We start from the raw sequence: 280477 nt of genomic DNA on the forward strand, positions 1-280477 counted from the left end.
CGACGCCCAGCTGGGAATAAAGAGGCGTTTTCCCTCCTGAAAAAGGCCAATCGTGTCCCGAAGAATCAGCTGGATCGACCAACTGCGAGACTGACAGCGGCACGTTCAGTCCGCGCGGAGCGGACTACACCGACGACCTTTATTATGCTCCGCGCTGTAGTATACATCGGTGTGCGCAGCTATTCGTGTGCTCACATTGACAAGCCTCCTACTACCTACCTACCTACCTACCTACCTACCTACCTACTGCTGCTGCTGCCTCCCCTACTCTACCCTCCTCTCTCTCTCTCTCTCTCTCTCTCTCTCTCTCTTCTTTCTCTCTACTCACCAAAGGGAACACACTGCTCTGTTGTAGACTTGCGGTGTGGTGTGGTGTGGTCTGCTCTGCTCTGCTCTCCTCTCCTCTCCTCTGCTCTCTTCTGCTGTACCGTAGCGCTCTATCCGACAAGGACGCTGAACCAAGATGAAGCTTCGGAGGGAGAGGAAGAAGGAGAGACAAGGATGAACGGGAAACCGTCGAGAGGACGAGGAGAATGTGGATTATCGGAGTAAAACGAGGATGACGATAGACGGAGTAAGGATTTGTAGGGGAAAAAAGGACAACGAGCTGGTGGAAGAGCAAACGAGATATTTGAAGGTGAAACAGGGATAAGCAGAGAGGATGAAATGAGTGAGGCACAACGATAAAAGAAAAAGAAGGCGAAACGAACATTTCCGCAGCGAATTGGGATCTCGAAAAACTCGACCTGTCGAGTCCCACTCTCCTCTTCTCTAGCCCAACCAATTAATACCGTCTAACCCCGAAATCCTCTTGTTCTGTCTCCTACCCTCCCCTCCTCTCCCCCTTCTCTCTCGCGTGATACCTAAATTTGTTGACATGCTCGAAAAACTGTCAGTATACCTCTCTACGCCTTGTCTCCTATTTACACATGTTAAACTCTATTGTACATTATACGTTTTTTTTTAGGCCAGATATGGATACACGTATATCTATATACTTTTTGAATGATGGAGAGACGATGATTTGGATGATTCTCATCGTGTCGGAGCTTAGGGAACTCAACATGCTATATCAAAGTTGATAGCCATCTTGCTGCGGTTGACGATCGACGTGATCGATGTTATTATCCCCGATTATCTCCAGCCGCCAATCGATCGATCGTCTTTCATGCTTATGGCCGCTGGGATTTTGTTGCGGCCTCGCTGAAAAATAATATCAAGCGGAATCAATTGCGCCGCGCCGGCGCCCAGTTTAACGAAAGCGTTGACGACGCGACCAAATATGTTTTATTATTATATGCTTTTATTCCCGAACACTGACGGAATCCAACGTGCCCTCCACCAATTTCTCCCTTTCCCCTTTTCCCAATGGCATTTTTATTCATCTCCCATTCCTATATATATCGCACCCGTCCCACTTACAAAGCTACAAAATTACCCATTGACCCCTTTCTACTCAAAAGTCGCCGAGGTTTTCCTTTCGATCAATCAAATACAAAATAATGATCCATTCTATCGATCAAGTTTTCCAAAGTACGCTGAAAGTCTTCGGATTTTGTTTATTAATCAACTACTAGCTATACTATTATTCTTTATTCTCCAAATCTTGGATACTCAAACAGTAAGAGCAAAATGTTTACACAGCTGTTAAAGTAGTCGATCCTATTTTAGTTGACATTGCCCCTTGCACAAGGCGAATGCCATTTATATCTTAAAATAAACCAAGGGGATTAGCCTTATGTTTTTCATTCAAATTAATTTAGCTTTGATTAATTAAATCTTATGAAAACTTTTAATAATTTCAAATAAATATTTCGCCTATATCTATATCATATATACATTTAATTAGAATCTGTTTTACGCTGCTTTTCTTTTTTAACTCCGTGCTATACATAGTACAGAGCTAGTCTATAAAACAATTAATCCTGTGTAATGAAATAGGCGTGTCATAACTCTGTTGAAATTTTTACTGTTTTTATTTATCTTTTGTCAAGTAAAAGCGTGTAGCTCTCAGTGTTTAACGATCTTTTACGAAATGACGTAGCTCTCGTAATTTCGTTATGCCTTAATTCGAACGCCAGCTAAAAGAAAGTGCGAATAAAAAATTGAGCAAATCGTGATTCGCATTATATGGAAGGCTTTGCTGTATTAACGAGAAAATTACAGGCAAAAGTGCAAGCGAAATGAAAAGGATAATGGAAGATGTAGAGGATAAAATAATTTATTTTCTAAATAATATGGGTCTTTATTTGTCAACTTAATTAACCTCAGAATCATTAAATTAATTTAGCGTATATTTAACTCTAATGCATACCGAGTCTATCTACGCTAGTGAATAGTAAACACAATCAGTTTAGTACAAAACTCTTGAGAACATTTCATATTGGAAATTAATCATCTATAAAAATTACAAAGTGGTATAATCCATCAGCACACCTTTTTCTTAAAACGTTAAAAAACGCCGTCCCAATCGCTCACTTTAAATCAGGCGATTTATCTTCACACTAACTTATTCGCATTAAGTCTAATAAAATTATTGCTAAGATTAAATAATACTAAGCAATATAATTATTCTATGTATATATAATTTTACATCTCTCTACAATATAACGAATTTACTTATCCTGGATAAATAACAATATAATTTAACTGACTGGGAAATAAACAATCATGCCCAAATTTCTTTTATGACTGAATAACAGAATGGGTTATAGTATATAGCTATTATATCGCTAAACCGATATTAATAAGCTACGTATAATTTATAGTGTCCATTATCTCTTATTGGTATAAAAGGAGAGTAAAGAACATTGTGTGTACGATTTTATAAGTGTTAATTTTACAACACTATTGAATTGGTTAAAACACATTTCTTTTACACAAAACCATCATTATAGTTGCAGCATGACTACACAAGACATTAAAAAAATGATTACAATTTGCAACAATGTTAAAAAAAACCATTAAACTTCTGTTTCAAATCTCGAAAATCATTGGATAAGCTTAAAATTAACTTGTTTTATCTTTCGAATGTCTTGCACAATCCTTTTGTCAGATGGATCCTAATCAATGGTAATTTATACCTCTAATGTTTGGATGTAATTAAAGTTTAATCATTTTTCACATACAGTGTCTCATAAAATTTAATTCAATAGTAATTTCCTTTCGTAGCTAAGGTTGACCTTTCGGTGAAAACTGTTATTGATCGGAAAAGTATTTGGTTGCATTGGGGAAGCGTAGAGGATCAGGAAAGTCGGGCGCTTGACATGTTGGATTTATACAGTCTCTGATGGCTTGGCCGAAAGCTCGCCTGACAGCAGGATCGGCGCCTACAGCAACGGCTGCGCCTTCGATTTCCTCGACGCCTGCGCGACTCACTCCCTCGCGCACTAGTCGCTCCATCGATGCTGTAATTGCCGAGTGATTGGGCGTTGGGCTTACCAATAATCGTGGCTTTTGTTGCTCGATTAACTTCCGACGTTTACTCGGCAGCCCACCCAAGTACGCGTCGCTGAATGTCGCCACGCCACCGGTCGTCATTGCCCGCATCTGTAATTGACGACATTGCCTCCTACCGTCTCTCGCAATTATCGGTACCCAGTCCTATGAAAAAATAGAAATTCATTTTATGTTCACCGAACTCTAAACGATTGAAATATAGCATATGAAATTCTTTAATGGATTACCGAAGGTAAAACTTCATGTCCCGGGAATGTTTCAACGATTTCTCCATCGTCTTCTAAAGCTAATGATGATTCGCTATTCGGTTTCTCTTCAACAGGGTCAGTTTCCATCGGCTAAAACATTAAGCAAAAAACAAATAATTAAAACTGTTGCATAGAACCGATTGATTGATTGATTCTACTTACTTCAGGCTCTGACTGAGTAGCCAAGGATTGACTTATCGATACGGAGGGTGTAGGAGGTTGTTGAACAGGTATTTCCTTATAAATCAGTAGTCGTTGAATGTCTGAATCAGACAGTCGCGCCACTCGTACCAAGTAATCATGGAATTCCTCCATAAGTCCACTGATTAAATATTCTTGAATCGGATGTGAATTTAACATTTCAGACTGTAAAATAAGGTACTAATTTTCAAATATATTACCCAATATTCGAATTCATATTTGCTCCTTGCTTATAGTTTGTACTTTAAACTTACCAGAAAACGCGACACTAATGCTTCTAGACCAGCTTGTCCTCCTCGAAGAGAATGTCTCAAAACGGCACAAATCTCACTACCTAAATTATTAGCAATTGCCATTATCTTCTGACCAAATCTGGCATCATTGGTGTCTGAAAGTATTAATTATAATTAAGTGATCACTTCGATGATAGGAGCAGTAGTTACTACGGTAATTATCCGTCAAGATGACGCCATACAATCTCAGAGGATTGAAGCAAATACTTACTGTTATCGAACAAAACCTGTATCATTTTATTAGAAGAACGAAATAGAATTGATTCAACAGTTGCGTAAATATCTACAGAACGAGATGACCCATTTCTGTTGCTATTATCCTCTTCGGATGCCAAGAGTTGCTGCAAATGTGGTCTAAAACGCGATAATAAGCGTTCAGTAATTTGTGCTTGAAATTCTGCAGTAGAAGTTGCATTGGGGAAAGTTCCGGTTAAGAATTGTCGTAATGAATTTCTGAGACCCGCAATTGGTTCTGAATATCCGCGTCTTAGTGCTATTGAATCACCAACAGTCAAGTTTTGTGCCTGAAGAAATAATACTTGCTCGTTAAATATCCTAGTTAAAAATACTATTGTATTTTTTTATAGGCTATAATTATTACCAATACTAGAAGGAAGTCCAATAAGAAATTCTCTTCTCGGCTGCTGCCACCTTCGGAAGAGGAAGAAAGTGCATCCATGTACCCTCCATTGTTCAGCATTTCCGCCAAAGAAATACGAAGAAGTCCTGAAGGATTATTTCTAAAAAGGAAGTAAAGTAGTTGTTAATACTATGTTCCTTGGAAATTCTAATCAAAATAATAATTATCTGATAAAACTTACTCATCCGTAGCTATCATTCTCAGGAACAAGATATTTCTAATGAATGGAGGCAAAATGGCATTTAATATTGGTGAGCCATAAGCTGAACCTATTATAATAATTAGCCATAAGTTATACCTTCTTCTTGTTTTTTTTTTTTTTTTTTTTTACGGAATAAACATAAATTACCTTCAAGAGATCTAAAAGTTAAACGAGTTGGTGGACTATCCACAGGTGGAATTTGAAGACCTGGTAATGATGTTGATGAAGAATTCGTCGCACTGGCAGCATTCGTGCTAGTGCTTTCAGCTGATGTAGATGCTCCTGTTAATTAATAAATCATTTATGCAAAATAAAATATTAACAAATAATATTAACTAACTCAATATTAACGACTTACCAGATTGAGCCTGGGTCTGAGCTTCAGAGTTTGTCGCTTGAGTCCGATTTGTTTGCGAAGCAGTGCTATTACTTGCATTTGAACGCGGCCTACGGCGATGATGAGAACTGCATGGTAAAAATGGATCAAATTCATCAAAAGATAAACTATCTACGTCAGCCAATCCTTGCTGATGGAACACATGAGGCCGAGATGTACTACGTGTTTGCGTGGCAGTAGTTGGGTGAGTTCCAACGTTACTTCTAAGATTAAAATTTTTTATGTTTTTATATAAATCCGTATATAGCAAAGAACTTGATTATTATTGTCTTACCTGGCTTGAGTGCTTTGACCCGGATTTGTATTTGTACAATCGATAGAAATAGTAACTGTTTGCTGCTGTTGTTGTGCTGTTTGTTGCTGTTGCGATGACTGCTGTTGCGGTCGACTATTCGCCATAGAAGGGGGATTTGGTGGTGTGCTACGACGGGCCACTTGAGTAGCAACAGCAGTTAGAATATTTCGTATAATATCTGGTGGCTGCTGATTCGGCGGTATTGTGTCCCAAGGGAACAAGTTTGCTGCAGTTCTCCCTCCTCCTGTCCTCCCTAGTAAGTAAATGAATTTTGTTTTTATTTTTACAATTTAATTTATACGACCAAAAGCTAAAATGAAAATTACCATTATTGTTGTTATTTTCTGTAGTTCGATTCTGTTCAGGAGCTGACCCTGTATCCATATGACTTTCAGGACTGACCTCCATAACTACCTCAACATTGTTTGATAAGTTGAATAAGGTACCTGATAAGTGATTGTACGTTTTGTTTTTTTTATTAAGTCTATTGTAGAAGCCATAATTTAAAACTTAATGTAAATTATCTCACCAAACGGAGTCTGAGTTTGCTGCTGTTGCTGAGATTGCTGTTGCTGGTGTTGTTCGTCTGAAGTTTGACTATTGTTTCTTGTTTCTTGCTGTACAGAAGAGACATTGCCCATAATGACTGCTAACGGTTCTGGGAGTGTCATTTCTTCTGATGCAGAAGCATTTTCACCCATTGCTTCAGAGCCATTATTATTATTATTAGTTCCACGTCCATGAAGACTTATGTGAGCCTGATAAAAATGCAATTTTTTTATTAAGGACAATAATGCCCATCACTTTTGTGGAAAAATAAACTCACCTCTAACTGAATGGGTATACCGGCTTGAAGGAAAGTTGGAGTGAACAAATTTGAATGTTGATAAAACATTTGGTAAGCGCGAAGTGTTCGTGGCGGTGGCTGATGTAGGTCTATAATGAAGTCACTTAAAAGATGACAAATGTGTGACAAATGATGTAGACCTGCACTGACTCCAGAAACTAGTCGTTCGTGTGCTTCCAACTCTGGCCCAGGCTGTGTGTATACATTTATTATTATTAATCAAGCCTCTTTTTGATAATACTATAACAATTTATTATGCTTTAAGTACCTGAAAAGCAGGATCTTCTTCCATCAGACTGACATAGCGCTCAAAATAGGGTACAAATCGATTCTGCAGATCTCGAACCCTACGTATGCGTGCTACCAAATCGGACGGTCGCGGACGTCTAAAATTTCAAGTATTAATTTAATTTTAGCAAACGTATTACTTATAAAGAAAATCCCCATGTTAGTTATTTCAATGTATTTACTCGGACGATTCTCTGTTAGATTGTCTGTCACTTGAAGTGGATCCTTGCTGTTCTTCTGATTGTGTCTGTTGCTGTTCTTGTGATTGTGAATCAATGTTAGTAGAGTCTGATGTAGCAGTAGCTGAACTTGCTGCAGCTCCTTCAGCAGTTTCTTCATTATTTCCTAAAATAAATTTTTATACAATGATAAAATAAACTTCCTTTCTCCTCTATGGAATAAATACCTCCAATCAAAGTAACATTGTTTAAGATGCTAGCCACAGCTGCAAAAGCTGTTTGAGCTAATTGGGAGCTTCCACTGGCTTCGTTACTGCTACAGAAAATGTTTTCTTAAGTTTACAGTGATTTATGCAGGGATTTAAAAAATACTGCTCACTTATACCTTTCAGCCTCTGGAAATGGTACCGGCTGTTGTTGAGAAGTATTAGTATCTGAGCTTGTTGATGTACTTGGAGTATTTGAGTGCTCCAACCTGTATATAACTGAAGCCAAACGATTTGATATACGTCTAATTACACCCAAGCGACTGTTTGCAGAATTAGCAGTTGCTTGTGGACCTGCGAAACCTGGAATAATATTTGTTTTTATAGAAACATTGATTTAGATTTTATACAATTATCAAGAGGCATGATAATGTCTTTATACCAAGTATATATAAACACACTACAATATATCCTTGAGGCACTAACTTCTCTTGTATAGCAAATTCGGCCGTCCTAACCTCAAAATAATAATTACGTACCATGACTTTCTATAATTTCTGCTGGTACTGACATAGCTCCAACATACATAGCATTGCTGGGCATGCTATGAAATGGACGGGCTGAGCTCCAGCCTGCTCCTCTCTGATTTTGATTTTGAGCACCATCATTAGCACGTTGTCCTGATTGGGGTGGTGCTCTTTGTACCAAGTGTATTACCTTACCATTAACATCTAAGGAAAAATTTTACACATAATTACTTACTTATTCATCCAAAGACCTACATAAATTTAAAAATAATGTTTACCATAATCATTTAGCTTTTTCTCATCCTGTAGAACTCTACCGCAATATATCAATCTTTGGGATTCTGCTGGTACGGACACAGTCTCAGCTATATGCTCTTTGAATTCTCTGACTGTTATTTGCTGTTTGGCAAAAACAAGTATTTTTGTTAAATCAATAAAGAGTAGTTTTGGTTATAGAATCTTAATTAATTTTGTATCGTAGCTTTGAGTATAAACCAACCAAGAGATGAAAAAGTTTTTAGGGGCTATGTAGCTCTTGGTGTAAGTAAAGCATTTACTAAATGATACATATTGTACCATGCATGTACAAAAATCTGTATAATTGACAAAGGATTAAACTGTATATTACACTTACGTCGTTTTCTAGGCAAACAGCATGATTTTGCGAATCTAAAGTTTTGACCGTGACATCAATCATGTTGGCCTGTTAAAATTGCAAAAGAAGAAAAGCTGTAAGTAAATTATAGGGGAAATGAAATTTCGACACGTTACTAAGGATACTGACAAATTCATCGAATTACTCACCTTTCACGTTGAAAAATGCAAAAATCAAACTACGAGCTTCTGTGAATCTCAAAACTAAATAATTAGAATCAATAATCCCGTAGCAATAGTTTTTAGGGACAATTGCCTCTATTCCATAGTTCAATACTGATGTTTGGCCGATTTGATTTAAGCTTAAGAAATCTGCAAAGATATTTTTTAAGTCAACGAACAACAAGGACGCACGTTATTTTACCCAGAATTCGCTTTATTCAGTGATATGTGGTGATATATTGGAATATACGATTACAAGAAGGCGATGTGAGTTTCTATTGAATTGCCAATATAATGGTAAAATTATTCCCTATTTGCAGAGCCCAAGTTCCATAGCAGTGACCAGTGTGACCACATTGGAAAATCAGAACTTTCCTATAACTCACGCTTTTCAATCGCTTCTTTCAAACTATGTTAGATGGCACCACAGGAATCAAATTTTAAAATAAAGTACGCCATTAAAACCGTTGAATTTCAACTTTGCACATTAGCTGATTGCGTATGGTAAGAATGAAAGTGTATTCTCGAAAATAATCTAGAAAACTAATTAATTGCGTCTCGTAGTATCTTTGCAATTAAGACATTAATCAGGCTCCATAGTCCAGCCAGTGTAACCGATTAATATTTCAGTTTAGTCCGTAAGAGCAAGTACGTAATTGTTATAATCGCAGCAATAGATTATTTTTAGCGAACTCTATTTCTTTCAAAAACTTGAAAAGAAAAAATTCAATAATTCTTTGTTCGATGTTTTCGGTTTCCAGAGAAAACTAAAGAAAAAGGGAAGCTTACTTTTTATCAGACGAAGAAGAGAGAAAGGTTGAGGTCTCGTTTTTATCGACACAAAAAGAAGATTAAATTGTGCAATTGGCATTACAAACGGTTCGGAAAGATATATTCTAATTAATAGAGAAATTAGGAGCTGGAAGATAATTAATAACGTTTTCTTTTTCGCATATGGGAAGCGGCAATTTTTATAACTGCTACTGATCGAACGGAATGATAAAAGTTTATTGAATGGAAGCTTGAAAGCAACATAACTTGCAAAAAATGGACAAAAAACATTATATATACGGCTTACTAACCATAATAGGAGGCACTATAGAGAATCGTAGAACTAGAAGTTCACAATGATTCTCACTATCCATAAAAAAAATTGTCGCAAGAATTTCCATAAAGCTCCAATTTCAAAAGCCAGTCCAAATGGTTTAGTAGTCGGAATACACGCAACACTACGGTGTACTTTTACTTTTATCGAGAGAGTAGAAGCAATTTATCCGAAGAAATTCAGTTTGTGACCCCTATAAATCAAATTGTTATGGCCAGTTTGCTGAAATAGAAAGTGGATGGTCGGTGAAATGGCAATTGGTATATTAATGTCTTAATATATCAGTCTGTAGAATGAGGGTCGTAAGAGCAAGTATGGATGTAGAAAGATAAGAAAAGAAAGAAAGACCGAAGGAAGGGTTACGTTGCAGATTTAAGGGTCATGAAAAGAAAGGGCGCCAGTCAGAGGCTCGTAACGATGTAGTTTGTCTCTCGATTTAGCTTACAGGCTTGCTTGCTCGCTCGCGGTTAACTCAGTTGGATCTACGAACCGTTTCTCAAACACACATAGCTCGTGTCAGACTGCACGCGCATATGTCGGGACGAGACGTTAAAAGAGTGGAGGGGAAGGGGGATTTTATTGAAAACTCGCCTCTAGACGCCCGGGAGTGGTAAAATTGGAAAACCGATACGTATACTATACTAATCCTGCGAGCATATCGAGCTCGTATTGGTCCAGCGTTGTCGAACGATCCACTTTCATGCTATTCGTGTAAGAATACGAGATGTTAAATGTATTTTATCCGGTGGCTACAAGATTATCGGCCGTTTCTAATTCGCTACCGGTCTTTCCTCCATGGATGTTTTTCCCGTTTGTCTGTAGCTCGCGTGCGTGTTGGGGCTCAAGTTATGCAGGGCAGAGATTGAGAGAGAGAGAGAGAGAGAGAGAGAGAGAGAGAGAGAGAGAGAGAGAGAGAGAGAGAGAGAGAGAGAGAGAGAGAGCAAAGTGTCGATGGGAGGAGCCGATAAAGAAGAGTGAGAAAGACGCACGATCACCACCTCGGCTTAACACGAGGCCAGACCAGCGTCGTCAGCTTCGACTTGAACAGAGGATCATGCCAGCCAGCCTAGTCGAGTCGTCGGATCGTAGAAAATGCGTGAAGCGACGTGTGCGTTGGCGCCAGGCCGCATTCTCGCATTCGTTAACCAACACATGCACACAATCACTCCGTCACTCGTGTCCGTAGCGCTACTTTTGCTATACTTTTGCTCATCCTCTTTTTCTCTTCTTCAGCTTTTTTCTCCTCTCTTCTCCTCTCCTCGATCTCGCTTTAATACCGAGAGCTCGTCACCAATGCCCAATTTCCCAAAGCCGATTTATCCTCCGTGTCACCTAAAATAAACAATCTTAACAAAGTGGGCAGAGGGGGGAGCCAGATTCGATACAAAGATCGTCCTCTTCTCGTCTTTATCGATTTTGCCAACTTGGTTAGAAATCAATCGACTCGCGTGACAAATCACACGCCCAAATAAAAATTCACAGTTCCGTTCCGAAGCGGGCCAAGCAATCCAGGCTGGAGAAGAAAAGCTATGAGCACAGCAATGTGTACGCAGTGGACGTCATCCGGGAGCAACGAGAGGACGAAGCTTTTTTTCTTTTTTATTTTCTTTTTTCACACCCACTGGTGGAGAAAGTGCATCGCCTTCGCTAATTCTTTTTTTGTCTTTTTCAGTCACTTTGTCCCGTTTGCTCCCTAAAAATCAATCCACTGGAGAGACGAGTGCAATTTTGCCAAGCCCACGTTAATAGGGATTTATTAACGTTGTTTCTTGACGAAACGTCGCAAAAAGGTACGCGAGCCAACAGAGACTGATGGGACAGATGTCTGGCATTAGAATAGCATTATGCGCGCGAAGAAGGAGGAGGAGGAGTTAACGACGAAGATGCGAGAAAAAGATCTGGAGAGAATGCTTGGTTACAATGTGAAAGCTTTTTTTAGCATGCCTTTATTTTACGCCTTTCTGAAATTCTTTTCCAAATCATTAGGCAGGCAGAACGCGATGTTAGGCTGTGTGTGAACTTGATAAATATATATATAAGAGAGAGAGAGAGAGAGAGAGAGAGAGAGAGAGAGAGAGAGATAGTACAGAGAGATTGACGCCAGCGGTAGTTTGTAAATAACACGTGTCTACCTTTACTTTACACTACTGTGTTTACATAGTATGATCGATGAGATGAGGTTTAACGTGAGAGGAATCACTGCACACACGTACTCATGCGGGAATGCCAGCGAATTATCTTGTATCTTGTATTTTCTTTGAACTAAGCTTCGATCGACTAGACAAAGGTCAAAGTTGAGCAATGTACTCCTTATCGCCGGTGCAAACATTGACTTCGCATGTGCAGCACGGCATGCTCCACAGTAGTACCAATCCACTCTTCCACGAGCATTCACGTCGATCATATATACCGAAGGTGATAAATATCTATTGTAAATCTAGCAAATAGTAACAAGATTCGTACTATCCATGCGGTATAATCCAAGGAAACCCTCTTGGAAATACAATAGTTCAGAACTAATTTTTGCTCTTTTTCAGGCAAGAAGAAGTCATCGCTTACATAATAAACGGTGCAACGAGCAAGAGAGATAGACAATGTGTCAATTACGGAGGATATGGAACGAGTATGTTTCTAGATGTATTTTTTGAAGAAATGGAGCGACCAGATTTGCAAATGACGGAGGAGCAGCATGTCGAAATTGCTTGGAGGATTGATAGAAGCAGGATTCGCTGTTTCTAAAGGGTTGAGGGGGAGAGGCGCTTGAAGAGGATGGGAACCCCCTCTCCTGGCTGTGGCAGGGTAGGATAGTGGAGATCGGAGAGAGAGAAAGAGAGAGAGGCATAATGTGCTCGTCCTGAGGCGCCGCGCCGGCCGACGACTTGTCACTATAAGTAAGTCTCGCGCGGCGCGCCGCGGTTTAATGTCGTTGCCGCGTTCGTGGCGCCAAGAGGAAGGCCCCCTGGCGACGATAAGCAGCCTCCTTCTTCGTAACGCGTACGCCACGCAAAGATATTCTCGCTCTTCCAGTTTGGACTTGAGCCGCACGTCCTCAGCGCTTCTTCTCCTCTGATACTCCATTTAATAGTAGCTTAATAACAGCAACCTTCCCCTGTGAAGTGTAATCAGTGTGACAGCCAGTGTCTACCGACGACACATAATCTCTGCTTCCCTTGAAAATCGGGAAAATACAATAGGGTTACGTTACTGCGGTACCCGCATAGGCATCCGATATATTTAACCGCAAACTGTGTGTGTATCGATTGTTCGGTAAGCTTTGGATGGTGATCCTTTGGATACCGAGAAATGTCAGCTTTGTTGTACACGCTGCTGGGGCTGGCAGCCAGTTCCAGCTTCAACTGCGCTGTCCGACGAGAGATAAGCCCGTGCACCTGCCGACAGGAGGAGTTCTCCACTCCCGTTATTAATCCTGTGCAGAATACGGCCATTGGGAGTCCTCCGCATCATGCGCACGGTGAGCGAATCGAGGTCGTGTGTGAAAAAATGGACTCGTTCGAGCAAGTCGCCAATGCACTGAAAGGGAGGTTCACCGCGGATCAGCAGATCACCCTCAGAGTCTCTCATTCCAATCTCAAGGACATATCTCGTCACGACTTTAAGGAACTCAGAATGTCCATCACCAGGCTAGAGCTCAATCACGATCATCTTGGGTCAGTTCTCTTACTACTGTTACTATTATCATTATTATAGTATAGCATAGTACATTTTCTTATTACCGTGAGTATTCTATCTGCACTATACATATACTCGCATCTTAACAACCCTCGCTGGTTCCCTACCTCACTCTCACTTTGATTTTTTAGTTTCTCTGCAATTCTATCCGAGGACCTGGATGTAAGCATGAGAATACGTTTAGATGGAAATTAATCGTATGTCCCTGCCATGCCACTACAGTGATATAGACGCGGATTTATACCGAAGCTGGATAACGAAACGTATCTTGTCTGTTTGACACGAGCACGGAACAGTTTTTTGCCGACGTTCGCCACGTTATCGATTACATCACTCAAAAATGATAGTACCAAGGGGTTAACAGCCCAGGAGGAAAATATTGTAATTGCGATACACATAGCTGGAAATTTGACGTGCCTTCGTTTTTATCGACAGCCTCGCTAAACGGTCTATTGCTTTTTTTTCTCTCTTTCTATTTTGCTCATGGAAAATCTTGTGCTATTCTAGATTAAACTGGATGGGCGAAAAGTCAATGAAAACCGTTATAAATCGATCGCCATCAAAATGTTTGCATTCTCCTTGAATGACGCAGGTTTCTTCAAACCATTGGTTAATTAGGTTATTTAATCGACCAATCGAAAGATATTAGAGATTCGTGCCTTTGGCACCTGATCAGTCAAAGTAAATTCAATCTTATCGATTATTTTCTTTCGGGGTAAAAAACGCCTTTTCTCAGCCTTATCCACCAATTTCGATTTGAACAGCAATTTGTTATTGACTTTACGGTTCAATTTTATTACCGTAGGACTCTAAGAATTTATATTGGTGTAATCAATTAGGCAAATCGTGCTATTGTTAAACGACCTGTAGACCTGCAAGTGTTTTACAATTGTTCTACAATTGCCTCAATTAGAGATCGATTAAACCAAATGTCTCATCTTTTCTATGAGCTTTGAGAATTCTCGTTTAATGGACTAAAGCTTGCGAAATATATTTACCTTCCACTAGTCTGCTTCAAAAGTTTGCAGATTTTGCCGAGAGCGAGGAATTTTCCTTCGAAATCTTTCCTCTCCTCTACAAGGAAGTTTAAAGAGAGTCATAGAGACGTCCAAGTCTATCCCAGCCAATAATTACTATATTGACACGCAAATGCGCCTTTCGGTTGCCACACTCATCCGCTCTGCCTACAAATTATCCAATCTTCCAATGATCCTCCGCTGTCTTCATTTTACTCGAGCGTGCAATCGCACAAATTCGTCTTCGTTTAAACCCACACAACTAGCTTCCTACAAAAGAGCAATTTGTTAAACGCTGCGAAATATTTCAACGTTTCACATTTCCATCCACCACCCCACTTGCTCGCTTCATTTTTAATCTTTTGAAACATTGAATTTCTGTGAGAAATTATACAAAGGAGACAATAGTCTGATGTAAAAAGGGAATATTGATAATCGAAAATGGTTCGTCTCTGTATACAATAACTGTTTCTATTTACTTAAAGTTATATTCCTTCATTTTTCAATTTGATCAGTCTTCTCCGAGTTGGAGAATGAAAATTGTTAATGAATCGAGTTGGCAAGGAAGCTGGAAAGAATTCTGTGTTACTCTGTGATTTAGCGTTTGTAAATGAGCCTGTGTGTTGGTTGATAGAAATACACAGCACATATCGATGCATGGACGTCGTCGTTATATCTTTGTAAAAGGTCATCGTCTGCAATTGCGGGCGTTCAATGAAGACGGTGCCTGTGTTTCTACGAGAAAACAATGCTTTCGCGATCGTAATTATCTTTTTCAATAGCACACGCTCCACGCGTGCATCTTCAGATCTCGAGTTATTGATTGCTCGCGACTACCACCGGATACACTCACGACTCTTCATCCCCTTTCTCACTCTTCCCACGTTTTTCTTTATCTCGATTCTCAATTTTTCTACGATCGATTTCCAATTGTAATATTTTCATTTTACTCTTTTTTAGCACTCTTCACACTCTTTTCTTATTTTACCAAACGAAATGTTTTGCATTTTTGCTATTGACCTTCTGAAAACTATCATTTAGAATACAATATTCAAATATTTGATATCTCGCTCATTTTTACGTGTAAAAACTCACATAATTGAAGGAGCCGCGTGACAACCATTTTAGGAACAGTTTCTTACAAAATTTATGTCTTTGTTAAAACGTGTATAAATATATTTAATATTTTCAACTTATTTTAAGCAATTTGTGACGTTTTGCATGAAAATAAGCATCTGAAACATATGCAGTCAAAAGAATAAACGTGGTAGGGGACTTATCGGTTTTTATTTTTGGTTTATGCGCAAACAAATTGTTATAGTTGTTAAATTAATTGTCAGTGTCATACTCGTATTTTAAAGTGTTACCAACAGATTTTCATTTTAACCGATATTGTTTTGAAATAATTTATTGCTTTGTATAACAATGATAATTCTTTTATTGAAAACTCGATTGAAGGGTTCTCTTTTAAAAAGGAGGGGCTTTAGATATTGGGAGTTAGTGCGTGAGAGGGAGAGGGAGAGAGAGAGAGATGGAGATGGAGAAGGAGAAGGAGAAGGAGCAACACAGGAACGAAATCTTAATCGCAGCTGACCTTTCCGAGGATGTTATCGCGAAGCCCTGCATTTATCGTTTTGAAATAATTAAATAACGAGGCGTATAGTGAGCCAACATTAAGTGAATAATCGGTCGATAAGCACAACGTACATCGGTTGCTTTCGTGGAACATCATTGGTCCATTCATCCCTATACGCGACTCTTCGATAATTATAACGATTGATTCGACCAGCACTTTAAGGTGAACAACGCTGCAATGTCTGGCTCTCTATGAAAAACAATGATCGAACTACGTATCATTCGACTAACGTTCCTCTAATTAAGCTACCAATTAAGTTACAGTAATACCAGTCAAGCATTTTGCAACCTCATAAAGAGACTATACTAGATTCGTATCGATACTCTATTTTTTTAACAGTATTTTAATTGCAGAATACAGTACCTGTGCAATTGAGGGAAAACTTTGATACAAACTATTTGATCTATATAGAAACACCCTTCCTCGATAGCTCAATGTAATATTGTTGGACAATTATGAAAGGCTCTGAATATATTAGTCTAAATGAAATAATTAAAAACCAGACCTTTATTTACACTACTCTAATAAAGCCAGAGTCGAGATAGTAAACATGTTTTGTACTTAATAATCTCGCGTGTTCCGATTCGCAAATAAGCTCGCCACGCGAACCTATTACAAGGCGATTAAAGTTTTTATTGATTGATTATATCGTTCGCTCTTTTTCTCTCTCTCTCTCTCTCTCGTATTATGGGAAATTTATAAGAGCCCCTAGAGTTTTATTTATCCCGACGTTCGTCTATTTACATTTAACTAAAGCACGCATTACATAGCATCTCTTTCGAGATAAGCTTATCACGACCATGGCTTTCCCGAATCGTTCGAGGAAATTTTTCAACTAGACTTTTGCCGTGGAATGGTTTAGGGGAAAAAGACAGCTCGAAAGAGGGAGATGAAATTTAGAATGTTTTATGTTTACAGGGCTGTGGACGGTGAGGTTTTTGCTGGCTTAGGACGGACGCAGTACTTGAGCTTAGCGGATAACGAAATGCCGACGATTCCAAGATACATTCTTGCCCATTTGTCCCTGCTGAGAACCCTCGATCTCAGCAGAAATCGGATAAGTCGACTGGACTCCGATGGCTTCAAGGTTCGTAATTTTCCTTTCAAAAAAGGCCTTAGCAAAAACCTTAGAAACAATAATTTCTAAATCGATCACTTATCAAGATTTGCAGCACTCGTACATGAAGCACTGGTGCTCTTCTTACGTCCACTTGATAAATCAATTTAACGACGAAATTTCACGAGCGAACTCATTAAATCAATTAAGAGAGTCCAATCAATGAGCCCAACGAATGCTTAATCCAAGGAGGAGAAACGATGATTCACGAAGGAACGTTATCGTCTTACTGCTGCATATTCTAATCTTCAAATATGATAATCGTGTAACGTATATGTGTGGCTATAGTGCGTGCCACAACTTGTGCAGCGCACTATGAAAATTCTTCCGTATATACCCTCTTGACCGAGAAGCCAATCAGACTCAAAGGATGAGAGAAGGAAATTTTTGCAATCAATTGTCATTGCTGATTGTGTGAGATGCGAAGGAAAAAGTCATGGCCGAATCGCGTGGGGCCCGTCATAAACACCATCCCTGTTATACACGTCACTGATAATCAACACCGACGTCATCCTCGAGAAACCCCGAAGCTTTTTCTTCTCTCTCCCTCTCTCTCGAGTGGCGAGAGCCAAGAGCGGGATCCTTTAGAGTTATCGGCTCCGTTTACGTTTACAAGTCAACAGCTTATCAATTCAGACACTTGGAAGAGTGCGAATCGGTCTTTCAGATAATTCTCGATTCCCACGTATCGCGTCTTTAGCCTCTCTTAATTGCCTCCATGGCTTATTCATTAAACAAGAAAAATCCTAAGATAACTAATCTCCTATTGCTTGTATATTCAGTATACTTTCAAGTGTAAGAATCAATCGACCACCAACATATCATGCACTATCCACACGATCAATGTAATTTCAATAACAATTAAATCACTATGCACAAGATTGCTTTGTATACGGTTAGTGGAATAATTTATCTTACAGGACTATTTCATTGTTCCAGATAAAAATGATCCAATCAACGTTTTAATATACACTTTTCAAACAGTGCCAATGTATAGAATGAATTTGTTACTGGTTGAACCGCAAAGATGGTGCAAAATGCGAGAAGGTTATAATATCGTTCGAACAATGATTTATGCGGAATGGTGTTGAGCCCCTGTGCGTATGGGACACGTGTAAATGTGTGCAGCGTGAGGAATCTTCAATGTCATGGCACGTGATTGCTCACGTACACCTTATTCTCCAGCTATACGTGAATCACCAGGACTCGTTTTCTTTCTCACGTGCACCCGTCTGCACGTTCGATTGAAAACAGCAAACGTCAATCAGACCTCAAGAACGTCCAAGCAAATACATTGTCTTGGCAATTAGCAACAATCGCAGCTCTGACCGCTGTCAATTGCGCCACTAAAGATCGATTCGTAGGAATTGAGGAAATGTACGAAGTGCGCCAGTGCTACGTTAAAGGAATTTAATATTTACTCAACTGTGGAACGCGTCTCCGTGTATCGTGCAATTATCGTTTAATTTATGTTTTTCTCGTAAGCTCTTTTTCACGGTTTGCTCGATTAAAAATCAATTTGTTTCAGTACAATCCGATGCTGCAACATCTGTCCATGGCTGGGAATGCAATATCGGAAATGGAGCCAGGCTCTTTGCCACCTTTGGTCAAACACCTTCACGTGGGACGCAATCAGCTGAAGAGTCTCAATAGAACCTTACGGTAAATGGAACGAATCATCGTAAAAGTTCTACCGAAGACGCGTAGAACTCGATTGAATTTTTTATTTTCCATAATGATACTTACAGCGATCTCAACCAGTTGGAATGGCTACTGATCAATTCCAATGAATTAACGTCCTTGGACGGCGAATTACCATCGTCCGGACACAACCTGAAGATGCTCTACGCAGTGGACAATAAATTGACTCATCTCCCGGTTGAATTTCGATACCTGCATCGTTTGGAGAATCTCTTCCTCCAGCATAATGAGATTCGCAGCTTGGACGGAACTCTCCAGAAAGCCAGGAGATTAAAATTCCTCGAGCTTTCCCACAATCAACTGCAAGAGGTGACTTTTTGTCATTTTTAAAGAAAACTTCTTCACAGATTATTGGGATTTAACGAATGTTCTTTCCAATGGTTTGACAAGAGAGCTGATTTATATAAAGATAGAAGATTTGATTTAGCAAGTTTAAAATGGGAAATAGTCTGGGAGGTCGTGGAACAGAGTCAAAGGCATTTTCTCCTGTAAACGTGTACCATGCATTAAAGGGCAATTATACCTCGTAACGTAATTATTGCGGAGAGTGCTTTCGTCGAGCATGCCCCGCGTCTCCCTATTGTCGATCGTGCCTCAATGCGATTCATTGAAAGGGACATTTATCTGGGCTACCTCCTCTTCGTTACTTGCATTTCACGGGCTTCGATTCTTGACGCTTATCACCATTGAATTCGACATCTTTGACCCGCGAAATCCATCATAAATGGATTTTTCTCCTGTCGATTTCAATTTTCCCTAACGCGATTAGGCTAGATCCCATTTGGTCCGCATCGATACGAAATCCCTGCACTAACCGAATCCAAAAGAAAATCTCCTCCTGTCCCCCGTTATCCCCCTTGTCGCTGTTCAACGAAATATTTACGATTCGCCATTAAAGATAAGATTGTTTTCAGCTGAAAGCGGAAGACTTTATAGAGGCCGAGATGCTGGAAGATCTGGAACTGGGCCACAATTCGTTGAAGTCATTGGGCGATATTAAAGGGGATGGTACTGGAGGTAACAGCGCCTTGTACCCACTGAGATCTTTGAAGTGTTTGAATTTGACTCACAATGAGCTGCGTGAATTTTCCTTTGCCTCTTTGCGTGGTTTGCGCGAGCTGAGATTACTCGATCTCTCCAATAACAAAATATTCAGATTGCTGAAAGGAAGATTGCCTTCGGAGGTAACGATGAATCCGCTTATTATCTTCACCACTTCCAATGTAAGGTTTTGTGATTATAGAGAAAGCTTTTTCAGAATCTTATCGAGGAGGAGGGAGATGAGACTGCTGGTTACAATATTCAGGACATGCAGCTACAACACAACGAATTAAGAAGTTTGGAAGGATCATTGTTCGTCGGTATGAAGGAATTACAGAGATTGAATCTCAGTCACAACGCTTTGGGCCCTACAATATCTGCGCGTGATTTGCGCGGCCTTGACGGTCTTCGAATTCTCGATCTGTCGCACAATGAGATCACCACACTCGAAGCTACATCCGAGGTGAACTTTCTAGTCCATACTCTTCTTATCGTTGAGTGATCACAGCTATTGTATATCCATGAGAAATTAATTGTTATTGTTATACCAGTGTGATAAAGATATGCTGGAGTTAGCCTGGGACTAGACGCGATTAAATAAAATAAATACTTGACTGTGCTTGAACAGATCATATCTGTAAAGAAGTATTTTCAAGATTGACAATGATAAGAGGATAATAATTTTGACTGCTTTTGTAGTTTCAACGTTAATAAATGGGAACTTGTAGACCGGTGAAAACTAATGAAAATAATATTTTAAGAAAATTGTATGTTTTAGGCCTGGTTACCATTATTGGAAGAGCTAAATGCATCCAACAATAAATTGATAACGCTTTCCGAGAGAGATTTCCGTGGATTTCCAGCTTTGTGCTGGGCAGATATGAGTTCGAATGGTATACGAACGTTGATGCCGGAACTTGTCGCTAATACCCGTTGTACGGTGCACGGAGTACCTGACGTTCTTCGCATTTATCTCGAAGGTATGAAAAAAAGGAACCGCGTCACTGGAAATGAAAAGTTGGAATGAAAGAGCCCTCGCGTGGGTAATTAAATAATAATCCAAAGGGAGAAGAGACAGGCAGTAAATAAACGACGCAGTGATAGTTATGCTCTGGCATGGGTCATGTATTATTTGTTGCAAGAGTTATACATATATACACTGTTGAGCGATTGAGCGATAACCCTGGGCTTTGGCGCCGTCTCCAATTATTTATTACACCTAACCAGCTCGAACTGTCGCCTCTTGTTTTCAATAACGAATTATCGCTGTTATCAATGGATAGCTCGCCACCAGTTTCATCTAAATTCTTTCCCCCTTTTCCACACAACTCTCCACAGCTCTCTCTTTCCCTTCTAACACACATTTTCTAGATAATCGTTATATACGCGTCGGTGCCATAGATTCCATTCTAACAATTTAATTTCGCAAATGGACGCTTGTAAAATAGCAGAGAGAGAGAGAGAGAGAGAGAGAGAGAGAGAGCAACAGAATTTATCATCATTGTAGTTACACGGTTTAACATGGTAGAAGTAAGAGAAAAATTGTTAATGTGCTTCTGTATGTTTTAGAAAACCCAGTATTATGCGACGCTGGATTAGCAGATTTGACGGTCGCTTTGGAGGTGAATCATGCAAAAATTTATGGAGTCGCCGAGTGTCCGGCAACTTCAACGACGGAGGCTTCGACGCCGGTAGTGGAAATGTCAACGATATCTTCGACGACAACGACGTCAACGACAACGACAATGTCGTCGATAGAAATGACATCATCATCGTCTCTTTCGCCACTTCCACCAACGCTGATGCTAGCAGCGTCAGAGGGCAATGTATCTTTCGCCGCCACCCTCGAGTAAAATCGCTAATTCCGCCCGATAATCGGCAGTATCCCCATTTTTCATCACCTGCCGTCCTCTATCTGGATCCTCCAGCACCACAATCGACAAAATACTTGAGAGATAATATTGACGAAGTTTTATTGCCTATATCGATGACCAAAAAGCACCATAGAAATGTAATTGAACCAAATAAGGGATCCTCAGCTAGTAACGAGATCAGCTACAAACTTGAGGACACTCTTCCCTCTGTTATTCCACGGAGGAATTTCTCTCTGCAAAGAATTTAACAGAAGAAGTGTGTTGGGCAGTTTTTTCTTTGTACATAAACTCGGACAGAAGTATTAGTTATTCAGAGCAAATATCGCTTTGAACAATATGCTCTTAGTCCTTTTGGCGAGTTGGATGAAACGAAGAATTATTACAGAATTATTAAATTAAAGCAATAATAACGAGTCCATTGAGCTGTAACAACTATATGAAAGTAATAAGCAAGTATCGATCCAATAGTGATTTTTTAGATGCCGATTTCTATAACAGAGAAACTGTAGATTTAATCGTAAGCGTTATTGTATGCATTGTACATACACCTCGTATTGTTTCCCCTGCTATAGGACGACGCTTTTTCCATTTTAGATTTTCACTTACCATATATGTTTATTCGACACATACTTCGCTGCTAACGCTTCGATACGAGATGGCGTACGAATCATCCTCATATCACCTTCGTATAATTGTAAATATTTCCAAACGAGGTTTACGTATTAAGAAAATGGTTAAGCTTCTTCTCGCGTGTCCTACGAGTATTTATGGGAATCTTGAGTCGGGATAGAAGAAGTTCTGTAGCGCATGCAGGAATTTCATATGTATTTAGAAGAAAGAATGAATTTTCATCGGCGAGACTTCGATCTTTAATTAAATTCTTCAATGGGCTACTGAGCGAATGCCCCCGGAGGTCAATAGAGCAAATGAAATCTGTTAAGCTACGTTATGTACGTGATATAGGCTGATTGACAGTGGGCGATTAATTGACCTTCCCGTTAACTCGTGGCAATAGGGATGAATTATTGTCAGCGCGTCTCTACGCATACGTAATAAATTAACCCTTTTTCCATGTATCAATAGGTAGCGTAAATTATTAGTAAAGTACATTGTTTACGTAGCCCAATCTCACATATCTAAACCTCGCCATGGAAAACAGAGATAGGTAGAGAGAGAAAGAAGCCCTTTTCGAAATAGTTGCCAAGAGAGAGTTCTAACTTATGTAAAGTACGTGTATATATACGTACATGTAATGAGCAGCCTTAGTCAATTGCTGGCTTAAAACTTAGATAGGATGCAAAGTTAAACTTATTGAAGTGTTAAGTATTTTTTCTTTTTCCGTTTTCTCAATGAATAAGTATTAGGCGATACTGCAGAATACATTGGGAATCACTGTATTTATTTTATTCACCGGGAATATAGAAACTTCGATAAATTTTACAATTTTATCCGCTTTTTCAATGCCATTGTTATCCTCTCTCTCAAACTTGGTACAGTGTGTAAATGTTTAAAATAAGATCTACATCTTCTAGTGGCGCCTATGTCACAAATAAAATTGAAACCACAAACACATACCTATTGTTGTAAGTGCCATATATTCGTAAGGACAAAGCGAAGATTCATTCGTAACTTTAGTATTTAAGTAATTTATCCATACTGTGATTCGCAGTTTCCAGTTTCTAATCTGAACTGTAAGCATTCTTGTATTTTATCAGACGAAGCATCGAAAAAGTATAATTTAATTAGAATGTATACCAAATGAAAGCAAATCGCAACTTCGATCGAAGCCACGGTTTTTTGATTTAAACAAAAATTTACAAAACAGGAAAAAAAAGATGTATATTAATATTAAGTCTTTTAATTTTGAGTATATATTATTTTAAGTACAAGTCTGGTATATGTAACAAAACAATCTAAAATGTTTTAACTTTTATTAATAAAGGCTTTACATTTTATAAAAGAGTAAACTCCCTCCGTGCATTTAAATACAAACATTGTAAAGTAAGGTTTAACTGTATTTGTACAGGAAAAAAATTCCATCCAAATTGGCGAAAATTGGCTATAGATAGCGCTAATAGTATGCACATTCGTTACTGATCATTCTCACTTCATTATGCTTGTATTAAAATGCACAGAGTGAATAAAATATATCAGTGGATTTAAAAAACATTTATATTGCCCATTGAAAGATTTAGGCAAAATAAATTACTGCTTATAATAATGTTTTTTAAAAATATCTCTCAGCTTACAGAGGAAACTAGTGATATCCATTATTTTCACCGGCTGTGAAATATCTGTGGTGTTTATTAAATCATTTAAATGTTCCAGATTTAGTTCAGGATTGATATTTTCAACTAAAAATTAAAGACGTTAAATATTTTTACACTCATATTTTCCTATTTACTTTAAAACCAAAATTTTATACATACCCTCCCAACAACTGCATTTGTTTAGGAGTTTCACACAATATTCTTCCGTTTTGCTCTTAGTAAGATAAAAAAAGTAAAAATGAATTATTTCATGATCATCAGTAGTTTCAAGATCTATTCTTATATCTAATTTATGTTTGTAATATGTACAAGCTTTCTTCAAAGCATCCCATTTTTCTGTTTTTTCTTTTTCACGTTTTTTCTTTTCTAAAAAAAGAAGTAAAAACATTCATGGCAAGATTACAGATGTATTACCTCTAATTAAAACCTAAACTTTTACTTACCCTCTTTAAGATCTACAGTTTCAAGCATTAAAGCTTCCCTAACATTTTTTAATTTAGCTATTTCATTCTTCACGAGCTCCTTTTTTGTAATTACACTTAAAATCTTTTTCTCTGTCACTTTTTCATTTAAAGCAATGGTGTCAATGTTTGACTGAAGGCTTTTTATTACTGCATCCAGCTTACACATGTATTCATTCTTCTCCTTTCGTTCTTTCTCAAATTCTGTAAGGTGAAAGACCACATTACATGGTTAAAGTTTTCAATTTATATAATGCTGCATCACCACCTGATTCTTGAATAGCTGTTTCTTTTAAACGATTTTCTAGACGTTCATAAAATCGTTTACAAAAAGTGTCGACCTTCTCTAGTACGGAAAAATTACCAGCACCTAAAACCTGTGCTACATCAATTTTTAGATCTTCTGTACGTAGCATCATTTTTCTTGTGGACTATACAAACAGACGTTAAAAACTTTACATTATCTGAAATAAAAGTGGTTATGTATTGCTATAACAAACAACGGGTGGTGCACTACGTAATATTGTAAATACTCGTAATTGCAATTAATCTTTGACATTTATGAAAAGAAATTAATGAATTTCAGACGTTCATTCATGCAATGCATGCGTCAAGAATCGTTATTTTACAGATCACAGACCACAATCTACAACAGCAGCTGTTTATACAACAGTTTACATTTTGAATATTGAGCAGTCAAGTCAAGCCAATCAAGGGCCTCCGACCTGCTCCCTGTCCCTGCTATAACAGAATTGACCAATGAGAGTATTAGCACGCCTTATGTACCCTCTCGAATACCGAGTGCTTGTCGCTGATAGGCTGATCAGTGATAGTAGCCTATACGCAAATTACGTCACGTCGGACAGCTCTACCTTGATGCTAATTGGCTGGTCAAAATGGTCGAATTCAGAAAGTATAGCGCTAAGGCAGCACTATCTTTGCGGTAAAGTTTCTGAACATCACCTTTGCCTAATCAAAATCAGCCAATCAGCGACAAGCACACGGCAGAGTCAAAGCCAAATGCTGATCATCCTGATCTAATGCCGTTTTGTATCAGCACGATATAATTTGAATTACAAGTCGACTGATTCAATGTACCGGCTAAAATGAATAATGTAAATAAAGTAGGAGAAATGTTTCATTTTAATAAATGGAAAACGTTACTGATAAATAGAATAATTTTTGCAACATTGTCAGGCATTGTAATCCAATTTTTGTTAATAGTTTTGTTAATATTAATGGTGAACTTTACAACAGATTATAATTTATGCCTATTTAATACTTGGAAAATAAACATTTCACCTAAGTTTTGGTGCTACTTTATAATTGTTACTTCTATTATAGCACTACAAAGTATATAATTAGTAACAAATATTATTTTCAATTTCCAACATACTCTACAAATAGATTTTCTCTATTTCACAACATATGTACGATGTCAAATTTATTGTTGGCATTACTTAATGTCATGGCCAGTTTCAACTTGATGTGGATACTTCTATTAATCAATGGTGAAAAGGTGAACCTTAAAGTTACCAAATGCAAGTCATTTTATGGGAAATGCTTAATTGAAAAATATTATTCTCATTTATTGGAAAGTATCTGGAGTGGTCTTTATCTCTTTATAGAAACAAGTTTTTTGCATACAAATTATTTAAAGTATTCATTTATGCCACAATCAAAGTTTTCGCAATTTACGAAAGGAACCCAATCAATGCTACCGACATTGATGTTAATATCAATTTGGTCTGTTTCATATTTTATAGTTATTTATTATTTCTTTGGAGCTTATGGTAATGTTATCTTATCTATGGTTGGAACTCAAGTATAGAATCTATACCACTAGATAATTTTTCTAAGCTATTAAACTTCCCATTGATAACATTCTTGGAGTTTTCAATTGATGTTTTCACGTATTATTATAATAGCACATCTTTGCTGTACAAAATTTTACTTAACTCAATGGACTTCATTTAAACTTCACTAGTTTAGATATTCAGACAAAGATAAAATTGATCTTATTCTCGAAGCACTGTCATCAGAAAAAATTCCAATTATACATAACTTAGCATAGTTGGATCTTTTTGTATTAAATCAAACCAACTAAATAGGTTGAAGTAAAATATTTATGTCAAGTCAACCTGGAGGACAACCTTATACTTGGGATTTCATAGTTGAAAAGTTTTTTTATTAATTTAAAATATTTTCAATGCATTTGAATTCAATTGTATTAAAGAAGGATGATGTAATTTCACTTATTTCTGTGGTGCCTTTTGTAGTCATCGTTCCGCATCAACAAGGACACGGTAGGCGGCCATTTTAAACTCGAAATACAACTTTTACTATTCTCATCAAAACCATATTTTATATTATAAATAAAAATATGTACTGCAGCCTACTTATAAAGCATATAACGATAATTGCGCATTTTAAGAATAATTTATCATTGACCGTCAGAAATCCTCAAATATTAACATAATACGATAAAAGATGAAAGACTGCTAATTTTATTGACCCAGCTGTGACCCAAAACCTGCAAAATTGTAAACACAAAATTTGTAACTGTATATAAATAGAGAGAGCAATGCTTTTACTTTAGTGAGCATAATTTTTTATCATACTGCAGTGAGAGATCAAAGAATAGTGTAAAATGTACATTAAAGTTTTAACAGTATTGGCTTTGTTTGGTAGTGCAGTCTTGGTGTGTAGATCAAACTAAAACCTTAAGTTTATAAATATTTGATATATTGATAGAGAATGTTTAATATTTATTAATGCTTCTTTTTAGGCCATTCCAATTCAAGACGCAAATGAAGCGGCCGTCGTACCCACTACTGAAAAGAATGCTGTAAGTGTAAATTCGCATACTTTAATGAGAATTTAATAAACTTGTATTATAAACATTATACGAGATTCTTTATTAACTTATTCCTGTAGGTAACTGTTCCAGATGACGTTCTTACATCAACTACCGAAGCGGTAAGATGCCAATTTTTTAAAAACTTTGCTTTGAAAAAGAAAAAAAAATAACTAAAATAATTATTTAATGTCAAATTTTTCAGTTAACGACGGAAGATGCATCAAATTCCGAGAACAATGACTTTGAGATCCCAAAAGTAAGTAAAAACTTTCTTCTTTAAAGTGGAAAATATACTTTTGTCCATAACGATATTCGTAATAAAATGCTTCTAGTATTTTTAACCAAAAGCTGTTTAACTTAAACTGTTGTCACTTTAGGAACACCGCAATATATTACAAAAAATCAAGGATGCCTTGAAAAAATTGGGAGATGCCATCAAGGAGACTATTGAGGAAGAAAAACGATCTATGGTGGAATTATGGAAATCCTGGAACCAGACAACAAAACAATTACTTAAAACTGGAAAACAATTAGGCAAAACTGGGCATGATTATTCCACATTTTTACCCAAGCTTCACCAGAAATTAATGGAAAAGAATTACACACCTGAAGACTGGGAATAGAACTCGGCGATTCTTCGGCTACAAACTTCTTTGTCTACCATTCCCAATATACTTTAATCTGTAATTCTATAATTTATAAAAGTAAAAAATAAAAATAAATTGACATATCTTAGTAAATTTTTAATCAATGCACCTAAAATGGCACTCCTGAAACAGATTCCAATAATTGATCATTGTTCCAAGTAACTTCCAGCATTTCTAAGTTTCCATCTTTTGTAAATGTTAACAATTGTTTGTTTGTATTATCCTTTATTTTAACTGGTATGTCATTACTAGAATTGGGACTTGAGATGATCGTAGGATTTGACATTCCTTCATTTATATTCACATGCTGTAAAACTCTTAGATATACCGGTTCATTTGTCAAGGAATTATCATCTAAAACGAATATCACCAATATAAAACAAAATGATCAATAATTACCACCAAGTGTAATTACTTAACTTACCAGATGTTAAAATTTGTTGAAATTGCAAATTGTTAGGACTGGTCAACTGTATTAAAGGAATATTTTCATTGTTGCTGGACAGTTGGGATTGTGGATATTGAACTGATAAAATAGGTAGACCTTGGTGTACTGTCTTTTCTTTTAATGTATTCATGGATTGTTCTAAATTTGCTAGTTGGTGTACCTCTATAAGAAGTAAAATTGTTAGTAAGTTAACATAACATTATTTGAAATACTTATCTAAAGTGAAAAATAGAATCACCTTTGTTTTTCTCATAAATATCAACATTGTCTTGTAAATTTGAAGGAGGACAATTATGGGTTGTAAATTGATCTTTACCAGAAAACACTGTACCACATTTATCACAAACTGCATTTTGCTTCATGTGATCTCTAATGTGATGGATCATAAATGAATTATGCTGCGTTGTATATTTACATTTATCACACTGTATCCAAGTATGCATTTTTTTAGATTTATTCTCTTCCAGAGAGTAATCAACAGTATTGCTTCTCTTTTTAGAAGTATTTGGTAGGGTAGATTTGGTAATCTGTGGTGGTTGATACGGATGCTTCCTGTCACTGTTCCCAACAAGTTCACCTTCCTCTAAAGAATATTTTTTTTCCAAGAATTTTAAAATGGAACTTTGAACATTGCGCATTTCTGATTCAAGCCTATCTACTGTATTTAATAAATTGGCACAGCTCCTGCAGATAATATCGTCTTCAGATATCACTACCATGTACCTGTATTTTATAAAAATCAAGGTTTTTCTGCAAAATCCGCAATATCATTGATTTTTCATCATTTATCATTACCTCTCTCCAACCAGTTCTCCTAATTTTTCTATCACCTTGGACCTTGTACTTTGGGTTTTACATGTAGCTAAGCAATAGCTTCTTCCTTGAATTTGTCCATCGCAGATGAAACATTGCGGATCCTGGACAGTTTTAGACTCAACTGCTTCATTCTCCGTAACAACTGTTTCTTTATTATTAGTGTTACTGGTATTATTTAAAGGTAAATGATAATCATGATGTATCATGGATAAGGCGAAATTTGGTGTTGCCATCCTATGTACCTACAAAAAAACGACGGCAATAGAAAAATTAAAAGAAACGTAACGTTTTTCCAAACTATGAAATTGCCCCTTTATCATTATTTTTGCATATATAGAATTTTCATCATCACTCAAATTAAAGTAAGCAATTGTATAATTCAATTAAATTTTTACCTCATTAAACGTGGTAAATGTAGTAATAACCAACTTTTATTTACTTACGTGTTACATATAGGCTTCGTTCGTTTATTAACCGCAAGAACTAAGCCTCTACAATGTATGTCACATAAAATATAGGTTATCAGAACTGACGGTACATAAACGAACGTAGCCACAAATGAAGGTTTTTGAAGTCGGCGCGCGATTTTATCGATCGCAGCATCATATCGAGATATTTTTTATCGATATATCAAAATTAAGCAGCGCGCGGCGGTAACTTTAAATTGTTTCAATTAAGCATTGAATGTATCTAAATAATGCAACGTTTAAAAAAAAGAATGAAGAAATTGCTGGGTAGGTAATAGTTAGTTCGTATACCATAGGAATGAGTGTTGCCCAGCCGTGGCATATATAATATCCTATAGATTCGTAAACAGCGTAGTATAATTTTTTTTAATGTTTTATGCTATGCCAGATTATTCTACCAAATTGAAAATTAGAGTTGCGATAATGCTGGTCAGAATCGTCATTCGTTAAAAGCAATCTGCATGGCAATATGAAAATAGATGAAAACCATAGGTGTAAAACGATCGTAGATCGTGCAAGGCCTCATTTCGCGCGATCTACTTTCTTACGACAATCTTTCTTTTCCATGTGGAATTTCACTGACATTTATTTTCCCTTTTTCTCTTTTTATAATGAAAGCTTTCGACAAGATTACTAAACAATAACCCGGTATTATTCAGAATGTTTCAGAAGTTGATACTTATCCAAGAGTTTTCCAAAGGAAAACGTCTCTCTCTCTCTCTCTCTCTCTCCCTCTTCAGTTTTGTATGGGACTGGGGAACAAACACGAATATACTTTCGCGAGACGTAATTCCTTATCGGCGCGCAAGTTCGGCAAGTAGCAAACTAGCAATTGCAGTTAACGTAACGACACAATTGCTGGTGAATCCTGTCATGCTCGTTCCTGTAGGAAAGCATCTCTTACAGAAATGTTACGTATACGCCTGGCTGCGTTGTTTCGTAATAAGGGGTAATTTTGCAAAAGTCTTTACCCGTTGCTTCTACGGTTAAATGATGCAACAGCATAATTCCAACAAAGCTAATGCAATAAAATTTGTGAACGGCAAGCTATAAAGCATGAATACTCGGAACGCCACATGCAAGGTATAAAAAGTGTAAATAAACAAAGAGGGACAGAATTTTATCAAATTACGCGTCGAGACTATTGTTACGTTGACGATATTCTCTATCGGTTCGATCATGATTTATTCGTATACTGTACCATGCCTTGCACTGCTCAAAAAGTAAGTAAAAATCGTGGAATTTCGTTAAGCTACTAAAACCAGGAGGAATCTCTTCAAGGATTTGCTATTCCACAAACGATCAAATGGGCATAGAAAGTTCGGTTAGTTTATAACTTTCATTGGGAATCGTAAATTGTAACGTTGTGCAATTAATATATATATATATATATATATATATCACCACATTCCTATCTGGAGTTACTCCACTCTCTTAATTCGATCGACTAAAAAATAAAGAGCAGTGTGCTCGTATTGGATCAGCGGAAAATACCGGAAATGGATTATGGGAAAACTGCCAGTTTTAATTGGCATAACTGTCATTACCGATTTTTTGCCGGATTTCAATATAGCGATTTCTCGCGCTCGTTAAAGCACAATTAAATTCCTTTCGTGGAGCGATCGTAGAAATGGTTTGTTGTGCACGGTTGAGCCTCGACAATGGAAATTTCGCGCATTTATTAAATTGCGCATAAAGGAAAAAAGCGGAAGGTGTAGCTACTGCGCACACAAGTTATCAATATATCATCGGTATTGACGAGATTCCTCTGCATAAAGGGATAAACTTGTGGATAACGTTATATGATTTATGTATATGTATATACATATATATGTCGCTTATTTTATACTTTCTTTGTTCGACCGTGCCTGCATAGCGAGCGAGAGGAAGCATTTTCACTCGTATCACACGTATACATGGCAATGCTCATCAACGCCGATGCACGAGGATTTCGGGGCTTTCACCGCGAGGATAGTACGTTACGTGGCGATCCGTGGTGCGCGATAAGACGATTGATCCAAGGGAAGCAAAGAGGGATAAAGTATACGCGCGCGGAACGCGATCCAGTAATTTGATCGATGCAGAACCGGAAGATCCGTTGCGTGCTCGAGATTGCAAGTGTTGCGAGGCTGTTGTTCAAGCGGCAAAAAGGAAAGTTAGATCCGCGCGTTATATCAGATTCTTCCGGTTTTAATCGCACATTTCCGTGTATGCGCTTATATAGCATAAGTATTATATACGTATATACATATACTATACCCAGACGTCCCCGTGTAAATCTCTCTCCTTGTAAACTTTTACCGGCTTTAATTGGCGAATCGACGACTGCAGGAAAGGATAGAGAGAAACGCCGGAAGCTTTTTTTTTTTGCTCTTTGGTTTTATTAAAAAGAAGTATAAGAAGAAGAGGAAGAAGCGACAGCGTTACAAGAGTCGCTCGTTACACAGTACGAACGATCTTTCCGGGGCTGTACAACAGTGTGTACTCCATTATTATACATACTTATATTCTTATCAGGTAAAAACCTAAAATATATTTCGTCGCTGATCCTGTGGCGGTGCAGCGTCGACGAAAGGGAGTACGGATGATTCTCCTTCATCGCAAAGTGGCGCCATTAGCATTGCAATCATCTCGTTCCTGCCCCTCCCTCCTTAGCATCCATCCAATGAGATCTATTCAAATCGCACAATCGCTCGAACGACGAGGAAGCTTCCAAAATTGTGTCTCGACGTCAAAAACAGTTGTACTCGTATATAGTTGTTACAATTATCGTTACATGAGATTTTACAAGCTTTCGAGAGGGACGTACATATATAGACATGGATTTAGTGTGTGTGTGTGTGTGTGTCTGTGAGAGAGAGAGAGAGAGAATGAAAGAGATTTTGTTTTCACAGAACTCGATCAGGTACTAGAACATTACTGATCGTATTCTGTCGTTGAGCTTTTGTCCAGCGCCACTCGCTCTCCTTGGAGGAGGCTCGTTGATGATCATTAGGTGATTTCTTAATAGCCAATGTGGGATGATTCAAAGTGTCCCGCGTCACCGCCACCGCCACCAAAGCTGGATTCGTAATCACCCTCGAGGTGTCCACCTCCTCCTCCTCCACCACTCTCCTGGTGTTGCTCGTAGTGCTCGTGGTGATGAACTGGTACGGGCACGGGTACCTTGACCGGATAAGGTACTGGCTTGGGCACCGAGTAGGGCACGTGCTTGGTTACGTGGACCGGAACTGGACGCTCAACGGGCACTTTAACGGCGTACGGTACTGGCTTCTCGACTGGTACCGGTATTTGTTTCTCCACTGGGTACGGAGCTGGCACAGGCACCTTTACGTGCACTGGTACGGGCTTCTCCACGGGATAGGGTACCGGTTTTTCAACGTGAACTTTGACCGGATAAGGCACGGGTTTCTCCACTGGTACCGGAACTGGCTTTTCCACCGGAACTGGGTACGGTTTCAGCACGTGGACAGCGACTGGCCTGTCCACTGGTATATGCACCGGATACGGTACCGGTTTCTCCACAGGGAACGGCTGTGCCACGTGCTCGGTTACCTTCACGGGATAAGGCACGTGCTTCTCGATGGGGTATGGTTGTGGTACCGGTACCTTCACAGGATAATGAACCTTCTTCTCCACCGGGTAAGGCTGAGGTACGTAAACTTTGTAGGGCACCGGTCTCTCAACGGGTACGTGAACCGGATAAGGTACCTTCTTCTCGACGGGATAGGGCGCTGGAATGTGAACTGGTACCTTCACCAGCACCTTAACCGGAACTGGAATCTTCTTCTCGACTGGATAAGGCTGGGGTACCGGTACCTTAACCGGATAAGGTACTTGCTTCTCCACAGGGTAATGGACCTTCTTCTCAACCGGATACGGTACTTTTTCCTCTTTCACGATTGTCACTATTTTATGATGATGCTCGTGATGCTCCTCGCCACCGAAATCACCGCTGCCCCCGCCAAAGTCGTGTCCACCGCCGAAATCGCCGCCTCCAAAGTCCCCGTGGCCCTCGAAGCCACCCTCCAAGTGCTCCAAACCGCGCTTCTCCTGCTTCTTCTCGCCTCCCGAGTTTTCCTCCGCTGCCTTCTCAGCTTCCTCCACATTGGCGGACTCCTTCTGCTCGCAAACGGCCAGGGCTACGCACCCCAGCAACGCGAGAACCTGCAAAATACACAATCTCTCGTGAAAAATATCCAATCCTCGCGTAATCCGAGATGCCGGGCTCTTACGAGAAATCTCATGGTAATTTCGGCCTCTTTGTATTCCAGCCAGAGTCCAGACTTTACTGGATGCTTCCCCCGAAGCTCGTCGAGGCTTTATAGGCTACTTTCTCACGACCCGTTCCTCCAGCCCCTCCGTTCGGAGTCGAACGAAAGTGAAACACGCTGCATGGCTCTCCCGCTCCTCTTATTTTTTTGCAAATTCAATCCTCTCTCGCCTCCACTCGATGACAATGATATATATCGTACGATGTGGCACATTGATCTTTTTTACACCTCGATTCCTAGAGGCATTCCTGCCTCGAGACGTACGATCGGCATGCCAGAATTTCCGGCAATCGCATCGATTTACAGCGCGCGGTGACTCGTCTCGTACATATGTCTCATATGTATATACCTAATATCTTAACTCTAGCCGAAACAAGAGGGAGATTACTCTTTAACCGTACGAGAAGATCGCGCTGTGATTTTTATTCCAGGCAAATACCGTTTCATTTTCCCGAATTTTCCGTGGACTTCCGGTATCGAGAGGCGGAAGGTGGCAAAACAAGCCAATCTGGAAAGAGCAGCTAGTTCGTCGGTGTCTCTCTCTCTCTCTCTCTCTCTCTTGCTTTGGGTGCTGCGGCGCGTTGGAGAGAGCGAGGGGAAGGAAGTGGGAAGTGAAAGGGGGTGGGGGAGATGTAGAAACCGAGGGGGAGAGAGAGAGAGCGTGTGTATGACGAGGAAGAGATGTCGGGGAGGGGGGAGGGGAGCACTGGAGCGTTTATTAGAGCGTTTATGCCGATCGGTCCGCGCGCTGCTGCTGCTTCGCGTGAGGTGTGGGTCCGGACTCCCGGTATGGATAAGCCTGGAGAACGTGGAGAACGCGGAGAACGCCTGGCGAACAGCGAGTCCTCGGTACAACGGTCGTGTGCGAGCTCGTTGCTTTTACGCAACGTTCAGGATGGCCTGTCCGGTGAAAACCGACAGAGTCACTTACGCCGAGATGTTGCGTATTTGCCGGGCTTTGACTGAACCAACGCTGCCACACACTCTGTTTTGCCTTTAGCTTGCTCCGATCTCCGCGGGGAAAGTGCAGCCATCCGCCAAATGTCGTTGCTCCGACAAACGTAAACCGCTGCGCGACTCTATCGATCCTCGACTCACTTTTCTATATCCTGCACCGTCACTTCCAACCTTCGCTCAAATCTGCGGCAGCTAAAACCCACTATTAAAAACCTTTTTATGAATCTCTTCGATCGGCCACTCGTTGTACAGCGTACATAGCGTGCTTACAATCTCAGTCGGAAGGGAAAGTAATCGTGGTGCATCTTGCGCGGAGCGATAATCATGCAGGAGCGAACGTTGCTCGATTATTTGGAATTTCGGTGGGTGTGCTGTAAGGAAACGTTCTGGGAGCCTTTTTCTCGCACTGTGTGCTACTCGATACAATTGATTCTCCTGTGAAATCTCGCACAGTTGACAGTCGAGTATAAAAAGGGTTTACGAGACGAGAGATTTCTTGATCCACCCAGCATGAAGCAGCGTGCTTTCGATCTCAATCGGGAAGGGAAAGTAAACTTGATGCATCTCGCAGAGCTATAGATAATCAGGAGCGAACGTTGCTCGATTCTTCGATGTCGAAGGATCCTATAGAGTCCTCGGGATCGAAATTCCAGTGCAGGCAATTGGAGAACAGTTAGCGCGCACCTCGGAAGTTCGAATGAAAATTGTCAGTTTTATGATCGTCGGAATTGGGAAGGGATGAAAATCTCTCCTGCCCCACACGGTGGGCATAAATACTTCCGGTTTATGCAATCGTCCTGCCAGCCTTATTACGTACCGATATACGTATACGGCCTTACGGGTGTTGCCCACCATCGAGAGATTTCGGCGAAGAGACCTGAAAGAAATCAGCGGAATTAGAAAAATAGGACAAACGTTGAAAGTGATTTGGTTCCAAGGTCGTTTCATTGTTGCTATTAGCAATAATTGGCGAGACTCACGCAACTCTCGTGCTCCAGACGTTCGCGTTTTCCCAGTTTTCTTTCCACTGCCCTGGCTGCGCAATGTCAATGTATGTACATAGAATTTCTAATGACTATAGTATTCTTGGAATTATTGGCCGGCGATAATCGGTGCTCCCTCTTATTTAACGTTTATACCTATGGGCGCGTTCTCTCTCTCTCTCTCTCTCTCACGAGGCTTCGACGCTGCTCCGGGAGTTTCCTCTTTCGCTAAAATTTCAATGGAAAAGCGAGATTGTAACTCGATGGGAGACTCCTACGTTGACTATGTAAGATCCGTCCGTTTAAGGAAGTGGCGGACACGTAATAGGTTAATATAGCGTCAGTGGAGCGCGAGGCGGCTCCGTTGCTGATGCCAGTGAAAATAAAAAAGGACTAAAAAAAACCAGTACACGCTTTCGATTCGAGCTCCTTCGTATTAATGTTTCCGCGCGCTCATTCCTATACTTAAATGTTTAGCATTCTATTTGGGACACGGTGTGTAATGAAATCGAGCATCGATGTATTTAATTTGATCATGCAGCCGAAAAAGTATCTCTCTCTCTCTATATATATAAAAAAATTTTAAATTCGGATAGATCGTTTAGACTCGTTTCTTAACGCAAAACGATGTAATATCGTCCATTTTCCAGGTAATTATCAAATATTTAGCCAGTGGCTATAAAGGAATAGAAATTTTATGAGAGTTACCCTGTGCAGAATTTTCATTGTAACACTATAATAAACCTGTAATATTTACGTGAGTTGGTTTGTAAAATTTAATGACGGAATCACGCCTCTGTGTCATCGTCCGGTAAGACGAAAAGTAATAACTTGTTCTTTTAATACCATACAAGTTTATCAGATAAGCGTTATGGGGTCGTTTGCAAAGTTGCGCAACCCTTTGCTAAATTAGCAAGGTTTCCCTCGAAACGCGTGCCAGGTGTATGTTTGCCAATTTTCCTTAACGCTATATATATACGGATTGCACGTAAGAGTTATTATTTCAAATACTCTCTTTTATACTTTATATTTATGAAAACTATTGTACCCGTAACGCAACAATTTTCTTAGAACATTAAGTTGTTATAAAAATAAATAGTTTTTAAAGAATAAATTACTAAAGTTAATCGAAATAAATTGCATGGATATGGGCAATCTATAGTGTTAAAAGCATTTCAAAGGCAAACGTATATAGATTGTCGTTGCATTTGCTTTTAGAAAAGTAGCAACGATACTGCGATCGATAAACGTCCAGCGTAAATTGTAATAGTAATGAATTTCCTTGCAATGATTTAAGAGGGAGCTCTTAAAATGCGGCTTGACAGTTTTGACTGCGTGCTTCCTGTACGAGACTCGAAGCACCGACACTGAATCGCACCAAAGTTAAGAACGGATATACTAGAAGCTAAAAGTGGATATAACAAGAAAATGTAAAAAATGTTCTTCGCAATAATTAGGTGAAAGTACTCAGACGATTATATAAACATGAGATGAATATAGTGTACACTATAGAGGCAGCGAGTGGGATATATCGAATCTCTTTCGATAAAAAATCATTTCTAGTGCAAAGATACATCGTTAATCTTTCAGAGCTGCTCAGCCGAGAAATAATAAAATCGATTGCGCAACACTTACTGTATACTTGGAAGACAAATTATTATAAATTCGTATGAAACTGTCGCGACTCGAGATTAAATTGGATCATGAAAATTTGTATCAGTTTCGAGACGACGATAACGAGTAGGAGTAGGAGGAGGAGGAGAATGAGAAAAAAGAAAGCTACGTTTTCTTTTTTTCAAGCGTTATCCTTCCCATAAAAACAATGAGTCGGCGAATCATCCCGATTCCTTCTTTGGCACAATATAGACAAGGTAGTAATAACATGCACAGAGCAGTAAAAAATGAATGTGACATAATTATCTTCCATAGAGTGCTTTACGTAAAATTCCTGTTTATTACTCAAGCCAATTTCTTTTGTTTGTAAAAGAAAAAAGACAGAAACGTCTATACGGTCGTGTCAAGTGGTACGAACAATAATTCATTTCGCATTACATTCGATTGACACAGCGTTTATCGCGTTCCCTTCTTATTTTATTAACGCATCGAAAAGGTACAAGAACATTTGATCATTTTCCTATATTTTTCTCTCGGTATAATCTCACTATTCTTTTTTATTAATAATAATAATAAACTTTTATAACTCGTGTGGACACATGCTTCCTAACTTTAATTACAATCGAGATTCCTCGCGATCGAAGCTTTTGCTCTTTTAATCCGATAAGAATAATTATGTCTATGCGCTTATGCGTCGTAATTTTGTGTGTGTAGATTTACACATACATATATATATATATAGTCAGAGAAAGGATATATCAATGAGCGTGTGTATAATTGAGTCTCAATCATATTTAGTATTTTTTTTTTTTTTTTTTTGATCATGTTAAGTTACAATAAGAATCATGTAATATTTACAGAAAAACTTAGGAGACGGGGTGGTTTGGGCGGCTTTGATTCAACGGAATGCAACATTTCTTTACTCTTTCATACTCGATTGAAAGGATTCGCAGTACCCGATTCACTTGTCGTTTAAACAGCAGAAACCTCATCCGCGCGTACAAATTTATTCTTATACATCGTGAAAGTTGTGCTTGTAAAAAACATTAGTTTTGTTCAATCGATTAGCAGCGATCGATAGGACGAAAGATTATGGCTCGTTGAATAAAAACTGGTATTGAGAGAGATAGACATTAGGACAGTGGTTCTCGCGCGAGTGGTTGATGAGTGTGATTTGAGTTATGGTATAGAACAGAGTGGAGTGTGTGTGCTTTCGTTTTGCGACCAACGAACACTCGTGCTCTGAAAGCACCGCCTCTTTCTGCCCGGGCTCTTCCTTAAACCGATTCGCACACACCGAGAAAGAGAGAACACGCGTAAGTCACGGTTACGTAAGATTCGCGCGTATAACTCGCATATATATATATATATATAAAACTATAAAACCAAACCACTCACGATCGGAAAGACAAGTTTGTTCGATTTCGTACGCTTTTCAGAATAATGAAGTTTCATTAGCTACGCTAGAAACACACAATTTTAGCAATAGCAAACTATACAGCCGACTATTAGGCCAATCGGGCGTATATATTAATGAAGTATCCGCCAATTATCGTTACAATCAAATAGACTTTCGCTAAAATACACAAGAGGTTGGAAATTCAACAGCTCGTTTCACTAAGAGTAATACAGTGGTTTCGTTAAATTTATATAAAAATAAAAGCGGAAAAAAGTACTTATTCGAAATTTGCAAATTGTATAATTATATAGCGATGATTTTAAGAGCGCGAGAAACTTATCGTTTATCTTAAAATGTCTATTTCATAGGAGTTCTAATGCTATCAGGAACATTACACAACCACTGAAATTGAAGGGGGAAGCATTAAGCTTTCGATCAGATTACAAATGTGCTTAAACTAATAGTTTGGAGATATATATACTTCCAGGTACCTAGTCCACTCTAAAACAATTTTTTCTCGCTCGCGATTTGAACGTTTGGCTAGAAATTTACATATATGCATGACTAAATGCGAAACCACCATCCATTGCCTTTCTTGTTAAGACCGTTTTTTCGCTGGGAAAAAAGGAGAGAGAGAGAGAGAGAGGAAGAGAGATAAAAAAAAGGAACATATTGGAAACTTTCACGATGTGAAAGAACGCTTATTGGGGCAAAGATTTAAACTTTTTGCACGAGTGCGACGACTCCCCATGGAGTTGTTAGTCTGCCTATACTAACAGTGTTGCAAGCCTGTCAATTTGCAATAGTTCATTAACAGCTATGATACGCTTTGATAATTTGGCAGTTGATACAGAATGACATATTTATTTGATTGATTAATAGCGAAGTACAGTGCAGAAAATATGCTCGCTATGTGCTAATACTGATGAAAGGATATCGAAAAATTGTTTGCGAGATTAGTCATCGAAATCTGCTTTAAACGATACATTTGATAAGCTGCATTTCTAACGTGCTATTGCAAGAAATGGTGCTAATTATGTTAAACCGTGGTAATTAATTTATTTATACTATATACTATGCTGATCTTAAGATTTAAAGCTTAGGTGAAATGAATGAAGCGTTCTTATAATAGGAAACGTCTATTCGTAAGGCAAAAGAAGAGAAGAGAGATGGCACATTATTGCACAAATTCTTGTACACCTGTATCCGCAAATATTTGCACTATATAGCGATCGATACTGTTGCATCAACGTTTTACAACAACGGATAATTTCTTTTATGCTAACTAAGATTAAGCAGTTTAAAATAAATATTTGCTTCTTCTTACAATATATATTGTATCGGCAATCTCGTACCGTCGATATCGTTACTATAATTACTTTTTTCTCTTCGTATCATTATTGCAAAGCAACCTATTGTATTCAGTGTGTCGGCGGTATTCCTGATTATTGCAAAAAACATTCCTAATATCGAGTTTTCATTCTCTTCTTCACTTCCGTAATCACAATGTCTCAGTACGAGTCGTTGCACATTGACTTGTTACACGTTAGTTAACATTTGGAAGAAAGACACTTTAATCAATGGAGTGTTTTTTACGCTCTATACTTGAGCTGATCGTGAAATCTTAAAGCTTCATCGGTGATTATAATATTGTTAGGCACATTAAAAAATAACAATACATCGTTAATATATTGGTTATTTTGTAAATGCTGCTTTCCCTTGCAAAATACATTTATAGTGTAATTACAATACATATATTTATTTACGCTTAAATTCGAACGCTTTGATATTGACACCGATAATTTCCACACACAACTGTTTTATTCTTCGCTACGATAGTTTCGCTGGAGGTAAAAAACACTTCATTTGTCCAAAAGGCAGGATCCGGAAGTTCGCCAGCGAACGAGAGAAATGGTGTTAGCTAACGAGCTCGGTTCACTTAATTAGTTTCAATTTTATTAATTCATTAGTTTCATACTATCGTACATAGTAGCGCTTTCGTTTTTGGTCTTCTCGATTTTTATTAAAAGCTTATACTCAGCCAAATTGGAGCACGTAAAAGTGACAATCAGTAACTGTCAATGTAACATAATTTAACTTCTAAATCAAACTGACAGCAATCGACAGACCCTGTGTAAAAAGATTTTAATGATTTTTTTCTTGTTTTGTTCTTATTTTCTTCATTTTTTTTTTTGAGGTCCGATACTCTAGACTAGAGGATTCCAGGCAGTTAGAATTTATCATGCTTAGATTACTGGTTACATCACTAATTACTGTTTACTACCCTTTTCTGCGCTATACTGCTTTTCGAAGAAAATGAATTCTGTCTATATATAAATACTGTACACTAGTTATAAGTACAATGTGTAGCGTGAAAGGTCATAAAACGTCATTGAAGTATTAAACTAATGTGCTACTAGAAAGTTTTGGTAACTTTTTATGTCGACAACTTGGTTTTATGGAACATGGACCCAGTTGCTACTACATAAGACTGTAATTAAAGAAGCGCTTTGAAAATAATTATGCACCTCATTAGCGGCTCCAAAAAACACATACACAAAGATAACTATTGTTATAACCTCGTAAAATTTAAGTGATAATCTTGATTCGATTATTGTACGGCTGAGATTAAAAACGATATATATATATATATATATATATATATAGATATATATATAATTTGTTCGCATGAAATGCATAATAATTTACAAGTTCATTCTGCAGTATACCACGCTGGTGAGACGCGTGCGTTAAGTTAGTTATTAAAGCTATACGTTCGGATGTGAGAAGCTTTGCCAAAGCTTGCGCATCGTCTGAGAAGCATGTTTGAGAGACAAAAGCCCACTTCCTATGATCTTGTCTTCGTAAAGAAGTACATATTGAGAATCTCTCAAAATTTTAAGTCTATATAGTATTAAAGCGTGTTATATGCAGATTTTATATCTATGAACTTTCAAATTTATCTAGAATTTTTTGTTATTATTAAATACAACCTTTTGTACTTTGTATGTACATCTGCTTGCGATATACATTTATGGACTGGCCACACGAGAATACTCACAGCGTTCATCAAGTATCAAAAAAGAAATAAAAATAAAAATATGTTAATGAGCAAATATTTCCATTAGAAATAGTTCAAACTCTTAAATAAAATATATAAGCATTATATTAGATTCCTGTATTTTCGTGTTACCATCCGATATCTGTATATACATAAACGATCATAATATTTACAGCGTTTTTAAAACAAAACATTTCCCTTATATAGTTTATCCTCATCACACCAGTGCAAAGTCTTCCAATTAATTAAACGTATTATATATATACATACATATTTTAATAATCTTTTCATTTTTATATTTAAGTTATAGTATGCATGTATTTGTGAAAGGATAAGAAATACACGGTACGCTCTTTTACATTCTTTCCTATATCGAAGTATAAATTTTATATGGGACTAGTACTTTTTGTTTACTAGCAATGTACATAAAAGAAAGTACTTTGTAACATCCTTGTGTCTGTTACAAATTTGTCATATCCGTTTGTAGCCTTGTAGCAAGATCTTTACATTTTTTCCTTCTTATTGACATTAAAATGATTTTTCGATAGCACGTATCCGAGATCATTTGTCTTCTCTGTCGATCTATATGATTATATTGTAATAGATTGTAAGGTCAATGTATATAAATTTCTGGTATATTTTATTAATAATATACCATACCAAGTAATTCTAAAAAAAAATACTCATTAAAAAAAAAACAAAAAAAACTGATCTTGACAGATTAAGATAAACATGTTAAGAAATTAAAAGTTAAACCAGATTTGAGTTATTTTTAACTTCGCACATTTCAAAATTGTTAGATTTTAACCATTTAAGCTTAATTTGCTATTACAGTAACATAAAAATAATACAAATCTTGTCAACTTTGTACAAGGCAACGTAACTCTAAATACGTAGCTTTCAACAATTCGAATAATAAAGCTTTTATGGACTTTTGTGTGACTAGCTTTATGACTCACTAGATTTCACTCGACTTTTTAATAATTATAAGCTTTAAATAAATTAGCCTATAAAGATCCAAGAAGATTTTGAAAAATAAGAAGCTTTCCTTCTTGGTTCGAATGTAAAAAATACACATTCTCTCTAATGCAGTAAAAAAGTAATTATTGAGATCTAATAAAAAATAAAGTAAAATTTTTAAAAATAAGGTATATCAATTGATAAAACGAAATAATCATTTTTCCATAAAGATATTTTGGAGATTTTGCTAGCCTTTCGGATTTGCCTTACTTAGAAAACACTTTCTACATTATTCGATGCTGTAGCAAATGACTATTGAAAGAGTTCTTTACGTTCTGATGGATCTTTTACGCTCGTTCAAGGACTAGCAAACGCGGTCGAGCTTCCTTTTAACAAAAAAAAAGGAAAAGAAAAATGTAGCTGCTCTCGTTCATGAGTCCCAGCTTCAATCATCATTGCAATCAAGTAATAGTAAGCGTAATGGATGACAGACTATCATTAATATAATGATGCGCTTGCATTTTAAAGCTTATGGATTATCAAATTAACGAGGTGAGCTTATCCATTATCGCGGAATTCAGCGAACTTTATCGCTTTGTTTTACCGAGATATACTTTTCAGTGCACAAAAGCGAAATAAATTGATTTTCTTTCTAGTTTATATACAGGGCTTATGTACATGTATTCACCACATTCAAATCGATAAGCTGGTTGTATTCGTTATTTTTCAGTACTTCTATACTTTTCCTCTTAATACTAAAACAACCCGTACAACAAACCGCCATTAGAACGATTTCAATAAAGTTTCAAAGAAAAAAATAAAAAACAAAAAAATAAAACCTTAAATCGTACGGTGTGGTGTAACTAGATCTGAATCTATCAAATAGTGATAGTAGAAAACATGTATTTCTACGATTGCATCTAGAGGGATTCACGTACTGGCACCTTCATTGTCAATCTCACCTACAAATGCTCTCTGCCTGTATTTCTACCTTTCATATAACTTCCTATGAGATTAGCATGGTGTAAGCATTACGCGCACTGTAATGTAACCATACCAATACTAGACGCTTAACGTAAGTAATATCATTTCAATTAATTTATAAGAATACATATACCCTATATGCTACATGGTACAATCTGGTAAAAGCACCACTATTCGAGCTGCACCGTATGTTTCCTCAATTTTTCTCTTCGTCGTACAATTGTTCAAGCTTATTCACTGTATACTGAAAACAGCATCATAATAAGATTGTATTCAACGACACAATTTCAGTACACTTATACAAAATATTGCGTTTGGCAAAGGGCTTAGAAAAAAAAATAACAGAGCTTAGGTATGATGAAATTACCCTATAGAAAATGCTCTTAAAAAAAGCTCCACGTATCTACATACCAAATAAATATAACACTGAATTGCTTATGTGCTTTAAAGAGCAACGTTCGTTCTCTTATAATCGAGTCTTTTACGATTTGGTGATCGCGCAGCATCTCCTCCTGAGAGATCCTTACAAGTTTAATGCATCCAAAAAGGTATCACATTCCTAATTGGTGGTGGCAAGACTTTGCTGATTGCAACGCGAAAGATAAACTTACGCGAATTCCCAAACACTAAATCTCACGACTCCCTGCTGACTACCGTTGCGTCTGGTATCGGCCGAAATCTGCGACACCTAAAGACAGAAAGCACCAAACGATTTAGTAATGGTATACAAGCAGCTCAGTAGTGGAAAAACAATTAAGACTGTAAGTTGTTGAATATTACAGGATGGAGGGTGGTGAGAAATGAAGCTTGATAGAAGAACTGAATGTAGAGTGGAGATATTCTCTCCGCGAGTGATTTAATGCGTGTGAGAAACATGCAACAGAAAATATAGCTCGAACGAAAGCAACAACTGCAGCCCGTTTGTCCAAATGACACCAAGGGGAAACAATAAGATGCGTTATTTGTATAATTCGGCATACCTAGCATTGTTCTCAGCTACATGGGGTGGTATCGACGTTGGTGGCGGGGGAGGTTGAGTATTCGGAGGACCACTGTTATCAGAATCATTGTCACTACTCTCTTCAGTTCTTTTAGCCGCTTCTCCTAGAAGAAGAGAGGGAATCCCTCTAGAAAATATTTTAATATGCACTTCTGCGTTTGGTATCGTTCTGTGCTGATGTCTTTGGAATCGAAGATTTAACTGGCTGGCGTCCGTGACGTATTTCTCGCTTTGTCTTCGACGTCGAAGTGCTGGCGTACAGCCGATCAGATTTTCATCCTCCGCTGAGCTGACTGATGTGAGTGGCGATACCGCCAGACGAGCGTCTGGTAAAGTTGCGCAACGACGTAGAATCGGTGCATCGGTTTCCGTCAGTGATCCTCCCTTAAGTGCTGAATAAATAGTGTTAGTAACCGAAAAAAGCCAATGTTACACAATTAATTGCAATTTTGGCCGAGAACTGTGCCAATGCTCGGCCCAAGCAGAATCGACAAAATAGTGTATTCAAACAATCTTCGCTGAATGACTGTATTAGTCTTACAATAGTGTGGACGCGAACGGTGTACTTTCATCTCTAATTTACAAAATCAATGTGCGCAATGACTTGAAAAATTGTATGAATAGAATAGGAAATAGTCACTGTTGATCGAATGGTAGAGAATATTTATTCTATTTACCAGTTTCCTTTTCCTTCGCCATAGCTGCAGCACCGGATGACTTTTCAGCTTCACTCGCAGTACCAGTTTTTGTATTTGGAGTGTTGGTGTCAGGAGTTGATTCTGATAACGAACATCTGGGACTTTTAACTGGAATCGGTATTTTGCTATGGATGTTGAACGTTCTGCCAGAGCTTTCTTTGTCTTTGTTCTCTCTTGATTCTCGAAGTGGAGCGTTGCTTGGCACGGTAGATGATGACGTGACAGTTCCTGAATTTTCTCTGTTCGCAGTGCTTGCAACAACACGATTTTCCGTAGCATCGTAATATACGGACTCTTCGGGCCCTGGATTTGCGTTTACAGGACTGCCTGCAGTACCGTTAGTCAATTTTCCTGTTTAATTATTAAATTACGTATTAACTTTAGTTTGGAGATTTGTATGATTTGCAAAGAGACGAAAAAATGTACGAAAAATCTTACGTGGCAAAGGCTCTCTGTCTGCACTTGTTTGCACAACTGTCGCACCACCGGTTGCATCCACAACTCTAATTTCCAATCGTCCAGCAACCGCTTCCTCTTCTTCTTCCACTCCAGGTGTATTCGACATCGTACACAATGGAGAAAATGCTACTGCGGGCAGACTAGCCCTTCTTGGCGGAGGACTTTCTCGTGGCTCATCATGACGCGTTGCAACGTTTCTCATAACATCCACTTCATACAGCAAATCATCGAATGCTGCTTGTTGCACCTGCAATAAATTTTTTAAATTAATTATTCCATACCTCTCTCAGCGAATTCGCCCTAAGATAATTTCTTTCGATTTTTATTTTACCAAAGGAGCTTCTAAATAAGCTCGAACGTGGGCTGCCAGTGCAGGTGAGCTCCAAGCTCGTGGTAAAGCTTTTTGCAGCTCTGGATATTTTTCTATCCCTGCTATATTTAAACACCTATGAGGTATCGATGGACGAGGAGAATCCTCGCTAATTCTTGGTAGTACTGGAACTGTCACTAAGTGCTGTATTGGCGCAGTGACTGACACAGTTTCCGTTTGAGCTGTTGTTATCTTTCCCTCTTGAGGAGAAGTTACAACTGGAGTAGTGCTCGTACCAACTTCACTTCCAGTTGTCACCTATAAAATATATCTTTGTAAAAAATTCTGCCATATTAAATACAATAGCCAAAAGTAGTCACGAACTGAAGTAAGTATGGTAATAATGCTTGTCAAGATTTACTGTTAAATTGCATATTTATAGCATATGCCTTCAAGGTTTAATAATTGATGCATATTCATATCTATTTAATTATTTTGTCACAGTTAGCGGATTAGTAATTAAAGCTATCTTTATAATCTGAAATGAACTCTTAGGAACAAACGATTAAGACTTACTTTGAAATTGTGGAAATATCATTTTGGAATAAAAACTTTTTTGTAAGAAAAAACCGATTATTTTTTACATTAACACGATAATTTAGATTTCACACGAATAAAATGAGCTCAACTTATAACCAATTTATTGTTATCTAATAATTTTACGAAAAAAGTCAAAACTGTTGGCTTTGCAACGATGGGAGTCAGAAGCATAATTTTGAAGCACGGGAAGATGGCAGTGAGGCGAGGACGTTCATAGAAGTCAGACAAGGCTAGAATATTAAATAGATTGTTCTTGTTAAATTTAAGACTCGAGTTTCTTTACCGACAAAAATTAAACTTTGATTCAGCCCCCTACTACGATTGACTTGGTTTTGTAGTCATTAAATAGCGGTAAAAGATTTCCTTTAAATTTGTTATAGATAGGGCGGTTATACCTGAGGCACAATCGATGGGGGATTAGCTCCTTTGTGTTCCGGGCTCTGTAAGTTCTCTCCTTTCCATTCATTGTCAGTTTCCTCAGAATCATCGAACTGAGATTTCCATTGAGAAGCCAAAGTTAATCCACCACCACCCTTCGTCACTTGCTGCAGGGCTGATACATTATCGTCGTCTATTTGTGCAAATTGTGTAATAGAACAGTCTCTCATCGTGGTTCTTCCACTCTTCACTTGTTGCCTGGCTTCCGTTCTTCTGCGCGGTTCTCGCCTAAAAGGCTCCTTCTGTTCAGTTACCTGTATTAAAGAACAAAGACACTTTTTTCTCTTAATTCTGACAGATTACAAGTAAATTGCGATGTTAAATTTAGCTTTTAATCAAAATACTTACAGGACTTGCATTAGCAGCGTATTTAGTAAAAGTATCGTAAGAGCAATAAGAAGCATCGACTTCCGTTTGTACACGCGGGCTTGGAGGTTCTCCGGTGGTTTCTTCAGGTGCCGTTGCAACGCGCAGTCGTGCAAACGTAGCGCCACTGGCAGATTTCCTCAACGGGGTACCAGTGTTTACCACCGTTTTTGAGCGAGGAACTTCAGGTGCTGACCTAGCTGATGCCATCAAAGCATCTCCTTCGTTATCCACCTGTTTTTCCGTAGGCTGAGGAATATTTTGTGGCTCTACCGCCATTGAAATAGCCCGTCGTTTCTTCGGCGACCCTACAAAACATTTTATTATTATTCAAAATGTTTTACAGCTCTAATCCGATTATAATCGATTTACCTTGTACAGCAGGAGGAGGTGTTGAAATTTGGTGTCCGACTTGCTGGGGTGTATGCTCCGTGGTAGGAATTGTAGCATTACAATTTTTATCTCGACCATGATTGCTAATTGCAGGTGTATACGTTACAGATGCTCCCTCTACGCCTCCTCTTTGCCTATTTCGCCTACATATGCTAAAGTCCATTTGTGCCTACGAGTATAAGGAAATTCTTATTTTTCATGTTAATTTTAAATAACCATTTCATTGAAAATATTTAAAGCATTTCACGCACGTATAGCTCTTTTCTGTTATCTGGCTCAACATTTTCCTGATTATTTGTGTCAACGTTTGTTCGTGTTGTAGGTTGATTCGTAGGTGTACCATGTACCGTTAACGCAGTAGCAAAAGTTACTGCAGGCAATGATTTAGTTGATAGCTCTTCGTTAATATATTTCTCCCAATCATATGGATCATTAGGTTTTATTCCTCGGCGTTTCATACATCGTTCTATAATACTGGCAAGAGCTGCATAATCAGGCTCATCCTCATACTCCAAGCTCTATAAAATTAACAATTAATTTTTCGAAATAATACGAAAATATTGTATAATAATGCACTAAACTTTCCAATATTTCAGAATCATCTACTTATATAACAAATAAATATAGACAAAGATACAGATGAGAGCCAATTTTACACAAGTGCCAATTTATATTTAGATTATAATTTGATTAAATTTAAATAACTCAAAATTGTAAGTGACATAAGTACCACCAAACAAGGTTTTATTTTTTTAGATTTATTTAAATATAATACTAACCTCGTTTCAGTATTTACTTAAAAATTAGCAAAAAAATGTTTAAAATTAAAAATTCACCTGGATATGTTCCAAGAAACTTCGGAAATCGGATGGTAAATGTTTTAGCAGTAAGAGATGGTCATAGCTTTCTTTCATACGTCCTACCTAAAAACAAAGAATTTCATTTGAATTATCTTTATAGAATATTGTTGATTAATCTATTGAAAGTAAATTACTTGATCTTTGTCTTTTATCTTCCTCCATGGAAGCTGACCATGAACAAACTCAGCCAGCATATAAAAAAGTGACCACAAATCATCGTGTCTACCCATTTCTTTATTCTTGTGAGCATTTAATGAAGCATATCTAACAGTTCCTCGAAAACCTGCCATACTGCGAGGAGCTCTTACTTCACCAGTAACTGTGGTAAATTGGCGAGCAAGACCAAAATCCAGCATATAAACCAGTCTACAGTTTGAGGGATACCGTCCAATTGAAAAGTTTGACTGTGAATACAAAGCAGTTCTTATAGTTGTAGAAAAACTTTTGTGAAATTAGATTAAAAGTTAAAATCTGCAATAATGATCAAAGCCCTACTCACAGGCTTTATATCCCTATGAAGAAATCCAGCTTGATGAATACTTTGTATAGCTTTTAATATTTGAAGAACAAGTCGAAGTGCAGTGGATAAAGAAAATGCACCTCTTGGTTGAGCCCTACGTAATTCAGCCAAATTTTTTCCTTGCAACTGCATTACAACATAATTGAAACGCTCATTACGACCACAACCAATAAACCTGCATATGTGTTCTTTACCTGTTAACAAAATAGATCATAAAAATAAAATGTAGTAGAGATAACAATATACTTGTAAGAAAAACAAAGATGTATACCCTGCAGTTTTTTGAGCACAGCAACTTCCATTTTCAAAACTTGCTTAGGTTGCCGAGCCGACTCTACTTTTAAAGCAACCTGTTCTTTGGTCATTAAATCTATACCCTCATAAATCTCGCCGAAACCACCCCCACCTATTTTCTTAACCTGCAAATGGACCATAAAATTTGCCAAATTGGTAATGGATAAGACGAATAGGTTGTAACAAACGAGCTCGTATAAACAATAATTTAAATACTCACCACTTTCCATCGCTCCTTGATTACGTGGCCCTGCTGTAAGAGATCTTCGCTCGTCATGGTTATATTATTGTTCTGATCCGTGCTGTCGTCGCCTACATTCCTCAGTACTAAATTTCCAGGATGATTCGAATGCCTGTGTAATTGAATGTAAATTTTTATTACAAAATGCACAGTAAACGGACCATACAGAATATATGCATATTATATGTATATACAGAAAGAAATTTAAATAGATATCATCGTTTTCTCAAATGAAAGAAAAGAGGTATAAATTAATAGCTGTCAGGATGAAACTTCACCATAAACGTGAAAGAAGCGACACGCCCGGAGGCAGGGTGGAGAGGGGAGGCAAAGCAAAGAGTGACACAAGACTTTTAAAGCGTAAGTAATGCGATAGAAAATTGGTCAATACGCTCTCCGTGCCAGGCAGCCATGATTGCATGAGAGTAAAGGGTACCCCGACTAGAATTTTGGTTAGAGTAGGTAAGGGTCGTGTATGACCCTGATTTGGCATGAATTTTATCAGGCAAGTCGTCTTTACAAGCATCTTATACCATTACCTGATAAATGTTGTTGCTAGAACATTTAATTAGGGTCATATCAGGCCCTGGTAAGGTTCCCTGACCGGTCTTTGGTCCGATTAGTTTTCAATTCTGACGCTAGGTGGCACCTTTATGAATTTTATCGCGGTCTCTTTCTCTTCGTGTCAGTTTTTTATGTATATAATTGAAGTTGTATATTTGTAAAAAAATTACTAGTATACTAATAATTGTTGTATCAAATAAGTAGTAAAAACTATGTTTTTGAAAGTTGATTAAGAGTATTTTATCTATGCAGAATGAAGATCAGTTCTCTTTTTGTCTTTTGTTAGATTGTAATAATTAAGAAAATTCACACACGAAAATATTGTATATGAAATGTATGCAATTGTAATTAAAGAGTTTTGTTTTTCATGTATAGGTACGTAGTAATGGTATTTCCATGCAAAGCTGAGACAGGCCAAATCATCACGTTCTTTCAAGGTTAGCTTACAAGGTCCTTAAACGGTAACTTCATCAGTACCTATGTAACCACGCATAACGACCCTGATCGGAGCCGTAAATGTGAGGTGCCTTATTAAGGCCCTGATATATCATATCTGACACATCTTATAGGACAGTCTTTTTGTGAGCCTGATGAATTTTTATATATAGTCGGGGTGGTGTAATTTTTATAGAAAGGGAGTTCTCTCGGCGTATTTCTCTACCCATCAAAATTCATCCCTTTCTGTTAACGACATTTTGATGCTCTTCGCAGAAAAACCTTCCACAACTAATCTTTTTGATATGAAAACTATAATTCACACTAGAAAAAAGTATTAAGCCGTTTTGAAGAAAAACCTTTCCGATTTGTCGCTTGTTGAGTAGTACACGTTCGTAGTCACATGCACATACACATACACACAATCACACATAGATAGAAATTGCACGTTCTCCCAGAGAAAACTTGCCGATCCTCGGATAATCTGAAACACGTCGAACTTGATGCTGTAACGACGGAAGTGGAACCGAAAAGAAAAGCGATGGCTGCCACAGATCTGAGTGTAAATAGATCTCTCTGTCTCCTCTTTTTATCTCTACTTTTTTCTCGTGGACGAGTGGCCCGGGGATTTCAATAACAGCCGGCTAACAATATTGACAAATAGCTTAAAGAAATGGAATATGGACGATTTTTATCTCTATAATCACGGATAGCAAGTTTGATCTTGATTAGCGAGAATTAGTATTTACCTTGTGACAATTTACAAAGATAATTCTAATTACATTTTGCATAACGCGCACGTTATAACTATCTCGGATAAGATGACATTTTATTTTTACTAACAATGTCGTCTGCTAGGCGATGACGGCGTACTACTCCCACGAAGATTCTGCTCGAATTTCACAGGAATCCCCTCTTCAAGGTCTTTGCGCTATCTCTCGCATCTCTTTCCCTTGAATTTCTTAAATATCGCGTGGCTCCCCACAGACTTACAGATCCAATTTCACTGGTCCTTGAAGACAGATCCGGGATTTTCACTCTGCAAGCACCACCAACTCCCGTCAAACGCCGACGAATCGGCCATTTTTCGATTTTTCGTCCCCGTCAGCCCGTGGCCCGTTCGACCAGAGAAAATTTTCATTTTTAGAATCCTCGCCAGGTGGAGCAATCGTCGCTAATCAATGAATGTTCCCTTGTGGATTTTCTCACCTCCCATTGGTCGTTTCTCTTTGCCCACGTTAGCCAATCTCGCGATTTTACCAAATAATATCCCTATGACAATTTATCTTGAAAATCTTTCGCGCGTCTTTTGAATCTAGATTTACGGAAACACTGATTTATAAATTATTTCTCTATAAATTATATTAACTCATTCCATCAAACGTATAAATCTTGAAATGAAATAAGCTACGTCATTAATCCCTACTGTCCCGTAAATATTAATTCTCTGAAAAACCATCTCTTGTACATCCTTTTGTTATTACTGTAAATTCATATACACCTTTATTTTTATATATGTTTAATTAAATTTATTAAAGGATGAGATTGAAATTTGATAAAAAAAATTCTCGCATAAATATGATATTGTTACGCAAATGAGGGTCGTAGGAGCTATTTGTATAGATCAGGATCGGGCCAGGAGGTCAATGATCTATCAGATGTAAATGGTTACAACATCTGCATCGAGCTCCTCGTACATACAATGGGCGGATATATTTATGGATCAGCCTGATTATTGTTTTTGTATAAAATTATCATTAATTTCCAACTTTTTTTTTACGGAGGGTCGTGTGTTAATTAAAATAACTCTGTTATATTATTTACAAACAACCGTATCCCAAAAAAATCTTTTAATAATGTTAGAATGTTCACGTGTGCCAAACGCTTTAACAAGAAATTATTTACAGGACATGAAAATATTGTTTCCACGTGTCAACTCGTGTGAAAAACAACTTTTTACAGCGGTGCTCACGTTATTTTTTTTTATCTCTTCATCATTTGTATATGTATTTGTGTGTGTTCCTTTCTCTCTGTCTTACCTAAAATGCAACGTTGCATCAGGGTCTTTGTTGGAAAGCAAATCGGTACTTTGACGAATATCAACCGTCATTATCGAAAGTTGGTGTCGGTCTGACGAGTTTCAGCAATAATTCAGGGATTAACTGTGGTGGACCGTCTGTAACCAGATAAAAGGGTAGAAAGCCTATGAAAACCTGGCTATATACACATACGCGCACAGCTCACTCTCTTCGCTAGTGGGCATAATTTAAGTTTAAACGTCTATTTTTAAATGACCCCGCTCACTGTATATGATACACCAAGAAACACATCTTTCTCTGAGCCAAACCACTTTTCTATAAACACCTTTGGACTCGTATCTTTTATTCTATTTGACCGTGTGCAACGCATTAAATATCATCTGGTCCATTCACAAGTCGATACTATGTTAAAGAGCTTCTGGCCAGTATCTTTCAGTAAATTATCCCTCTCCTCTCATCTTCTCATCCTCCCACCTTCTTCTTCTTCTTCTTCTAATTCAGCATCTTTCCATCCCACTTATTCATGCATCTAATCCATCTATCTTTCTTCCTCTATTAATATTGTCGCCAGACTGTTTTCCGTCTCATATTTGCGTAAACAAGTTTCCCATGACTCTTTCCACCTAGCTCTATAATTTATCCACAAACAAAATTTATAATTATATAATCTATTATTGCACCGACAGTGACGTCAAAATTTCATCCAGCAATACAGCAAAGAGTTTGAACGTTTTTAAATCGCAATTTGCTTTACACACAGTCATCTATATCTTATTTGATATCGCGTATATAGAGCGAGACACTTATTGGAAGCCCTAGTGCTCTAGAACAAAAAATTCATCTATATTGTTAAGTAGCTAAAACTCTCCTTATGCCCCTACCTCAGTACCCTCTGTAAGGTGTATCAAGTTCTCCACTCTATACAACTTGTTTTGCTTTCACACTGGTACGAACTTGAATGATTCGGTCAAATGGAAAATTTCCTAATACAAAAAGAAATAAAAAATAGTTTCTCCACAAGCTTCATATATCTGTACAAATATTTTTCTATAACATCAACACGTAACCAAAAGCGTGAATGGAGTTTTACTGCAAAAGGAAAGCTAAAAATAATATCGATCATCCGTAATTCATTAGAGGCGCCTATTACGCCTATAACGAGTCAAATCTAAGTGTGCGCGCGCGCTGTCAAGGTAAAAGCAATTATTAATAGCGCCGAGATGCTCTTACTCGTAAACAGAAGTAGCAGGTGTCAGAATGCATTAATATTGTTCTTCTAATTTTTGTTGCGTGGAAAAAATCTGCTTTTCTTTGCTTAGGGGGCATCTCGCGCAGCACGTGCAATCGTGCAAAAACAATGTTATTTTTATTCCACTATTCTCAGTCATGTTACATTGCCAGGGTCAAATTGAAAGTTGTTCGATTATACGATTCGATTAAGAGCTGCAAACTTACTCATCGGCTAAAAAAAAAAGTCCGCGTAAAATTTCCCACTTGTTCTTGGAACTCGGAATTAAATTCACCAATCGTTTATCATCGCTCGATATCTTCGATAGTAGTCAAAAGAAAATCAAACGAGTCGCAATCCTCTTAAGCTTGGCCCTGTTAATCGGTCAATTATTAATCCGAGCAACGGATGGTATTTTTAGGAGTGCAATCGTAGCGAGAGATTTTAAGCCGGTGGTTATAGGGTCAAATAAGAAAGCTTTGGTGCTGCTTGAAAAGATTTTCAACCACAATTTCTATCCTTTTGTGTTAAAATATAGTAGCACCGTGTTTCTTTATTAGGAAAGCCTGTGAAACGTGAGAGAGGAAGTTAATTAATTAATTAAAGATATGATTAAATTTTTCATAAGTGATACAGCGTAGAAGGAACAAAGGAGAGTTAAATGAGATGTAAAATTGCAGAGAGAAATTAAATACAAGGAAATTGACAAGAGAGAGAAAAATTAATCTCATAGACGTACCACTTCATAACTTATCGAGCTGGAAAGTGAAGAAATGGCTCGGTGGGTAATAACTAGTCCTTGAGGAGGTGGGTCGAGAAGAAGAAGATGAAGAAGAGAGTGGAGCATGTACGGACAAAAGTTGGAAACGAGTGACTTCTGGTGAAGTTTCCAGGTCCTTTAAGAATTAAGAGCGTCGATGTAGCGCGTGAGCCGGCGTTTTGCGCCCCGCGGAATACAGTTGAGTGATACGATTAGAAGACCACTTGGGCGCCGAGTGGCAGCCAAGAAGAAGTTCAGCGTCTCCTCTCGAATCTCACGCTCGTATCGCGTCATTGGGCCAAGAAACCGTCAAGTGGAAACGCCTTTCGGCAAATAGTCCTCCGATTCCCTTCTTCTTCTGGTTCTGGTTCTGGTTCTGGTTCTGGTTCTTCATCCATCTCTCTTTATTTGCCCCACTCACTTTCATCATTTTCATGGGTTAACGTACTTTCCACCCCGTAAGCTTTCTTCTCATTTTCAAATACAATTTTCTAATACTTTTCACACTACTCTGTCCACCACGATTTTATTTATAGCAAAGCGTGATCTCTTTCTGTGTAATATGGTCCCCTCTTTATCTCGTGCGCCACAGTTTCTTATATTTTGCGCAAAACAAAGCGCAAAATCCCGAGGCGTTGACTCTTCGTGGAACAGCGTTTTTAGAAAAGTTGAATAATATTTCAGGACACCGCTGGCGTCAATATCCACGCTAGCCTATGTGGACTAATATTAGAGAACAAATAAACACCAGTGAGGAGTCTCATTAATTTAACGATTTTCTTACAGTTATCCCGATAAATAATCGAAATGGGATAGTGGTGTGGAGGATTGACGTTTATTCTGGAAAAAAAATTCTCCTCCTGCTTGCAGCATCTATTTTCCGCTTTGAGTGAAAAAAACGATAAGTGGGTTTTGCGCACAGCACGCGATTTTACATTTAGTACTGTATACCAGCAGTTAAAAAAAAACTCCGTGCCAACCGAGCTTGCCTAGAACGCTGTTTAATTCGGTCAAGTTTACAGGTGAGAAAAAGCACCTCATGATTACTCTTTCTTTCTTGCTCAGTTTTCTTTTTATTCAGTTCTTAATTTCTGTAAAAAAAAATTTGTTATTTTTAGTCATCGTTGGAATTTCAATTTATCGAAGATATCTAGAGAATTGTATTTGTACGAGAAAAGTAAGAACTGCGTTTATATTTAGATATCATTTGCATGCCTATAATTGCTTTTGCACAAGCTCGTTGACCAGAAATTAGAGCGGTAATACTTAAAGTGGACTTGCACTAATGCCTGATATCTGTGAACTGTCCTTTTTCTCAACGATGACCTTTTGGTACATTGCCATGTTATAGGTTATAGCGAAGAATATGAAGAATTTCAAACACTATAGACTGATTTAAACTTATTCGACTTTTCAAACATTCCACCTGATTATATTATTTTAATTCAATATACTTGTAATGACCTAAAAGTATTTTGTACATGATTATTTTGTTGAGAAAAATATTTGTACTTTAACTGATTGATTATTCAGAACTTTAGAAAACGCGGCAACTCCGCTTTTGTCTTTATGTAAGAAACTGTACAGTAAAAACGAAATTCCCCAGGTCACCAATGCTAGGAAATTCATACTATAGTGTGATGACGTCTTATCCGGAAGTGGAAAATTTCGGACATAATTACCCCCACCACACTTCCTACCGCAGCGCGTCCGCAACCACCAAGAGAAGCTTACCACATTTTGGGACGCAAGAGAGGGTGTTTTACACATAGATTACCGAAGATAATGTTCCGATTGTGGAGAAAGGCAAGTAATCGCACCCCTATTAATTCTAATAACTTTGAAAGATTCAGAATAAGGCCGGAATAATCGGTTTGTCCAGTTGTAATAAAGTGTTTGTTTCTATAAAAGCTAGTGAGAGCCCAAACTACAGAAGTCGGAGAAGAGAGTACCTGGATAAAAGAATTAACGCTAGGTTTTCAACAATTCGTTCAAATGGAAGTTTAAATACGATTAAAGAATATTTCAACGTTTTTTCGTCTACAAAAATGATACTTTATTGCCTGTCCACCATTTTGTTCTTAAAAACGCACCTTTAGAAGAACAGCAGCTAGTTGAGGTTTGGGTGGATAGATGGCGCTAGTAGTATCGCGGGGGATTTACAAAATCGACGAAATATTGTCAAAGTGGATAGGCGCGGGGCAGGAGGAACGGCGTGCCATTGGTGGCTGGAGCCGCAGTGCAATTGGCTACTTGGGCTGGCCATAAGCTCCGCCTATCAGGTGGCCGTTCGAAAGTGTAGTTGTATAGTTCCTTACGGTGAAACGACGGGCGCTGCTCTCTCCGCATATTGAATCGCGAAGAAATCTGAAATGAGACGTGTCGGCGTGCTAATATGTGACGGTTGAGAAAAACAAAGAGAGCTGGAACGCGCGAGAGGGTGGCTTACTCGCTAATGTATACCACTTCCGGGGGCTGAGCAGTTTCCAAGTCTGCGTATACGGAGGCAGTAGCAAGGTGTGCGAGAGAGCGCCAAGGAAAACACGAAATTCTCAGGGGAAGCGTGCGAGTTGGTCAGTGTCGGGAGCGAGACAAGAGTGTGAATAAAATTTCTCATTTTCGTTATTATTGGTACATGAAGTAAGTGGTCATTGTGGTTGCAGGGTCCAGGAAAAGCAAGAAACTAGCAAAGAACGACGATTATCGACAGTTTTATCGAGTTGCACAGTGCTCCCTTTAGACCCCCTTGTCGCAAGATACTTCCGGCTCGGCTTGTATTCGCTCCAGAAGATTCCCTAGTGTTTCCTGTATGTATTCTCCTATAAGGAAGTGAGCGAAAGCCAAAATTGAGTGACCGGGGTGAGCGAATCGAGGAGAACGTCAGCTGGTGAGCTTTTACGAGGCAGACGGAGAAACAGAGGAACGAAGAGAGAGAGAGAGAGAGAGAGAGAGAGAGAGAAACGTTCAGAGAGATAGAGAAATGGCGGCGCTGGTGGCAGGTGTCCAGTATGGTTTGTCGTCGCACAGTAATTTTCACGAAAACAAATCTCTCATCTTCGTTAAGCTAACGGATTCGGCGCAACGTGCCATCGAGGATTACCTCCGGAATCGGGTGAGTCTTAAAAATTGACATTTTTTCATTAAACGAAGAACTTTAGTGCTATCTTCTTTCTCCAAGTCTTTTCCCCTCTTGCCCCTAGTCCCCTCTTTCGTCTCTCTCTCTCTCTCTCTCTCTCTCTACCTTCTCGCTCTCGTGCGTAAAGCCTCGAATTACGCGCGAATATACATGTGTTCTCTGTGTGTGCGCGCGTGTATTTCTCTCTCTCTCTCTCTCTCTCTCTCTCTCTCTTCCTGTTAATTTATACATGTGTCTGCACGTCAACGACACGCAACGCCCCTGTGTGCGTTCATGTGTCGTAATATAGTGCCGAGGAAAGAGAGACAAACCGTTCGCCATGTTTCGTGCAAAATTCGTCTAAATTTCTCTCTCGAATATTAAATGTACACCCACTTTGGCATTGGAATTGCGTTGATTCTCGGCCAAAGTACTATCGAACGCCGTTTCAATCTTAGCTTTTTTCGTGGATTCCATGAAAACTTTTCCCCGTGTTTCATACAGGATTTCTTTTGATGAATTTCCATGCAATGTATGATGAAAAGTACACAATCGTGTTGAGAATACTACGTTAATTCTACGGCCAAAGAGTTTGATCATAAAGAATATTATTATCGCTTTTGGAAACGATTTGATTTCGCTCTGTAGAAAAGTTTCGACGCGAGGTCGAGGATTTTTGTTGGATTTTCATGGATCAGGGAGTGTTTCTCCGTGTACTTGTGGCTTTTCCAGTGGAATCTCCGTAGTGTAGAGTCGGTCGAGCGAAGCCACGTTGGCTGGCGAGCAGCTGTTAAAAATCTTAGGCTAGCCGAGATGGGAATGAAAAGTCCGAGCGCTGCGAAACGGGCCAACCTAACCTAACCTACCAAACGAATAATCACTCGGACGTAACCTAACCATATGTTTTGACAACGGCGTTACGTAACGCTGTTTCCTGACAAGACAATTAATATCATAGATAGTTCCAGATTACTCCAGATACACTTCTCATTAAATTTCCTCGATAAGTCCCTTCTAATCCATATTTTTCTACTCGACCAACTAGCAAAAGAAAATGGTCGCTCGTTTGGCGAAGGTTAAAAGTTTCAGCAATTGTCAGGCAGTGCAGTAAATTCTTTATTTTTATCAGCCACTTCAAAATTCTCTCTCGTTCTCTCTCTCTCTCTCTCTCTCTCTCTCTCTCTCTCTCTCTCTCTCTCCTTCACTCTAGATAATTTTTTATACTTGGACGATCAGCGCGAGTGGCGCGTTTTAAATTTATTAAGTAATAAACAACAACAACGATAAACAGCTGATCACGTCAAATTCGTCGCGTTTGTTTTTTTCTCCAGAGAAAAATAATTATTCCGTAGATTTTTTGCAGTAGACGACTCTTATCTCGCACAATAATCACGTGTTTATATTTTTGATAAACGGTGACTTTATCTATGGCTCGAAGAGGCATTCTTTAATCCTCGGTTGAATAAGTTCTTGGAGTAGAATCGAGATGGAGCAGTCTTTCGGCTGTAAATCAATTATAAAGTTGTTTACAATAGCGATGTAGAGGAGAGAAACATCGAAATCGAAGGATGTGGAATTGAAGGTTCTGAAGTTGCTTGGCTGACGATTTCTACCGGCTAGCGTGCCAGGGGGGCAAGGCGGAGGGGGCTCTTGTTAAGAAAAAAGAAAACAAGCTCATGGAGAGCCCCCTCTCAGACACACAGCTGTTCCCTATATAATCTGAATAACCTTTCGTCGAAGCTTATATATTGCCCTGAGAAATAAGATTTATAATTGAAGTTTCAAGAAAATCCAAACAATAATATTACTGCCGTACTATAACAATAATTGTGCATACGCGTTTAATTGTCTCGCGTCTATTTACCTCCCTGTTTTCTTTCATTTCGACACGAAACATTGGAATTGGAGTATGCCGATGTCGATGGAAAAGGAATCAGAAAGCAGCAACAAGTGTCAAGCCAAGAAATGGAAGGCGAAGCACACACTCTCGGTCTCTCCCCGATACGCTTATAAATATTTCTCTTTGCTTATTATATTGCAAATGGAAAGCTGAGAATGATCGTTGTTCTTTTTTTCCAGGTCTTTTCAGATTTTTTAAGACTCTCGACCATAAGAAAGATTGGTGCGTTGGGTTTGCCGCTGCTACTTCCCCCCACCTCGTTAAATTGACGACTTACGTACAACAGAGCGAATAGCTTCGATTTACGCACGGCATAGAATAAATTATGCGAGGTGAAAGTGAACGCCGAGATAGAGCGACGAGGGGAAGCGCATTTTAAAAAGTAACACCCGTTCGTACTGCGGGAGCCTTGAAATTCCATGAAACGTGTTGCTGGCCGCGATCCAATCATCTGGATCGTCCGTTTTCTTCGAACAATTAATTCGACTGACAATCGAAGAACGCTCGAGTACTGCTCTCAAGGCAGATTTTCCTTTGTTATTTATTATTATTTTGTTAAACGTTTATCGTGGCTGCGATCCAATTATCTGGATGGTCCTTTTCTTCAAACGATTAATTTTTCTAACAATGATTGAATTGCGATCCAATCATCTGGATCGTTGTTCTCTTCAGACAATTGATTTTATTAACATTCGACTAGCGCTCGAATACTCTCCTCTCTACCTGGATTGCGCTTTGTTGCTTATTATCATTGTTGTATAAATCGTTTATTGCTCGTGCGATCTAATCACTTTGATGGTTCTTTTCTTCAAACAATTAATGTTCTTAAAAATCGAACGATATTCGAATACTCTTCTATTCAGTTTGTTCTTTATTGTTATTGTTGTGCATTGCAAGTTTACTGGCTGCTATCCAATCATCTATATCGTCATTTTCTTAATAGCTGAACAATACGCATTGAAATATTTTTTATTCAGTTTTTCCTTCATTATCCATTATTTTTATTGCACTGGACGTCATCGGTCACGATCCAATCATCTAGATCATCGTTTTCTTCGAGCAATTAATATTCTTAATAACTCAATAATATTCGCGTACTTTTTTATCCAGTCTTTTTCCGTTATAATCCATTAAATGTTTATTGTATCAAACGTCACTGGCTACGATGCACAATCATCGTTTTATAAAAGAAAAACATTAATTTTCTTTAATATCTCAACAATATTCAAATATGCTTTTATCATTTGCGTTTTTTTCTCGTTACTTATTGTTTCTATTCCACGAAACGCGTTACATGCTAAGCACAATCTAATAATTGAGATGGTTGTTTTCTTCTCGAAACAATTAATTTTCTTAATATTTCAACAATATTGAGATAGCGTCTTTTGTCCAGCTTTTCCTCTATCATTTATCGTTTCTGTTCCATGAATGATTATATATGCTAAGCACAATTTAATCACATCAGGATCATTGTTTTCTCGAAACAATGAATTTTCTTTGAATATTTCAACAATATTGAATTAGCCTTTTGCCTACGTTTTTCTTTATTATCACCGTTCCATGAAAGACATAAAGCAGGATTCAATCACGAGGATCGTCGTTTTCTCGAAAGAATGAATTTTCTTAGGACCCGAACAATGCTCGAATACTCTTTTTAGCCTATTTTACCTCTTACATTTATCGTACGCCGAAGAATGCATTTTTTGTTTTCCTCACGAATCAGTTGGCCAGTAACAAAGACTCCAGGTGAAATCTGAGATTGCGCAACTTGGCTTGTGTATCGACTTTGCGCTGAGGTTACCGTCACGGATTAATGGGACGATAAGACACTTGCCGAGGTTCCATGGAGGATATTTTTATTATTTATTGTTTCTGCCGTTGTTTTACGACGCCTCGCTATTGACCTTTCGAGCGATGCTCCGATTCGCCCGTGCATTCTCTCTACGTGCATCCTACGATTTCAGAACGGCCGTCAAAGGTCAACGAGAATTCCTAATTTTATTCTCCTTCTGGACCTAAAAAAACTCGCCACTCCAATGCACATGCGTATACATGTATATAAATACAAAGAAAACCAAAGCACTCGCTTAAAAGTGCAAACAAAGAAAAAAATGCACAAATTTACCTTACCAAATCACCCTTCTGACAAAAAAAGTCAACTTTACTCTCAGCGATTGCTTCGCATTCCATAGAAAAACGTTAGAGTCTCCCCGGATTCGTTAGATTGGTGCGCGAGTGGGAGTGGCCGGGTGTTTATTTTTTAACGCGTTCCAGCCGCGAATTAGCCAAGTAACGGTGATTCCAGTATAATTTATTCCTATCTGATAATATCGCGGCGAAACCGTGCTTGAAACTCGAGGAATTTCGAGCCTATGGTCAAATAATAATCTCGCTCTAGAAAGCCTGCGTGTACGCTTGTTTATTTCTCGTACGTGTACTCTTGTACCGAATATTATTAATGTAACAACATTGTCGAAACTCGTGGTGAGTTTTGCTGATCGAGCATAAAAGAAAAAGGATTGAGCAGTGTCGAAGAGAGAGAGAGAGAGAGAGAGAGAGAGGGGGGGGGGGAGTGAATTGTCAAGGCCGTTTCTCGCGAGACCGAAATCACACACGCACACATTGGATCCTAACCTCCTAACCTCAATTCCGACGTAAGGTGGCACCACCGAAGAAGCACGTGGCCTTAAGACCGCCGCGTAAGCAGCTTAAGCGCCTCGCGTCGGGCGACGGCGACGACGACGACGACGACGACGATGTTCTCTCGCACTCTTCGACAACCACACAATGTGCTAATGAATTCCCAGTAGACGCGCGTGCCTTAATCGATTTCCCCCCTTAAAAAGATGGAGCAACGCCAATTATCCTTCGTTACAACGCCTTTCGAGTAAAACAACTTGGCAATTTTCAGCGATTCGCTTCTTTCTCCCTTTCTTCCTCCACCCCCCCCCCCCCTACCCCTCTCTCTCTCTCCTCCTTGTGCACGAACAACTTAGCTTTTCGTTATCACCGATCGATATCGGACCTCGGATACACGCTTCGGACACGCCTCGTTGCTTCCCAGATTTTCTTATTCATCAAGGAGATGGAGCAAAGGATGCAGTTTCTGTCGATCCAACGCATTTTCATCGCTTTAACGCTGTCCGATCGAAAAAGACGAAATTATTCCTTTGAAATTGATTTGCTTTCCGGAAGATCCGCGATAAATCTCTGCTATTTCTCGCGCGTCTTAACTCGATTGGTTTTTCTATATAGTTTATACAATGCAATTGTAACGTTTACGAGTGTTTTATGCGAGATTTGATGTTTTTAAGCAATTTCCGCGGAATTATCGTAGCTCGATTGGTCAACAGCGAGGAATTTTGATCGTTGTTATTGTTTTGTAACGTAATATGGTGTATTATTTGGTCCGCGTAGGATTTTTGTACGGAGAAGCGCGCTTGGCTTTCTGCGAAGTGCATGTATTTGGAGAATTGGTGGGAGCGCAATGTCACGTTTTCGAGTAAATTTCGTGGAATACGCTGAGTCGATTGGTGAAGTGCGAGGAGGGACTTGATTTTTCCATTTAATGATGTACACATTGTACATTCGTCGAATAGAGTTTCTTTGAGAAGAGGAGGCATATAGTTTGAGCACCGCTATGAAATACATTTGTTTGGTGGGACTAATTGAATTGGTGCGAAAGCAGCAGGCAGGCAGGCAGGCGCCTACGTCGCGGCGCCGTTCTTCCTTCCTTCCGATGGAAGCGTCTTTTGTCGACTCGTAGGGAGTAATTCGTCGTCGCCGGCGCGGTGCCCGCCTCGCCGCCGTCGTGCTTATGTACCTGTGTTTCTCTGTGTGAGTCAATGAGCAGGAGAGAGAGAGAGAGAGAGAGAGAGAGAGACGGTATCTCCTTCCACGAATCGATAATGTACCACTAGGTACTCCGACGCCGACGCTTCTGTCGCCAACAACCCCTTTTCAAAGGAAACCTCCTTCACCCTCCTCTCCCCTCCCCTATCTCTCCTTTGCCTTGCAATCATTCGTCCCTTACCTTCTCTACCTCGATCCACCAACCTCTAGCCATTTTATTACATGGTAAAAGAAAAATAAAGCATATCCTTTATTTCACTACAACCCGAAATCGACATTTATCCTTATAGAGGTCTATTGTGAGAAAACCTTTAGAATTATACGCCTTGCCATTTTCTTTTTTTTTTCCATCTTTATACAATTATACATGTACTTGCGTGCTCGTGCTCTCTGGTTTTAATAAAATGAAATACAACGTCTGGAGGAATTTCACTCGTTTGATTAAAAGTCAGTGTCAACGTGCATGCATGGTTGTGGGCCTCTTGTGCATTGGAAAACCTTTATGCCGACGTACATTGTCAATAGTTTTTCTGCCCATCACCCTTCGATCGTGTCTCTTTGCTTCTGTCTCGACCAACGATGGCACGATTCATCGCGGCGCCGTAACTAAATACGAGTAATTTAACACGAGACGCTGTATTTACCGGATCGTTTAACGCCATCGTTAATACGCAAAGAAAAGTGGACGTTGTTACGAAAATTGATGGAGAATGCTCTCCTATGTAGTATACACATGCACAATATATATACACTTTAAAGTCTATATTACCGAAGGAAAGGAGTTAATTGCAATAGGAATTGTATAAAAATAACAAGTGAGAAATGAGAAATGAATAAACTCGTTGATATATCTCGGTTGGTTAATTTTCGGTGATAATCAGAAGCGACGTTTCAGCCAGTCTAGAAAAAGAAATCCAAACCAGTTTTCGTGCACGTATATTGCGCTGGTTACGCGTGCTCATTAAAATGCGAGAGAGGCTTGATATTTATATCAACACGCGTATGGAGTCTAAAAATAAATGGGACAAAAGTAGGAGAATTACGGCTGTTTACCGCGTACTTGGGCTGCATAGAATTTAACGTTACGTCGGGGGTGGTTTTTCCGAGTAAAGTTGGGGGAGAGAGTGCAGTGGTGGGTCGATGAGAGAGAAACGGACAATATAAAGGGCAAAATGGCGGTAGGAATGAATAGGGAGAAGCAAAATAAGGCATCCCTGCAGGGCAGGTGTGTCTTTTGGGATCACAGGGACCACTGCTGCACACTCGATTCTATTCAAACTTTCCAACCAGCTCGGAAAAGTCGTCGACATGGGGATTCTCCGAGGCTCCAGGTGAAAAAATCCAATTTTCCCTCAATCTCACCGAAACATCGACCCTCTATCAAACGCTTCTTCTGCACGTACCAACCGTTTTCCAACTATTTCAGCACGGAAGACAATTGTACAAGCTGCGATCAAGCGTAAATGCGATCGTTTCCTATACGAATCCAATTAAAGTGCATCGCATCTTTTTCAAAAGTACCACGTTTCTCCAGCTGCGCTTATATGTATATTCCCATTCGTCCATTCTCCTTGAAACAATGTTGCACGGCTCGCTTCTAATATCTCGACCCGAAATTGGCAAATAAACGATCCAAGAAATTGAAAGGATAATTATAACCGAGAGAATCCATGTAAAACCGATCGGTTCTACAATTCCACGTTATCCTGCAAATAAGCCAAGCAAGGAAACCCGTTTGACATTTAATTATTACAGCCGCTCGTTTAAAGGTCCATTTGCAACACACTGTGTGGCTTGCATATGAAATTACATAAACACGCGTATAAATTTGTATTAATCCCTGAAAGAAACCAACCGGTGTTCTCGCCAATGACAGAAAGTAGATAAGAGCGTGCAATAAAAACGTTTGAGGTCGGGTAAAGGAGCGAAGAAGAATGATTCTTCGATCGTCGCCATCGACAGGCCAACTCTATGCTCTGGTAGAGAAAAAATTGATTTTGGTGCTCGTCTTCGGGACGAAGAGAGGAAATGGCGCGATACTCGAGAGAACAAGGCAAATTGCGGGAAGGAAGAGGAGAGGTTCTCGCAGCTGTGCGGAGAATCACTGTGTTTGCTTATCGCGGCCACGCCTAATCGCTCTGATTACGGCACTGCCGGTGTCCCAGATCCTTAAAGTCCGCTCGCGCCTGCCACCATGCGATATTCCGTCGTGGCAAGAGAGCCTCCGCATCGCTGATAAACGCGCGCGCGCGCGCGCGCCCTGCTGTCATTATCTCGAGGGAAAATTTGCCCTTCGACGAGCGAAGGGTGGGTTGGCGAAAATAATGCGCGCGACAGCCAGTAAATATTTCACTGGAAGGAGGTTCGCGACCTTTTTTATACCGGACCCGCGCAACGTTAACGCTCGCTGCCGAGGCGTGGCCAAGTTTCAGCTGTTTACGTCCCCCCCACCACACTCCTCGCGAGGCACCACACACACGCGTGTGCCCCGCTCTACGATGAAATTCGCACACCGTTGCACTTGCTCGTGCGCGCGCGCGCGCGCGCGACAAAGATTGGCGAATAAAGAAAAGAGTTTGGCGTCGCGGCGCACGAGTCGTGTTGGACGTTAAAGCGCAATTTGATCGAGGTGTCCGTTGGATCGATAGAGAGTACGCGTTCGGCAGCAGCCGGATCTTTCTCGCATGATATCTAGGAGACCGTGTGCATGTGTGTGTGTGTGTGTGTGTCGAAGGTGGCGACTTGAACGCGCGCATTACACGCGAAGGGAGCCAGTCGAGTTCGCCGGCCGAGAGAAAGTGAACCAGTTGGCGGCGTTGCCGAATTTCGCGGCCGCTCGAGCCACTCGTACTCTCGACCCGGCAACCGCGCTTCATTTACTTACCCCGAGTCCTTTTAAAAGTCTCCGGCACAGCCCTCCTCGCTCTGGCGTCTCTCTACCGTTAAAACCTTAATTGCCACCGGTCCTGCGGCCGATCCAGCAACTTTTGGCCAAACCCACCCACGCCTCGACCGCCTCGTTAAAACAAGCAAATGCCTCTCGTAATCGTTCACGCACTCGCGTAATTCTTCGTTACCAGCTTCCGATTAGCCCCGAGCTTCTCGGAGAAAAAAACACCGCAGTTTTTCTCTCCAGGCGTTACATATTCCTGCTTATCGATACTGGCGCGCCTTTGGGATCGGCGGAAGAAGAATCAGCGATTAAAACGGAATTTATGGGGGAAACGACTGGATTCGGTTTAACTGGTAGACCGGTGATTGAATTTCGGAGTAAGGATACGTGCGTGGTTGCACGGGGACGACGCGAGCGGAGGAGTTATTGACCTGCGAGGGAGAAACGAGGGTGAACGACGGCCGAGCATTCCCTTACATCGCAGGGAGAACATTATCGAGACAGCTTCCCTCTGGGTTATAATCCACCAAGCCCTTTCCATAAAATTAACTGGCCAATCTATTTGTGCGAAACTCGCTCCTCTTTGCTCCTCTTCTCCATTTCGAGAATCAACAACGAACGATAAAAATAAGTAGGATGCTTGGATCGTTTCCGAGGAGAGTTTGCGTGCTTTTAATTGGTCGCGCGAGCATCCTCGGAATATAATAAAGTGCCTTATCTCTTCCTCGAAGGACCGATTGGAAGCTCTCTACCGGTAAATACATACACTTTGACGCATCCGTATATATACTCCGAGGCGTTTAAAGTGTCAAATTATATATACACGTTATGCTCCGATAAGGATATTCTTTTGTTTCGATCTCGAGAGACAAGACTTTGTCTGTCGCGGGGTAGCACGCGAGTGGGTTGTTACTTTCTTTCCTCTTTTACCCTTTTCCAATGCACGGATAAGGCGCAATTTCGCCAAGAGGGGGAATGCGTGGAATGCGCGAGAGCTTTCCGGATATAGCCGATCTCTCGACACTGCGCCGCCGCTTTCGAGAAGGATAGAGCCCGAAAGAATGATTTCGCGATCGACGCGCGCGATAATTAAAATTTTAATGAATTCCTGGGCAGCGAAAGCGTGCCGCGTGCAATTATTCCATTAGGTTTATGTAATGTCGTGAAAATAATCGGCTCGAGTTTCTGCGATGCCCCCCCCCCCCCATCTCACGCCTCTCGACCGTCTTCCTCCAATTAGACTTAATAATACGACCATGCTCGTTTCACCTACTGAAAAAAATGCTAAAACCTGCAGGCGTATAGAACCACGCAGACTTTTCCAAATTGCGCAAGTCGCATCGATTGGTACGGACGAAAACGAATATCGGACAAGGTGGAAATATTTGCGGTATCGATGCACCGTTGCGCGCCTCCTGGCACCATAAATCTCCGCCAAGTATTCGCGACTGTCTTGAAATTTTCCAGCTGAAAATTTATCGCACTTAGCGTCTAATAAATATACCTAATGCCACTATATTACACACGCGTTTTAAAAGCGAAAGTACTTTTTAACAAGCGCCCGAATGTTCATAAATAATCGAGGCGAGGAAAAACTTTATCAAAGCGTATAATATTGATCGATACGAGCCAGTCAGTGGCCGGAGAAGCGTGTTGACTCGAAATTTCTCAACGAGCAAATCAATTTTCAGGCTGCGGCAATAAACGAGTAATATAGGCTGTGTTGCGTTATTGCACGAAGAAGCCTGAGAAGAAACGACGTTTCGAGGGGGGGGGGGGGGGGAGGGAGGTGTGCTCGACTCATTAATCGTTGCTTTCGTGCAAAAGAAACGCGTTCGATGGGAAGGAAGAGGAGGAACGAGTGAGTCTGGTGTTTGTTTACACGGCGCGCGTGGATCGGCGTGCCACTACCGCGAGCGCTCGCGCCATGTAAACAAAACGTTTAGCCTCTTTCCACGAAGATTATAAAGACAATTTGACGATATAGTTGGAGATGAATATGTTCCATGTACGATGAAAATAATGTTCTCGTCCCCTCGCTCTGTGCGACGTGCGTTTGTCCAAGTAGAATCGAGCACACCGTTCAACCTTTATCCGCGCGCGCGCGCGCGCGATTTGTTGTGCCAATTTTTCTACGGAGCCCATTGAGAGAAACACAATTGTGCCGCGCTCTGCCAAGGTAAATGTTTACAGTCGCTCGCTCGCTCGCGCGCGCGGGCGGGCGGGCGGGCGCAGGAAATGGTGTAAGGGGGGGGGGGGGTGGAGATATGGCGAACGAGAGCCACTCTCTGCTTAAGGATCAAAAGTATTGCGCAACTGGCGCGTGACGAAATGAGTTTTGCCACTTTCAATAGCCCGATTCGATCTTTCTCGTGCAAGGTTAAGAGACACCAGTGACGTCGTCACGCGAGGCAAATCCCCACTCGGTCCCCCGTCGAGCCAACATAAGAAGAAACTCTGCATGTGCGTGTAAAGGCGAATATTAACTTTCGTTCTATTTTTGTTTCAGAATAAGACCAGCCAGAATCCAACTATACAGTTCCTAGGAAACGAAGGGGTGAGTATTTCTATTTTTTCCCTCCGCTGCTCATTTTCAACACTCGAGTTCCTTCCTCTCACCGTTATCGGTCGATCGCGCGCTCGCTCGCTCGCGCAATTTTCAGATAATTTAAGATCGTTTTCTATCACAGTTGGCGTGGAAAATTTTTATCTCGTCTAACGATAATCGCTCAATTAAGGGTTACGCTGCTCACTCGCGGCTCGATAATCCACGAGATAATAAATATTCTCTCCGTGTTGGTCGCGCGCGCGCGCGCGTTCTAAATTATTGTTGCGGGGGATGATGGACGAGTGGAGGAAGAAAGGATTATTTGGGCCTAATGGGCTGATCAAAGGCGAGGGGTTCGTGCCGCTGGCTTACGTATATAGCCGATGCGACTTCTAATCCCGTTGCGCAAGTCCGTCGAATTACGTCATCCGCGAAGATCCCGCGGCTCTCGAAAACCGCCGAATTTCTCGAAAGAGAGAATGGAGAGTTATTTGTCGCCGAGAGCGAAGAAACCGTAGGCGCGAAGCTTTTCTCGAGAATAAATTTCTTCGCCAGTTTCCTGCACTGCCGGCAATTTTGTTTCTGCCTTTGGGAATTTTAACTGGCCGGCGAACAATTAATCGATTTCACATTAAAGAGAAATTTCCTGTTCGCAGAAAAAAGTGAGAGTGACGGCGATCGCGCGCGCGAGTCTGCTTATACATATATGTATACGAGGGCAACGGGGTACTATCGCTCGATCATTTCGAGGAGCGAAGGTTCCTCGCGCGCGCCACTGAAAGCCGATCGAGGTCGTTCTCGCTGCAAGAGAGCCTCCGCGCGCGCGCGCGCCTTTTCACTCGATTGCAAATTTTCAACGTAAGCCTGTTCGATCAAAGGAAAAAGAAAAGAAATTGAGCGGTTGGAACGAGCTTGGAAGAAAAACCAATCTGTCCGCAACGTTCCCAAAACGTTCCTATAGTATAGCAGTTGCGAAAATAATCGTCTCCTCTGGACAGCACCACGAGTCTAGCAGGACAATCTTTCGAATTACCGATGCGTGCTCGAAAAAGCAACCTTGGTCCGAGCCGAAAAAAAAAAGAAAAAAAGAAAGAAAAGGACGAAGAGAAATATTCGAATGGAAATGTTGATGAAAGACTCCAAACGATTCTATCGATGGAGGATCTTGCTCGGAGTGTCGTTGACCCTCGCGCGATAGAGTTTCTCCTTCTCTCTTCTTTTCTCCCCTCTCGATGAACGAACACGCACTGGTATTTTTCTTCTTTTTTTCGGTGCTGGTCGAGACTCTCTTTCGCGCGACGGTAAATAAATAATTGATTGGAAACCGGCAGCCTAACCTGGGGGATTATAGCGAATCATCGTTGTTTACGATCGTTTATTATACACAAGGTTCGCTCTCGAGACAGTGCTTGGTCGGTAGAAAAACGAGCGTCTCGAACTATCCGCTCTCTTAAAAGAGATTTTCTCGACTCCTGGCGACCTTTGACTGGACCGTCGATCGGAGGAGAGATGTCGAAGATCGATGCGTTGACCTTTCACTGGTGAATCGTTGTTGGAGGAGGCCAGGCCACTCTCGATAGTCTCGATAGAGCGAGCGAGTGAGAAATCGTTGGCAATGGCGCACGCGCTCGCCCGGAGAAACCTGCGGCGCGCGTGCCTCGACTCGGACTCGAGGCCCTCGAGGAGATGAGTCGCCGCAAGCACTCGCGTCATCCAGGATAATCGTAATAGTGCTCTCGGTAATCGTGCAATATTCCACGCTCCAATTACAATATTTCCCTATTGCAGCCAAACCTCCTCCCTGCCATTAATTCCATTTACAAGATTACAACGTTAAGCCATTTCTCATTCGCAATGCTCATTTTTATCCTCCTTCGCCCTCCACGCGCACAAGGAGATAATCCCTCGCGATACGCCAAACGCACTAGTGCTAAATTTACTTGTATGTGTATCATCAACGCTTTAGCTTCTTCCACTTTTTACCACCAGGCTAATTTTCAGCATTTTCTTCGCGTCGTACGAGATGCTATATTGCAAGACAGCAATCAGGAGGGATTGTAATAGTAAAGCGCGTCGAGAGAGAGAGAGAGAGAGAGAGAGAGAGAGAGAGAGAGAGAGCTCTTTTATCGCGATTCCAACAAATAATACTCTCTGCAAACTCCCTCGGGAAGATTCTTTAATGTTATTTATTCATTTTAAAACTTTCATTCTCTACGACAAAGAATACTCTCAACGCGCTATTTGTTTTTCTTCTTTTTTATTATGATTTCATATTTGTATAGGTATTATTAACAATTGCATATATATATATATAGAGAGAGAGAGAGAGAGAAAATAGTTAAAGGGTAAGTATCAATGTTTACATATTTTTCCTTCCGTTTGAAATGGACATTCGTATACTTTTCCCACTGTTCCCCAAGGTGACAAAGTATTGAGATATTCTTGGAAATGGACTATGGGAATCCCACGTGTGCGCGTCTGTGTCGTCTCCCCCCCCCCCCCTCCCCATACTGCTTCTTATAAGCACCCTTCTCGGAGTCGAAATGATCGGCCCATAGGAATGCACCGCCGTTATCCGTTCCACGATATTTCACTCTGCTGCCTACCGACTTTTATTTGTCTGCTGCCTTCGACCAATAGCGCACCATGTATATACCGGGTAGCCATAAAAAACGGCATAAAAATGGAATTATCAAGCTGGTCCATCCAACTGTTCCTTCCAGGATCCTGCACGTAGCCGAATTTTCCGAGGGCACCAGTGGAAATCCACGAACAAAGAAAATGCTCTCTGCTGCACGAATAAGAATTTTTTCTTTTTTCAATTTTTTTTTTTGTTACTTTCCGTAGCGGGCTCCGCCAAGAGCGGCAATTATTCCAGCATAATTCGCTCGTTTAGCAGACGTCCTTGTCGCGTCTGACGTGTCCAGGGAGACCAACCTGTATCCGTGTGGTACACGGATGCTCCCCATTGTGTTGGATGCTGTTTTCCTATATGTATACGCGCGCTAAAAATCACACGATTCAATTGAAAGAGGCGCCTAATGTTCCATCCTTCGAACAACTAACGCAACTGCGCTCTCTCTCCATTATTTATTAATCTCTCTGTGCATACTTGTGCGCAGTGAGACTCAAAGATGAATATGTAGTTGCAAACACAAGCGCGCTATCGGCGCAATATCTTGCTAGGTCTTGCCATTTTTCGTATACATACGCACGTTCTCACTTAAATGTCTCTCTCACTCTCTATTGGTATTCATGGTCCCAATAGTATACGTGAGAATGTAGTAGAAATCGTGATGATGCGAGTGTTAATAAAATGTACGATTGATACAACGTTTAATTTGTATAAGTGTCGAGTGTACAAATGTGTTGTGTTTGGTAAGAAACATATGCTGTCTGTGAATTCAGTAGTTTTTGATAAACTCTTTTAAATACACGCATATAAATATCCTCGTTCGATTATCATTGTATTGGTTGCACGGTGCTAATAAATATAAAAGACTGTGCATAGCAACGATCGTGGAGTTGTAAATGTTAATAACGCATACATACGAATGATACAATATTGGCTGGCATGCTCGTGTTAAAGTGTTGAATAACAAGCTATATACGTAGGCACTTGTCTGACTTTTAGTGTCCAGCAGCGGCAAGTTTCACGCTCGCGCGCGCGCGCCCGCGCGTGTATGTGTGTGTGTCTTTGCGCTCGCCTTCGCATTGTTTCTCGCCGACTGTGCCTTTCACTCGATTTCTTAGCGACGCTGCGACCGTTCGCACGAAATTCCGCAAACTGGATTTTCCCTACTTTTTGGAAAAACCCTGAACCAGTATGAAAGGGGGAGAGGGGGTGGTAGAGAAGCTACGTATTCGAAAATTTCGCCTCTCAAGGTCGCATCAACACGAAACTCTGTTCTAAACGAGAGATTGCCCCAACTCTGCCTCTCGGAATGCTAAGAGGCATATATTCAATTAAATATATGCCTCTTATATTAAGAGAACCAAAGTATGATAAATTCTTTGAAGAGCAAGCAGGACTCGTATATATATATAGGAAATGTAAATTTTAATAAGCATATATATGGAGAGAAAACCGTTTGATCGACGAAACGCTCGATTAACGTTCCTATAGATATACAACGTAGCGTACTTTTTAGCCTCTGATTCTAATAAATTTCTATTTATAGCCTCCGGCTAAATTAGTAGCGTGTTTGGTGATGAATGGGGAGGTAAGGAGGGAGGGGGGGGGGGAAGCCTAGATGAAATAATTAGTGGCGTGAAATGTGTATATATACAGAGAGTGTGTGGAGGAGGGGCGCGTCCTTGGGCTTTTACAGCGCGCTTATCTTTTTGGTTTTCGCTGCGTCCGGTGTTGCTCGTATATATATATATATATATATACATATACACGGAAGTCAAATCGCCGCTCTGCCGGGGACTCGTTGTTTTCTCGCGGAGCGTTTCCGCGTATGCGTATGCGCACGTACCGCTCCGATATGTTTGTGCGCGGACAGGCCCCGTCCGTCCGTCCATCCGTTTCTTCAGGAGGAATTCCAGTGGTCAGTTGCGGCGATCGGCACGAAACGCACTGCTGCCGTAACAGTTACTTTTACGCAGCTGACCCACTTACCATTCTAGCACCAGTCGAATCTAAACACTCGCCACAATGAAAAGTGGGTCAACCCAGAAATGATCCACGCGACGGATCGATCGAGATGATCCACGTTAAAAGTTTCATCGCGGGCAATCCTTCTCTCTCTCTCTCTCTTTCTCTCTCTCTCTCTCTCTATGTATGTGCACGGACCCGAAGATATCTTACGCTTCTTTCGATCTTTCTGGCCAGATTTATCGGTCCAACTCACTCGGGTTAGACCGAACGATCTTTCACGAGTTGGTCTGTCGATGATACTTCAATTTTATCCAGAGAACAAGTTCTTCTTTTTTTATTCTAGACACCGTTTTATATAAACTTTAAGGTTCGGTGGGAAATTTGGTTTTAGAATAGTTTTTTGTCAAAAGTTTTTCGAAAGTTCTTCTGTCGTCCGTTCGATCGATCGTTCGATTAAATTAAATTGTCGTGGCCTGGCCAAACTGGTTCCGAAGACCTCCACCCGTCTCCCATCTCAAGAACTCGGTAAAAAAAGCTTTTGGAATTAGCTGGAATTTCTAGTTTGTATCACGAATCATCGCTAACAGAGATAAGAAAGCTTTGAAATAAAATCATGTAGCCTTGTGATAAATTTCACAGTCTTGCGTAGACCGAGTATTATTTAAATGCTATAAATTCCTGTTGTTTCTTCATCTTAATTTAATAGCCGTGCACTTGATTTCTTCAGTTCCAGAAAATTCTATTTATTTCGTTACTAATAAGGAGAGAACTTGGAGTCTCTGATAAAACGATTAATTAGGGTATACAATAAAGAAGCAATGAATAAAACGTTCTTGTAATTTTTCTTTCCTTATATTGGAATTTGATATAGAGTGTCGAGTAAAGAAACTTTATAATCACAAAGGAGATTCATTAAAGAATGTATTAAATGCTGATTTGTTCCCTGTACATACAATATATAAGAGTTTATATATCTGTTATATATAAATTCTCTATAAAATTCTAAGGGTGCATTTTAGTTTGCGAACTCTAAGCAACTTGGTGTTGTAGTTGAGACTAATGGGGTTGTAGCTGGATCCTCCCATGGTGGTGGTTACGCGTTGTTTATTCCTCGCACACGCAAGTAGGTATAGGCGCGAAGCTCCGGAAAAAACACGTGCTGCACGCGATATTCCAAGCGTTAAGACGATGTTGCATGAAATATTTATGCAGGAGAGTAGGGGGTGTCGCGCGCGAGAACCACCCCTCGACAACCCCTCCCCTTCCTTGCAAAACCCATGAATATTTTACGACAACGCGCAACCATCGTCCCAATTCATTTTTCAACCATTATCCTCTTACGTGTCTTCGCCCAAACTTTATAAACGATTCCTCGATGATACATAAATGTTCATCTCTTCGTCGGAGAGTGCGTTAAAAAGCGAAAAATAAGTAGAGAGAATTTTTGGACATTTGGAAGCGATATCGCGTAGATTGCTAGTTATGACACGTCGATGAGTGACTCTAGTTGGGAACGCGCGCTAGAAAAGCTGATGTCACTGATTACCGTTACGCCAATTTTGCCGTTACAGGCAAAATCTATCGAATTTCGACTGGAATAAAAAACGAATAGTGTTTGGGCTGATCATCCGTCGATACTTTTCATCCGATTCCCCATAATACCGCGGCTCTTTTCGCTGAATCCTATAAAAACAAAGTGTGAACGATTATCTCGACGAACGAGATTGCTGGTTTAATAAAGAAAGGAAGGGAAGAAAAAAACTGGTGCATGCAAAGTCGACGGATTTAATCGGGTCTCTCGCTCTCTTTTTCTCTTTCCCTCTTTTGCTCTTATCGCACACGGCACAGGAAGATAAACACGTGAAACCACGTAGTTTTATCAGCTCCATGTGCGTATACCATTATATGTATCACTTTTACTGGTTACATCAGGAGGGGGAGGGGGGGGGGGGAACAGCTGGGAGCGAAAGAAATGGTAAATTCGATATAATAAACGCGAGGATTGGCTAATCTGGGATAGATCGATGCTAATTGCCATTATAAATATATACCGCATATATTAATGGAACGAAAGAATTTGTCAGACGAGTGTGCGGAGTGAGACTAATCGTGAGAACGCGAAAGGACAATGGCACAGTGTACGTGGTATATAAAGGAGATCCTGGAAACGATATACCATGCTGGATAATTATAATTGGATATGCTAATTGTTAATTCGACATAATCCAGCGAATCGGCCGTTTTGTTCAACGGGAAATGAAAAACGATGAAGTATTTCCGGCTGAAATGGCGCGTTCGGCCTTGCCAGGTTTTCACTTGGAGGACTTGGAAAGCGGAGCATGGCCCTACGGGCTCGATTATTCTCAAGGATATCGAGAGGGGAGGGGACACACACACACACACACAAGAATATCACCGATAAATCAAGGTCAACGTTGTGCAGGAAAATTTATTTTTCCACTTTTCTTCTTTGTATTCCAGCTTAACGTAAAACAAAAGCCTCTCGATGTAATCCGAGCCTGCCTTATCTTATCGCTCGTTTCAACATCAAATGGAAATCCCCACTTTCTATTGAAAACCACGATACGGTGCGAGTAATACGTCCGACGAAGATATCTCGCGCTTCTAATTTTTATATATATATATATATATATATGTGCCTGTGTCGTGCGTGTACGTACCTCGCTTAATTATTCCGTCTATCATCGATTCGTCGAATGTCTGCATATTCAATAAGACGAGAGATTGTAAATTATTTTTACTTATTACGCACTGTGTTGTAAGAATTTTTATTAATCGAGACTAAATGTTCTATTTAATAGAAGAAAAACGAGTATGTATTCATAGGATTAATTATAAAGTGGAGAATTTTAATGAAATCTCTTATGCGAGGAGTTTCTGTCTCGTCATCATTTATAGAAACCTCCGGATGGATATTTTGTGCCATTTCGAAAACTATAACTTTTCTATCTCATATTTTCATATATATTTCTCAGTCAACTCGGCTAATTTATTCATACGTTTATATGAGGAGCTAATTGAACTCTTTTCGTATATAATTCAGCAATATCATCTTCCTTTGCTCTTTAGTCGCAAGAGTTTCTATCGGGTTTATTTTTCAAGAGAAATCAAGATTTATTTATTAATTATAATAATAAGAGTTTAATTGATTGAATTTTTTAAATCTTATGCTAATTACCTGTACGACTCGCATAATATCAACCCACCACCATATAGTTTGAAGATACATCGGAGTAACGTGTGAAACGCGTTGAGATTGTTCGTTACGATGGAAAATTATAAGGTTTTATCTCGAGGGGTCTGCTTTTTACCCCTGTTGTCCTCCCTAATACACATGCAAAACTCGTACATATATATCAACTTTCAAAAATTCACTTTGTACATAACCTGTTGTTTTTCAAGAATGTTCGGTCATTTATGGCGATAAGTGTTGAGCAGAGTTTATCGCTTTCTCAGATATTTTCTCTCGTTTTCCGGAGGTCAAATATTTATCCGTTAACCTCCACGATAGCTGAGACGATATTTCGCGTAGGTATTCCTTATCGGCTTATCGCTAATACTTTGTATGCTACTTTGCATTATCCAAGATAATTCACTTTCCCCGGAGCCTCAAATTTCCTCCAACCGTTTAAAATCACCAAAAAATTACATCCTACCTCTCTCTCTCTCTCTCTCTACCTTTATATTTCCTTTCACAAACAACGTCATGCAATTGTCAAGAAAATAAAACACAGTTGGAAATGTAGAAATGAATTATTATTTTCTTTCGACAGAGGGATTTTGTATTCTCAGGTGACAGAGACAAAGGTTGGATAAATAAATATATAGAGGCAAAGTTGGGTGGTTGTTTGCTCTAGTGTACGGGAAGAGAGGGAGGGGGAGAGATTATATATCGCGATTGCGCCTAAGAGAAAGTAATCTCTTCTACAGAGCGTATAGAATAATATACACAGACCTACACACCGAGAGCGCCGCGACTCTATTGTGTTTCGCAACGGTGAACATTCTGCTCGCTTAACGGTTCGACCTGTGGAAGAAGCAGAGGGGTGGGGAGCGAGGTTAATTGTGAAACACCCGGTAGACGCGCGAGCTCTCTGCAACAACCGGTTCGCGCGCTCTGTCAAACGCTCCTCCTCGTATACTTGCCCCCCAAGGACGCGCCGCCGCCGTGCCGTGCCGCTCTGTCAAGATGTACCTCCATCAAGATAGAGCCTAGAACTCTGCCGTCTCTCTCTCTCTCTCTCTCTCTCTCTCTCTCTCTCTCTCCCTCCTCCATTTACTCAATCACAAACCGTCAATGAAATCTGACGGAGAACTTTACAAACACGTAAAAATCTATAATGTCCTTATGTATAGAAAATTATCTTGGATATTTTTCTTTATCGTATATTTGTGTCATCTGGATCTACGAGATTGTATATTTCTTTACTCGATCGAACATTGAATGAAACGCGACGATGGATTTTATTAAAGATAAATGGAGAGAAGGGTACACAAAGTGATTGAAATTCTTTTTATTATTTATTTACCAGAAGATTTATCCACGAGAATGGATTCCTTCGGTTTATGCAAATTCAGATCCGGATTCTCTCGTGCGAGATGGAGAAAACACGAGTTGAAGAGAGAGAGAGAGAGAGAGAGATGGGGGGGGGGGGGGGAGAACGATCTACGCACTTTTGAATCTACCACGGAGAAAAGCGCAGCGGGCGAAAGTGTTCTTGTAAGTCGTCGTTCCGTGTCCCCCCCCCCCCCCGTCCACCTCTATCCTTCCTTCCTTCCTTCCGGTCCCAGCCGGAAACCCGGATACTCCTCGCGTGATTAATAGATCGTTCAATTCTCCAAGGAGACCTTGCTTGCCCACTTTGCAGAATGAATTATGCGATGCTAATAATAGAGCCACCGTGAATTATCCAATACAGAATATTCAAGCCGAAGAACACAGTAGAGAGATATTTGTTTAAAATTCTGTAATGAGCGTTAAATGACCGGTTTGCGAACGTCCACGAGTTACAATTTTCTCGTTAATCCTCAAGGAAGTCTGTAGATATACGAGTAACGTAATGATATCCGAGAGCAGCAGCTGCAGGAAGCATCTAAAGTTTTAAGCCAGCAGGAAAAATACGTAAAATCTCTCATTGTATCGTAGAAACGACCATGATTATCCTCCTCGACTAGATGAGTAATCTAGTCGCCGAGAGATAAGCTTGCTGCAACTTTGGAGAAAATCGCTGAAGAAAACTATATAGTCATGTTCGCGCGAGCATTGCAAGAGTTGTATACTATTTTTGGCAAATGCACGAATATAACGACGCAATGATACGAGCGAGGACTGCATCGGGGGAAAAGTAGGAAAATATTCTGTCGTTGCATCCCTGCGAAGGAATTAGCAAGAAAAGAATATCGGTGGAGCGAGATAAGCTCGCGAGTTTGCCTAAAATGGAGCAGGATAAAATTGTGCGCGTAGGAGGGGCATGGGAAAAAAAGGAAGTAAAGGTGGAACGAATGGCACGTAGCCATGCAGCCGTATGGTATAACGGCAATCGCGAAATTTTCTTGGGAAATTACAAGTTTTTGCATCGGATAGGTTTTGACGATTCGCTTTGATCAGTGGACTAATTTATGTAAAAAGAAACGAAAGAGTTGCGTGACCGAAGAGAGCGGCGGCGCGGCGAGAAGTGCAAGTTTCGAAAGGTTCGAATGGCCGCGGCGGCCGGTGTGTCGTTGCGCTCGCAGCGTGTCGCGCCTTCCTCAGCCTATTTATCATCGGAGAGCGGGGGTGTCGACGAAATTCGTTTATTTCTGGAGGTGAGGACCCAGGCCGTAAGAGTCCACGTGCGCGCGCGCGCGCGTGCACACTTTCACCAATACTTTTACGTGGATCCAGTCGATTTAACGGATATCCCCGCGCAGCAGCTGCGTCCTTCTCTTCTTCGAGCAGCGAAAATCAGGAGAATCTCACGCAAAGCGAACGAAGCCTCGCGAAACGTTGACTCGCGAGTCGCTCTACTCCCTGCTATCCCGCATGCTTTGCGCTGGCCCTCGATAAAAATGACCTCGTTTCTGTCAAACGGAGATTAAGTAACTGTGTACACTTCCTTTCACTACCAGAGATCCCTTGGATGTATATATAAAAAGGGGCCTCGCGTCATTTTTCCTGAAACCTTGCGACTCGCGGCGCGCCATCTGTGCACTGCACCGATCCTTATACGTACGTCTTTTCAAGGATACTCGCGACGAATCCATTTATTTATATTCCGTGGACAGTTTCTTTCCATTTTCCTCAATCTTCAATTTGTCTTTTTTATCCAAGGTATTCGAGAATCCCTTCCTCCCTCCTCCTCCTCCTCCTCCTCCTCCTCTCTTTCTTGGATTCTCTTCTTCCCTGGTGGTGCGCCGTTCTTCTTCTCTCTCGCACGCGCCTTCTCCTACTTAGTGAGGAAGGTATGTAGGCTGTGCCACATCCTTGCCCGGAAACCGTTACACCGTTGGCTTTACACTCAATGGAGCTCGCCATACCGTTGTTCCCCATACACGAATTTCCTTTACTTTACTCATTGCCAGAGTATACTAGATCGTCACTCTTTTCTCTAGCCGTTTTAATTATCGTAAACTTAATAGTGAATCAATGCCAGTATTATTGTTCATCGTATACACGAATTTCCTTTATACCTTAATCGTTGTCAAAATATACTGGATCGTTACTCTTTTCTCTTCTGGATATTTAAATCATATTCCGCGTATTCAGATTTTTTTCTCTTAATGTAATTATTGAAACAAGTAGAAAATATCTTGAAATTGGTGAATTTATTAGAGAGATTGATGAACGATTTTTCGGCTCCTCCTAGGCCCCTCGTTAGAGAGTAAATCGACTCGATCGGGTAGCCAACGAGTCGTCTAGTTGGTCGACTTTTTTGTCAACTTTCTTTCCGATTACTCCAGATACGACACCAATGTCGATGGCGATGCTGTGTAACGCTTTTTCAACGAGAGCTTCGCTGAGTAATTTGTGACACTCCGGTCAGATGAGTATATATACTGGGTGTTCCACGAACGATGGCCATATGCCAATAATACCATCCGATAGGGGACAAAAATCTAAGGAAAAAAAGTTGTTGCAACTTTTCTGCTAGCACTTTTGGTTCAAAAGTTATTTGCAATTAAAGATTATCGATTACATAGTAGCTCCTTTCTTAAAAAGGAAGATTGTTTTGGTCGCATTACGCGAGGCCAGAAAGATTCTACGAATTAAAATCCTAAGAAATACACAAAGCCAAATATCCACTTGAGCCTATTCAAGTGGTGTGTTTATGTTTTGATTGTTTTAATGGCGCGCAAACTCGAAACAGCCGATCGACCTTCGACCACTTGGATAGGTTCGAGTGGATGTGTGTTGTGGCTTTGTTTATTTCTTAGTATTCCAATTCACAGAATCTTAGCATTTTTGGTCTTTTAATGTGCGCGACCAAAACAATCTTCCACTAATTAAGAAATGCTACTTTAATGGATAATATTTATGTGCGAGTAGCTTTTCAAGTAAGGGTGCTAGAAAGAAAGTTATTAGGACTTTTTTACTTGGATTTTTCCCCTCTATCCGATAGTATTATTGGCATGGCCATCGTTCGTGTGGGACACCCTGTATATATGTATATCGACTGGAAAATGGATTTAAGAAAGAGCATAAAGAACGCGATACGATTTACCGTGCACTCTTATATGCAAATCATGGTTCGATTGCGCAACGTGTTTAGATTCTACGTCGAGGTAGACTTTTCATTGAAATTCGTTTTGTAGTTTGTTTACGCGTTCCTTTAATAAGGCTAAGGGGATGTCAAACTGCATTCCGAACGACGCGGCGCGACGCGACGCGACGCGGCCAAGTCGATTTCCGAATTCCCGATTGCCGTCTATAGCGTGTTCCATCTTTGGCACGAGAAATCAGCGTGCTTTCCTTCTCTTTCTTCCATTTTGCACGGCGAAATTCGCGGGCTTCGACGATCCAGTAAAATATCATTTTTCAATGAGCCGCGCGTAACGCTAGAATTTCTTCATTTATTTTCAAGCATTTTGCAAAAGCTTGGATTTTAAAGTTAAAACTTCTTTTACCGCCACAGTCTTGACGAATTTGACAAATTGCAGTATTTTGAATGATTTTCCCGAGAGATAATGTCGAATTTTCCTCGCGTGTACTCGGCGCGCGCACGTGGTGGATCTCGATGATGGGGAAGTGGGCCGAGAATTATTTATACGTCTCGGCCGGCACAGCTGATCTCGCGCGCCTTCTCCTACCGTTTCTCTTTGCCTGTATTTTTCAGCGACGACGACGACGACGACGACGACGACGACGACGACGTAGCACAAGGAAAAAGCATATTCGGTCTGCTACCGCCGCGCCGCCGTGATGGAAATAGTAACGCACCCTCCGGAAATAAATGCCGAGTCTCCGCCGCAATAATAAGGATCGAGGAAAAAAATCATTTTCTCCACACTGGCCGTCGAGACTGTTGGATTCCGATCGTTCGATTCGTTATTCCATCTCTGTCAGCGGCAACCTTAAGGGGCGATGCAATAGCGGATTTTTGTGTATTCTTGCAAGAAAGTGGGAATTTTGCAGCGAAAACGCTCCGCGGCGCCCCTGCTGCGAAGGATCTAGAAATTTTCGCGTCTACGTCAGTGCGCGCGAGCTGGTGGGTGGAGTTGGCTAAGGACGCCCACGCGGCGACGCGTGACGTCATCAGGCGTCGATATTGCAGCAGAATTTTCGAGAAACGCCCTTATCTACCAGCATGCCCACTCGGCAGACTCGCGACGCTCGTTTATCATTCCAGCTCCTCGACCGCTCCATTGTCTCTCTGCGATGTATACACACATCTATATATATATATTAATTTCAATATCTACAGGCGAGGAGATCCACGCCGCACCCCCCGCGAACATTCTCCGCGGATCAATAACCTAGAGCCATATATAGCTGGAAATTTCTCCGAGGTCCTCTCACTCCACATAAAAATACTCCCTGGATTCTTCTCTGGATCCTGCTCGATCTCCTCCTTTTCTCGAATTCCCTCGAACCGACGCCACGAGGAGGATCCAATATAGAAAACTAGCCGTTGTCGCGCCGAGTGGACGCTTAACGCTATCTTACATTCCTGACGATCGTACCGACCGTCGATCCCTGAAAATCCAGCCAATCCCCACGAGTATTCCTACGGGATTTGCAGCTGCGATTTGCTGGAGCCTGCGACGAGGACTCGCTAGGGATACTGGTCGATCGCTGGTGGTCGGGCAGCGGTGTGACGAAATCAAGTGACACGAGTCACCCATAGTCGCGCCGCCATCGATATAGGGCTATCATCGTTGCGCCGCGGCCAAAACTCATAAAAACCCTCGCAGCGAATTTCTTCGACGGTTATACTTTGGGGACAAAAGATTCCATTAAAGGGAAAGAGACGCTCGTCGGTCGATGATGCTGCTTCGCGTCGCGCTCGTACGTATATATACGTATGTACGCGCGTATATAGCTGACGTTCGATGAACCGTGTGTGGGGCGGACCTAGGAGTAGGTATATGTACCTCTGCCTTCTCACGGCGACCTACTGCTCTTGAAATGCGACATTATTATATCATAGAACGGGCGCAGCGGATGCGCGCAATTGCGCGCGGCAAACTCGCTCCTCCATCTTTCTCTCTCTCTCTCTCTCTCTCTCTCTCTCTCTCTCTCTCTCTCTATATATATATATATATATATATATATATATATATCGACGAGACGCGCTGTTCCACGCAAATAAGACTCGGCAGCGAAAAGGACGAATGTTCCGGCTGAAATTAAAACCCAGAAGGTTATTCAAACGTGTTATTGGACCGTCGAGCGTCGATGAGAAACGTTCGTAAAAATTGTGCTCGCCAGAGGAGGCAGTCTTATGTAGGTTACTATCGCAACGCTCTTCCGCTGAACGTACTTTAAGAAGGTCGTTTACGGCGTAACCCGAACCCACTCCTCTGTCTTTGCGCGATCCGAGCTAAAGAGGGACACGCGCGCGCGAGCTAGCCAGCCAGTCAGCCACCGTAAAAACCGTGCCCGGATCAATTGCAGTTTCTACAAACAGTTTTCCTCGCGCCTCTCCAAAAAGTATTTTTAAACGGTACATCTCCCAGGACGACCCGGCGTCTCATCGTGTGAATTTCTCAGAAATCATCGAGACTCCGTCCGCGCGAACGTTTTTAAAGCGTACCAGATTTCTATAATTACGTCGAGTTTAAGGGCGAGCGTTTTAAATACCAGGTCGCCGGAGCAGCCATTGCTGCCTGCCGTAATCCTAATCCTATTATTTTCATCCCTATGCGATATTCCACGCTTTTCAGCTGGCCAGTCCGCTAAAAACCCTCGCGTTTTTTGCAACGGCCGCGGCGACGAACAATCGCTTGCGAAACTTTCTACGGTACGCCGTAAAACTTTTCTTTCGCTCGAGTGATGTAATTGAGAGAGCCCGGTAATTAATAGCGAATTAAATCAAGAATCCGACGAATGTTTTTGTCGCGCTTAAGAATGGTCGAAGGGGGGGAGGGGGGAGGGGTACTATATAATTTACAGAGAGGCATCGGTAGGTATATTATTGTGAATCGCGCGATTTGCATAGAGCTCTCAACGCGACATTCGCGCTTTCCTAGAATTCCAGCGAGGATTTACGACGATTCCGCGCGCGATATATACGACATCGCATTGTGTCGCATAATTCTTCGGCCAGTCTCCCCTCCCTTTGAACGACCTCCCTCGTGGACTTTGCACGAGAGAACCGTGCGCGAGGGAGGGTGGAGGGGGGGGGGGGCAGAGATTTTTACGACCACGCGAGACTGTGTGGGTTCCTACCGGAGTGTGTTAAGGCCGATACTGCATTTTCCTCCTATGATTCAACTCTAATAAAAGCGCAACACTCGCAAAGATCCAAATTTCTTGCAAGTTTCGATTTAGAAAATGTATATACGTGCACGGTGCGTGCAAGTGTGTGGTAAATAATAGATAGAGACGTCGCTTGGCAACTACCAATCAGTTTGAGCCGGTGTAAGCCGGGTGTCTCACGCTCTCGCACACAATCCAAGCGTGTTATAACAGGCGTTCTCCCTCCTCCCCCCTCCCAGAGCAAGTAGCCCTGGAGAGGGGAGGAGAGCCAGCGACCACGTGATAGTATTCGATGAGTATATAAAGCGAATCGCCTCGCCACGAAATCAGCCATTCGGTGGCTGGCTCGAACAAGTGACTCCTTCTCCATTCGAGGTCTCTTTCAGCCCTCTCTCTCTCTCTCTCTCTCTCTCTCTCTCATTTTCGTTCTCTCATTCTCATTCTCTTCGCAAGAAAGAAAAAAATCAGGCGGTGGTCATTCGCAGAGAGCGCCCGCGCGGGCCGGTGGTATGTACGCGACCACCACAGGTGCTTTTCGACACGTGCTCGCTCGGAATTCGCGTGACGTTGCGGTAGGTCGCCGCGACACTTCCGGTTTACCACCCCCGAACACGAGAACGACACGGCCGAGAATGCTCCTCCGGGGGAGATTGCACGAGATTGCGAAATTTCAAAACAAGTGCTTTTCCAGGCCTGGGAGAGTCCATCCTCTCGTTAGGTTATAGCGATTCATCCAGTTTGTCGTTTGGGAATGAGAGATTCTTCGCAAGCTATTTTAGTTTAATTCTCTCTCTCTCTCTCTCTCTCTCTGTAGGTCGACTCTCTTCCGCTTTGCAATCCTCCGGAGATTCGGATAGAGATTAGCTTGTAAATGTTCAAAACGCTCGTTTCTTCAGGCTTCGAGACGTCAAACTCGATTAGGTTGTTTCAATTGATCCATTTTCCGCTTAGTGCGATTCTTCGTCGATTATTCCAATCTAATTCTCATTACGATACTTCCGGTTTGCTAGCCCCTAATAATAACGCAGAAGCATCGAGAATCCTCCAACGAAAATAGAGGTTAAACTGCGAAACGTCAAAAACACGTGTGTTTTCGAGGCTCGACGAGGTTATCGCGATTGATCCATTTTGCCATTGAACACCCCGCCACCCTTCCTCCTCTCGTTACGCGCAATAAATAAATTTAATCTCGCGACTCTATTTACAATTTTCGGATAAACAATTCTCTCACCCCCCCTGACCAAGCGTGAATCAACCATTCGCACCGATGCGACTGTTGTTCCCTGATTATCTCTCAGCTATAGATATGCTTTTGGGAAAGCAACAGAGTAGAATTATGTCTTGTCAACAAGTAGCTATATGATAAAAATGATTAACGATCTCCTACGTCAGGCTATTAAGAAAGCAAGAAAACACATTTCTTACTGTTTCCTCGTCCCCTCTAGCCACACTAGAATGTAAACGTGATTTTTCGACAGAGATAATTGCCTAGAAGATGTAGATAAGACCAGGAGGAGGAGAGATTTCTTTGTTATCCCTAATAAACGTAGCAGGCGATTACGGTTTTAGCAGGAAATGTATTTATAATCGAAAGCATTGAGAGCAGCGCGCGCGCACGCGGTGAGTAGGACGTACAGCAATGTTGTTGGATTTCTCAGTGTCGAATTCATAACTAAATTTCGATCCTTGTTCCTAACGGGGGCTGTTCCGCTTCGACAAAATTCCAGTTATTTTAATCAGCGAGGCGGGGCGAGGCGGGGCGAGCAGCCGTCGCGTCGTCGTCGGTCTTTATTAAGCCAGCCGATTCGAAAATCGACCTAGCCACCTTCTCCCCTCCTCCACGCTTTAAATATAACCGTGAATTTTCGCTATCTAAATAAAGAGATTACGGAACGCGGAGAAACGCGCAAACACGCGCACGATCCTGCATTTTTCTCATTGACAGAGTCTTGCGTCATCGGGATCCCATTGAAAAATCTCATTAACCAGATAGAAAATCTCGAATCTCGATAAATACCGCAACGACGCAGGAGTTTGACATCTGAAATCGAAATCTCGCGAGTTTTCTTTATCAGCGAGACGCGCTCTCGAGTGGTGCGCGTGTGCGTGTGTGGGTCAGCGCGAGCGACGTCCGTTTTAATTTTAGATACAGGGACCTACTTGTATAAGGGGGGGGGGGGAGGGAGGGAGGTGTGTGGATAAAATAAAATAGAATAAAAAAGAGTATATATGTGTAAAATCCGAAGCGTGTCATAAATCAAGATAAGCTGGACGAGGCTCGACTGAAACGTTCCTATTGGTCAACGCGAGGTTTTTGCGAAGAAACGCAACGATAGAAGGGAAAAGGATAATTAATCTTGCGAAATGTCAGGGATTTTACACGTTCTTTATTGGTCTGCAGAGGGATAATGGGAGGTAATTACGTGTAATAAATTCTTAATGGTTTTCATTGATTAAAAATCGATGTAATTTCTGAGCGCGAGCACAGCGCGCGGAGAAACTTTTTTCCGCGACCTTCTTGGCCCCACCGCTCTGCTGCGTTCAGCGCTGCTGCTCGACTGGTCTCTCTCTCTCTCTCTCTCTCTCTCTCTCGGAGCTCACTCCCCCCTCCCCCCCTCTCCCCTCTCACCCATCACCACTACCCGATCTCGTCAACGTACATTACGCTCGGCTTGGCAAACATAGTGACAGGCACGGGCGTGCGAAGGACGCCGCAGCAGCGCACTATACAATGACACACCACCTTCGCTCACGTATTAAATCTGTGTGCACGCACACCAATGCGCCAGCTCGCTCGGTCCACTCTCACACACCGTTCGACCGAACAAACTTTTTACATACGGCAAATCCCCTCGTCGTGATAAATGCATGTGAGATAAGCCACTTTTGTGTATATTTATATGTATACGTGTAAGAAAATACATACGCGCACGCGCACACACAGAGTACGATAGGAGCGCGTGATCGGGCCAGTTACGAGTCTCTCCTGCGTTTACTTGCATATTTCGAGGAGGGGGGGGGGGGGGGAATCAAAGGCCATTTTTTATTCAATGCTCCAGATATAGTTTAAAAATACGTACGCGTTGTTTCCTCTCATCCTCGTTGAATTCCGTCTTTCGGAAAGCGACCAGCGCTGCTAAATGCCAGCAGAAGCGAAAAAGATCTTATCTTCCAATATATATACTCGTAAAAAGCGACATTGAATAGAATTATCCGATATCGGGCTATAATAAATTTACAAGGAATTAAAAGCGAGAGATAATAATTTCTCTGGTTTTTTAATTAAATTCTCCTCGCTTTGCAATGGAGTATTGGGAAATATACGTATGGATTATCTGCGCTTATTATCAGGAAAATGTGATTAATTAGAGAAGAGTTAACCGAAAGAATATACACAACAGTTTTAATTATGCGAGTCGCGTTATAAAAGTACCTAAAGAAATCTCTATCGGTGTGTTCGTGGAGTTTACGCGTGTGTTGGAGATTCAGCAAAACAAGTATATTTGGCCAAGATTTCGATAAGGCTCGTCGCGCGTCGTTGTGTAGGTAGGGGAAAAACACTCGCCTATGGAAAGCAGACACGTACGGCACGGTAGTATTGGTTCGCGCGATTAAAAATATTTGCGACTGTAAAAAACTATTAATATTTAAATGCGTGTATCCGACTGGTGGAAAATTTACGTGCTTCGGAGCAATGTTATCCACGTATCCATGGAAATGTGGAAAACAGACGTTGAAATATTTACCAGGAGATGTTAATTGCGAGCTCAGGTGCGGATTGTCGTTATTTTAGCTTTTATATATACGCGTATATATTTATATTTCTTTGCTCGCCGCCGCCGCCGCCGCGGCGCTTTCGACGAGTCGCGCGCGTACATTGAACGAACGGAAAAAAGAAAACGATACGGAGAGCGAAGAGGAAATTTCTGGGAGAGCAATTGTTGGACAAGTAAGGAAGGTGTTTTAATTTAATAAGCGCGAGATAAGGCATTGCGAGCGACACGATCGGCCAGCGAGGAGAAATATCGAGCATGGGAAAAGGTTGCTGCTCGATCGCACGTCATTGCCTATACCGACGAAATACAAAAGCCGCGGGCGGCCCGGCCAATTGAATTGCAAACAACTCTCGCACAGTCTGACGCGTTGTATCTTTTTAACCCCCTACGAGGTCACCCGGACTCATTTTTTCCCACGTCTGGCCTCTCGATGAGCCTCACCCATTAAGATTTCCAACTCGTATTCCTCTAAAACCTCCCGATTATTCTCATCGTCGAACTTTTTGCTTTTCTTCGAAAACGTACATATAGTTTCCTATAGCTTTCATCGAAAGGATAAATTATACAAATGTGTGCGCAAACAAACAACACCGACGTAAACAAGCACTCGTGCGAGAGATAAGAAAGAAATATTCCTCATCTTCGTCCGGTTACCGACTAGACCATTACAGTGTTCGCAATGTAATAATAATACAACTTTATATTTTCTTCTTACACGCGTTCTAACGTCTTTTCCTCTTACTATCTATGTAACAAAGTCTAAAAAATAGGCTCGGATATTGCAATTGTGCACTGGAGATGGAACACACCAAGTGCGCAATGTGTGTGTGTGTAATAAAATTTTATTTTCCGTTCTTACAACATTCCAGCGTATTTTCCCTCCATCCATTTAGTTAAAGTTGGAAAATAAGCACATTTTATGGAGGAATGGCTCTCAGAATTGGACCAAACTCGAAAGATCTCTAATATGCAGTACGACACACCGTACATACAATAAATAATACTCGGCAGGCAAAACAATTGCTTGAAATGCAGCCAGACCTCTGAGAGAGGATATAGTTCGCATATAGTATAATACATAAGAAATACCGGTGGTACTGGATCAAGTGATTTATAAGGGATTTTACGAGCCGATGAGAGAGAGAGAGAGAGAGAGAGAGAGAGAGAGAGAGAGAGAGAGAGAGAGAGAGAGAGACAATCGGAGGTTGCTGGACACTATAAAAATTCCTGGCAGTCGTGCAATTTATTACGTAAGAGTGGGAGGTGGTGGTTCTTAGGAATCCAGCAATCGAGAATGTTGTCAACTCCCCTGACCTGCTTTCATTATCACTGAGATTCCAGCCAATTAGAATTTTCTTTTAAACAAATAAACTATAACGCGCGTTGTAAGGCGGAAAATTTGCAGAAGCACCCTGTCGAATGTTTGCAGCAAAAAAAAACAAAGTACGAATCCAAGAATGGATTGCGTCATCCCTCTATACGCTACATTATTATAGCTGCACTTGACGAGTCTATCGAGCACCGATGTGACGGTCGATTTGTGTGTCAGTAGGGCGATCGCACTCGGCGTAACAAAATGCTTGCAAAAAATACACTCGAATCCGAGGAGAGGAGAGAAAAAAAAGAAATCGCGCTCGCGCGCGCGGAGGGGTGAACGATTGCAGCAAACCTATAGAAATGATTACAGAGGTACAGTGAATGACACGGCTGAGTCAGTGGAGAATTATTATTAGATTTCTTCCGTGAATCACGTTCCGAAAAAGTTGCTCCCACTCGCCGCTGGCTGCTACTTTTGGCTGCAAACTTGAATACGCCAATCTTGCGAGCTTTGTATGATTTATATCGAAATCAACGTTGTATTATATATAAATAGAAGGAGAGAGGGGGGGGGGGGAGGAATGGAGCTGCCACCCCCCCCCCCCCCCCCCTCCCATTAAAGGCACGTTAAAGGTATATATTACCATTTCTCAACGCTCCATTAAACAGTTGATCCATAAAGCAACTGACACGTCAAAAATTGTCCGATCTTCCGGGTATATAGGATATATAGGGTATATATAATTATCACACACACACACACACACACAAGTATACGTATAGGTATATACTCGGCGTGAGATATAAAAGAGGCTGTGTGGCGGGGAGGAGGTGGGGGAAAGCTCTCGCTGCTCGCGGTTAAATAGGAAGCGCGAATTTCAGCCTAGCTCCAATGGAATTTCTATATATTTTACAACTGCGCTCGCGATATATAAGCAAACGTGGCTCTCTCGAGGGTAAAACTTGGAATAAACGTGATGAATGCGTCACGTGCTCGATCGCACAACTTCGCTCTGTCCAAGTTACATTTACTCGGTAGTAGAAAGTTGCAACGTAATGATAGCTTGTTAACCGCATCTATATCGTCTCTTTTACCTTCTTCCGCTCTGCAATTCTGGCTCCTCGTCGTCTTCGGATCTCCCTCCTCTCCCCTCTCCCCCTTTTTCATCTCCCGTCACCAATAACCCGCGGTCGATATGGTTAAACAACCAAGCTTCTTTTTTCAACCGCCATGCACCGTTGCGTCAGATCGTTTCAATAGTCGATAAATTGCACTTTCGAAACGATTGTCCTCCTCTCGATATTCAATCAGCTCTTTTCGTTGGAGCAGAATCTCCAATAAATATGTGTGTGTGTGTGTGTGATAAGAGGGAAGGTTTTTGGCTCGAGAACCTTTGTGACGTCAACATTTTAAGAGGCTCGCCCTTCTGTTTAATTGTATACGTTTTTTGTAATAGATATATGTGTGCATGTAATATATGTATAAGGGAAAATGTTTGGTTCTCTCCAAATGTTTCTTACGTCACAACGGGCAAAACTCGCTTCTGCTCAATGGTACGTGCTTTGTACCAAATACGTGATACGTTTCGATAATCTTCAGAATTTATCGATTCGCGCATTTTAAAAGGATGACGCGGTTCTCCATCCTTCTTCTCCGATTGCAGAATACTCGCCGCAAAGTGGGATTTCAGGGTGCTTTCGTTTCTCTCTCTCTCTCTCTCTCTCTTTTCCTTTTTTCACCGAACACGCGCGATGACGTTAATTAACTCCAGAAGAGACGATTGCGAACGGTGGACACGTTCGATTTGCGCGAGCGCGCGTGCACGCGGAGTAGAAAATAAATCGCGTTGAGTGAAAGTGACTTTGCACGTATAGCGACGCGCTGACCTATTACTAACCCTTCGATCATTCGCGATTTCCCGCCAAAAACGCCCATTTCGCACCGAGGATGAGTTTGTCCAGTGGATATTTTTTTCTTTTTTTCAGCCTTTTTTTGCAATTTCTTTTTTTTTTTTTTCTTCTTTCCTCGTTAAGCTTTATCATAAAGATCGCTTGGTTTTTTTGTGTGGATCCGGTTTGTCAGTTTTGAAATTATATAGAGGAGTGGAGAGGAGGGGGGGGGGTGAAAGAAAAATATATATCTTCTCGAGAGAGAGAGAGAGAGTGGGAGAGGGAGAGGTGGAGGGACAGCTTTCACTGGTACGAACGACCTTACGAATCTCGTGGATAGAGAACACATGTGTTCGCCTGTTCCACAGCAGCTTTACAACACTTACAAAGGTTTTAACGTTCCGTCTCTCGAGCTTTCGTTATTTCGTTGCGTCATGCGACTACCGAATTTCACGAAAATCTCAAAATCACGAAACTTTCGCTCTTCCATCTCCAGTTTCTTAGGTTTCATTCGTTGCACCGTTGGTTCAATGGCAAACTTCATCAGAAATTGTTTATATCGATCGGCCAAACGAAAGAATCATCATCGACATCGAGTAGATATACATATATAAATATGTAATTAAAAATGTATGAAATATTGATTAGGTATATATAAATGAGAGAGATCTCAATAAAAAATTAAGAACGTTCAAGATTAAATTGAAAAGGTAATTATATATGGTTGCAGAAAAGGATAAACGATAAAATCTCTGATATATTTGGAATATCGAGAGGAAATTATTTTCTCTCAATAAGAATGTAATAATTATATTTCCGTGCATCTCAAAGCCATTGGTAGTTTGATTACTGCTGGAGAACGCTCATCGTTGATACTTCGCTCGGGCAATCGAGCAGCGAATTTCACGAAAGTCTGAGAAAAGCCCGAAAAGAGCGATCTCGCGTGGAAAGGATCGATAAACATGCCACTATTAATGATTGATCGATGAAATCCATGCAAATTGGTAGATTCCGACCTTAATGGGATTCGTGTAACGAGTGGGATAAACAGGATGTGGATCGAAGCGGAGCGATCGGATAAAATGGGAAGGAGAGAGAATTTATGCATTTGACGCGTCTAATAAAATAAACGGAGAATTTTTATTTTTGGATTATCAACCGAGTTCTCCGCTTAATGAAACATTACATGCTTTTTTCAGGCATCAATCCGCAATGGAATCTCGTTTGTAAACCAATGGAAACACGTTTATCTACCTTTCTCCACTCTGACGCGTACATATTTTTCACAATTATTCCTCTATGCGTATGGAATTTCATGCGTTTCGATCGACGCCGATTCCATAACGCTTTTACCAAGCTTATTCACTCTCAAAAAAGTTTATCCCGCGGGATAGAAGAATAATTGGACGAGCCGTGCAGTTGTGCAGCTTTCAGCGACAGCTCTTATTTTCGCGATGATACGCGATATATGTAGGTGTTCCGTGTGTGTTCACAGCTGTGTGTATATATATCGGAGCGCGTCGAGTCTTCCGAGACAATATCGAGGCAATGGAGGCTGACTGGTGTGTGTGTGTGTGTGTAGCCAGAGCCGCGCGGCCGCTCGCTCGCTCAGCTGTTGCGGCCTTTGAGACCGAAATAATTTCGAGCTGGCAACGCGCGAGTCGGTGGGCGGACGCGCGTCTGCTTCTGATTCTTACAGCGCCGTAACAGCATCCATCCAACACCAACTTTCTCGACAATAATCACGAGACTAGTTTAAAAAACATTTCTCTTTCGGACAATTTTTAAAATTCAAGCGATGAGATTCGCGAAGAATCCGCCTGCGCAGAAATCAGCTGCTTATAATTTCCTCGCGACGATTCACCGGGCAACCAATGCTTCTCTATCCTCTCTGCTTTAAATCACCTCTTCTTCGGTCTATTAATGTACCAGTTTAAAATACATTTCTCTTTGGAATCTTTCGAAAATTCCAGCTGCGCGCGTGTTCAAGTTGACAACCGGTCGGTCGATGATAAGTTAGGCGTTTCTTGCAGCTACATACACTTTAATTCACCTGTTTCCGTGTATCTACCTGCGACGATGGTTACGTACGCGCATGGAACAACGGACGACGCGACGTATCGTCGTGTCCTTCCGCACGCAGTGAAATTCAAATTAGCGTTGGCTCCCGGACTCTTTGCTCGCTCGTGCTCCCTTCGCGAAACTTTCATATCGCATTCTCGCGCGCGACTCGACCTTTCGTTTCGAAGACGAAAGGGGACAGAGGCTGGGAAGAAGGGGGGGGGGGAAGGGGGTTCGGTCCCGTGACCTGGATACTCCACTGTCTCTGCGAGAGGATCCTCGGGAGAGGGGATCCAGATTCGTAAATCCTTCGATCACGCTTCCTTTGAAATTCTTACGATGCGTTATTGTTACATCGAAGTCCAAATTTATTCGAGATTCGCGAAGCTGCATTGGTGCAGTAATATCGTGCAGAGTGCAGCGAAAGCACACGAGCGATTACGAGTGGGAGATGCCGGGGAAGCTTATCGAGGGATCGTGATATATATAGCGTTTCGAAAGCACGGGAGGATTTTCTTAGCGATGCTACTTTATATGCTCGAAAGTCCGAAGGAGCGAGTTCTAGTAGCGGACCCTTGTTATTCCGCTTCCTCTCGTCGCCGCATCCTTTCTCTTCCGCATCGCGAAATCCGTACCTCGCGCGAGATTCTTCTCCAGCCCGCCTCTCAAACTGTCTTTCCTTAAAGAGGATAATATACTATACATATCTCTTATATAAAGCTTTGCCCGTCCCTATCCTTCGTGCGTTTTCATCGCACAGTAGCCAAAATTTCCCATGCGTGCAGTGTATTAAACGGCGGCCGCGTTTCGCCAAACGATTCGTATATAATTCACGATAGACTTAAAAGGCGCGATATTATAAGAACGGAGGATCGTGGACCTTGAGAATTAACTGGTTCTAATCTTTTTGCTTTCAGCAACTCTCCTTTCCATCCACACAATCGAGCCATGGATCCGCCGGCTTCACCTTCAGCCTATCCGGTAACCAGGACATCGAGGGTCCACAGGGAGGATTCGAGTGCATCCAACAAACCGGCCCCGAGTAATTGCAATTTTATCGATCTTACTCGGAAGCCTCGAGAGCTCGCGTCCTCTTTATTAGCATTTATTATAATTGTTATTAAACGTTTACCTAATTTCCTATATCGTTTCAATATTCCTCCTCTATCTTATCTCTTCGGTAGATGCAGGATTATATTTTTGACAAGTTTGGCGAAAGAGCTCTTGGGGGTATATATTGATAGAGAGAGAGAGAGAGAGAGAGAGAGAGAGAGAGAGCAGACAGTTTATCGGATCGTTTTCTTCCAGAACTTTGGAGAGTCTCGGTGCATTACCCTGCAAGATGCGAATACAGGCGAACGACGATGTTTACGAGACGACCAGGCATAGAATGGCGGTGGCCGAGGAGAACAATAAGAATAAATGGTGAGTCTCTCCCGTCCGTATTTTTGCGATAGAATTTTTCTGAAATATCGGTAGCTTGAATTTCCATAAAGACTATCGAATTAGCGAGAATAGTTATTGCGATTGAGAGGAAGACTAAAGCGCGGCTGGCGCATTGATTTTCAGCACGAGAGTGATCAAGCCGAACGGACCGGACATCGGTCGGAAGGTGAAGGTGAAAGGAACGGGAAGAACGATACCACCTCCAGCAAATCCATCGTCCAGGCATAAGGAATTAGCTAGCATTCCAAGTTCCGGCAGCCAAGCAAGACTGTCATCATCCACGTACAAGCCAGCACCGAGCAACAAGTCCCCGCCCGTTGCCCGCGCCCCGCCACCCGAGAAGAAGGTCTCCGATATCATGCGAAGACCTCTCAAGTACGTTCCACTTGTACAACCGTGTGTTTTGCTGTAATCCGAGAACCCTTTCACACTCGACAATCGAATTGCTTACGACTAATTTCAATAGTTGCTCGATTAGTTGCTACAAATCTACCTCGAGCTCGAACATGTAAAACATTTGGTCTTTGAACATCCGAAACTCTTGTAAATAAGTCTCTGCTCGTTGTCATGTCGAAGGTTAAGAAACACCAATTATTGAATTATATGCATCAGTCTCACTTGCACATCGTTCCTTTAACAGGGAGCGTCTGATACACCTTCTTGCTCTGAGGCCATATAAGAAACCTGAATTGTACGACCGCATCAATAGAGGTAGAGTTATATTTCATTGTCTCTTTTTCTTCATGATTCAAACTCGATGGATCATACAGTTTCGTTCTAACCGATGTCACGATTGGTTTTTAGAGGGTGTGAGGGAGCGCGAACGCAGTGCGATGACGACCATCTTGAAGCAAGTGGCTTTCATGCGGGACAATACGTATCACTTGCATAGATACGTGTGGAACGACGTGCAGGAAGAATGGCCATACTACAGCGAGCAGGAGAAGGCAATGTTGAAGAGAAGAAAGCCTCAAAATCTCACTCCACCAGGTTCCAGTGACGGTGGTTCCAGCGGTACGTTTCAAAGTGTAAATGGTACAGATTGGTACACACACCATTACATATATATATATATATATATATATTCTCTCATGATAACGTGGCAAAGTTAGGGATGATCGTAAGCCGAAGCATTAATCGTACACGTTCCATCCACGATCGTTCATCGACGAAAAGGGGAGGAGAGAGACGGTAGAATTCTGTATGATTCAAGTGTGGTAGTGCGCATTTTCATTGATACCTCTCGAAATACTAGCGAGCACGTACACGTGGCTATTCGCGATCGTATCGTTATTGCGCGTCGTTATATGATAAAGCATGTAAAACTAATGGATGCTGTTTTGTCGAGCAGGCAGCGGACAATCTCCAAATTCCACTCATCCAGGATCGCCTCCAGGAGTAACGGCACCCCCACCAGCATTGCTAAACAGCAAACGACCGGGTTATTATCAAGGGACGGATGGTTTACCAACGAAGAGACCACGGATTTCCCACTATAGGAAACCCGAGGCTAACAACGAGATAGGAAGGACGGCTGGTGGTGGTGGTAGTGGTGGTGGTGTTATTGTTGTTAGTGGAACGGGGTCGGGTTTAACTGGTAGTAATAATAATAATAATAATAATAGTAGTAGTAATGGTAGTGGCAGTGCTAGTGGGAATGTCGGTGGCAGCACAGACAGCTGGGATCACAGGCAGCAGAAACGGGCTGATTATCGGGCCGAAAGAACATCGAACAGTGAAGTGCTACGGGCCAACAATTACTCTAAACCGTGCTTGACGCCCACCAGTGACTCCGAAGAGCCGACCCAGCCTCGCGAGTCCAGCAGCTCGATCCTCGGTAGTACCAATCCTGGCAGCCATAATTCTCATAGTAGTCTAGCCCATAATAGTTTGCAGCAATTGAGTAACCGGCATCATCAGAATGCCAAGTCGAGTGATAGTAGCGTGGATTACACGCGTAATGCGCAAAGCAGTGCGGCGAGTGGTGATTACAGTGCTAGTTCTAACGGAACGGCAGACAGGAGAGACAGGAACGAGAGAAATGGTAGAGCGGAGAGAGCCAGGGAGTCCAGGGAAAGGAGTCTTCCATCCGGTAGTACGTCCTCCACTGGAATTTCCTCCAGAGTCCCCAGTGCCAATTGTGTCAACAATCCGGACAACACCGTCACGACCACCTCCTGTGACATGGAATTGCCCGAGAGCCCCAACCACACCGAGTACCCTGACTACCTCACGTGAGTATCAACCCCATCTCCATACTTGTCTCATCTCTTGTTCACTCCCCCCCCCCCCATTACACATTATAACATGGAAGACAATGAAACATCGCTCGAGCCGAGTTTTCACGTGCTATGTGTTTTTCTTATTTTTAACGAATATAGATATTTCACGACGATAAGCAGCACGGAACAAAGAAAGCGTTATAAGACAGAGTTTAATGCGGATTACGATGAATACCGAAGATTGCATACCGAGGTATCCGAGGTTTCACAGCGATTCACCGATCTGCAGGCGCGTCTCAAGCAGGAAGAAGCAGCTGAGAACTGGGTCGAATACGAGGTAAATCATTGATACCTAGTGATTAATATATATGTACGTGTACATATAGTATGGTATTGGAAAAGAAAATATGCAAACTGGTTCATTCTGCTCGGCCGATCATTGATCCAATTGGTCTGGAGCGGTTTGTCCACGGCACAGTGTAATTCAATTTTGTGCAAAAGCTCCTCTCCTATACTTACTATATGTACGTACTTGTATAATGATCAGTAGAGTGAGACAGTTTGTGTGGTACTAAAGCCTTCGTCTCTTTCGTTTGCAGGCAATAAAGCAACTAATTTTAGCGGAATATATCAAGACGAAAAACGATCCGCTGCATCAGAAGAATAAGTCCCGGTTTCAATTTTTGCACGCTAAATTGGGTCATATAAAACGTTTGGTCGTAGATTACGACGCGAAGCATAACATTGGCATGGCCATCAATAGCAACAACTGACACAAACTGAAAAGGCCGCCTTTTTTCCCCCCTCTCTTCCACGTTTTAACCGAGATGCTCATAAAGAGCTTGCGCTTCCTCGGCAAGCTCCAAGGCTGATCTTATACATGGTACGCCGCATGGTTCCCGGAATGATTCAATCGTCAGAAAAATAGTCAGAACCCGCGAGCCGGTACCAATAGCTGATAGCGCTCCTCGTCATATTGACAATCGCTAAGAATTTTAGAAAGAGAGAGAGAGAGAGAGAGAGAGAGAGAGAGAGAGAGAGAGAGAGAATCCTCGCTCCCCACAAATGAGCTTCTTAAGCAAGTTGAGAGAGACTAAGATTGGAAAATCTACAAGATTGCGTGTATTGTTTGCAGTGAGGGAGAAGCTTCAGGGCCATTTTACGATCGTTTAGCTCAAATGTTGAATGCTTGTTGAAGATGTAGAACATTATTGAAGACTGTTATCGACGATCGTGATTAGAAAATGAAGATTTCGAGGCACGAATCAAAGTCCTTGCATGCGATTCTGCGACTTCCAAAGTGCTCTTGGAGAATTTGTTACGGACTGCACTGGGAAAGAGATTGGCTCTGTTCAAAGTTAATTACCAAATGTGTCGTCCAGATGAAGAGTCTGTAGTTTCATGGTAAGCAAAGCGCACGAGAGGGTCCAAAAGTGGTTTAGCGAGGGTTTTTATCACGTGCCACACGTCACACGGGGAGCATTAGAGCATTTTTCCTCTTTCCGTTGAAGGGAAGCGAGGAAGAGAGCGCGCAGACTTTGGCGAGAAAACTAGGTTGCTCACGTACGTTTCATCCGAGTATCCCTGGCAAGAGTAGAGAAAGAGAGAGAATACTTTTTTAATCAATTTTAGACTCCCGTCTTCTGAATGGAATTAATGTAGCGATCAGGCAATGCCAACTTATTACCATTTCGAATATCATATATATATATATATATATATATATATATACACATAATTATACCAATGTATAAATGTAGAATTTTATAGTTGCAAAGTACTTGTACGCTTAAATTTATCAACTTCAGATAGCAGAATTTCGCTGCTTATCACATTGTATATTATAAATTTGTCGTGTCTTTATTGCATTTGGCGGTTTTACTTTAAGAGAGATAAATGCACAGATAACCAATCATTTTTAAATAATTTTGGCCAAGCTCGCTACGCGTTGCGATAGTCAAATACTTTGATTGATCATCGCGCATCTCGTGGAAACAAAGTGCTAATTTAAGTCTTGATAGAAGTGCGTCAACTCTGTTAAGGTGAAGGAAAAATTGACAATTCTTTGTACGATTGAGCATTTTTACTATCTAACTACATTAGAGCGTTCTCAAAATATTGTTTTCCAACCGCTCATTCAAAGTTTTTATTATGGATAGTGTTTTAATTTATTGATTGAGAAATATCATTGATTGATATAATATATTTTAGTAGCTAGTTTTTACTTATACTTTTCGAAACATAATAACTTTGCATGATGTAAAGATAAAAGCATTGAAAAAAAAGAAAAAAAAGCAAATACAATTTCAAAATAATATTTATAAACAATTATTAACCAACGTCGACAACATTTTCAAGTGTCATCAGCAATTTCATCATTATAGCTTGTTGTTCACAAAACATCATCAATGTGTATATTACTAGAGTAGCTATATTAATTTTATAACCATTATTAATATTATTATATTATTGTTCTGACAATTGAATGCAGCAGGCACGCGCTGCTACGTGTTGAAATTTGTAAATTTATAAAATTTATTAAATTAATTAAATCAATAGATAAATTGTAATCACATAGGTTTATCGATCTATTTACTCTTATTGGAGAATCTTCTTGTGGAAGAAAGTGCCAAGTACTCGTTTTGGTTTCGACGAGAAATCGTAAATGCACAGCCATAATCGAGATATCACTCAACCATTGCTGAATTAATTGCAGTAAATTCTAAATTATATAGTGGAAAGCCTTGAATGTGATATACGTCCAAAAGAATTCTACGCACAATATTATAGCTGGCATGTAACGCGAAAGTCAGTAAGCCAAATGTGAAAATTGATATTTGTATGTTTGCAATATTACAAAATTCTTAGCACCGACGAGTAACTTTGAATTCTTGTTATTTAGTACGTATTAGAATATTAGAGCCAATGTTTAAGTGAGTTTTAAACTTTGAAATACCACATTAAACCGTCCTTTATGTTTCTATTAATAAGCTTTTCGAAAGTCTTGCAATATTTCGAAATTTTACAATGAAACCCGGCCTAAGGTACTACTACGATTGCTTATAAAACTTTGCATTGTTTTAACGAATGTATTTGTGATCTTATTTTTTATTTATTTTGTCGGTTTAATCTCCACTAAGACTATTGATCCTAACACGGGAGTGTTTTTAATGTCTTGTAAACAGGAACTGTTATCGGTGTGGTACTTTATCAATTCTAATAAGTACCTTTCGATATTCCTTGAAAAATAGTTCCTCTTTTAGTTCCCTGTGAGGGATATCGTAAATTATCTCCGTATTCCTCTTAGTTCAAGTAGTTGAGTTTTTTTTTTTATTAAATATTTTTACCTATCGAACTGGTCGTAAAGGCACGAGAAGCCAGAAATATTTCAAATGTTTCTCTTGTTACAGAATAATGCCGAAAACTTGTGACTTTCTAAATTCTTTTAGTTTGAATGTATATAAGTGCTCGTTTGTAATCCCTTAACTGCCGGGGTCAAAGAGTTGGCCAAGTGCAGACACAAAGATCTTTGGCACTGGCAATTAAGGATTTAATCGTTTTATCGAATTTTTACCCCTATGCATTTTATGTGTGTAAATAATGCAACCTTTAATTTAAGAATGTTAGTCGAAAATCCCGGAAAATGTATTAATATCTTTAATTTTAGAAGAATAACAATTGTACGATTTCTTTACGACATATCGTAAATGAAAAAAGAGAAATGGTACAATGTTGAATGAAGTGTAATAAACATATTAAAATTATACTGGTTTAATAAGGTTTGGTTTTATATTAATAGAGGGAACTCCAAAACAATTAAGCTATGAATGAAAGAGAAATCGATGCAACCTGTGCTCTTCCTTGTGTATCAATAAAACAGAAAGAATTTGGCAATAAGTTCTCACTCGTAACAATACAGAATCAAAGCCTTAAGTAAACCTATAAAAAAAAAAAAAGAAAAAGAGAGAAAGAAAGAAAAAAAATCAAATCAAAAGAGCGGTCGAAAAGATGACTCGGTAAAAATCAAAATTTTAGACTTATAAGAAAATTAATCTTACCAAATATACTGAAATAAACACCGCTGGAGACAGTCTTATAACGTAGTGAGATTTTCTGCTATGATATTCTATTTTCTTTCATTGTTTCGCAACGTCGCAGTACAACTCTTTTCTCAAAATGCTTTTATTTATTTAACCCCTTCGTTATTAAGGCGAAAATCAAAACCAAACACTTTTGAGGAAAATAATCGCTTCTAGAAAGGTTGGATAAGTGTAGCAAAAACAAACAATTCATAAAAAGTATGCAGAATGTAACAATCAAAGTATTGAATGATCGCAATTAAAGAAGAAAAGAATTAAGAAGAAGAAGATAGAATTATTTATATTAGAAATTATGGGTTGATGTTAGAAGAAACGTATCAAGAGCGTCTTTGTATCTAAATATAGAAATGCTAAATACTGCCCGTTCTAATCTCAATTTGAAAAATGAAATAATTCCATTGTAGAAGACTTTTAACAAATTTGATATATTATGTAGCATATTACTATATTCATCTCTCTTGCTCTCTTGTCCTCGGAAAGCAGAAAAGAAAAGTTAAAGTGCCAATTGTAGGAAAGGGAGAATAAAGGATTAAAGCAACCGCAAAGAAATATAAACACGTAGTTGGTAAAATAAGCACAATTTGGTAGCTACTCGTCGTTGTAATTCTCTATGTCACTTATCTCAGAAAAATTCTCTACCCAAAAGATCCCCATCTTTTGGAGCGAGAGGAGAACTTTTTAGACTGTAGTCTTTCGATATTTTATTGAGCAAACTTCCGAATTATGTCAGTCTACCCGTACCATTTAGGTCACGTCCTAACGTTTCAGTTGCTCGAGGAAAGTAATTAGTAAGCTCCAGTTATCTCACTCTTTACTACATTATAACATACTATAATCAAACTTAGTAGTCGTAGACAAATTGCCACGAGTCATTAATGATTTTCCTCGAAAACCGAACAACCGATTGTACACATGGAATTTGACATTTTCGATTATAGTTAAGCGACGTATGTATCTCAGAGAGTTAAACTCAAAGAAATTGATCGTGAGTAAAATAAGTAGTTGGGCTTAGTGAAACTGATAGAAAGCTCTCGAGAAATTTCAAGCGATATTAATGTGATTGTTGGATTCCAATCGATATTTCCGGTCAGCTTCCATTTATACGCGAGGGAAAGCTATTTTAAACACTCAGCGCGGCGCATATTAATCCATACGAATGAAGTGCATTAAGTAGTTAATTAATGGGTGTAGGGATTGTACGAGAAGAGCATTGTACTTCACAAGTTTCTGTATTTATAAACCGTATTTATACTATAAAAGGACTCGGTGCGTTAAATTGGAATGCTAACAGAAATTCGATACAACTTTATAATCCTTCGCCATTGATTTTCCTCTCTTGTCATTCTGCCACGTTAACGAAGCATTTATCTCTGTATTTGATCATTCCTCGATACCGTGCTATTGTATGGTAGCTAGCGAAATTTCTGTAAAAAAAAAAGGAAAAAACAAGAATGAAAATGAAAAAAAAAAAAGAAAAACGATGCTCAACTTAGTAGCGCATTCTCACTCTGGATACACTAGTATTGCCCAAGAGGGATTCGGCCTATCGGACGTTTCGTAATTGAATTAATAATGCTGAATTTGATTAGTAACAGTAATTAGAGCTTTTTTATCGTTAAAGATGCCTCGATGAGATTGCCGATCCTAATTAGTTATATTTTTTAATTGGCTGGGAAAGAATGAAGCAGGAAAGTGAACGGCGAAGATGTTAAAGATGGGAGAAAAGCTAGCACGCGTGCTTGAGAATTGTTAATATTACTATTAATATCTTTTTTTGTTTTTCAATATTCGCGGAGGCGATTAATAGCGACAGAGAAGCGGAGCGAACGGAACATAATCTGCCCGTTATCCTGTAATACTATACTTTTTGACTGTGATGCTAGAAACTACATACTTGCGTGTGCAATTCACGCAGATACAATGATCAACAATAGCCTCTGCCATGCGAATTCAGCCTGGCTAACTCTGCGTTTACCGCTATATTTCTTATTATATCCGTGCTTTTTTCTTTTTATGTTTGACGCGAGCAATTTTTAATCATGTGTGTGAGAGAGTGAGAGTGAGAGAGAGAGAGAGAGAGACGACGACGACGACGACGACGACGACTTTAAAGCCGAGTCAAAATTAAAGACGCTATAGGTAGACGCGATTTAGACCCAGTCTGGGTCGAATGGAAGAAGACCAAGTGCAACTTTAGCTGATAAATTTACACATTCATTCCGCGTAACTGAATGAGCAGCTTGAGAGCGGTGAGGTCTTTATAACGAAAGAGAGAGAGAGAGAGAAAATGTACCATTGATTATCCTTGTAAATTGGATGCGAAGAGTTTTACTCCGTATAATTGTAGTAGAGCGTGCGATTTGCATTAATGGTCAGTCATGCAGCGAAGCAAGTTCACATTTCGGCCCAATGGAGTATAATATATATTAGAGTAGCAAAGCGAATGATCGAAAGTTGAGATAAATAGACTAATGAGGAATGTGTAAGGCCATGGCTGGAACTCATATCAAAAGTGTGTAAGAGAAAGAGAGTGCAGGTTTGGCCAAGCTCGCGCAAAGGTGGCCGCAGCTACGAAACTGAATGATGAATGAAATCCGAGGCAAAGATCGCGATCTTGTCTTTTGTTTAATTTTTAAGAAAGAGCCTCGCGTATACTCGGTTGACAGGGCGATCGATGGTGACTTAAGAGGCGCTAATTTAAGGCCTTAAACCACGTGGCCCCGTTTCAGGGTCCTTGAGAATCGTTGCCAGGAAACAGTGATGAAGTACGCTGCTCAGCCTTTTTTTCGTTACTTCGCAGGGTTTTCAACTCGAAATTGTGTAGGCATATCGTGTATAATGTATCCCCCCATCCCTATGTCCAAATCCTTCCCCCACTCATAACAAAAACCCTTCCATCCCTCCGTGACTCTTTTATCGATGACGACTGCATTGCTCCCCCTGACAAAGGCTCGTATATTCATTATATAGTTATATTTGCAATTATTACCTATATTCACTAATTAAAATATAGAAAGCGAAAAATAAGGATTTTAGAGAACGATGAATTTTATTGTTAGCGAGATTGTATACGCGGGTGGATGTTGTGCGATCGCGTGGAAGATCATCGATATTCCAGGGAGATCTAGGACAGAAAGAACCGGAAGTTGTAAGCAGTGAATTCGCAGTTTTCTCCCAGATATTCCCCAGCTGCTCGGCGTTACTCTCGCGTCGGAACGGGCTTGCACGAGAGGGAGAGCGCGCCCGCGCGCGTGCTGGAAGACCGATACCGCGAGGGAATGAACGATGAGAAAATAAGTCGAGAAAACTGTTCTCGAATTCGGATTCGATAGAACTTCCGGTTATACACCGTCCATTTCTCTCGTTTCTTGAGGGAGAGCAGGTGAGCCGGAAGACAGACTCAGAAGTCAGGGCTTTTCTTGGGACTTCCGGTTTACGGCTGCCCGATCTCTCGTTGTTTCTTTATATTAGCCTTCCTATTATTATATTGTTCTTCGGGTTTAGGTTTAGAGACGAAGCACACGGCCTGTTTAAAAGCGAGTGATTCCAGCTCTAATTCTTGTTTTGTTGTAATTGTGTAATTAATTTGTAATCGCGTCGCTTTAGTCGATTGTACCGAACGTTACCGAGACTCATTTAAGGCCAAAGTAATGCCAGTGAAGCCAAATGTTTAAATGCGTAGTGCATGCTTTCGGCGTTAAACAACTCTTCATGCGCTTAAACGACACACACACACACACACACACGCACGCACGCACGCACGCACACACCGAGACGTCTCTTCTTCTCTATCATTATTCTTATAATAATTATTATTATGCTCTATATTATATCATATTATTATTACAAATATTATTAAAAAAAAAAGTGTGTAATACCACGGTGTAGGGCTCTAAGCTTTCGATTAAGATAAATGCGTCATAATATGAAGGTTAATATATATTTACATATATATTTTATTGTAACAACATATGCGTGATTTATTGTTAATAATTTCTCTTAATTAAAGTGTTTCCTTTAAAGCGTTTGTTACACAGCGCAGGCTGGCTCGCGAGGCGAGATTATTTGTTCGGGAAGCGTGCCTCGGCGAGAAGAGGAGGATAGTGTAGTAATGGCGGAAAACATCAGGCGCGCTCTTCCCCCCCCCCCCCCCCCCCCCATCTACCATGTAAAGAATAATTCTCGCGAATATCCACGAATCGTGCTTAAGATGCCGCCGCGCTAGCGAGGCGAATTTGTTATTTGAAATTATCTTCCTTGAGACCGATTATGTTTCACGCGAGCTTCCGCCTCAATGCGTGCTTCTGTTTTATTCGAGTATTGTGCATGTTACACACGCAAAGGTACGTCTAGCGGGGAAAGCCAGGAAAAAAGGGAGAAAGATATAGAAAGCCGACAATTATACAAATACGACCACGACGAGTCGTTGACGACAATGCTGATGACAATGATTACGATTATTACAATGATAAAGATGACGAAGAATATTGTAACGATGATTAGGAGGATGATGATGTTTATGAGTAAAGTGCGTGTAAGAGAGAGGAGTATGTATAAAATGTATTTTAAGCGTAGATAAAAAGTTTTACACTTCTTACATTTACAGTAACGAATAAAAATATTAATATGGGTTGTGCATAAACACACTATACGCGTATTTTCGGGGCTTGCCGAACTAACGGAGAATCTTCGTGTACTTGCCTTCCGTCTTTTACGTCCAGCATGGCCTCCTGCTTTTTTGCAGAACCTGCAAGGGCTTCCCTGTCGAGCTATTCTTTGCGTTATTCTTACTACGCTCACAAGACTCTCGTGTCTCGAGCGTAGCTTATCGATAAACCAAACGCGTTCAGCAATAATTCTCAAGATTCTGCTTGACCCATTTATACTTTCTCTCGTCTTATTTTCTTTTATTTTTATTGACAATTAGGAAGCATTACGAAACTTGGTCGCACAGACTGAAATTTATCTTAAAAGAGACTCTGAGCTATGCTCTCTGTTAAAATTTTTCCTTTGGCTGAACGACTTTTGTTATATATTTATTAACTGTCACTTTTTTCATTGTTGTCCTCGGCAGTATTTATGATGTAGTCTTTTTACCCTTCAATCGATTCTCATAAATTGTTTGTTCTTGTTATCGTTTGTCATTATAAGGTATAGTGGGAGTGTGCCTCGGCAAGGAAGCTCGCGATTAAAAGGTTTTAGCAGGAAGACTTCCGGAATCATCCATGATTTCCGTCCCATTTGGGCAATAAAACTCGATGAATCTTTCTCTCTGTCCTTTCGTAAATCTTCAATGATTTTCGAAACTGTCCGCGAATCAGCAAAGTCTTTCTCCTGCCTGAAAAGCATGTACGCGCGTTACATCTGGTGTTACCGTAGTTTTTCACTTCCGGTTACGGGCCATCCTCTTGCTCGATAAAACGCACAAGCAAGTTTTGCGAGATTCTCCGCTCCGAGATACTCCTATCCAACGGGAAAAAAGATATTAAATCAGTCGCTGCGTCGGCTATAATTCAGAGTATATTTATTTGAAAGACTTGCCAATTTCGTTGCGCAATACGCCAAGTGGATTTAAAGGAGAAGAGCTGAGAAACTAAAATTGATGCGGAAGGAGTTTTATAGACTATGGATAACGAATGGGTTGCATAGCTATTTGACAAGTTTCACGAGATATTGATGTATATATTTTAAGTTTGTATTATAACTCCCTCTACTTAATTTGTATGAAATGGAGAATATCATTAAAATGATGACGAAATATCAAGTAAATCGTTTTTCTTTTCTTTTAGATTTATATAAGCTCTCTTTTTGTATCATAATTCATCGTTTGGTTAATGTTTGTTAAAAGCAATTAGAAAAATACTTTATTGGATTATTTTTAATAGACACGCTCTTTGAAAAAATACTTTAATATTATTGTTAAAAATAATATTTCGTAAATATATGGGCACTGTGCGCAAACTAACCAATTTCGTTTCTGCGCACACAGTAATGTACATACTTGCCGGTCGAATGTACCTTTTACGTATCGTCTGCTTTTTGCTTTGTTGATTTGATATATTTGAGGTATTTGAGTCAGGTAGAGGTAGAGTCCCGAGGTTTTTTAAACCTCTAGGTAGTTTAGACAGTAAAATAGTTATGTAATTTTTGCTTCATTTTATTAAATGTAACACAACTTCCTTCATCCAGAAAACCCATTGGAAATATGACAAGTACACGGGAAACCGAAGTAAGAGCTACTCAGTACAATTTTTTTATCTAACCTAAAGTCTAAACAGTGTTTTTACTTTACTCCACTAATTTAACACCAATATTACAATTTTTAATAGATTCAGAACCTGAAAGAGCAAGGAAACACTTGTGTCAGAGAAGAGAAATATGAAGAAGCCATGTTTCATTATACTCATGCCATTAAGCTCGATCCACAAAATTTTTCTTTGTACAGTAATAGATCATTTGTATTTTTAAAAATGCAACAATTTCATTTGGCTATGATGGATGCTTTAATGACCATACAATTGAAACCAGATTGGACAAAGGTTAGCATTTGTATAATATTGTACATATAACTATCTCCATAATGACAAAATGCTTTTTAGGGTTATTTCAGGAAAGCAGAAGTTGAAGCACAGACTTTTCACTTTCAAGAAGCCCTTCAGTCTTATAATAAAGCACTGTCTTTGCAACCAAATGATCCTAGCATATTGCAAGCTATGCATAGGGCTTCCAGATCTCTTCTTAAGGATGAAAGAGGTATATATTATCTATTTAGCAAGAATGCAAAGGAAACTATATTATTTTTATTATACTTTTGCCAGCCGATCAACAAATCCCTTGGCTGGGAGCAGGCGTTGGCATTATTCTTGGGGTCATAGTAGTAATTTCGGACTATGTATTTGCAAGTAAACCTACTTTAACGGTAAGATCTCAGACTTAGTAATTTTCAGTTTTAAGATAACTAAACGTTTTAAGAAATGTTTTAGCATCCACTCTTAATGGCATTGATGACAATGTCAGTGGCTATGATAGGATTTGGCATTGCAAAAGGTTTCCGCTATTTTGTAAAATGCCAGAGAAAATCTTTGTTAGAACCACCTGTAGATCTTTATGATGAGAACAAAGAGGAATCAAATAATGCAGATCCTGAGAAAAGTACTGAGAAAGAAAGACATCCTAAATATAGTAAAGCTCAAGCTAGGCAGAGGTTCAAGAGAGGAAAGTCATAGCAAATCAAACAAGAATATGTAAATTATTGGTTTTTATCGAATTGACTGAAATTGAGATACCATAAAAAATTATTATCAAGTGCCCCCTTTTTCTCCCACTACAAATTAATTTATGTAAATGAACAAACATTATATTTAATTTAATGTATTTTACAGAAATTTTTAGAAAGAGAGGAGTATTTATATATTATTTATAAATTTGGCAAATGAAGTAGAGCTTTTAATTACACAGTTTTAATATTTCATGGTATAATTCTATATCAGGAGTTAACAGTTTCTAACTGTAAATTTTTTAAGCTTCAAATTGAAGCAAAGTAAGATTGTACTTTCCTATACAATTACCATATAACATATTTTACATTTTATACTTTTACATAGTGAATATGTACTAATTAGAAAGTATGAGTAAATTAATTAAATTTGCCTTCATAACTTTTAAACAACGAAATTCGTATTTTCGTTTACAGCAGTTTCTCAATTCACCTCTTCTTCCAGCACTTATACTATTTAATATACATAGAAATTCAACATTTTCAGCCTTACGAAATTTGTAGAAACATTTTTAACTGTTCATTGTGTGAAAAAAGAGGTAATCGATGTTACCTTTACATGAGCGGCTTCTTACATGTACGTTTACGCGGACAATTTATCATTCCGTTCTACAAGATTTTCAATGATAAGTCCAAGTTTTACAATAAATTTTATTTAAAGAATGAAACTACAAAGATGTGTGTGTGTGTGTGATTAAACATATGGTGACAAGGTAGTCACTGTTCATATTTTCCCTATTACATATTGGACATATGCCAAGTGTTTAAGGCTCGCTGAGCCATAGATTATCGACTGCTCGTCAAATAAGTTCAAGTTACATAGTTTAACTTTATACGTATCTTAAAATATTTCCAGCGTCGTCTATTTCAATAAATGACAAATGAAATACACAAAGCTCGATTTAGTCATTTAATCTACTGTCAGACAAATTGATAAAACAACAAATATCAATTCAATTTTTATTAGTTTTATAAACAAAGAACTTCCTAAAGTATCCTAATTTGCAGTTGGAAATTAGCTAAAAACAAATGATTAGCCAATTTTCTTAATAACGGACTAATATGATGAGTGTATCATAAAATATTTAAAAAATCAATAAAATTGTTCTTACATAATGCTAAATACGCAAGGAAAATTAATCGTTATAAAATTGAAAAACACATTAAACATGAAATATACAAGCACTATTTATAAAAGAATTAAAATGAAATGTAACTTGGTACTAATATTTTGTTTGTTTTTATGTATAATGATTGCGTTAAGCCACGGTGTTAAGCGGATACTTGCTCACTTATTTTTTGACGCATGCGTTCATCAATTCTCGCAAAGTTGCAAGAGTATGTAGCTGTAATAATTGTGCCATTTTTGGCACCTCTTTCACCTGCTCATAAACTTTTGTTCTGGTATCATTTCAATAATAAGCAACGCAAGGGCTTCCAAAGCAATGCAACCTGTTCAATTTCTACTTGCATCGACATGGGACCAAAAAATTCTTTGTCTTTAACTTTATTTACAAATAACTAAAATATCACTACAGTGTCTAAAGCGTTATTTATCAATTTTTGATTCTATTCCATCAAAAAGCAATTGGAAACAATCACTCATAATTTTTCTTAACTTTTGCTCTATACAGTAATAGATTTTCTTATATTAAATAAAATGTTTTTCGTGTATAATTTGTAACGATATTGTCAAATGTGACTAAGCGGTATAGAATTTTGCCAGCAAATAGTCTAAAATAACACGACACGTTTCTCTCTATCACGAACACTGGCGACTGCGATAATAATAAGTTACTAGTTTACTACGACTCTACGAACTTCAATATCTTCAATCAGTCCATCATTCTCAGGAAAACATATATGAAGTTATGGATATGCTCAGTGAATGGAAGAATCGCAGATTTGGGATGTAGCGCGACTATGGCAAAAAAGATTTTAATAGTATCAACTGTAATGCTTTGCAATTTTTTAATAGAATATGAATTCACTCTTTTGGGGTTAGGTTAACTCGCGCTTCATAAGTCCGTATATTCAGAAGGACAAAATTTTGTAGCTTTTGCTTTTGCAGACTTCTAGCGTTGATTAAAATGACGTGAAAGTCCCAGGACTTTAAGAGAGAAAAATTGGCGAAGTGCCTTGTGCGAAAAGCATCGTTGAGAACACTTGGTGCCCCGTGCGATACGCGAAAGCGCCCAAAAAGCGCTTGCGCTGTATTCCCACTATTCCCCCCAGGATCGTACTTATTCAAAAACTACATGATTCTACCAACTATCGTAACAAAAACTTGGGAGATTGATGTACTAGATAAACTCTTTCTTTATCATTTCATCACTCTAACCTCCATTAATTTCTTAAGAACATAACCTCAAATATATGAAATATTCTTTCTCTTATAAATACTTGATATCTCATAGGTTTTTTCGTAATAGAGGAATAAGAGCCTCTTGTAGTTTATTAGAAAACAGAGAGCTATAAAGGGAACGCGCTGTTTGAGATTATTTGCCTTAACGGGGGGAGAAAGATGGATGTGGTAAATAGTTTTGAATGGCTTATCAGCTTATGCCTAATAAGGGTATAATAATGATGATGTCAGATGAAGTATTAGTGGCGAATCTCCGTCAGGCGGATACGCTCCTGGCTGGAGAGAGCACTACTTTTGTCGGGCTCCCCACCAGGAGTCAACGGTGTGTACGGTGTGTACGGGCTGGTAGCCTCGGATTGGCTAGAACACGGTGAACAAGGAGTGGGGCCAGCGCGTCAGGAAGCCTCTGGCTCGACGGGAAGGGAAGGGAATCCTCGGAAACCTCGAGGTAGAGGAGTAGAGACGCATGTATCAATGCGCAATCGCATCGGGACGGTTCACGGAGTCGGGGCCAAAGCCGGGGAGGTCCGAACCGAGCGAAAGACGAGGAATAAACAGAATAGAGTGAGCGCGCTAGGTGGGGGTAAGGAGAGAGAAAGAGAGAGAAGGAATTGGTGAGACGATCACGATGCACGGAGGCGAGCACAAGCGACCAGAGGCACAGGGCTGAGGGCTGAGGGCTCGACAGCGCCTGAAACGTCTTTTACGGGCTAACCAAGCACCATTCAGCTACCATGGAGCAGAACAAGACTCCCGCATTTCGTCTCCTCAACACGACCTGCATCGAGAATAAGGACGACTTGGAGGAGGTAACATAAATATTTCAAATAGTTCCTGGATACGTATCGAGGTACGAGCCTTTCCGCCATTGTTGCGACGGCCGCGCACGTCGCAACCCGGACGGCGCCACTCGTACCCCACGCTTTAAAGCGCCAAATTTAAAAATTTCAGTTTCAATTCCATCCAATGCTTGTTGCATTTTTTTTTTTTAAGAATTTTTTTGCTTTTCCCATCGGAAGAGCTGTTACTCCCTCCTATTTTTTACTTAGTTTTTGCATGTCGTTATAATTAACGAGCGTTTTTATCAGTTTATCGCAATTGTTTCAGAAATTTGAAAGGTGTTACGTTGTGCTTCAAAACCTGACTGCAGGTCTGTCGGAGAAGGAAGCTCATGACACACTGAACAATGCAGTTTGCAAGGATAAAACTCACGAAGAGGTCTCTTTAGGGCTGTTAGTGATCATTTTGACCGATCCGCCAAATGCTACCAAGAGCTACAGAGACTTGACTTTAATTACACGAGATGGTTTAGCAATTGTGTTAGGTCATCTTAATCAACTTGTGTTAGAAAGATATCTGAGACTGAACGATGTCACGAGAAATCAACTTCTTTGGTTACTCAGAGAAATGATAAGAACTAGTGTAGCTAATGTAGACAACCTATGCTTAAGTTTGTTAAGACATGCTGCTGGTGGAGATATATCTTCAAGAAATCTGTTTTTAGTCGATGCTCTCTTAGAGATTTTCCAAGAGAACAGAGCATGGCTAGACAAATTTCCTTTGTTAATAGCATCTATTATATATACGTATTTACGATTAATAGAAGACCATAATGGTCCACATTTGGCCAGTCTTCGACAAAAAGAAGTTGCCTTCACAGTCTCCTTAATAAGAGAAAAAATGGTGGATTGTTTAGTCATTGGCAGAGACTTAGTGCGTTTGTTACAGAATGTAGCAAGAATACCAGAGTTTGAAGCTTTGTGGAAAGATATGCTATTAAGTCCCAAATCTTTATGTCCAAATTTTAGTGGAGTATTGCAGCTGCTTCAGACCAGGACATCCAGAAGGTTTTTACAATCTAGACTTACGCCAGACATGGAGAGAAAATTGGTTTTTTTAACAAGCCAAGTACGTTTTGGAAATCACAAAAGATACCAAGACTGGTTTCAAAGACAGTACTTGGCCACACCTGAGTCACAATCGTTAAGATGTGATCTTATAAGATTTATAGTTGGTGTAATTCATCCAACAAATGAATTATTATGTTCTGATATTATTCCCCGCTGGGCAGTAATAGGATGGCTATTTACTACATGTACATCAACCATTGCTGCTAGCAATGCAAAATTAGCATTATTTTATGATTGGCTTTTTTTTGAGCCTGAGAAAGACAACATAATGAATATTGAGCCTGCAATTCTAGTTATGCACAACTCAATGAGATCTCATCCCCCAGTCACTGCCACTCTTTTGGATTTCTTATGTAGAGTAAGGATATTAGTAGACCCATTAATCCTTTAACATCACTAAGACGCTCTTGGCATGTACTCTATTCTACGTGGTCGTTCACCGTTGAAACGTCCATTAAAGAATTGAAGTCAAATTACGAAAGTCGTTATATATGCTTTTTTTTGCATATTATTTATCGCAATTACAATTTCGAAAAGAATTAAAAAAGTCTGATTATTTATTATTTTGATGAAACAAATTGATTTGTCTAAAACATTGTCTAATTTTTTAACAACGATCCTATTAGCTTTGGAAGTCATATATAAGTTAAATGTCGATTGTTAAAACTTTGCTTGAATTACAAAATTAAAAAAAAATTCATTTGCAGTTTTACCATTATATTGCAGACGTAATAATAGAGAAAAAATAATGTACATATTTGGAAAGTACAACTATTGCGGGAATGCAGTATTCGCGTCCCTTATACATTTTTGAGATAGTGCGATAAATGTTTTCGAATTGTTTTGCAAAAGCATAATAGAAAAGTAGGATTTTTGTGAAATTTAAATTACGACATCTGAAGGAGGAAGATCGCGAAAATTGTGGATAAAGTACTGATAAATTTTTTTAGGGGAGTTTTTGTGATGAGTACTTAGGTAGTGAAGTGTATGTGCCAGACACGTCTTAATCTCGTTAAAGGAATAAATTTTATATAAACATTGTTTTATTTTATTACTAATCATTATCTATTATTTCAGATAATACCTAACTTTTATCCCGCACTAACCGATAAAGTAAGAAATGGTATTTTCTCGTCGTTAAGGCAAATTCTAGAAAAACGAGTGTTACCTAGTTTGTATCCTCTATTTGATAGTCCCAAACTGGATCGAGAGCTTCGTGGAAAAATCAGGGAAACATTCAAAGAATTCTGTTTACCTCCAAATACAGATCCTGGTATATAAAAAAAATATATTACATGCTTTAATAGATTATTCTGATATTTCTGCACATATAATAACGATAATTTAATAACATAAATTAATACGTCAGTTCAAACAGTTTAACGAAATTTAATACAAATTAAATTAACCAATTCTGTTCTGTCTCAAACACGCACTTCCTTATTATCATTTATACTACTGTCTTGTAAACACAAAGCTTTCAACACCATCAGGGCTTACTAACTTTGGTTTTCGCATAATGTTCTTAAGCAGGCATTAAGGTTCCGATATATTCAGGTAAAATGGAAGATCTTAACAAGGACCCCAGTCCAGGGCTTATGCTGGATAATGCTCCTAGCACAGTTGTAGAAAATAACCATGTCGCTCCGGATACAGAACCAACATTCAGCGACGAAGAGGACGAGATACCATTGAGGTGAAGTATTACAAGAGTAATACTCATTTTTCAGATTCTATTTAATTACGAGCTTCTTTAAAATTGATTCAGTTCGCTTTTCAGGATAGTAACCAAGACCGAAGATGAGGATGATGAAGACGTGCCCTTGGCTAATGTCAAGTTAAAGAATGATCAGAAAAATTCAAACTGTGTAACTAAGAAGGATGATATTGCAACGCAGTTAAATCTCATTTTAGAGCCTGAGGAGCTCAAGACTGCGGTAGAAAGTTTACATCTCGAAACGGATAATGAGGTGAAGTGTCAAACAATGGAAAGGATAGTACAAATGGTTGTGGAAGACGAGATAGACTCAGAAACGATACCCGCATTAGCTACTTGCATATCTAGTATATTATCTTCGCAAATCACCGCACAGATATTTCCCGCAGACAATTTGAACGAGGAAGCCTTAGCAGATAGCATAAGTACACCACTATTCGTAATGTTCCGAAATCAATTTCAATTATGTAAAGAGGAAGATAATAGAAGAAAGCTCTTAGCTCGAGTCTTAGCAGAACTGCAATCAATTCAACCAAGGATAGGCTATTTGTTATTATATTTTTTAAAAATTTGGGGACGCGAAGAAGAAAAGCGAGAGGGTGAACCAAGGTAAATTTAATACTCTAATAACAATTGTAGATATATCCATATCAGTTATATATTTATCCGTGACTTATTTATCACAGTAGCGTGATGAAAGATGTCAAGGCGTATGTGTACAAAGATTTCTGCGCGCAACGGGAGAAAAAGCTGGATGCCTGTCTAGTGGCTGATCTTAAAGTGAGTTTTCCAATTCTATTTAAATACATGTACGTATTATAAGTGCGTTTTACATATGTGCAAAATAATTAGGGTAATTACGTAAGATTAAGAACATGTGGATGCCGCCTTTAACATTTTGTTCTAATTTTAGTTATGCCACGAGGATAATATATTTATGCTGTGTTACTTGGTGCCTGATGTATACACCGAATTCCAAAATGTCGCCCTTGGCAATGCTCAGCTCTTACATTTGGTTGTGTCCACAGTGGATTCGTGTCAATTGCAAGAGCTTGTCTGCCAAATTATGCAGGGCCACTTGAAGATGCTAAAGAAGGAATCCTTTACGTCGCTGTTGAATGCAAGTTTGAATTGGGAAACATTTGAACAATATTGCTTCTGGCAGCTTATATTCGCCCACGATTTTCCCATTGATTATGTATTGCCAGTGCTGCCGAAATTACAGTTTCGGGATCATGCTGAAGCACTTACTTCCATCCTGTTCATGTTGAAACAAGAAAAGTAAGTAACTTGCTGAGCCTGATTTAATTTTAATATTTTGTGCACTGCTCCGATTAATTGTATAATGAATTTTTAAGGCCAACATTGGAACTTTTGCGACCATTACTAACAAGACAAAATGTAGATGGTGATATGTTTGTCGTAGCAGCGTTGCGTTATTGGTGCAAGGATTACGAAGAAAAATTAGGAGAGCTTTTGGCAAATCTTTTAAGTACACGGTATCCCGCAACGAGTCCTAATAAGCGAAAACGAACGTCAGCAAAGCAGAATCAACAATCTGGATCACCAACTGGAGAGCAGGTGTTGGGTCATTTGGATCAATTGCGACAGCATTGTATGTCTTCGGCGGAGCTTCAGTTGTACCAATCAGAAGGAATGCAACGAGCTTTGCAGCAAGCTCAAGCGGCTAGCAGTGATTCCTTGAGGAAAAGCTATGGAGATTTGTTCGCACTGGCGGAAATTAATGAGGAAAACGAACCACCAACTCCCCCGCCGGCAAGTTCTGTACGAAAACATACTGCATCTTCTGGTGGTCCAGGGGGAGGAAGCGGTGCCAAAGGAGGGCACAGAAAAGCCACAGCAAATACTAGAGAGAGCTCTACTTCCAAACGAGCGACAATACAACGGTTTCATGATAATACCTACTGGGACAGCGAGGTCAGTCTTATTCCTTGCTTTTATCAATATACGAGGAAAATCTATAAGCGAATTATCGATGTAACATTCATAATATTTTTTAGGAAGATGAAATCGTAATTCCTAGACAGGCAAGGAAGAGAAAAAAAAATAACCCTGTGGGCTCGGACAGCGACTGACCACCTAGTGTCTTCAAACGTCACATGAACCATGTTAAGTGTGTGCAAAGAGCTAAATTAGTGCTTAGAACAATAAGAATATGAAAAAATATAAATAGATTGGTTTAGTGCAACTTGTAAATATAAATGTTAAGATCAAATGCGAAACGGCATTGACATGAGTTTTTACATGTTTCGCAGCCTCGTGATTTGCAGTGTTGCCAGATTTGTAAGTAGATAATTAATATCTGATTAATATTATATTTTAACGACTCACGAGTCAAAAAGTCTGTGTTCTTTGTCAAATATTGTGCATAGAGCATATTGATACAAAAATCACCGTATTTATTTAAAATAAAAATCATTAGCTGTTGGTATCGATTAATAACTCTTACTTTTACAATCATTGAAACATAATTATAATTCTAAATAATATAATAACAGCTTATTATAATTTTATAACATAATTTCTTTTTTAATTATGTTATGTGAATATTATAATTATGTTGCGCGCGTACGCGTTTCCAGATTGGGCTGTGAATAAAGATACTTTTCAAATGAAATTGCATCAATATTGGACAACTTAAGAGCCAGTGCTGTAAAAGCGAGAAGAGAACATTTGCTTTTTTATACTTTATTCCGGCTCTCATAAAGATACGATTGTATCAAATTCTACTACCACTAATGATTTAATCGTTTTCGTAATAGAAGATGTATAGTACATTATTATATATAACTGAATTACGAATTTTCTTTGCTTCTTAAGAACTCATTAATGAAATTATTTAATAAAAGAGAATAAAGCGTTTGACATTGGAGCACTAAGCAAAAAATTACGAGTCCTTGTTTATTAAAATTGTAAACGCAGTTTGTACGAATCGTTGATAGCTTTGTACTAGGATTAAGCGCCTTCTATGGGGATTAAAGAACGTTAGCAACCGTCTTTCCCTTCAAGAAGCGTACAGTTTTACGACCAAATGTATTCAGTTCTCGTGCTTGCTAAAAAGCCAATCATCATTTTTGGGACATTAACATTTTTATACTGTGTACAACGAAAGACTGTGAAACTCATTTTAATCAAACATATTTTAATTTCCTACAATATAAAATTCAATATTGGACAGTTTGCATTATATGTAGTCGATTCTTACCACACAACATAGAAATTTTAGACAGCTTTCCAAGTACAAGTCCCAAGCTGCTTTATAGATTAAAATAAAAACGTGAATCGGCATTATTCATTACAATGTACATTTCTTGTAAAATCAATTAACATTAAAGTATGAACCTATGTTATGTATTTTCTAGTTTGTGTACATACAATATAATCAAGAGCTATATGTGTGTCACAAATCAATATACGAATGAGCCCAAGATTTTTTAATTAGTTTTATATATTTCAAAATGAATGAAGGAGGTATTAAGTAATAATAGTGTTTGTTATTAAGAATAATTGTAAAAGCGCGTGTGTACAAACGAATGAATGAGGTAATGTACGTGTTGAGTAATCTACGACGAATAATTTTCGATGTACTGAGTTTTTTCTACTTGTATATAAATGGCGATATGTAAGAAATATTTAATTATGACGAAATGATCAAATGAAGGTGGAAGAAAGGAATAAAGTGAGCAGCAATATCCTGTAAACATTTATTAATGTTTTTAACGATCTTGTACACATGAATAAACATGTAAATATATGGGTAGATAATATTATAAGGCGAGTATAAACATTTAATGTTTTTAATGACTTGTACACATACACAAACCTATATGTAAATACATCGAAAAATATTAAAAGATTATACAAAAACAATAGGTGATGATTGATGGTCTTTCTAGCCTTCCTTATTAAAGTCAGCAAATAGGTTTGGAAGAGCTTACTTTTATTTTTATTGTAATACTTTTATTTTACATGCTAAATAACCAAATTAGGCACTATTTTAGAGAAAGTGTCAGTACAAGTTATTGCTTAATTTGTTAGCTCTTCTAGCATATTCTTTGTAGTGTAATTAGGAGTTTGTAGCATTGTAAAAGCTTATCAAAAGATATGTTAAGTTTAACTACATTATATTTGCTTTATTTCTCCGCTGCAATGAGGACAACAAGTTAAATTATAATTGTTTCGAGGAAGAAACATTTGTCCTCCAATGGCTACAGCAGCACCCATTACAGCACTACAAGCTGCATCCTGTCTCCCGGACATAAGTAAATTGGGGCTAATCAGAAGCTAAAAGATAAGCATGTGATTAAACCTGATTTAAAAATTCTAAAATAACAATAATAAAGTAATGAGAGAGATAACCTGTTCTGCAGCATTTTCTGCTATTGTCCTCATTTCTGATCGAGTTACATTAATGTCCTTTTGCAAATCAATATTAGACATACCACTTAATAATTGTACTTTTAAAATCTCTGCTACTTGACAACAACCTTGTGCCAAATCAATAACATTAGTAGTAGGTAATTCATGCTTCTTGGAACAAACTATTCCAGCAGGTACAAAGTTTTCTCTTAAAATACTTAATGTCCTGAAAACAAACGCGTTTAAAAAATTCTGGTCCTAATTACAGAATCAAAAAACTTATACCTATATGTTTTAAGCTGCGTATCTCTTATTTGTTGTCTTTCTTCTAAAAGCCGTTTTATTGCTTCTTTTAAATCAGTAGTTCTTTGAGAAAGGGCTGCTTTCCATTTAGCAAGCTCCTCTACCATTAGGCTGCAAAAACAATACTTTAACAATGCAAATTTTGTTTAACAGGCTTATACAATCTTTTTTCTACAATATCCTGTATACTACGCCAAATTGATTTATGTGTATTTCAGCTAATTTCACTTCATAATTTCTCCATCAATTTCTGACACTACATTATGGCTCAAATGTTCATGAATCAATGAAGTACAAAGTGTACCAATAAGTATAAATATGTCAAAACTTACCTGCTAGCTAAAAATTTACTTCTCCAAACTTCGCATTGACCGGCTAACCATTCAGTTTGTTCCTGGTGTGTGCTTAGATGTTGAGCAGAGTTCAGAAGTGCCCGTGCTAATTGTAATTTATCTTCTGTAAGTAAATGTACTTTGGTTTCAAGGTCCTCTCCTACAGCTGCTACAAGTAAGTTTTTTAGTTCTCCATTTACCTAAAATTAAATTCTGATAATAATAACATGCGACACTTAATTATTCAATTAGATACCTGTGCTTGAAATTTTAACTGATTCTCAAGTTGACTATTTTCCTCCCTTAATTTGCGTATTTCTATTTCATATGTTTTTTTTTCTTTTTTCCATTCAGTTTCAGTGAGTGCTTGGTCTACAGTTTTCAAATCAGTCTTTAAATCAGGGTCAACATCGTTTATATTAATGTTAGCTATTTGTGACACAGTCATATTAAAGTTTAAATCACTTTTCTTAAACTTCCTGCTTTTCTTCTCAATTGGTACAATAGGATTGACAGCTGCTTTATAGGGCTCATAAGGAACAAATTTTGGTTCTTTGGATTTTAATGAACTTAAAATATGTTTCTCCTTTTTTCCACTATGTATTGTCTTCGGAATTAAATTTACTATTGTGCCAGTTGGAGCCACGGGTGGTATGGACCCTAGTTGTTTAAGATTTGTTGGATGATATATCAATGTTTCTCCAAGTCTAATCTTTCTATGCTTAGTTTCATCTTTGCTTGTCGTTTCATTTTCCATGCCATCACCTTGAGTTCGCGCAGGACATTCCATTTCGCGCACATCTGTGTGTGAACATCATTATATTATCAGGATTAAAATGCTACATTTTATAGAATGTAAAGAGATGTTAAGGTAGAAAATCGTAAATTTTTAATAATATCCTTTGAGTAAAGTATTAACAAAAAAGATATACTTAATTTTCGTTGGATTATAATTTAATTAACTAATTAATAAAGACTAATAATACATTTCTAACCTCCAGACTTGCTTTGGATACTACTTTTCCTGGATGTAGTGAAAGTAGCAACATTGTTATCTGTTGCATATTCTAATTTGTGATCATTCATGATAAATTAATTTAAGAGCCATATAAAATTGTAATAAATCATTAATCGTAAAGCTTAAAGAATTTATAAAAAATTACAACACACATATACATAAAAGTGTGACATTTCACACCTTTCATGAATTTTACCCATATAGCACGAAACGAAGTATTTGGAGCTACAGTGACATTAAACTGCGTAAGGTGGCGTAGCCTTCAGTTGATGTCTACTGGTTAGTTTTCTCAAAACTGTCAAACGTATTCCGCCTATTTCTTTGTAAATGTCCAGAAAACGTGAGCTCAAGGCCGCTATCGCAGCAGCGGTGGGTAGGAGAATGACCTAAAGATAAAATGTCCTAACGATAAAATGACCTAAAAACGCTAACTTCACATTGGTTAAAAGCCGGCATTGCAGATTACCGACCGAATCGTCCGAATTTCCTAAATTTGAGTAGCTGACTTGGTGGGTAGGAAAAACTCTATTTTATGATTTTTAATTTGTGACTGGCCAAGAATTTATATAGCAAATTAGCAATAACAGATATTTCTAGTTTCGACTGGATTGCGCCCGACAACTATAGCCAAAACGATCCATTGATTGACTTTAAAACTTTTACAAATGCTATATAACATTTTTAAGACCTATCACTTCCACAAAATACTCCCAATACTAGATTACACCTGACAAATTGAGCTTTTTAAGAGTTAATAAAATTCACCTTTAATTGATATTAGGCAAATAGTAAATGGAAGCATTATTTCAAGCAAATGAAACGTTTTTACAATCCAAAAATATATTTATATATGTATAAATTATATGTAATCAATGTCACACAGCTCCTATAAAGCTTTCAGATCATTAGTTTAAAACAGTCTAAAAAATAATGATTACTTTAAAATTTATGAACTAGATAATAATAGTTTAATGTAATGATTATTGTGAGAAAGTATTTCTTTTTTAAATTTAGAAATATTCTTTTCCAGTTCAGTATCAGATAAAGATCGATCCAACGATTTGCATTGTTCAATGAATTTGGTCATATAATCTTCGGCCTTCTAAAATTATAATAATATATATATAATATAAAAAATATCTATGGATAACACTTTTTAAGATTAAACTGAATTAATTTTACCTTTATTACTTTTCGTTTTTTGGAGGGGTTCTCAAATCCTTCGAAATCTACTCCTTGATAACCCTCCAATTCTGACTGCTTTCGTTTGGCAAACTATAGATATATGAAATTTATTAAAATAAAAATTGATATAGCAAACCTCCATTTATGTTAAATAATAATTGAGATATACCTCTATTACATTTTGCGGAAAATTAGCCATTTTAGCTACATGAATTCCAAAGCTTTGATCACAAATGCCAGGCTTAACTTTGTAAAGTAAAGTAAGTTTATCATTGTCGACAATAGCAGAAACATGCAAATTTTTGACTATAGGAACGCCATCAGCCAATCTAGTAATTTCATGGAAATGAGTAGCAAATAAACAATAAGCTTTAATATTTTTAGCTAAATGCCTGAAAAAACACGCACCATTAAGCACTTTACAAAGTAAAATATTAAAATTATTGAAAAGTTTTGAACTTACTCTGCAATTGACCAAGCTATTCCACACCCTTCATATGTAGATGTACCTCTTCCTAATTCATCTATCAAAACAAGTGAATTAGACGTTGCAATCTAAAAGTAAACAAAAAATATTGAACTAACTTAGATTAATCTTGTAAACAACATAAGTTTTTTCAAATTGACAATATTAAAACTTAATATTTTCTTGCCTTTAGAGTGGTTGCTATTTCTATCATTTCTATCATAAAAGTAGACAAGCCTTTAATTTGAGAATCTTCCGCGCCCACTCTAGCTAATATTGCATCCAATACCGAAATTTCAGCTTTGTTACAAGGAACAAAACTTCCAATATGAGCCATTAAAGCGGTTACGCCAACTGACTTTATATATGTGCTTTTACCACCCATGTTTGGTCCAGTAATTATACAAAATTGACATACATCTATGGAATAAAACAATAGCTGATTAACAATTATCCAGTTTTTCTACTTTAACTATATGTGAACGGTTTAATTTTCCTACTTATCACACTTCCATATCTCTAATACATTTTGTAATTAGGTATATATGCGCTAATTATATAAAAATGTGTATTTAATACATCAAATTATAAAAAAATGATAAAATATACTAGTATTGCAATTTTCTTAAATTTACTGAAAGTACAACTTTATACGCTTGCTGCATAAATAAATACTTACCTTTTTCAAAATTAACATCATTAGCAATATAATCTATTCCTTGTTGTATTTCTAAGCAAGGATGCCGGACTTGTTCCAAATTTAAAATTCCAGAATCAGCAGAAAGCATTTTTGGACGAATAAATGTTTTTTGAGATGTTACTGCTGCTAATGCAAAGGCTGTTAGAACATCTAAAGTTGCAATTACAGTTCCTATAGATTTTAATGGCGTACTGTAACCAGCTGAAAATGAATTTTCAACTGTTTAGTATAAGTAGTTTATATTGCTCCTTTATAAAATAATAATTAAACCAACCTGCAATATCAATAATTTCAGATACAACAGTCTTTTGTTGAACTAAATACTTATCTCTAGCAATAATAAATTCATTGTTTAAATCATTCAATTTATTATTTCTAAATCTCACACCACTTTTATTAGAGTCAATGATAGTGTAATTTTTTTTGTTTCTGAGGACTTGCTCTTCTTTTAATGTGATGCGAAAAAAATAACCATATTGTTGATTACATTCTAATTTTAGTGTTTTTCCAGCTTCTAAAGAAAGGTCATTAGCAGCTTTGTCTAGCAATGGTTGTAAAGAAGTTTCCAGCTCCTTCATATGGTCTTTTAATTCTAAAATATTTAAGTTTCATTCAATTTAAAAAAATGTAATTTATAAAAAGACTATTCAATTTAAATATGTATACCTTTCAATTCATCATCAAAATCAGATCGAACAATAAAATCTCCTTTTTCAACAGCTTCTAAGTCTATAGTTTGCTCAACCATTTGTTGAAATTTATCCATATCTGTAAGAAGCTCTTTTAAAGGCTCTACTATCATTGCTTTTAATGCTGGTTTGTCTGATGAATCGGAAATTAGCTCTACAAGCTTTGGCAAATGTGATACACACATGTACATTCTATAATTAAAGATAATAATAACAAATTATCCAGTTTAAAAGCTATGATTTTAATATTCGCTAAAATCATAATCACGCCTAGCATTGAAAGCGATATGGCCGAGGGGCTTAAATATAATAATGACTAATCTTACTTATAACAATCTTGCAAATTAGCCTTCTTCCTAGACAGTTTTTTAGCAAGTTGTTGTAAATCTGGAATTCTACGTAAGTGATCTTCGTTCAACGCTGATCTTAATTCAGTGTCCTCGACAAGAACTTCAACGATATCATGCCTTTCTTTTATGAGAGATAAGTCTCTTAATGGTTGTCTGACCCATTGAGAAAGTAGTCTATGACCTTGCGGTGTTCTGCATTTGTCAAGCAACGTCAAAATACTTGTAGGTGCTCCATTGGTAAATGCTGGTGCATCTGTACGAGCTTCGATATTCAGAGCTTTCATAGCTGCAGTGTCCAATTTTATAAATTTTGATTGCTCAATTTGCTTGAGAGTATACTGATTCATATTCCCATTATCTGAAGTTAACTAAACATGTAGGTAATATATATTGGGATGGTTAATATGAATAGTTCTTAAGGAAAGCTATAAATACGGATGCACAAAATCTGAAAAGCTAACTATAACTACTACATACATCTAAATATTGGATTATGGCAGCTGTGGCGCACATAGCAACTTTTAAATTAGTTTCAGGTAAAGACTGAGCATTTTGCTGTTGTCCTTTTGCAAATTTAATTAGTATATTTAAGTCCTGTATCAATGATTCTGCAGAAAAGTCACTTTTTTTTCGTATGGTTATCATTACGTTACTTCTTTCCATCACCTAAAAATAAATTAAAAAGATTATACAACATTTATCAAATGCTGTATTCATTATAATAAATTAATTACTTCAATTAATGTTAAAAAGGATTTTTTACCTGTTTAAGTGACTGAAATTCTTCGCTACCTTCACCTTGAATTAACAAGCATTCTTTCGGCGCTAATGTAACAACAAATGCTTCTAAGTTTGAAAATGATTCATTATCTTGAAATTGACATACGGATAACACCGTTGAAATAGTATCGACGCAGCTTAAACCAACAATCTAAATTTTGTATTATTATATAGTTATATTATATCACATAAAATAATATAAATATGTTTAGTATTAGCCTACCAACTCGAAAACCGTAAAAAGGTCGAGTAATTTTAGGATTACAATCTATACACTATTTTAAAGTCTAGCCTTCAATTATAATGTTATTAATTAAGCTCTATTGATGAGCATTACTAGCACAATTTGTTGATTAATAGAACGATTGAATTGTTACATTTTTTAAACTTTAAAAATGATTTTTAATTTAGTATTGGACCTAAATCTTTTATAAAAATATCCTTCTTTGATCCCTTTTCTCCCTCAAATATAGTTTCTGAGTTGGCATAAATAATTGAAACCTACTACATTATTCATTTATAGTAGTTTATTTTTTATGAGGTAAGTAAAAGTATTATAATATTATATAATTCATTTATCATCCAAAATCGGATTGTAATTATTGAAATTAATATTAAGCAGTAAGTAATTCTATTTATAATTCTTCATAGGTGATTTATCGATGATACAAAATCTATCTATTTTTTTATAATTTTATTTTTCAGTTTATTTCTAACTTTTATATTCTTGTTATTTTATTTATCAGGCAATAAGAAGTTTCCAATGAGAAAGCATTAGTTCTTTTATAAAGTAACACTTACCCTGGATTTTCCCTCAAAGCCCAATTTGACAGCAATTAAAGAGGCGCCCACTGCTATATCGTTATTTCCAAATAAAATATCTTCGAATTGAGTTAAATTTCCTGGTGACCCTTTATATTCCAAGATCCAGTCTTGGTTTTTTGCAGACCCTTGATTCACATAGATTTCCACTCTATATTGTTTTACCAACAGTAAGTCTCTGATGAAAGCTTCAAAATGGTTCTTGTTTAAAATTACACCTTGTGTTTTATTTGGCTCTAAAGGGCAAATAAATAAATCATTGTACAATTTATATATGCAGAGTTTAATAATCGAATTGGTACCATCCCGATAATCTTGCGAACCTGACTTTTAATTTAAAAGTTATCAAGATAATAGTTATTAAATTTAAAAAGGTGGGCCTGATGGTTACACTGAATTTGATATTAACCACGATATACAAGAATTGGAAAAATAATAATTCTTCAGAGCAGCTGCAATTATATCTTATAAAACTATGTACTTCCATTTAATAAATTTAAGCTGGCCTTCGAAATGAACTTGAAAATCGAGGTCAAGATCTTTTTAAACTAAAAAACTAATGTCTAGGGGGGTCTAAAGGTTACGTTTATAAGATAATCAGGGGTACTGATATAGCTCTTATACCCTGAGTAACAATGAGCATAACAAAGATAGCATTATATATATATATATATGTGAATATGTATTAGACCTGAGAGCTTATTGATATATAAAAACGACTAAAAATAAAATAAAATGTAAAATTATTATTGATTAACAAAGGTAAAAAATGGTATAAAATTGAATAAATAATAACTTCAAGAGTCATACCAGCGCCAATCATCTTGCAAACGGCAGTAGTTTTGAAAACTTCTTGAGCAGCAAACAAAGCATCGCTACCATGTAGTGTGTAATAATCAATTCGATTAAAAAATCGTATTGTTGTACTTGCTTTCTGAAATCAAACATATTAATGTTATATTCAGAGCGGCTAATGAACATTTTTAAGAACAAAATTCCGATATATTTTTCTTGGTCCCAATTTTTATTCAATCCGTTATAATGAACCGATAAGAAGTGAATAAAAAAAATGGTTACCTTTTGATAAGCTATTACGTTATTTCGTAATGAATTTTACAACTTTAACACGTTGAAAGTGAAGAAATTTGCTGTTTATGTATTTCATTTTAACACTCTTCGGCTATACCGATGACCCTTGTGTCATGCGACGCATTAAATCACATTTTCTGTTACTCCTTTTTTCTTTTCTTTCTTTAATATTTTTTACTTTGTCTTGAAGGAGCTTAAGTACGTCTTCTAACTTAAAAAAATCTAAATAATAGTGTTTAATTATAAAATTTAATATCATGAGAAAAAAATAAATTAGTATTTCCTATATAGTAATGTCGCTTTGATCTTGTAATATATCTGTAGGTCAATGCCTATCAAAAGGTTAAAGTAGCAAAATCCGTATGATTGAAATGCATGCGCATGATTTGATAAAAGTCTGAAGTTTCGCAGAATGTATTGTTTTTAAATAATCAACTCATAAATAATTCACATGACTAAGTACACAGTGGTTCAAAAAAGTATTGGCACGTGTTAGTGTGGTGCATATTTTTTAAGCTATCAGTAAAATTAATTAATAGAATAATGATTAAAGCCTACATAATTACTTATTATCAATTATATATTATATATTGTACAAGGTGTGACTGTAGGTCTCATTTTTTAGAGTCTAAATATAACGTAAGTAAGTTTCTTTCTATATTCTTTATATTATCAGTAATAATGATGTTCGATGCATTAATTGTTGCAGCATGTGGATTTATCGTGGTGGATTTATAGGGTAAAACCCACCAGAATCAACAATTTGTATACGTGATTGTCTTGAAAGTATTATTTGGCCTTGGCCGCAGATATGAGGCCATAGTTCATATTCCAGGAAAACCACCAATTTCAATATGTATTTAAGTAGGTTATCAGAAAATGCTATAACAATGTGAAATTAAAACTTTAACTCTGTTTAATTTTAATATGAGTAGGATTCATGAAGATTTTGCAGCAGGTATTATGAACAAAAGTAGCAACATTGTATCTCGAATATTTGTTTTAATTCTGACTAAAATGAGAAAGACTAATCAATAATACAATTTTAGAGAATTTGTCTTTATTGGAAGTTGCAACAATAAAAAATAAAGAATCTAGAGCAAGTACAAATTATGACGAGCCGTCAAGAAATCGATAGTGACTGAAGATAAAATAGTTGAAAACTGATTTTGAAATGTAGGCTTTTAAACTTGTAGTAGTTTATTAATTGGCGATTAATTAAGAGCGGATTAACAATTTAAAGATATTAAATTACACGACACGTGAACAATTAATCTACGAAGTAATATGGAAACTGAAGAGGGTGCACTTTCCTTGATGAAATGATTTAATTCCAAGAATATATAATCGTTAATTAATTAAAATTTAAACAGCTCGCCTGTTATGCAATTATCAAGAAGCGTAGTAATCACCTTGAGATTATACCTCTCACATAATGAATGAATCTTACATACAGCATCACAATAACACGGATGTTATATACATATTAAAAATGACTTGAGCCATGACGCATTGAGTCAAATGTGGAAAGCCTAATAGATGCTATATGCTAAACAATGATTCAGTTAGGTCTATATACTATATTAGTTAATGAAAAAGTACATAAGTTCATCATATTTCCAATATGATTTATTAAAATTTCAGATGCTCTTCACAAATACATTAGGTAAACAGTTAAGTAGAACAAAATTGGTGTAATAAAGAATAAATTTAGAATACATTTGTGTCATTATTTTTAAATAACAATAAAACAGATTTTTTCTTAGAAACACCCCAATTTTTTTGAGTATTTTGGTAGCCGATTTAAAAAACTTCCTAACCCTCTACAGAGCAAAATTTGATTATCATCGGAAAACTTGGAATTCTTGTCTATGCGGCGCTTTCCGAAACGATCAAAACAGAAAGCAACAATAAAACTTGTAACAGTATGTACTTTGACAATTTACACTACAGATATTAATAATATTTACGTTCTATTAACAATATGTAAGCATAAATTAAAATTGCCAAATAAAAAATGAATTATGTGATAATATAAATATACTGATATATGGTGTGAAAGTTGCAGGTCTCAAAAAATATTAAAACAATATAGAAAGTTCGAATTTGCTTGCTTAAACGTAAATTTTAGATTTATATTGTTCGGCAGTTTTTCAGATTAACGTTTAAAATACTTTTATACAAATTAAAGCTTTTTCTCAAATGCTCTAAACTTCTTAAGATTGGATATACTGATAAATATGTAATAGAATAGTATTAATTTACTAGAACTGAAAAAAAATTGAAATAGACGCAGCTATTAGTAAAATATAATAAATATTTATGCTAATAAAGAAATAGACAATTTTGAAGACAAGCTATTGATTTTTAACAAAAAATGCTTGAAAAACAAAGTCTTTTTCGTCTCTCTTTGCATTCGTTATTATTTCCAATAATAGGACGCTGTGTTCTCTATAAAAAATCAACAATTCAATTGGATGTTAAATAAAAGAGAAAGAAACGGAAGTATAAGAGCAAATAAATAATGCGGGAGAATTACAGAAATTCTTCTTAAAACCTTGATATAAAGATGAAAGAGGGGGTGACGAAGATAACATAAATGGAAGTGCTGCAAACTTCTGCTGTTATAGATCAAATAACTGTGCTAGTGAGAAGAACTGAATATTGAAAAGTGAATCACAAGTGGTCTTCTAATATAAGGTAAGAATAATTTTACGGTATTTTTTCTTCCTCAATGTGTAAGAGTAACTAAAAGAATAAAATCGATAAAGAAAAGGCAGAAGAGAAAATAGTCCATTGTGTTATATAAAAATTTCATTTGTTTTTTATTTTTCTCTTAAAAACATTTCAATAATATTCATAATTAATAACAAAATATGAAAGCTACTTTTGTTTATAAAAATTCAATATAGTGATACTTTGTTGAAACATAATAATGAATATAATATAGTTGTTTGAAAATATTGTGAAATTAACGTATTTAAATGTATTTTCAGAGACCTTATTAAAATGATGGCAAACAGGGTAATTATTTTATCCATATTGTTTGCACACACATTAGCTGCCCCTAATGGATGCATAGAGTCATGCATTTATGGAACATCATCAGGTTCATCATCCTCTCAAGCTCAACATAGTTTCAGTTCGATTCATCAAAAGCTGCAACAAAGTCTGGAACAACTTCAGCAAGAAAGCCAACAACATTTGCAAAGACTTCAGCAAGAAGAGAATAAATCGAATTTAGATTATACACGTCCAGGTAACTGGACTGAGCAAAATGAATATAATACTAATGATGGACATGGTAAGGTCTACGAGGAGCATGGACAAGTAGTAGCTAATGATGGCTCCAAACGAATGAGATATCATAAAAAGAATTATAGTTCTTCGTACAATTCAGGAGATGTGAATGCTATCCACCCCTCAAGTTTCGATAGTAGAATATCACAAAATTTAGCACAGGACCAGCAAAGTCAACTTTTATATGGTCAAAACAGCAATTATAATCAGCATTCTGCTAATTATGATCGAAGATATACACATAGCCAGAGATTAGAAGACCTTGAAGACCATCACCAGGTTGGCTCTCAAGTAAATCCGGTATCTTACGATGCTCAAACTGCCAACAACAATAATCATGGCCAAGTCTACGAGGAGCAGGGCCAATATGTAACAGGCCCCAGAAGGGTTCATTATTACAAGAAAAATTACTCGTCCAGTTATACTTCATCTAATATCCCTGCTAGTATTACAAATATTCCTATTAATGTAGCAACTAGTCCTGACAATATCAGCAGTGGAGGAAGGTCTTACATTCACAGCAGTATTGAGCAAAATAGAAGAGAATCTGATAATCTTAATAGGGAATTAGGCCAAGTTTTAAGTCCCAGTGGTAGAGCTATTGATAGCAACCAACAGATTCATGAAAATCTTCAGGTGTCAGAAGAATTATCAAGAGTTCATAATTCTGGGGCACGTTATGCAAATAGCTATAATCAAGAGACAGGGAGGAGAGATATTAATTATGGCCAGCAAGCATCCCAAAATCTTTATAGAAGCCCTTCTAACATCAATGTCAGTGACAGGGTACTACAAACTACAAATGTTCAACCAGCTGGAGTTGTTTATGGCCCTGAAAAACATAACTCTGAACGACATGTTGTTTATAGATCTGGAAGTCATCAAACTATTCAAGCTCCCCAGTATGTACATGTACCAATAGTTGGAAGGAATGCACCATATCAGATTAATGAAAGATTGACTGAGCAGCAAAGATTAGAAGAATTTCGTAGAGCAGAAGCCCTAAAATCATCTCAAACTCAGGGATATATGAATTCAAATATTGATCAAAGCACTCATACAGGTTATTACAATCAGCCAAACTCAAGAAGTCAAGTAAGCCAATACCATGAAGAATATAGTGCTACCAGTCATACTAAAGGGTCAATTTTACCTCATCAAACCATTGACTCCTCACAAGTCAGGCATCATCATTCTAGAAATCAAAATCAACATTCTTATGTTTCTCAAGCTAATCAACCAAGTCATAATGCCGCCTATACTGCATCATCTTCCAAACAATTCTCTACAGGAGCAATTGGTATGGATCAAGTAGCAGGAGGAGCTTCTATAGGAGCCATTGACCTAGGTCAGATAGCACAGGGTACTGACTGCACCCAAAGCCAAACTATTGAGAAGGAAGAATATGCTGCAAATTATCATAGATTCAAGCGAAACAGTAAGAACAGTGAAGAATATTCACCGCTTTCTCAATACCATCAACACACTAACACACATACATCACTGGAATCTTCTAATAAAAGTGCAGAGAAAAACTTGCATCAAGAACATATAAGGAACAATGATTTGGCACAGGTGCCAGATGGCTTCAAGCATAAACTAAAGACTAATCAATATAAGTCAAATGAAAAACACCTAAATAATCCTTATACTTTGTTGAATAAAAATGACAAGCATGAAAATTTTAATCAAGAAGTAGAAGGTCATCACCAGCTTGAAGAGTTGAAAATTCATCCACATCCTTTTAAATCAGATTTATCTCAGCAATCTATAGGCTTCTTGGAATTAGATAAAAAAACAGACTATTCTCATTTTCCATATACTTCTTCTACAGGCAACCAAGAGCTTGATGACTTAAGAAAACAAACAACTGTGTATCATGAACTTGAGCAAAAAGCTCAAACACCATGGGATAGAACTCCTATGGAAAATCTTTATAAAGAAAACAAAAATCAACAAACAATGGAAACTCTAGAATTTGGGCAACAAACCCAAACACCTTGGGATAGGTTTCCAAAGGAAAATCATCAAATAGACAATACAAATCAAAGAACAATAGAATCTCTGCAGTTTGGACAACAAATCCTGTCACCTTGGGATAGAATTCCTGTGGAAAATCATCAGAGAGATAATAAAAATCAACAAATAGTAGAATCTCTGGAGCTTGGACAAGTTACTCAAGCACCTTGGGGTAAAATTTCTGTAGAAAATCATCAGAAAGACACAAATCAACAAACAGTAGAATCCTTAGAGTCTGGACAACAAGTCCAATCACCTTGGGATAGAATTCCTGTGGAAAATCATCAAAACGACAATGCAAATCAGCAAACAATAGAATCTCTGCAGTTTGGACAACAAACCCAGTCATCTTGGGGTAGAATTCCTGTGGAAAATCATCAGAAAGATAATAAAAATCAACAAATAGTAGAATCTCTGGAGCTTGGACAAGTTACTCAAGTACCTTGGGATAAAATTTCTGTAGAAAATCATCAGAAAGACACAAATCAACAAACAGTAGAATCCTTAGAGTTTGGACAACAAGCCCAATCACCTTGGGGTAGAATTCCTGTGGAAAATCATCAAAACGCCAATGCAAATCAACAAACAATAGAATCTCTGCAGTTTGGACAACAAACCCAGTCACCTTGGGATAGAATTCCTGTAGAAAATCATCAAAAAAACAATACAAATCAACAAACAGTAGAATCTCTGGAGCTTGGACAAATAACTCAAGCACCTTGGGGTAAAATTTCTGTAGAAAATCATCAAAAAGACACAAATCAACAAACAGTAGAATCCTTAGAGTCTGGACAACAAGCCCAATCACCTTGGGGTAGAATTTCTGTGGAAAATCATCAAAACGACAATGTAAATCAACAAACAATAGAATCTCTGCAGTTTGGACAACAAACCCAATCACCTTGGGATAGAATTTCTGTGGAAAATCATCAAAAAGACAATAAAAATCAACAAACAGTAGAATCTCTGGAGTTCGGACAAATAACTCAAGCACCTTGGGGTAAAATTTCTGTAGAAAAACATCAAAAAGACACAAATCAACAAACAGTAGAATCCTTAGAGTTTGGACAACAAGTCCAATCACCTTGGGGTAGAATTCCTCTGGAAAATCATCAAAAAGACAATACAAATCAACAAACAGTAAAGTCCATGCAGATTGGACAACAAACCCAGTCTCCTGGGGGTAGAATTCCTGTGGAAAATCATCAAAAATACAATACAAATCAACAAACAGTAGAATCTCTGGAACTTGGGCAAATGACTCAAGCATCTTGGGATAGAATGCCTGTGGAAAATCATGATAAAGAAAACTCAAATCAACAAATAATAGATGATCTTATACTTGGGCAACAAGCCCAAGCACCTTGGGGTAGGATTCCTGTCGAAAATCATCAAAAAGACAATATAAATCAACAAACAGTAGAATCTCTGAAGTTTGGGCAACAAGCTCAAGAACCTTGGGATAGAATACCAGTAGAAAATCATCATAAAGAAGAAACTAGCCAACAAACAATAGAAAATCTTAAGCAAAAGCAACAAACTGAAGCAAAATGGGATAGAACTACATTTGACAATTTACCAAAACACAATGATCAACAAAATGTTTTAGAAATTCATCAGAAGCAACCTGATGTAATTGAATCATCATATGTTCAACCAGCACCAAAGCCAAAACTAAAACCCAGGCCATTAACAGACAATCTGCAACCAGGCTCAGAATTAATTCAAGAAGTTCACAGAAACTTTAATTCTGCAGCCAAAGATGGAGATTTAGTTTATGATCAAAATATAAACCAGCACTCTCAAAATCATTATAATTATAACGTACATCTGAACAATGCTGATCAACAAGTAAGTAATCTAATGTATTCCAATGAAGGTTTTAAATGGCATAATATTCATCATTCATCTGATTTAACAAATAGTGAGCACATATCAAATCTGGAACTATCTACAAAACCAATTGCTGAATATGTTCAACCAGATATCACTTTTTCATCTGGAGTTAAAACGTTTAGTCAACCAGACTCTCAAGTTTTAAGACATCAACCTGGACATTTTAACCAAAAACAGCTACAGATACAAGATCATATAATATCTCAAACTGAATATCAACAAAATAAAAATCCATATCAAGCACAATCAAAAGTAGTGGACCATGAATCTCAGCATAGAGGAGACATGGAATTTGATGAAAACATACAAATCGACAAACGTGAAAAACCAGAATTAGTTGAGAAAGATAAATTAGGTCCTATATATCAGATGTCTAAACCAAATCAGTCACAATTTGTAAAAACAGCATTTAAAACATTTAATAAAGACCACAAAGAGTATCAGGGTCAACAATCAGAAAATATACAACCATCAATGCTTACTACAATTTCTTCAGATGAGTTTCATAAAAAAGAATTTGATAATTTAAAATCTGAACAGAAGACAAATGTTGAAAACAATAATGATTATAATGAAGGAACTCAAGTCAATCCTCGCATTCTTCAAGCTTATGGAGGAGGACCTTATGTTGCAAATCAATATTATGATAAAGTAAGCCCAAATCCTAAAGCTACTCTGCCTCCTTATATAAATGGACAAGATTCATGGGAAGTACAAGAAAAAATAGGAGGTAGTCAAATTTCATATTCTGAGCTTACAGTTCAACCAATTAATGTAGATATTTATACTACAATGCAACCTTTGGAGCCTTCTACAGAAAAACCATTATCTTTTTGGGGAAAAATTGGTCAAAAAATTACAAATACTTATAGTAAAGCTAAAGAAAAAGCGAAAGATATTTTTTCTTCTATATGAACATCTGATTAGATTAAATTATACATTGATTAATCAAAATATTTTACAATGATTAGCTGCTAAATCTGTCAGCTATTTGTACAGAAAGCAAATAACAAATCATAAAGTTATACATAAAAATTTGGTGGTATTGTTGTATTATAGGATGTAGAATTTTTATAATAAATATATTCTTTTTTTAGCAAAATCAATTCAATTATGTTAAACATATCTTTAATTTAAATATATATATATATATATATATATATATTTATAATTGCCTTTTCCATAATTCCAGAAGCTACTAAATTAATCATTCATTAACCATTTTTATACTCTATAAAAGCTTACCTCTGGAAGAGTTTTGAAGAATCTTACAAAGCTTTGTTGAGCAGGAGGATCTAAAAATAATAAAATAAGAGAATAAAAAAAAAATCAATTAAAAAATGAGTAATTAACAATTTAATTATTTAACATTTACCCATAGTAAATTGTTGATTTGGTTGCACAGCCATTATTTGTAGTAATTATTAATATTTATAAAATAAAATATATACACAAAATAATAAGCGAGAAAATGTATATGAAATAAAGCAAAACACAGAATCCTTAACCTGAAAATTAAACAATACTATTTACCGATATATCTAAAATGAAGACTAAAGTAACATTTCATGAATAAGTGCTAATAAACTCAATATCCAAACATTTGATTATTGCTTTCATAAAATAAATTATACTCACCAATTTTTAACTTTTGAGAAAAGTAGCGAATTCAACCGATTTCCCGCTCTTCAAACTACTATATGTTACAACGGCCACAGTCACACGGCACACGGCAGTCGGCACACACATGACACATGTACACCACAGGTCAAATTTGAATGTTAGTGTTGCCAACCTACGAATACTATTACCATGAAAACGACCGCTCAAACGATGAATTATGATTGGATTATTCGTTCAACGGTTTTCTAAATCGACCAATCAAATTAAGTTACTAAAGTACAGTAATCGCCAGGTATGGCTTTCCCATAATTTTTCGATGCTTTTAGGAATCGCATTAAAAAGACCAGCGCTTTTACTTCGCGCACCTGACTCACTCGCTTGCTTCGTTCGTATGTATATACTACAACTATAAATTGAATCGTGTGTGCTTTCAGCTATAGTGTATAGTAATCATTTTCCATGTTAAATTACAGAGTGAAGCTAGCTGAACCACACACGATTCAATTTTCCACTGAATTCCCACTGTGCAGTGTGCACTACATACACCATAGGAAATTGATTCGGCGACCTTTCAGTTAACTTTACTTCGTACTTTCTCTACGAATTTCAAAGACGGCGATCAATTTTCCACAGTGTCTATACACTATTAAAAAAACTTATAAAAAACTTCGCCTGAGCTCGGTAAATTTCGTTATACACGTCAGATGTAAGCGGGAACTATAAATAGTATAAATGCAGATATTTGTTTAACAGAACATCATTTATTATAACATGCAGATGTCTTAAAATATTTATTAACTACATTTTTTATTGTAAATTAATTGCAAAACAGTATATATAATGACGATATTCACTTACAAAAGAATTATTTTTAAACGGCACTACGCGACACGAATTTTTTAAATGTCACTACACGGCGTGGAATTTTTAAACGCGCATTCATTTTAGAATAAGATCGTCTAATGTATAACAAATATTATTTTATTAAACTGTAGTGAGTTCATTTTATAGTTCATTTAACTTCAAAATAAAATGATGAGAATTATGGGTTAAGAGAGTCCTTGAGTCTTCTACTTTTAATCGTGCAAGCACTAAACACGCACACGCGTGTGCTGCACACTGATAATTTTTACGAGTTTTCTAATTATTACACTTCTTTTACAAATGAAAGCTTTTATTTTCATCACATACAGTATTCCATTAAATTATTGTATTATATAAAATCAATAATAATGAATGAAAATTTACTTAAAATTAATTAAACTGTAACAAAATAATTTATTTTAATTAAATTTACATAGATTTATTAAAGAGCGGTAAAATTTTATTAATATAATAATAAAATAGCACGTATTTGATGAAAATAAAACACTACATTGTTTTTAATCGCGACTAATGCGAAATAAATGTCAGTGATTATAAAAAGAAACAGCGCGATTTTCTGACAACTCATACGCGGAAATTTGATAGATAAACTGAAACTCGCGCTTCAAAAAAATACCATCCGGGACAGGTACTACTCGTTAAGATTCTTTTTCACTGGCTTTTAAAACGCTAAATTTGCCATATGATATAAAATTGTTAACATTGCAATGTATTAGCATAAGTATTTTCGAAAAAATGGTCAATCCGTACTTGGCAAAATAATCATTTTAAAAGTTGGTGAAAGAGATCCTACTCATACCGATAGCAGTCGCAACTGATTTGCGGAATATCTCAAATTGCAACCAATCAGGTGCGATTGCTAATTAACCCGCCCACAATAAGCTAGTCATCAACTCAGTTATCAATTATCCGCGTACCGGTCGTCAGTGGATCCCGCGTTGTAGTTTTTCGTAACCACTGAGTACTGACATTTAGTTTAAATTAGTCGCGATTAAAAATAATTTAATGTTTTATTTTCATCACATATGAGCTATTTATTTTATAATATTAATAAAATTGTGCCGCGTTTTATAAAATTTAAATAAATTGAATTAGCTTTTATTATTTTTATACAAACAATTTAAATTTATTTAAGATTTTATTAATTATTATTAATTTCTAAATAAATTTAAAATTCTGGTTAAAATTTTTTAATAGTGTTGTGCAATTATAAGTATTCGGCATTGGTGACGATAAATTGTTTAAAAATTAAACTTAACTTTTCTATATAATTTCCGCATATTTAATTATGTCAAGAGGGAAATTTAAGTAATGCAGTTGGGATATTTTAATAGAATATATAGTAATGAATGCAGTATGTGTTGAAAATAAAAGCTTTTATCTGTGTATAATTCGCGTAATAAATAGAAAATTTGTGACTACAGTCAGTGCGGAGCGTGTCTATTGTGTATGTGTGTGTGAGTGCTGCAGCGAATAAAGACAGAAGCCTCAAAGACTGTTAAAGCCTGCCAGTTTTACTTTAATTATATTAAAGTTAAATAAATTAAAATTAACTCTATAAAATTACATGCAATTATTTATTTCTGTTACGGTTAGCGACTTCACTAAAGAGTGAGAGAGCGCGTTTAAAAATGTCACGTCGAGGAGTGTCGTTTGAAAAATCCGAGTCTCGTAGTGTCAGTCGCTAAGTGCTCGTCGCGGAATGCGGTTGTCCCGTGTAGTATACGTTAAAATAAAATTCGCTTCGCGCAGTGCCGTTTGAAAAATCCGAGTTTCGAAGTGTCAATCGATAAGTGTTCGTCGCGCAGTGCGATTGTCCCGCGTAGTATACGTTGAAATAAAATTCGCGTAGCGCAGTGCCGTTTAAAAAATCCGAGTTTCGAAGTGTCATTCGATAAGTGTTCGTCGCGGAATGCGGTTGTCCCGCGTAGTATACGTTGAAATAAAATTCGCGCCGAGCAGTGCCGTTTGAAAAATCCGAGTTTCGTAGTTTCAGTCGCTAAGTGCTCGTCGCGGAATGCGGTTGTCCCGTGTAGTATATGTTGAAATAAAATTCGCGTCGCGCAGTGCCGTTTAAAAAATCCGAGTTTCGAAGTGTCAGTCGATAAGTGCTCGTCGTGGAGTGCGGTTTTCCAGAGTAGTATACCTTAAAATAAAACTCGCGTCACGAAATGCCGTTTGAAAAATCCGAGTTTCGAAGTGTCAATCGATAAGTGTTCGTCGCGCAGTGCGGTTGTCCCGCGTAGTATACGTTGAAATAAAATTCGCGTAGCGCAGTGCCGTTTAAAAAATCCGAGTTTCGAAGTGTCAGTCGATAAGTGTTCGTCGCGCAGTGCGGTTGTCCCGCGTAGTATACGTTGAAATAAAATTCGCGTCGCGCATACCGTTTGAATAATCCGAGTCTCGTTGTGTCAGTCGTGAAGTGCTCGTCGCGTAGTGCGGTTCTCCCGCGTAGTGTACGTTTAAAAGAAATCGCGTAGCGCACTGCTGATTTAAAAATACGAGTCTCGAAGTGTCAGTTTTGAAGTGCTCGTCGCGTAGTGCGGTTCTCTCGCGTAGTGTTCGTTAAAAAGAAATCGCGTAGCGCATAGCTGCTTTAAAAATCCGAGTCTGTAGTGTCAGTTGTGAAGTGCTCGTCGCGTAGTGCGGTTCTCCCGCGTAGTGTTCGTTAAAAAGAAATCGCGTAGCGCATAGCTGCTTTAAAAATCCGAGTCTGTAGTGTCAGTTGTGAAGTGCTCGTCGCGTAGTGCGGTTCTCCCGCGTAGTGTACGTTTAAAACAAATCGCGTAGCGCACTGCTACTTTAAAAATCCAAGTCTCGAAGTGTCAGTTGTGAAGTGCTCGTCGCGTAGTGCGGTTCTCTCGCGTAGTGTTCGTTAAAAAGAAATCGCGTAGCGCATTGCTACTTTAAAAATCCGAGTCTGTAGTGTCAGTCGTGAACTGCTCGTCGCGTAGTGCGGTTGTCCCGGTAGTGTTCGTTAAAAAGAAATCGCGTAGCGCACTGCTGATTTAAAAATACGAGTCTTGAAGTGTCAGTTGTGAAGTGCTCGTCGCGTAGTGCGGTTCTCTCGCGTAGTGTTCGTTAAAAAGAAATCGCGTAGCGCATAGCTGCTTTAAAAATCCGAGTCTGTAGTGTCAGTTGTGAAGTGCTCGTCGCGTAGTGCGGTTCTCCCGCGTAGTGTACGTTTAAAACAAATCGCGTAGCGCACTGCTACTTTAAAAATCCAAGTCTCGAAGTGTCAGTTGTGAAGTGCTCGTCGCGTAGTGCGGTTCTCTCGCGTAGTGTTCGTTAAAAAGAAATCGCGTAGCGCATTGCTACTTTAAAAATCCGAGTCTGTAGTGTCAGTCGTGAACTGCTCGTCGCGTAGTGCGGTTGTCCCGGTAGTGTTCGTTAAAAAGAAATCGCGTAGCGCACTGCTGATTTAAAAATACGAGTCTTGAAGTGTCAGTTGTGAAGTGCTCGTCGCGTAGTGCGGTTCTCTCGCGTAGTGTTCGTTAAAAAGAAATCGCGTAGCGCATAGCTGCTTTAAAAATCCGAGTCTGTAGTGTCAGTTGTGAAGTGCTCGCCGCGTAGTGCGGTTCTCCCGCGTAGTGTACGTTTAAAAGAAATCGCGTAGCGCACTGCTACTTTAAAAATCCAAGTCTCGAAGTGTCAGTTGTGAAGTGCTCGTCGCGTAGTGCGGTTCTCTCGCGTAGTGTTCGTTAAAAAGAAATCGCGTAGCGCACTGCTACTTTAAAAATCCGAGTCTGTAGTGTCAGTCGTGAACTGCTCGTCGCGTAGTGCGGTTGTCCCGGTAGTGTTCGTTAAAAAGAAATCGCGTAGCGCACTGCTGATTTAAAAATACGAGTCTCGAAGTGTCAGTTGTGATGTGCTCGTCGCGTAGTGCGGTTCTCTCGCGTAGTGTTCGTTAAAAAGAAATCGCGTAGCGCATAGCTGCTTTAAAAATCCGAGTCTGTAGTGTCAGTTGTGAAGTGCTCGTCGCGTAGTGCGGTTCTCCCGCGTAGTGTACGTTTAAAAGAAATCGCGTAGCGCACTGCTACTTTAAAAATCCAAGTCTCGAAGTGTCAGTTGTGAAGTGCTAGTCGCGTAGTGCGGTTCTCTCGCGTAGTGTTCGTTAAAAAGAAATCGCGTAGCGCACTGCTACTTTAAAAATCCAAGTCTCGAAGTGTCAGTTGTGAAGTGCTCGTCGCGTAGTGCGGTTCTCTCGCGTAGTGTTCGTTAAAAAGAAATCGCGTAGCGCACTGCTACTTTAAAAATCCGAGTCTGTAGTGTCAGTCGTGAACTGCTCGTCGCGTAGTGCGGTTGTCCCGGTAGTGTTCGTTAAAAAGAAATCGCGTAGCGCACTGCTGATTTAAAAATACAAGTCTCGAAGTGTCAGTTGTGAAGTGCTCGTCGCGTAGTGCGGTTCTCTCGCGTAGTGTTCGTTAAAAAGAAATCGCGTAGCGCATAGCTGCTTTAAAAATCCGAGTCTGTAGTGTCAGTCGTGAACTGCTCGTCGCGTAGTGCAGTTGTCCCGGTAGTGTACGTTAAAAAGAAATCGCGTCGCGTAGTGCCTTTTGAATAATCCGAGTTTCGTAGTGTCAGTCGATAAGTGTTTGTCGCGGAGTGCGGTTGTCCCGCATAGGACACGTTAAAAAAAATCGCGTCGCGCACTGCTGATTTAAAAACCCGAGTCTGTAGTGTCAGTTGTGAAGTGTTCGTCGCGTAGTGCGGTTCTCTCGCGTAGTGTTCGTAAAAAAGAAATCGCGTAGCGCATAGCTGCTTTAAAAATCCGAGTCTGTAGTGTCATTCGTGAACTGCTCGTCGCGTAGTGCGATTGTCCCGGTAGTGTACGTTAAAAAGAAATCGCGTCGCGTAGTGCCTTTTGAATAATTCGAGTCTCATAGTGTCAGTCGTGAAGTGCTCGTCGCGTAGTGCGGTTGTCCGCCTAGTGCACGTTAAAGACAAATCGCGTCGCGCAGTGCAGTTTGAAAAATCCGAGTCTTTTAGTGTCAGTCGTGAAGTGCTCGTCGCGTAGTGCGATTCTCCCGCGTAGTGTACGTTTAAAAGAAATCGCGTAGCGCACTGCTACTTTAAAAATCTGAGTCTGTAGTGTCAGTCGTGAACTGCTCGTCGCGTAGGGCGGTTCTCCTGCGTAGTGTACGTTAAAAAGAAATCGCGTAGCGCACTGCTACTTTATAAATCCAAGTCTCGAAGTGTCAGTTGTGAAGTGCTCGTCGCGTAGTGCGGTTCTCTCGCGTAGTGTTCGTTAAAAAGAAATCGCGTAGCGCACTGCTGATTTAAGAATCCGAGTCTGTATAGTGTCAGTCTGAGCTGCTCGTCGCGTAGTGCGGTCCTCCCGCGTAGTGTACGTTTAAAAGAAATCGCGTAGTGCACTGCTGATTTAAAAATCAGAATCTGTAGTGACAGTCGTGAAGTGCTCGTCGCGTAGTTCGGTTGTCGCGAGAAGTGTACCTTAAAAATAATTCGCGCAGTGCCGATTAAAAATCATTTTTTCGCGAGTGCATAACGTCAGCGTCCTCATCTCCATCGTCACCATAAACGCCATTATCATCGCCATCAACATCATTCCCATCTTCGGTATTATCGCGGAATATGTATGAATTATGGCTGGGAATTCGCTGAATGAGTGAGTCCCACGGGTAAAACCGTGGAAATTTTTTTTATTAACTAAAGAATGACCAAAAACCTATCAGTAGGTTACAGTTGGCCATTCTTCAGTTAAAATCATTTCTTGTTTTGTTTTTAATGTTTTTCAGATCCTCCGTATCGTCTATCTCTATTTTGCGCGTATTTTCTGTTTTTCATTAGGTTTAGATTGGCGTTATATGTAGGCTCTTTAGCTTTGTGAATTAGATAGTCATTATAGTTTTCGGTATTAGGTAGGGTATCATTTTCAGGTTTCTTAATTCCTTTTAAAATAAAGGGAATCACCTCAACTTCATTTTCCACGGAGATTCTATCTTCCCACATGTCCAGTTCAACTAATAAAGGCACATCTTAATTGAATTAACGTTCACTCTCTCGAGAGAAAGATGCATCTCAATTAATAACTAGAATCAAATACCATTTTCCCTTTTATTTATAATCGTATGTTTTTGGTAGAATCTTCGTATTAAATACCATTTTTGCCAGTTCTTGAAATTCCAAATTATAAAATCAAATATGGAAATATTTTGTTTGAAAAACCTTCCATATTTCAGGTTAAATACTCGTTTTTTCAAATTTTATTAACATTTCTTATTTTCAGGTGGAGTGGAAGAGGACTATTCCTAGTGGCAAAACTGTCCAATATCGATATATATTCCATATGGAATTCATACCAACCCTGTACCCTTTTCTCCATCAGTTGGAGAAAGACAAACCATTATTTGGAGTTAAACCGTCATCAGAGTAGGACGTACTGACAAATATCCTAATTATTTTTCTACTTTTCATACTTGCTTAATTTTTTTAAGTTTTAAGAGGGACAACTATAGGGCAAGGCTATCAACGAGTAAGGCTTAATTACCTGTCCGTTTACTTAAGTCCACATTTATTTAAATAATTTCAAGGATAGATAAATTTAATCTTATTATTTTCATTCATTGTTAATTCAAGTACAGGTGTTTATTGAGAAGTGGACTCTCGAGTGTCAACTGGCTCGGGCTGATCCTCCTTCAGCGACTATCAACCCTTACTTACTTTGTCCTTGTGGACTCTCGACGTTGGCTCATTAAGTTCACCTAATAGGGGTCCATCTTTATTGATGTGTAAATCGTTTCCTCGACGTAGTAGTTCTTCGTGTGACAACTCGGATCCACACCAAGGGACAAAGAATGTAAGGGTAATTAGTCACTGAGGAGAGTATCAGTCATGATCTGGTTGACCTTTGTGTGAGTTAACATTCACGCTCGAGAGGAGGAAGCTTTTCAATTAACCGCTGGAAAGAAGTAACAATTTCGTTAGCTTCTGTTTTCATTCACTTTTTGTAGCATGCTTTATTAATTTATATCTTTGTCTGTCCTTGAAATTTCTAATTAGAATTTGAAATGTGGGAATATTTTCCTTGAAAATCCTTCCACATTTCGGGTTGAATTCTCGTTTTTTTCCAAATTTATTCTAATTTTTTTGTTTGTTTCAGGTCGAGCGCTAGAGGACCATGGATAGTGACCCCGTATCCAATAACGATATAAACCCTATAACGAATCGACACCAATCATGCGCCATTGCCACCCTGGGTTGGAGTGAGTCAAACCATCATTCGGAATCGAGCCGTCGTTGGAGGAAGACGTACAGGCAAATACATTCTTTTCTTATTTCTCATACTTGTTTAATTTATTTTATGTTTTAGGAAGGACGCTTATAGGACAAGGCTACCAAGGAGTAGGAAGTAAACACTCTCCGTTTACTTAAGTCCACATTTATTTAAATAATTTCAAGGATAGACAAATTTACTTTTATTACTTTCATTCATTGTTAATTCAAGTACAGGTGTTTATTGAGAAGTGGACTCTCGAGTGTCAACTGGCTCGGGCTGATCCTCCTTCAGCGACTATCAACCCTTACTTACTTTGTCCTTGTGGACTCTCGACGTTGGCTCATTAAGTTCACCTAATAGGGGTCCATCTTTATTGATGTGTAAATCGTTTCCTCGACGTAGTAGTTCTTCGTGTGACAACTCGGATCCACACCAAGGGACAAAGAATGTAAGGGTAATTAGTCACTGAGGAGAGTATCAGTCATGATCTGGTTGACCTTTGTGTGAATGAACATTCACGCTCGAGAGGAGGAAGCTTTTCAATTAACAGCTAGAAAGAAGTAACAATTTAGTTAGTTTCTCTATTCATTCACTTTTTGTAGCATGCTTCATTAATTTATATCTTTGTCTGTCCTTGAAATTTCTAATTAGAATCTGAAATGTGGGAATATTTTCCTTGAAAATCCTTCCACATTTCGGGTTGAATACTCGTTTTTTCAATTTTATTTTTGTTTTCTTTCTGTTTCAGTTGGAGCGGGAGAGAGCCATGGATAGTGACCGCATTTTCCCAATATCGACATAAATCCAACACTAATCATGCGCCATTGCCATCCTGGGTTGGACCAAGTCAAACCCTCACTTGGAATCGGGACATCATCGGGAGAGGACGTACTGGCAAATAATTTATTTTTTTATATCTCATACTTGTTTAATTTATTTTATGTTTTAGGAAGGACTCTTGTAGGACAAGGCTGTCAACGAGTAGGGCTTAATTACCAGTCCGTTTACTTAAGTCCACATTTATTTAAATAATTTCAAGGATAGATAAATTTAATCTTATTATTTTCATTCATTGTTAATTCAAGTACAGGTGTTTATTGAGAAGTGGACTCTCGAGTGTCAACTGGCTCGGGCTGATCCTCCTTCAGCGACTATCAACCCTTACTTACTTTGTCCTTGTGGACTCTCGACGTTGGCTCATTAAGTTCACCTAATAGGGGTCCATCTTTATTGATGTGTAAATCGTTTCCTCGACGTAGTAGTTCTTCGTGTGACAACTCGGATCCACACCAAGGGACAAAGAATGTAAGGGTAATTAGTCACTGAGGAGAGTATCAGTCATGATCTGGTTGACCTTTGTGTGAATGAACATTCACGCTCGAGAGGAGGAAGCTTTTCAATTAACAGCTAGAAAGAAGTAACAATTTAGTTAGTTTCTCTATTCATTCACTTTTTGTAGCATGCTTTATTAATTTATATCTTTGTCTGTCCTTGAAATTTCTAATTAGAATCTGAAATGTGGGAATATTTTCCTTGAAAATCCTTCTACATTTCGGGTTGAATTCTCGTTTTTTTCCAAATTTATTCTAATTTTTTTGTTTGTTTCAGGTCGAGCGCTAGAGGACCATGGATAGTGACCCCGTATCCAATAACGATATAAACCCTATAACGAATCGACACCAATCATGCGCCATTGCCACCCTGGGTTGGAGTGAGTCAAACCATCATTCGGAATCGAGCCGTCGTTGGAGGAAGACGTACAGGCAAATACATTCTTTTCTTATTTCTCATACTTGTTTAATTTATTTTATGTTTTAGGAAGGACGCTTATAGGACAAGGCTACCAAGGAGTAGGAAGTAAACACTCTCCGTTTACTTAAGTCCACATTTATTTAAATAATTTCAAGGATAGACAAATTTACTTTTATTACTTTCATTCATTGTTAATTCAAGTACAGGTGTTTATTGAGAAGTGGACTCTCGAGTGTCAACTGGCTCGGGCTGATCCTCCTTCAGCGACTATCAACCCTTACTTACTTTGTCCTTGTGGACTCTCGACGTTGGCTCATTAAGTTCACCTAATAGGGGTCCATCTTTATTGATGTGTAAATCGTTTCCTCGACGTAGTAGTTCTTCGTGTGACAACTCGGATCCACACCAAGGGACAAAGAATGTAAGGGTAATTAGTCACTGAGGAGAGTATCAGTCATGATCTGGTTGACCTTTGTGTGAATGAACATTCACGCTCGAGAGGAGGAAGCTTTTCAATTAACAGCTAGAAAGAAGTAACAATTTAGTTAGTTTCTCTATTCATTCACTTTTTGTAGCATGCTTCATTAATTTATATCTTTGTCTGTCCTTGAAATTTCTAATTAGAATCTGAAATGTGGGAATATTTTCCTTGAAAATCCTTCCACATTTCGGGTTGAATACTCGTTTTTTCAATTTTATTTTTGTTTTCTTTCTGTTTCAGTTGGAGCGGGAGAGAGCCATGGATAGTGACCGCATTTTCCCAATATCGACATAAATCCAACACTAATCATGCGCCATTGCCATCCTGGGTTGGACCAAGTCAAACCCTCACTTGGAATCGGGACATCATCGGGAGAGGACGTACTGGCTAATAATTTATTTTTTTATATCTCATACTTGTTTAATTTATTTTATGTTTTAGGAAGGACTCTTGTAGGACAAGGCTGTCAACGAGTGGGGCTTAATTACCAGTCCGTTTACTTAAGTCCACATTTATTTAAATAATTTCAAGGATAGATAAATTTAATCTTATTATTTTCATTCATTGTTAATTCAAGTACAGGTGTTTATTGAGAAGTGGACTCTCGAGTGTCAACTGGCTCGGGCTGATCCTCCTTCAGCGACTATCAACCCTTACTTACTTTGTCCTTGTGGACTCTCGACGTTGGCTCATTAAGTTCACCTAATAGGGGTCCATCTTTATTGATGTGTAAATCGTTTCCTCGACGTAGTAGTTCTTCGTGTGACAACTCGGATCCACACCAAGGGACAAAGAATGTAAGGGTAATTAGTCACTGAGGAGAGTATCAGTCATGATCTGGTTGACCTTTGTGTGAATTAACATTCACGCTCGAGAGGAGGAAGCTTTTCAATTAACAGCTAGAAAGAAGTAACAATTTAGTTAGTTTCTCTATTCATTCACTTTTTGTAGCATGCTTCATTAATTTATATCTTTGTCTGTCCTTGAAATTCCCAATTAGAATCTGAAATGTGGAAATATTTTCCTTGAAAATCCTTCCACATTTCGGGTTGAATACTCGTTTTTTCAATTTTATTTTTGTTTTCTTTCTGTTTCAGTTGGAGCGGGAGAGAGCCATGGATAGTGACCGCATTTTCCCAATATCGACATAAATCCAACACTAATCATGCGCCATTGCCATCCTGGGTTGGACCAAGTCAAACCCTCACTTGGAATCGGGACATCATCGGGAGAGGACGTACTGGCAAATAATTTATTTTTTTATATCTCATACTTGTTTAATTTATTTTATGTTTTAGGAAGGACTCTTGTAGGACAAGGCTGTCAACGAGTAGGGCTTAATTACCAGTCCGTTTACTTAAGTCCACATTTATTTAAATAATTTCAAGGATAGATAAATTTAATCTTATTATTTTCATTCATTGTTAATTCAAGTACAGGTGTTTATTGAGAAGTGGACTCTCGAGTGTCAACTGGCTCGGGCTGATCCTCCTTCAGCGACTATCAACCCTTACTTACTTTGTCCTTGTGGACTCTCGACGTTGGCTCATTAAGTTCACCTAATAGGGGTCCATCTTTATTGATGTGTAAATCGTTTCCTCGACGTAGTAGTTCTTCGTGTGACAACTCGGATCCACACCAAGGGACAAAGAATGTAAGGGTAATTAGTCACTGAGGAGAGTATCAGTCATGATCTGGTTGACCTTTGTGTGAGTTAACATTCACGCTCGAGAGGAGGAAGCTTTTCAATTAACCGCTGGAAAGAAGTAACAATTTCGTTAGCTTCTGTTTTCATTCACTTTTTGTAGCATGCTTTATTAATTTATATCTTTGTCTGTCCTTGAAATTTCTAATTAGAATTTGAAATGTGGGAATATTTTCCTTGAAAATCCTTCCACATTTCGGGTTGAATTCTCGTTTTTTTCCAAATTTATTCTAATTTTTTTGTTTGTTTCAGGTCGAGCGCTAGAGGACCATGGATAGTGACCCCGTATCCAATAACGATATAAACCCTATAACGAATCGACACCAATCATGCGCCATTGCCACCCTGGGTTGGAGTGAGTCAAACCATCATTCGGAATCGAGCCGTCGTTGGAGGAAGACGTACAGGCAAATACATTCTTTTCTTATTTCTCATACTTGTTTAATTTATTTTATGTTTTAGGAAGGACGCTTATAGGACAAGGCTACCAAGGAGTAGGAAGTAAACACTCTCCGTTTACTTAAGTCCACATTTATTTAAATAATTTCAAGGATAGACAAATTTACTTTTATTACTTTCATTCATTGTTAATTCAAGTACAGGTGTTTATTGAGAAGTGGACTCTCGAGTGTCAACTGGCTCGGGCTGATCCTCCTTCAGCGACTATCAACCCTTACTTACTTTGTCCTTGTGGACTCTCGACGTTGGCTCATTAAGTTCACCTAATAGGGGTCCATCTTTATTGATGTGTAAATCGTTTCCTCGACGTAGTAGTTCTTCGTGTGACAACTCGGATCCACACCAAGGGACAAAGAATGTAAGGGTAATTAGTCACTGAGGAGAGTATCAGTCATGATCTGGTTGACCTTTGTGTGAATGAACATTCACGCTCGAGAGGAGGAAGCTTTTCAATTAACAGCTAGAAAGAAGTAACAATTTAGTTAGTTTCTCTATTCATTCACTTTTTGTAGCATGCTTCATTAATTTATATCTTTGTCTGTCCTTGAAATTTCTAATTAGAATCTGAAATGTGGGAATATTTTCCTTGAAAATCCTTCCACATTTCGGGTTGAATACTCGTTTTTTCAATTTTATTTTTGTTTTCTTTCTGTTTCAGTTGGAGCGGGAGAGAGCCATGGATAGTGACCGCATTTTCCCAATATCGACATAAATCCAACACTAATCATGCGCCATTGCCATCCTGGGTTGGACCAAGTCAAACCCTCACTTGGAATCGGGACATCATCGGGAGAGGACGTACTGGCAAATAATTTATTTTTTTATATCTCATACTTGTTTAATTTATTTTATGTTTTAGGAAGGACTCTTGTAGGACAAGGCTGTCAACGAGTAGGGCTTAATTACCAGTCCGTTTACTTAAGTCCACATTTATTTAAATAATTTCAAGGATAGATAAATTTAATCTTATTATTTTCATTCATTGTTAATTCAAGTACAGGTGTTTATTGAGAAGTGGACTCTCGAGTGTCAACTGGCTCGGGCTGATCCTCCTTCAGCGACTATCAACCCTTACTTACTTTGTCCTTGTGGACTCTCGACGTTGGCTCATTAAGTTCACCTAATAGGGGTCCATCTTTATTGATGTGTAAATCGTTTCCTCGACGTAGTAGTTCTTCGTGTGACAACTCGGATCCACACCAAGGGACAAAGAATGTAAGGGTAATTAGTCACTGAGGAGAGTATCAGTCATGATCTGGTTGACCTTTGTGTGAATGAACATTCACGCTCGAGAGGAGGAAGCTTTTCAATTAACAGCTAGAAAGAAGTAACAATTTAGTTAGTTTCTCTATTCATTCACTTTTTGTAGCATGCTTTATTAATTTATATCTTTGTCTGTCCTTGAAATTTCTAATTAGAATCTGAAATGTGGGAATATTTTCCTTGAAAATCCTTCTACATTTCGGGTTGAATTCTCGTTTTTTTCCAAATTTATTCTAATTTTTTTGTTTGTTTCAGGTCGAGCGCTAGAGGACCATGGATAGTGACCCCGTATCCAATAACGATATAAACCCTATAACGAATCGACACCAATCATGCGCCATTGCCACCCTGGGTTGGAGTGAGTCAAACCATCATTCGGAATCGAGCCGTCGTTGGAGGAAGACGTACAGGCAAATACATTCTTTTCTTATTTCTCATACTTGTTTAATTTATTTTATGTTTTAGGAAGGACGCTTATAGGACAAGGCTACCAAGGAGTAGGAAGTAAACACTCTCCGTTTACTTAAGTCCACATTTATTTAAATAATTTCAAGGATAGACAAATTTACTTTTATTACTTTCATTCATTGTTAATTCAAGTACAGGTGTTTATTGAGAAGTGGACTCTCGAGTGTCAACTGGCTCGGGCTGATCCTCCTTCAGCGACTATCAACCCTTACTTACTTTGTCCTTGTGGACTCTCGACGTTGGCTCATTAAGTTCACCTAATAGGGGTCCATCTTTATTGATGTGTAAATCGTTTCCTCGACGTAGTAGTTCTTCGTGTGACAACTCGGATCCACACCAAGGGACAAAGAATGTAAGGGTAATTAGTCACTGAGGAGAGTATCAGTCATGATCTGGTTGACCTTTGTGTGAATGAACATTCACGCTCGAGAGGAGGAAGCTTTTCAATTAACAGCTAGAAAGAAGTAACAATTTAGTTAGTTTCTCTATTCATTCACTTTTTGTAGCATGCTTCATTAATTTATATCTTTGTCTGTCCTTGAAATTTCTAATTAGAATCTGAAATGTGGGAATATTTTCCTTGAAAATCCTTCCACATTTCGGGTTGAATACTCGTTTTTTCAATTTTATTTTTGTTTTCTTTCTGTTTCAGTTGGAGCGGGAGAGAGCCATGGATAGTGACCGCATTTTCCCAATATCGACATAAATCCAACACTAATCATGCGCCATTGCCATCCTGGGTTGGACCAAGTCAAACCCTCACTTGGAATCGGGACATCATCGGGAGAGGACGTACTGGCTAATAATTTATTTTTTTATATCTCATACTTGTTTAATTTATTTTATGTTTTAGGAAGGACTCTTGTAGGACAAGGCTGTCAACGAGTGGGGCTTAATTACCAGTCCGTTTACTTAAGTCCACATTTATTTAAATAATTTCAAGGATAGATAAATTTAATCTTATTATTTTCATTCATTGTTAATTCAAGTACAGGTGTTTATTGAGAAGTGGACTCTCGAGTGTCAACTGGCTCGGGCTGATCCTCCTTCAGCGACTATCAACCCTTACTTACTTTGTCCTTGTGGACTCTCGACGTTGGCTCATTAAGTTCACCTAATAGGGGTCCATCTTTATTGATGTGTAAATCGTTTCCTCGACGTAGTAGTTCTTCGTGTGACAACTCGGATCCACACCAAGGGACAAAGAATGTAAGGGTAATTAGTCACTGAGGAGAGTATCAGTCATGATCTGGTTGACCTTTGTGTGAATTAACATTCACGCTCGAGAGGAGGAAGCTTTTCAATTAACAGCTAGAAAGAAGTAACAATTTAGTTAGTTTCTCTATTCATTCACTTTTTGTAGCATGCTTCATTAATTTATATCTTTGTCTGTCCTTGAAATTCCCAATTAGAATCTGAAATGTGGAAATATTTTCCTTGAAAATCCTTCCACATTTCGGGTTGAATACTCGTTTTTTCAATTTTATTTTTGTTTTCTTTCTGTTTCAGTTGGAGCGGGAGAGAGCCATGGATAGTGACCGCATTTTCCCAATATCGACATAAATCCAACACTAATCATGCGCCATTGCCATCCTGGGTTGGACCAAGTCAAACCCTCACTTGGAATCGGGACATCATCGGGAGAGGACGTACTGGCAAATAATTTATTTTTTTATATCTCATACTTGTTTAATTTATTTTATGTTTTAGGAAGGACTCTTGTAGGACAAGGCTGTCAACGAGTAGGGCTTAATTACCAGTCCGTTTACTTAAGTCCACATTTATTTAAATAATTTCAAGGATAGATAAATTTAATCTTATTATTTTCATTCATTGTTAATTCAAGTACAGGTGTTTATTGAGAAGTGGACTCTCGAGTGTCAACTGGCTCGGGCTGATCCTCCTTCAGCGACTATCAACCCTTACTTACTTTGTCCTTGTGGACTCTCGACGTTGGCTCATTAAGTTCACCTAATAGGGGTCCATCTTTATTGATGTGTAAATCGTTTCCTCGACGTAGTAGTTCTTCGTGTGACAACTCGGATCCACACCAAGGGACAAAGAATGTAAGGGTAATTAGTCACTGAGGAGAGTATCAGTCATGATCTGGTTGACCTTTGTGTGAATTAACATTCACGCTCGAGAGGAGGAAGCTTTTCAATTAACAGCTAGAAAGAAGTAACAATTTAGTTAGTTTCTCTATTCATTCACTTTTTGTAGCATGCTTCATTAATTTATATCTTTGTCTGTCCTTGAAATTCCCAATTAGAATCTGAAATGTGGGAATATTTTCCTTGAAAATCCTTCCACATTTCGGGTTGAATACTCGTTTTTTCAATTTTATTTTTGTTTTCTTTCTGTTTCAGTTGGAGCGGGAGAGAGCCATGGATAGTGACCGCATTTTCCCAATATCGATATAAATCCAACACTAATCATGCGCCATTGCCATCCTGGGTTGGACCAAGTCAAACCCTCACTTGGAATCGGGACATCATCGGGAGAGGACGTACTGGCAAATAATTTATTTTTTTATATCTCATACTTGTTTAATTTATTTTATGTTTTAGGAAGGACTCTTGTAGGACAAGGCTGTCAACGAGTGGGGCTTAATTACCAGTCCGTTTACTTAAGTCCACATTTATTTAAATAATTTCAAGGATAGATAAATTTAATCTTATTATTTTCATTCATTGTTAATTCAAGTACAGGTGTTTATTGAGAAGTGGACTCTCGAGTGTCAACTGGCTCGGGCTGATCCTCCTTCAGCGACTATCAACCCTTACTTACTTTGTCCTTGTGGACTCTCGACGTTGGCTCATTAAGTTCACCTAATAGGGGTCCATCTTTATTGATGTGTAAATCGTTTCCTCGACGTAGTAGTTCTTCGTGTGACAACTCGGATCCACACCAAGGGACAAAGAATGTAAGGGTAATTAGTCACTGAGGAGAGTATCAGTCATGATCTGGTTGACCTTTGTGTGAATTAACATTCACGCTCGAGAGGAGGAAGCTTTTCAATTAACAGCTAGAAAGAAGTAACAATTTAGTTAGTTTCTCTATACATTTACTTTTTGTAGCATGCTTTATTAATTTTGTATCTTTGTCTGTCTTTGAAATTCCTAATTAGAATCTGAAATGTGGAAATATTTTCTTTGAAAATCCTTCCACATTTCGGGTTGAATACTCGTTTTTTCAAGTATATTTTTGTTTTCTTTTTGTTTCAGGTGAGGCGGCGCCGCCTCCCTCCCCGACGGTGTGCCACCTTGTCGTGGTGGGGGGGCTCACTTCTACAAGATCCCTTCCGATTAGTAAATGATTCGAATTAATTTTCTGATCTTTGGGAATCTTGTAGAAGTGCCAAGAGCACACCACACCTTAACGGGAATCCGTATACCGACATTACAGGGCGAAAACTATTTCGCATGCAGCGTCGTCATTTGTTGACGGATTTGCATTTTTGTGGACTTTTTGGAAACGTATGAACATTATCTAGTAAAGTACGTTGGGGGATTTTGCGATTTAATTGTTGTTTCTCAATAAAGTTAATATATTTATTTAAACAAAAATTTTTTTTCATTTTTTGTTAATTTTCATAACGTAACTTAGTAGATAAGCTTCTGGCATTTCCAAAAACCTGTAATAACTTTACAATCCGTCAACAAATGACGACGTTGCATGCGAAATAGTTTTCGCTATGTAATGTCGGTATACGGATTCCCGTTAATTATACTATAGTTTTCTTTCCCGGGTTGAATTATATTATTTAATTCATTACTACACTATCTGATGCCTGAGCTACATATGATTTAATTTCCCATTGTGTATATACGAGATAAGCGAGGATGAGTTATACATAGGCGCGCGTATTAGTTTAGTACTACATAGTAAGAGCGCTGGTGCTTTTTAAAGCAGTTCCTAAATGCATCGAAACATTAGAAAAAGCCATACCTGGCAAATGGCAATGCCGGCAGAAATAGCATCCCTCGATGCATTTAGGAACCCCGTTATAGAGCCCCTCACCATTAGTAGTTCAAGATGAAAAAGCGCGAATTAACGTATATTTTTAATTAAAAAAACTAAATTTTATTATTTTCAGTATTTTTAATCTAAAATGTTGTTAATTAACTTCTGCTTTTCCGTCTTAAGTAATTGGTGTTGGAGAACTTTCTAATGCGGTTCCTAAATGCATCGAAAGATGCCGTTTCTGCCGGTCATTATACTTTAGTAACTTAATTTGATTGGTCCATTTAGAAAACTGTTGGATGAATAATCCAATCATAATTCATCGTTTTTATACTTTAGTAATCTCTCATCTTTTTCTCATTTCTTCATTGGTAACATTCAGCAGAGGTAGCAGCTCAGTAACGTTACCAGATTTCTTTTTAAACTTCTACTTCTATTGCATAAAATTATAGGATCTAAGAGTAATAGCCAATAACATACACCGCTCCCTCAACATTTGTCTCTGCTGAATGCTACCATTTTAACATCTCTTTCTGCTATGTTACTATTTAGCTTTAGCATGTAAACACTTCTACACACCAAAATGGCGGATGGGTCTCTTTTCGTATTCAACTATTGGTAACAATGGTAACGGTCTATTTTAAGTTGGCACTACACAATATTGATCAATCAGCGCTCTTGAAAATTCCATCCATTACGGGTTCTATAGTCAAATAACACGAATTTCCTATACTTCGCTATTAGAAAAAAAGTAGGTAAATAGAAAAACTCCAGAATAAAACTGAAACCGTATAATCTAATTTTTTAGGTGAATTTTGAATTTTGTTAAAAATTAATACCAATGCATAATATCAATACAATTATAGCATGCATGACATCCTCGTGAAACCTTTTTATAAAGACTTACAAATATGATTCTAATAATTTAATTTTAATTAGAATTTTTAGATCTACCAGAAAAATTTACACATACCAGGAAGTTTATCTACAAAAGTATAAAATAACGGAACTAAAACATAAATTTAAGCTACCTTAACATGAGTCTATTTTCGCCAGAAGAAGAGGAGAATGTTTTTAATTTTTTGAAAAAAAGAAATTGTTGTATCAGATGTTGCCTACGCTACATTGGAGTGAGAACTCCAGAGTCGTATAATGATCCTGAACTGTCTGTAAAAAATGTAGAAATTTTTGTACATATAATTAACTATATGTAATATATATATATATATATATAGGTATAAATATTATTGTTGATTTTAGCTTGGATATCTACAACCTGATTCGGGTTGTGAATATATTTTTAAGCAACACTGTGTTTTGTGTTTGGGCATTCTTCAAAATGAAACACAAAAAAGCATATTAGAAAAAGTAAGAAAATTAGTTACTTAATTTAGATAGTAAACGACAATAACTTTTGTATTATTGTATAGATTGAAAACATACTGGATTCTGCCAATTATGATAGTAAAACATTTACATGTGCTCTTACTATACCTATATCTATACACCTAAGAGAACGCTCTATGCTTATAGCTTTAAGTAAAGAACTTAATCTTTCAAGTATATCATTAAACAGCCTTGAATATAAGCTATATAATGTGAAACAAATTTGGAAATGGAGTTTTGCAACAGCATTAGAAAATGCTACTAAGAAACTAATGCAAACAGCTTCTCCATTATTAATTGAAATTATATTTTCGTACTTGCATGAAAAGGAGGAGTATAGCCAGCTGTAAGTAACCAGTATTCATTTAGGCTACATACCATTATTTATAAGATTCAACAACTTTATTGTTTTTTTTTTGTAAATATTAGATTTAACTATTATAATCAAACAATGAAGAGGATAGATGGAAAATATTGTCAAAAACGAAATGCTAATTCAGAGACAATTAGTAGAAAAAGTATGGAAACATTAATGACCAAAATAACTAATGAACAATTTGAAAATAGTTTTGATGTTCCTCCAAAGCAGTCTGAAAAATGCGTCGATCTGCAAGATATTCTGTGCACTCATAACAGCATTTTTATAGGAGGTAATTACTTATAATGAAACAATTGATCCAAATTTTAATAATAACTAATAGCTGATAAAAACTTTATAGGAAGGTATAATAAATTTTCACGTTCCTTAAGCCAAACACCGTGGTTTGTGAATGGTGAAAGAAAAATGGAATCATCAGTACAAGATCTTTTGTGTGCCCCTATTGTAAAAGCATTAAAAGCTCAATGTGAGATAAGATTGATAAAAATAAAAATTAGTGTTAATATGGTTTCTTATAAAATTATAACATGTCATTTATATACAAAATTTATTTTAGCAATAAAATTCTTATCATCAGGAAGAGAAGATGTAGATGTAAGAAACATTTATGATGGAAGACCATTTGCAATTGAATTACTTAATCCAAAAGTATCAAATATAACTGATGAATTACTAGCTAATTTAGTTACTATTATCAATCAAACCACATCTTTAGTAAAAATTACATCACATTTAAAAGTTTTAGACAGGTAGCACAAAATTTTTTTTTTTTTAATAATAAATACATTTGTTGTATTTATCTTATGTTTTAGAACAGATTTACAAAGACTAAAGGAGGGTGAAAATGCTAAAACAAAATTTTATCGAGCGCTATGCATTTACAGAGACCCTTTAAAAGATCCGTCTGTGCTAGATAATTTAAATAAATTGAAAGAAATAGAAATTATACAAAAAACACCAATCAGAGTTTTACACAGGCGCCCACTAACACCACGGATAAGAATAATTCACGAGATACGTTCACGTTGGATGGAGCCTAAAGAAATAAAGTCTTTATTCCATGATAAAGATGCAGTTTGTATTCCTAATTACTTTATACTTGATGTCAAAGTTCAAGCTGGCACATATGTAAAAGAATTCGTGCATGGTGACTTTGGTAGAACAAAACCAAGTGTTTGTGACTTACTTAATGCAGAAGTGGATATTGTTGCTTTAGATGTTACAGGTATTGCTCTTGAATGGCCATAAAAAGTACTAGTATTATTATGACGATATGAATAAACATTAATCATGTTAAAAAAGTTTTGATTAACATAGTAACCTACTTAAAAATAATTTTCGATCAACACTAATACACATTTTTTGTTTTAAATATGATATAAATATTTTAATAGTACATATCAATCTTTACAGCATCGTTTTATAAAAGTTAATATGACACACTAATTATGTCAACATTTAATTAAAAATATACAACTACCACGTTTATTTTTATGGCTTATCCTTGTGCTCAAGTATCCAAAAGTGATTTTTTACGGCCCGTAAAGAAATTCTTTCCGAGCCTTTGCGCTTGATAAGCTGAAATATAATAAAGCGAATTTTTATCAATTCAATTTGTTATTAGTCCATTAGAAAGCATTAATTCATTAAATACCTTTGATATTAAATCTTTAGCACCATGGGTAATTTGTATTGGCCAGTGAATATTAACTGATTTAATTTTTGCATAAGTTTCTTGAGTGCTATCACTAAGAAATGGGGGTCTCCCTACTAAAAATTCATAACACAAAATGCCTAAACACCAATGATCTACATAAATATCATATGTTTGCCCATTAACCATTTCTGGAGGTAAATAATCTAGAGTCCCACATAAAGTGCTTCGTCTGCAATTATGAATACAACAAGAGATTATGTTATGCTGATTAATATTATACTGTATCATAAAAGATTTATCTGTTTTAATCATATTCTACTAACTTTGATGATGGTGCATGAACTGACCATCCAAAATCTGCCAATTTAACATTACCATCAAAAGTTAGTAATAGATTTTCTGGCTTGATATCTCTATGGATTACATTATTCTTGTGACAATAATCCAGTGCATCTGCTACTTGATATGTGTATTTTGCTGATCTACAAGCAGAAATATTCAATAAATAATGACATTTTAAACTGAAAGTCAGTATTATTGCTTTTATATAAAATGATTACAAATGTTCACTGAATCTTTCATTTGGCTGATTCTTTAACTGTTTGTATAGTTCTCCACCTGCTGCAAATTCTAACACCAGATATATTCTCTTTTCATCATAAAAATATGTAAGAAGTTGTAATATATTAGGATGTCTAAAAATAAATAATATACAAATTAGTAAGACAAAACTAAATTACTTCAAACAGATTTATAAATAATGTCCATACCTTAAATGTGTCTGTATTTCAATTTCTCTTAATACTTGTTTCTCTACACGGCCTTTAATTAATTCTACTTTGTACAATGTTTTTAAAGCCACCATGTACTTAGTACTTATTTCTCTAGCTAAGTAGACACGACCAAACTTTCCTCTGCCTAAAGGAGCTCCTATTTCAAACTCTTTTAATGACCATTGATACCTTAATAACAATTAAATCTTTGAGTATTTTTAAAATTATATATTTTTATTAATTTTCACTGGTCATGTACAAAATATCTTTGATAAATATGCAATAAGGACAAATAGAAAAATAAAAATAAAATAAATTTTAAACAAGAAAGCAGTACATCTCTTTTAATTTAATCTCTGTTACCTGTCTGCTCGAGATCTAACATGGTGATCCATTTTAGAAAGATAATCCTGTACATGTTCCCTATATTCCACTGGAACATTTGTTATGTGTTTTAAAGAATCGAAGCCAGAAGCCATTGTATCAACAAAAACTATTCAAAAAACAATTCTGAAAATAATAATAGTAAACGTAGAAAATCTTATTATCTCTATAAAATTGCATTTGTCAAATATTCAAATAATAATAATAAAAATGTCAATTGTCAAATAATATTTCGCTTTATTTAATCAAGTCTTTTCAAAACAACGACTAAACGCAATACAATCCAATTGATGATTACGGTACGAATTGATATTAATTAATATTTACAAAATGTTCAAATGTACCTTTGCACTAAAAGTTTTAAGTATACAAATAATTGGCACTATATTTTTCTATTTTATACGTTTCGCTGGATTTTTGTAACTTAGCACGGTTTAGCAAATTCAGATTCCGTAGTGGCATTAGTGGCAGTGGTCGCAGTGGGCAGTGGGCTTACTCGACTTTGACGGTTTATTCGAAACCTTAAATTTCAAATTTTCACCAGTGCTGACCTCTGAATTAACAAAAAGTAACAAGTGCCACAAGTGGTCACAAGGGTCACAAGTATTGGCAGTATTGCAGCCAATATCATAAAAAAATCATTGAATTCCTTGTAAAAGAGCTCAAAATGTTTAGAAAAAATATTAAGTTAAAATGATTAATAAAAGCAAGATTAATTCAATCCCCAAATAAAATATTAAATTTATTTTTGTTGTATGAGCTATATGAATTGGAGCTTATTTTTTTATTCCTATTGAGCTCACATGGATATAGACTTACGCTTGACTTGTTAAAGTCGAATTTTGGCGAATCGGAACTCGGAAGTGAAGGATTCTGCTAGTTTGAATGGAGTAACCAGAATAAAACTAGAAGAGTATGGGAATTAAAGGGAGGGGCATATTTTTGACAAATGTTGACAACTTGACAGTGGTAGTCGATTTGTTGGTGGTTGGTTAGGTTAGATAGTTTTGTTTTATTATTACATGTTTTATATTTGACATATGTTTTCGAAATGGCTCTGGGTTTAATTACTAACTAATGTATGCATTGTTAAAAAGCAATAAATAAAGATAATAGAATGTCAGCAAAACCTGATATTTTCGATGACAGCGAATGCCAGCTGTCTCAAGATCTGAAAGATGATGTTGTTCAGGAGGTTCTTAAAAGTGGTACAGACCTTCGTCAATACTCAAGACAAATTGAGAAAGAGCTAAAGGAGGTCGAAAACAAATCCATTCAAGATTATATTAAGGAGAGTCGAAACATAGCCAGTTTACATAATCAAATTGCTGCTTGTGATAACATTTTAGAAGTTAGTATTTTATTATTTTAATCAATTTTGGCATATGTTAAATAATGGCCTAAAATAAGAACCTGCATTCTTTTTCTCAAAATTAAACAGGATTATTAAGTTACTCATACAGATGGTATTCATAACTTTTAACAGAGATAAAGCTTGACACACAGTAGACCATACATGAAAGAGGTAAAAAGAAATTAATAACATATTCAGTTTATTTTTACTCTTCATGCCTACACATGCCTATTGAATATCATCTCTATGAATAACACAAATTGCTTTTTGGTACGAGGTCTTTTAGTAACAGTTGACCAAATCAGTTGTTATTAAAAAAGAATAATGGAATCATTATATTCTTTTAGAAAATGGAATCTATGCTGATGAGTTTTCAAATAGATTTAGGAAGCATCAGTTCAGAAATTTTAAATCTACAGCGTAAATCAGTTCAAATGAGTCAACAATTGTCTAACAGACAAATTATTCGTTTTCCTCTTAGTCAGTTTATCGAAGACATGACAGTATCCGAAACTTTAATAGCGTAAGAAACTCTTAATATTTGAAATATATATTGCTTATCATAAAGAGTTGTGTTGTATTTGTAAAATTTTTAGAGGGATTATGGATAGCCCAGTAACAGAAAAGGACTTTTTAGTTCAGTTGCAAACCTTGAATCATAAAATTAATTTTGTAAAAGAACAAAGCTTCAAAGAAGCAAAATCTTGTTTGGATGTAAAAGATATTTTGGAAAAATTAAAAGTGAAAGCAATGGCAAAGATTAGGACCTATTTGTTAGAACAGATTTATAAATTTAGAAAACCAATGACAAACTATCAAGTACCACAAAATAATATGCTAAAATACAAATTCTTTTTTGAATTTATTTTGGCAAATGAAAGAAATGTAGCAGAAGAAATATGTGGTGAATATGTTGATACAATGAGTAAGATATATTACTCATATTTTAAATCATATTCATCTAGATTAGTTAAACTACAGGTAATTTAATAAATATTATTAAATTTTGTTATTTATTATAAGTTTAAAAATAAAATTGCATACTACTATATATAAAATTGATGGTCAAGTATGAAGAAGGAGCATCTAAAGAAGATTTAATGGGAGTAGAAGATACTGCAGGAAGGGGAATTTTTCATAAAACCACTTTGAAACACAGAGGAACAGTATTTTCTATTGGAACAAGAGGAGAAGTATTAACATCGCAGTTGGAAGCACCAATAATAGTACCTCATACTGCATCTAAGACAAGAGTAAATATTTATTTTTTTATTATCATAAATTATATCTGAATTTAAATTAAGAAGCAATTGCTCTTTCAGTACCATTATGAAGCATTATTTAGAAGTGAACAATATGCTCTTGTTGACAATGCTTGTCGAGAATATTTATTTTTAACTGAGTTCTTTAAAGTTCGTGGAAGTCAAGCAATGGATATCTTTAATCAAGTAAGAGATATATTTTAAACACTGACTTATTTCAAAGAAACTTCTAAAATATTGTTCCTAAATTTGTTTTCCAGGTTATGGGGAAAACTTTAGCTCTAATATTAAAAAATTTACAATCATTTGTAGATGACTGCTATGACACTATTGCATTATTTCTTTGCCTACATCTAGTAATGAGATATCAGTTAACATGTCATAAAAGGGCTGTACCAGCACTAGATAAGTATTGGGATAATTTGAATGCAGTAATTTGGCCTAGGTAATCATAAATAAAAAAGAAACGTAATTTATAGTCATTTATAAAATATATTTTGTATTTTGATTTTCTTTCTTCAGATTTGAATATGCATTCCAATTAAATATTCAAAGTATAAAAGACTGTGATCCCTTAAAATTTAATAAGGAAACAGGGCCTCATTATGTATGTAAATAAGTTAAATAACAGCCATAATTTTTATTACAAATAATTAAAATATTTAATTTTTAGATTACACGCAGGTATGCGGAATTTAGCGCTGCGATGGTTAGCGTTTCAGAAGGGTTTCCTTGTGAAGGAGCAACACAATTGCTAGCAGAATTGCGAGAAGCCGTTCAGTGTTTCTTATTAAGGATGGCAGCTATATTTCCTAACAGAACTCAGCAACTGGTTTTTCTAATTAATAATTATGATCTAATTCTTGGCGTGTTAATGGTTAATTGCTTTATTTTCTGCATATATGTTAATTGATATTATTTATGTGAAAATTTACTATAGTCTATTAAAATATTTACAGGAAAGAACAAGGGATCATTCAAAGGAAGCAGAAAGTTTTCGAGAGCAGCTTAATGCTAGATCTTCAGAATATGTTGAAGAGGTCTTAAGCCCACATTTTGGTGGCATAATTCAATTACTCAAAGAATCTGAAAGCTTCATTGAGAAAGGGCAAATCGATGAGCTTAAGCGTCAAGAAGGCAAAGCGTTAGCATTAGTTCAGTCATTTACTAACAATTGGAAAAAAGCTTTGGAAGAAATCAATCAAGAGGTTTTACGATCTTTTCCAAGTTTAGTTTTAGGTGCGGCTTTAGTGCAACGTGCAATGACACAATTAGTACAATATTATAATAGATTACACAAAATTTTACCAGCAAATGCTCGAGCCCAGTTAACCAATATTCATCATATAATGGTGGAGATAAAGAAATATAAAACGAATTATTAATTTGACATGCTTAAAAAGAAATTAATATAAATCTGTAATTTATTGAGCAATTTATGTGTTAGGAGCGTATTATGTAAGTGTCCTGGTAAAAGTAATGAGATAATGATTTACCTTCAAATGGTGTCTTTGAATTTGACCTTCGCGCCTTCGCCTTTAGTTTCTGAACTACTTTAAAGCTCTTGCAAAGACTATATATCAATATATCGTTAAACTGAAGACTTTGAAAATCAATGTTAACGTTAAATTTGCGGACACTAGCAAAATTGTAGCCTTAAATATAATATAGTTAAACCTTTTTTTGGAAATCGAGATAAAATGAAGACGATCCCGGTACCTCTTGGAGGATACCATATAATGATTTCATAATTCAATAATAATAATTATGTTGTAAATATTATTCAAATTATGCGAATACAGTATTATTTATACAAAGCTATGAACTACTACTAAAATTTTAAAAGAATAGAAGCAGGCATTTGGAGGAATTTTATTGCAAATTGTATAATTAATTACACTACCTTAATAAGGGCTTACATTTTACTTAAACTTGTGTTTTTATTGGAAATCATATAATTGTTATAATATTTATATGTACGATTAACTAAGAGGCTGATCGTATATAAAAGATTTTTATTGGTATTTATATATTGCTTTATACATTATTCATATACATTTATTAGACATACATAATACAAACTATTTTGAATATTTTATGATTTTAAAAATGTCTGAAAATTCAAAGAGGAATGCGTGCAATCTTGATAGAAGAATAAAATATTTCATGAAAAAAGTTTCTGTACATTTATTTATAAAATAATACATATAATAATACTAGTGGTCGTTATAATTCTATACATACCAATTGTTTTACACGATAATCTCTTATTTATAAATTAGAAGGTGTTGTATGCACGAATATATTATATTTAAATATAAAGATGGTCTCGTCCTTATATTACCCGAATAATATTTCGCGACACCTATGGCATTTCGTGCCGTACAAAACTCAAATTGTTCTAATGAAGGTACTCAGGTAAATATATAAGACTGCTTAAATTGCCAGTAGAAAAACTTAATAATGTAAAACGTACTAATTTCAGTGATTGCTTGTGTGTATGTAATCATTTAGCAAAAAACAATTAATTAAATTATCTGAAGAAAAGAAAATATGCCACGTTTCATTACATTAATAACTTCATGAAAAGTTTTAATGAAATATATTGTTCATTCAGGAGCAGCCTTTTATATTTACAAAAATGTTCAATTTGAGATTAGCAGTTTTTTGTAGGATTTAAGTCGCGCCAAATATATATTTGATATGGCTTAAAGACTTGTAACTTTGTTAATATGTTTAATGTATTATGTTTAAAAGTTAAAGAACACCATCAATAGCATGCAGAACACCATTCGTAGCTGGCACATTGTGCGTAATTACATGGGCCTCGTTAACTCTTACTCGCCCTGAAAATAAAAGCAAAGGAAACATGACGAATACAAAAAAATAACATTTATAATTATTCTAGCAATGTGATTTCTGATTGCACTTTAAAACGTGGATTTTGGAACTACTTTAGCCTTCTGCAGAAAATTTGAATTTTTCAAAAGATTATAAGGTAGTTTTATAAATGATATATAAAGGCGCGCGCGCGTGTACAATGTATAACTATTTTAAATTATACTAATGAGAGTGGAACGTCGTGAAAAAGGGAGCGCTGTTTGAGCAGCCGTCTTTGAGTGAAAACTCATGGAGCAACTAGGTTACTGGAATCTCTTCATAGATAATTCCTACAAATTTTATGCGACTTCTTATTTTCCTGCCAAGGTATTTTGCAACGCGTCAATGTTACAAAGATAATCGTCGATTTTTTTACTTTTCTGCTGATTACGCGTGATCAGATTGTAACATCAATGAATGTATTGAAGTGGAAAAATCTTAAAAAGACTAAGATGAACAATGAATAGATTAATTTAAAGATATTAATAAGCTATACAAGAATCTCACCTCCATTTTTATGAATATGCAATGGTGCCTGCGGCCGAAGACTGTCCTTCTGTATGTAGTACCTCATACCAGCAGTGTACAATGTTGTAGGGACGACGTGTTTGGAGATGATAGCTTTTGCTGCCTCTGCTCCATCTACTTCGCTCCAGATCGGTCCTCCCTGTTTGCTGGCTGCATTTGCAAAAGCTGTATCGGTCGGCGCAAAAATTGTAAAAGTCTTCGGACCTGAACATGCAAGTATACTATTTAGCAAATTCGACACTTCAACGTGAGAAAAAGAATAAATCTGTCGTTCCAGTTACTAGCCTGCTAATGTATCTTCCAATCCGGAAGCGTGTAACATTTTCATAAAAGTGCTAAATCTTCTTTCCCTGTCAGCTTGAAGTGTTTGTACCAAATCTCCAACAGGAAGTGGGAACATCACCCTGTCAACCGCATGAGCAATTCCTTGAGGAATCTCAACGTCACGTTTGTTCGGTGCTACCCTAGCACCATTTATGGTAGTAACCTAATAACAAAACCAAGAATTAATTATATCCTCAATGTGATCTACTCAATTCATCTTTAACTATTGCATTATATACCTTCACATCGTTCCACTCGTGATCATGCATGGCGTATTCATTAACCCGCAATTGCGTACCTGCCAGACTCACACCGGTCATTTCATCCTGTAAGCTATCGATTCTGAACGCACCAGGAATTACATGATGCAAAAGAAGCTGGAAGAAAGTTTTACAACAACTATGAACAATCCTCTTGAACATAAAGTATTTACACAAATTGAACAATTATCTATCAACATTACATCACACTTACACCACTCAAAAGTCTTGGATTGTCCTTGAACTTTTGTTCAGCTTTTTCCGGACCACCCAACTGTACCAGTAGAGTTCTAAATGCCTTGTCGGTGGGCACGAAAATCGTGTAAGGGCCTGAAACGTAATTAAGCGTGATACAAAAGCTTCTTTCTCTATAATTATAAAAAGAATAAAATTTCTTCATCCATTCTCGGCCGTGTGACATTACACGGAAAAATGTTCTCACGCATCGCTATTGCTGGTTTGCGCAACTAACACTCTAGTCAAGCAACGCGTTGATTGCTCGTTAGAGACGTCGAACGTTGTTTCAAACTCACCAGTTTCATTGAGCACGGTATCTAGCCCGGATTGCCTGAGATATTTAGCCATTGCAAAAAGTCCTTCCCTTCTCAGCAGAGAAGTTAAGCTATCCTGATGAAAGGTTGGTTCGATATTCTCTTTATCGCTATCAAGATTCGATCTAACGGTCGTTTTTTCGTATTCATCAAAAACCCTGTTGTCGGTTGGAGCGTAAGAAAATCCACTTTTAGGCTTCTCACTGCTGCTAACAGGTACGATGGTTGGAACAAATTGGCTTTGACTCCTAGTTGATCCTGACGAAACTGTCCTTGGAGTTGTGCTGAGAGTGCCAATACTGTTGTAAAAATGGCCGGAAAAGCTTGAAGCTGACGTGGCGTACTTGTCAGTCGACGAGACTAAATTTGGCGAGGTCGTCACTCGAAAAACATCACTGTTCGACTTTCTGAAACGAAAATCTTCAGCAGTGAGATATATCAATTATTATAATTCTATATAATTACATCTAATATCTACCCTTGAGTGATTTTAGAAGTAGTGGGGACGATCCTGGTGGATACCGATCCAGTTTCACCATTGGATTCGTGACGAGGTGTGGGTGTAGGAGTCGGAGGGCTTCTGGAACTAGGTGGAAGCTTTAACTCCCCCTTCTTGATTCTCTCGACAATCGAATCTACATCACTGGTCTCCTTGTCAACGTTACCTTTGACCCCTTGAACCTTGTAACTTCCATCAGCCTGTTCCTCCAAAACAACAAACGTTACCTTCTTAGCTGGTAAACTCTGCTTTCCAACCTCCTCCAGATTTCCATCGCTCTTCTGTCGGATAACCTCAAAATCTGCACCAGGAGGCAGTACACCCTTCGTAAGCTCATCCAAGATGGCTTTCGGTGGTTTTATGGTAGTCGTAGTAGTAGAGATCTTTGACCTGGCTCCGATGGAAGCGAGACCAGCTGGTGCATGAATGACTTGAAGCTTTTTACCATTGGGCAGAATCAAATCTCTCGTGGTAACGTTCCTGGTACCCTCGTTGTCACCTGATTGGGCTAGAGCTATCTTCAACTGCTTCAACAAAAGATCTCGGGAGGTTTCAGGTTCTCCACTCGTTCTAGCCTTAGTCGGTGCAGTATTACGATTACCTATGAAACTTAGTAAGTGATCTGGAATTGGCTCCTGCAATTTTTGCACCGGTCTCTCAGTAGTTGTGCTAGATGAGAACTTTCTCTCGTGATTGGCGATTGCTTTAAGGAAAAGCTCGGTTGCCACTGAAGTTGGGGTTGGAGCTGCGGTAGAAGTTGGAATTGGAGTAGAGGATAAGGACGCAGTGCTGATTATCAGCGGTGATAAAGTGGTGGAAGTTAGTGCTTGAAGCTGTTGTAATCTGAGGACTTCCTGTTGTCTTCGGAGTTCTTGTTGCTCCAGTAATAATTGTTGTCTTTGTTTATGGAGTAATTCTAGTTCTCTTTGTTTCTCTAGGTAAGTTTGTAATTGGAGGGATTGTTCGTTGGTGAAAAAAGGCTGATTCAAGTCATGAGAGGCTAGGTTCTCGAATCGTCCGGATGCAGCTGCACCTGGTGGCGTGTTTTGGTACTGATTGCTGGTGATGGGATGATATCGATTCTGTTGTTGTTGTTGTTGCTGTTGTTTGCTTCTGTCCACTTTGTACTTGGCTAGGGATGAATAAGGTGTATTAGCTGCGAATGCTGGTAATAGTAGCTGCTGGTGTTGCTGAACATCGCTGAGAATCTGAGCTTGTTGAGAAGCTGATAGACGAGGTCTTGGATCTATCGATTGACGATTTTCGTACTGAAAGTGTATTACGAAAGAAGAGTTATTGGGATTCTGGTATAAGACTGGTAGTGCACTTATTGCTTCGGTTTCGAATATATAAGTTCCTCTCACTTTCACGAACGGAGAATCTGTCCGAGCTTATGTATATATATATATATATATATATATATAGAGTGTATACCCGTTACGGATGGTTGGTCGTCTACCTCGATCAAATAACCACCATAAAGATTATTTTGTTTTTTATGTGCTTTTGCCAAAGACTTATCGTGGGAACTGTATGTCTCGTGTATATTATATATATCTTTATGTTTATATTTAGGTTCTGTCTCTGGAATGAAGCTACTGTATACCTGTACATAGGACGTTCGACATCTGACATTGGCAATTCAAACATTTCAAACCGGTCTCACTCTTCTGCCAAGAGATTTCTCGATGGATGAACTTTCAACTTTCTTCATTACGTCATCAAGTTTTAAGTGTTACTTTTCTTACAAATTAACACTCGGACGATCAACTAATTTTCTCACCTCGTTCCCGAATCACCAAAACACACTGTGTTCGATCTTTAATATTTTTAATGTGCCTGTCAAGAAAAGAGAGAGCGAGCCAAAGTGTTTTTTAATATTATACAGTGAATTTCGTTGTAAAATTATAAAAAGGTCAGAATTTAAATGTAAAATTGTCTGATGAATTGGGCGAATTTCACCGTTGGAAGAGCGAGTTTAAAACCTGAAAATCTCTTTCTTTGTCCTAGAATGTTCTCGTAGTGAATAATTCGGGAATTCGAATGCATGCTGTTGCGGCTTCGCTGGTTGCTCGGGGCAAACAGGAAGAAGATGGAACTGGCAGTTTCACGTTCAATGCCCGCGCACCGTCACTGCGCGCGGTGAAACGGAAAGTGGACCCTTTCGGATAACCCCTGTACGAGGAAATTTCTCTCGATGCGATCCATTGGTAGAAAAATGCATCTTCCGACAAATTCCAATGCACATTTTTTTATCATTAATATAATACATCAAAGTAGCCTTTCTAAACTTAGTAAAATGACAATAAGGAAAATTTTTCATTGCAGATAATGAAGGTTATCATTGGAAAAGAAACTTTAAAAGTAAAATGGAAAGTGGACCCTTTATAGGATAATCACTGCACAAGGAAATTTCTCTTGTGGTGCGATGCATTGATTAAAAAATACATCTTCTTTGGACAAATTCCAATGTTTAATTTTCCACATGGATATAATTAATCAAAGTAGCATTACCAAAAGTTAGAAAAATGATAAAAAGGGAAAATTGTGCTTAGCACACAATGAAGATTATCGTTGGAGAAGAAGAAACTTTCATCTCGCACGGCCAGCAATTTGATTTAATTAGTCGGTTTCTTGGCCGCCTGGACGTTTCATCTTAGCTTTTACCAATCAGCGCATGAGACATCATCTCGAGGATAAACTAGGACGTATTAGGACCACGTCTGTATACAAAATAGTTCCTTGTATATATACATATACTACTGATCCAATTAAAAAAGAGAAGAGAGGGTACGATAAAATCAATTTAACGTAGAATTTCTCAAAAGGAAATGGTTTTATTCCCTTGAAGGAGGATGGAGAGTGGCGTGAAATTGCAAGAGAAAGTAAGAGAGAGAGAGATCATCCTTCACCTTCACCCATTGTCCCCATCCTTCCTCTCGTGATCTCACCTTGCTTCCTGAGAATCGAACCTGACCCCAGTTACTATCTCGTTAAACGACAATAATTTAAAATACAAGATGGATTAACGTTAACAAATTAATATAAGGCACCACGAAAAAATCAACTGTCTATATATTTATAAATATATAAATCAAACAAATGGATCATTATACAGCCAGGACTAGGAAATTTCATCATTAGAAGAATTTAATCCTGAAATTTTCTCGTAATTTGTAACGCGTGCCTCGAGATCGTTACAACACAAGGCAGTAACTCCTCATATTCATTCGCGTAATTACGCGCGTGAAACTTTGACTCGAAACCGATTCACAGGAGCGTTGCGCGAACTTTGTCTGTGCACAGTAGTACATACATATATATATATATATATATAATCCTTCTTTATCAGCCGCGCGATTTGAGCTGGTCAGAGTGCTTACGCGATAAGAGGCCGCGTGCACGAGGGAAAATATGCGTGCGGTCTTCCTGGGTTAATTATGGTTAATGAAAGGTACGAGCGGCGTACGTTGGACGTTGACGTAACTGTACATATAGTAGACGCTTGAATAGGGAGGAGATCCTTTCTACGTCGTATGTACATACACAGATATACACATACTTATCTTTGTGCTCCTAGCAGGTATACCCTTTCACCGTTGCTCGCAATCAGTAGAAAAAGGAGCTTCTCTTATAAGTATACTATATAGGTAAAACGTTCATGAAAGTGGCACTGTGACTTTTGACCCTCTTTTTCTAGCCTCTCTCTTTCTCTTATCTGGCGCGCGATCCCTTTCCCATAAAGCCTCTTAATGGAAAACTTTGCTCTCGAAAAGCAAAGATTAAAGAGGGACGCTGCTGCAGCAATTACAGAAAATTGCTGACTAAAAGCGATCCAATTTGACAATTTTATTGCGTCACGCTGCCAGTCATTTTATGAAACGCTGCTCTATAATAGCTTACATATTAGCAAAACCCTGGCGCGGTGAAATCGCGCGAGGTAGACCGATCCAGAATAAGCTTCCCCCCGTTATTCGTCAAGCGAATAATTGCACGATCAAACAAACGCAGAAAACCTGTCGAAGGCGTTAAAGCGTTCACTTTTACTTCGGTGAGACTAATTGTGAGTGATTTGCTTGATTTATTCCGGGACTTACTTGGGGTGAGAGGATTCCAAGCACAGCCTCGGCTTCCGCTCTTGCGGGATTGAAAATAGTGGCAGTGGTAGCCCAGGCTACGTAAACCAAAGACACAAGATTGCACTTTCTCATGTTTCTCCAAATCATATGAGATTGTTGAAAAAATTGCGCGGGGACCGGATATTGATCCGTAACATCGAGACTGCAGCGAGCGCGAGAGGATTGTAAGGAGACGACGTTCTCCGAGATCGCATTCGGAACTGTGTGGATCGGTAGACCGTTCGTGAGTTTTACTTTCTGTTGGCGATGAGGTGGGAGGGTGGGGGGAGGGGGGTGAATGCAGATTGCAGATTGCAGATTGCAGATTGCAGTTTGCAGATTGCAGAAGAAAGGACAGAGGGGGGTCTGAACTGTTACGTTCGTTCGTTGCTTCCTTCTTTTCGTGTGTGTGTGTATGTACATATATATATATATATATATATATACATATATACTGCCTACACTCTATCAGCAGCATATATACACAGATTTTCAATGAGAACGTAAAAGGTAAGTTAGGAGATAATTACAGCATAGCGAAAGTGACAAGAAGATTCTTGGGAGAAGCGGAACCTGCACGGTCTACCGAGCCATCGATCGTCTTGATGGTTCCATTTATGAAACGACCCCACGCGGATGTCTCGTTAAATAACGCGTGAATACTGCTGCGAAGAAGCGCGTAAAGTATATGTATATATACTACATATGTATACACACACGTACACGTAAAATTTGGTATATGAAAAAGTTTTAATGCGATTGCCTTCGAAAGGGTCTTTTGAACAATTTTGATAACTATGATAGTTAACGGAGATTAGCGTCTGTTTGCTTCCATGCTCCGGGTCGTTATAACTGACGGACCCTGCGTGTGTGTATGTCTATATATATATAGTATATTGTACGCCACTCGGGACATTCCCATTTCATGGGAATTCCACCTGGTGTTCGCGCGAATCCCATCACAGAGCAGCGCAGTTTCTCCTGATGAATAAAAAAGGTAACGGAAATGCCTGCACAATTATGCGTTGCTCATACCTGCTCCAGAAATGCGTGGAAATGAAAAGATAATATTTAGATACCGATCTTCAAGGATATATCCTTTAACGCGATGATGAAAGCATCGTTTTATTGCTATAACATAACGATAAACAAGTGTCCATTCTCATTTCACTTTTTACGAAGCCTTTTGGCCGACTTTAACGCTCCTTTTTCACTTCCTAACTGCTCGATCGTAATTTACTAGATAATTTCGCGACTAATTAACTGTATCGCCATCGCATTCAAACCTGCAGCTAACGTTTTATCACCTGAGAAGAAAGTAATCTCGGCTTTGCTGCTGCTGATTATAAAATAGAGACGGAACCTTCACTACGAAAAAATATTAATAATTGTATATATATATAGTGCAATAAAAATTATTTGCGGAAAAATATGTATATCTATACAGTAGTTATTTTATATATACCGTTTACTTTTAAATTCGAGATAATGTCTAATGCGCAATCTATGGACATTTTTGCAGAAGAATTTCTAAGGACGATTGTTCTGAGAAAAAAATCAGGAAGAGCGCTAATATAAGTAGTAGGAGATCAAAGTGTATAAATTGGCGGTGGCGGGTGCGACAAACTATCATAAAAAAAGTAAAACGATGCCTTTTATATGGTAGGAGAAAAATTATTGCGCAAAATTCGAGAAACAATTTTTCGGAGAACAATTCGTGGAGATCATGGCAATTTTAGGCTGTCCAATGGATATAATAGCACGAGAATTTTAAGTGCGGTTTTCGTCATGGCTTTATATAGTACATGAAATTGCTGACAAGCCCACAATTTTTTTTCCTCTAGTTTTCTTTTCTTATTCTGATCATTTCTTATATGCGGTTTGCTTCATTTGCTCGACACGCCGCAACAAAACCTGCAATTATACATTTTCAGCAAAAATCATTCATCTTTTATGATTTTACATTTAAGAAATATCTTTGTTTTTCTAAATAGTATAAAATTGTTTTATTACCACTTCGTTAATATTACTTTGGCAAAAAATAATTGTCGGAACAGTAATCATAATAAACTTAATTAAATATTATTAATAAACAAATAGTTATTGGATATTATTTATTATTGTGCTGTATCTAACTTTGTTGTTGGTATTGCTGACGTTTTGATTATTTGCGCGTGTTTAATCGCGGAAACTTTCAATCATATATACAAGGTATAATTATTATTTATTTTCGCTTGCATATAGGGATCATAGTTACCGACAGCGACAATATTGTTCTTTCAGAGATATTTTTAAAATAAATTTTTTTTTCTTTTTTCGATCAAAATATACTAATTAATTAGTGAAATCTTTTTTTTCCAGTTATTGTTTGTATGTATATTTTTATTTTGTTCTTTCTTATACCTTTATTTTATTTTTTATAAGATCCTGAAATTGTGTTATTACCATATTAACAATATTATAGCAAAGAATCATTCGTCAGTATAGAAATTATAATAAACATAATGGAATATTATTAATAAATAAAAATTGACAATAGAGCTGCGCATTTTAAATTTGCGCGCGCACGCGTACCGCGAAAACTGTCGATTGTAGTATATCGATAATCGTTCATTTCGATGTAGTCAAAAACTCAAACTGGACGAAATCGAATAATCGAAATCGAAATTAGGGCAATCGAACTATCGAACTTGCTCGAAGGAAAATGCTGCAACTGAAAATGGTAGATTAGATTGTTATTAGTCATCCAATCCCCAATGCTGTATTTGTAAATAAATATCAGCTGAATGCACATCATTTCGTACTGATTCGTCGTTGTGAGCGTTTATTTAATTTTTCAGTAGAAGAAAGATGGGTATCTTTCCAACTGCCTCGCATTTCGATGCTGACGTCGGTAAGATATAATTTAATAAGTTACTCTTTTTCGCAATATTTTTTTTAATTATTAAATGTCCACTAATTATTTATTCAATCATTTATGTAAAACTATATCTATTTCGAGAACCTTGAATCATCAATTTCCGAAATTTACTGCCTTCTGAATGAATAAATTTCCTTATTAGTCATTTAATTTAGACAGTTGTTGACGTTTGACCTGTAATTAACTCATTATTTTTTTCACTCTGACAATTCGTGTAACGATAAATTTCATCTGAAATATTTCATAATTCTTTTACTCTTTTAATGTTTTTTTAATAAGAAAGAAGGAATATCCACAATACATTTACAAGTATTTGCCAAGAAAGAGTAGCTTCTATGTAAGTGTATATATATATATATATATATAATTTTTTATCTCATCAGAAAAAGCAACAAATGAAAATAACACAAGCGAAGATTGGGGACAAATAATGGAAATTTGTGATAAAGTAGATCATTCCTCACAACATGCGAAAGACTGTTTAAAATCTATTGTCAAGAGGTTGAACTGTCAAGATCCTCATATTGTAATACAAGCCATAACAGTTAGTTGAAAAATTCATTATAAATATATTCATTTTCTTAATAGATGTGTGTATTGATAACATTATATATTTGATTTACAGCTATTAGATGCTTGTTCCAGTAATTGTGGTAAACCGTTTCATTTGGAAATTGCATCAAGAGAATTTGAAACTGAATTAAGAAAGTTAATTATTCATCCTCAGTCAAAAATCTCTGAAAAAATGAGAGCTCTTTTGAAAAAGTGGGCAGAGGGTGACTTTAAAACTGATAGAGAATTAAATTTAATTCCAAGCCTGTATAATAAATTGAAAAGCGAAGGTGTTGATTTCTTTTCGGCTTCAGAGACGGTGAGTCATGGTATCATTTATGATAATGGCTTAATTTATTTTACACATTGCATGTATATTAAGTGTTTATGTGTGTACATGGAGGGGTTCTTTATGTTAATGTATTAATACATTTTACCATGTGCTCATGGCTTTCAACTTATCTTGCAACATTTAGATTAGAATTATCCATTTCTATTATTGTATTGCACTATATTCATTAATAATAATTATAATTACATATGTTTTTATTACAGCAACCTAAACGTACTGTCTTAAGTAAAGATCCAAATATTGTTTCAAGCTCGCAAGAAGAAGAAGATATTGCCAAAGGTAATTTTCTTTTGAACAGAAATTGGATATGTGTTTCTGGAAGAAACCCATCAGTTCATTGTTTAATATTATTAATTGATTTTCTAGCTATTGAATTGTCATTAAAAGAGACTAAATCGCAAAGCCAAGCCGCATCGTCTCAAAGCTCTCCAGCCTCTAAGAAAAATAGCAGTTTATATCCGAGTGTCAGTTCCGTTCTCGTCAATAGCACTACCGCAGTGGCAGAGGCGAAAAAAGCACGGGCTCTCTACGATTTTGAAGCGGCGGAGGACAATGAACTAACATTTTTAGCAGGGGAAATAAGTTAGATGCTACTCTTTAAATGATATTTATAAATTAAAATTTCTTAAATTGCTGAAAATATATTAATGTTAAATGTTTTAGTTCAAATATTAGACGATTCGAATCCTAATTGGTGGAAGGGCAGCAATCACAGAGGGGAAGGATTATTTCCTTCTAGTTTTGTTACTCTTGATTTGTCTGTTGAGCCTGAACAATTTACTAGTAAGATTCCAAGGTTTCCATAATATAAGAAACCAATGCTCTTGCCTCATTCTATCTGTTTTTCAGAGCTGGAAATTGGTAATAAAAAATTAGTACAATTTGCGGATGAGGTCGAAGTGAAAACTGTGAGAAGGGAGCCTGAGGTGGTTGAAGTTGAAATTGATGAGAGGAAAATAGATAGACTTTTACATTTATTGCATGAAGCTGATCCCCAATGTGACAGTTCCGATCCTCAAGAAATGCTTCATTTGGAAGGTATAAATAAAAACAAAATGAGTCTAAACTTTTTGTTTTAACTATAAAACTGAACTGTGAATGTTGCTCCATTCTCAGAACAAGTAACGGGAATGAGTCCACTGATAGATGCTGCTTTAGAAAAAGTGGATAGACGACACGCGCAGTTGACACAGTTAAGTTCAGATTTAGTGGATGCTTGTAATCTATATCACACATTGATGAGAGAACCACCTCCGGCACTACCTAATTACAATATACGTAAGATGATGCCTTCGTATCAAAATCCGGCCAATCCACATCAGCCACACGTAAGAATTATTTGTAAAGGAATCTACTGTGCTAAATACTTTTTTTATGTATAAATATTTCATAAATTTATTAACTTCGTTAAATAAGCATTATTATCTTAAATAGCTATACGGAATGTTACCACCCCATCAACAACCACCATATGGACTTCCTAGCTTACCATCAGGGCATTATGGTACAAGTATGCCAAACGAGGAATACGCATCTCTTCCTCATATGCAAAATATGGGAATAACACCGCACTTTCATATGCAACCCGGCCCTCATCAACAACCGGGACATCCGTCTGGTCCACCCGTACCTGATCAGGCTAGTAGCCTTTCGTATCAGCCTCAAGGGTAATTTCAACCTTTTTGTTACAGGGAAATTGATCATTAGTAGTGCAGAAAAGCTTATTCAATTTCATCCGTGAAATAGAAATATCAGATTCGTTTATGCGTTTTATGTCTTACATAGTAGATATCCACCCCAAGCAGCACCTCTGCCTGGACATTATGGACCTCCAGGAGCAGCTGGTCTACCGGTTAATCAACAAACGCAATATGCCCCCCAAAATGGACAAAACATGATGTAAAGAACAACTACACGTTTTAAACAATTTTATCCTATATTCTAACATGAGCTGTAAAATACTATTATCTTCAATTATTTAAATAAATATAACTAAAGTAGCCAAAGATTATGGGGCTTGAAAATAGCTTCAGTTTCTACTTTGCGCATATAAGCTATAGCATTAATTTGGCAGAAATTGTAAGCACAGCTACTTCAACATATTTGAATTTTCCATTGATCAGCTTTAGGCAGTTATTGGCCATATTTTTGCATTTTTTCCAGTGCATTCCTCTTATCGACTTAATTTAATTTTCTTAGTTTTTAAATTAAAATGCAATATTAATTAATATAATCATTGTTATGTTGAAATAGGTCTATGTCTCTATAATATTTCCTCTCTACACTTTTATCCATAATGTCCTGTAAAGTGTAATAACACAGCTTTTATTTTTAATTGGTTAATACATGGCTGGTAAATTTTTATGACAGTCCATAAAAATGTTGTATCTGTATCTATATACATTATGTTATTGAAAGGAGAACAACCGCTTTTTTAGAGTCTAGTCTTTTCGTAGTGTATAATAATTCTATTTTCTGTAGTTTATACGGTTTTTTTTTTCTATAAATCGTTAATTCACTGAAATGAAATGTATCTGTTTTAAAAAATCTGTTTTGCAATCAAAATCAAATATTATTATTGTTAAAAAGTGTAGAACCAATGCATAATTTTGTCACAAGAAATTATGAACAATCTGTTATTCTATAAATAGTGTAAATAAGATAGGACGCTCAATATTAAGAAATAGTCTTAAATGTGCAATTTGTTTTCTTTTTACATGTGCATATTGCGAAATTAAAGAGCTAATCAATGAAAAATGTTCAGCTTTATGAAAAAAAGTTGCTAAGCCAACATTTAAAACGACTATACATAATTTTTGAGAATTATTCTTTTGAAATATACTTATTTTTAATTAAAATGGAATATCCTAAAAATGTATAATAGATGTATAACACGTTCAAATTATAAAATATCGTGTGTTTAATTAAAAACACTAGAAAACGTGGGAAGTTTTTTCACAGATTAACAAAAATCACATACTACAAATCGATGAACCATGGATAAGTGGCTCGTCATCACCACTACGTTAAATATAATATGAACATCAAAATAAGAACTAATGTCTCTCTTATAAGACTAAAATGACGTTTACGTTTACAAAAAATCAATCGATAACTTTATCTCTTTTAAAAAACAAAAAAAAAACACTAATCATTTTTAATGAAAATACCAATTTTACACATTCGTTACTTCATTTATTGTTATAAAATATAACATACGTTATATTATAAATTATATAAGACATTTTTATAAAAAAAAATCAAATGTTTCATGGCTCCATAATCCTAAATAAATTAATCCGAGTAATGAGCAGAAGTTGGTTTTTTAATTACTGAAATTCATTGGTTTCTAGAATTAATAAAAGAGTCTTTCTTGTTAAACAAAAAATTTAGAGACGCACTAGATAGATTATTCTTTAATTCGTTCTGCAAAGATAGTAAATTTAGAAAACGCACCTGAGCAAAACCGTACACCTCCTTGTGTAGCTCTTTTATATTTTGTTTTTGCCATTTATTGAAGAATTATGCTGTTGGCCTGTCTCTGTTAGTCCAAACGTTGAGAGGAGAAATACCAAATCATTGAGATGATAGCTAGCCTTTAATATTTGAATAATCGTGTAACTGAATTATTAGGCAAGAAATAAATGTTGCAACAGGTGGTATTTTTTATCACTTTGCTACAAGTATGTATGGGCATGTATACATATATCAACGGACAAGATATTACGTAGGTTTTTATTCAATTGAGTTAATTGATGCATCGAATGGAGCTTTATTAAAGATTTATTATCGTTACGCGAGTATTCATGCCTGCAGCTAGTGGATAATGGATCGATAAAGAGTGAATCAGGTTTTCCTCGTGATACGTGTTTATCGTGGGGGCGAACTGAGAGATTGCAAATACTCGTACATCTGGACATTTAATAGGGAATCCCCTTGGCACTGACATTTCTTACATTGAAAACTCATTAGCAAGCCCAATTAGCACCCACGCTTATAGATCCATCTCCCTTTTTTATTCCCATCCATGCACCGAGAAAGAAAAAAAAGAACGTCAGCCGTGACTAAAAAATCTGGGTCATCAACGATTCGTTACAAAAGCATCTGCGGATAGATCTTCAATTTTGGAAGAATCCTATAGAAAGAGCCACCAAGTATGCACAAATTTTTAATAAACGCGCACACGTGTGCATGAGCATTATAATTATTCATGAAATTTATGTATTTTTTGTATCATCCTTTTTCTCCACAGGTCAGGGACCAACGAGAGCCCAATGATTGGAATTCAGAATTCAAAAGGAGTATATTATACAATATCTGATAGTCACGTGAGTATGCGCACGTATTAAGGCATGTCCATACATGGACATTATTATTCTCGTACAGGGAATGCATACCCTCGTTGCGAATGATTTCCAGATAAAATGTACACGCGGTGCGCAGCCAGCGTTTTGTTCTCCATAATGGCGCAAAGACGATAATAAATTTGTTCGTCTCGACGTCATTAATTATTAACAGACTTCAAGCGCTATAAGTGTGAACGCAGCTTTATACACATTTGTCTTATTATTACATTCATTAGCATAACGAGATATTAAGGGGTTTTTATTAGCGAAAAAGCGAGGAGAGTCATTTGGAAGAATAATTAATTAATGCTGAAAATGCTCATATACTATAAATATACATTTGTGGAAAGGCAATAAATTACTTGAATTGTTTGAACCGATTGTATTATCAATGGTAATGGTTAGAAGAGAACTCTCGCGACGGAGCCGAAGACGACCGTATACTATATATATATATATATATATATATATACACAGTAGAGGCCAAAAGATCTAAATCTGTAATGTGTGGGTTCAGTGACCCATAAGAAAGTCAAGTGTTTCCGGCCACTTTCATCATACTATTCATCCCGCGGGCCTTGCATTGTTGGGGAAATTAATAAGCATTGGCTAGGTCCTTGGTTGTGCTATTGGGATATTCAGCTTTCAGGGATCTTTGCCCGCATCTCTTGATATTTTTTTCGAAGCAGTCGAGGTCGACAAATGTCTGAAAGGTTCAGCTTTATATGGTAATAATAATAATTATCCGCTAAGTCAATCGAAGCATCCATGTACATACTTCAATGGAAGATGATGTGTACCGTTATGGTACGCGTTATAGTACTACAATATCTTATAATATTACTAATGCGCGCATGCTGGTGACACGATAATCGTGGAACGTCTCGACCCAATTTTCGAGGTCACTTTGCCAAAAGCAGACGAAGACGAAGAAGAAGGAAAAAAGGAGGCATTAATATATCGCGTATTATTTTTTTTTTAGATGACGTAAGATTATTTAAGCTTTCTTATTAATATTAATCGATGCGTTGATGAATTTCAGTTAAAAGAGCTACTTACAGATGTTTATAGTATATTATATCTCGAAAATTATCCGTCGTAATTAAAAAAACAATGGAATAGTTTCGCACACGCCTGACCTAATTGTGAGAAAAATGTATGAGTTTTGATTTATTCGTACTACTTCTCGTAAATTAAAATTCCTTTACTATCGGCTGACTCGCGTATGCTCGTCCATGCATTGTACAGAGCTATACGAGTAGAATCAAAACTGTCAGAGTAGAAACTAAATGCTGGCACGTTCGTTGCAATTTTCACTTTAATAAGATTCTAAACTATATAGTATTATTGTATACGGTGAAGAAGCTTTTTGTTCGTCCGATGATTTAAAAGGCTCCGTGAGTGGCATACACGCGTGGGAACTATTGAAATTGAAATTGTTCTGGAAAGTATAGTATAATGTAGAGAGTTATTTTAGCGACATAAGATTCTCTTATTGTTAGTTAACCAAAGGCTGGTTAAACTTTCGTTGATGCGAAAACTTTTGATTGATCTCTTTTATTGTGTACAAGGTAAGATTATCCGTGGATACTTTTTAGGAAAATTAACTGAAAAACTTTCACGATAAACGAACGCGAGGCAGCCTGTAATTCCATAATTTATAGAAGATTCAATAACAGATGTGTCATCGCAATGGGACATCGTGTGGTGTACCGTATATACACGATATGGACCTCGAAATTTTTCAACGAAGAATCATGGAAAAGCTAGTGGAATTTAGTTTGTTAAGAATTCTTTAATATTTATAAGAGGAATACGTTATGTATACATTACTTAAATAAATGCAGCTCTAACGAAACATCGCAAGTTATACAAAAAACGAGTGAGAGACTTATACTAAATCATCATATCGATCTTTAAACGTAAAATAATTTTATATACAAGTTTAACAACACATATGCACACGCTGATTATGAGTGCACGCGGATGACATTGACTATCCTCTTGTATAGACACATCTTCGGTGCCGCCTTTGGTGAAAGTTGTGGTGGGGGCGTGTCGGTGCTTCTTCAAGGTCAATAAAGAAGAAGCTTGTAATAAAGAAAAGGAGTAATAACGGAAAACAGGATGGAGCACGGTGAGCAAGTTTATTTTCCTTCAATTTTTTCCCATTATTCAACATAGTAATATCAATTATCACACTTAACGGTACTCCACAGCTTCTAGGCCAAGAAGTAATTCGCGAGTAAATTCTAATTTCCTGCAACTTTATTTTTTTTTTTCTCTATCTACACCAATGAATGACTGATCGAAGAGCAATCAAACGTTCATTTTTTCAATTTTTATTAATAAACAGTTACGGTAGAATCCGTGTAGATCTGTATGTATAATTAATGGTGTGAAGTAAGAATTTCGAAGAAGGATCAGTGGCGAACGGAAGGATCGCTACCCCCTAATTATCGTGGATAATTATGCGTAAGGTCGCGAGTAAGGTGATCTCTGATGTTGGGAAGCTGATGAGCTGCGCGAAGACCTCTCGCGCGGATTTCTCTAGCTAAGCTGTCCTTGTGAGTTTGTCGTGCGTTATGGTGCGAGAAGGAGAGAAGGGAAAGGGGAAAGGAAAAGAAGTGACAGGTGGGATCTGGGATGAAAGGTGAGAGGGGAGGATTTCTATATAACCGAGAGACGAAGGTACCTGTCTCTCCATATCCTATCAGTGACACCATAGGTTTCTTTAAGCCATAGTGTATACATATACATATATATATATATATATATATATATACATATTAATATATGTATATATACCATATACGATAGATTTGGGATTTCACTTCGTGTTAGCAAGGTGAGTGTCTTTAACCCCTCTGCAATCACAAGAAAACGTTAGAGAATGTACATATACATATATGTATATGTATACAATGCATAAAGATGGATAATTAATTACTCTCTGATTATATTAAAGATGATCGTGCCGCTGGCCTTTGCTTTGGTCCTTGCGGCGATTCTCCAAGCAGAAGCTGCAATTAACGAAGCCAGACCCCACAGCAACCGACCGGGAAGATTCTTGTCTCTTCCCGTACCGCAAAAGTGCGCCAATCGTAAGTACAATAAAATACACTTGATACACTGGGCTTATTTAAAATAGTAATTTTCCTTAGAGTGAATAATATAAAGGAGAACGAAGTGCGATAGGAAGACGTATCCACGTTCGTACGTGTATCATTGTGCAACGACACTCTCATATTATTAGATTGCTGAAAAATCAGGAAGTGAAATGCCTGTGAGTCGCACGAATGTAAGAGCTTGCTATTAGAGTTTATGTGTATATATATATATATATATATGGATGTTTACTCACAGATTGCATAGGTCGTTTATTCGTCCCCACAGTCTCGGAAAGGGGGAAGTTATTGTGCAAAGCCAAAATAGGATCATCTTTGGTTTTATCGCTAAGCAAATCCTCAGCAGTCCTTATTATTTTTAGAGTGTCCGAATCCCTCATGCGAAGCAGCATCTTAAAGATGTTTTCTTCTGCGGACATTCCAGTCGAGCATGCAGTCATTAGGTTGTTAGGTGATTGTGGTCGTATTCGAACGTCATTATACACGTAGCACCATTGCGAAACAAGCGATACACTCCCACGGCATGATTATCTAGCCTGACTCCTCTCACGTTATTAAATACCGTGGAAATGCGTCCATTTTCAACTTTCCAAGTGGATGTTTCCATTTCCCTTGCGATTCGTCGTTTTTTCACGGAAAATCCTGTTATTTTTTTTTTCTTTAAACTCCATCGGTTTACGCAACGTCGATTAGGACACGTGCCATTTCGAGCAGACGATTATCCGCCGGCGAATCTTCCTTTTTGTTTACAGCCACGCTTATTCGTAGTCTAATCGCAGTTTCTGCATTCGACCAAAAAGAAGAAGGTATTTGGTCATAAGGGAATTGAAAGTTTGTGTTGCGTCTGCAGGCACCATACATAAACACAAACCGGTCTAACGAGATCAGTAGGTCAGCGATGATTCGCTGACGAGTAAGAACTGCCTTCGAAGAAATAGAAGTTGAAGGAAAAGGAAAGTTCTCGCAGTTAAACCGTGTGCTCAGCCTAATACTTTTTCCTAGCGAGTAAACATCAACTTGGATATATATAATATTTGATTCATTCAAAATTTCACGTTTTCCTACTGCAATCATTGATAACCTTTAAATTGAAATTGTTTCAATGGATAAGTATGTTATAAAAGAGGTTAGGCTGAAAAGTATTTACCTGGATGTCAATGTACGTTGCAGGGTATGTTTGTCAATAGAGTTTACAGCTCTATAGTGATAATCATTGAATCGTTATTATTCGAGAAAGTAAGGATAGTAAGGGCTTTGCTTTCCCTTTCTTAAGACAGCCCGAGGCTAACATAAGCGCTTCGTGACGATTCGCGCTGTACGACACGGTTCTCTGAATGAAGTTGTGTTACTTGCCATTGGTAGAAGACAAAAACGCAAGTGAAAACGCTTTGGCCAATCATTCTTATGCAAAGGCACACCAATATTTAGCTTGAGCCTGACAGTTGAACTTTCCAATGCAAAGACATTGATTGCTTATTTAAATTATACTTTTAAAAAATTATATAAAGAGGTTAAAATGCTCACTTCTTCTTTCATGTGTAAACCAAAGAAAACTTCTATAATCAAATAATAAAAAGGTAAATGAAAATGAGAAAGCTGACTGAGATTATGGATAGATTTTAATATTGATTAAAGACGAGAGTGGTGAATGATACCTCCGCTTAAAAGCCCAATGATCTCGCTTGTGCAGAAACTTCAACGCAACCAATGCGGTAGATATACCGTATTTATGCCTAGTCTCAGTCATTTAATATTTCGTGATCGTGATTACGTTTAAGAATCACGCATAAATTCTGATCCTTCCTGGATTCTTGAAGGAAGCAAGCATTTTAATGTTTCATGCATTCAATAATTAATTTCATTTTCAAACTATCAGGAAGATACGTCTAATGTAATAAGCATAGTATTATAAATAATCAAGCATATTTTGTGATAAAAATTACTCAAAACATTCGCTATAGTACCGTTCTCCAATTACGAAATTTTTACATAATCGACGAGTACAATCATTCTTTTTACAAGCACCGCTATTCACCGACAACTATTTACACGTCGTAAATATAAGTTTATTGATATGACTTGACAGTTTTAATCTCGAAATAATAAACATAGTATGTATACGATATAATAACAATCTAAACACCATTACGTAATACTGTAGAATAAAAGTGGTTGCATCCTATATTCAGGTCTTAAAATTATCAGATTTAATTTATTATTAATAAAGTTCTCATTTAATTTTCTCTGTACTTCTCATTGAACTTGATTGATCCATAGTTGGTTATATGCTACTATATATGTATAATTCAGGGCGTTTACCTTTGCGGAATCTACAGACGTTGAGCAGTATATAGATTGATTTATATGAATAAAATGAACAGCATCAGGATCCTATCCAATGTCGTAAGATCTGATAGGAACATGTGATGAACGACTGTTGTCATTATACGCCAAGATGGGCGAAAGCTGTCCGATGCCGTCGAAAGCTCCAGCATAAATCCACTATAGCCTTTTACCAACAGAAAAAGTGTCATTTTTGCCTCTTCTTCCCATGCAACAATTCTCCAAATCAATTACGGAGTCAGGGATTGTCTTTTATGCACGCTCTGTACTTGACCTTATTTAACTGTACAAGAAATTTATACAAGAAAGTGACGTAGAAAATTGTAGATCCTTGCATTTGCCTAAGATTGGATTTTTGAACAAAGAGCTGGGATTAAACGTGACAGCATCACAAGGAAGCGAAGAATTGCTCGGTGAGCTTCTGACATATCACGATAGCCATCGCATAGCGTGGCATGGTTAACTAAATAAGAAAATTCTCGCTTTGTAGTTTAAGCGAATTTTAAAAGGTGTGTTATCCTTCCGTTACATAAATTACGTGAAATTAATTTTAAATTCGTCCTTGTACACATGCTGTAATATGCAAAATTGCATGTGCACCATTAAAATACCTGTATAGGATAGGATAAATACACACGTGTTTTGCTTGTTAACATAATTCTTTCTGTGCACGATTGTACCATATTCTGCAAGAGAAAGGTTCGCGCGTTATCTCGATATGACGAAATTCTGTTCTTCTTCGTTATTTATCGTCTTTTTGCTTATCACTGAGACATGCAAGCAATAAGAAGCAGGTGCCTCACACTTAACATTTTAATATTTAACTTTGGATTGATAAATATGGATTATCCGTGAGAGGTTATGTCAGAGAGCACGTGAAGTTAGCCGCTGTGTCAAGCATGTCTGGTATACAGGTTTCGTAATTTGGCGTTAGGCGCTCATAATGGGACACACGTCGTAAATCCTTTACGAGAGTCAGACATATCTGCATAAATAGCAAGAAAAATATAAGACCGTTGACATTTAAGCATTGATAATGACGCGACGATTACCAATCCGAGGAGCACATGATGCACTCGAACGATTTATTTATATATTTATTCTTTCTCTCTCGTTCCTCATATTCTGTATATAAATTATATGTCATGCTAAAAAATTATTTCCTTTCCTTTTTTACAGGACCAAAAGAGTTCAATTTCAGAGGTCACAACTACTTTTACAGTGGGCATGTACCAGCACATCAAAGTCAGAAGGTAGATTGGCTTGATGCCAGAAACATTTGTAGAGAATATTGTATGGATCTAGTTTCTTTGGAAAGTCAAGAAGAAAACAATCTGATCTTCAGGCTCATTCAACAGAGTAAGCATACATTCCCTTTACATCACATTCAAAGTAGAGTTTAAAATACAGGTAGAGGAATAGTAGTTAATATAAGAGCTGAAATAGTTTTGCTAAAAAATTACCAGGTAATACCATGCTACGTTCACTAAACTGATAGTTGCAAAAAATCAAACAATTATTATAGAAACGCGTGCAGGTGTTTCTCTTCTTTAATCTAACGCCTCGCATATATAATTACAAGACGCGATTGAAACAATACATTTTTTACATTGTTAAATGAGGTATCATTTTTGAAGATTGAAATTATATAACTTATTTCTAATAGCTTAAATTACTATATTCCTTTAAAAATTGCGAAAGTTCTTACTGATTAAGAGTATATCTATATAGAAAGAGAGAAAGAGAGCGAGAGAGAGAGAGAGGCGTCTGTTATTGATCACGCGAATGAAATCAACAGCGGCAAGCTACGTCATTTTGAAATTTCTGACTGGTCCATTTATTGTAGCTGATGCGAGATGAAAGTTACGCTGGCCGAGCTGTAAATCGTTTACAGCGCGACGTTTCGATATTAAGCGTACAGCACCGGTTTTATCTTCTTAATAGCTATGTTCACGAGAACTTTCTAAGGCCATTGTGTCATAAGCTTCAATGGATCATCAAAGAAAGGGTTGCGTCTTGCATTTTTAATTGTTATATTTTTATTATCATCTCTGCGTTTGGAATTAATAACTTTCTCGACAAATATAACAAGTAGATGCTTAATATTTTATAAGATTGCAGAAGACTTTTAAAATACACAATTATGAGTATTCCTACATATATGCATTTATTACTTATTGTCTTTATTTAATTATCTATTAGAATCTTTGTTAAACAATTAAAAAGTACAAGTATACTCTCGCGTCCATAGAATTTTCAAGATCTAGAGATTATTGTCGATATAATAGCTTTTAAGGTAAGAGATCTTATAACAGTTTAAATAAAAAAAAATAAAACAATACATGAAATCTGTTTGCACGCCTTTCAGTTAATTATCTAATCATTTAAAAGCACTAATTGAATTTACGAATTCATTTATACTTTTCAGATGACGTTCCTTACATTTGGACATCAGGTCGTCTCTGCGACTTCAAGGGATGCGAGAACCGTCGTGACTTAGAACCAAAATCCCTTTACGGATGGTTCTGGTCTGCAAATCGAGAAAAGATGGCACCTACGAATCAGAGCCCAGCTGGTTGGAGCTATAATCCTTGGTCACAGACTGGTCATAAGAAAACCAAGCAACCGGATAATGCAGAGTTCGACATAAATGGCACCAATGAGTCATGTCTCTCAGTTTTAAATAACGTATACAATGACGGTATTGCCTGGCACGATGTTGCATGTTATCACGAAAAGCCTTTCGTCTGCGAAGACTCTGAAGAGTTGCTTAGCTACGTAGCTAATACCAATCGTGGAATTCGTTTGTAGAAGAGCACCAATCATCAATCATTCGAAAAAGCAGCGTTATTCTCGTCCATTAAATAATATACACATCCGATGTAGGACGAGAAAATTTTTTCTCTCTTTCTGTCCCTCTCTAAGTTCTGTCTCTCGGCGAATTCATTACTTGACATATAGTCTTTCTTCATTATACAAATTTCCTCTCTGATTTCCTGTACAGCAGACAGAATAAAAATTATGCAACTCATTAGTTTCTCGTCATCAATAATGTATAATATTTAATTAAATATTAGCCAAACTTGTGAAAAAATCGAATACAGCATGTATTTTTTATACAACTAGTACAAACTCAAATAAAGTGAAAATAGTTTTATAGTGTGTGAAAAAGTAAACGTAAAATAATTAGTTGCAAATTCTACTTATGTGTACAAAATTTTATCACAACTTTATTATTTGATCTTATGAAAGATAGAATAAATAAAATATAATAATTATACACTTAAGGCCTCGGTTGTTCCATCTATTGGTAAAATTGATCTGCTTGGTAAAAATTACAAACTAGTAAATTCTATTCAATTTCACCTAAGCTTTACCAAACGGATAAATTTATCCAGATGTTTGCCAATAGGTAGAACGCCCTTGATATTATAGATTTAACATCATTATAAAAGATAAAAATATTTAAAGATTAATTTACTAAATATTTTCAAGAGCTTTCACAAGACTAGCTTATACCAAACTGGTTGTAGTTAATAGCTCTGATTCTGAATCAAGTGGGTCTCTTTTCTGTGTTTTACTTAAAGCCTTTTGTAAACGATGTTTTGCAAGGCTTTTTCGTTTTCGAGGAAGACTAGTAGGATCTATACAAACAATGAAAAAACATTATTAATAACCACTAAAGGCACAGGTATCTTAATAGAGCACAAATACTAACGATCTTCTGGTATATTCATTTGTTTTCTTAAGACTGCACGAACATGCTTATTAATAATTTCTCTGCATTGTTCGCCAAAAGCACTCGGCAACCAACCAAGTTTCTCATCGCATTTTGTTCCTGGTAGAGGATCAGGAAGTTTTGCTAACATTTCTTGTATTTCATCTACTTGAACGTCGCAATACTGTCATAAGAAAACCAATTATATTGATAATTAAAGATATCAATGCTTATAATATGAGAGAAAAATCTTATTGCTTTGCGCAATCTTGCCCAGTGAAATATTATGACAATCCTTATACGTATACCTGATAAAACATTTGTCGAGACGGTGGCAAATATCCTTCGCGATAAAGGTAAATGTTATCATTCAAATGTCGTTCTTTTTTGCAATTTTGTTCTAGATTTATATTTGTTGTAAGGATAGACGTTTTCGGTTTTGACACTGGACCTGATTTGTAAGGCAATGTGTACTCGGCATAATTACGTTTGCACTTGACCGTATTTCCAAGACCATCTGAATTAATAAAAAATCAACAATCAATTCAAATTAAACAAAGAGTCAATTATATAATGATAAAGTGTAAGAGCATACGCATAGCTTTCAATCTATAATCTAATGTCTGATATATTCTTGCTGAAGTGTCTTGCCTTGGGTCATATCCCAGTCTCACCCACATAATTCTCCAAGGACCAGTCATAAAATAATATGCAACACAAGGCAGCAATATTTTTAATTGTTCTGATGTGAATTTGGTATGATAAATTAAAGCATTTTTTGACCAAATTGGACGTTCATCAAATAATTTCTGAATTTTTTCCAAATGAGTATTTTGCAAAAATTTAATTTTCATGGCAGTCTCAATCCCTTTAGGAGGTACAGTTGGGACATCAGGATTATTAAAACTAATAAAGTTTGAGAAACCTTTTCTCCTTTTCCTGTTTTTACCGATAATATTTTCAGGTAATGAATCTACTTCAGTTTTGGGAACATACTGCTGCATAGTATCCATTCGGCTAAATGCAGCAGGTGGTAAAAAATATGGAACATCATTTTTTAACCAAGTATATGACATAATTCCCCTCGGGTATATAGCATTATAAATACATTCAAGTTCTTGTGGATTAGATTTCTTATTTGCCAATGGCAAGTATTGAAAATCACATAAATCTGAAAGTTATTTGCAAATTAGGAAGTTCTAAATATGTGATATAATCTTAGAACCAGACTTTAAAGAAAGAAAAAACTACAGAATTAATAATATAAAAATTTGTTTACCATAAATTTATACCTACTTGTAAATCTAAATTCAGTTTCCACTTTGCCTAAAATTTTAACTTTGGGTAATTCATAATTACTACTTTTTGATAAATCCTCATATTTCTTGTTGTCAAATATGGGCCTAATATTCTTTTTATCATCCCTTAAACAATTTGGTAAACAGTTTGGTTCTAGTTTGGAATTAGTTTCTTTTTTTTCTGAAAAATCTAACAAATCCACTTTGGAACTAGTATTACAATTTTGCATTCCATCTACCAATTCAGTTAACGAATGATCTAAACATTCAGTTTCCATCATTTCACTATTATTGGCAAATTTCTGGTTAAGCTCCACTGATGTCTTATTTACTTTAGTTTGAATGCTTGTATCATTATTACTTGAAATATCCATGTCAGCTAGTTCTACAGCAACAGCAGCATTATTTGTCCCTTGCGTCTTTCCAATTACTTCGTTTACTCTTGACTTTTTTATTGTTACTTTCAGCAAAAATGCTGTTGTATTATGACGATCACCACATGCAGGTTTACAGTAACCATCATCTGGTCTAAATCTCAATTCTAATCTTCTATTAGATGTATCTACAGCCTATTGATAAATAAGAATTAAAAAAGACTTATCTAATTAGAATTTCTATCCATGAACACATACACATATATATACATATATATTAAATACTATACAGTAGAAATTGCTCCAAGACCTCCTAAAGTTTCAATAGCTTTATCCGGATTGATGACATTTCCAGGATACTTAACACATATAAAAGTTCTATCAAATCGATGCCCTCCTAGGTTTGCCATCCGTTCTCTTTTCCCCGGATACTGACCTCTTTTATTAACCTTATGGGAACGTCCGGGGAAAATTTTAAATTTATCCGGGATTTTCAAATCGTTCGAAAAAGTTATTTTTTTCTAATTCGCTATTAATCGTAAAAGACTGATCAATAAATATTGTTGGAGATTGGATTATCGGAGATGTGTCATGGTGAGCGGTCCAGGAGTCTGACGAGTCTGACTTTACTTATCTTAAGGTTACTTATAGGTTATGGCCGTGTTCTAGAATTCACTGTCAGTACTGCGAAGTGCAAATATAAAACGATGTCCGCAACTGGCCGTGAATTTTAGAACACGTCATATACATTTGTCAAATATTATGGCGGTAAATTCAAATCTCTCTTTGTTCTTAATCGCTTTACATCGTAAGATTAATAAAATGAATAAATAATCGATAAACAAACAGTTTAATAAAACAAAATTAAATGTGTAATAAATAATAAATAAATTCTTGAACACGCGTTCAGCTTTAAACATATAATATTTATTATTTTATTTTTGTAATTCACACTGTCGTCATTTTACCTCCATATATACTTTATATAATTTTTGTTAAGTTATCATTTCAAGCTGTATTCAATAAAAATAATCTTATTTAAGCGGTACACTGAATTCTTACCTTCAATTCTTGATTTGTGCAAATCTAGATGTATCAAAATATTTTCTACACGTTACAAAGAAAAGGATTGTTTTACTTTTATTTTTCTCTTCAAGCATAGTATTTAATTTACCATGCTTCTTTTAAGCCATAGCTAACAATGCTGTAAACCTTTTTGTGCTTTGTAAAAATTGGAAAATCTTTAAGGCCGTCTCACTTATTTCATAACATAGGAAATCATGTGGTTATATTGACCTTTCATTATCAATATTACCAAGAAATTACTTTTACTTTTATGTCTTGCGACAGTTATGAAACATACAAAACGGCAATACTATCTAAAAATACCGAGTTTTTAAATGGTATAGAATTATGCACGAGATAAAATAGTCTCACAATACTCATCCTTTAATTTTTTAAACCAAAGTACCTTTGCACATCATTTCTATTTAACTTAAGGTATCAATGAAAAATTAAATTTAATTAAGCAATAATTAGGCTTAAAATAACTAAAGTCATGCATTTTTCTATACCTAGCTATACTCATACATACTATTACACTTTCCATCAATAATAAAGAATTGCTTAATTCACTTCCCACTAAATTTTTTCGAGTAAATATTTTATTAAAGACATGTTTATACTGAAATCTTATTTAGAAGTAAATTAAGCAAATTCTGAACAGGATATTGTAGAAATCTTTCACAAAGCCATCCTTAATTTAATACATACATTAATCGATAATTTTTTACACATACTATAAGCTCATTATATTTATGGAAATGTTCTATCCTTTCCACATATGCAAATTTTTATTTGCCATTTGTGGTCGATGTATCGTGCAATACTCAATCCCTGTTTTTTTTTCATTAATACTAAACTGACTAATATGTAATCTAATCCTATCTGTTAAATAAATGTATTCTACTTTTATCTTCTCGTCAATATTGTAATACACTATTGAGACCAGAATTCGGAGACTCTTCTATTACGATCTTAAGAAAAGTACGATATATCGTGGAAGTTTTGCATAAAACATTCATAACTTTAAACAATTGTTTTTTTAATTGATATAAAAAGTAAAGTTTCAGTAGCAACAGAGTCAATACAATTCTCAAATAAAACACAAATAAACCGAAAAAATGATTTTGTAATTATTCAATATAAAAGTATATTAGCAATAATTTTTATGTTTCATTTGAGCATTTTTATAGTCAAATTAATCGTTTGGCCTCGGAGGTTTTAACTAATTCTATTTTACATTGAAATGTAATAAAAAAATCTTGTGAATATCATTTTAATTATTAAATAAAAGGCACCAAGTTTTACAGAACCTTATATTTGTTCATAATAGTACGACTATTATTCGAAATTCTTCATCGACAGGTGCTATGGTATAAACAATTTTTTTTATTTTACGCTTTTGGCTCACAATAACGTGAACATGTAAACTGAATAATTATCACTACTTAAGTTGCTCGCAGTCTTTGAATTGCTCAAATACAAAAATACAGACGATATATTTCAACAAAAAGAAATATTTAAAATTAAACATTTAAACGATCCGTGCAACATTTCAAATTATATATAAAAGAATTAGTTTTTTTTCACAATAAGAGAATCTTACATGTCTTCCATTACAAAACATATATTGACATTTATTTCGATTTGATCTTACTATCAAATAATGTTAATTTAAATATTTGCAGGCATTCATAGACGCGACCGTGTCTTCATCATTCCTTATTATCTAGAGATTTTAATTAATTTTTAACGATCGTGCAATTTTATATTTCTTCGCGCTAATAGTATATTTACAATTGTAGAGACCATGCTATATTCGTTCAGTAAGTTACAAATTCATTATTTATTAACTTTAGTCACATACAAGTCTCACTTGCAAGTCTAGAAATTAATTCAATACTATACTCACATAGTCAAGTATATTTAGTTATGGACATTGTTTACAAGTGATTGTTGTTGCGTGAAAAAAGTAAATCTTATAGTTTCCATTTAACTTTTTAGTTTTGTACTAGTCATTTAAGATTACTGAAGGAATATGGTCAGGTTTTAACAGATGTCCTTAACAAAACCCTATTGTAGCTCGATGTTTACTTAATAAATCGTTTTAAAAAATATGAATGTCAGACGTATTCTAAAATTCGTATTACACTAGCGTAATATCTCTAATTTACTTCTGTTCCAATAGGAATATTCTTTGACTTTACCATAGGTAGGGCGGATATTAGTACATCATAAGTCAATCGGTCCTCCGTGCAAAATAGAATTTGCTAGTATAAATGCAAAGTATTCATACAATATCAATCTTTTAATAATGGTTTTAAAAGCGTTTCTTTTTTACACAGGCCGATGTCAATTGAATCAAGCGCAGCCGATCTTTTTTTCTTTAATTATTTTTATGAAAGAGCCTGCATTTAATTATTTTTAGTTTCTATATAAAGGAATAAATTTGTATCATCGCAATCTAACTTCTACTTATGTAAAATATACATAATTTATAGATAACGTTTTTTACCTAATTTTGAAATCTAATTATAAATTTTACTATGTTGACTATCGAGTTCTTTATAGTAAAAAATAAAGTACGTATTTGCATCATTGTAACTAAAAGAGAATTTTGGTAATTATGAAAACCTGATCGAATGAGCTTTTGTATTATATGGTAGGACATGATAAGTTCATGGTCCCATTGATTTGTCAAAAATCTTCCGACTAGATGTGATACATTAATATATTATAAACATCGTGCCAGCGATACCTTCAATTTGCATCGTATTTATATGTGACAAGGCTTTTCAATACATAATTGGGGAAAATCTCATCTGACAATGGTTTAAATGCGACCAATGTTGTGTATACGAGTATATATTTCTGAGCGCTGCTTCGCCTATTCATAATACCATTCACATGATATGACAACCGTCTTCGGCGTTCTTATTCTCAATTTTTAAGCGTTCACAATCTTTAGTAGATATTTAAATCAGAGTCAAATTAGATTTCTCACATAATCTAATATTTAATTTTATATCACACAAACTTCGTTAAATTGTATATAATGGTATGACGCGGGTAAAATGTTCTTTGCAATGTCTCATGATAAATTGAATCAATGTTATAGAAAATAATAATTTATAGGACTAGTATAGATTAGTAGGCCTGCATGCTTTTTTGTGCTTGTATTTTGTTATCTTTGACGCGTGATAACCTGCTACTTGCAAACTAAAAAGTATAGGCACGCAGTTAGCTTAATTTCATACGTTTTGATTGGCTTGTGTTCGATGCATCTAAAGAGTAGAAAACTTTATCAGACTGTATTGCATTATAATTATTAAGCAAAACCAACATAATGAAAAGTAAACACAACGTATTTGGTATTTACCTCCATTAGATGTATTTCCAAATGCATTCATCAACGAGCAACTTTGATTTTTCTGTAATTAAATGAATTATTAAAATCTTCTATGTTATAAGTTTCAATATTTTACAGCAGTATATGATGACTTACATCTCCCATTACAGCTATCGGAGTCGTTCCTGTGGCAATCGCAACTTGATGCTCAATTAAATAAAACATGTATTCGTCATAGAGTAATCTGATTAGATGAAATGATCCAAAACTAGCTGCACTTCTTAAAGTAAGATCACGAATAACCATTGAGCTAAAAGAAAGATTTATTATTTTGTTACTTTAATCTTATTTGTTGAGTAAGATAAAAATTGTACATAACAAAGATTTTACCTGTAAAAAGACCATTTTAGTAAAAACTGACGGGCGGCTTTAGCAAAAGTTGGCTTTTCTTCAAATGGTTTTAGCACTTGCGTTACAACACTTTTTAACCAAATAGCCCAATCTTCCAATGAATTTTGCTGCTGTAGGGTTACCTTAAAATCGGCCTCTAAACGCTGTACCATTGCATAATCACACTGACATACCCAAGATGCCTATAAGTTAAAACGGAATTAAATCAATTAACAATTTTAAGCATTATGCAGATAATAAGTCACTTATGTAGTAGTTTATTCACCTGCTCCTGTACATTATGGAAATCAACGCGGTTTAGATCCGCTAACATTTGATTAATTTGACTAGAATTTTGAAGTACTGCACGTGCTGCTTGAGCGAGATGATTTAAAGATGTATATCGCCTTAATGTCTGAGCAAACGCTGAAACTGCTGTTAACTATAAATTGATATATGTGATATTAGTGATGGCTTAGTATATTTAAACAAACGCCAATAAATAATACTACATGAAATTAAATTAATATTTATAGAAGAGACTTAAAGATGTATTATAATAAAATAACTCCATTACTTTGATCTGTGTCATTTCCTCTGGACAATCAGCCATTGCAGAAGTTAGCCATGATTCTAGACCTTTAGCAAAGTTTCTAATGGATTGTGTTAAAGAGCCTATAAAAGTGATTAATTGAAAAACTTATAATATCATTTAAAATGTTTTTAATAAAAAAAAAATGTTAGAGCTTACTTGGTATTGGTCTCAATACATTAGGCATCAATACTTCAACCAGATTCTGATAGAAAGTATAATCAACCTTTCTGATAAAATCTTGAACTTCTGAACACTTACACATTTGGTATAATTTGGTTCTAAACAAATCAAGTTTGAATATGTTAAATTAATTGTAATAAGATTTTAAAATTACATTATAAATAAACATACTTTGATAAATATTTCTCCTCTTCACACTCATCTCCATTATTATTGTCCTGACTACGCCAAAATTCTCTCCACAGACTTTCGACAGTAGCAAATTCAAAATTAAGAACAGCATCTAAAAATGCTTCACAGTGTTCTCTGTATATACTTCGGAAGGTATCGATATCTTCTAATGTGCAGTCTTCAGGAAGAGATGAACCGTGACCGACCACTATCTCAGGAAACTCTGGAATGGCACTACTCGCTTCTCCCAGATACTGATGATATTGTGGAGGAGAAGTATTGGATGAAATATTTGCATTTGAATGTGTATTTGCTTCATATGTTTGCTCTTGCTTCTGATTGACGAACTTAAAACGTTTTGTTTGTGAATTAGATGTTTGTTGTTGACGAGACGTACCATCTTCATTTAACATGACCAAAGGAGAATTAGGTTTAACTCGTATTCCGTAATAATGATATTTTGAATTCCCTCTGAAACATATACAAATATATATTTAAAATCTTGTTTACTTTAAAAAATGGGTAAAAATAAGAGACGCTTCATGTACGTGTATATATATTACCTAGTACCCAATCTCCTAGTCCTCAGGCCCAAAAATACTGAGCGTATTAATTTTCCAAAACTGGCAGCATTGACCGGGTCTAATTTGTTGTCAGAGCAATGACGTAAGTAATGATTATATAAGGTAGATCTTGGAAGTGAAACACCATCGGCAGTTTCGTAATTTTCCAGTAGCCACTGTACCTATTCACATAAATAAACTTAGTATACATAAAACACCTATTGTTTTAAAGCTTACAAACACATGCACAATCAGCATTTCAAAATTATAAAAACCTTTACACTTAATAGAATAAATATTATTATCAGAATTCAAATTGCCGCTATTTAAATATTATAAATAATTCACACTTTAAAATAAGTTGATGTTAACAACTGATTGAATTATTCAATAAGACTAATTCGTATTAAGCTATTAAATAAAAATTCAAGAAAACATAATTGTTATTAATATTTTAACGAATATCCCTAGTTTTTGTCCCAACTCTTAAAACATAATTAAAACTACTATCCTTTCAAGACAGATTTTACAAAGTATTCTTAACAATTAACATGCTAACAGACAATTATAAATTAGTATATTAATGAAGCTAACAAATGGGGAGTCGATATGGCTTACGGTGGCCTGGGAGACTCTAGTGGCATGCGTTATATTTGCCGCTGCTGTAGCAGCTTCCTCCACGCTCACAGCAGTGCTTCCAGAATTACCGCTGATCAAGTATGCCCCTCCACCCCCGCTAACCACAGCCTCCTATTAAAAGAAACTTAATATACCATTGCCTTATTTCAATCCCCTATTTAAAAGATAAAAAAATTGTCATAAATTAAGTTTATATCATATAATAGACTACAGCTTAATATTTGCATTTTATTTATACCCCATGTTACATTCTCAAGAAATACATAATTAATGATATAAATAAATGTTAACTTAAATTTTTCACTGCTATATATTAGAGAATTAAATATAAAAGAGACAACTAAAAGAATTTAAAAAAAATTCTAATCATGCATAGTCCCATGACTGTTTTATTCGCATCAAATTATACAAGTAGGTACCTACTACGACAGTTTAAATAAGTTATTCAACCTCCTAGTTTTGAAAACAGATGAAAAAAAACACAAATCAATCAGTAAAATAAAACATGCTTATCATCTTACTGCATTTTCCGTATGTGGACTTGCACGAGCAGCAGCTGCAGATATAAGAGCATGTGTTGTTGGATCTCCATCTACAACACTTTGCTGTATTAAGTATGTCCCACTTCCTTGTGATAACAATTGCCCAGTTGTACTATTTGACCCTTGTCCAGTTACCTTAGCAAATGTTAATTTTATTTTACATAAGGCAACTACTCTTGGTATGCAAATTTTTCGTGAAATTGTAAATAATTAACTTATTACTTGTGCATATGTTACAGGAGTTGTAGCTGGTGTATAATACTGACTGGAGGCAGGAGTATACATAGCTCCTGCCTCACCCACAGCATAAACAGGATATGTCCTAAGAAAGTACATTCAAATTTAGAGCAGGAAAAAATGATTGCGATATTTATAAAATTTAATTTTACAATAGCTTACATCTGGCCATTTGCTGGTATATACGTAGAGCCATCCCCTTCAACATATTGTACATATGTTGGATGGGAAACTGATTCGGAACCCACTGCCTCTGCGTCCCCTGACACTGTAACAAAAAATATAATGTTTGTTGTGCTCTATTCTTAGGAGTAATTAGAAAAACTATTAAAAACTTATTCCATATATATATTATTCATATGTATATTACTTAGATTTTTTTTCAATAATGATTCTGCTAAACAATACTCTGTTCAACACAAATTGTATATTTAGTATTATAATAAAACATGCCATTGAGCTTGAATTATAGTAATACATATAACAAATTAATACATTTATAAACATATCTGATGGAATATATTAAACAAATTCTTTTGTATATCTAGGAATAGATTGTGAAAATAAATGCACAGAAAATAAACAGTGCATGCTGACTTTTTTAACTGCCCTCACCTACAGCCGTTGTGAGGGATGCGTATGATGGTGAATCACCAGTGCCTAGTGTGATCAGAGTAGAAGAATATAGATTTTTATTTTTAGGAATATGGAAAAAGCCAGATTGTTACTCAAATATTATAAGTTGTTTTTTTCAATGGTGCTCACACTTGTTATTTAATTATTTTGTTTGTAAAATTATGCAATTAAAATCTTGTTTGCTAACTGTGATTTTTTTAGTTATATTAAATTTATTTAAGAAATAAAAGAAGGTAACCATACCACTTTAAATTTACTGAAGATTGATAAGAATTTACCTGTAACAGTTATATAGTGAGGGGATCCACTGACTATTGTTCCAGTTGAAGTTGATGCAGCATCAGAATCTACTAATGTATGTTGATTAGAGTGTGTAGTATTAACTACTACTTGTGCTGTAACATGTGCTGGAGTGCCTGTTGAACCGTTAGAAGAATCTGCAGCTGTGTCAATTGGATCCTGTACCAATAACTATACATTAATTATAGTAAGCATGTCCTTTCACTATACATGCCTTGGCAAAGAAAATATTTGTTGATAAAAAAAAAAGTTTTCTTAATATTATATTATTTATAGATATAGTAATAGTATGAGATTGTCATAAAATATACAAAAGTAATAAATATTTTCTTATCAGTACCTAAAAGCAGATGGCTTTTATGTGATATCAGTTTAGGTACACAACTGTGAGACTACTTTATTGATAATGTCTATAATCATAGGAAATGCAAATATTTTATCTCTCAATCTTGTATCATGCTTATATTTAAATAAATTTTCATAAAGAATTATTAAGCATTAATAAAATAATGCAAGATCAGTTACTACCTACATAATGATAAAGCTATGATTCATAAAATTAAATAAATATTTATTAAACAATTCAACTTATTAAAAAAAAAAAAATCACCAACCTGTATAGGCTGTAAATTATTAGGACTGGAAGGATCAGGACTGGTGACAACTGTGATAAGCTGTTGTCCTCTGGTAGACTGAGTTTGAGCAGAACTAACACCTCCACTGGAGTTGGAAGTAGTCACGACTACAACACTAGGCTTAGATTCCACCCCTACTGTAGCTGAACTACCCCCACCATTGTTAGCACCATTGGATGCTGCAAGGGCATACTGGGCTCCTGTCGTAGTCATGGCAATCACTCCTTCACCTTTCTCTGTATCCAGCGTAACAGAGCTGATGCTGCCACTTCTTCTGCCTTCCTTCTTTTGAACGGATGAGTCTATACGAATATGTACAAATGTTGAAGTTAAAGCTCAATAAAATTATCCTAGGTTGTTTAATAAATACATATAGTCTACTTTTTTATCCCTTCAATTGTTAAATTGAATGTGAATAGATACTTTATAGGATATTAATAACTTGACTATACTATTGAAAAAATAGTAATATAATTTAAGACTGTTCAATTCACTCTAATTTGCTCAGTAAATTGAAGCAAAAAAAATATACTAGGAAAAGGGATAAAAGTGATCGTTTATGTAATTATGTATTATATCATGATTACAGTATTCGTAAATTCGACTAAACATTAGGTAATTTAAACTATTTAATATTAAAAAGCATTTTAATTAAAATTCTCGAGCAAATTGGAGGAGGCCCGTCTGTGTATAAGAGCAATCTAACCTATATTTCAAAGATCGAATAAGGAGAATAGAGCATACTTTTTTGCAGGTGCGTCGTATTCAATAATCTCCAGATCAAAGAGAAGCCCCAAAGAGCTTGCAATAGGAGCGATATATATCATTTCCATTGTAATGCATATAGATGATGAGTATTGGTACCTTGTACCTGTAGGGTGGCAGGTACCAAACTCAAAGTAGCAAGGGGAAGAATACAGTAGGGGTAGAACTAAACTGCAACACATGCATGACTGAGCATAGAACTGTTAAGGGGACTGAATATTGGTGGATCATGAAATCAATTAAAAGGAATTATCCCTACCACATTAAACTACTTTTTATAACAAAATACGATTGTATTATTCCTATAAAAAATTTTATTAACAGTAATTAATACAATAGCTGCAATTTTAAAGATCTTTTCAACTCTTCAATTTTATAGGAATATGAATATTATATAGAGATGCAAAACAATTCTTAAAAATAATCATTCCATTTAATCAGCTTAATATTTGTTCAATTACAAATAGCGAATATTAAAAATAATTCAAATGCAGGCAAAAAAGAATATAGTTTGGAAAACAGCTGCTGCTATATTATATATTTATCTGGTTGTGCACCTGGTCTCTGTTATGCATGACTGATAGAGAGAGCTTTGTAAATTAAGAAGCTAACAAGATGTTATAGTTATTTTATTATAAAAGATATACGTGTAATATATTTCCAAAATTATTTTCTCTTTTAAATAAGTACTTCTTCTTAAATCTTAAATGCACTTTTCTACAAATATTGCTAAGAAATTAAACACAAAACAGCTGAAACCAAACTTTTAAGTTCTATAAATTTTAAAACTTAATATAATTGAAGTTTAGGACTCTTTTATTCCTCTTTTAAACTCAGCGATCATGGATTTTCTGGTATGCAAGTGAAAAATTTATAAAAGGTATATTACAGTGTTTAGTACATGCATCAAAGAGCACATTGATATAAAAGATGATAAGCCTGCTTTAATTGAAAATCCCTATGGCTTCCAAATCTAAGACACCCCTCAGGTATATAATAAAATCACTAAAGCGTAACAGACTGGGGGAGCTAAAGAAGCAAGAAATCAGCAGCTAATTTTAACAACGCTATGTCTCAATAGATGCATTATTTGTAGTTAATCTTAATGTGCTATAAACAACAGGAACAATTTCTTGACTACTTAGTATATACGGGATATAATAGAAACATTAGTTTTAGAACTCCACAGAAAATTATTTAAATCAATTTTGAAATCATTGATTTTTAAATTACAAAACAAGAATTTTACTATATGAATATAAAACGAAAACTAATAAAATATAAAGTTTAAATTACAAATGTCATAATTATTTGGAAAAACAATATAACACTGAAAAAGCATAAAAATTAAATTGGCCAGTGTAGGGGAATAAAGGTATAAATATTTAGCTTTTTGACATGAAGAGAAGTAAGATGTTGAAATATGCGTATTTTGACAGATTTAAAGGTTTTTGGAGGTAGGTGTTTCTGCTCACCTGTCTTTATGAATGGCGTAAAGTTTCAATAGACAACGGCCGGACGCAATCGCGCGTCCGCACGCGTCCCCCACGTAGTTGATGCGACTTTTTCTCTCTGGGCACAAGCCGTACCTGTCACCCAGGAAACCGCGTGGATGGCAAAGGCGCCGGATAAGCAAAAAACGGAGAAGTCCCGAGCCCCGACGTATATTTGTTGTCGACGGCCGGTCGGAGTGTAGGTTGTCTGCTGCTGCGGTCTCCTTGGCTACGGCATCACTGACCGCGTCACGGCCACCCCCGTACAATTCTATTCCTCGCCCCTTTACATTATTCCCATCCCCTTTTAATAACAAACAGTACCTCGTATGTTTAAATATTCCTCCATTGCTCACTAATAACCCTCCATTCTTCGATAACATTTCAACAATAAAAATCGAAGCATTGATGTATTTTTTAAATATAAATGTTAAAAAATGCTTTTATCAAAAAAAAAAAAAAACACAGAAAATTATGTACATTTAATTACTCCTCAATGTTAAAGAGCGATGTACAAGCTTTTAATGTAGAAAATATTGATAAATATCCCTATTAAATCATAAAACTTTGTAGGTATACAGGGTTATTTTAAATTTAGATACGCTACTGTACGATAGCACGCATGCCAAATAGCTTTAAAGGTTTTGTAGATAATTTTAAGAGTTGTTTTCAAATATTTAAAAGCACATAAGTATTAATTTGTTTTTAATGAAATATTAAATAGATTTTTCAATATGGTGAGTATTATTAAAATTAATAAAATAAAAAAGGATGTGAATTTTTTCAGAAGACTTATTTTATGCGCGCGCATTTATTCTGTGTATTAATACGCGTCACGCATTAAACACATACAGATGCAAACAGATATCACTGACGACAGTTATATCAACTCACCCAAATAATGATAGATATATAACGGATATGATTGCAGTTTTTCGATATTTCAGAACTTTATCTATTTAACTTTATTGGTATTCAATTTTCTATTAACTTTAAGACCTTTTATGAGAGAAAATAATTAATGAATTTTTGAAAAATGAAATATTAACGCAATATCCGATAAATGGTATACTCGTAGTATATGATATAGATATAATCAGAATATAATAGCTTACCAGTTTGCTGAGAGAAATTTTGTATAAAGCGTTCGTGCCTTACAGACTTCAATTTGGGTACGCAAAATAAAGCTGGATGTTTATCATTCTTTTTGACGATAAATATTGAGCGATTTTTAGTTATCCCAGAGGTATGAATGCTCCCCTGATTCCCCTTTGTCCAACTCATTATATTTTAACAATTAAACTTCAAACTTCAATTGCTGAAAACGCGCGAAAAAACTATAATTACAAGGATGTATCCCAGAGCTACGGTTTCTACGGGCTTAAATAATTTCTTTTTGGCTTAAAGATAGCAAAGATGGTTTGACGGATTTGATAAAAGTTTAAAACAAGTGAAGATCAACCCTTTGTAGTCCACATAGCGGTCTGTCTGTCGATTCTTCAAAATCGAGAAATAATCAAATAATTAATATAAAATTACAATTATTGTTATTGTATTATATCCGGATCAGATAAGAAAAAAATCAATTACAAAAAGCAATGATCAATACTAAAGCTTCAACTAGAATCATATTAATCTAATAATAAAAGGAGAGCTTCGTTTATTAGTTTACACACCGCACTATTGACATAATTGTTTACCTCTTATTTAAATTTTTAACCTTAAATTAATAGCTCTTGCTTTGTGATAATATCAGTAGATGTCGCTGAATGTCAGTTTCGTAGTAAAACTGTACTTTAGAATTGACCTACAGATGGAAGCACCAGTAACAATTGTTTTTATGTTTTCATTATTTACTTTTAAGGTTAAAAGACTGTTGACAAAACTATAAAAGTGGAGTAACTATTTTATAAATACAAATTATAAAAGCTTAAAGAACAGTAAATTAAGATATACATATAAATTTCTCTATGATTGCTTATTTTTAAGATACATATGTGTAATCTATTTAGTATCTCTTGTATCATTAATGCCAAATATTCAATATTTTAATTGTTGTTTTAAATACTCATATTTATTTTTGATAGTAAGATATAATGTCAGAAAAAACAGTAAGTTTAACTTTCATTAAATGTTTAAGAAGGGATAGTAAACTTACTGTTACTTGGATTTAACATTTTCCAGATTTGTGATACACTTAGAATTCTCCATTTACCCCCTCATCTTTGTGATGAGCGACGAGATGTATTGTTAAAAAAATATGGGGCTATTAACACAAAAACTGTCAGGCCATCAAAAGAATATACAATAACATTTGCACAATTTTCTTCGCATCAAGCAGCATTGGAAACTTTGTTGCATTTAAATCAGTTAAAAGTTAGAGATAAATATTTATCTGTGGAGTTTGCCAAAAAATCATTGTCTGAAGATATTTCAAACAGGGAAACCATTAACACTGTTAAAAGTGAAACTACACCTGAAACTACAAATAAAGCACACTTCCAAGCATTTTTGCGTAAATTAAATGGATGGACAGTAAACCAGTTATTTTCACAGCCTCCTCCACCAAATATTAGATATAAGTACACACCACCAACAAAAGATACACTATTAAGAATAGCAATTCAGTTATTAAAAGAACCAATATTTTATACACAGGTATTTATTTTTATCTTAAATCTGACATAAACTTTATTCATTGATAATTTATCATTGCTATACTATAGGTGCTGCATTTAATGAATAGAATGAATTTACCTCCACCATTTAAAGAATTGGAAGCAGAATTTCCAGCGTTAAAAGAGGTATATGATATGGAAGGGTATAAAAATATTTTTGGAATTGACAGTAATTTAGGAATACAAACAAAACATCTTAATATTGATGATGAAGAAGAGTCTGAAATCGAATCTGAGGAAGAAGAAAATAATAAGCTTCCACAAGTTATTCCTGCAAAAAGAACAATTTCCCAAAGTAAAAAGCGATTAAAAATACCTAAATTTATAAATCCTAATAAGCAAATTGTAGCACCTACTAGCACACAAAAAGTAATTAAGCCAGAAGACTTGTTTGAAGCAGTGCAGCGTACTGGTGAAGTTAAAAACCTTAAAATAGAGTTGAAAACTGTTGATAAATTATTAGACATTGCTAACAGTCCAGGTGAAGTCTGTGAAAAATTACAATCTGAGGCAACAGAAGGAGGTTTTGGTTTAATGTTCCCAGTAAAAACTGTTGAAGAATCACAAGAAACTGAAAATTCTTCACAGCCAGAATCTAAAAATAATTTTATTACTTCAAAAGAATTGTCTGATAATAGAATTACACCTAATGGTAAGAATATAGATTTAAATACTTTATTCCTTTTAAATAATCATTTCTGAATGACCAATTGTTTTTAGATCAAAGGATATTACCAGTATTCAAAAACTATCACCCTGGAATTCCATCCAATCGATTGTATATTAAGAATCTAGCAAAGCATGTTACTATTGATGACCTCCATTATATTTATAAAAAATATGTGCTTCCAGAATCAGAGAAAAACGAGATAGGGTAAGATAGAAATTCAACAAACTATGTTGATCTTTAAAATATACTTGAATTATTTTTTAATTTCAGTTATGATGTTCGTCTGATGCAAGAAGGAAGAATGAAAGGTCAAGCATTTGTTACACTGCAAAACACAAAACAAGCTCAATTAGCTTTAAATGAAACAAATGGTTACATATTGAAGGATAAGCCTATGGTTGTACAATATGCAAAGGCAATAAAAAATTGAAACATTTTTCTTTGAAGTTAGTACACAAACACACACACACACACACACACACACACACAAATGGATTAATAAAATGATTTTATTTTGATCAGACTACTTCTTTATTTTTCAAAGATCAGAAAAACATACTAAGTACTGCTTAGTAGCTTATTGTACTGCTTAAAGTAATAAAAAGTCTGGAATCTCGATAATTGACAGCAAAGGAAACGGGTAAGTGTCAATGTGCGCTACACAGGACGGCGCGATTTTCAAAATTGGCGCAATAGTATTCAAGAAAGTTAATTTTAAAATAGTTGAGAATCTATTAAAAACAATGAATAATTGATTGAAGTAAAAATATGGTAGAAAAGAAATTCAAATTAAAAGAATAAACGAAATAGTGTTGGGAGTTAACAGGAAATGGTATTCACAAGAATACTGACGAAAAATTAGAAGATATTGTGACTAGTTTGGTGGCAAGTCAGAGCCGCGTCAGCTCTGGTTTGCGCCCGCCTGGCATCAGCTTTCTCAATTGTCCGCTAGAGTGTTCAATGTAATGCGTGTAATGTTTTGCAGCCTATAGCTGTTATGTGTGACGCGTGCGTGATCTTTGTATGTGTTGCGCGTCAAGTAAGCAGGTTGCTTTAGCGCGACCACCGTTTGCCACAATTTACCACTTCTCTTTCAGTCTTGATCGGTGCCAATCGGTGCTGTGTGCTGTGGATTACTAGCTTTTAGTGCGGTTTCTCCGCGATTTTGTCGTCCCTAATTTTCGATATCCTCTTTCTTTTCTCCCGTTGCCTCTCCCTCCTCTGCTTTCTTTCCCTATCTCAGGTTGACGTGTATTATCCCTGTGCCATGGAAGCCGCGATGGTTTACCAGGTGCTCCAATACACGCAGTATGCTGTACCCGTAGGTATTGTACTCCTATGTGCCGTCCTTGTCTTCGTCTTCGGCTTCAAGAAAGCTGAGCAACCACCTTTTGCACAATTGTCCACCTCCGACGTGGACCGGAAGCTCGGCAAGAAACGCGGCAAGGTCCGAGAAAAGGTTAGCCTGCATCGCAAGAAATTTATCATTATAAAATCTCGAGTTCCTTGGACTCTCGGTATTTCCGTTTTGTCCAATGAAATACATTTAGCACTATCATTCTGGTATCCGTGTGATACTTTGCGATAGAAGTAACTTTATCGACTATTTGGTTTAACCGTCCAAAGGCCTCAACCCTAATTTTATTGCTTTGATTGCCATTTTTATTATTCATGAGCGTAGTGTGCGTAAGTTGTAACTTCGAGCCAACGCCATATGGTGCCTTGTGTATACTCACTGACACACATACATGCTTCACAATCAGCTGGCTACAGTTGAAAGGGTTTGTTGATCACCTCTGATTGTGCTAGCTGTATAATGTATGACGTAACGTATACGGGGATATTGTATTCCTAGCATGAAAAATTTGATTATTTTCATTGTGTTTTCTTTCTTTAGCATTTTACTTTCATCTTTCATTAATTAAATAATTTTCCAAATCTTTTGCAAAAAGCTGAAACTTTAATCTTTTTTTGGGGGGATTTCAGAGGACTGCTAATGGCTCAATAAACAGTGAAAAAGCTAGCCCAACTAAGAAATCTGTCCCTGTGAAAACTGAATCTGCCAAGAAAGCTGCTAAAGTAGAGGACGAGGACAACAAGTTGAAGGAAAAGAAGCAGGAAGACAATAAGACTTCGGGTAAGAAGGAAAAGAACCAAAGTGTAAACAAAATCAAGGAAGTCAAGGAAAATAAAACAGAGCATGTGAAGAATAAGAAGAATTTAAAGAATATTGTACAAGAAAAGCCATTAGATTTTGATGAAGGCAAGTATTGGGCTTCAAATTTATAAGTACTATTATAATTTACTTTTAATATTTTATACAAATAGTGATTTAATTGTAGGGGATTGGGAACAAGCTTACTCTAGAAAAGATAAAAAGAACAAGAAGAAGGAAGAAGAGTCCCCTTCAAAGAAGAATAAGAAGTCAACTAAAAAAGCTGATATCATCAATGAAGCTGCTAAACAGAAAGACCAAGAAAAGCCAGAAATAAAAGATAAGACTGCTAAGGAAACAGAGAATAAAGAATTGAAAGAGAAAGACAAGAAAGAAATAGTTCTTACTCCAATTTTGAACGAAGAATTGACTAAAGAGAAGTACTCGCAAAAAGAAGAGCCAAATAAAGTATTGTGTTACATGTTGAAAACAATGAACTCATAATTCAATCATAAAGTTAATTTTCTTTTTTTTATTGTAGACTGAAAAGGCAGAAAAAGAAGAGAAGAAGAAGCCTAAGAAAGCCAAGAAAGCATCTGAAAGTGAAACTACGTCATCTGTTACCTTAACTCCAAAAAAAGATGACAAGCCAATTGAAAATGTGGTGCAAACGAAAGGGGAGGAAACAGACAATAATTCTGCTGCGTCTATTGTTGAACAAATGCAGTACAAAACTGGACCTGTCTTTGATGAATTGGGAGGTTAATAATCCTGATGAAAAATTCAAATGTTTAAAGCTTATACCATTTACATTGTTAAACATTTGACTTGTTACAGATGTCTGGAAGGAGCCTAAGCAGCAGAAGAAAAGTAAAAAAAAGGCTCGCAAAGAATAACTGAAAATAAATGTGCTTTAAAGCAAAATATTCCTCTATTAGAGGATAAAGTAAGAAAAATCCTGTGTAATCCAAATATTTGTTTTTTGGATGGATCAGGTGTGTCTTTATTGAACATTATTACGAATCAATCATTTGACCAATTTGTTCCTTCTTAACTGTACATAATATTCGTTAATGTATGTTGCAATTAATGGTTTGATAGATTTTTAAAGCATAATGAATAATCGACCCATGCTCGCACGCGTGTACGTATATAAACACAGAGACACAGTAATATTTTCGATACCAATAGTTTGTTTCAATATAACGTGATTGATTGTAGTAGCTTAACCTTGCATTTAACAAAAGGGGCATAAGTTATAGTTTTTGATGTTAGCATATTTCAAATGGTATCAGTTGTAAGACTGCAGCTGACATGTGTGGTTACATATCTTAGCTATTTATTTTTTGCACACTGCAGTTCATAGTAGCCACGTATTACCATTTTATAAGGAACTTAGTTAGTAAATAAAATGATATTGACATTGTTTATCTTTCGTTAAATAGCCCTGAAAGGACATTTTGTACAGTTATCACGATTTCCATTGTTACGTAGTTTTCTATTATATAGCCACTATACAATCCTTTATATCTATATGCCTGCATGTGTGTGTGTGTGTGTGTGTGTGAATGAAGGCTAAGGATAAAAAGTAAATCGTATACCCCAAAAGAACTATCATAATGCAGGACAATCTTAAAAATGCAGTTTGAATTACTGATGTATATTTTTTTCTGACAGAAAAATATTTTCTTATATTTGATAGTGGTTGATAGCATTATTTTCTTTAAAATTTTTACACATATTTGTTTTCATTCCTAATGGAAAACTATGTATTTTAAAAAATGCATCAGTAAGAAATTATTAAGAGTACTAAAACACGTTCTCATAGCTTGATGCTTGAAATGAAATTTGTGCCAAGTACTAGAAGAATGTGGTGACTTGGTCAGATAGATAAATTGGGAACAGCCAAGAATAAGATTATTAATTAACATCGATTGCTATTTTAGATCTCAGCAGCCTAGTACTTTTTGCGACTACTCGTCCTATTGAAAGAACAATATCTGTTTGCAACTTAGCGCATTTATTAACCAGCTTGTTACTAATATACATATATATATTTTTTTTTATAAACTTTAAATAGATTTATGAATAGGACTGTTAATGCTCGCGCTGTGGATATGTAAATGATGTCATACCAATTACATTATAAATATAGGTAATGGCTACGTAATAATGATAGGAATGTGTTTCTATGTTAACCCTAGGGTCTGGAAAAACAAAGAGCCCGTTTTACTTAAATAAGTCACGTCATATTTTGTTAAATTAATGGAAGCATAGAAAAGCGAGATAAGATGCTCGAAAGAATGCTGTTCTAATTAATATAGCATATATATATATATATATATATTGTAGTTATATTAATTATATCATAGCAGAGCCTAATAAAATAACTTATAAGTTTTCTGTTAATATGAGAAATTAAAGCTCATATAAATCATAAATGGAATAGATAAAAATGTATAGAAAAAAGTATAAAGGAATTGTACAGAATATTGTGATAAGCTTAGGGTATACGTTAATTCATTATTTGAATAGTATAAAATAATAAAAATGTGAAACACTATATATAGCTTCTATTTGCAAAGGAAGAAAACAATATGAAGCTGATTATATTTTGTATACATTTTGAAATCTGAATGCATAATATTTAATATTAAATATACCGCATATTGTGTTAATCGGCTTTAATCAACTGCTATTTTGCATCTAAGTATTGAAAACTGTATTTTCTCGTAATGTATTTGGAAGCTTTTTACAATTGCTCAACCATAGCTATCTTTACCATCATATTAATATAAAATGTTCATTCAGGCACTTAGTTTCATTTTTTTTTTATATTTTTTTTTTTAACAAAAAGAACTTATAGCCATTCTATAGTTCATTATAATTCTCTTACATTAACTATTGTGCCAAAAATATTTATTATATCCTCTTAAGGCTGACTGGTTCTTTATAATGCAAGATTTTACTTCGTTTGAATGGGAATTTGAACAAAAACTTTATAAAACTTTCGTTTACAATTAATATCCCTCTGTATCAATATACTACTTGGTATGTTTAATATATTAAATAAGCTAGTATTTAAATATTAATTAAGGTTCTTGCTATTTTATTATTTAAATAAGGACAAAATTTAGTTGATTATATATGAGAAAAGGACAGAAATAAATACTGTACTTAAGTGAAAAAAAAAGTGAATGTCGAACATCGAGAAATTTTAGATAGTTCGTTTTTCCAAGTATGATTGAATTTAGCGCATATTTTTTATAAATATTGTTATATTAATCTTTCAATCATACTACAACATGAAAAATAAGTTTCGACAGAAGTGTATAATAATAAAAAATTATCATATTTTCAATAATATTTGTACATACATATAATTTACTGATATCTGTAGGATTTTGCAAATGTACATATAGCAGCCACTATAATAATATGCCACTTATTGCAGCATTTAGAATCCAAAAATAATTTGAATTCCTACATTTCGACGTTTTAATATCATAGGCACTTTATATTTCATTTAAGTTTAGATAGTTCTGTATTACGAGTGGAATAATAGTGAAATTGAAAGTAAAATCGAACTACAGAAATACCGAATAAGACAGTTAAAAAATAGGAGCGAAATTAATATTAAATTTTCATTTTATAATTATTAAGAGAACAATGTGGAAGTGTGTTAATAATTAATTAAAAGAGAACGTAGTAACTATTGTATATATGTATATTAATAGATTAATATCGTTCACAATTATTCTGTATAAATTTAGTCGTGGTATCAGAGTTTTGACAATGATAGCTAAATTACCAATCTTTACACTTGATGGAATTTCAAAGCTGTTGGCCACGTAAAGGTATAGTAATATTAATTCGCTTGAATGAGTTAATTATTATTATAGTTTTCAGTGTATAAGGTTCTAAAAATTGTATAAGATATTCTTCAAAGAAACAAGTGTGAAATTATAAATGATTAATGGCTTATTCTGTTTGTTTTGAAAAAGTAATTTAGTCCTGATCATTTTTGAAATATGAAATATGTAATATAAGTTACAGATTTCTTTTTAACTGAACGATATATGTGTAATTTTATTAATGGAGCTTAAAGATTGAGTAAATGGCAATATATTTTACTCATCAAGGACAATGCTATATTTACATTTTGTGGTGCGTGTATCAGACTAATAATGAATAATAATATTAATGACTAAATTTAATATAATTTTCGTGCGTTTAATAAGAATATGCATTGATATGATTATTGAATATATATTTATATAAAATGGGCGCGTGCGTATCAAATAATTTAAATATATAATTGTTAGAGTATGCGAATAAAATTATATTTAAAGAAGTAAGAGAAAAGTGTGCAAATATTCTCAAAATCAATGGAAGAAGTATAATTTAGAGGAATTATTCTGGTGACGAATTTTTCTTTCAAATTATATTGGCACATACTTGTTTGCTTAATACAATCAAAATTTACTGCCTGCTTGCTGAAACGCAGCTGTAAAAATAAATTTTACACAATACGCATCTACCTTTTATTAAGCACGAGCAGCAGAATATTTCTCGTAGATCGAGATTGTAGAGCCCACAGGTTGTGATGATTTTGTGAACAAAAAAGGAAGCTGACAACTAGACACTATTAATTGTGGCAAAAGTAGAGAAAAGGAAGAAAGTGAATAAAATTATATTTTTCCAGTATTTAATTGCGGCCAATTTATCCGCCCACCCACTATTCTTTACATGTATGTACAATGTGCATAAAAATAAAACAAAATAAATGTTTCATAAATTAATAATTTATATTTTCTCGATTGTCAAACAATAGAAAACCCAAATTGCTACTGTAAATACAAGTTTTAATCAATATCAAGTACACTAATTTAATATAAAACAATTGAAAAGGATCTGTTCTTGTTGCTTATGTGTTCTACAAAATAAGCAGAAAATTATGTAGTTTAAATAAAAAATACAGAGGCAAGGAAAACAGATCCATTGCACAATAAAACTTATATCAGTCACTTTTCAGGTCATATTACATTTATTTTAATACACGTATAAATTATACGAGTTGATGGAAAAAAAATATTTAAAATAGTTAACAAGACCTTATGGATATATGTTTTGTTTATTATATAAATACTTACAGGCTAAAGTAGCATACTTAACGTGAACGGCTAATCATTAAGTTCACCAACAGGTAAGCCTTATCAGTTACAACATTCGTTACTCAAATTGGACAAAAAGCATAATTATAATTAACAGCATTTCTGTAATCTTTTACGCACTATATTTACAATTAGAAATTATTTACGAGTAAAACTTTTTTTCCTGTACTTGCTACACTTTCTTTTAAAAGGTTTCGTAGAGTTTCCACTCATGTCAGCCTCTCGATCCTTGCCAGATTTCTCAGCATCGTTTTTCGTGGACTTTCTCGATTTGTTTCGAGCCAAAATTTGCGGAATTTTTTTCGACGTTCTTATCTTACTTTTGGTCCTTTTCTTTCTCTTCTTTTTCCCCGAAGGTCCCATGCCAGCTATTATCGCTTCGGTATCCGCGGTTACCTTGGGTTTCACTTGCTGAGACGTTACCGTCACACGAATGAAAGAATCGTAAAGGATGTCACCGCAACTCTCGCCGAAACAAAATTCCTCGCCACATTCAGCACAAATCTTTACGCTGCTTTCTATAATACCTGCACGATTTTTGCTTCGCCTGATCGGGCTGCGAAACAAGCGCTTTTCCTTCAGCAAAGTTTTTGCTTCTAGCTTACCCATTTCAACCTTAAATAAAAAATAATTCAGCAGTATATTTTAACCTTGATATGATCTATGAGGTAATGGAGTGAAGGTCGTATGTGATGACCAACATTAAAAAATGTACCAGTCTGGAGAACATCTCCTCGTCTTGAGAATTATCCGGCCTGATGCTAGTCAGCATTCTCCAGTCAATGGCAACTTGCTGCAATTCGCGAAGGTTCAATTCACGCATTTCCATGGGAATTGGATTCCCATAATTCCATTCTCTCTCGAGAACTCTTAATTCCTTCCTGGTTGCTTTCCATGAAAAGTCTTTGTCCCGAATTTTCGTCTCTTCCTTCTTCACCTATATACGCATTATTTTATTAAATATCAAACTTATCTATTATAGAAGGTGAGGTAGTAGTTACGACCCTCAGATCATACACATAAAAATACTTGCAATCTCTTAACTATAAAATAAATATTAAATTGTCTTATATAATAACTTTTAAAAAATATTTTATGTTTGCATTTAGATAAGTTTGATAAAAAATTTAGATTTTTCACATAGTCACAAAGATAAGTGAGTTTTTATATTTTAATTCCGGGGGCGTCTTTGGTACTTCACCCTTCACAAGAGTTAGTGAAAACGAGGGTGAAACAGAAGGATCGAGAAAAAAAAAAATCAAACCTTCTCGGGTTTGATTTTGAACTCCGGGCATCGCTCGAAAAGCCTGCGAAACTCTTCCTTGGAGTTGCAAGTGGCTTTGCTGAGATCCGGTATGAGATTCGAGTCTTTCTTGTCGTCTTTCAGAAGGTCGTCCAGTTGAAAAGCCATTATCTAAATCTGCAAAGCGAGAAAAGCTTCTCACATGAATCGTAAGACTCCTCCTTATCACGCATTCGTCCACAATCTCTCCCTCTCATTTTCCCCTAATCTATATGATAACTACAGAACAAAAAGAAAACTGTGTGACTGCGAATGAACTAGAAGATCTCTGGTGTCTCGGGGGAAACTGGGCTGCACTGGTCAGGGTCCCACTCCATTTGTTTCACCAAAAGCCCCTGAAAGGACGCAATTCCATTTTTACAAATCAATAATGAATTACGATTAGAAAAATATTTAAACAAACAATTATACATTTCTCAGCGAAGATAATTTCTGCAAAATTTCCTGTCCACACCAAACATCTGTAATGGCGTTTTCAGTGCAATCCGATTCCTGATTCTGTGCAATTCGATCGCGCAATTTATTCCTTCGACCAATCCTACCAACGTCCAAATTGATTCTTCCATTTTTATCGACCCTCAATGGTACCACCGAGTTCATGCTGTCCATCGAAAGATCCGCATCGTAATTCTCGGGTTTAACTTTCCTCCTGATCGTGCCTCGAATCTTCGATTTGCCATTCGTCAGTTTGCTTCGGTCGGGCGATGGTGATCTGAAATTAATTATCTACGTCAGAATCTTTTTAATCAAAATGCAAATTTTTACAAATCACTATTGGACAATATTTAATTATACGATTTCTACAATTTTTCACAATAACTGTAATTTAAATTTACAAAAACAAAATTACTCGTTGTGTACAATAGATACAGTTTTAGTGTTTAATTACATAAAAATGGTAATTGTAATTAGATTTTACTCATTGGTGGTAAAAATATCTGTGGCTAAAAATGAGATATTGGTTAAGGAACTGGAGGAATAATTTCATTACCTTGACCCTTCATCGCTCGAGTCGATCTGGCGCCTTCGCAGTCTCAGTCGTCTTTGGTAGTGTGGATCCTTCTCGCTTTGCGTTCGGTACCGCGTGCCTGGCCTAAGCATAGCTTTAATCACTTGGAGACTCCTGGGATCTGTTTCATGCAAACATGCAACGTAACTAAATCCTATATCCTTCTCATGGATTCTTTTGCATTTACCGATTGGCGTTCCAACGTGGTCGACCCTCTAAACTCGTCCTCGCTTGGGACTTTGACCTTGAGATGCTCTTCATCGAGACTTCGTCGTTATTCGTGGATCTTGCGAAAAAAGCGTATGGTAATTAAATTTATAATATAAATTGGACTAAAGAAGATGAAGAAATATTATTTCAATATAATTCTCTCTCGTGGATGAAAAATACTCACTTTTCTATGTCTCTTCTGTTGTTATTAGCAGCTTCCTTTCTATCCTTGGTAGAATTCTCTTTGTTCTCATTAGACTTTTCCCTAGACTCCTGAAGGTCGCTCTCCACGTCAGTCTGTGTACCAAAATCTCTCCCCTTGATTCTATATTTACTGGGGGTGAGCAATCGGTTCTCCACGATTCTCGGTGATAATCTCGCTGGAGTTTTGCAAACCGAACCCTCGAAGCCCTTCATTAAGGCGTTCAGGCCCAAGGTCAAACTATTCGGGCCAGTTTCGTCCCTCCGAGGACTGGGGGTCACCACCAAGTTCACCAATTGCAGATTAGCTTTGTTGAGAAGATCGGAGTCCTCCAGTCTGCCACTCAAAACGATCGCCACCTCCTTGCTCACAGGAACTTGCACCACGTTTTCCACAATTTTCTCCTCGGAGTTTTCCGGCATTTTCAGCTTTTCCTTCCCAAGCTCCTCCGGTTCCGTTTCTTTCATACCCTTTTCAACGTGAATTCCCTGATTTTCCTCCTCTGCCACGACATCCGGACTCTGGAACGAGCTTTTGCAATCCTTCTGAAATTCTTCACTGGGCTCTTCGAGACTTTCCTTTTCTCTTCGTCTCAAACGATTTTTTTTCTGTTCCTTCGCTAAGCGCTCTGCTACCTCCAAAACCTCCCTCATCGTTTCTGCTTGCCTCAGTTTGGCGTCCTCCTTTTGCTTCAGTCGTCTCTGCTCTTCTTCGAATCTGCTCGTTACAACACGTAATTAATTGTTTTTTTATTGAAATTATAACTATAATTAGTAGAATTTACACAAACTACAATTTTCTCATTCGTTACTATATACACACATATATAGTTTTGCCTCGCTATCCTGGTACCAATAAAATTCGTGTTTCTTAAAAAAGTTTATAAAAAAAAAAAAAAAAAAAAACAAATGAACCTTTCTCTCTCTTTCTCTCTTTCTCGTTGAATTCGTTCTTCCTCCAATTTCTCTTCGCGTAATTTCCTCTCGATGTCCGCTTTCCTTTGCCTCTCCTTTTCCTCCAGCTGCTGTTTTATAGCATTTTGAAGGTCAAGAGCCTTCTGTCGCCTTGCCTCGCGTTCGTGAAGGATATCAGGGTTCAGTGGGATATTCTGGCCTCTCAGGTAAGTCTTGGATTCGGATCCTGTGGATCCTGTCGTGGAACTGTCCGGACTACTCGCGCTGTCGTGATTAATCACCAGGACCTGCGAATCTCTCCAATATTATTATCATTATTACTTGTAGAAAAGAAAAATAAATTACCTGACTAGAGTGTCCCAGTCTCGCCAGCCAAGAGGGTGGTGGAGGGTCTCCCCTCGAGGTATCCTGGGCCCAAATACTGCCCCACCTGGGTCTGTTGAGTTCACCAATTTTGTTCGCCGAGAGCATCCTCGACGGTGGCAAAGAACTCTCCGAAGTCGTGTAGTAAGGATTCTGCCACGTTTTCTCGTTCATCTCGCTGGCTGGCTTGCCACCAGGTAAATATCCTGACGAACGATAAACAAATTCTCATTAACGAATCAACTTCGAGATACTTGGAAATAATCGACGACATATTATTTAAAAATTGTGCAAGATCATACTTGGTACCGGAGGATCCACGGAGTCACTGGCGTAGCCGGAAGTCTCTCCCTCCCTCTCCTCGTTGGGTAAACTGTACTGTCGGTGTTTTTCAGGATCGGACAATTCTTTTCCAGCCTCGTTGCGAAGAAGCAACTGTTGTTCTCTAAGTTTCTGGGTTTCTTGTGCAGGTTGGCTGTAGTCTCGCTCCTGCAAAAGTGGTTTAAGCCTGGGTCAGGCGCCGTTGCGTGACTCGACATCGTTGCTCGCGATCCTGTCTTTTATGAATCTCGCAATAAGACGGCCTAATATGCATGTACTCCACGCAGATTGCTGTGCCACTCCGAGATAGGTACCTGATAACCGCGTAAAACCTTTCTTTCTTACCGTGACACACTCAGAAACTACTCGCCTGTGTATACAAACCAATCAATGGCAGTATAAGAATATTGTACAGTCGAAACGAGACCCGTTGGAATTAATATTACGATGCAACATATTTTTTCTAAAACCTACGAAAATTGCTCGGTATAAAAAATTCAGTTTCATTGGGGAACCTCGAGATTAACGTAGAAATTGATATGATTATATATACAGCTGTTATTATGTAAGGATCAATAGTGTTTAGGTATATCTCGTATTGATTCATCATACGCTCGCTCCATTATCGATATAATTTTGCGGTCTGAATGACGAACGAGAAGAAAAAGTTTTTTATTTTACTCATGTCGCAGGTGGGAAATCCAAAGTGGATTTGTAGATTTATTTAAGCAAAACTGTGTGTCTCACGAACCGAGCAGGGTCAACGAACCTTAATCTCTTGATAAGGATCGATTTACCGGACTGACTTACTTTCCTCCTTTTCTCACTCACGAAAGAAAAAAACACTAATAGTCCTGCTAGTGGAGTGGAGCACGTGAGATTAAAATTGAAGCTTTTTGCACGAAATTTCCTGCTAAGTTCTGAGCGTATTAACGAGTTGGAGAAAAAAATAATTTTTAAGGTAGAATATATATTTTTTTTTATGGAAAATGTGGGTAAGTTTGAATTATTCTGTAGGGTAGAGTTTTATAGCATGGTACATTTGTTGATTTTTCTCAAATCAGAAGAATCTTTTAATTAAATAACCTTCAAAAAGTGAATAAATGAAAGAACATTGATTAAATTTTGTCTGTAAGTTGCAGCAACAGCAATTTTAACAAATGTGTCTTCAGGTGTAATGTAAGATTGTACTCTATTATTTATTAACGAATAAAATTGATTTTTTCATACCTGGTAATTATATTGATGATGATCCTTTGTGTAAATTGGTGGTAAACTAGGACTTCTTCTACGCGAGTGGTCAGTTTCCGGTTGACTGAGGTCGTTTAGGCTTCCGCTGCTGTAGTCGAAACTCTTGAGGCTGGTCCCCAAGTTTCCAGAACTTTCGGTGGCCAAACTGCGTAAGCTCGTGGTGCTTCCGTAGTGTCCACTGGCTCTCAGCTGTACATTGCCCTGCTTATCCTTCCTTTCCAGGCACACTCTTGTCCCAAGAGGGTAGGTGCTATACGTCACGCAGTTATAAAGGAAACAGGCTCGAGGCTCTTGATGAACGATCGGTCGATAAGAACTATTCGGACTTGCAAGGAACGGTTCATTGAACCCTTCCAGACTTTACACCTCATAAAAGGTGAATTTATAACTGTTAAGATACTGCACAAAACGCGGTTATACGGTCAGTTTCTTGGTACCACCTCTTTTTATTTATTTAATTGAGATATAGAATTATAAGGACCTGTGCAAACAGTTCATTGAACTCTTCTAGACTCTATACCTTATAAAAGATAAATTTACAACTGTTGGGATACTGCATAAAGCGCGGTTATAAGGTCAATTTCCTGGTACCAGTTCTTTTTATTTATTTAATTGACAGAGAAATTTATAAATACTTGTAACAAGCAGTTCAATGAACTCTTGTACGCTTAACACCTTGTAAAAGATGAATTCATATATAGTTATATTGCATTACCGCAAAGCACGCCGCTGAGATTTAAAAATAGTACAATCAGTTTCTTGGTACCAGTTATTTTATTTATTAAAATAACAAAGTAAACTTTGCTGAGGCAAGAAAATAGTTTGTTCAATCGACCGCTCGGACGAGTAAACAGTGGCCTTTATTTAAATATATATACTTACCGTATACTAGTATGAGTAGAACTAAACGGTTTCAAGGGCCCCCAGTTTCCACTAAGACGAGCCATTTCCTCTGAAGTATTCATGGAAGATTTTATAATATTTAAAGGGAAACGCGTATTTAGTGAGAAACGATGGAGGATAAAATAACATTTATTTGTCATTGAAAGTATATACACTAGAATAACTTAATAAAAGATGTACGTACCCCTTTCTTGCGCCCATTGGATCCTCTTCTGTTCAACCAGGGAGATCCTTCCGGTCATCCTCCGCACGAGCACCGCAGCCCCAGCGAAAAGAACCGCGAGGGACAGATGAGTGATGAGAAAAAAAAATCTAAAAAGCTGCTACATCACTCAGCCATCACACACTCTTCGTGAAATACCGTACCTATACTCTCCTCGGTACCGAGAATCTCCTCGACGTTCTCCCTTTTTTCCAATAAATCTTCTAATTATTCAAACAATAGCTTTTCTGGCCTTCGCTTCCAGTTGCGCCGTTTCTTCAAAATGTCACATTTCTTCTTAAAGAGTAAATAACGTTTTCTAGCTTTTTTTCTACAGGAAAATAGAGCGGTAAGTGTGAACCGGAAGTGGGGTAGTCATCTTCTTGCAGACGTTCAAGAAGATGGTCATTCGTGAGACGATGGACGGTGACTGGAGTTCAGAATCAGGTTCATCGCAAGTCACGTCAATATTTGAGACTGCGGTTGGATATGGCAGGCTCGAGACTGGATAAGGTCTTCGTAGGAATTCACGTGTGTATATATACACCTGCGAGCCAGGGGGAAAGCCCCGGAGCTGCGATTCGATCGGCTTTGTTTCCATAGGAACTATCGTCATAGTCAACCATGCGGCTCCCTTGCACGGTTGTCATGGTCGATAATATTGACCGTCTGATACGATAAGGGATAATGACCTCCAGTCTGCTATTTCGCGGTCAGATCATCCCCATATTGTCCTCAACACTAATGTCCCAGCTCTTAGATACGCCTATTTGGATTTTATTGCTTTTAGATAATAACTACCACATTTTTCCCGGTTTTATCGTTAAATTCTTGTCAATAATACCTTCGATTATTCAATAAACTGTAAACGTACTGCATGTATACACGTATTGCATAAAGGATCGATTCGAAGAATAAAGCTTTACATTTTTTGCAATTTTCAGATACCAAGCGGTTCTAGGAAAAGAATTATTGATGAAGCAAAGTTTATTTAACAATAAATTGACCCAGAAATAAACGATTTCTCCACGCAAAATATACTGCCTTTATTTTGCTACTCTGCGCATCAGAAAATTAAATCGTTACAAGTGTAAGAAATTTTTCAAATAGATCTGTACTCAAGTAATTATTGTTTTCCACTCTGTTCTATTTAAACCGGCATTTTTATTGTTAAATTTAGTATGAAAAGACTAAATTTTTGTACGATTAGCCTAAGAATATCTTCATATTAATTTCATGATAAGTTTTTGGATTCGTCTCTGCACAATTGTATGTAATTATTTGTGTGCGCCCTCATAGATTATAAATATGAAAATTGAAGCTATCATATCAAAATTGTAGACTTTCTAGGAAATAATTGCAAGTAATCGATTAAAAATTAGGTAAAGCAGTCATTCTGACTTTTAAATCTCTATAGGAGATTGCGCATTTGCCGCGCGCAACTTCAAGTTTTGATTTGTCATTTTTTTATCGAGGCAAATGTATAGTATTAATGTAAATAAAAATGTCTCTAGATCAGACAGTTTGCGAAGGTAAAGAAAATTTATAAACAAAAATGAGAATACTTTAGACGGTTTCACAAAGAAATAATGCAATAAATGCTAACAATCCTTCTTAAAGTTTAACCTTTGTTAAATATATTTGAGGTTATGTAATTGTTTTCATGCTATTTTATGATTTCTTTTAGATTTAAAGGCATTCGAAAGACGTCTTACTGAAGTAATTGCTAGCTTGCAGCCAGCCACATTACGTTGGAGAAGTATATTTTCATATTTTTCTGTGCATGTCATGTTCCCATTTCTTATTTCACATTACTTCTAACCTTGCTCTTACAGTATATCTAAGATATGTTAGGTTAATATCTGTACCATTTGTCATATTGAATATCCACGCATCATACTCTGTTAACTATTATTTAATAACTACTTGTAACTCACTCTCTGTAATTATGTATGCATTTTTTTAGTACTTCTAGGCATTGTTTCTACCTGTACTGCTATAGGGGCCTGGTACTGGTTAACAGACCCAAATACATCAGCTGTATCCTTTATTCAAAGCTTATGGAATCACCCATTTTTCACGCTGGCCTGCATTGTTTTAGGTAATGGTAACTAATATTATCAAATATACCTTTTGAATATTCACATAATGGTAGCTCTTTCTTTATAGTAATCTTATTTATGATGGGTGTACATAGGAGAGTGGTTGCACCAAGTATCATAACACAAAGGGCAAGAAGTGTTTTAGGAGACTTTAATATGAGCTGTGATGATACTGGTAAACTTATTCTTAAACCTGCGAGACCTCCTCTTCCTTATGATGATATGTAATGATAGCTTATATTAGATATGAAATGCTCAAACAAAATAATTTCTTAAGCTGTCCAAAGGCAATGTTTGTTGAGAAAATATTTTATCATGTAGATATTTAATTTAAATTACGTATTAATTTAAAGGATTAATATGATAGATTGCTCAGAATATAATTAAATAGCAGAAAACTATATTTGATACAATCAAAAATATGAGTTTTCTTCACTTCTATTAATCGATACATTGGTACATTGAAATAGTCTCTGACTATTTCTGCTTTATATATTAACCAATATTCCTTATCTTTGATTATTATAGAGATGAAATGATACATTTGCCTTTTGTGAATTAGGATTTGTATAAAATACAATTTTTTATATTACTAACATAATAAGAAATTTATAATAATTTTGTTATACTAGACCTATGTAAAAAACTCATCTTAATAATTATTTTAATATAATATTATTAACAGCTGTACATAATATAACTACATATGTTTTGTAAATTACATTTGATTATACACATTTTGTTATGTTCCTATGAAAAAGATATATATTAATCAGATATAGCTTAGCAAATGTCACTAGCCAAGAATTGTAAAGATACATCACTTTTATTTTTTGACGTTTAACACTCATTCTCCCTTGCCTTAAAGGAATTGAAGTATTTAGTCCTCCTATTAATTTGGAGGGTTGTCCAAAAAAAGGCCCTTTTCTGGAAGGGCCCAATGTAAAGATTGTGGTTATCATGATGTTACTGTTTCTAAAAAACCTTAATGTCAAATCCAAACATGTTCAATTTAGGCACAATGTTTTTATAACTGAAGTCACTTTGACAATTATAGCAAACAAATGAAAATAAGTTTCTCAACTGTGAAAAAGTATTTATTTAAATAATTAGATTATACTTTTCTTATTGACAGTTGTTTTGTATTATCTTCTAACTCTCTTGTAAAATAAAACATAGGTTAAATAAAAGGTTTAAAAAAACTTATGATATTAACGTTCAAAACATTTATTCATAATTATATTTTTCTTATTACAATCTTCACAATTCATACTTTAAAATATTCATTATACAATTATTCTTTACTCAGGATGATTAATTAACCTAAATCAATCAAACATAACATTATACCAATAAAAAGTACTTCTCAGTCCAAGAATAGCATAAGCTATTATATATACTATATATATATATATATATATATGTCTATATACAAAAAGAAATAAGATAGAAAGCGCAACTGATATACAATGCTTAAGAAAATTTATTAATTTGATAAGAGTTTGTGAACCCAACTTTACATAGTATAGCTGTGCAAATGCGATGCACAAAATACACGGCTTTCTATACGAATAGTATGTTCACCTTTTTTTGGATTTTAATCAAAGTCGTTAAATACACAATAGACTTTACATTATATTCTTCCTCACATTTAAAATTTTTAGAATCGTATCGCATTTACTAATGTGTGCACATAATTTAAAAATGTTGTTCTTATAAAATTTAAGTTTGCTACACACTAAAAGAATTTAACATGATCCAGTGTGTTTCTTCAAATGTGATGTTTACCTAATAAATGTCTAATAAAAATAAAAACATACCAAATTGAATTGGTAGTTTTAAATTGACTGATTGCTCCTAGAAGCTTGTTTAATTTATATATGCTGGACTCAAATTGCTTTAAAATACAAAGTTGTTGTATTGTATTCTATTAATTGCAAAGACCTCAATGAAAAAATTGGTCTAATTTACTGACTAAGAATAAAACTCAAACACAAATAATATGACATTTTTGGGCAAGGTTTTTCAACTAATGCATAGAGAATAGATCACCAGCCGAAGGAAGCGGTGCAAGGCCACCAGTGACATCAGGTAATTGCGTAAGATCAGGAAGATTAGAGATATGGGATTTTACTTCAGTCCTAACTGCACAAACCTTCTTTAACTTCTCTTTGTACTCCTGTCAAATAGAAAGCATTATTTATATATCTTTACTGAATATAAATTAAAGATGTATCAACCGTACCTCTAAAGTTGTTTGAGCTTGCTGTAATAGCTGCCGTTGTGCCAAAGTATAATCCCTTAGCATTGTTAATAATCTCCTTCTATCCTCCATTTCAGCTTGTAGTCTACCATTGTAATCTGCTAAAAGTGCAGCAGCTTCGTTAACTGCTACACTTAATTGATCTGCTGCTGTTCTGTCTGCTAGGTTTGCAAGTAGTGATACTTCTGATACTTCAGGAGGCAAAGATGCAATACGTTCTCTAACGCCTGCATCAGATGAGGCTGTATTTTCTAAGTCCATCAAGGCTTTGATCAGCTCCTCAGTTTCTGGGGGATCTCCAGCAGGCGTGCGAGGACTTAATGTTACATGTAATTCTTTGGTACCATCAACTTCTATTATTTCAGTTTCAGATTTTTTCCGTTCCTTTTTTTCTCTCTTTTTCTCTGCATCATATTTGTCAATTCTAGGTCTCTTTCTTGATAGTTGAGTATTCTTATTTTTGTCTCCATTAGGATCTAGTGCTACTTTAAACTCAGCTATTTGTGCTTTATCATAAACACCTCTTTCCTCCCATATATTTAATAATCTAATTAATCTTTCCCTTGTTTTTTCATCAAAACCTTTCATGTGTTCAAAAGCTTTTGGCAGAACAGACTCAAACTCTCTCCCAAATTCGGGACCTTTCTTTTTACTGTTTTGGATAACGTCGTTGGCGAGATACATGAACATTAACTTTCTATTGTCCTTCACTGAAAAGTGCACGAATATAAAAACTTGTTGAAGTTTAATGCACATTATAGAAATCATGCTACGATATCTTCTAATGAGTCAAAACTAATTGACGATTTATAGCATTAACGAGAATAAACTGCAGTTTTGTAGAGTAAAAACAACTTTAATAGGTGTGACAATGCCACTAACCTACAAGTGCAATAATTATATTGTTTAAGGGAGTCAAGAAATTTGAGATATAACGTGACAAAAAATAAAACACGTAGTTTATGCCGGGCTTAAACAAAATTTACGTAGTAAATACGCTAACGGCAATTGATACATACCTTTACACAATTCCTTAAACCAGACTTTTACGATTGATGGATGATGTTTTCTGTGATGGATAATCCATAATGACACAGTTTGAATACTTTGCTGTGAAGGATTCAAGTCCATCAGCCTTTTCACAAGTGCACTCTCGGTAAATCCTGTCATTCTTAAACTGATTGGTATCAGAGATGAGGCGGGAGCCGGAGAATGCTCATGGCGTATCACAAAATAATCCTCGGAGTGCCTTGGACGGTGGCGCCACCATCGCAGGTGAAGCTTAGCCAAAATCCGTATGGCCATCTATCGAAAGTGATGTTAACTGCGAAAGACGCCAATTCTCTGTGAAGGTGATAAATTATCATAGGCAGGCGCGTTCACGGAGCACGCTTTTAGCACTGCCAACGCTACTGCGCATAGAAAAATGACTGAAATGTGTGCGCAGTAGCGTTGATAGCGTCTCCATGAACGCGTCCCATATCTAGTTTTACTTGAGAGTGACTTCATGTCGGCCATTTCGGGCTCCCGAAAACATAAAAACACTGCTTTTTTATCTTCAACTAAGGTTTCTAGTCCTAAATTTTTCCATCTCGCCGTCGGGTTAATTCAGGATCAGGGCATATCTAATGGGTGCGTTCTAAAATGCAACCACTCAGTAAGCGCTCACTGAGCAGTGAGCATAGTAGCGAAATGTATGTACACTTCGGCCCAATAATCCTGTCCCAGGCAAGGGGAAGAGGAAATCAGAGGGGCGAGGGGATATCTAGTGAATTCTTGTCAGCACCGTTAAATTTTAGAACTGTTCTTATTTACGTCAGCAGAACTGTAACTAATTGCTCAAAGATCAGCAAAAGAATTAAGAACTTTAATAATTAAAGGAAGGAAAAGGATCAGATAAGTATTAATTAATAAAACACGTTAAATTGTAAATTGCTAAGAAAATATACTTTGTGGTTTTTTTAATTTGATTACAGATGAATTCCTCTTTTCGATAAAAGTCTGATTGTGGCAAATAAATATCTCTTTTTCAACTGGATCGGAAAGAAGTAGGCTACCGCTCGCACTTACTGGTGTTGCACAGTCATCCCAATATATATTAATTCATCTACAGCAATGGAAATGTTTAAGGTTACCTGTCAACTTAAAAATGAACTTGGCAATTATGAATTAATGACAATATAAAGTAATGTATTTTATATATATTTTATATTTATTTTGTCTACTGCTATACATATAACACATTGAATTTTTTTTTTTTGTTTTTTTAGATTTAGGTGCATGAGGAAATGCTGTTACGCATATCCTGGTCTTTGTAGGCCAGGATTATGTGGAAAGACCCCATTCAAGGTCAAGACTTCCCTGGGGGGAGTGGTTTTTTGATTGTCTTAAAAAAGACAGTCTCAACCAAGCCGCCACCCCCAAGTATACCCACTAAAACCCCCTGCACCGTACAGCCATTTGATCTGCAAGTTAGAAAACTGTAAGTATTATTAATACCTCAGTGCATAACCATTTGCTGCTACTAATTCGTGTAAACGGCCTGGGACAGAGTTTACAAGATTTCTGCATATCTCTGGTTGATCAATTAGCTCTTGCCACATTCTTTTTACATGGCTCCTTAATGCTTCTTTTGTCCTTTCTTCTTCAGGCCTCCAACGTTTCACGATGATTCCCCAAATGTTCTCTATGACATTGAGATCTGGAGATCTGGCTGGCCAATTAATTTTAAGGACGTCAGGATGCCTATCAAACCATTGTCTGGTCATGTTCGATGTGTGCACACTTGAATTATCCTGAACGAATTTTATTAATGGAGCCTGTTCGATGGGATATCTTCTTCGGACGCTTGGCAGCATGCAGTTCTCTAAAAGGCTAGTGTAAGTCACCGAATTCATTTTAGTGTCAATAGCAACCAATTCACCTACACCATGCTTTGATATCCAGCCCCAGAATGCAACACTAATCCTGTTGCTCCTATTTGTAGGCAAGACATATTTGTCATTATACCTATCTGCATCTGGACGCCAAACGTGTAATCTCCCATCTTCGGAGGATTGAAATACTTTTTCATCACTCCAGATGACGTCATCCCAGAATTCTTCTTCCACAGTCAGATACTGTAACGCAAATCCAATTCTCTGCTGCCTGTGATACTCAGATAGCTTAATTTTGTGAGCAGCATGATGACAATGTATGCCAGCTTCATGGAGTCTTCTGCGCACAGTCATTTTTGAAGCACGAAAGTCCAATTTGCTCAATACACTGCAGGAAGGCTGGAAAGGATCTTCATCCATTACACGAACAATCTGCCTATTTTGTTCTTCTGTTGTGATCCGCGGCCTTTTATTATTTATCCTTTTATCTTTTAGTCCTGCATATCCTTCTTCACTGTATTTTTTAATCCATCGATTAATAGTTCTTTTACTCAATTGCAATTGTTCAGCAATATCTACTGAACTCATTCCTCCCTTCCACAGACCAATAGCCTCTCCTTTTTTTATGTACAAATCACTATTATTTGGCATTTTGCAATTTATTTTATAAAGAACCACTTATAAAACTGTTTAAGCTGTATCAGCCATAAAACAAAGGAAAACAAACACGTATTTGTTTTCATTTGTTTAGCAGATAAAAACAGTAGTTGCTTTCCTTTGTTCTTTGGCTGATACATTATTTGCTTTCTTTTGTTTTATGACTGATACAGCTTAAACAGTTTTATAAGTGGTTCTTTATAAAATTAATTGCAAAATGCCAAATAATAGTAAAATGATAATGAAAAAAGGAAATGTTATCAGTCTGTGGAATCGAGGAATAAGTTCAGTAGATATTACTGAACAGTTGCAAGTGAATAAAACCACTAATAGAACAATCGTTTACCAATCATCTTAACATTTATAGAATCAATTAGTCAATAGAAAGGATATATCTAAGTTTATTTAAAAATAGTAAAGAAATATTGATATATGTCAAAAACTAGGAAGAACTAATGAGGCAAATAAATATCACGTAAGATGTAAAAGGATGTGGAAGATCAATACAACATTTGCAGAAACGCTATTTAACTTGTCTCACGTTAAATAATAAAAATCATTGCAACAAACATCTATCCTCTACAAACATAAAGTAGTTGTAATTTTGTTAGCAATATAAAGAATATATGATTACTATGAGAATATGTAATTACTATGTATACAATTTGGAAAGGGATGAAATAAAAATATTTTAATTGAACTAGCTTTAATTTATAATAACAGGAATCAAAACATTATCGTACATCATTATTAATTTACAATAAGACTTTGTTGTATATACACCAATCGTTTACATATTCACTATGATAACATTACGTAATAGTTATTGAAATGACTGGGCCACACAAAAATGATTCGTATATAAATGCTTCTTCGTTTATTGTTATATAAGTATTCCTTTCCTTAATTGTAACTCATTAGAAACAGGATTTCACCTGTAACAAAAATGAAATAACCACAAAGTATATTTCCTTAAAAATGTACAACAATTTTTATGTTTTCTTATTAATTAATACTCATCTGATATATATTTTCTTCTGTTATTTATTAAAATCCTTCCTTCTTTTTGCCGTAATACTTTTCCGAAAAAATTAGTTTTGTCTATGATACAAAAACGAAGGTTAACCGCGCCATTTGACAGCTACGGAGAAACTCCCTAGATATCCCCTCGCCCCTCTGATTTCCGCTTCCCCTTGCCTGGGACAGGATTATTGGGCCGAAGTGTACTATACATACAACGAAACACCTTACGACAGGCATATAATTTAAAATGGTAGAGTTGGTAATGCTGCGTTTTATATATGTTTGTATTTTTGATCAATAATAAGATGCTTATCTTTCAAATAGTAAAATTGTTAAAAGCTGATTACAATTAATTATACATTGATATTGATATGAATTAAAATAAGCACTGAGAAATTTGGAGAGCACATACGTCCAGAACACACTTGAGGAACGTAGTTACTATATTTTATGAAGATTGTTTTTTAGGAGCATGTGCTATGCAAGCATGGAGTATGGAGACAGATGCATATTTGTCACGTCTATTTGAATCTAGTGTTGACTGTTATTGTGCCGGTTCAAAAAAGATAGAGTGAAACAGATTAATCTGTATATTTTGTGATATTAAAGTAGAATTAGTTCATAAAAAAATCTTTTCGTCATGAGCCGAAGAAAAAGAGCGAAGGTTAGTCCAGTTTATATAATTTTATTCATACTTTTCTGTATACTATCGAATTTGTTTTCATTTGAAATGTTTGAAATAAATTTTAGTGAAGCCACGAATAATATTAATGTAAATTAAATAAATTTGTGTTGCTTTTTTATTTTGATGTTCTTATGGAAAATTTATTTGGAGTATTCAAATGCTTAAACATAAACCTCTCAGTAGACTCTGTAAACAAACCGTTTAGGTTAAGTTTTTGTTGTGTTTACTTGTGCTATGGTATAAATGCTGGTATTGTGAAAATTTACTTTTGTCTTTACAGGTTGAGTATAGGGAGATGGAAGAGAAATATAATCAGTTGGAGGATGAAAATGCCTCGGATACTTCAGAAAAGTCAAAAACAGGCCTTGTTACTCCAGAGAAAAAGGGTGTTTCTGAGACTAAAAAAGATCCAGAACCATCAACGAATGCTGCTCCTATGTCTGCTCCTAAAATGGAAATGAAAGAAGAAGAAGAGCAAGACAGTGATCATGAGGATCCACATGGTAAATTAGATCTTTCTCACTAAATTGGAAAAAATTTCAAAATATCTTTTATTCAAATTGTGCATTGATTATTTCAGTGAAAGAATTATTATTAAATGGTTTGGAAGGTGCAGCTTTTCAAAGCCGTCTTCCATTCGACAAATTGACATCGACAGAAGCTGCATGTTTTCCAGATGTTGCTGGAGGACCACCTCAGACACAAAAAGTCTTTTTACATATTAGAAATAGATTGGTGAGTATCAGGGCTTAATGAAACATCTTGATTATAGCAATTTTAAAATTTATTTGATAATTTTAGCTACAATTATGGTTGGAAAATCCAAAACAACAGCTAATAATTGAAAATGCTTTGCCTGCAATAGAGCCACCATACAATAGTGATACAATGTTAGCACGTAGAATTCATGCATTTTTAGAAAGACACGGTTTTATTAATTTTGGTGTATTTAAACGTTTAAAACCGATACCTACCTTGAAGCTAGGTAAAGTTATAGTTATTGGAGCTGGAATCGCTGGTTTAGCAGCTGCCCAGCAAATGCAACAATTTGGTTTAGAAGTTATTGTTCTGGAAGCAAGGGTAAAACACAGTTTCCCGATCATCATTAGTACGTGTACAGTGAAATGGTTATTTCACGAAATAATTTTTTTGCAGGATCGTGTGGGCGGTCGAATTGCCACATTTCGTAAATCGTCTTACATTGCTGATCTCGGAGCCATGGTAGTTACAGGACTTGGTGGAAATCCCGTGACAACACTTAGCAAACAAATAAATATGGAACTCCACAAGATACGACAAAAATGTCCACTGTACGAGAGTGATGGTCAAACTGTATGTAAATTAACAGTATTTCTTCTAGATCTACACATTAAATAGAATTGGAATGGAAATAGGAGTAAATGCAATTTCTAGGTACCAAAGGACAAAGACGAAATGGTAGAGAGGGAGTTTAATAGATTGTTAGAAGCGACGTCGTACTTGTCGCACCAGCTAGACTTTAATTACATTGGAAACGCTGGATCAGCCGGTCAGGGCGCCAATACTCGTCCAGTTTCGTTGGGCCAAGCGTTGGAGTGGGTAATTCGTTTGCAAGAGCAAGGCGTTAAGCAGCGTCAAGTGGCTCACCTGCGTTCCGTACTTTCGCTTCAAGGAAGATTAATAACAAATCAGCACAGGGTATTTATCCAATTTCTGCAATTTGTAGTAATTTTCTCACTTTCTAATGGCCACTTATTCCTTAGATGATAACCATTATGGATCGTTTAACAGAACTTAATAAACAGTACAAAGAAATGACAGAGAGCAAGTTGCAAACACGTGACATCACTCAGGAGTTTGTTTTGCGTTCAAAACTTCGCGATTTGCATAATGCTTGCAAGGTCGTAAAAATAATATTAACAATGACAATAATAATTTACAAAAAAAACTATCATATATTGACTTTAATCATTGTTCATTTTCGACTATAGGAATGGGACCAGCTGTGCGATCAGCAAAAGGAAATCGAGGCGAAATTACAGGAACTGGAGGCCTCGCCACCGAGGTAAATCTTTAAAATTTAATCAAGCGACTGAATTCAAAGAAATAATTTATTTTTGTTTAACTTTACGCGTACAGTGACGTGTACCTGTCGTCGAAGGATCGTCAAATATTGGATTGGCACTTTGCAAATTTAGAATTTGCGAATGCGACGTCCCTGTCGAATCTGAGCCTCAAGCACTGGGACCAGGACGACGATTTCGAGTTCACCGGGAGTCATCTGACCGGTGAGTCGACTGAAAGAGATTGCGTTCTTAGCACAGTTTGAACATCTGGATCGAGCCAGAGCTAATGATCCAGATTGAGTGGGAAGAGAGAGAGAGAGAGAGAGAGAGAGAGAGAGAGAGAGAGAGAGAGAGAGAGAGAGAGAGAGAGGAGAGCCACAGGATGGCTGGAGGATAGTAAGGATACTGGAATAAACGCAGCAGGGATGGTCTCGAAAGGAAGGTGGAGGTAATGAAAAAGTTGTGGGCTTGTCCTTGACGCAGAACTATCAGTCTCAACGATCGCTAGATAAGTATTAATCAAGCGTGTTCGGAGCGTTCAGGGGGTTAGTAACCTTGCATACCAAGGCTGGCCTGGCAGAACAAGGGGAAATGTGCGTGCGTGTCGTAACACGCATACGGTACTCTCTTGCTCGGTATTCCCGAGAAATTGCCGAAGCACGCCGAAGATGGTGTAGATAATGCGTGAATTATTCCCGGGTTGCATCCCCTTTATAGGAGGGGATCCTCTTGACTTTATCAGCCTTATTGAAAGCCGATAGCTGCTGATCTCGTGTAGATAGCGAAGAGTACTCTAACCTCGGACACCAGAGACCAGGGAGAGTACCATCGTGTTCCACCCCCCCCCGCCCCCCTCCCTTCCCTTCCTCTCATTATACCAACATTACGGCCAAGATTATGGTCCTCGGCTTTGACGACCTTGCTAACGCCGACACTTTCCTCTCATCCCCCCTCCCCTACTACCGATTTACAACCCCAAAAACCACACGATCCACTCCCTCCTCCAAACTACACCTTTCAACGGAAATCCCATGAAATTTATTCCTCCTCTCGTCCATAACATTTTACACGCCACTCTCCTTTATGATTTTCACCCATTTCCATAATTTCTCCGATTGCCTCGTCGCGCTTTTCTCTCTTTATCTTTAATTGAATTCATTGGCGCATGCTTGGAAGGTTTTTCAGAGAGGGACAAAAAGCGTGGAGAAAAAAGCTGGAAGAAAAAACGAGAGAGGAAGCGAAGCGCAGCGGACAGAGAGAGAGAGAGAGAGAGAGAGAGACTTTTGTGTCCAGTGGAGGACACGCAGAGGATGGTGGTTCCAGAAATATGCTCGCGGTGTAGCGATCGAATTTATTCAATTGATTTGCGCAATGAGGCGAGGGCTCGCATCCAGGATGGAGGAGAGTTGGCTGATGTACAAGTTGGCAAAAAAGTTCTCTGCGGCAGCGGCATTAAATTGGGTCTGGGAGGCCCGGCAGCAGCATCCGATGATCCTATCGGTCCCGAGAGCCGAAATTCGCCAGAGGCTTCCCAGAGGCCGACCGGCCAACGGGGCCCCATTGTTGGGCTTAATTTAGCGTTAAATTGTTTACATCTCATTAATCGCCACTGCACCACAGAGCTCCACGACCAACTTGCGTGATCATCGAAGCATGTCAGTCATGGACTTTGAGCATCGCTCTTAAACTTTTCACGATCGAACGAGCGGGACCGAAGAACCAACCGGCACTCCCATATCGTCCAAAAAACCTCGAGAAAATCATCGCCCCCTCCGCTCTACGCAGCTTTTCGCTTTGCGCTCTCGAGGTCGCCTCTTGCATTTTTCCTTCGGTATAAATTAATTAATTATTTGCACACACCTAGTCCCGCCGGAAGACTGGCCGTTACGAGGCTCGGTCGTCCGGTGCGCGCACGGAGGATACACATGGATTTGTCAAATCACCATGGTTCGTGGGGTCTATTTACGGATGGAGGGTCCGCGAGAGTTTCTGAGGTCTCAATGGGAGAGCCGTCCGAGGAGAGACGAGGTTCTGTTGGTGGAGCAGGAGGAGGCTTAGAGAGGGGACCGGGGCGAGGGGGGTCAGGCCGAAAGTGGTCATGGGAAAGGTATCGATGCGTCGAAGCCAAGCAAGACTGGATTCCGCGGGGCGAGGCTTGTGCCTCGTTGCTGGGTAGGAGTGTACAAGGTCTTCGATACCTCGTAAATTACCAGCCAGTCGAGAGTCCTTCCCCTCCAGGAGAGCGGCGTTAACCCGACGAAATTTAGAATCCAAGGAAATGGATCGATTTTACACGTATGTATATTTACACTCGAGCGAACCCTCTTCAGCGTCATACTTCATTTTTCGACTGTCTCGTAGCTGCAAGAGAGCGAAACGAAACAAGTGGATGCACGATTAGCTCTCGGAATGCCAGGCTTCCAGGGGTGGAATGAAGTTTCACGAGGTACGAGACGCACTCGATCATTTTCCAATTACGGGCCGATTCGTAATCATCCACGTGTGGATGGAGACGATTGCGAGGACTGGCTCTCGCTAAGCCTCGCCAACCAGCCTGCAAACTATATCGATGTCGTAGCTGAGCTAAATTATATGGATTAAAACGAATGCCGAGCGCTAAATCATTCATTGACCAGGGGCTCCGCGCGCCTGTGTGTACTGGTTCCCTCGGTATCACACACGTGCATGTGTACGGCGCATATACGAGAGGCAGGACAGGAGCAGAAAACAACAACGAGAAGACTCGACCTCGTAAAACCTACAGTCGTCGTCTTTATGAAGCTTTCATCGTTAAAGCCTTACGACTTTTGAGGGACCAGGATAAAAATTCAATGAACATGACGGAAACAAAGAGCGAAGATCAATTTGCCTGCAGGAGGAAAGCTTATTAACTGCTTTATGGGCTTACGCCTGGGAAGTATAAAGGCGAACATTTGAATTATACCTGCAGTGTATACGATATGCAAAAATTCCCTTCGACCACTGCAAGGAAGCTGTGCAATGGGAATGGGAAGATTGCTGGATGTCGCAGTTGGGGAGGAAGAAACGAAGAGCCGTTAGTAAATTAGCTGGTTGGTCAAACGCGAAACCCTGTTGCAGAGTTCAACGTTGGTTGGAGTGGGAGGGGGGACGAGAGGAGGGGGGGGGGGGGGTGCTGAAAGGTCGCATAATCGTCACATAGCGTGTGGCCGAGCATTAACATATAATGCCACGGCGTGGCGTCACGTAGGACTCCGTTTAATCATACTCTCGGTCCTCTCGTCGAGCAATCCCAGCGACGCGTTTTCGTTTCGCCCGATTGTTCGCCGAGATTGGCCTGTGCGCGTTAATTCGAAAAACGCATCGAGAGACTCGACTCTCTCCGTTCGCACGCTGATCTAAAAACGGTATATTTTTCAACTTTCCAAGGTCACGCCGCTACGAGAGAGAGAGAGAGAGAGAGAGAGAGAGACGCGTGTGAAAAACAGGAGTATCCAACTATGGAAATCTCGAATGGCGGCAGGCTCGTCGTTGGTGATAAAGTGTCCGTAGGAGTTCCCCCCCCCCTCTCCCCTTTTCAGAGATCCTTTGTCGTGTCGCGTAGGATTACTGGATGGGACCAGGATCGAGTAACTTCAACACCTCCCCTACCCCTCGTTTTCTACAATATTCCACCTCGCCCACCCCTCGATCGTACTCCGCACGCTGCCTACTTTCACCGCTCGACGTCGCGAAAGACGAACCATCGCAGACTCTTGAAAAATTAACCAGGATTGTCGTTCAAGCTCGAATCCTTGCTAGGAAAATTGAGTCGCGCGTCTATATACGCGCGCGAGATTCTTTATCTCGCGGAGTATTTTCGGGAAAACAAATTTTTCGCTCGCTTTCCATTTTCCATTGTCTCATAATTTTCCCTACACGGGCCGAGAGTTTTCGGTGGAGCAGGAAAGAATCGAGGCCACCGCGAGGAAGGTTTCTCGAGTCTCTTAGGATCGGCCATTGGCGGGTTGCGTGGCTGGGAGGGTAAAGGTGAGCGAGGCGAAGGAAAGGGAGGAGGGGGGTGGTTGAAAAAGAAAACAGCGCCATTATGACGTGCGATTGGATTTCGCTGGTTGTTTGGTAGGTACGTATCACGTGTCAATACTTTTCCTTTTCGTTCTGTATGTAAATTCGAGCGCCGTGGGGGCGCGAGGGCAGCATCAATCAACGGCAGACGGCAGCTGATTAAAAATTGCGCAACAGCCATGAATTATTAATGCGACAATAAACGTGCAAATTCCAATAGGGCGCGTGCAACCGCGCCGCGCTCTTTCCCACAGTTTTTCGTAACGGTGGAGAAAAAAAAATGAGGAAAAAACGCGACGCTCTCGTTAACGCAATTAACGCGCGGATACACGAACGGAGCAATTGGATCAAAAAATCCTCCTTATCGATCCCGATGATTCGATTCTGCCCAAATACCGGATTTCCCTGGCGAGGGACGGTCGTTGCGCCTCGGACGATTCGAAATTTGAAAAAGCGTGCAATTTCGCGGCGTAGGGTCGGACGAAAATAATTTCGACTTTTTCATTAACAAATGGTCGCTCGGTGGGTGAGGGTTTTTATTAAAAAAATTTTATCGCGCGCCCGGCAAGGTATACGTCCTCTCGTCGTTTCGGGCCCCAGCGTCGAAAAACCTGTTTCCCCCCTTCCCCCCACCACTACCACCACACTCTACCACCATCTCGCTTCCTTTCGGAAGATATTGCTTTCGAATACTATATTATATTGCGAGTGCTGCGTCGAATTTTGCCCCTTTCCACTTAACGAGCCTCCTCTCTCTCCCCCCGTACTTTCAACCTTGAAATCTCTTCGGCAATAAGCCACTGCAAATCTTGGACTAATCTTCCCGTTAATTATGATAGCCGCTCCGTGTACGTATATACCAAAGAACGTTTTATTGTCGTGAGAAATAGCGCGGAGAGGGTGAGTGAATAGCGTAATAAATATAAGAGTGGAGATCGTGCGAAATGTTTCAATCGAAGTTGGAGATTGAGCGTGGCTCGGTTGGATTTGGAGAAGTTGGAAGTTGGGACGACGACGTGCAGGATTGGCATTGGAGGGCGCGCGCAGCCTCTGATATCGGGAAAAACTTGCCGATCCCCTGCTAGAATTCCAGCTTCTTTTTGCCACTGGGCGCGACAGTCTCTATACCCGATCCTTCTCCACACTGCCAATAAACCATTCAAAAATATTAGCTATATCTTATACTCCGTGTATATATGTATAGTATTGGGCGTTTGGGCAATTTTCGACTGTGAGAATTTCTCTCTAACCTTCTACGAATAACTCGCGAAGAAACAGACTATGATCAGGAGTGCTACTAGTATAATACAACAAAATCTGTAGCAAAACAAAGACTAAAAAATTTTTATTAAATCTCTACAGTTTACTTTACATTTTTGGGTGTTGGTAGAATTTTGGACAACGCGAGTTTCTCTCTAGATTTTTACGTACAACCGGAGAGAGTCGGAGTAGGAACAGGAAAAGGAGGAGGTGGAAGAAGAAGAAGAAGAAGAAGCAGCAGCAGCAGCAGCAGGAGCCTAGCTTATAAGTGGAGATTCCAGGAGATCGAAGCCATATTCTTTTTGCGGGCCTTTTTCCCAGGCAAATCTCGGGAACCCTTTTAGCAGTCAATCCTTACGATCTCTGTATGGCGAGGTTGGTTGTAGGAGGGGTGGTAGGATTTTGCGATCCGCGCAGCTCCGGGTTTACAGCGATATCCACTCGCATTGATCCCCAACGTGAACCCATTGTTACCCAAGGAGAACCGAATATTCACGTTTCATCCCCCCTCTCCTCTCCAGCTGGCATGGGGAATCCTCCATTCCTTTATCCTTCCCACTCCCCCCCCCCCTCCTCCTCCTCCTCCTCTCCCCGTTCTCCTTCCTTCCGGTCAATGGACAATGTCCCAACTAGGAAAGTCAGTCACTGATTGATAACCTTCAATAAGTAATAGATCATTCGTTCGACCCTGTACGAGCTACATTTTTTTCTTAAAAATTTGCAAATTTACGCAACTTGGTAATTCTTGATATATGCAATAGCTTGCAGTGTCATTGATATTTTTATCGCTCATCCGAAAAATGTTACATGTAAGGAAGATTTTTTTAAAGAAGAAATTGATAAAGTCTTCGATAAAATGAATTCGTACATCAGCACGCGATTGGTTAGTTACGAGAGTCCATAGAGAGTCAAGTATACTCCTTGCTGTGCATGCTGGATCATTTGATCAGAAAACATATACGTAGCTTAAGTTTCAATGTTGAGCATCCAATTCGTAGCGAGCATCGGTCAGAAAATTATCGACAGAAATGGGTGTACAAAATTGAAATCCAAAGGCAAAAACCGTATCTTCCTCGAGTTCATCTCTGGCTGCAAGAAAATGTTGAGTTTATGAAGAGAGAAACGTTGAAATTAAGCACGAATGTTGACCGCTTTGCTACCGTCTCAATATACCCGAGACTGAGAAGCATTCCAATAAGAAATACCTTGGATGATCTTCTTTGGTATAAGATGGATCTATCCGTCATTATGATAATAATTTTCCGGTTGGTCGGTCGCGCGGCCAGAGATAAGCGTAGCCGGTACTTCAACTGCGGCCTTGGATTTTTTCATCGTGAAAGCTGATTTTCCTGGCGAGTCGCGCTCATCGAACGTTTTGGAAATAAGTTCCACGAGTGGACGTTGCACTCGCGAAGGTGTATACGCTGCAGTGTTCGCCAGTAGAAACGTCCTTGAACGTGGATTCATGAGAGGTGCGTTTCCCTAACTGTACGATGGATACAAAATCTTGCGAAGGACCTTTTGGAAAGTCTAATGAAAATTTTTCATAACTCTGATAATTACGGAAATACATTGTTCAAGGTCGTTTCAACCAACGGACGGGGCCTGTACATCCTTCTCCCAATTCCGTGTCCCGCGTGACAAAAACCGACACCCAAAACACGGTTCCCGTGGTCTCCCACACTCGCAAAATTTTCCCAAGAGTTTTCCAGTGGAACAATACAAAACCCTGTACCTCCTCGCGTTCGATAAATGAGACCAACGAAATTGCATAATTAAAATACGTTAAAACTATGTACGCTTCCCGGAGTAACTCGTGAACTCTGTCAATATCGATGTTACAGCAACAATAATAATAATTCTCTGTCCGAAAGGTTATCCGGCGAAGAAAGTGCATTGCCTCTTCATCTTCTCGCATTCTATCCATACTTCGGCACACGCTGCGAAATATTTATGAAAATCAAATTATTGATCGAACCGGAGAAACGAGACCTCAATACACACACATATATATATATATATATATATATACACAAAGTGTCAGACTAAAAACTCTGAATCCTTATCGAAGCGAGTGGTCGCGTCTGGATAATTGGTTAAATTAATAGATCGATGTAAAGTTGAGAAAAGTACAGGCGGAGAGTCCGGTTAGATTAATTGGAAAGATCGCTGCTCGGTTGCGAGTGGTCTGTCAGCGAGCGGGAGTCGTGTGGATTTTTGCCCGAGCGCGAATACTAGTTATAGACCGTACGTACACAAGCACGGAGGTATAAAACGGAGAATCGTCAGCGGAAACAATTAAAAGTAGACAATACTCGCGCACCTGTCGCGTCGCTCGAGTCTCGCATAATTCGCGATGCAAATCGATGGAGAATGCGCTACTCGCTCGTCGAGTGGTATATAGTGAGAGGAGGGGATAGGAGGGGGGGGGGGGGGAGTCGATTTCACCAGGGCAAGGAAAATGTCAGCGAGAACAGTTGTAGCCGCTGGTAATTCACTCGTGTTTACCGACAATGGCAAAATGGCGAACGGAGTATAAAGTCGGGGAGAGTCGGTGGAGTAGATCGAGTCGCGGGAATGCCGCGCGGCGCGTTGTTGCGGGCCGTGTTGGGGGGGGGGGGGGAGAAGGGGGGGGAGGCATAACTTACTCTCGGTTGAAACCGTCGCGCCTCTCTCTCTCTCTCTCTCTCTCTCTCTGGAATATCCCCCGCGAGACTCCGGGACGTGGCTGGTACGTTACCGGGACACGTGGAAAACGCGAGACGATTTTTCGCTCTGGACGAAAGAGCTTTTTTGGCAAATTGTGTAATTTATTAGAAGACTTCCCTCGTACGACAATGTTGTCGAGCCGATCGTAATAATAACGCGTCGTATTTATCGTCCGTGTCCCGCGTGGAAGGTCCTGGCAAATTTTCAGCCCCCGACGTTTATTCCCGGGACTATTCTCGCAATATAGTAAATGATACCCACCTTTTGGAATGCCATAAACAAGAATTCACTCGATAATGTATTTGAAAGCTCGCACATTTATTTCGCCAGCTGCGATCTCTTTTTATCTCCCTGTCCCCCCCCCCCTCCGACTCCTCTTCCCGGATTGTATAACCGAACGCAAGAAAAAATGTATGCAAGAATATATTTTCGATGCTCGTGCCTCGCTCGCTGCTCTCTCTCTCTCTCTCTCTCTCCCTCGCGCCACACTCTCCGCCTGCTTTTATACGTCGTGCCAGCTTGGATATGAATTTTCGTGCACCGCGCGCCACTGCTGTATTCCAATCGGGCATCTACATATCCCCCCACCCCTCCCTCCTACTCCTCCCCCGACTCCTACCACATCCATTTCCCACTTTTACCCTCTCATTCTCCATTTTACACTTTAAAACCTCCTTTCTTCTCTCCCCCCCCCCCCCCCCGCCCTCTTTCTCACTCTCTTTTATCCTTCTCCTCTCGCAAATTCGTATCTCCGGTAAAATCTGAGAAAATAATTTCGACGAAACAGCGGAATTGCGCAAATGATAATTCTTCGTGGTTAGTGTAATACTCGGGGAGATGTATTTTGGAATTTATTTAATTTTGTAAATTGCTGCGAGCAAACATATTTCCGGGCTTTATGGGTGCCTCCCCCCACTCGGATATGAATTTTGGTGCTCGTGCGCTGGCCCCTCGGTGAACGCTGGTTCCTCCTGCCAGCCATCGGTCGTCCATATTCCCTGGTGCTAGCGAACAGTGCTTCTCAGCCGCGAATTTATTCCCAGGGTGCAGCGGAGGGAACCGCAAGAATTATTCCTTCCCTCTTTTTGCCACGTATGCTCTCCTGGTCATCCTGAACAGATTTATTTTTATTCCAAGAGAATCGCTCGTTTTTATTTTATTCCTGTTCCTGTGCCTTGGTGGGAGACTAATTCAATATTCTCTCGCGTTTTGGCCAAGTTTGTCGAGAGTATTTGTTGACACTGGTATATATATAGAACGATACGCGTTTCATTTGCTTATAATTAAGGCTGTGATGTATAGTTAGATTTCCGGTTGAACGGAAACCCATTCATAATGCAGCCACTCGGCACTCGACGATTACTCATAAGCGAGATACATATCGCATGAGAGGGATGCGGTGTGATGTGGCCTGGAGGGGGAAAAAGGGGGGATAATCCTTTTAGCAAGAAGAAAAAAATTGCAGTTTGGAATTTCAATGAAAATCACTCCTTGGGTCTGAATCTCTCTCTTCTTCTTTCTTGCACACATATATATAGTGGTAAAGAATCAAAGAAAGCAATCTCGAACGATAAAAGGAATCTAATAATTTTTAAAGCTCGAAATAATCTACGCTAATTGATGAGTAATTAAATTGATATTTAATGAGAGAGTTGTGTAGGTGGTGTGCCATGTAGTGGGAGGAGAGAAAATAAGAGAAGAGCAGAGTGCATAGAGTTGAAGAATTTGAATGAAAATCACTGGTTGGACCAATCCCTCTGATCCAGTGATAAAGAATCGAGTGACGAGATTGCCAGGACAAATGGAATGGAATAATTTCTGAAAGCTCCAAACGCTCTTAGGCGAATAAATAAATAAATAAATAAACCGTGTGTTGCAATAGCTTTTAGAGTTGAATGTGGAATGCGAAAAGTGCAGAGGGAGGCGAGAGATAAAGGCTCAGCGGGGTCTCGGAGGGGTAAAAATGACATTTTTATTTGGAATGAAGAAAATGATAAAAAGGTGTTACGTAGCCAGGGCAGAGAGCAGGAGCATAAGTTTCCTGGAAATATCGCGCGGTGCCAGGATATGGACTGGCTCGGGGTCTTAGGTGAAGGACACTCGGCAATATAACTAGGCGCTGAATGATGCTCTTAACGTTTCCTTTCACTGAAAACGCGCTCCGCGTTCTTGCCACCATTTTGCTTTTGTAAATTATTCCAAACCTCTCTCTCTCTCTCTCGCTCTCTCCCCTCGTGACTTATCAATCAATCCTGCCATTTTAGCCCATCGAGGCAAAATACCTTCTTCCTGAGAAAATCCTTCTCCTACTCAATTTCCAGCTGTAACATTCGTTTTTATCGACCCTCTCCTATACGTCAAGCTCCTCCCGTACCACGGAATATCTCTATCAAAGTATTCAATCTTCGATCGTAAAGCTAATTTTTACGAGCCTCACCGATTTTTAATTGGACGCTTTTCAGAGGGAGAGCCTGCTCTGCTTTATAGTCTACAATTTCTCCTCTCCTATATATATATATGTATATACTATACAGGGTGTCCCACGAAAGATGGCCAAAAGCTAATACCATCGGGTAGGGTACGAAAATCTAAGTAAAAAATTTCTAAAAACTTTTTTCCTAGCACTTTTGGTTAAAAAGTTATTTGCAATTAAAGATTATCCATTACAGTAGCCTTTCTTAAAGAGGATGATTGTTTTGGTCGCATTATAAGTTGTAAAATACTAAGAAAAACACAAAGCCAAACATCCACTTGAGCCTATTCAAGTGGTTGAAGGTCGATCGGCAGCTTCGAGTTTGAACGCCATAAAAACAATCAAAATATAAACACACCATAGACTCAAGTGGATGTTTGGCTTTGTGATTTTCTTAGTATATTCTAATTCACAGAATCTTAGCATCCTTATAATGCGCGACCAAAACAATCTTCCTCTTTAAGACAGGAGCTAAGTCTATAATCGATAATCTTTAATTGCAAATAACTTTCTAACCAAAAGTGTTAGAAAAAAAGTTGTTAGAAATTTTTTATTTAGATTTTCCTACCCTACCCGATGGTATTAACATAGCCATCGTTCGTAGGACACCCTGTATATATACATATAGCTACACTACATCTACCCCGGCTAAACGACCACCTCCCCCCTCCAATCCAGAAGTACATAAAATTCACCGTTGATTTTCCCCTTTCTCAAGAATTGATTTGATGGATTCATCCAGTGGATTATGTACTTGAACGGAACACGTGGTAGATTTTATAGGATCTTAAATAATTTATCAGATTCTAGTACTTTTTTATAGTCGTGTTTTTGATAATTGTATAATAATAATTTGAGTCAAAGGTGGGGGGATTGACAAGGAACAGTATGTACAGTAATAGTAAAATAATATTTTAAAAATACTCGCTTTTTATTTTCTCATTTATATATATATATATATATACGTGGCAATATGGGCGATAGCCAGAGTCTATACTGCAACGAGTTGGAGTTAATCTGGCATACTTAGGCTGACAAGCGCGGCGTGCCGTAAAACAGGAGCCGCGATGCGATCGTCTTTTTGCTTCTGGGATATGTGGGGTAAGCAGCAGGCACAGGCAGGCACAGGCAGGCAGGCGGGTGAGCGAACGAGCAATTGGAAGACTCTCGCGGAGAAGGAATGAGCTGCTACGAGACCTCGACGACGTCTCTACATTATTCGCGCATCTAAACTGTTGTTGCTCATCTCTTTGATCGATGCATCTAGTTTATCGAGCTTGTCGACCTTCTCGAGATATTATAAATCCTACGACTTTTTCCATCCAAAAAATCTCCACTTTTCAAAATTCGCTAGAATTTAGGGTCGACCAAAATTTCTCTATTGACGTAAAAAATTGAAAGCATTAAAAATAGTTTGAGCACTTGAAATATTCTTGTCGATCCACAAGACCCAGAAACGTCATCGAGAGTCCTCGAACCATAAAATTTAACAATGCTGCAAAATGCGAAGAATTTCCAAAATTGGCTGGAAGGAGCGAGAGGAGGAAAATTTTTGCGTTGAAAATTCAAAGTTTTAAGGATGTTCTCGTTGAGGAGGCGAAGAAAGAGAGTGGAAAATAATCGAGAGTGTACGTGCGAAAGGAAGAGCGTGCTGGGCCGGTGAGGAGGGGTGGGGGGTAAGGTGGGGAAGAAGAAGGCGGGGTGAGAAGTAGATTGAGGTTGATAGGAAAGAAAATCGCACTCGCACGGCGTCGTCGTTAGCTTGTTAACTTGCACGCAACACCTTCGGCTCGAATACCGGATACACCAGGTTCTTTTAGCCTTTCTTCCTGCCCTCTTGTATACATATATATATATATATATATATATATATACATACCTCTCGCACATATATTTTATACATTAGAAATTTATATATAGCAAAACCAGAGAAAATTCCCTCACCGCAGATTTCCCGGGACATCGTGATTCACACACACACACACACACACACTGGTATAAATTACGAGTGTAAATGTCATTGCATCAGGAACAACATTTACGGTCGGCATAGCAAGGTAGCCGGCTGACTTTTGCCCCCGCGCACTCGAAAAGAAATATTATTCTCCCCGCGGAAAAGTACGGAAAAGCCGAACGGCTAGAAAAATAGCCGCTTGATACGTCCCGTAAGTGGATCTCGTCTCTGCACGGGCCTTGAATTATTCCTTGTCCGGCTATCTCCGTCCTTTTTCCACTTGGACTTGGAAACCTTGCGAAACTCGGCATGGAAAAGCTCGAAACTTTTTCTCCAATCTCCCGCCGAATAAGATAAATACCGTGGAAAATCCTCCAGGATAAACTCGTCCTTGGGCAGGACTTTCGATGAATTTTCTTTCAACAAAATCCTCGTGAATTCTTAATAAGCCCGAGACATTAAACTCCGATTAATATTGTCATTAGAAAAACCATGTGATTATCGTTGTGCAACGTACAGCGTCGAGTGATTTTCCACGCTCTTCTCTATACATATATGTATAAAATAATGACTATACATACATATACATCATCGCGATAGCTCGGCGATCTTTGGTGAAAATTTGGCGCGCTTACCGTTCGTTTGGCTGGAGGGGAATTTTTCTGCTTTGGTAGCACAGGTCTCGTGGATGGAGGAGGGTGGGGGGGGGGAGGGGGGGGGGGATCGCTGGGCAATCGATCGTGAACAAATTATGAAGGACTGCGCGGCGGCAAACCGGCTTTAAGGATCCGAGAGAGCGTGCGAGCGAGGCTGCAACTCGCAGGACGAAAAGCCGAGAGACGCGCGAGACAGAGAGCTCGTTTCTTGTCATACCGTTGGATGGCGGTTCTCCCCCCTCCCCCCGTACGCCACGGCATGCTTTCCTTATCCCTTCCACACACACACACAGGTAACCCTCCTCCTTCCTCACGATGGGGTTAGCCAAGCCAGTAACCGCGAGGAAAGCATGCAGCTCTACAGAACGAGTACTCGAGAACCTCTTTCCTTTTATTTCAAACTCTCGTCTCTCTTCTCCCATGCAACAACCCCCTCTCCCCTCTCCCCTTCCCCTACCTAATCCATCTCTCTCTCCCACTCGCTTTACTCGACCTTTCTTCGTTAATTTTCTTCAATGTGTTTCTCTCGTCTCTCCTGCCTCTTTCCTCTGATAAGACTCTCGTACCTCGTCTCTCTCTCTCTCTCTCTCTCTCTCTCTCTCTCTCTCTCTCTCCCTCCGATTCGAGAAGACTCGAGAATTCGCTTTACCCCATCCTCGAGCAGACTCCCACTCCGCGAATTCCTCCTGCTCGTTCCTCGAGTTCTTTCAGCCGACTTCCTCGAGTGATAGCGAGCTACCGGTTATGCCCACTATTGGGAAGTCCATAACGAACGAGATCCTTCGCAATTATCCTTCTCAAGGACGAAACTTTGATTTTGCCCGATAATATATATGTATATATATATATATATAAGATGGTTGCGTTATTTTCACACGATTGTCATTCAATAACATCACACACACACACACATAGAGAGAGAAAGAGCTGGATGAAAAAGTGTGGACGAATACTACACTCCGGAGGCATTTCCATAATTTTGCCTCGGCCGTTGCACGCGAAATCGAGTGGAATGGCGTTCGATCGTTCGCACACAGCTGTGTCCATTTTCTCTTCTTGGCGAAGCACTCGCGCGCCGGCAGATGTTCAGCCATTGTGCCTTTTCGTGCTCCGGACACTATCGTTTCTTAGCGCGAGTTCCGTCTGCCATTTTTTAGCCAACCAATGGCCTTCGTTGGAATTAACATCCCCCCTCCCCCTCCTGCAACTCCCCTTTTCTCAGAAACCCACGCGAAAAGTCGGAAAAAGCGTCTCTCTCCAGTTTTGAGCGTTTCCTTCTTTTTTTTTCAAGCACAGGAATAGCTGTACTCGCGCGTGCATGTGTGCGTGCGCGTGTGCTGTCGGAGACACGTAATGAGCGAGCTATGCGGCTTGGTCAGAACGCTCGATGCACGTGTGAAATATGCATTCGCTCCGCGAGACAATGCGAGTCGGACACTAAATTCTCCAGCGCGATAACCGCAGCTAGGTATATGCAGCCTGGTGTATAACGGTGTACGTGTGTGTGTATATACACGCGAGACACTGGCTGTACGCTCCGCACCCACACGCGAGCGACCCTCGCGTGGCTCGCTCTCTCCCTCGTGTGTATGCCGTACCGTAAACTATATATATATATATATATATGTATACACCGCAATAATCGAGAATCCACACAAAAGAGCGAGTCTTTCGATAAAATATTTCCAGGCCGATAGGAGAGAATGAGAAAATTGTAGAATCGACCGCGAAGGGTCGTCGAAAATTGTGGCAAATTTTGCAAAATTCTAAGCAAAGCAGTCGGAGGATCGTACGGCTGCTAATTGGCTCCAATTAATCGTCGTTAGCCATTTAGCATTGCGATTTGGCCAATTCGCCTCGGGTTTGCTTTAATTAACCGCATGCGCCGGTTAATTGTAAATGGACAGTGAATTTTTGCGCGCGCGCGCGCGAGAGAGAGAGAGAGAGAGAGGATTTCAGTTATGGCGATCGAAGGAGACGAGTCCCAAAGTCCCCGTGGCAGCAGCCAGCTAGCGAAGAGAAATTCCGTTATGCCGCATAAAACGTCGAGTTCACGAGGCTCGCGGCGGGGACAAGGTTGGTGCAGGCATGCGGGGGCCTGCATTCCCCCGGCTGCTTAACTACTGCGCGAACCAGTCGCCAAAGGAAGCCGAAAAACCACCTGAAAAATCGCCTAATGACACCCCGAGCAAATTCTGCACTTTAATTTGCAAGCTTCTCTCTGCTTTTTCTTTCTCGGTCTGCCCGTGTGTGTGTGTGTGTGTGTGTATATACTCTGTGCTTTTGATAAAACTACCTACCTCCGGCTACTCGTCATTTTCCTTTATACTCGTTTGATGGTTTCAATGGACGACTCTCCTGCACTGGACTGTGAATCGAAAATTCAACTGGCTTCGTCTTCTTCTTCTTCGTCTACGTCTTCGAGTCCTCGTAATTAACCGGTCCTTAGCAGGTTATCGCGCCTCGTAAACGATCCTCCCTGCTGAAAGGATCCGGTCAAGGGCCGCGTGGACCGAAACCTTAGCCCACTGCTCTTGTTATTCTTCAGGGTATACTCGTCGCTGGAAGACTAAACTGTGATTTTCTTACTTTCGCATTCGCTCCTCAACATAATTATCTTCGCTATGACCTACTTCGTTTTATAATTAATTTACTGTTATTATTATTCGCCGGAGCAAACTCACTGCCAGACTACTGTGATTTTCCTACTCGTACGAGCTTTTCAACATAATTATCCTCGCGACCGTCTCTGCTATAGTTTATAATTGATTTATCGTTATCATCGTTCCGTCGTGTATATTCGATGGAAAAAATTATTATTCGGCGGAGCAAACCCACTCTAACACTATACTGTAATTTTCCAAATACGTAATTATTTTTCCAACCTCCTGCATTTACAATTAAATTTATTAATATCGTTATTCTTCGATGGAATCTCGACGAAGAGCCAGTTCAATTTTCCTGCTCGTATACAACATTTTCAACATGATTATTCCCGCAACCCCTCCATTTACGACCAAACTTATACCATTATTGTTTTTCATTGAAAACTCAATGGAGGACCAGCGCGATTTTGCCGCTCGTACGCAGCGTTTTCCATTACTCGTACACGCTTTTCAACGTAATCGTTATCACGTCCCCCCACTCTGTACCACTGTGTGCCACATCCATCTGCAAGTGGCACCGTTTTCCACCCCCACCCCCAGGGTGTTTCTGCGTTTCCATCGCGCGGCGCTTTTCACCGTGCGTCGATCGCGAGGTACGCGGCGTGCTGTGCTGATTTCACGCTGATTACGCAGCTCCGCACGGCGGCGCGCAATATCGTAACTCACGCTTCAACGATGGCACCCTGCACAGCTTTTGACACAGTTAGCACGACCATTAGCCCGCGAAATTTATTCATTCAACGCCAATACCAGAAAACTACAATCAATTCGCTGGACCACTATTAATTTTAACGTTGCACCGACGATAACCGTTATTAATTATCGGTATCGTCGTCATCAGCATTGCAGCCATCGCGGATAATACTCGCCAGATAATTTCCATTCGCTTGGATTGATTTACAAACGCGTGGAGAACGCGTAATCTATGCAGCGTGGACTTGGACAAGGTTTTTTACGCGGTTTTTAATTATATATATATATATATATATATAGTGCACACCACATTATGTTGCTGAGGAATACGAAAAAAAGTTTAATTTCGCTGGCAGGAAAAACTTTGAACATTAGGCGATACTACGCCAACTTTACGCGAGATAACAATGTAAACGGATGGCCCCGCTGCTTATCATCGGATACTCCGCGTTTCATCCTGAAATACTTGTGGCAAAAGTCTACTGTATCATGCGAGAGCCATCCGCGCTCTGCATTTAAATTGATATCTCCGAGTTTTCATCGTGATTTGAATTTCATTTAGCGACACGTTCTTCGGGACGCGTGGCCCGCATAGCGATGGTACCGCGCAAAACTAATTGTTCATTGGCCCCGCGCTCGAGTAAACAACTCCTTATCCCCCCCTCCCCTCCCCTCCCCGATCCCCATTCGCAAAGACCAATCATCCAACGAGTTTTCTCCAACGCGAGATATATTCACGAGCATACGACTGTATCGTTCCACGAGATTAATTCTGCATTCCTGCAACTCGACGAGTAAACAATTTCTTCGCTATAATTCTTCAGGGTATATCTCCTCGACGCAGAGTCTGTAAAATGTTAATAGTCGTACGTGTACGGGTGGTGCCTACCAGAGTGTTTATCCTGGAAAGAGTTTGGTTCGACTGAATTTCCATCTGGACATAGCGATGATACGAATGTACAGTTTCTCGTTCCTGAAAAACGAATCATCCTATACGGTGGCTCGGTTAAATCTGATCGTGTAGAATTTTCTAAAAGGAACGAACGAAATGGGAAAAAGAAGGATATTCGCTGTGTGGAAGATGAAGAGAGAAAAAAGAAGAGTTTGCTTAAAAGAAAAACGTGAAAATAGAGATTTTTATTATATTCAATCATAGAACTTTTCGTATTCTCGCGGTTTGTCGAGTCGTGACTCGCCGCTACTGGTTTATACATGGGAAATATACCTAATTGCTAGGGGAGAATTTTCCAACAAGCTGTAAAGGATTCCCTGTCGGCGAAATAAATAACAATGAAGCGTGCGCAATACTTTACAATCTCGCGCATTATATATAATAATTATATCACGTCGTCGGGCCTATGCTAATTGTTAAATTAACAATAAAATATACAAGAGTGTACGATTGTGGGTTGGTTGCACCAATCTTTGCTTGAGACGGATCGCACTTCAATGTGCACTTGCGTCACTGCTTTAGCTTTTTCTAAAATAAACGAAAGATTTATCGAGAATCAAGGTTGAACCTGATCAAAGGTTGGTGCGACCTGTCTCTAAACGCTTACCGATACAGAGTACCCGATAGGTCTCCGATGATCGGATAGGAAATGGTATCACTCGGCTCTTGGGTTGCATGTGAGAGGACTGTGAGGGAACGTTGTGGAAGAGAGGGAGGGGAGGGGATAACAAATTTGGAATTAATCCTCACCAATGATGAAGATCTTACGAGGAGAGACTTGGATGCTTTCGTTGATCCAAATCCAACGTGACATTCAGGAATTTATATAGTAGTGTGGATCACGTTACACACACCCCACAAATCGAGGTCGTTTATCGATTTCCGGACAAATATGCTTTGCTCGACCCAATCAGCCTCATTTTCCAGTCAACAATCGTCTCTTCAAACATCCATTCAACTGCGACTCCCCGAACGATATAACCGTCCCCTCTCGAATTAGGATCCAAATTGATCTAGATAATGTTCGTGACGTTCGTTGATCCAAGCTCATTTATCGATAATTCGTTAAGATACCACGTATTCTTTCTTCTCAGTTAATAATGATTTTTTCAAACCTGTGCACGAGAGTCTCTTCTTGAACCATGATCCAAAATGATCTAAACGATATACGTAAAAGTCATCGATCCAAGCATATTTATCCAGAATCCTCGGACATCTCGTACCATCGATTCCCTTCTGATTGGCTTTTACCATCGTCGGATTGTAATCGCACAGTCCTCTCTGTTTAAAATATAAATATATATATATATATATATATATATATATATATCTGGCGAACGTCGAGATACACTTACGCACGCACAAATTGCACGGATACGAGGCACGCTTACGCGCTTACCACACACACGCACAGTAGGCCGTTAATCCGTGGAACGACGACATATTTACAGGGATTTAAACTATCCAACTTACTTCGTCACTCTCGTAGGCTCGGATTTTATACGAACATCGCGGCTGACACTAATCGCGAGTTCATCCCTCTCTATGTACAGGCTTTATCGTGCCGGGCACATTTTTCCTTGGCGCTTCCTAGAATTATTTACACGCACACAGAGACGTACCAGGCACGGTCACGTGATTGCACAAAGAGGAGCAACCGTGGACGTTGGGGTTGAAGGACCCAGAGGAGAGAATGAAGAACGAGTATTGCACCGGTGTAAGGGAGTGGGAGGCAGAGGGAGGAGAAAGAATCCGGAAGTGCACCGAGGACTACCACACGACCATATATATATCACATTGCCCGGTATCATAATCCAGGAACACTTATCACGTTCATATGTGCACGGAGACCGTGCGCGGTGGACCGTTGGACATCCGGTTGTTGTGCTGTCGTCTCACCGGTGGAGGCTGCCGCGACCTTGAAGTAGCCCTTTGGTTGTTGGGAACATCCGGCAGGGCGAATCTCAGCTTCTCCCAGAAGAGTTTGTCGCCCCATTGGAGATACGTGTTGGTCTTCAGGTAGAGCCGGATGTCGGGGTCCAGGTCCCGCTGATGCACGTCCCCGACCAGCACCAGGATGAGTCTTCGGCGCCTGTCCCTGAGGACCTGGTGGTGCGCCGACTTGAAGTCGAACCTGCACCACTCGGATTTTATAAAGTTCTCCGAGAGCACCATTATGGTCCTGCGAGAGGACTCCACTGCTTGGACTATGGTGTCCGCTATGAAATTACCCACGGGAAAGTCCCTGTAATGGAGGCACAGTTTGTAGGAAGGATTGCCCATCTCCAGTACCGGCGCCAGCTCTTCGGCCACGAAGGCCTCGTCCTTGGAGCTGTAGCTGACGAAGGCGTCGAAGAGTTTGTCACGGTCGTCCTTGTCGACCTCGTGGTTCCTGTAGAAAATCCTCACGCCGAACCTCGAGTGGAACCAGACTCTCAGTTCTTGTCTGAAGACGAATCCTAACATGCACAGGGAGATCACTATCAAGGATCCTGTGAGAGTGGCCACTAGCAGTGGCAAATAGTCCTGGAGGATCTGTTTCTCGATTATGGTCTTCGTGTAGTTTCCGTAGACCTCGTTCTCCAGGCTCGCGTCATCCGAACAACTAAAGTTCCCGGCACCCTGGTGAACGGCGCTCACCGGGAATCCGAACTCGTCGTCGAGGAACACTTGTTGGCCGAACACCTCGAGTTCACTCGCGTTGTACACGCACCTCAACTCGGCGTCGTCGAGGACGCGAACTTCCGGTTGCTCGGTCCACTCGCGGTAACTCCTGACAAAGTCGCACTCGCAGGACCAGGGGTTCCCGGCTAGATGGACACCGATGGATTCTGGGAGGGACCACACCGAGAGACTGGTCAAACGGTTGTCCTGAAGCTCGAGGAATTTCAGGGAGTTGAGGGAAGCGAAGGTCTCGTTGTTGATGGCGAATATGAGATTCCTCTGAAGGTGCAACTGCCTCAACTGGTCGAGGCCCTCGAACTCGTGACCTCGGAGCTCGCGAATTTCGTTGTCCTGCAGATGAAGGTCCTCGAGGTCTCTGAGACCGTTGAAGGATCTATTCTGCACCATTTCTATGTTGGAGGAATTCAGGTAGAGGACCTTGAGCTTTTTCCTGCCGATAAAAGCATGACTGGCTATCACTCTCAAGTCGTTCTTGTCCAGATAGAGCCTCGTAGCATCCATGGGTATCTGATCGGGTAGCTTGTTCACGTGACCACCGTTGGAACAGTCCACCACATTGGCGGACCAGGACTGGTCGTGGTAGCAGGTACAGTTTTGAGGACAGGTCATTTCACAGTCACAGGCATCGAAGTCGCAGCAGTGGCACAAGGCGAAACAGTGGGTCTCGTATTTACAGAGGAACTGAGAGTGGGAGGCTTCCACCAAGGGCACGTAGGCATTCTCCCTGTCGTACAGGAGTTTGCAGTAGATGCTCTCGAGGTCCATGACCCTCGGCTGGATCCTCGTCTGATTCTGACGATTGACCCTCTGCAGCCACTCCATCGTACAGTCACAGAGATACTGATTGTCCCCTATATAAAACTCCGGAAGAGCCTTGTCTGCTGGTACCGCACTGATCCTCAAGGCGTAGGGCTCTAAATTCCTGATTTGGTTACCCTTGAGGTCCACTCTGGTCAGGTTCGGTTTTTTGAAGAAGGAATAACTCTGCACTTTCGATATCAGATTGTCGTTGAGGAACAAAACTTGTACACTCATGGGTATCGCGTTACCGGTGATCTCGGTCAGTTTGTTCTCACTCGCGTCGAAGGTACTCAGCTGTAATTGGGTCTCGATCTCGAGATAGTTGCCGAGTTCCTGGATCTCGTTCGAGTGAATGTCGAGCCACTGAAGGCCGGTGGGGATCATCGCGTAATCGAACCACTTCAACTTATTGTCACTGACGTTCAACCACACCAGATTTGGCAGGTTGGTGAAAAGTCCATGGATATCGTCCAGTTGGTTACCATCCAATCTGATGGCTTGAAGGTTCAGGTTCTCGTCGAAGCTTCCGGGCTCTATGTGCTGAATGCGGTTCCTGCTGAGGTTCAGGATCTTCAGCTCCCTGATCTTGTCGAAGACACCTTTGCTCAGGTTACCGATGTGGTTCTCCGTGAGCCTCAGTCCGTAGAGCTGCGAGACATGGTCGAAGGTACCGCTTGGTATCTCCGAGATGAGGTTCTCGCCCAGATCCAGGGTCCTCAGCAAGGGAGTGGCTTTGAGTGCTTCCGGTACCGCTACCAGTCGGTTCCCGTTAAGGTGGAAATCCTGAAGGGACGAGGCGTTCCTCAGGGAACCGGGGTGTATGCTGTGCAACCTGTTGTTATCGAGGGACAGTAGACTCAGGACGTAGAGTCCACTGAGAGTGGTGGCATCAATCACGGTCAGCCTGTTGTCGCTCAGCAGCAAGGTATGCAAATTGTACAACGCCGAGAATGTGTTCTCCGGAAGGCTCTCCAAGACGTTCTCCTGTAGCCTGAGAATCTGCAAACTGTACAAGTCCCTGAAGACGGTGGTATCCAAACGCGCGATCCTGTTGCTGGACAGATCCAGCACGACCAACCTCACCAGACCGGTAAAGGTTGCGGCGTTGACCCACTCGGCGGTCAACTCGTTCCTCGACAAGTCCAGCACCAACAACTGGGTCAACTCGTTGAACAGTCCCGGTGGAAGAACGTTGAGCGAATTGTTCCTCAGGTGAATCTCCTGGAGATTCCTCGGATCACCGAAGAGCTCCGGTGGTAGGCTGCTGAGTCTATTGTCCGTAAGTTTCAACACCCCCAGAGAAGCGAGGCCCTCGAAGGATCTGTCGGCTATGAAGCTGATGGCGTTGCCTCTGAGGTCGAGGGAGTGCAATCTGGTCAATCCAGAGAAGGCTGCGGTCTGCAGGGACTCGATGCTGTTATTGCTGAGGTCCAGTTCTCTGAGATTGGCCAGACATCTGGAGGCAGCGTTGAAGCGGAAGCTGCTGACCTCGCTGAGTCGGTTCCTCGTCAGGTTCAGGTGCTCCAGGTTGACGAGCGGGCACAGGGCACCCTCGGGAATGCTCCACATGTTGTTCTCCCCAAGGTCGAGTCTCTCGAGTTGCAGCAGCTCGTTGGTAAACGCTCCCACCGAGATCTCCAAGGCCATTGCCGACCAGTCCGTATTGTGGGTCCTGACGGTCAAGTTCCTCAGCTCTCGAAGGCCCTTGAACGCTTCGTCCGAAAGATTGCCGATCTTGCAGTACTCGATGACGAGCTCCCTGAGCTCGACCAACGGTCTGAAGCTACCGGCGCTCAGGGAACTCTGATAGAAGAGCGCATCGCTGCACTCGAGTCGCAGCCTGACCGTGTGCTGGGGCTGGATGACGCTGAAATTCGTGTTCTCCAGTTCGCTGTTGATGGTCCTCAGTCTGCAGACCAAGGAGACGTCGTCCTCGGCGTCCCCCGTGGCCACCCATTTGCACTCGTCCGGTGCCTTGTACCTCAGCGCCTTGCTCAAGGACGCTCCCAGGACCCCGAAGATCGTGCCCAGGAGTATCGCGAAGAAGGCGGGACTTCCTCGCATGGTGGTTCCTACCTTCCTCTTCCCAGCCACTTATTCTTTCCGTTCGTCCATCAACTTCTCGCGCTTCCACCAATCCATTTAACTCGCCTCTTTCCTTTTCTCCGCAGCTACTACCTGCCCTCTCCCATTTCTCTCTCTCTCTCTCTCTCTCTCTCTCTCTCTCTCTCTCTCCAGCACTCTCTTTAAGGCCGCCTCCCCCTCCTCCCCCTCCACCTCCTCCTCCTCCTCTACTTCATCTCCTCCATCGCCAATTTCATCCTCGTTGGCCTCTCTTCGGGCTGGATGCCTCGCGGGCTGCTTATTGAAAAGGAGCTGATAATCCTTCGGGTAACTGCCGGGCCTTTTGTCGCTGGTAATTGCGAGTCGACCCGCAGTCGAGCCTTCCCGGATCCACACGCGAATACGAGTTCAACAACCCCGCGCCGAGGCTATTGATTCCATTTGCTAATAAATACTCCGCCATATAAATCCAACTTGCACCCTTCAGCCACTGTACGAAGGTGGACGGAACGAAAATCCAGCATGCAAAAATACCAAAAACTAACGTTGACCTTTGCGCCGTAAATTCATAATTCCACTTTGGTCGCGAACCCAAATGCGAGGAAAGCGGAGCAAAAATATCTCGTCGCAGCACTTTTCGTCGTTTTATCCTTCGGAACGACTCGGTCTCGAGAGAAAGGAAGAATCTAGGACGATTGATTGGTCGAATAAAGTGAGTAAGACGTTTTACATGTACGGTTTAGCGGGGAGGATGTAGAGAGAGCCACGGATGTCTCAGGACTGGTTGGCAGCGAGCCGTAAGGCCCGATCTGGCCCCGCTACTTTTCCCCCTCCACCTCTCGCGCGCTCTTTCCTTCCCCCTCCCTCGACCACCGAGAGACCCAGCCGTAGCCGTTCTGGCAAGCCTATAAAAACAAGACAGGTACACTCGACGGACCCTTACGGTGGCTCTTCAGCATCCTCAGCCTCCATTCCGTTCTTATTTCCTCCTCTCATCCAACCCACCTTTATCCACTTTTCACCTCTCTTTTCTGCATTTTCGTCTCATTGCTCAGTTTTTCCTGCAGTCCCTGTACACTCCTCGAGACTTCCTTTGTTTATAGTTTTATTTGCTCTGGCCTCCCCTCGCTTCTCGCTCCTCGTCATTCTCTGCCCCCTCCCACCCGGTCCCCTCCCTCCTCTTTTTCCTCCGTCTCGCTTCCATCGGCTCGCATGCTGCTCTCGACGTTCGATTCGCTCGTGAAACTCGCCTGACCGTCATCTGTTCTCACGTCCCTACGATTTTGTCACGAAGGTCCTTCGATGACTGACGATCGATAGGCGATCCTTCGCCACGATAGGACAGTTTTCGTGCTTCATCGATCTTCCGGAAGATCTCACCCGATGGACATCGGTTCCTAATGCTGCACATCCTCGTGAAATCCCTCCTTGTGCTTTATTCCCCGACCAAAAGTATCCATCAGTTTTCCTCCCGTATGCATCTCCCTGCATGTGTCGTTCTCGACAGAGTTTTATCTCGTTCCTTTGGAACTTTAACGCGATAATAATGGACCTTCCCAAGTGGATATCTAATTTTCTCCGGAAGCTGACCAGTTCTTCAGCAACGCACTGCATCCTGACACATCTTTCGTTCTGCTTGGAAATAATTTCTGCCGCGTCAGAGTAATTCCCGTGTTTGTTTGGGATTCGCGTATTCTTCTCCCATTGAGTGTAAAACGATCGGGGGACCATTGTGTCGGGAATTGTGTGTCAGGATTCGAGTAGTAGAGTTCCCTATAGCGAGGTCTACCTACCCTCATCCAGGAATCAATGCGGCAGTTCCGCCTTTCTTCGCCGTAAAGTGATTTGTTACTTTTACCTGCTCGCGTGGAGAGCTTCGTCTTCTTCTTCTTCTTCTTCTTCTTCGTCCTCGTCCTCGTCTTCTTTGCCTCTTAACTCCCCCCCCCCCCCTCCTCGCTCATCCTTCTGCACGAGAGCACGTCATTTTTTGAAACCAGTGTCAACAGTTTTATCGTCTTCGGCCATTGTTGTCTCGATTTACTCCCCAACTTTTTAAAAGACTCCCTTTCGATCTGCTCCACTGGAAATGCTAGATTTTTACGGTGATCGATCTTCGTAACGAGATCTTTATTGATTACCGCCTAGCTCGTCCAAATTGAATCTATCTCCTCTCCCAAAGAATATCTCGAGCACCGGCACACACATATTTCCAACAAAAATCCGTCTGGCAAACACGATCGGATTACGAGGCTTTGATTAAACGAATACCGTACATGAGGTAAGGATAAGCAAATTGATCAGGAATGGGAGGGAGAAGGAAAAAAATAGCAGGTATAACAAAAGAATTGCAAAACGTGCAAGGTATACATATATATATATATATAGTGTACAACGAGATTGATCGAAAGTGGCCAAGTCGAACGACTGGGAAATATTTGATTGTTAAGCAAAAGAGCTGTTTTACAGGCATCGATCATCCCGAACGAGATCCTTACTGATGACTAAATTGGTCACGGAGCTGTACTATGTGTTATATATCAACAATCTTTTTCCTCCTTTTTCCACGAAATTTCTATAGGCATAATTTGCATGTTGCGCGAATGTTGGTAACACGTGGCATAACCACGGAGCCCCGGGACAATTTTCACCGCGTGTATCGTCAGGTTGCAGAGTTTTCCCGAGTCTCGTAGGAGAAGTAGGAAGACTCAAGGGGGTCTTACGTCACTTTTACGTTCTCTTCTGATTATGAGATTCACGCGTATTTTTATCTGGTTTAACCCGGGCGTTTTATGTAATCTTAAGGGGGTACCGCTATCCGGACTCTCACGGTTAATAACTCAACGGGCGATAATGAGGAGTTTAAGCCGCTAACCGGAGTGGCCAATGGAGGGGAATGGCGGGCGCTTAATTTACGGTGATTTGGCTCGGTATAAAAATCGAAGTTTGATTAGGCTGCGCCAGTGTGAATGGACTGTTCGAGAAGATAAGTCGCCGACTAGTTTGCGTCCAAGAGTCTCACACTCGTACGAGCTGCTCCTCTCCTTTAAACCTCTACTTTCCTTTTTTATCCCTCTTAATATTTAACCTCTCCGTTCCTCTCCACACTTTCACTCACGCGCCACTCGATCGCCTCTCTATTAATTATTCGCGATCGACCGACTAATCTCCAGTCTAAAATCAGCATTTAAAACTTTATCCTTTGTACCGTTTGGTCGTTACATTAGATATTTTCCAATTGCATCATATTTTCGCAGTCTCTCCCTTTGTACAGAGACACAGTCTTACGGTTTGTTAAGAGGGGGACTACCGTACCGCGTTCGGTTCAGTTGCACCATCCCCACTCCTCGTTTGCTATACCCGAGAGCTCCCGGTCTCCGTGGGACTCCCCCCTCCCCATCCTACAGCGAAAGGGGCCTTAGTCCCCTTTCAACGGCGCAGGTGACGGGCATTCTTTTAAATCTAATCAACTACCGAACCTCCGGAGAGCGTGCATACAAGGTGTTTCGGAATTCCAGACACGATCCTGCATTAGGTGTTTAGCCGGTAAAAAGTCACTTCTCCAGAAACACTCGAAACTCATTTGGGAAACACTATTTCAAAGTCGGAATATATTAGGAATCAGTTTTCCCCCTTGGCGTCCCGTTGGATCGCGTGGCCTGTGTACCTGGTCCCTCGCGTTGGACAGGATGATACAGCGCTATAATTTTCAGCTCTATTGATGGAACAAAGCGTATATATATATATATATATATATGCATATAACTGTAAACGCAAACTCCCAGTCCTAAATCCCGAATTCTTTCAAATCCCTTTTGTGAAGCTTCGACGTTGCGAGATTTTGGAGGTTTTTCTCGGAGAAAATGGGATTCTCTCTTAATGGATAATTTATTTCGGAGAGAAAGGGCTGGATCTTCGTGGACAATGATACTCCCATGTAAAGAGATATCGGGTGGATCTTGATAGGTCTTGCTCGTATAGGATTTTTTCTTCCTTCGCTCTTTTGCCTCTTCTCCAAGCTCGTAGGTTTTTTTGTCTCGGAGGATGACGATAGCGGCCAGTTTGGGAATTGCGTAATGGCTTTTACACCAGGAGAGCCCGTATACTTCTCCGTTGTCATTTGCCAGACTCGGGTCATTAGACCCTGCCAAGGAGATCGGTCACTTCCAACTGGTCACGCAACAGCTGCTTTTACTGTTTTAGGATACGCTTCTAGAAATTATAGGACTCTTACCGATAAGCGGCAAAAAGTCCGTAGTATATACTAAGAATATCCATAAGCTACTGTCCTTTGGTGGTAATCGCTGCTAACGCGGGTTCTTTATAATTTATTACACTTTATATATATATATATATATATATATAGCGGAGTAAAGGATAATTATGATGGGAGAAGGTGTCGGGCGAGAGATTTTCGATAAAGTCCAGTTATATCGGATAAAAATTGAAAAGTATAGTTGAGTGGTAGCAAGGGAGTTATCGCGGAGCGGAGATAGGAGGGGTTACGTAAGGAGGATGAGCGATGGATCGGAGCGTTGTCATTTGCCAAAGCAAGGTCATTAGTGGCGAGTGAGAGAATCAATCATACGTAAGGTGGACCGGATCCTATTGGCCGACTCGCTGCAGTCCGGACCTCTTCTCTCGGCGCCTTACCGGTTTTAAAGACTGATGCGCCGATAAATAGTGATAATTCATCGGTGTGATAATCGTATAATTCATCGATTAGCCGATCCTCCGTGACAGCCGCTCTCCATCGTTCATCAAGTCTAATCGACGCTTATAGATATAGTGTATACAATATAGAAAAGAATTTGCATCCGATAATAAGATCCCACGAGTACAATCAACGCGTAACAAATTGTAGTCTGCCTTTTTTTAACAATGAAATATTTGATTCGAGAGTTATATATATATATACATACAAACCTTTTGACGAGGCAGAGCCTGTCCTCTGCTTAATCGTCTATAATTTATTTTATTGGATCTCGCGCGATCCAGGATTTTTTTCTTCGAGAAATTTTCGTACCTCTTCGAGTACTTTTGTACATTCCACGTTATCGTTGATTCGTGTTTGTTTATTATCAACTTCTTCAACAAAGAAATATTTTATTCCTGAATAAAATAGTTGATGACTCATCACAGAGGCTTTCCTCATCTACTCGATCGTCTACGATATATTGTATCAAGTCTCTAACTCGATGATTTTGTTTCTTCAGCTACTTCTGTTCATTCCACGTTATCGTCGATTCCTGACCGTTTATTTTCAATTGTTACAACAAAGAAATATTTTATTCCTGAAGAAAATAGTTGATGACTCGTCAGAGGCTTTCCTCGTCTACTCGATCGTCTATAATATATTACATTACATCTCCAGCTGGATGATTTCTTCGACAATTTTTCCTAGCAATTCTATTGGTTCCAAGTTGTTATCTTAGCGTACCCGTACTTTTTCTCCATTATCGCAACAACGAAGTATTTGATGCTACGATTACACAGCTCGTGGTTCGTCATTAACTGTCCCCTGGCTAATTAGGCACGATATAATTTGCCAGAGCCCGTGCTTCGATCGTTTCTTCCCTCCGAGAGATTTTCATGGCTACTTCTATCCGTTCCAGGTTATTGTCGATCCCTGGCTGCTTTTTCTCCATGTTGGTTTAGCAGATCTCGTGGCGTGGTGCCTATTCAAGGTAACATCCGGACTGTGGGGGCAGGCTCATTTATTTGCCGGCCATCAGTATTGGCAGGTTATAATTTAGAAATGCTGAGACCTGCTGGATTTATCGGCACTCCGCTACCCTCTCATTACAGCCCTCTCTGCTGCTTCCAGGGAACTCGTTTTCCATCCGAGGCCTACTTGCTCGTATTTTCTCCCGATCCTGATCCTCATCGTGCTCTCTTCGGGCTGCAGGGACGAGGTATACCAGCGATGCTCAAGAGTGACCCACTTGATCGGGCTTTGCTGCAAAATCTGCCAGCACGGTAATGCGAGGTATACATATATATATGCATTGTACGTATTAGCAGGAAGAGGGGAAAAAAGCAAGAGAGGGGGGGGGGGGGGGAATGTTTTGTCGCACAGTGTGCAGCTTAGTGCAACCCCTGCAGGCGATAGTTCGCGTATCGGGTTTCTCCAGTCCGAAAAGGAATCGCGGAGACTAACGACCTAGCTGCTTCGTGACTATCGTAAATAGAAGGAATATCCTATAAGGCAAGCCTTTCTTAATGAAGCCCCGAGAGTGCCTTGGTATTTCGCGAGTTCGCGTGCGTTTCTAAAGGAAGATGCCACGGCCAGATTCAGCTAGTCGTTCTTACCTTCTTCTGCACCGGACACTCTTGCTTCGAGTTCTGCGCTCGGTTAATTCTTTGTGTGGATCGTTTGGAAAAACTCACTCGTAATCCTCTGCTGCTCCTCGTGTCTTTTGTGTCTATTTTTTTTATACCTTTATATAACTCGGAAATTTATGAGAAGAATTTTGATAAGATGCTGAAGAGACGAGAATTCTTACCGAGGGTAACGATTGTTGGTTCCAGCCAGTCTCACTTACCTTTTCTCAAGTTCGAACTCTATTGTTTAATTCTGTCTACGAATCACTTTAAAAAAACTCATAGATGATCCTGTTGCTCCTGGCGAACGTCTATATACATATAGTTTCTATGCATTTTTAAGCAAGTTTAGTAATTGTAAATCCATGAGAACAATTCCGACGTTACATCGACGAGATGAAAATTCGCGTTGAGGGTAATAATTGCTAAAGATGAGAGTTAAGGAGGAGGGGGGGGGGGGGGGGTAGAGCGTGGAGGGTGCAGGCGCGTGTAGGTCGAGTCGAAGGAGAGGATAGGCTGTGTGCGCGGAGAGTCGGGCTTGCTTGGGTGTCGGGTCGTAGACCACAGTGAGCAGAGTCAGGAACGGCCGGGCAACCGGTCAGGCAACTTTTTAACGAGCTCCCCTTTCTCTCCTCGTTTCTCAACCTCTTCGCCTCGACTCGGCTCGACTCGACTCGACTCCTCGACGCGTATATTCTCTCTCTCTCTCTCTCTCTCGCCGCGAGAGAACGCGCGGAGGACTGGGAACCGAGAGAGGTGCACGCGGGGCATCTATACAGTTATATATATATATACACACACACTAGAGCGTTAACGGGCCAAACTATCCTTCCCGAATGAAACGCGTGCGATTACCTCGGCTATTTACCGGCTGCTCGAATTCTGCCCATTCCACTGTACGAATTGCGATCGAGTAGCATAAACCAAAATTACGCAGCCATTGTCCCGAAGATTTTTCACTCGACTCGCAAAGACGATGGCAATTTTCTCTCTCTGGGATCGTTAGGACGAGCTTGCCGGCAGGTTGTGAAAAACTTGCTTAATCGCTTTCCGCCGTTTGTGTCGGTGTAGCTGCGCGGTGCACGGGGAGAGGGAAGCTAGATTACGAGAGAGAGAGTAGTGGGGGTATAGGGAGTATAGTATATAGCGGTGGCTCCGAGTGCTTTATAGTTGGAAAGGAGCGTGCGAGAGAAAAGAGTGCGGAGGTGAAAGAAAGATGGCTCGGCAGGTAAACCTGGTGTGGAGGGGACAGCCGGATATAAACTGTACAAGGAGGAACATCATTGCTGTGGCCAGTGTGTTGGTGCGAGAGAGAGAGAGAGAGAGAGAGAGAGAGAGAGAGAGTCTCTCCTCCAGTTGGCAGCATCGAGTATACGAGCAATCTTATATTCGCCTCTCCTCGATGCTATTCGACTTTCGGGCCCTCGCGAGCGATTGAAATACAGCCATACCACCCAAACACGGGAGAACGCTCACGCACATACACGGACGTCTCACGGGCTCGCACGAGCACGAATCGAAATCGTCGCAGCCGCTTCTACAGCGTATCCGCGAAACCCTGTATTTTCCTGTCCCTCCGACCCAGCACCACCACCGCGATCGCTCGGCGGAGAGGGAGCCTTCTGGCTACTTTTTGCCTCCCCCCTCCCCTCTACCCCTTCGAACGATGCCCTCTACCACGTGGAGGGGGCAGAGTCGTTTCCCCGCTGGCTCCCTCCCCCCTCCCTCACTCTCCAAAAATCCCATACCCACCACGAAAAATCACGCGGGCCAGCTTCGTTTTATTCCCTTCTTATTGATTATTATTATTATTACAGTCGCGATGAATTTTTCAGCATCGATGCTCCCTCGTCGAGAGAGAGAGAGAGAGAGAGAGAGAGAGAGAGAGAGAGGGTATAAAAGGCGAGGATCGACTCTCCTCGAGGCTGCGGCTAATCCTAGCGGGCAGCGAGCGCGAGGATCTCGCGAGGAGCCGGTTGAGGTATTTGTATTTTAATTAGCTCCTCCTTTTCGATACTCGTTTGTTCCGGCCACTCTCTCTCTCTCTCTCTCTCTCTTTCTTCTCTCGAGGCCCACCGGCCTCCTCCAATCTTCCACACGCCGCCTTTCCAATCGTTTAATCATAATCTAATAACCGGCTGACGTAAAAAACTAACTCGATAAGTCCCTCCCCCCCTCCCCACCCCCTCACCCTCTTCGCGTGCTCATCGCGTGAATTCCCTGCACGAGCCCCTGCACGACCCTTGACAGATATCATCTGCTTTGTCAGCCAAAAAACGTTCCTCGACGAGCCACGTTTTTTTCTCCCCCCCCCCCCCTCCCCATTCCCCAATGCTGAGGAACCGATAAACCTCGGTGGGACCAACTCGCGAAATATTTCGCCGATCGATCGTCGATTCTTCTCCCTTATTCCCTTTAATTTTCTTCATTTCATCGTTCGATTCCCTCTCCTCGCGCCGATTGCTGAAAATTGGGAAATAAAGAAGCTGTATTAATATTTATATATATATACGAGTATCCGGAGGAAATTAAAGGTACACTACGGGCAGAATACGTTTGGGCCCGGTCGAAAAATGGGGGGACCGGCCGGTTCATAATTATTTATTATATTCGCTGTTTACCGAAAATCGTGATTTACGATCGTTTAACGACCGGAGTCTGTAATTCCATGTGCCAAGCCGGTTTGCGATATTGCGGATCGGTCCTCATAGCGGAGCTGCAGGCATTCTCCGAGTTATCCTTGTCTACTCCTCTCCGTCGTATCCTACGAGCCCGTTATTTGGCATGAGCGAGCGCACACATCGATGCCAGTAAATCTTTCCTCCCCTAACGAGGTGTCGTAAAACGCGATCTTATTAGCAAACCAGCCTCGAAAATATGTGCACCTCCTCTCTCTTTCACTCTCGCTCTCCCTTTTCACCTCCTCTGCCCTCGACCCCCCCCCCCTCCTCCTCCTTCACCCTACTCGCGTGGGTGGAGTTGACAACTTTTCTCCTCTTCAGCATCGCGCGCCAACCTTATTTTCCTCGCCGCGTTACTTTCTTATTCATTACACGCCCAGATTTGCTTCATTAATTATTTATGTACCGAGAGATACCCTGCGAGGGTTGTTTAGCAAAATTTAGCACGTCTTTGCGGGCTACTTTGCGATTACCCCCCCACTGGGACTCTTCGTGCCTGCCAAACTTCCTTTCCAGGGAAGATTGGCCAAGTTTTTCCTACCGAATCGACGCTTTTCTATTTCTGTCCGATGCAGCTAGGTCGGTACCAAATTGCATCGTGTTGCCATTGCTTATACTACTATGTATATATATACAGTGTATCCTGTATGTGTTCTCCAATTGGTCGAAAAGTCCGCAGCTGCAAAAAATCATCAAAAAAGTCATTGCTAAACAAGCTGCGTTAGTTTTCACGTTACAGCAGGTTGCCATTGTATATGCTACATATATTACATATATACAGCATACCTCTTTATGCGTTCTCCAATTGGTCGCAAAATTCGCAGCTGCAAAAAATCATCAAAAACGTAATTACCGTACAGGGTGCGTTATTTTTGCTCGGTTGCTGCAGGTTGGTACTCCACATACATATATATATATATATATTTCTCCAAACAGTCGCAAAATCCGCAGCTGCAAAATCATCGAAAGAGCGATTAGCGCACGGAGGGCGCTATAAGGACTTTACAGCTGGGGACCGGTGCGTGGATCGACCATATTAGGACGAGTGGAACCTTTCGTTTCCTGCCGCAAGATTTTCGATCTTATCCCGGGCGCATCGGGGAGAGAAACGGGAAGGGTACAACGTCCATGACAATGTGAAGCGATCCGCGTTCTATATGATCCCGAGTTGTCCATATTTGGTTGCTCCCTCCCCTCTCCCTTTACCCTTAATTTATTCCCCTCTCGCTCCATTTTCAGCGTCGATCCATCAACCCCCACTCTTCTCCACCGCGAGAAACGGGAAAATCTGGCTAATTGCTGAAACCAAGTATATATATATATATATATATATATATATAGGAATGAGTCCTACGGGTCGAATGAATAGGCACGGGAATCTGGCAACAGTCGTTAGAAGGGAGAATTATCGATAGAGACCCGCCCCGGTGGCTCTACCCGCCCCCTCCACCTTTTCCGCACCTCCGCCCCCGCATATGCTGCGTGCCGGGTTCGAAGCTTCCGGATGACTCCTTGAGAGAAATGGTGGGGATATTTTTGTTGTGGTAATTATACCAAGGGGTGTTTATTTACTTGTTTTACCCTTTGGTGACCTTTGAAAAAGGTAAAAAAATAAATATACACCCACCTACTCTTCTTCTTCGGGGCCCGTCTCTTAATATCGCGAATGTATAACGAAACGTTTTCTGTGTTTTTGCAATTATCCGACTCGAATTTTCAGCTTTTACATTCGCGAATCTATATACAGGGTGTCCCACGAACGATGGCCATGCCAATAATACCATCGGATAGGGGACAAAAATCTAAGTAAAAAAGTTGTAAAAACTTTTTTGATAGCACCCTTAGTTAAAAAGTTATTTGCATAATTAAAGATTATCCATTACAGTAGCCTTTATTAAAGAGGAAGATTGTTTTGGTCGCATTATATGTTATAAAATGCTAAGATTCTGTTAATTAAAATACTAAGAAAATCACAAAGCCGGACTCCACTTGAGCCTATTGAAGTGGTGTGTTTATGTTTTGATTGTTTTTATGGCGCTCAAACTCTAAACAACCGATCGGCCTTGAACCACTTCAATAGGCTCAAGTGGATGTTTTGCTCTGTGATTTTCTTAGTATTTTAATTCACAAAATCTTAGCATTTTTGGCTTTAAAACACGACCAAAACAATCTTCCTCTTAAAGAAGGCCTACTATAATCGATAATATTTAATTGCAAATAACTTCTTAACTAAGGGTGCCATGAAAAAAGTTTTTACAACTTTTTTACTTAGATTTTTGTCCCCTATCCGATGGTATTATTGGCATAGCCATCGTTCATGAGACACCCTGTATATATATATATATATATATATAGTGTCAATAATTAAAAAACCAGACAACGACAGAGAAAGTCCGTGGCCCATTAACCGATAGAAAAATCGTTGCTGCAGCTCGTTAAGGGAATTGGGGAGTATCGTTATAAAACTGATCGCAGATAACCTGATATATTAACGTAGCCTCTTTTTATACCGTTAAATACACGCCGTTACGTGTACCTATTATACTGCATAAGAAAATCGACTAACGGCTCGTTAGAGCTTCATCCTCCAAAATGTCGGAGCCCCGCCATTAATTTCACCATTTTTTCATCCACAAACTTTCAGCGTGGTCGTTTAAAACAACCGAGAAGAAAACGTCACGTTTCCTTGCGAGATTAAAAACAATCCGAAATTTTATAATAATAATCGAAAAGATATAGGATAAAAAGTTTAGCGATTTTTGAAGATGGAACGAAAGGTAGGATCACTCGAGATGAAAAATTTTGACGATCGAGGATTAAGGAGGGTCGGGGGTGGCGTTGAAATGATCAGGAAGTTGGAGTGGAAAGGAGAGGGAGGGGAGGGGGACGGTTCGGCGAATGAAACGAAACGAATCTCGAGGCCGCGAAAAGGGTCCGGCGTAAATTGAAAGGGGGCACGGCTGTCTTGTTGTGTTTAAAAAGGCAATTTGCGGGCTTGAGATACGGCCTATATATTATGGGGCCAGGGTGCCCCGGAGATAGCCGATACGTGGGGCACCGGCCGTTATGCGCCAAAGGGGGCCGTCCCCTTTTTCGCGTATCGCAGAACTTTGCCTCCTGCGGTACCCCGCAAAAGCACCCACTCTGCCCATTGCAAATGCGTTTCTTGTGTTGGGCCCTTCGAACCCCACGATTTACTCCATTCCTCCCCCCCCCCCACCCTCTCTTTCGAATAGTCTCCCCCTAAAAAATCCACCTAGCCAGATCGAAAGAATATTCCTGCGGTGGAAAAATATTCGCTTTTCTCGACTCGTAAACATTTTTTCATTCGACCCTTTAATTGACACTGATAAGGAGGGGCAAAGGTCACACTCGACTACGCACGAACGATTGGAAAAGTTAAAGAGTGCAAGAGTTTTTTTTAATAGGACTCTTTTGCCAGGCTATATGTACGATCGCTACTCGCCGATGGTAAGTTTAATTCTGTTTTAACGACGGAGCTGGAAAGTTTCCAAGCATCGCCATAGAAGTCTCTCCATTCCAGTGATCTTCCTAATTTACCCACAGGATATCCTCGAGGAATTCTCTCTCCCTCTCTCTCTCTCTCTCTCTCTCTCTCTCGATGCACAAGAGAGAAAAGGCGCGAGAGGAAGATTCACTGCAGGATCCACGATCGATATCGATTTGAATCCTGACAAAGTTCCAGTTGTTCCCGAAAACTCTATAAATCCCAGCCAGTCAATTAGCTTTATCTTAATCCTGGCAAATTATCTGGAATGAGAGAATTTTCTAATAAGAGAGCGCGGCCAGCGAACTTTGCCAATGATAAGAGAAATAAGCTGGAATTTCTCATTTATCGATCGAAACTTTTCTCGGTCCAATCTTTTAGCTTCTGGGCAGATTGGAAAGGAAGGTGGTGTGGGAGGGGGAGTTAGGAGGGGGAGGGGGTGAGGTCTGCGGTCCTTATAACACTCTTGATCATAATAATCCTGTGGGATTAAAGGATCCTAATAATTGAACCAATGGAACCTCTCAAGGATTTACGATAATCGCGTGGATTTTTGCATTTTTAACTATCAGGAGGGGGGGGGGGGAGGACTTATCGCACAAAACATACGATTCCAGGGGCCTTGTGGGATTCTCGAGAGTTTAATTTTCCACGGAGGTGTTTTGGATAATTTTCGGATGATGATTCCACGCGATGGTCACAGTGGTGGGGGTACGAGAGAGAGAGAGTTCGGTGAACCCTTGGTGGGCCGTTTCGGTGGCCGGTCATGGGCCCGACGGGACGCCATAAGCAACCAATTTAAATGTAAATTGAAAAGCGGCGTGGCATACAAATTGTTCGACTTGCCGTGAAAAAATAGCGCGAGATCAAACGGACGCTCGAGACAAACCGGACGATTGCACCAGATGTGCTCCACTCTCCCCCCCCCCCCCTCCCGTCTTACCATTTTTCCCTGCAATCAAACGCAGATATTCAAATCCTCCCACGCGAACCAATTCCCCCAACACCACCACGCCCACGAGGTGCTTAACCATTTTCTCCTATAAATAATTTTACACCGCGCGACCAACACTCTCGTGCGTTCGCCACTTATTTTTACGAGTCTTGTACACGCGCCTTCATACACACACACACACACACACACACACACACGAAAGTAGGAATTTATCGGAGAAAAAAAGTGAATATTTTTCAAAGTCAATGAATATAACAGTTGGAAATTGATTTTTGCAATTAGACACGCGAACGGTGCATTTCGATGGTGCAGCGATGCGTGTCGAACTGGCTAATTTAAATTACGCGGGTGCGCGCGTAAATTTAAATTCCCGAAATGGCGTATCGAGAGGGTTGGTAGCTTGTTAGCGGCGCGTTTGCCGTCAACATAATTAACCCCTAAGTGGAGATGGCCGTGCGTCATTATTATCGCGTGGCAGCGCATTATATCCCGCGCCAGGATACACGAGTACTGCTCCTTGATTTAATACCGCTACCACCACCCCCTTAATGTCCCTAATCTCTCACCCGATCTAACATCCCCGCGCGCTAATTCGATATTTTAATCCGGAATCGCGCCCACCGGCCACGCTCGGCCCGGAGAAATTTTAACATCGACCTATTATTATCAATTTCTAGAAATTTTGTTTATCGCGCTGGGAAACTCCCGGAATAAAAGGTGGGATGGGGGGGGGGATGTTAACGTCTGGCTAATGTCCGCAATTTGCCCGCGCTACAATCGTATTCACGGGCCAATTTGTACCTAACGTTATCATCCCTCGCTGCGTTAAAGTCGAATAAATTAATTGGCCTGATGCTAGCCGACAAAATTCCCTTTATTAATTCTCCCAGACTGCGGTGATGTTTGTTTATTAATTTGCGAAGGGATTCGCCTGGCACACTTTGCTGCTGCATGGGAAATTCGTGGCAAATATTATCCCAGGAAAAATATGGCGCCGTGGGAAATTCATGGAAAATATTTTCCTACTGGAGACTCCATTAAAATACATTCCAAGATTCTTCCAGCACGCGTATACCTACCTATAAACTATACATATATGTAGTTTCGGGTTAAGAATTTGGAGAGTGTTTAGGCGACTGTGATTTCGCATCGGAGAAGGGGTAAGGTCAGGTATACGTATAGGAAAAGTGAATTTTTGTTGGTTTCAGTGCGCAATGGCTATTCTTGCGTACCTGTTGCACTCTCGGACGGCTTGGATATCCGACTGAACACCGCGGCGAGGGCGGTCCGCTACGGAACGAGCGGTGTCGAGGTCTGGGCAGCACCCTCGCGCAGTACCAATACCAATCACACCGTCTACAAGGCTGACGCGGTCCTGGTCACGCTGCCCCTCGGGGTCCTCAAGGCCTCCGCACCCCCCTCCGCAGTTGCCTTCAATCCGCCATTACCGAACTGGAAGTCCCAGGCCATTCAGAGGCTCGGCTTTGGAAACCTCAACAAGGTCATTGACCTTTTCGATACGGTCCACGTATACACAAATACATAGAAGAAAACTAAAAAATAATGTTAAAAATCCAGGTGGTGCTGTGCTTCGAAAGGATCTTCTGGGACCCAACGGCCAACCTCTTCGGCCACGTTGGTAGCACGACGGCCTCGCGAGGCGAGCTCTTCCTCTTCTGGAACCTCTACAAGGCACCCGTCCTCCTCGCCCTCGTCGCCGGTGAAGCCGCCTGCGTAATGGAAAACGTCAGCGACGATGTTATCGTTGGACGCTGCATCGCCGTCTTAAAGGTGAGCCACCCCCTTAACTCCGAAATATAATAGCAGCATCGCGATTAGAGAGAAAGCACTCGGCGAAGGATTAATTAAAATTTTCCACCATTCGACCCGAGGATTCTCTACACTCCTCCGACTGTATTAACCAACGTCACTGATTAACTCGATTACAATAAGTTTTTTTTCCTCGAGAAATAATTCGAGCTTCCTCGCTGCAAGACTCCACCGCGCCCTCGCGCGCTAATTGGAACACGCAGCAGTCTTTTTGCACATTTTTTTTCAAAGGGTCTCTCGCGCCAGCCAAGATAGCATTTTTTCCCCAACGGGAGAGGCTGCAGTATTTATTTCTCCCATTGGAGAAAAATTGTCCAAGCAAAGTCTTCGCTTATTTTCCTCCGCGATCCTCTTCTTGTATATGTATTGGAATATAACGCGGGATGTATTCCGTGATATCTTTTCGCATCCGCCCCCCCCCACCTTCTATTTGGTATTCCATCACGATCGTATATATCATTTTACTATCGGCCGTCCAGTAAAACCAGGCGTCTACGAATGTACATGGAGAGCGAACGAGGCTATTGATCGGCTTTCGAATAGACGCTTATAATTGTAATTAACTCGGAGCTGTAAAATTAAAGAGTCGACCGACGATAGGACAAGGTACGGGCCTCGTTTTAAAGCCGATCGCTGATGTGGATTGTAAAGGGGGGGGGGGGGGGAGGCCTGAGATATTGGCGGCAATGTCGGAGGAATTTTATGTTTTTCCACTGAGAGAGAGAGAGAGAGAATTTTTGGCACAGGGAATCTTTGGCAATCAAGTGGTACCACAACCCCGAGAGAGCGTGGTGACTCGATGGCGAGCGGACCCCTGGGCACGAGGATCCTACAGCTACGTGGCGGTTGGCAGCTCCGGCAGCGACTACGATCTCCTGGCGGCTCCGGTGGCCCCACCGACTCCCCCCATCCAACCCTCCACCGCCACAGCGCCGCAGCCCAGAGTATTTTTTGCCGGTAAATATTTGATCCTCCCTCGCCCCGTGCATCCCCCCCCCCCTCCCTCCCTCCCCCTTCAAATCCCCCAAAACCCAATTTAATCCCCCGCCAATAAATAATAACCTCATTTAATTCAATTTCCAGCAGTCCCTTTTACTGCAAAAACACCGCGAATGAAGTTTAACCCGCTATTCTTGATCAACCGACAAATTACAATAATTAATATAGCAATTTTTTAATTGGTCTCAAACACGGATAGAGGAACGAGAGTTTTAGCTGAATTCTCCGAGTGGAAGGAATGTTATTTTTGAGAGAGAGGGAGGGAGAGGGAGAGGAAAAAATGTGAGGTAGAAAATCATGGGTTAACGAGCAAGGGAGGGGAGGGGGCAGAAGTTGGTCCGCCCCGACGGTTTTCTTTAATTTCAAGTGCGTAAGCGAGAATTTCGAGTTAGGGGAGCATGCGTAATTCTCTTATACTGTCTGCCACATGTTTTTTTCCTTTCACCCTCTCCCTCCGTACCACCATCTTTTTTGCCAGTCCGCAAAAAAGATTCTCAAGGAAACGACATACTTAGATTACCGCGTTACGCCTTTTCGAATCCAAGCCTGGCAAGGAGTTGCAGGATTCTCGCAACTGGAAATACCCGAGCGGGTGAGATACGAGAGTTTAAAGGGGTCGTTGCCGAAGCATCTCGTATATTTTTTGCCATGCCAACCACGAGGATCCAGTTTGGGTAAATTAGACACGAGCTTTGGAAGAGAGTCTATCGAGTGTCGACCAAAAGTTTATTTCCCCCGAAGAAACATCGATGAAGAGACGAATGACGAAAGGTTGATTGCAGGTGAACACACGATACGGAACTATCCAGCAACGGTGCACGGTGCCTTCCTGAGTGGTCTTCGCGAGGGTGGAAGGATCGCCGATCAGCTTTGCGGGAGTCCTTACGCACCCCCCACTATGACGTCATCAGCAGCCTCGACCTCGACGTCCACGGTGATGGCCTCGTCCTCGGTGGTGTCCACTACTACCTCGTCGCCTTGAACCACCACTCGCGGACCCACCGAAAAAGAAAATCTTCTTCCGCCCACTCTCCCCACCACGCTGCTACTTTATTATTAGTTTTAATCAAATTACCGTTTCCTCGTTGTTCCCCAAAGTGCATCGCAGCCCTCCTGATCCAATCGTTCTCTTATTTTCACTTTTCTATTCCGAGCTTTGCGAGCTCTTCAACGTCGATCTCCAGTAGGCATCTGTGAATGTAAATATTGTTTAGCTCGAATAAACTTGAATTCCTACGATATTGACCAATGGATATTAATCAATAATTTCGCGACGCTCGTTCGGATCCATCAGAATTTTCCACGTTTGAGATTCTCATCGGTTCGTACGAGTCGATAAGCTTCGTGCTTGATCTTAGTATTAACGAACGTGCATGCGTGCATATTAATGATAAGCTCGTTTGGATTATTATCGTGACGCTGGGCGATCGGTCCATGAGTCGACCGAATACCGCAGTGACGTCTCGCGCTAGGCTTTTTTTAAGAGTAAGAACGAGCAAAGACTCGCGTATTCCTGGTACTCGTAATCCGCAGCTTCGTTCAATGTCTGCGGAAGTGAGAGATTTTGCTGTAAAGTGGCACGACGCACCGATCAAAAGGGCGCTGAATTTATTGTATTTGTGTATTGTAAATTATAGTAAAAATTGTAAGGTTCACGCTGTTTCGATGAAAGTATAGGATTGATCTTGCGAATTAAAATTTCACGTAGCTGAAACATGTAACAATTTCGTTTGGTTATTTGTATATTCAGCGAGATTATTAGTTTAATGAAATTCGATGTACGATAAAGAGCATCGTGAAATAAAATACAGATGAATTAAGAGAATAATATTTATTTATATTTATATGTACATATATATATATATATATATATATATATATATATATATATAGTTTAACTGATGGATCGCTGAAATGTTTGACTCTAACGGATCTCGATGGAATTTATCGATGGAAGGTTTTTATCGGGTTTCCGGTTTTCGGTTGGTTGGAAATCGTTTTCAGCACAATTTTCATGCAGTTTTCCAGCTTGAATTCCCTGACGCGCTTGTACAGAGGGTAAGAAAAGAAGGCTCCGCCGCCGCCAAATATAATGTACCATTGTGAAATCTTGATCGTGGCAGTTTTATCGCCCTCGAAGGCATTTTCGCCGTTGCCTGAGAAACACTTTTGCCACGTCTGCTAAGCCTCGCAATAAGAAATGTCAATGTCTCGGGAGAAGATTCCTTGTGACTTTTCGCGCTATGCCTGAATTTCCCAGTGCATGGAGCTCTGTAAAGGCCCCCCGGAGGCCCACCGGCAAATTACTACCACTCTTTCAACTTTTTTCCTTTTCTAACCCCTTGGCGACTTTCCTCTTTCGATCATCTTGCGCTATTCCATCTTCCTCCTCCTCCCTCCCCATATATATATATATATATATACAATTAAACGAGGTTGTTAAAGAAATCATAACCAGAGATAACACACCACATTTGAAAATCCTCATTGTCGATCACTCAACAATTTTCGAGCAATTTAACAATTCTACGGTTTATCAACACTGAAAGTCTGCGTTGCTAAAAATTTAATGCAAAATTGCACGAGGTACTCGCAAGAACTAACGTAATAACCTTCGTACCTGAAGAACCACTTTGACCATGCTCTGACAAAAACTTGGTAAACATAAAAACTAGAATACCCTCTTATACAATTCCACCAGTCTTTTGCCATCTATAAATTGATAAGCAATTTTAGTGGACAAACTTCATCCATCGGTGATTGCATAAACAACTGACCTACGTAAAGCTAGGTGGTGAGAGGGGGGAGGGGGATTCTCTATATAACACAGTATCATACCTCGAGGCCAGTCGTGGCTTTATACAAAGTATACAGGACAGATCGATGTGTGCTACTATAGTCGCTCTATGAGCACTTTGCTGTTGATCGTCAGCAACCCACACACCACCCGCTCTTTCATCCATAGCCTGTGCATATAGTATAAACCGACCTATGGACTCCTACGATTTATAGCTCGTTCCTATTTTTCAATGTACGCACGTTGCTCCGTCCAACTGCAGGGCTTTGTGTGTGCTGATTTTGGTTACAGGCCACCTACATTGAATATGAATTTGCAGCTCGTTGTTTTGCTCCTCGGTATTGGCCTCCATCCACCCTTCGCCCTATCCCACCACCCCACCACGCGATAAGTATTAGCTCGATAAAGTCCATCGCCATGACGATGAGAGTCGATTTTAGCAAACGAGAAGTCGATATTCGACGGGGGCTCCGCATATTCCATAATCGAGCTTCAACCCGGACACGGAAGTGCCGCTGCTGATCTTCCGACTCAGTCAATCGTGTCATTCCGATAGGATATCGCGCATGAAGCGTGTTGTGCCTCGATGGTGTGCTAACAAAGCTGCTACATCCGGAGCAAACATTCGGCGTCCAAGCAACTGCTGCTACTTGCCGTTAGGTTAATATCAACGGGACAGGTCAGTTGGTGCAACACGACAATTATTCTCTCTGTAATTTCCAAATTTGCATGCTGGAATAACGCTGTAATTTTCCTTAGTCTCTTCAGGACAGTTTATATATATATATATATATATAGATTTCGGGGAAAACTGATGATGATGCTGAAGGAGAGGAACGAGGAGAGCCTGGAATCGAAGCTGGCAGCTGGCAGACGCGACTTTGAGAGGTCGAATAGGAGAAAAGCTAGGAGGTTGAGGATCAACGAACGAGTGAGGAAAGGTAGGTGTGTGGCGGTGATCAGGGTTCAACTTTGGCAATGATCCCTAGTGACGATAATCGTGCGTGACAGGTTTGGAGTCCTGCGAGGAGGAGCTGAGGAAGAGGAGGGAGAAGCTGAGGAGGTTGATACTGGACGAGGAAGAGTCGCTGATAAGAGAAATCGTGGAGAAGGCTCAGATCTCCGATGAGATCCGCATGGAGGAGAACCTGAAGCGTAACGAGCACTCGAGGGAGGAGCAGAGGAAGCGTGAAATGGCTCTGGTCTCGGCCAAGAGGGTGCAGCAGTACCTGAACCGTTGTCCGGAAGTCCGCGAGACGAGATCGAGGAAATTGACGATCGACGCCAAGCACTCGAATTTGGCTCAAATCGCTGGGAACGAGGCGAGGAGGCAGAGCGACCGGGAACTCGACAGTTTTTGGCACGAGTTGATGCTGAGGGAGGTGGAGGCGAAGAAGAATCGCGAAGCCGAGGAGGCCAGGCTGAGGGCCGAGCAGGAGCGTAGCAACGTGTCGACCCTGAAGAGTCAAATTTCCGGAAAGTTGTCCTTGGAGGGGGAGAGGAGAGCGGTCCAGGAGGAGGAGAAGAAGAACCTGGAGGAATTGTGGGAGAGGATGAGGCAGGAGGCTAGGGCGAAACGGGAGAGGGAGAGGCTGAAGAGGCGGAAGCTGCGGATGGAACTGGAGGAGCAGATTATTCGGGCCCAGAAGGAACTGTTAGAGAGGGCCGAGAGGGAGAAGGAGGCTGACCGGATGTTGAACGAACGGTTGACCGAGGAACTCAGGGAGGAGAGGCGGAAGGAGTTGGAGGCTGCTGCTGAATTACGGGAAAGGGTACTGGCTTATCTGGTGTACCTTGAGCAGTTCAAGGAGCAGGAGGCTAAGAGGGAATTGGAGTTCGATAAGATGATACAACAGTCCATGAAAGACGCGAATGTCAGGAGGGAGCTGGCCACGAAGAAGTACAACGAGGGCAAGGCGAGGCTTTTTCAGGATGTTCTTCAGGGTCGCGAGCAGCAGGTTAAAATGAAGGAGGAAGCTGTATCGAGGGAGAGAGAGCTGAAGAGGGATGAGACGATTGCTCTGGAGAAGGAAATGGAGAAGGAGGCGAGTCTTCGAGCTCAAAGGGAGAGGGAGAATAGGGAGAGGAAGAATGTGTACCAGGTGACCTTGAAGGAGCAGCAGAAGGAAACTGATCTACGCAAGCAACGAGAGAGGGAGGAGGAGAAGGCTCTCTCCGAGAAGATGAAGAGACAGGAGGAGGAGCTTGAAAAGCTCGCGAAAGAATTATTAAGTGCTTCGGAGGATGTCTCCCCTCATCCCTTCAAGGTTGCCTTGCAGCGGTGCGCCGAAAGAATGAGTTCTGAAAAATCTTACCAAGTTTATCGTTCCCCTATTCTTGATGACGATTAGAGGGAAACACTCGCTGATAAGACGCTGTGAACATAATTCTTGTAGAACATGAATTGGACTGAAAAAAAAAATAAATTGTCTCTTCAGGAACCATCGGGTTAAGGACGTAATTCAGCTTGGAATAGGAATACTAGTTTATATATATATAGATATAGAAGAGAATGAAAATTTGCATGGTTCGTTCGGAACGATCCAGGTATAGGAGCGGAGACACGAGATAATAAATCGTGATAAGGGAGCAAGTCCCTGAGAAGTCGTGGTGGATGGTCCTGGCAATCAAGGAGAGACTTCGATACCAGGAGTATTTGTCACTGGGAATGAGAAAAAGGGGTTGAAAGGTGGGTTGGTCGATATAGTGGTGGTTGTGGAGCGAGCAAAGGAGGAAAAATCACCCCGTGCTTAAATAAACGCCGTAGCAGTCAAAGTTCCATCGACTGGATCCCTCTGGGAGGAGGGAGTAAAAGGTTGGAGAGTGTGAGGAGGGGGTGGTCCTACGGGATGCATCGGGAAATAAGCTGGAGGCTCCGGGAGTTCGATCAATCATGCGAGAAGCGCTCGGCTAATAAACTGACGTGTGTACATCGCGTATCCCTTTCAGGATGTAGCTTTGATGCGGGTCCTGCGGGGGCTGGACCGATGCATCGCGTGAGATTTCAAGGCCAGACAGGCGTCCTTCAAACGACCCGTCCAGATTAAGCCTGCCAAGATTTATCACTGCTCCTTCCGCGCATCAGGATCTCCCCCTAACGCACGTCACCATCATCTTACCCTGTCATGATACGTCGAGATTCCTGTTTACCGAAATCATCCCCTAGAGAGTTTTTGTGAAAAATTATTTTTTCTCCCCCCTCCCACCCCCACCCTTTTCCTTCCTGTCCCACCTTAGGTAGAAAACTTTAATGGAATGATACGGGAGATTTCGGGGTACGTCCCTCCCTCGAATAATACATTTCGAGCTGGGTAGGATGATGAGAGGGGTGAGGCTGGATTTCCGGTGATTTGGTGAAAATCGTAGAGTGCCCGCAGGATTACGAGGATTGATAAGAGGATAGGAGATCGACAGGGACGAGTGGGAGGAGGACAGTGACGTCTTTTTAGGGCCTCGGGGGTGTGTTGGGGGATGAAGCCGAGGGCGAGGGAAGGTAAAAGGCGTTCGTGGCAAAAACTGTGAAGCGTCCTGTAGAATTTTCAATAAGGCTACGGAAGAAGAAGAAGATTAATGCAATGGCGTCGGGGGACCTTAGGAGACGACAGCGACACGACTGTCAAAAGAACATCCCCCGAGGCAAAGTCTATTCGCTCCCGCAACTTGCCAAGGCCCTCCCCCTCTTTCCACCCCATACAAACCCCATCTCGACCTCTCCACCTACCTTTCTTTTTTTCACATACTCTCACTTAATCCTCTCTCTTCCTTCGCTCCGCTTCCTTCCATATTTTTTAACCACCCCCCCCCCCTCTGTCTTTTTACCACCCCAACCCTCCTCTCACTTTTTTCCTTCCGGTCAGCGTTTCGCGTAATTAGTACTTCCGATAATACCTGCTCCACTGTCCCTACACAGTATTTCTTTTTTCCCTCTACCTCCCTCTCTCTCTCTCTCTCTCTCTCTCTTTAAATAAGCCACCCCTAAGTACCCAGCCGTGCTCATTAAAGTTTTATAATGGGTATAATTAGAGGATGCTAGTAGCTCGCTCTCGGAATGATCCTATTTTCGTCGAGTGATTTTTTATTTTGCTCTGTTCGAGGAACGCCATGGGGAGCGGAAAGGCTGAAGAAACGCGCAAGGACGACGAGACGGAGATTATTTTATCAGCGAGATGAGAATGATTTCAATTATATATTTATGCGTATACTATATATACATATATATATACATAGAGAGGAAGTCATATTTTCCATTTAATTGTATATAGGAGCAAGCTCGTGCATGGTCGTTGGCCTATGTGCGACGCAGCAACGCTGCGATGCGTTGGTGTGGACGAAAGGGAAGGGAGTGGGAGGGGATCGGGGGGAGGGGCGTAGGTTACCACTACAGGTAAATGAAGATGGGAGCGCGTGGGCGTGCATGCGGAAGGACACGCACGGCTGCGTAATTTGTAATTGCACGCATATGCCTTGGCGAAACCTCGCATGAATACCCCGAATCAGACAAATAGCGAGGGTGGCTGCAGCTGTATTTCGGCCTTGTAAGAGCTGATTAATCACACGTTCTCCCATACACGCGTATCATCGAGAAGGCATTCATAGCTATTTGTTTTATTATATACACGTATACGCGCATTAAAACATATATATATATATATACAAAACATCGAGACTCTGCAAAAATCAATGAAAATGGAGACACGAGAAAAGTGGCCGTTGGATAAAAATTATTCCATCGCTCTCCCCTCCGTTCGCCCACAGCCTGTCAATATTTATCGTCATTCTCCCATGAATTTGTACGGTCTTCAAGTTCTCTCCTTCCTTCAAGATTCGCTAATTAGTTGAATAAATTTATCGAACGCCTGTCGCAGTTATCGTACGGTTGATTCACTGGGGACTCGAGTAAAATGATTCGACATCCACGAGATAGATGTATATAACGTACCTCGTGGATCGGTGTGGATGTAACGTAACGGAGTTTCTTACAATACAGCTATATATATATATATATATGGCAGACTCATAGATGCTAAATATTGCGTTGGTTATAGGTATATGGCTATTTTCAGGAAAAGCAGGATAAATTTGGGGGAAAAGCGATTTTTCTTAAGGGCGAAGAGGGTGAAATAAATTCTTGACTTTGGTGGGTGGTGGCTGGCATTCTATTTACTGGAAAAAGACGGGTGGAATGGAAGTGTATGGGGGGGGGGGGGAGGCATTACGCTCGTGATACGCGGGCGCCATGCTCGCCTATGGGGGTTGGGAGTTTTCTCGTGCTTTAGAAATCCATAGGGGTTGTGGGATGTTTCAAGGGAGGAAAGGGGGGGGGAGAGGGTGTCTCTCCGTGCTTGTCCGTAAAGTTTTCCACGTAAGGGACGATTCGCGCTATCTCTACTCCTCTCTTAGTGAGTTATAGAAACAGTTTGCGATATCGAAAACGTTTCTCGCCACCGCAGCACGGATTCCCACACTGAGCACTCGTACCAACCAGTCCACTAGGTATACCTCGCACACGTGCACGCTCTGTATGTATGTGTGAATGTGTGCAAATGTGCTGGTGGGTATTTTTGCTGATACACTCTGCTTGGAAACATACAGGATCTTCTGTAATATATATATGTAGAGAGAGAGAGAGAGAGAGAGAGACTATTGAAAAGAATAAGCAACACGTGGAATAATTAATTTTTCACAGAAAAAAGATTACTCCTCCGCAACGATGAAAGCTTTGAATAGGAACGAAACGATACGTTGAACGCATCTGTGTTACGCGGACGATCGATCGGTGTTAATGAATTAATTAAAAAGGATAAAGAGGCTTTTATTATAGAAATTTCAGCGAAACTCGTTGAGAGTTGCGTTGGATCGAAAGAGAGCGAGAGATTTACAAGTGGGTAGAGGAGAGGATTCATGGGTAATTTTACGTGTGAGAGTTGGGAGGGGGGTGGAGGGCGGGGGTGTAGTGGTAGCAGTGGTGGTATTCTAGGAAGATTGCGCTTATATTACATCCTGCCACTAGCCTTAAATCTCGACAGAGTCTAATAGTAGTTTCCTCAGGATCTGTTTGGGTACAGTGGGTATGCATTAATGGTTTCCCGCAGAAATCTGGTCAATTCCAAGGACGCACATGCAGCTGCATACATTTTGCTGGAAACGCGACTTCCTGTACCGCGAAGATTCTATCGGTTGACATGTTTGGCGAAAGGCTGCCTTCATCTTTCTTCCTTAGGAGCTATTGTTTCCCGACCCTGCCGTATTATGCATCCTGTTCCTATATCGCTGTCTCGATCTCTCTTTAGTCTTCACGCCTACGCCATCTCTCTCTCTCTCTCTCTCTTTCATATTCATCAAAATATTAAAATTTCATGATGGAAGAAAAATCAGCCTCTTCCCCCCCCCCCTCGATCAATTCGTGGTCCTCCTCTTCATTAACCGGAAGTCGTTCGAGTTTAGGAGCCGAAGGATAATTTATCCTTCACCAAGGTTTCTTCTTTTTTACAATACTATAAATGTAGGACAGAATGTTCGATGGATTTCTAAAAATCTCAAACGTAGCTTCTCGCATCGCTCCATCCTCCATGATATATCGCGCTTGGAATAATTTTGCAGATGTGGAGAGTCAGCGGTTTTCCCATTTTCTCTCCCTCTCTCTCCAAAGTCCTCTCCCTCGCACGAAATATTTTTGAATGCGCCTCAAGGTTTCGTCTAAAGTCCCGTATAAATTCCGCGCTCCTGAAAGCGGCAATTTTTACGATAAAAAGCAGCGACAAAGGGACCTTTCCATTTCGCATCTCGCGGCAAACCGGTCACGTAGTACATACGTCGAGCGTTCTGAAATCCAGCAGCGTCCAGTCGCACACATCTTCGCTGCACCGTTCCCCTGGCGTAGTACTGTGCTCCACCGTTGCGACACCTGATAGACGCACGCGCGCGCGCGCACACACACACACATACACAGACGTACACAAAAGCTCGCGTGCCTTTAAGGGAGAAAAGAAAAACCGGTGGAGAGCTCGAAGCTCGAGAGTGCGTATTTTCAATGCTCGGTGCTGCTGAAAAGCTTCCGCTTTCAGAGACTCGTATTAAAAACGTAGAAAAATACGTGTAGGCTTGCGCCGCCCGGAGAAATGGGAAGACATATATATATATATATATATATATATAGATGCTGTTAACAGAGAACGGTGCGCTAAATTCCAGGAGGACGACACCGAATCTAAATACTCGCAGGATCGTTTGCATCGCCAAGTCAAACATTTAGGGCTCGTGGTAGCATACGGCGAATGCGCGACACGGACCTCTATCCCCTTACCACCCCCTTTGGCTCACCCCCATCGGCAAGGCGCGGGCCTGAATAATGCATGCGGCATCGCATATATTGAAAGCGAGCGAGGATTAAAGCGACATAGTCCGCGAATCAAGTATCACCCGCGTCTGCATGCTACGGCATAACCCCCCCCCCCCTCCTACCTCCACCCCGACTCCCGCCAATTCTCTAAAAACACAAGGAGAAAACCAACACCACCACCGCAACCTTGTAATCCCTGGATATCGAGTCGCGCGAGCATTAAGCCAGTCATTAAACGGAAACTGACTCCAATCCCCCCCTCCTTTGACTATCTTTACCAAAGTACCGATATTTGTCATCCAATTTCATCTCCTAAGCTCCCGTTTAGCCGCTTACCCGCGCTACTGTAACACTCGTCGTCTTATACGAAATTTTATGGAGCGTGTTAATTGGGTTATTCGCTGCTCGATTCGCGGCACTGATAATTAATTTAATTAGATGACGCCTACAGGACGGATCAGTTTGCAATTAGTTGCTCGATCAATTGCAATTATTATTAATTTTCCGCAGCTTCCATCACGGTCGTTTGTTCCTCTCGTTGCGCGATTCTATTTTATTATTACCGCGTCTCCCCAGTGTATTCGCTCTTAGCTAATTAATATCCGCGGCGCGCGCGAGACAAATTCTCAATGAGATTTTATTTACTCGCGTCTCCCGCCGACGAGCAGCCTGTGTACTCTCGGAGAGCCACCGTTTGGAGGAGCGTTCGTTTATATTTCATTATAACATTGCCAGATAATTAATTCCTCATCGGGTATTGGGAGCAAAGTTGGCACGAGTAGCTGAGCAGCCAATGCGATGTGCTCAGATTGGTCGCATTCGCTGCTTCAGCTCGATGCACCTTTCCAGCCAAGGCAAACGTGGCTTGCGCGAGCTCCAC

At 38.8% G+C, this 280477-nt stretch overlaps 30 protein-coding genes across 69 annotated transcripts; 15 read left to right on the forward strand and 15 right to left on the reverse strand.

Annotated features, from left to right (window-relative positions):
- Positions 1–1146: 1146 nt before the first annotated feature.
- On the reverse strand, positions 1147–8819 carry LOC136783063 (large proline-rich protein bag6-A). Of its 4 annotated transcripts, none has more exons than XM_066742882.1 (21): positions 8587–8819; positions 8417–8485; positions 8061–8181; positions 7795–7986; positions 7435–7618; positions 7277–7362; positions 7053–7215; positions 6851–6968; positions 6562–6774; positions 6265–6493; positions 6062–6181; positions 5715–5988; positions 5402–5643; positions 5191–5325; positions 5023–5110; positions 4803–4941; positions 4413–4725; positions 4163–4296; positions 3870–4088; positions 3687–3797; positions 1147–3603 (listed from the first exon to the last, which is right to left on the reverse strand). In XM_066742882.1, the coding sequence occupies exons 2-21, from the start codon at positions 8477–8479 to the stop codon at positions 3199–3201; spliced, it is 3549 nt and encodes a 1182-aa protein (XP_066598979.1). In that variant the 5' UTR covers positions 8480–8485; positions 8587–8819; the 3' UTR covers positions 1147–3198. The 4 variants fall into 4 exon arrangements, with proteins under 4 accessions (XP_066598979.1, XP_066598978.1, XP_066598977.1 ...); XM_066742881.1 differs by having other exon boundaries at positions 7277–7365; positions 8417–8511; XM_066742880.1 differs by having other exon boundaries at positions 7277–7365; positions 8587–8818.
- Positions 8820–11813: 2994 nt separating this feature from the next.
- Positions 11814–23716, forward strand: ltl (larval translucida). Its single transcript, XM_066742884.1, has 9 exons — positions 11814–12118; positions 12241–13371; positions 16964–17132; positions 18691–18824; positions 18911–19172; positions 19778–20047; positions 20122–20367; positions 20683–20884; positions 21474–23716. Exons 2-9 carry the CDS (start codon positions 13007–13009, stop codon positions 21755–21757), a joined length of 1932 nt encoding a protein of 643 aa, XP_066598981.1. The 5' UTR covers positions 11814–12118; positions 12241–13006; the 3' UTR covers positions 21758–23716.
- A 114-nt stretch (positions 23717–23830) lies between these two features.
- On the reverse strand, positions 23831–25165 carry LOC136783066 (uncharacterized). Its single transcript, XM_066742885.1, has 4 exons — positions 24778–25165; positions 24492–24713; positions 24208–24414; positions 23831–24132 (listed from the first exon to the last, which is right to left on the reverse strand). Exons 1-4 carry the CDS (start codon positions 24926–24928, stop codon positions 23984–23986), a joined length of 729 nt encoding a protein of 242 aa, XP_066598982.1. The 5' UTR covers positions 24929–25165; the 3' UTR covers positions 23831–23983.
- A 528-nt stretch (positions 25166–25693) lies between these two features.
- On the forward strand, positions 25694–27992 carry LOC136783046 (uncharacterized). The gene is made up of 6 exons (XM_066742840.1): positions 25694–26028; positions 26789–26815; positions 27298–27357; positions 27447–27488; positions 27572–27625; positions 27747–27992. The coding sequence occupies exons 1-6, from the start codon at positions 25945–25947 to the stop codon at positions 27990–27992; spliced, it is 513 nt and encodes a 170-aa protein (XP_066598937.1). The 5' UTR covers positions 25694–25944.
- pzg (putzig) lies at positions 26045–29743 on the reverse strand. Of its 5 annotated transcripts, XM_066742930.1 has the most exons (8): positions 29676–29737; positions 29260–29522; positions 28703–29187; positions 28441–28626; positions 28126–28370; positions 27976–28058; positions 27435–27856; positions 26045–27355 (listed from the first exon to the last, which is right to left on the reverse strand). In XM_066742930.1, exons 2-5 carry the CDS (start codon positions 29511–29513, stop codon positions 28126–28128), a joined length of 1170 nt encoding a protein of 389 aa, XP_066599027.1. In that variant the 5' UTR covers positions 29514–29522; positions 29676–29737; the 3' UTR covers positions 26045–27355; positions 27435–27856; positions 27976–28058. The 5 variants fall into 5 exon arrangements, with proteins under 5 accessions (XP_066599027.1, XP_066599030.1, XP_066599029.1 ...); XM_066742933.1 differs by lacking the exon at positions 26045–27355 and having other exon boundaries at positions 27377–27856; positions 28703–29148; XM_066742932.1 differs by lacking the exon at positions 26045–27355 and having other exon boundaries at positions 27379–27856; positions 27976–28050.
- Positions 29744–32105: 2362 nt separating this feature from the next.
- LOC136783072 (uncharacterized) lies at positions 32106–36267 on the reverse strand. The gene is made up of 3 exons (XM_066742901.1): positions 35959–36267; positions 33983–35855; positions 32106–33914 (listed from the first exon to the last, which is right to left on the reverse strand). Exons 2-3 carry the CDS (start codon positions 33992–33994, stop codon positions 32751–32753), a joined length of 1176 nt encoding a protein of 391 aa, XP_066598998.1. The 5' UTR covers positions 33995–35855; positions 35959–36267; the 3' UTR covers positions 32106–32750.
- Positions 36268–39822: 3555 nt separating this feature from the next.
- On the reverse strand, positions 39823–56065 carry Asator (tau-tubulin kinase asator). Of its 8 annotated transcripts, XM_066742906.1 has the most exons (19): positions 55969–56065; positions 55164–55898; positions 54652–54990; positions 54078–54179; positions 53197–54019; positions 50138–50270; positions 49895–50042; positions 49603–49817; positions 49238–49507; positions 49080–49166; positions 48495–48761; positions 48223–48412; positions 47833–48158; positions 47442–47738; positions 46468–46764; positions 46116–46383; positions 45657–46028; positions 44960–45371; positions 39823–44667 (listed from the first exon to the last, which is right to left on the reverse strand). In XM_066742906.1, the coding sequence occupies exons 5-19, from the start codon at positions 53265–53267 to the stop codon at positions 44613–44615; spliced, it is 3408 nt and encodes a 1135-aa protein (XP_066599003.1). In that variant the 5' UTR covers positions 53268–54019; positions 54078–54179; positions 54652–54990; positions 55164–55898; positions 55969–56065; the 3' UTR covers positions 39823–44612. The 8 variants fall into 8 exon arrangements, with proteins under 8 accessions (XP_066599003.1, XP_066599004.1, XP_066599005.1 ...); XM_066742907.1 differs by lacking the exon at positions 54652–54990; XM_066742908.1 differs by lacking the exons at positions 54078–54179; positions 54652–54990 and having other exon boundaries at positions 53197–53333.
- Positions 56066–57516: 1451 nt separating this feature from the next.
- On the forward strand, positions 57517–107529 carry Su(Tpl) (Suppressor of Triplolethal). 2 transcript variants are annotated; one of them, XM_066743191.1, is made up of 11 exons: positions 57517–57783; positions 57848–58296; positions 69454–69501; positions 94975–95099; positions 95366–95482; positions 95627–95878; positions 96144–96214; positions 96308–96517; positions 96855–97737; positions 97885–98062; positions 98325–107529. In XM_066743191.1, exons 2-11 carry the CDS (start codon positions 58165–58167, stop codon positions 98496–98498), a joined length of 2190 nt encoding a protein of 729 aa, XP_066599288.1. In that variant the 5' UTR covers positions 57517–57783; positions 57848–58164; the 3' UTR covers positions 98499–107529. The 2 variants fall into 2 exon arrangements, with proteins under 2 accessions (XP_066599288.1, XP_066599287.1); XM_066743190.1 differs by having other exon boundaries at positions 57517–57757.
- A 309-nt stretch (positions 107530–107838) lies between these two features.
- On the forward strand, positions 107839–109996 carry LOC136783089 (uncharacterized). The gene is made up of 5 exons (XM_066742942.1): positions 107839–108054; positions 108155–108364; positions 108425–108578; positions 108644–108744; positions 108809–109996. Exons 1-5 carry the CDS (start codon positions 108031–108033, stop codon positions 109049–109051), a joined length of 732 nt encoding a protein of 243 aa, XP_066599039.1. The 5' UTR covers positions 107839–108030; the 3' UTR covers positions 109052–109996.
- A 1954-nt stretch (positions 109997–111950) lies between these two features.
- IntS3 (integrator complex subunit 3) lies at positions 111951–117253 on the forward strand. Of its 2 annotated transcripts, none has more exons than XM_066743147.1 (9): positions 111951–112275; positions 112574–113734; positions 114454–114649; positions 114907–115072; positions 115157–115702; positions 115780–115873; positions 116007–116374; positions 116452–117031; positions 117115–117253. In XM_066743147.1, exons 1-9 carry the CDS (start codon positions 112201–112203, stop codon positions 117187–117189), a joined length of 3261 nt encoding a protein of 1086 aa, XP_066599244.1. In that variant the 5' UTR covers positions 111951–112200; the 3' UTR covers positions 117190–117253. The 2 variants fall into 2 exon arrangements, with proteins under 2 accessions (XP_066599244.1, XP_066599245.1); XM_066743148.1 differs by having other exon boundaries at positions 114934–115072.
- Positions 117254–119223: 1970 nt separating this feature from the next.
- On the reverse strand, positions 119224–121472 carry LOC136783209 (golgin-45). 3 transcript variants are annotated; one of them, XM_066743152.1, is made up of 6 exons: positions 121323–121472; positions 120365–120909; positions 120109–120308; positions 119759–119887; positions 119474–119699; positions 119224–119398 (listed from the first exon to the last, which is right to left on the reverse strand). In XM_066743152.1, the coding sequence occupies exons 1-6, from the start codon at positions 121324–121326 to the stop codon at positions 119237–119239; spliced, it is 1266 nt and encodes a 421-aa protein (XP_066599249.1). In that variant the 5' UTR covers positions 121327–121472; the 3' UTR covers positions 119224–119236. The 3 variants fall into 3 exon arrangements, with proteins under 3 accessions (XP_066599249.1, XP_066599248.1, XP_066599247.1); XM_066743151.1 differs by having other exon boundaries at positions 121307–121450; XM_066743150.1 differs by having other exon boundaries at positions 121104–121382.
- A 460-nt stretch (positions 121473–121932) lies between these two features.
- Positions 121933–136149, reverse strand: spel1 (DNA mismatch repair protein spel1). The gene is made up of 16 exons (XM_066743149.1): positions 136061–136149; positions 135798–135930; positions 135668–135717; positions 126929–127052; positions 126098–126354; positions 125280–125447; positions 124994–125182; positions 124493–124884; positions 124144–124358; positions 123752–124069; positions 123457–123678; positions 122965–123197; positions 122775–122866; positions 122481–122703; positions 122309–122401; positions 121933–122228 (listed from the first exon to the last, which is right to left on the reverse strand). The coding sequence occupies exons 2-16, from the start codon at positions 135829–135831 to the stop codon at positions 122073–122075; spliced, it is 2766 nt and encodes a 921-aa protein (XP_066599246.1). The 5' UTR covers positions 135832–135930; positions 136061–136149; the 3' UTR covers positions 121933–122072.
- On the forward strand, positions 129612–135528 carry LOC136783206 (putative uncharacterized protein DDB_G0271606). Of its 2 annotated transcripts, XM_066743145.1 has the most exons (3): positions 129612–129907; positions 130204–134377; positions 134452–134590. In XM_066743145.1, exons 2-3 carry the CDS (start codon positions 130217–130219, stop codon positions 134452–134454), a joined length of 4164 nt encoding a protein of 1387 aa, XP_066599242.1. In that variant the 5' UTR covers positions 129612–129907; positions 130204–130216; the 3' UTR covers positions 134455–134590. The 2 variants fall into 2 exon arrangements, with proteins under 2 accessions (XP_066599242.1, XP_066599241.1); XM_066743144.1 differs by having other exon boundaries at positions 129822–129907; positions 130204–135528.
- An 18740-nt stretch (positions 136150–154889) lies between the features above and the next one.
- On the forward strand, positions 154890–157282 carry Pus10 (Pseudouridine synthase 10). Of its 3 annotated transcripts, none has more exons than XM_066742892.1 (8): positions 154890–155012; positions 155201–155451; positions 155522–155629; positions 155692–155993; positions 156077–156297; positions 156367–156492; positions 156583–156775; positions 156839–157282. In XM_066742892.1, the coding sequence occupies exons 2-8, from the start codon at positions 155299–155301 to the stop codon at positions 157272–157274; spliced, it is 1539 nt and encodes a 512-aa protein (XP_066598989.1). In that variant the 5' UTR covers positions 154890–155012; positions 155201–155298; the 3' UTR covers positions 157275–157282. The 3 variants fall into 3 exon arrangements, with proteins under 3 accessions (XP_066598989.1, XP_066598988.1, XP_066598990.1); XM_066742891.1 differs by having other exon boundaries at positions 154952–155069; XM_066742893.1 differs by having other exon boundaries at positions 154952–155069; positions 155201–155439.
- Positions 157283–157466: 184 nt separating this feature from the next.
- On the reverse strand, positions 157467–159324 carry aurB (aurora B). The gene is made up of 7 exons (XM_066742894.1): positions 159185–159324; positions 158820–158966; positions 158454–158645; positions 158244–158378; positions 158007–158165; positions 157681–157912; positions 157467–157604 (listed from the first exon to the last, which is right to left on the reverse strand). The coding sequence occupies exons 2-7, from the start codon at positions 158933–158935 to the stop codon at positions 157518–157520; spliced, it is 921 nt and encodes a 306-aa protein (XP_066598991.1). The 5' UTR covers positions 158936–158966; positions 159185–159324; the 3' UTR covers positions 157467–157517.
- Positions 159325–159783: 459 nt separating this feature from the next.
- Vps52 (vacuolar protein sorting 52) lies at positions 159784–163607 on the forward strand. The gene is made up of 9 exons (XM_066742970.1): positions 159784–160191; positions 160542–160717; positions 160791–161175; positions 161265–161447; positions 161517–161642; positions 161717–161901; positions 161979–162063; positions 162130–162333; positions 162416–163607. The coding sequence occupies exons 1-9, from the start codon at positions 159958–159960 to the stop codon at positions 162839–162841; spliced, it is 2004 nt and encodes a 667-aa protein (XP_066599067.1). The 5' UTR covers positions 159784–159957; the 3' UTR covers positions 162842–163607.
- A 192-nt stretch (positions 163608–163799) lies between these two features.
- On the reverse strand, positions 163800–170710 carry LOC136783110 (uncharacterized). The gene is made up of 8 exons (XM_066742969.1): positions 170596–170710; positions 166478–167766; positions 165982–166406; positions 165663–165778; positions 165428–165565; positions 165150–165351; positions 164844–165068; positions 163800–164302 (listed from the first exon to the last, which is right to left on the reverse strand). Exons 1-8 carry the CDS (start codon positions 170707–170709, stop codon positions 164214–164216), a joined length of 2598 nt encoding a protein of 865 aa, XP_066599066.1. The 5' UTR covers position 170710; the 3' UTR covers positions 163800–164213.
- Positions 170711–173311: 2601 nt separating this feature from the next.
- On the forward strand, positions 173312–177724 carry Stam (signal transducing adaptor molecule). 2 transcript variants are annotated; one of them, XM_066742915.1, is made up of 10 exons: positions 173312–173509; positions 173920–174080; positions 174162–174407; positions 174644–174719; positions 174807–175022; positions 175104–175223; positions 175290–175478; positions 175557–175768; positions 175875–176107; positions 176226–177724. In XM_066742915.1, the coding sequence occupies exons 1-10, from the start codon at positions 173467–173469 to the stop codon at positions 176341–176343; spliced, it is 1614 nt and encodes a 537-aa protein (XP_066599012.1). In that variant the 5' UTR covers positions 173312–173466; the 3' UTR covers positions 176344–177724. The 2 variants fall into 2 exon arrangements, with proteins under 2 accessions (XP_066599012.1, XP_066599013.1); XM_066742916.1 differs by having other exon boundaries at positions 176229–177724.
- Positions 177725–178736: 1012 nt separating this feature from the next.
- On the forward strand, positions 178737–187068 carry slf (C-type lectin domain-containing protein slf). 6 transcript variants are annotated; one of them, XM_066742918.1, is made up of 4 exons: positions 178737–178768; positions 180799–181890; positions 185437–185616; positions 186686–187068. In XM_066742918.1, exons 2-4 carry the CDS (start codon positions 181755–181757, stop codon positions 187066–187068), a joined length of 699 nt encoding a protein of 232 aa, XP_066599015.1. In that variant the 5' UTR covers positions 178737–178768; positions 180799–181754. The 6 variants fall into 6 exon arrangements, with proteins under 6 accessions (XP_066599015.1, XP_066599019.1, XP_066599014.1 ...); XM_066742922.1 differs by lacking the exon at positions 178737–178768 and having other exon boundaries at positions 180716–180923; positions 181006–181890; XM_066742919.1 differs by lacking the exon at positions 178737–178768 and having other exon boundaries at positions 180717–181634; positions 181755–181890.
- Positions 187069–187082: 14 nt separating this feature from the next.
- l(2)37Cd (general transcription factor IIIC subunit l(2)37Cd) lies at positions 187083–190271 on the reverse strand. Of its 2 annotated transcripts, none has more exons than XM_066742913.1 (7): positions 189938–190271; positions 189272–189842; positions 188571–189146; positions 188284–188492; positions 187976–188159; positions 187777–187901; positions 187083–187253 (listed from the first exon to the last, which is right to left on the reverse strand). In XM_066742913.1, the coding sequence occupies exons 1-7, from the start codon at positions 190055–190057 to the stop codon at positions 187083–187085; spliced, it is 1956 nt and encodes a 651-aa protein (XP_066599010.1). In that variant the 5' UTR covers positions 190058–190271. The 2 variants fall into 2 exon arrangements, with proteins under 2 accessions (XP_066599010.1, XP_066599011.1); XM_066742914.1 differs by having other exon boundaries at positions 187115–187253; positions 187739–187901.
- Positions 190272–190560: 289 nt separating this feature from the next.
- Rfx (regulatory transcription factor Rfx) lies at positions 190561–201480 on the reverse strand. Of its 9 annotated transcripts, none has more exons than XM_066742875.1 (17): positions 201187–201480; positions 198926–199248; positions 198290–198482; positions 197991–198035; positions 197538–197643; positions 197361–197460; positions 197118–197273; positions 196552–196707; positions 195958–196139; positions 195395–195865; positions 195200–195321; positions 195026–195123; positions 194735–194890; positions 194449–194651; positions 194215–194368; positions 194089–194140; positions 190561–194008 (listed from the first exon to the last, which is right to left on the reverse strand). In XM_066742875.1, the coding sequence occupies exons 2-17, from the start codon at positions 199157–199159 to the stop codon at positions 193950–193952; spliced, it is 2487 nt and encodes an 828-aa protein (XP_066598972.1). In that variant the 5' UTR covers positions 199160–199248; positions 201187–201480; the 3' UTR covers positions 190561–193949. The 9 variants fall into 9 exon arrangements, with proteins under 9 accessions (XP_066598972.1, XP_066598973.1, XP_066598968.1 ...); XM_066742876.1 differs by lacking the exon at positions 201187–201480 and adding an exon at positions 199691–199869; XM_066742871.1 differs by lacking the exon at positions 201187–201480 and adding an exon at positions 199534–199626 and having other exon boundaries at positions 190561–193993; positions 196576–196707.
- A 1610-nt stretch (positions 201481–203090) lies between these two features.
- LOC136783061 (RNA-binding region-containing protein 3) lies at positions 203091–205056 on the forward strand. Its single transcript, XM_066742878.1, has 5 exons — positions 203091–203315; positions 203389–203862; positions 203931–204534; positions 204603–204756; positions 204823–205056. Exons 1-5 carry the CDS (start codon positions 203301–203303, stop codon positions 204980–204982), a joined length of 1407 nt encoding a protein of 468 aa, XP_066598975.1. The 5' UTR covers positions 203091–203300; the 3' UTR covers positions 204983–205056.
- Positions 205057–205120: 64 nt separating this feature from the next.
- On the forward strand, positions 205121–211512 carry LOC136783062 (uncharacterized protein AH6.3-like). Its single transcript, XM_066742879.1, has 5 exons — positions 205121–206011; positions 206539–206815; positions 206895–207175; positions 207249–207468; positions 207545–211512. The coding sequence occupies exons 1-5, from the start codon at positions 205820–205822 to the stop codon at positions 207601–207603; spliced, it is 1029 nt and encodes a 342-aa protein (XP_066598976.1). The 5' UTR covers positions 205121–205819; the 3' UTR covers positions 207604–211512.
- A 41-nt stretch (positions 211513–211553) lies between these two features.
- On the reverse strand, positions 211554–213423 carry LOC136783096 (uncharacterized). Its single transcript, XM_066742950.1, has 3 exons — positions 213146–213423; positions 212597–212818; positions 211554–212496 (listed from the first exon to the last, which is right to left on the reverse strand). Exons 1-3 carry the CDS (start codon positions 213290–213292, stop codon positions 212020–212022), a joined length of 846 nt encoding a protein of 281 aa, XP_066599047.1. The 5' UTR covers positions 213293–213423; the 3' UTR covers positions 211554–212019.
- Positions 213312–219029, reverse strand: LOC136783095 (DNA ligase 1-like). Of its 3 annotated transcripts, none has more exons than XM_066742947.1 (11): positions 218724–219029; positions 218337–218669; positions 217434–217704; positions 216185–216371; positions 215865–216088; positions 215520–215806; positions 214588–215322; positions 214381–214479; positions 214176–214277; positions 213596–213896; positions 213312–213519 (listed from the first exon to the last, which is right to left on the reverse strand). In XM_066742947.1, exons 2-11 carry the CDS (start codon positions 218495–218497, stop codon positions 213442–213444), a joined length of 2445 nt encoding a protein of 814 aa, XP_066599044.1. In that variant the 5' UTR covers positions 218498–218669; positions 218724–219029; the 3' UTR covers positions 213312–213441. The 3 variants fall into 3 exon arrangements, with proteins under 3 accessions (XP_066599044.1, XP_066599046.1, XP_066599045.1); XM_066742949.1 differs by having other exon boundaries at positions 218337–218406; positions 218542–219029; XM_066742948.1 differs by lacking the exons at positions 213312–213519; positions 213596–213896 and having other exon boundaries at positions 214230–214314.
- Positions 219030–219996: 967 nt separating this feature from the next.
- On the forward strand, positions 219997–221868 carry Cnep1r2 (CTD nuclear envelope phosphatase 1 regulatory subunit 2). The gene is made up of 4 exons (XM_066742867.1): positions 219997–220091; positions 220247–220318; positions 220526–220660; positions 220729–221868. Exons 1-4 carry the CDS (start codon positions 220064–220066, stop codon positions 220887–220889), a joined length of 396 nt encoding a protein of 131 aa, XP_066598964.1. The 5' UTR covers positions 219997–220063; the 3' UTR covers positions 220890–221868.
- Positions 221869–221878: 10 nt separating this feature from the next.
- Positions 221879–224172, reverse strand: LOC136783057 (regulation of nuclear pre-mRNA domain-containing protein 1B). The gene is made up of 3 exons (XM_066742866.1): positions 223944–224172; positions 222907–223634; positions 221879–222840 (listed from the first exon to the last, which is right to left on the reverse strand). Exons 1-3 carry the CDS (start codon positions 224092–224094, stop codon positions 222691–222693), a joined length of 1029 nt encoding a protein of 342 aa, XP_066598963.1. The 5' UTR covers positions 224095–224172; the 3' UTR covers positions 221879–222690.
- A 3523-nt stretch (positions 224173–227695) lies between these two features.
- Su(var)3-3 (lysine-specific histone demethylase Su(var)3-3) lies at positions 227696–271277 on the forward strand. Of its 2 annotated transcripts, none has more exons than XM_066743116.1 (13): positions 227696–227730; positions 228446–228668; positions 228746–228900; positions 228967–229245; positions 229321–229497; positions 229579–229842; positions 229908–230045; positions 230136–230209; positions 230284–230432; positions 267841–268133; positions 268211–268423; positions 269209–269419; positions 270244–271277. In XM_066743116.1, the coding sequence occupies exons 1-13, from the start codon at positions 227728–227730 to the stop codon at positions 270441–270443; spliced, it is 2379 nt and encodes a 792-aa protein (XP_066599213.1). In that variant the 5' UTR covers positions 227696–227727; the 3' UTR covers positions 270444–271277. The 2 variants fall into 2 exon arrangements, with proteins under 2 accessions (XP_066599213.1, XP_066599212.1); XM_066743115.1 differs by lacking the exon at positions 227696–227730 and adding an exon at positions 227785–228144.
- Positions 247912–253167, reverse strand: Tollo (Toll-like receptor Tollo). The gene has a single exon (XM_066743113.1). It carries the CDS (start codon positions 253165–253167, stop codon positions 249451–249453), a length of 3717 nt encoding a protein of 1238 aa, XP_066599210.1. The 3' UTR covers positions 247912–249450.
- Positions 271278–273075: 1798 nt separating the features above from the next.
- Positions 273076–274711, forward strand: LOC136783047 (cilia- and flagella-associated protein 53-like). Its single transcript, XM_066742841.1, has 3 exons — positions 273076–273199; positions 273270–274576; positions 274655–274711. Exons 1-3 carry the CDS (start codon positions 273076–273078, stop codon positions 274709–274711), a joined length of 1488 nt encoding a protein of 495 aa, XP_066598938.1.
- Positions 274712–280477: the final 5766 nt, after the last annotated feature.

The sequence above is a fragment of the Prorops nasuta genome, unplaced genomic scaffold (genome assembly GCF_024137725.1).
Source record: "Prorops nasuta isolate Cenicafe-Biocafe unplaced genomic scaffold, Cenicafe_Pnas_1.2 PNAS00032, whole genome shotgun sequence".
Taxonomy (NCBI): domain Eukaryota; kingdom Metazoa; phylum Arthropoda; class Insecta; order Hymenoptera; family Bethylidae; genus Prorops; species Prorops nasuta.

Coding starts and splice junctions, on each gene's coding strand:
- LOC136783063 (XM_066742881.1), bottom strand. CDS start 8,479: ATGATTGATGTCACGGTCAAAACTTTAGATTCGCAAAATCATGCTGTT. Junction 5,989..6,061: donor AGAAAATAACAACAATAATG/GTAATTTTCATT, acceptor TTTACTTACTAG/GGAGGACAGGAGGAGGGAGA. Junction 3,604..3,686: donor GACATGAAGTTTTACCTTCG/GTAATCCATTAA, acceptor ATTTTTTCATAG/GACTGGGTACCGATAATTGC.
- ltl (XM_066742884.1), top strand. CDS start 13,007: ATGTCAGCTTTGTTGTACACGCTGCTGGGGCTGGCAGCCAGTTCCAGC. Junction 19,173..19,777: donor CCCACAATCAACTGCAAGAG/GTGACTTTTTGT, acceptor GATTGTTTTCAG/CTGAAAGCGGAAGACTTTAT. Junction 20,885..21,473: donor TCTTCGCATTTATCTCGAAG/GTATGAAAAAAA, acceptor TGTATGTTTTAG/AAAACCCAGTATTATGCGAC.
- LOC136783066 (XM_066742885.1), bottom strand. CDS start 24,928: ATGATGCTACGTACAGAAGATCTAAAAATTGATGTAGCACAGGTTTTA. Junction 24,415..24,491: donor AACTGTAGATCTTAAAGAGG/GTAAGTAAAAGT, acceptor TTCTTTTTTTAG/AAAAGAAAAAACGTGAAAAA. Junction 24,133..24,207: donor CAAATGCAGTTGTTGGGAGG/GTATGTATAAAA, acceptor TTTAATTTTTAG/TTGAAAATATCAATCCTGAA.
- LOC136783046 (XM_066742840.1), top strand. CDS start 25,945: ATGTCAAATTTATTGTTGGCATTACTTAATGTCATGGCCAGTTTCAAC. Junction 26,029..26,788: donor TATTAATCAATGGTGAAAAG/GTGAACCTTAAA, acceptor TGCCTTTTGTAG/TCATCGTTCCGCATCAACAA. Junction 27,489..27,571: donor TTACATCAACTACCGAAGCG/GTAAGATGCCAA, acceptor CAAATTTTTCAG/TTAACGACGGAAGATGCATC.
- pzg (XM_066742930.1), bottom strand. CDS start 29,513: ATGGCAACACCAAATTTCGCCTTATCCATGATACATCATGATTATCAT. Junction 29,188..29,259: donor GGAGAACTGGTTGGAGAGAG/GTAATGATAAAT, acceptor TATAAAATACAG/GTACATGGTAGTGATATCTG. Junction 28,627..28,702: donor TATTTATGAGAAAAACAAAG/GTGATTCTATTT, acceptor TACTTCTTATAG/AGGTACACCAACTAGCAAAT.
- Asator (XM_066742904.1), bottom strand. CDS start 50,579: ATGCAATCATGGCTGCCTGGCACGGAGAGCGTATTGACCAATTTTCTA. Junction 49,167..49,237: donor AGATAAAAGACAAAGATCAA/GTAATTTACTTT, acceptor CTTTGTTTTTAG/GTAGGACGTATGAAAGAAAG. Junction 45,372..45,656: donor GGCGAAGGAAAAGGAAACTG/GTAAATAGAATA, acceptor CTATTTATTCAG/CACTTAAGGGAGGATCACTG.
- LOC136783089 (XM_066742942.1), top strand. CDS start 108,031: ATGACAAGTACACGGGAAACCGAA. Junction 108,365..108,424: donor TGAAACCAGATTGGACAAAG/GTTAGCATTTGT, acceptor AATGCTTTTTAG/GGTTATTTCAGGAAAGCAGA. Junction 108,579..108,643: donor TCTTCTTAAGGATGAAAGAG/GTATATATTATC, acceptor TACTTTTGCCAG/CCGATCAACAAATCCCTTGG.
- IntS3 (XM_066743147.1), top strand. CDS start 112,201: ATGGAGCAGAACAAGACTCCCGCATTTCGTCTCCTCAACACGACCTGC. Junction 112,276..112,573: donor ATAAGGACGACTTGGAGGAG/GTAACATAAATA, acceptor CAATTGTTTCAG/AAATTTGAAAGGTGTTACGT. Junction 113,735..114,453: donor TTTTGGATTTCTTATGTAGA/GTAAGGATATTA, acceptor CTATTATTTCAG/ATAATACCTAACTTTTATCC.
- LOC136783209 (XM_066743150.1), bottom strand. CDS start 121,194: ATGAATGATCACAAATTAGAATATGCAACAGATAACAATGTTGCTACT. Junction 119,888..120,108: donor AGTAAATTTTTAGCTAGCAG/GTAAGTTTTGAC, acceptor TTGTTTTTGCAG/CCTAATGGTAGAGGAGCTTG. Junction 119,700..119,758: donor ACGCAGCTTAAAACATATAG/GTATAAGTTTTT, acceptor GTTTGTTTTCAG/GACATTAAGTATTTTAAGAG.
- LOC136783206 (XM_066743144.1), top strand. CDS start 130,217: ATGATGGCAAACAGGGTAATTATTTTATCCATATTGTTTGCACACACA.
- spel1 (XM_066743149.1), bottom strand. CDS start 135,831: ATGGCTGTGCAACCAAATCAACAATTTACTATGG. Junction 127,053..135,667: donor TCTTCAAAACTCTTCCAGAG/GTAAGCTTTTAT, acceptor GTTTGATTTCAG/AAAGCAAGTACAACAATACG. Junction 125,183..125,279: donor AATTTCAGTCACTTAAACAG/GTAAAAAATCCT, acceptor ATTTATTTTTAG/GTGATGGAAAGAAGTAACGT.
- Pus10 (XM_066742892.1), top strand. CDS start 155,299: ATGAGTCTATTTTCGCCAGAAGAAGAGGAGAATGTTTTTAATTTTTTG. Junction 155,630..155,691: donor AAAAAAGCATATTAGAAAAA/GTAAGAAAATTA, acceptor ATTATTGTATAG/ATTGAAAACATACTGGATTC. Junction 156,493..156,582: donor AAAAGCATTAAAAGCTCAAT/GTGAGATAAGAT, acceptor AATTTATTTTAG/CAATAAAATTCTTATCATCA.
- aurB (XM_066742894.1), bottom strand. CDS start 158,935: ATGGCTTCTGGCTTCGATTCTTTAAAACACATAACAAATGTTCCAGTG. Junction 157,913..158,006: donor GTTCATGCACCATCATCAAA/GTTAGTAGAATA, acceptor TCATAATTGCAG/ACGAAGCACTTTATGTGGGA. Junction 157,605..157,680: donor CTAAAGATTTAATATCAAAG/GTATTTAATGAA, acceptor ATTATATTTCAG/CTTATCAAGCGCAAAGGCTC.
- Vps52 (XM_066742970.1), top strand. CDS start 159,958: ATGTCAGCAAAACCTGATATTTTCGATGACAGCGAATGCCAGCTGTCT. Junction 160,192..160,541: donor CTTGTGATAACATTTTAGAA/GTTAGTATTTTA, acceptor ATATTCTTTTAG/AAAATGGAATCTATGCTGAT. Junction 161,643..161,716: donor CAATGGATATCTTTAATCAA/GTAAGAGATATA, acceptor TTTGTTTTCCAG/GTTATGGGGAAAACTTTAGC.
- LOC136783110 (XM_066742969.1), bottom strand. CDS start 170,709: ATGAGAAAGTGCAATCTTGTGTCTTTGGTTTACGTAGCCTGGGCTACC. Junction 166,407..166,477: donor ACTTCTAAAATCACTCAAGG/GTAGATATTAGA, acceptor TTTTCGTTTCAG/AAAGTCGAACAGTGATGTTT. Junction 165,779..165,981: donor TACCGTGCTCAATGAAACTG/GTGAGTTTGAAA, acceptor ATTACGTTTCAG/GCCCTTACACGATTTTCGTG.
- Stam (XM_066742915.1), top strand. CDS start 173,467: ATGGGTATCTTTCCAACTGCCTCGCATTTCGATGCTGACGTCG. Junction 175,769..175,874: donor CCAATCCACATCAGCCACAC/GTAAGAATTATT, acceptor TATCTTAAATAG/CTATACGGAATGTTACCACC. Junction 176,108..176,225: donor CTTTCGTATCAGCCTCAAGG/GTAATTTCAACC, acceptor TGTCTTACATAG/TAGATATCCACCCCAAGCAG.
- slf (XM_066742918.1), top strand. CDS start 181,755: ATGATCGTGCCGCTGGCCTTTGCTTTGGTCCTTGCGGCGATTCTCCAA. Junction 181,891..185,436: donor ACCGCAAAAGTGCGCCAATC/GTAAGTACAATA, acceptor CCTTTTTTACAG/GACCAAAAGAGTTCAATTTC. Junction 185,617..186,685: donor CTTCAGGCTCATTCAACAGA/GTAAGCATACAT, acceptor TATACTTTTCAG/ATGACGTTCCTTACATTTGG.
- Rfx (XM_066742868.1), bottom strand. CDS start 199,558: ATGTTTAGTCGAATTTACGAATACT. Junction 195,322..195,394: donor GAGGAGAAATATTTATCAAA/GTATGTTTATTT, acceptor TGATTTGTTTAG/AACCAAATTATACCAAATGT. Junction 194,891..195,025: donor AGGAAATGACACAGATCAAA/GTAATGGAGTTA, acceptor ATCAATTTATAG/TTAACAGCAGTTTCAGCGTT.
- LOC136783061 (XM_066742878.1), top strand. Junction 204,535..204,602: donor TAATAGAATTACACCTAATG/GTAAGAATATAG, acceptor AATTGTTTTTAG/ATCAAAGGATATTACCAGTA. Junction 204,757..204,822: donor TCAGAGAAAAACGAGATAGG/GTAAGATAGAAA, acceptor TTTTAATTTCAG/TTATGATGTTCGTCTGATGC.
- LOC136783062 (XM_066742879.1), top strand. CDS start 205,820: ATGGAAGCCGCGATGGTTTACCAGGTGCTCCAATACACGCAGTATGCT. Junction 206,816..206,894: donor GCCATTAGATTTTGATGAAG/GCAAGTATTGGG, acceptor ATTTAATTGTAG/GGGATTGGGAACAAGCTTAC. Junction 207,176..207,248: donor AAAAAGAAGAGCCAAATAAA/GTATTGTGTTAC, acceptor TTTTTATTGTAG/ACTGAAAAGGCAGAAAAAGA.
- LOC136783096 (XM_066742950.1), bottom strand. CDS start 213,292: ATGGCTTTTCAACTGGACGACCTTCTGAAAGACGACAAGAAAGACTCG. Junction 212,819..213,145: donor TCAAAATCAAACCCGAGAAG/GTTTGATTTTTT, acceptor ATGCGTATATAG/GTGAAGAAGGAAGAGACGAA. Junction 212,497..212,596: donor AGGAGATGTTCTCCAGACTG/GTACATTTTTTA, acceptor TTTTTATTTAAG/GTTGAAATGGGTAAGCTAGA.
- LOC136783095 (XM_066742947.1), bottom strand. CDS start 218,497: ATGACAAATAAATGTTATTTTATCCTCCATCGTTTCTCACTAAATACG. Junction 217,705..218,336: donor TCTACTCATACTAGTATACG/GTAAGTATATAT, acceptor CGTGACGTATAG/CACCTACCCTCTTGGGACAA. Junction 213,897..214,175: donor TCGAGCGATGAAGGGTCAAG/GTAATGAAATTA, acceptor AATTAATTTCAG/ATCACCATCGCCCGACCGAA.
- Cnep1r2 (XM_066742867.1), top strand. CDS start 220,064: ATGTCTCTAGATCAGACAGTTTGCGAAG. Junction 220,092..220,246: donor AGATCAGACAGTTTGCGAAG/GTAAAGAAAATT, acceptor GATTTCTTTTAG/ATTTAAAGGCATTCGAAAGA. Junction 220,319..220,525: donor AGCCACATTACGTTGGAGAA/GTATATTTTCAT, acceptor GCATTTTTTTAG/TACTTCTAGGCATTGTTTCT.
- LOC136783057 (XM_066742866.1), bottom strand. CDS start 224,094: ATGACAGGATTTACCGAGAGTGCACTTGTGAAAAGGCTGATGGACTTG. Junction 223,635..223,943: donor GTTTAAGGAATTGTGTAAAG/GTATGTATCAAT, acceptor TGCACTTTTCAG/TGAAGGACAATAGAAAGTTA. Junction 222,841..222,906: donor AAGCTCAAACAACTTTAGAG/GTACGGTTGATA, acceptor TCTATTTGACAG/GAGTACAAAGAGAAGTTAAA.
- Tollo (XM_066743113.1), bottom strand. CDS start 253,167: ATGCGAGGAAGTCCCGCCTTCTTCGCGATACTCCTGGGCACGATCTTC.
- LOC136783047 (XM_066742841.1), top strand. CDS start 273,076: ATGATGCTGAAGGAGAGGAACGAGGAGAGCCTGGAATCGAAGCTGGCA. Junction 273,200..273,269: donor CAACGAACGAGTGAGGAAAG/GTAGGTGTGTGG, acceptor CGTGCGTGACAG/GTTTGGAGTCCTGCGAGGAG. Junction 274,577..274,654: donor GTTCTGAAAAATCTTACCAA/GTTTATCGTTCC, acceptor TAATTCTTGTAG/AACATGAATTGGACTGAAAA.